We start from the raw sequence: 287,770 nt of genomic DNA on the forward strand, positions 1-287,770 counted from the left end.
AATTTAATGGCTTTCTATTAAGATAATATGGCACCTCATGACATGCAGTACTCATCATTATACAATGGCACATTACACAGCCTCAAGGTCAATACAGAAATGACAAAACTACTTCATGCATAATATCTACACATATGAAACCAGCAAACAGAGAGATAATCAGTGCCTAAAGATGAGGGAGCAAGATACACTTATGAAATACAGTAGGATACACTCAATGCTTTTGGACACAGGCTAAGTCCAGTCGCTGAAAGTGATTTACAGACTGGATTATGTGTGATCCAGGGCGTGTTAATGATACCTTCCCTGGATCCCAAGGCTAGGAGAGGCAATCTGGAAGGTATGGAGAGCTGGGACTTGTCCCTGAGAGTAACCAAAGGTATGAGAACTGAAATAATCTAGGGTTAGAAAGGAGAAAAAGCCCAAAAATGGAGCAGTTGCTAACAGGACATCAATTAGACTCATCTTAGAGAAATCAAGGACTCAACACACTGTGTTTGAAACAAAGCTGATTTGTTTGATAGATATTAAGATATTAAACCCCAGCCCAGTTATAGGGATGACCAACATGAGCAGAAACAAGCCCCACTTCCAGGATCAATATGGTTGAGTCCTGGATGTGATTAACAGCAGCAAAACTAGCAGAATCCAATCTATGCTGCAACAATAACTTTTCTTTATATGGCACCGTTAACCAAATGAAAGGTCCCAAGGCACTTTACAAGGGCTGTAGACAACAAAATATAACTGAGCCACATAAGGAGATATCAGGGCAGGTGACCAAAAGCTTGGTCAAAGAGGTAGTTTTCAAGAAGCATCTTCAAGGAGGGAAGAACATAAAGTAAATCAGGCTCTCCATGTGCCAGCTGGATCATTGTATCCAACACGTGAGAAAGTGCACGGTAAAGACACCCCTCCATTTAGGAATAAAGGTTTTTAAAACTAATTTGCTGCTCTGCTTTTGAATGAAGTGTTTGCTATTTCCACAGCCACAGATATTAACTCCTCCTGTCTGATATAAACCAACCCCACAGTCACTGACACCAATCTCCTCCTGTCTGATATAAACCAACCCCACAGTCACTGACACCAATCTCCCACTGTCTGATATAAACCAACCCCACAGTCACTGACACCAATCTCCTCCTGTCTGATATACACCAACCCCACAGTCACTGACACCAATCTCCTCCTGTCTGATATAAACCAACCCCACAGTCACTGACACCAATCTCCTCCTGTCTGATATACACCAACCCCACAGTCACTGACACCAATCTCCTCCTGTCTGATATAAATCAACCCCACAGTCACTGACACCAATCTCCCACTGTCTGATATAAACCAACCCACAGTCACTGACACCAATCTCCTCCTGTCTGATATAAACCAACCCCACAGTCACTGACACCAATCTCCCACTGTCTGATATAAACCAACCCCACAGTCACTGACACCAATCTCCCACTGTCTGATATAAACCAACCCACAGTCACTGACACCAATCTCCTCCTGTCTGATATAAACCAACCCCACAGTCATTTACACCAATCTCCTCCTGTCTGATATAAACCAACCCACAGTCACTGACACCAATCTCCTCCTGTCTGATATAAACCAACCCACAGTCACTGACACCAATCTCCTCCTTTTAGATATAAACCAACCCCACAGTCACTGACACCAATCTCCTCCTGTCTGATATAAACCAACCCACAGTCTCTGACACCAATCTCCCACTGTCTAATATAAACCAACCCCAAAGTCACTGACACCAATCTCCTCCTGTGTGATATAAACCAACCCCACAGTCACTGACACCAATCTCCCACTGTCTGATATAAACCAACCCACAGTCACTGACACCAATCTCCTCCTGTCTGATATAAACCAACCCAGTCACTGACACCAATCTCCTCCTGTCTGATATAAACCTTCCCCACAGTCACTGACACCAATCTCCCACTGTCTAATATAAACCAACCCCAAAGTCACTGACACCAATCTCCTCCTGTGTGATATAAACCAACCCCACAGTCACTGACACCAATCTCCCACTGTCTGATATAAACCAACCCACAGTCACTGACACCAATCTCCTCCTGTCTGATATAAACCAACCCCACAGTCACTGACACCAATCTCCTCCTGTCTGATATAAACCAACCCCACAGTCACTGACACCAATCTCCATCTGTCTGATATAAACCAACCCCACAGTCACTGACACCAATCTCCATCTGTCTGATATAAACCAACCTCACAGTCACTGACACCAATCTCCATCTGTCTGATATAAACCAACCTCACAGTCACTGACACCAATCTCCATCTGTCTGATATAAACCAACCTCACAGTCACTGACACCAATCTCCTGTCTGATATAAACCAACCCACAGTCACTGACACCAATCTCCTCCTGTCTGATATAAACCAACCCACAGTCACTGACACCAATCTCCTCCTGTCTGATATAAACCAACCCCACAGTCACTGACACCAATCTCCATCTGTCTGATATAAACCAACCCCACAGTCACTGACACCAATCTCCTCCTGTCTGATATAAACCAACCCCACAGTCACTGACACCAATCTCCCACTGTCTGATATAAACCAACCCCACAGTCACTGACACCAATCTCCATCTGTCTGATATAAACCAACCCCACAGTCACTGACACCAATCTCCATCTGTCTGATATAAACCAACCTCACAGTCACTGACACCAATCTCCATCTGTCTGATATAAACCAACCTCACAGTCACTGACACCAATCTCCATCTGTCTGATATAAACCAACCTCACAGTCACTGACACCAATCTCCTCCTGTCTGATATAAACCAACCCACAGTCACTGACACCAATCTCCTCCTGTCTGATATAAACCAACCCACAGTCACTGACACCAATCTCCTCCTGTCTGATATAAACCAACCCCACAGTCACTGACACCAATCTCCATCTGTCTGATATAAACCAACCCCACAGTCACTGACACCAATCTCCCACTGTCTGATATAAACAAACCCCACAGACACCAATCTCCTCCTGTCTGATACCAACCAACCCCACAGTCACTGACACCAATCTCTCATTGTCTGATATAAACCAACCCACAGTCACTGACACCAATCGCCTCCTGTCTGATATAAACCAACCCCACAGTCACTGACACCAATTTCCTCCTGTCTGATATAAACCAACCCCACAGTCACTGATACCAATCTCCTCCTGTCTGATATAAATCAGTCCCACAGTCACTGACACTAACCTCCTGTCTCGTTTAAATCAATCACACGGATAGAGGATTGAAGTAAAAGTTTATAATTGTGTTCGAATCTAATTCCTGATGCGAATCCTTGAATTAAGTAATGGTTACAGACAATGGTTCTTGAAGGGACACTGCAGGCCTGAGAATGCAATCAGTTGAATTCCAGAATATTAAATTCCAGCCCAGTTACAAGGGTTATTAACATCAGCAAAAACAAACCCCAACTGTCAGAATGAACATGTTCCGTTCTGGACCAGATTAACAGCAGTCACTAGTGAACTCGCTTGTGTTTCTGCAGATGGGATGACTGACGGAATTCCTTTCCACAGACAGAGCACATGAATGGCCTCTCCCCAGAGTGAACTCGCTGGTGAATCAGTAGTTGGGATGAAGTAGTGTATCCCTTCCCACACTCAGAGCAGATGAACATCTTCGCCCCAGCGTGAATGCGCTGGTGTGTCAGAAGGCGGGATGACTGATTGAATCCCTTCCCACACATGGAGCAGGTGAATGGTTTCTTCACAGTGTGAGTGCGTTGGTGTTTCAGCAGATCATTTCTACTTTTAAAGCTCTTCTCACAGTCAGAACAGTTAAAAGGTCTCTCATCAGTGTGAACAAGTTGATGTGTCAGCAGGTGGGATGACTGACTGAATCCCTTCCCACACACAGAGCAGGTGAAAGGTTTCTCCCCAGTGTGAACTCGCTGGTGTTTCAGCAGATCATTTCTACTTTTAAAGCTCTTCTCACAGTTAGAACAGTTAAAAGGTCTCTCATCAGCGTGAACTCGCTGGTGTGTCAGCAGAATAGACGACCGAGTGAATCCCTTCCCACACACAGAGCAGGTGAACGGCCTTTCCCCAGTGTGACTGCGTCGATGAATTTCCAACTCAGACGGGTAATTGAATCCCTTCCCACAGTCCCCACATTTCCAAGGTTTCTCCGTGGTGCAGGTGTCCTTGTGTCTTTCCAGGTTGGACACTCACTTGAAGTCCTGACCACACATAGAACAGGTGTACAGCTTCTCTCTATTGTGAATGGTGTGATTTTTATTTCAGGCTGTGTAACTGGTTAAAGCTCTTTCCACAGTCAGTGCACTGGAACACTCTCATTTGGTTGTGTGTGTCTCAGTGTTTTTCCAGTCACACTGATGTTTGAAATCTTTTCCCAGAGAAAGAACAGAGAAACATCTGATGTTCAAGTCCTGATGAATCGTGTCAGTCTGTCAGATCTTGATGTGCTGTTTGGTTTGTGTTTCCTGTCTTTAAATCCTCCCCTTCTCATCCCCTGTAAAATGAGTTTATAAAAGTCATCACTATCAGTTCAAGATAGAAATTCACGACATTCTCTCTTACTGCTTCCTGGTCCAGGATGGCCACATATGCATCCTGCTGCACATTGCCTCCTATAAAGATGGCGGCTGTTAACTTGGGCCTGTCACAGGGAGAAACCCCGCAGCTGCCGCCCCACTCATGCAAACGCGGGACCGGTAGCTTCTTACTCTGGTTTGAGGCCTATACCAGACATTTGTAAACCAGATAATGTTCCCAAGTTTTATAATGGGGCCTGGGGCTGCACTCAGTGTTTGTGACGTCTGCCTTGCCCCAGGGTTTGTTAACCCTTTCCCTCCAGCCGCCTCCTTCCAGTTCCATTCCATTCCCTCCACTTTTGCTCTCATCCCTTCCCCCTGTTTCAGAAGCACGCTCGGGTTCATCTTGTTCCCACCTTCCACCCCACCAGCCCCCACGTCATCCTCCATCATTTCCCCCACTTCGAGTGTGATGCCACCACACATCTTCTTTTCAGCATTCTGGTGGGACCGTTCCCTCCACGACACCCTGGTCCAAACCTCTATCACATCCAACACTCATTTTCCTTCCCATGTAAGCAAAAGGGATGTAAAACCTGCACTTTTAACTCCTCGCCTTGCACTGTCAACTCCTCGCCTTGCACTGTCAAAGGCCCCAAACACTCCCTCAAAGCGCAACAGCAATTTTACTTGTGCTCCTTTCAATTTAGTATAATATTTTCATGCAGTCCCCCACCTGCCAGGCATGAGGCATATTAATTTTGCCACATGAACATTAATTTTAAACTGTTACTGGAGTAAAGAAAGAACTTGCTTTAAAAAAAAAACCACACCCTTGACTGGAAATACATTTGCATATTTACAGACTGTGCTTAAAAGGGACAATATACCATTCCCTGACACATTCAATCCACAATGGACTTTTGATTACCAGACATTGAAGGTGGAGGAGCTAGCATTCCAGGCTGACTGTTAAGATAGCCGAATATACAAATGGACATGGTCACGCCAGCTAGTCACTGAGTTTTTTGAATTTGAACTTGCCAGAGTTTTGAACTGGAAAAAAGCTCCTGGATTGAGAACATCTCTCTTCTGTCTGCTCTCATCTCGTTCTCACCAACTTTGGAATCCATTGAAGACACAGGAACCCCAAGAGAGAGAAAAGTCTCCTACAGTGAACCTGGTTTAAGAAGAATACTGGGCCCCAATGAAAAGCATGAATTGCCTACAAGCAAGAACTACCTACAAAAGGACTCTACAGTGAGATTGAAGCACAGTAACAAGAAACTTTTCAGATATTGCCTCAAACCTCTCCACTTTATTTTTCTTCTGCTCTTTTCTGTCTCTATTTGTATGTGGATATCGCATATGCATGTTAGCATGGGGCACGGTGTGTATCCATAGGCATTAACCAAATTAGAGTTTGTAATTTAAGTTTAATAAATTTCACTTTTCTTCTTTAAACATAAGGAAGCCTGGTTTGTGCTCATTTCTTTGCCTTATAATTGGAAAGCGGGGAACAACAATTCACCAAGGGGGAGCTCAAAACACGGTGTATTTAAAATTAAATCCTGTTACAGTAAGACCAGGTGAAGGCTGAAAGGGCCCCCTAGACACCTTTCTCAACTGGTCATAACAATATTCAATTTAGTATATTACATGAGGGAAAACAAACGCAGATTGGGTGACCACTTTGTGGAACACATCCACTCAGTTCACAAGCATGGCCCTGAATTCTGGTCGCCAGTCATCTTAATTGTCTGTTCCACTCCCAGTCTGCCCTTGGCATCCTACACTGTTCTAATGAAGGTCAACAGAAGCTCAAGGAACACTAGCTCATGTTTCAATTTGGCACTCCAGTCTTCCGGACTCAATACTGAATTCAACAATTTCAGATTATTTCAGTTACTATTCAGTGGGATGTGAACAGTAATCCCAGCACTTACCAGCACCTTCACGAGAGATGGTGAGAAACCCCCTATGCGCAGTGAGAGTAAAATTGTCTGCACATCTTCCCCTTCTAATCCCTGTAAAATGAGTTTATAAAAGTCGTCACAGTACAGGATAGAAATTCAGAACAGACAATTCTAGTTTCTATGGAACATTTCTTCCTCTCTTGTTTCCCCAAAGCTGCAAATTCCCGTCCCACACACTCTCCCTCCTCCCTGTGCTGAAATCCAAACCCATCGCACCATTTATTTCCTCCACTGCCAGTTAACGATCTCCCTCCCTCGACTCCCTGAAGCCCCGCCCACTCTCTATTTCCTCAACCAAATAGCTGCGCATGCGCTCTGCTCCCTACCCAGCCAAGATGGCGGCCATTAACCTGGATGTACCTATTTCCGGGTAAAAGCCCCGGAGTTGCAAACGCGGGACCTGGAGGTTCTTAAAGAATAGTAAAATCTGGAGGTTCTTATTCGGGACTTTCGGCCTACACCAGTTGTTTCTGAAACCTCCCTGCCCACCCGCCGGCTCCATTCCTCCCCTACGCCCCACCTACTCTCACCCGCTTCAAAACCGTTTCCAGCGTTTGCGTGCCACAAATCAAAGTGACAGTGCGCATGCTCCAGATTCACCCCAGCACTGCGCCTGCGTTCTGGGCTCCTGTACAGTGAATAGGGCACATTCACCTCCGCGAAGAATACTGGGTAACAGATCTCCCATAGTAATAAAAGGAAAATACTGTAGGATGCTGCAAATCTGAAATTAAGACAGAAAGTGTTGGAGATACGCATCAGGTCTGGCAGCATCTTTGAAGCGTTCTAACGAAAGGTGACAGACCTGAAATGTTAACTTTGCTTTTCTCTCCACAGATATTGAGACACCATCTGGCCAGTGGGACAATGCGCTGATCGCGCAGACTTTCCCACAGTCAATGTTCAAAGCAACTCTACTAATGTGGAAAACACTTCCAAGACACGTACAACAGAGTAAAGCTCCCTCTACACTGCCCCCATCAAACACTCACAGGCAGGTACAGCACCAGGTTGGATGCATAGTAAAGATCCATCTACCAATGCCAGTTTCAGAAAAAATGAAAAAAAAGGCTAGATACAGAGTTAAGCTCCGTCTACACCAGGGTTGTCCACCATATGACCTGCCAAAGGTATCCACCAGCCTTCGGATGTATTTCAGAGATGAGAAATTTCCCATTGTTTTCTTTCAGACTGTTTTAAAAAAAATCATGCTGTCAGTTTCACAGTTGACAGATGCTTGGATCGGGAACAGCAGTTTCCCAACTTCGGACAGATTCGGGGTTTTCCGGCGGGCTTTGAAAAATAAGTCAGAAATCAGTGCTAGTCCCTGCTTAGCCCTTCCCTGCAGTGCTCGTCCCTGGGTACACCTGCCTGCAGTGCTCGTTCCTGGGTACACCCGCCCTGCAGTGCTCATTCCTGGGTAAACCCACCCTGCAGTGTTAGTCCCATGTGTAGCTGTCCTGCAGTGCCAATTCCTGGGTATACCTGCCCCACACTGCTACTTCCTGTGTATATCTGCCCCACAGTGTTAATTCCAGTGTGGACCTGCCCCATAGCTCTAGTTCCTGGGTACATCCACCCCACAGTGCTAGTTCCTGTGTATACCTGGCCTACAGTGCTAGTTCATAAGTATCCCTGTCCAGCTTCGCTTATCAGAACTGAAACATATTAAATTTGTCCGTGAATCTCACATGCTGAGAATGTGATTTTGACAATGTGCAGCTGAGATGATGCAAACCCTACTTTCCAAACAAAACTTGCCCCATTCACAGAATGGCATTTCTTAGAGGCAGAGGGCAGCCGGTTTCCATCCAAATTGATCCTAATGAGAATGATCTGATTCCAAAGATTCTAGGAAGGAAATTCGGAAGCTCCTTCAGGAGCTAATAACTTTGTGATGGATATTTTTCCAGTGAGACCAGTGTGATTTGGAACTGTGAAATGTTTGTTAGAGTGAGTGAGTGCAGAGGATTCAGTATCTCACTTTCTTCCTCAGCACTTTCTCTGAGCTGAGACCAACTGGTTAGATGTTTATGTTGTGCGGCGGATATCAGTTTCACCTGACACGGGAAAGGTCCCTGGTCACTTGAGATACATTTCCTGCATTGTGTAACTGGATGTCGTTGGTTTATTAACAGTGATGAAAACTATTATCCTTCATCTGAAAGATAAACAGCTTTGTAAAATATGCATCTTTGACAGGAATTGAACCCAGGCTGTGGTGGTAAAAGCCACTAGACCACCAAGCAACCGCAGTCATTGATTGTATAGCCTGTGTAGATATAATTTAAGGTGTTGGTGTTAATTTGGATATGATTTTGACTTCTTGTGCTGGATGTAAATCCATTTCATAACTCTGCTACTTACAAACCTATCTACATGTTCATTGTTCATTTTTGGTTGAATCTGTCTTCATTCAGGAAATATTTTCTGCCTATTTATTTCTCTCTTACTTTGCATTTGCACCTAAATACATTTATATACAACACAGATACACATAAATGCATTCAGAAATAACACACACACACGTATTCAGAACCAGCACACTCATACACCCACAATCCATTTACAAGTATAACAGTATCAATCATCAATGCTTATATATTTAGAACCTGATGTATATTATAAAAATAAATGTAAATTTACAACTGACACGCAAACAAAGCATCACACTCATAACATAAACACTCACTTTATACAGAAACATGACAGCCACAGTCACACACACACAGTTTATATTGTCTCACGGTCCTGTTTGAAGTTCTGGGAAAAGTTTGCACACCAAAGGTTGAATGGTTTTTTCACAAGCTGCCCATCTGTTGTGTATTTGGAGCTGTTTCCTACTTTCCTAGCGGTGATTCTGAGTGATGATTCTGGGACTCGGTGATGAAAGTGGGTGTGGAATTGTCACTGAGAGCTGAACACTGAGTGGTGAATTTCCTTTAGCTTTCTGAAATGTGTTTATCCATTTCTCCTGTCACACTGTAATGCAGGTGTCCTATGGCAAGTTCAGGGAGCAGCTCCCATGAAGCTGAAGGGACAAGAGACTGGAAATTTATTGAATCATGGAATTATGGAATAGTCCAGCACAGAAAGAGGCTATTCGCTCATCGAGTCTGTCCCAGATATTTTGAAAAGTACTTCAGTTAGCCTGATTCCCCTGGCGTTTCCCCATATCCAGGCCATTTTGTATCCTTCCAATATTTATCCAATTCCCTTTTGAAGGTGACTATTGAATCTGTATCCACCACCCCATCAGGCAGCTCATTCAAACCGGTCATTGCGTAAAAAACTCTGACCACTCAGTGTCACCTCTGGTTCTTCTGCCAATCTGTGTCCTCTGGTTATTGACACTTCAGTCATAGCGTGCCTAATCAGTAAATGAGATGCTGTTCCTCGAGCTAGCGTTGATGTTCATTGGAACACTGCAGCAATCCCAGGACAGAGATGTGGGCATGAGAGCAGGGGGGGGGGGGGGGGGGTGGGATGGTGGGGGTGGTGTTGAAATGGCAAGTGACAGGAAGATCAGGGTCATGTTTTCGGACTGGGCGAAGGTGTTCTGCAAAGCGATCACCCAATGTAGAGGAGACCGCACTGTGAGCAGTGAATACAGTCTACTAAATTGAAAGGAGTACAAGTAAATCACTGCTTCACCTGAAAGGAGTATTTGGGGCCTTGGATAGTGAGGAGCGAAGAGGTAAAGGGTATTACACCTACTCCGATTGCATGGTTCGGTACCGTAGGAAGGGGATGAGTTGTTGGGGGTAATTGGAGGAGTGGACCAGGGTGTCGCAGGTGGAAGGATCCCTTCGGAATGCTGACAGGGGAGAGGAGGGGAATATGTGTTTGGTAGTGGCATCACACTGGAGGTGGCCTCTCCCCAGTGTGAACTTGTTTTATTTATTTATTTATTGATACAGGCCCTTCAGCCCACCGAGTCTGTGCCGACCATCAACCACCCATTCATACTAATCCTACACTAATCCCATATTCCTACCACATCCCCACCTGTCCCTATATTTCCCTACCACCTACCTATACTAGGGTCAATTTATAATGGCCAATTTACCTATCAACCTACAAGTCTTTGGCTGTGGGAGGAAACCGGAGCACCCGGCGAAAACCCACGCAGTCACAGGGAGAACTTGCAAATTCCCCAGAATTGGAGTCGGGTCGCTGGAGCTGTGAGGCTGCGGTGCTAACCACTGCGCCGCCCACAGTGTATCTACAGATTCCTTTTAGTTATAAAGCTCTTCTCAGTCAGAAATTTAAAAGGTCTCTTATCAGTGTGAACAAGTTGGTATTCAGTGAGGTGAGATGACTGTGTGAATCCCTTCCCACACATGGAGCAGGTGAATGGTCTCTCCCCACTGTGAATTTGTTGGAGTTTCAGAAGGTTGGATGAATCAACGAATTCCTGCCCACACTCAGTGCAGGTGAACGGCCTCTCCCCAGTGTGAATCCGCTGGTGTCTCAGAAGGTGGGATGATCGAGTGAGTCCCTTCCCACACATGGAGCAAGTGAATGACCTCCCCCCAGCGTGAGTGTGTTGGTGGCTCAGTAAATGCTTTTGACATTTAAAGCTCTTCTCCCAATCAAAACATTAAAAAGGTCTCTTATCAGTGTGAACAAGTTGGTATTTCAGGAGGCAGAATGAACAAGCAAATCCCTTCACACACACAGAGCAAGTGAATGGCTTCTCCCCAATCACAGCACATTGGTGTGTCAGTAAATCCTCGTTAGTTTTAAAACTCTTCTTACAGTCAAAACATTTAAAATGTCTATCAGTGTGAGTACGCTGGTGTGTTAGGAGGTTGGAAGACTGAGTGAATCCTTTCCCACACATGGAGAAAGTGAACGGCCTTTCCCGTGTGAATGCGATGGTGTCTCAGTAGATCTTTTTTGCTTTTAAAGCTCTTCTCACAGTCCGAACATTGAAACGGTCTCTTATCAGAATGAACCCACTGGTGTGTCCATAGGTTTGATAAAGTATTAAATCCCTTCCCACATTTAGTACAGGTGAATGGCCTCTCCCCAGTGTGAACTTGCTGATGTGTATAGAGGCTGGCAGACTGAGTGAATCCCTTCCCACACACGGAGCAAGTGAACAGCCTCTCCCCAGTGTGACTGTGTCGATGGGTTTCTAACCTAATCGGGATGGGTAACTGAATCCCTTTCCACAGTCCCTGCATTTCTATGGCTACTCCAGTTGAAGCCTCAGCCACACAGAGAACATGAGTACAATTTCTCCCCACTGTTTTTCAGTCTGTGGACTGTCCAGTCAGTGCACTGGAACACACTCACTCGGGTTTGTGCTTCTTGGTGCTTTTCCAGTCACGCTGATGTTTGAAATCTTTTCCCACGGACAAAACAAACAAACATTTCTTCTTCCACATTAAAAGGATGATGATGTTTTGTCCTGATGAATCGAGTGGCTGTCCGATCTTGACATGATGGTTGATTTGAGTTTGCTGTGTGTAAATCCTCCCCTTCTTTTCCCCTGTAAAAGGAGTTTATAAAAGTCATCACTGTCAGTCCAGGATAGAAATTCACAACATTCTCTCCTCCTGCTTCCTGTTCCAGGATGGCCATGCCTGCTCCGTTTCACATTTCCACTGATAACGATACCAGCCATTAACCCGGGCCTGTCTCCGGGGGAGGTCCCACAGCTGCCATCCCGCTCGGTAGAAACCTGGTTCTGGAAGGTTTTTATTCAGGGTTTGAGACCTACACTGGATGTTGTAAATTAGATAATGTTCCCTCTTTTATATTGGGACCTGGGGCTGCATTTGTTTTGTATAAAACCCAGTTTGCCCAGGGTTTATTAACCCACTCCCCCAGCTTCCTCCTTCATATTCCATTTCCCGTACTTTTGCTCTCACCCCTTCGCCCTCTCCCAGAATGTAGGGTTCCCCTTGTCCTCACCTTCCACCCCACCTGCCTCCACATTCAATGCATCATCCTCCATCATTTCCCTACCTCCAGCGTGATGCCACCAGCAAACACATCTTTCTCTCCCCTTTCAATATTCTGCTGGGACATTTTCCTCTGCAACACCCTAGTCCAAACCTCTATCACATCCAACACCCACCTCCCTTCTCATTCAAGTGCAAGAGACATAACACCCGCCCTGTTAACTCCTCCCTTCTCTGTCCAAAACCCCAAACACTCCCTCAAGGTCAAAAAGTGATTTACTTGTACTTCTTTCAATTTAAGATATTGTATTCACTGCCACGATGCGGATTCCTCTACACTGGAGAGATCTAAAGCAGATTAGGAGAGCGCTTTGTGGAACACCTGCATTCAGTTCACAAGCATGACCCTGAGCTTCTGGTCGTCTGTCATCTGAATTCTTTGTTCCACTCCCACTCTGCCCTCACCCTCCTACACTGTTCTAATGAAGCTCAAGAGAAGCTCAAGCAACAGCAACTCATCTTTCAATTTGGCACTTCAGTCTTCCGGACTCAACACTGAGTTCATCAATTTCACATCATTTCAGTTACAATTCTGTGGGATGTAAACAGTAACCGCGGCACTTACCGGCACCTTCGTGAGAGATGGTGAGAAACAACTATGTGCAGAGTGAGAATAAAATCAAATCAAATCTGAAAATCCTCCCCTTCCAATACCCTGTAAATGGAGTCTTGAAAGGTCATCACTGTCAGTACAGGATAGAAATTCAGAACAGATAATTCTCGTTTCTCTGGAACATTTTTTCCTCTCTTTCTCCCCCAAAGCTGTGCTCAAATCTAAACCCATCGCACCATTTATTTCCTCCACTGTCAGTTTTCTCTCTCCCTCTACTCTGGCTGGGTTCAGTTCTCCAGCCCCTGTGTGCACTGTGAGAATCAGATCAATGAGTCAATGATTTTCTCTCCTGATCACATGGACCATGAAGCCCCGCCCACTCCGTCGTCACCAAGATGGCCACGCATGCGCTCTGCTCTCCGTTCAAGCAAGATGGCGGCTATTACTTGGGCCAGTTCCTGGGAAAAAGCCCGGAGTTGCAAACGCGGTCCTGAAGGTTCCTATTCGGGGCTTGCGGCCTAGAGCAGTTGTTTCTGAAGCCCACCCGCCGGCTTCATTCCTCCCCTGCGCCCCACCGACTCTGAGCAGCTGCAAAAGCGTCTCCAGCACTCGCACAGCTCTGATCAAAATGAGCACTGCCCCATCACTGCGCCTGCGCATTGGGCTCCTGTCGTGTGACACGGCTCCAGCTGTAAAAACAGTCTCTGTCCATCACTGATTGCAAATTCCAGCTAAAAACCTGAGGGAATAACAGTGAGAAAGGAAATGAAGTGGATGTTGTGTAGCTGGATTGTCAAAAGGTGTTTGATAAGATGTTGGACAGGAGGCTTGTTGATAAAATTAAGGCTAATGGTATTATTGGATACGTTCATTTTAGATGGAGTTTGCAATAGGTGATGGATATGCAGGTGCACATGCTGGTCGAGCCTGTGAACTGGAGACAGGCGAGAAGAGCCGCTGCAGTGCCCTCGTCTTCTGGAAGCACCTGTAAATGGACTTTGATGTTTATGTAAGGATGTTTCCTCTTGTGGGTGAGTCCAGACTGGAGGGTTTTTAAATTAGGGGTCACCCTTTTTAGGACAGAGATGAGGAGAATTTTTATTTCTCTCATAGGTTGTGCAACTTTGGAACTCTCTGCCTCAGAAGGTGGTGGAGGCGGGGTTATTTGATATTTTTACGGCGGAGGTAGAAAGATTCTTGTTAGGTAAGGGAATTAAAGGTTATCCAGGTTAGATGGGAGTGTGGAATTCACACACAAACAGAACAGCCATGATCTTATTGATTGGCAAGTGGGCTCGAGGAGTCGAATGGCCTATTTCTGCTCCAAATTCATATGTTCGTATTCACATGAAACTTTGTACAGTGAATTGCAATTCCAGATTATTCCTGCTCTGTTCAATTTTTCCTCTGTATCCTTGTCTTCCAATTTATGTCATCAAATGTATGGAGATCTTAATCGTTAAGAGAAATGGTGCATGGTTATACTAATCACATCTCAGGATGAGATTTGGATGAACTGACATAAAAACAGTGTGGGAACACGATGAAACAATACTTGAACAATTCAAGAGCTGGGTTAAGGAATAATTGGGCAGACGGGATGTCACCATTAGAAAAAGGCGAGTCCCTGGTTTCAATAAATCAACTGGAAGAAGGGTTAGGGCAGGTTAAGGTTAAGACAGTCATCATTCAGAAAATTTGCTGTGGAGTGGGTTTATATCAGACTGGGAGATTGGTGTCAGTGACTGTGGAGTTGATTTATATCAGACAGGGAGATTGGTGTCAGTAACTGTGGGGTTGGTTTATATCAGACAGGAGGAGATTGGTGTCAGTGACTGTGGAGTTGATTTATATCAGACAGGGAGATTGGTGTCAGTAACTGTGGGGTTGGTTTATATCAGACAGGAGGAGATTGGTGTCAGTGACTGTGGGGTTGGTTTATATCAGACAGTGGGAGATTGGTGTCTGTGACTGTGGGGTTGGTTTATATCAGACAGTAGAAGATTGGTGTCAGTGACTGTGGGGTTGGTTTATATCAGACAGGAGGAGATTGGTGTCAGTGACTGTGGGGTTGGTTTATATCAGACAGGAGGAGATTGGTGTCAGTGATTGTGGAGTTGGTTTATATCAGACGGGGAGATTGGTGTCAGTGACTGGAGTTGATTTATATCAGACAGGGAGATTGGTGTCAGTGACTGTGGAGTTGGTTTATATCAGACAGTGGGAGATTGGTGTCAGTGACTGGAGTTGATTTATATCAGACAGGGAGATTGGTGTCAGTGATTGTGGAGTTGGTTTATATCAGACGGGGAGATTGGTGTCAGTGACTGGAGTTGATTTATATCAGACAGGGAGATTGGTGTCAGTGACTGTGGAGTTGGTTTATATCAGACAGGAGGAGATTGGTGTCAGTGACTGTGGAGTTGATTTATATCAGACAGGAGGAGATTGGTGTCAGTGACCGTGGAGTTGGTTTATATCAGACAGGGAGATTGGTGTCAGTGACTGTGGGGTTGGTTTATATCAGACAGGGAGATTGGTGTCAGTGACTGTGGGGTTGGTTTATATCAGACAGGAGGAGATTGGTGTCAGTGACTGTGGCTTTGGTTTATATCAGACAGTGGGAGATTGGTGTCTGACTGTGGGGTTGGTTTGTATGAGACAGGAGGAGATTGGTGTCAGTGACTGTGGAGTTGATTTATATCAGACAGGGAGATTGGTGTCAGTGACTGTGGGGTTGGTTTATATCAGACAGTGGGAGATTGGTGTCAGTGACTGTGGGGTTGGTTTATATCAGACAGTGGGAGATTGGTGTCAGTGACTGTGGGGTTGGTTTATATCAGACAGTGGGAGATTGGTGTCAGTGACTGTGGGGTTGGTTTATATCAGACAGTGGGAGATTGGTGTCTGACTGTGGGGTTGGTTTGTATGAGACAGGAGGAAATTGGTGTCAGTAACTGTGGGGTTGCTGTTTCGTTGCTGAGAAATTGGGACTCTTTTCCTTGGAGAAGAGGTTGAGAGGCGATTGGACAGAGGTATTCAAAATCGTGAGAGGTCTAGACAGAGTAGATTGGGAAAAACTGTTCCCATTGATGGAGGAAACGAGAACAAAAGGGAATAAATTTAAGGTAATTGGCAAAAGAGGCAATGGCAACATGAGGAAAAACTTTTCACGCAACAAGTGGTTAGAATCTGGAATGCACTGAATGAGGGTGTGGTGGAGGCAGGTTCAATTGAGGCTTTCAAGAGAGAATGGGATTATCTGAAAAGGAAGAATGTGCAGGGCTACTGGGAAAAGCTGGGGGAGTGTCACTAGGCAAATGGCTCCTTCAGAGAGTCAGTGCTCTCATGACGGGCTGAATGGCCTCCTTCTGTGCTGTAGCAATTTTGGGATTCTGGGTCCTGCATTTTTATTTACCCTCGTGTCCAACACTCACATCAATAATACAGGGAATTCCTGGAATCGCGCTGCAGATCCTTCTTTATCTCGAGATCAAATGTCTGTTGCATAATTGTACAAGCAGTTAAGAGGATCCTGTAATCTCCGCCATCTGATACTTTCATGCAGACTTTAAACAATTTATTTTAAATGGGTTTTCTTTAAGGAAGTAAACACGTAACTTAAATTGGTAGACTCAGGACTGTCTTTGTCGAATATTTATCACAGTCATTTTCTGCGCTGTAACCATTCTGTGAAATTCACACCAGAGGAGCCTAGTGCGCAGGCGCAGAGCTGGACTGTATCTGGAGCATGCGCATTGTCACTTTCATCAGAGCTGTGCGAGTGTTGGAGAAGGTTTTGCAGCGGCTGAGAGTCGTCGGGGCGCAGGGGAGGAATGGAGCCGGCGGATGGGCGGGGAGGCTTCAGAAATACCTGATGTAGGCTGAAAGCCGCAAATAAGAACTTCCAGGTCTCGCGTTTGCAGCTCCGGGACTTTTTCCCGGGTACAGGCCCAGGTTAATGGTCGCCATTTTGGCTGAGCGGGGAGCAGAGCGCACGCGCGACCACCTTGGTGACGACACACAAAGTGGGTGAAACTTCAGGGTCCCAGTTACCAGGAGAGAAAATTATTGACTCATTGATTTCATTCTCACTCTGCACACAGAGGCTGGAGAACTGAACCCAGTCAGAGTTGAATAAAAGCAAAATACTGCGGATGCTGGAAATCTGAGATAAAAACAAGAAATGCTGGAACCACTCAGCAGGTCTGGCAGCATCTGTGGAAAGAGAAGCAGAGTTAACGTTTCGGGTCAGTGACCCTTCATCAGAACTGACAAATATTAGAAAAGTCACAGGTTATAAGCAAGTGAGGTGGGGGTGGGGCAAGAGATAACAAAGGAGGTCTAGATTGGACCAGGCCACATAGCTGACCAAAAGGTCACGGAGCAAAGGCAAACAATTTGTTAATGGTGTGTTGAAAGACAAAGCATTAGTACAGTGGGTAAGCAAACTGAACAAACTAAGATGAAATGAAATAAATGCAAAAAAAAAAGATTGTAAAAAATGTAAAAAAAGAATGTAAAAAAAAAAGGAAGAAAATATAACTAAAAATGAAAGTAAAATGGGGGCCTGTCATGCTCTGAAATTATTGAACTCAATGTTCAGTCCGGCAGGCTGTAGTGTGCCTAATCGGTAAATGAGATGCTGTTCCTCGAGCTTGCGTTGATGTTCACTGGAACACTGCAGCAATCCCAGGACAGAGATGTGAGCATGAGAGCAGGGGGGAGTGTTGAAATGGCAAGCAACCGGAAGCTCAGGGTTCTGCTTGCGGACTGAGCGGAGATGTTCCGCAAAGCGGTCACCCAGTCTGCGCTTGGTCTCCCCAATGTAGAGGAGACCACACTGTGAGCAGCGAATACAGTATACTACATTGAAAGAAGTACAAGTGAATCGTTGCTTCACCTGAAAGGAGCGTTTGGGGCCTGGGATAGTGAGGAGAGAGGAGGTAAATGGGCAGGTATTACACCTCCTGCGATTGCAGGGGAAGGTGCCCTGGGACGGGGACGAGGTGGTGGGGGTAATGGAGGAGTGGACCAGGGTGTCGCGGAGGGAACGATCCCTTCGGAATGCTGACAGGGGAAGGGGGGAAAGAAATGGTGCGATAGAGGGAGGTGGGAGAGTGTGTGGGACGGGGATTTGCAGCTTTGGGGGAACGAGAGAGGAAAAAATGTTCCAGAGAAACGAGAATTGTCTGTTCAGAATTTCTTATATAGTACTGATAGTGATGACTTTTGTATACTGCTTTTACAGGATATTAGAAGGGGAGGATTTCCATACAGGAAACTCAAACCAAAGATCACATAAAGATCTGACCAAGTCACTTGATTCATCAGGACCTGAATATCATTGGCTTTTGAGTGTGGAACGAGAAATGTTTGGCTGTTCTGTCTGTGGGGAAAGATTTTAAACATCAATGTGACTGGAAAAACACTGTAACACAGACACTGAGTGAGAGTGTTCCAATGCACTTACTGGAGAGAGAGATCTTTAACCAGTTCCACAGTCTGAAAAAAGATTGCACCATTTATAGCGGTGAGAAACTGTATGCAGGTTCTGTGTGTGGATGAGGCTTCAACAGATCACCTGTAGAGAGCCGCACCATGGAGAAACCGTGGAAATGCGGGGACTGTGAGAAGGGATTCAGTTATCCATCTGAACTGGAAACTCATTCACACAGTCACATTGGGGGGAGGCCATTCACCTCCTCCATGTCTGGGAGGGGATTCACTTGTTCATCCTACCATCCGACTCACCAACTTGTTCACTCTGATCAGAGACCTATTAAATGTTCTGACTGTGAGAAGAGATTGAAAAGAAAAAAGGATGTGCTGACACAGCAATGCACTCAAACTGGGGAGAAGCAGTTCACTTGCTCTGACTGTGGGAAAGGATTCACTAATCCATCCAACCTTCTGACACACCAGCGAGTTCACACTGGGGAGAGACCATTCATCTGCTCCGTGTGTGGAAAGGGATTCACCCAGTCATCAGCTCTGCTCACCCACCAACTTGTTCACACTGATCAGAGACCATTTAAATGTTCTGACTGTGAGAAGAGCTTTAAAAGCAGAAACTACTTGATGCAACACCAGCGAGTTCACACTGGGGAGAGACCGTTCATTTGCTCCGTTTGTGGAAAGGGATTCACCCAGTCATCAGCTCTGCTCACCCACCAACTTGTTCACACTGATCAGAGACCATTTAAATGTTCTGACTGTAAGAAGAGCTTTAAAAGCAGAAACTACTTGAATCAACACCAGCGAGTTCACACTGGGGAGAGGCCGTTTGTCTGCTCCATGTGTGGAAAGGGATTCACCCAGTCATCTGCTCTGCTGACTCACCAACTTGTTCACACTGATCAGAGACCATTTAAATGTCCCGACTGTGAGAAGAGCTTTAAAAGCAGAAATTACTTGATGCAGCACCAGCGAGTTCACACCGGGGAGAGGCGTGTGTGGGAACAGATTTAGTAATTCATCCACCCTGCTGAGACACCAGCAAGTTCACAAGTCACTGTAGGGATTGGATTCTATTGTTAGTTTTTTTTTCTTCCTTTGGATGTGGGTGTCGCTGAGCGAGGCCAGCATTTATTGCCCATCCCTAATTGCCCTTGACAACTGAGTGGCTTGTTAGGCCATTTCAGAGGGCTGTTAAGAGTGATCCACATTGCTGTGGGTCTGGAGTCACATGTAGGCCGGACCAGGTAAGGGCAGCAGATTTCCTTCCCTAAAGGGCAATAGTGAACCAGATGGATATTTGTACAATAATTAGTAATAGTTTCATGGCATCATTACTGAGGCTAGATTTCAATTCCAGGTTTCATTAATTGAATTTATTAATGAAACTTAAATTCCACCAGCTGCTGTGGTGGGATTTGAACCCACATCAGAAGAACATTAGCCTTGGCTTCTAGACTATGAGTTCAGTGACATTACCACTATGTCACCATCTCCTCTGAACACATCCATCTTCTTTCTGACAATTGGGGTTTGTTCCTGCTGATGCGAATAACACCTATAACTAGACTGGTGTTTAATACTCTGGATAAATGTCAAATAAATCCGCTTTGTTTCCAATACACAGTGTGTGTCGAGTATTTGCTTCCAGGATAAGAGGAGACTAACTGAAATGCTACTGTTGCTGGTTCTATTTTTGGGCCTTTCCTCCTCTGTTGAAGAAGGACTTGTCACGAAAGGTGCTACAAAAATACATTAGGATGTTGCAAAACATTTTACAGCTAATGAAGTGTAGAGGGATAAAAACAAAGTGCTGGCATTGAGGTGGGGGCATAAGGAGATAAGACTGAGTACAGATCATTCAGTGTCAGAGGGTATTGTCAAGGGGTCAGATTAGAAGAAGGGATGGGGTCAGAGGGAAGTGAAGAGGAAGAAGGATCTGGAGGGGTGTTGGTACCCATGAACTGCTGGAGCTTGTGTTCCTTAACAACTGCAAGGAAGAAAAAAATGTTTTTGTTATTGCATCGGATAAGATGAAGGATGAAATGAAACCTCGGAGCAGAACAGCTTTGAGATAAGGTGCTCCTGGAGAGAGAAGTCCAGTGTGTACATGTGGCGTCGCATGGCACTGAGTGTGGATCTCAGGATGCGGTGAGAACAGTGGTCCGAGGAATGTTGTATTTCTCGGAGATACCTGTAATCTTGAGTGGATTCAAAACATGAAGGATGCAACTTCAGTTGGAATCCATGTGGAATAAGTCGGAGCCAGAGATAGTTGCTGAGGAAGGAGATATGGCTGTGAAAACGAGTTTTGGTAGACAAAACAGTGTTTTTAATTTCAGATTTCCAGCATCTGCAGTATTTTGCTTTTATTGAAGTGTAGAGAGAGCTTTACTCTGTACCTAACCCATGTTGTACCTGTCCTGGAGAGAGGTGGGGGTGGGTGGGGTCAGGGAGTGGAACTGAGAGTGAAAGAGGGGGCAGAGAGAGAAATAAGGATTAAGGTTTGGTTAACAGGCAGAAAGCAGAGAGTAGGAATAAGCGAGTAATTCTCGAGTTGGCAGGCCGTGACTAGTGGGGTACTGCGGGGATCAGTGCTTGGGCCCCAGCTGTTCACAATATATATCAATGATTTAGATGCGGAGGCCAAATGTAATATTTCCAAGTTCATGGATGACACAAAACTAGGTGGGAATGTGTGTTGTGAGGAAGATACAAAGCGGCTTCAAGGAGATTTGGACAGACTTAGTGAGTGGGCAAGAACGTAGCAGATGGAATATAATGTGGAGAAATGTGAGATTATCCACTTTGGTAGGAGGAATGGATGTGCACAGTATTTCTCAAATGGTAAGAAGTTAGAAAGTGTAGATGTACAAAGGGACCTGGGTGTCCTTGTCAATAAGTCACTGAAAGCTAACATGCATGTGCAGCAAGCAATTAAGAAGGCTAATGATATGTTTGGGGAAACTGGGCCTGTATTCGCTAGAGTTTCGAAGAATGAGAGGTGATCGCATTGAAACCTACAAAATACTTAAAAGGATAGACAGGGGAGATGCAGGTAAGGTGTTTCCCCTTTGTGAGGAGTCTAGAACCAGGGGACACAATTTCAAAATAAGGGGGAAGTCACTCAGGACGGAGATGAGGAGAAATTTCTTTACTCAGATGGCTGTGAATCTTTGGAATTCTCTACCCCAGAGGGCTGTGGAAGTTCAGTCATTGAGTATATTTAAAGCAGAGATTGACAGATTTCTAAATACAAATGAGAGGGAAAATGGGATTAATGTAGGATTTGCATAAATCGGTGGTTGATGGTCGGCACAGACTCGGTGGGCCGAAGGGCCTGTTTCGGTGCTGTATCTCTCTATGACTCTATGACTCAAATGACATAAGGGCTATGAGGATAGTGTGGGAAAAAGGCATTGAAGTGGAAGATCAGCCAAAATCGTATTGAATGGCAAGGCAGGCTCGAGGGGCTGAATAGCCTACTCCTGCTCCTATGTTCCAAACCAAGTGAATCAAATTTACTGACAGGCTCCAGTAGAAAATCCAACAGACAAAATTTCACTTTTAAAAACTTTTACACTCAAACCAAAAGCAACATAAATGAAACATGAACGTCACAGTGTATATATTTACTCGGCAATCCTCTCAACAAAGATGGCACCGAATAGTCTTAAAGTTCCTCAAACCATGAACTTCTTCAGGTGGATTTCCAACTCCTGTCCTGCAAGACGCAAACACAGATGTATTGCCTTCTCATCAATACCGAACGTTGCCATCTTCCCTATAACATTTTGGTCTTGTCATCTCTCAATGTACTCAGTCCTGCTCACAACAGTTTTCTGGCGTGGTTCCACTCATAACTCTTTAAGTCACTGAAAACAGCTGCAGCAACTCATATTTGCCAAGGGCCAGCTCCCAGAAACAAGTCTTCCCTTTTTGCAGCCTGTCTTTTGAAAGACCAACAGCTTGTCTGGAAGAACAACAGCCTGCAGCTTGTTTCCACACTGCAGACCTGTGATCTGACCATTGAATAGCTCTGGTCACATGACTATTTCATTTAACCTGGTTCTGACTTCCCAGAACTCTGAAGCTTTTAGTTTCATTTGCCGGTAAATGACTGTCTCAAAAGAAAACAAGCTTTGATACCAAAGTCCTTGCACCTAACAGTACATTCAACAAGTCAGCTGTTCAGATAAACGTCTGCACGCAAAGGGTGGTCTAGACAATACAACAACCTCCCCTTCATAGATACATGACCCCGACTGCAAGACGATGTGAGTCCGGGGAGAATGATGGGTGGATACAGTTTGTGTTGTCATTGTAATGATAATCCTACCCTCAATAAACAAACCATTCCCAGGAGTGAAATATGAAACATGATATTTAATTTGGATCAAATCAGATCTGGGATTGTCTTTCTCACACATGGATGTCAAGATGGTCCATGTTATCGAGGCTGCTGCTGCTGGACAGGGCCTGACCCAGCACCGACAGGACGATCCCACTGGGAGGTGATATAAAGCCGAATTTACACTCGTATCGTTTTTATTGTAAAATTAATTTTACAATGAGACTCAGTAGATATTTCCTGTCGGTTTACCTTTCAGCTGAAGGGAGCATAAAAGTTTTCACATCACCAATCACATCAATGTTCACTATATCGGAAAGTCCTGACAAACTTACCTGCAAATCCCTTTAACAGGATACTGATGAACTTTACATTCAGAAATGTAAATGCACAAAGAGTTTATAATTTAAGTGGGGGGGGGGGGGCGGGGGATCTGTGATTATTACTGCATTTGAAAGGGGTCCTTGAACCAAAAATCTTTGAGAAAAACATCTGTTGATTTGATGTAACTTTATGTGCTCGCTGTAATTCTCTGTAACTCTATGTTACTATGTCTCTGACTCCTATGTTCCTTTGATGTAGCTGGAAGAGCATTTAACAGGCTGCTGTACACTCCTCTGTCTGTTATTTTAATGTAGACTTCAATCTATTTATTTTAACTGGGTTTATTTTAAATGAGTGAACACCTGGCTTAAAATGATGGACTCAGTACTGTCACACAAACACGTTAAATCTTTGTAGAATAATTACCACAGTCATTTTTAGACTGGAAACTTAAAGCAATCGTTTCACTTTCAGTCAGGAACAGATCACAGTTTTACACCAATCTCTGATTTGTCAGCACGTTTCCAGCATTCACTATTGTTCTTCCTGACTCCAAATGCAGGTGTAAAGGAGCCTTCTGTTCCGTGCCCAGGAGCTATGAACCATGGAAGAGAGCGGCTGGTCACATTTCTTACACTCCTCAGGATTAACCCACGCGGGAATTTTTCTGTCAGCGAAGAGAGACGAGAAATACCAAAGTGCCGTTTGTCCCTCTCAGTGTGATCCTGAAGGACTGTGTCCAGGCTGAAGTTCTGTTCCTGCCGTACGATCCTCCCCCCAGATTGTCCTTTCTGAGCTCCAGCCAGGTGATGCTAAACACTCAAGTGGGAAAGACAAAATCTACAAGTGTGTTTGAAATAAAATTGATTTATTTCACGTTTCTCCAGAGTATTAAACTCCAGCCCAGTTATTCGGGTTACTAACATCAGCAGAAAAATCTCCAACTGACAATGAACAGTCGTGGATGTGATTAACAGCAGCAATTACAGCAGAATCCAAACCCTGCGGTCACTCGTGAACTCGCTGGTGTCTTAGCAGGTTGGATGAAAGTGTGAATCCCTTCCCACACTTGGAGCATGAGAACAGCCTCTCCCCAGTGTGAAGCTGCTGGTGTGTCGGCAGACTTGATTTCTGAGTGAACCCCTTCCCACACATAGAGCATGAGAACAGCCTCTGCCCAGTGTGAAGCTGTTGGTGTGTCGGCAGACTTGATTTCTGAGTGAACCCCTTCCCACACATGGAGCATGAGAACGGCCTCTGCCCTGTGTGAAGCTGTTGGTGTGTCGGCAGACTTGATTTCTGAGTGAACCCCTTCCCACACATGGAGCATGAGAACGGCCTCTGCCCTGTGTGAAGCTGTTGGTTTGCCAGAAGGCTTGATTTTTGTGTGAATTCCTTCTCACGCTTGGAGCATGAGAACAGCCTCTTCCCAGTGTGAAGCTGTTGGTGTGCCAGCAGGTTTGATTTTTGAGTGAATCCCTTCCCACACATGGAGCAGATGAATGGTCTCCCCCCAGTGTGAATTCGCTGGTGTTCCACCAGACGGGAGGACTTGATGAATCCCTTCCCACAAACGACGCAGGTGGACGGCCTCTCCCCAGTGTGAACTCTGCTGTTTCAGCAGGGTGCACAACCGAGTGAATTCCTTCCCACACATGGAGCAGATGAACAGCCTCTCCCCAGTATGTCTGCACTGATGAGTTTCCAGCTGGGATGGGTAAGTAAATCCCTTCCCACAGTCACTGCATTTTCACCGTTTCTCTGTGGTGTGCGTGTTCTTGTCTCCCTCCAGGTTGGATGATCAGTTGCAGCTTCGTTCATACACATAACACATCTACAGTTTCTCCCCGCTGTGATGTTTTTTCAGACTGTGTAACTGGTTAAAACTCTTCAGTCAGTGCACTAGAATACTCTCGCTAAGGTGTATGTGCCTCAGTTCTTTTCCAGTCACACTGATGTTTGAAATCTTTTCCCAAAGACAGAGCAGACAAACATTTCTCCTACCACATTCAAAGGAGTATAATATTCAGGTCCTGATGAACTGAGTGACTGTCCGATCTTGATGTGATGTTTGGTTTGAACTTCCCATTTGCAAATGCTCCCCTTCTAATACCCTGTAAAAGGAGTTTACACAATATTACAACGGTCTGGAATTTCTTCCCTGATCCCTTCCACCTCTCTTTTTCCCTACAAAATGCTCTTTAAAGCCTATTACTTTCACCAAGCTATTGATCGTCTGTCCTAATATCTCCTTATGACTGGATAGCTCCATGGGGAGAGCAAGCACGGACTTAATGAACTGAATGGCCTCCTTCTGTGTTGCAAACGACTCTATGACTGATCAAGTGGGCAGAAAAGTGGCAGATGGAATTCATTCCAGAGAACTGTGAGGTAATGCATTTGGGGAGGACAAATAAGGCAAAGGAATACACAATAAATGGTAGGATTCTGAAAAGTGTAGAGGATAGAGAAACCCTGGAGTGCATGTCCACAGATCATTGAAGGTGGCAGGACAGGTAGATAAGGTGGTTAAGAAGGCATGTGGGATACTTTCCTCTATTAGCCAAGGCACAAATTATAACAGCAGGGTGGTTTTTATAGTACTGTATAAAACACTAGTTAGACTGCAGTTAAGCACTGCCTACAGTTCTGACACCACATTACAGGAGGGATGAGATTGCACTAGAGACGGTACAGAGGAGATTTACAAGGTTGTTGCCAAGAATGGAGAATTTCAGCTATGAGGAAAGATTGGATAGGCTTAAGTTGTTTTCTTTGGAATAAAGGAGGCTGAGGGGAGATTGTTTGAAGTGTATCGAATTTTGAGGGGCCTAGATAGAGTGGATAGGAAGGACCTATTTTTTTTCCTTTGTAGAAAGGTCAATAACCAAGGGACATCAATTTAAAGTAATTAGCAGAAGGCTCTGGAACTCACTGCCTGAAAGAGCGGTAGAGGAAATTGCACTTAAAAAAAAATTTGAATATGCACTCGAAGTGCTGTAACATATAGGGCCATGCAACAACAACTGGAAGGTAGGTTTAGGATGTACAGCTCTGTCAACCAGCATGGACATGATGGGGAATGGCCTCCTTGTGGCATAAATTTTCTGTTTCTGTCTACCCTGTCCAATCCATCCCTAACATTGAAAACCCCTATCAGGTCACCACTAGGTATTCTCTTTTCGAAAGGAAAAAGCCCCAACCTCTTAACCTTCCAATAGCTGTAATTTCACAGTTTGCAAAAGCCTTTACTATCAGTGCAGGAGAGAAATTCAGAAGAGACAAACATTTCTCTCGGTTTGAGATTGCTTTGTGTAAATCTGGTTTCTAAGGCCCTGAAAAAGGAGTTTACAAAAGCCATCACTGTCAGTCCAGGATAGAAATTCACAACATTGTCTCCCCCTGCTTCCTGCCCTGAATGGCCATGCATGTGCCCTGCTGCACATTGCCCCCTATAAGTATGACGGACTTCCCCGTCGGCCATCCGGACATGCCGTGGCATTCCGTCCTGCCATCCAGGAGAGGCGGGGGCCCCTGATGGGAGGCACTCTATGCAGGAGTCCTCCCTTTGTCCACTGGGGATTTGGGATGGACGATGTTCCATGTCGCGATCCCGTGCAATAGACTATTGAGTCAATTCATGGACTCCCAGGCCGCCTGTAATTTCCGCAGCCTGTAGGTGTTCGTGTTTCACATTTATACTGAGTGTGCGAGTTTGCAGACCCTGCTTGAGGGGGCTGCTCCTCAAATTCTGGTTGCACTTCAGTCATACACTCCTGACCTTTGGTCACCCGGTGCGGAGGGGAGTGGACAGGTTGAGGGACCTCCCAGTTCGACTGCTCCTAGGCCTAGGCTTTTGTAAACTGTGAAGTTACAGCTATTGGAAAGGTCAACAGGTTGGGGATTTTTCCTAGGCAGGTCCAGGCAGCAGGCAGTCAAGGGGGTTGTCTGGCCAGGCTGTTTGCCTCTCTTCCATGGCTATGTCCATATTCAGTTGAGGCCTTCTGCAACTGGTGGGCACTGGAGGGACTGGAGTACATCTTCACCGGGAAAGACATTTTAGTTTGATTTAGTTAAGTTTTCTCGTTACCCTATATCACTGGTGCCCCTTCAAAAGGGTTATCTAGTTTCTCCCTTTAAGTGGCCAAAAACATTTTGTTTTCAAATGCGGTCCTCTAATACCCTGTAAAAGGAGTTTACAAAGTCCATCACTGTCAGTACAGGATAAAAATTCAAAACAGACAATTCTAATTTCTATGGCACATTTTTTTCCTCTCTTATTCCCCCAAAGCTGTAAATCCCCGTCCCACACACACTCTTCCTCCTCCCTGTGCTCAAATCTAAACCCATGGCACCATCTGCACCATTTCTCCCTCCCTCTGCTCTGACTGGGTTCAGTTCTCCAGCCCCTGTGTGCAGAGTGAGAATCAAATCAATGAATCAATGATTTTCTCTCCTGGTCACTGGGACCCTGAAGCCCCGCCCACTCTGTCGTCGCCAAGGTGACCGCGCATGCGCGCTCTTTCGCGCACAGCCAAAACGGCAGTCAAGGGTCACTGACCCGAAACGTTAACTCTGCTTCTCTTTCCACAGATGCTGCCAGACCCTCTGAGTGGTTCCAGCATTTCTTGTTTTTATTTCAGATTTCCAGCATCCGCAGTATTTTGCTTTTATTTAAGTCATTAACCTGGGCCTGTTCCGGAAAACGCCCCGCAGCAGCAAACGCGGAACCTGGAGGTTCTTATTCGGGGCTTACGACCTCCACCACATGTTTCTGAAGCCTCACCACCCACCCGCTGACTCCATTCCTCCCCTGCGCCCTGGCGACTCACTCGCTGCAAAAGCCGCTCCAGCACTCACTGCACTGATCAAAATGCAGTTGGGAACAGGAACCCGTCCCAGGATTGCTGCGCATGCGCTCTGCCGCACATTGCCCCCTATAAAGATGGCTGCCGTTAACCAAGTCACCCCCCAGATCATACACGTGATGCTAAATGAACCAATCGTTTCCTCTCCCGGGCGCCGGGAGCAGTTGGAAACAGGGGACCTGAAGCTCCGCCCACCGGAAGCTGCTACTTAAAAATTAACTGTGGTTTGCGGCCTACCCCAGATGTTTGCGGAGCTTCCTTGTTTTCGCGTGGGTTCCATCGCCTCCTCCGCCGCTTAGTGGCTGCAGATGCGACAACCTCTATCTGGCGCTGAAACAATATATTAATTATAATAATTGTTTTGATTTGATGTGAAATAGTTTATTTTATAAGTTGAATCCTGTTTCTCTCACTGTATTTCCCAACTCAGATTCATGGCCTCATTTGTTTTCTTCCTCTGAGCCCCTGAACTCCCTCTGACAGGGTCATGTTACCGAGAGCTGATTGATTGTCCTGGGAAGCAACAGGAAGAAGCTCAGAGGCCGGAGGGCCAAGGGAGCAGCGGCTTCTGGAAGCAATCGCGGCCTTTGAGAGCTGCAACCTGAGGCTGTCAGTCAGGTGAGTCAGTGTGAACTCCTGGTAAACTATTTATCATTTCAAAGTAAAATCAATGTTTCTTTTATCAACAAAACACTTTAACATTTGTCAGTATTTTGTTTTCCTTGAATTCCTATCCTGAGTTTCAGACACTTCAGTGCCAAGTATTTAAGAATCATTGAATTATACAAGTTTAAGGCAGACACAGTGGTTAGCACCGCAGCCTCAGAGCTCCCGGGACCCGGGTTCGATTCTGGGTACTGCCTGTGCGGGTTTGCAAGTTCTCCCTGTGTCTGCGTGGGTTTCCGCCGGGTGCTCCGGTTTCCTCCCACATGCCAAAGACTTGCAGGTTGATAGGTTAATTGGCCATTATAAATTGCCCCTAGTATAGGTAGGTGGTAGGGAAATATATAGGGACAGGTGGGGATGTGGTAGGAATATGGGATTAGTGTAGGATTAGTATAAATGGGTGGTTGATGGTCGGCACAGACTCGCTGGGCCGAAGGGCCTGTTTCAGTGCTGTATCTCTAAAACTAAAACTAAAAAAAAGAGGCCACTTGGCCCATCGTGTCTGTGCCGGCCGAAAAACGAGCCACCCAGTCGAATCCCACCTTCCAGCATTTGATCCGTAGCCCTGCAGATCACGACACTTGAGGTGCATATCCAGACTCCTTTTAAATGAGTTGAGGGTTTCTGCCACTACTACCCTACAGGCAGTGAGTTCCAGACCGACACCACTTCTGGGTGAGAAAACATTTTCTCATCTCCTGTCTAATCTTTCTACTAACCGCTTTAAATCTATGCCCCCTATTCATTGACCTCTCTGCTAAGGTGAATAGGCTCTTCAACTCCACTCTAACCAGGCCCCTCACAATTTTGTACCTTTCAATCAAATCTCCCCACAACCTTCTCTGTTCCAAGGAGAAAAACCCTAGCCTATCCAACCTTTCCTCATAACTGCATTTCTCCAGGCCCGGGACCATCTTTGTAAATCTCTTTTGTACCCTCTCTAGTACAGTTTCATCCTTTCTGTAATAAGGTGACCAGAACTGCACACAGTACTCAAGTTGTGGCCTAACCAATGAGTTGTACAGTTCCAGCATAACCTCCCTGCTCTATACCCCAACTAATAAAGGAAAGGATGCCATATGACTTCCTAACCACCTTTTCGACCTGTCCTGCTACCGTCAAGGATCTGTGGACATTCACTCCAAGGTCCCTCACTTCAATTCTCCCATTAATGATGTAGTCCTTTGCCTTGTTTGGCCTCCCCAAATGCATCATCTCACACCTCTCTGGGTTGAATTCCATTTGCCACTTTTCTGCCCACCTGACTGGTCCATCGTTATCTTCCTGCAGCCTACAGCTATTCTCCTCGCTATCTACCACACAGCCAATCTTTGTGTCATCTGTAAACATCTTGATCATACCCCCTACAGTTACATCCAAATCGTTTATACCATAAAAAGCAGGGGACCCAGTACTGAGCCCTGCAGAACACCACTGGAAACAGCCCTCCAGTCACAAAAACACCCATCAACAATTACCCTTTTGTTTCCTGCCACTGAGCCAATTTTGTATTCAGCTTGTTACATTTCCCTGGATCCCATGGGCTTTTATTTTTTTAACCTGTCTGCCAATGGGGGGGACCTTGTCAAAAGCCTTGATAAAATCCATGTAGACCACATCAACTGCACTACCCTCATCAATCTTCCTTGTTACTTCAAAAAATTTGATCGTTAGTTGGACAACAACTTCCCTTAACAAATCCATACTGACTATCCCAGATTAATCCGTGCCCTTCTAAGTTATCCTGTCTGTCAGTATTGATTCCAATAATTTGCCCACTACTGAGGTTAAACTGACTGGCCTGTAATTATTTGGTCTATCCCTCGCTCCCTTTTTAAACAGAGGTACAATGTTAGCAGTCCTCCAATCCTACAGCACCAGTCCTGCATCCAGTGAGGACTGGAAAATGATGGACAGACCTTCCGCTATTTCCTCTCTTACTACTTTTAACAGCCTGGGGTACATTTCATCCGGCCCTGGTAATTTATCAACTTTCAAGGATGCTAATCCCACTAATGCTGCTTCTCTCCCTATGTTTATCACATCCAATACTTCACACCCCTCTTCCTCAACTACAATATCTGCATCATCCCCCTCTTTTGTGAAGACAGACACAAAGTATTCATTAAGAACCATGCCAACAACATCTGCTCCTTCACATAGGTTACCTTTTTGGTCTTTTATGGTCCCGACTCTTTCCTTAGTTATCCTCTTACACAGAACATAAGAACTAGGAGTAGGCAATTCAGCCCCTCGAGCCTGCCTCGCCATTCAATACTAGCTGATCTCATCTCGGCTTCAACTCCACTTTCCTGCCCGTTCTCCATAACCCTTCAACCCATTACTAATTAAAAATCTGTCTATCTGCTCCTAAAATTTACTCAATGTCGCGGCATCCACCGCACTCTGGGGTAGTGAATTCCACAGACTCACAACCCTTTGAGAGAAGTAATTTCTCTTCATCTCTGTTTTAAATCTGCTACCCCTTATCCTAAAACTATGACCTCTCGTTCTGGATTGCCCCACAAGAGGAAACATCCTTTCTACGTCTACTTTGTCAATCCCCTTAATCATCTTCTATACCTCTCATTCTTCTAAATTCTAGAGTAAAGGCCTAAACTGCTCAATCTCTAGTCGTAAGACAAACCCCTCATCCCTGGAATCAATCTAGTGAACCTCCTCTGAACTGCCTCCAATGCAACTACATCCCTACTCAAGTAAGGGGACCAAAACTGGATGCAATACTCCAGATGTGGTCTCACTACTGCCTTGTACAGTTGCAGCAACACTTCCCTAATTTTATATTCTATTCCTTTAGCAATAAATGCCAAAATTCCATTTGCCTTCCTTTATTACCTGCATACTAGCTTTCTGCGATTCATGCACGAGGACACCCAGATCCCTCTGCACCGAAGCACTCTGAAGTTTCTCTCCATTTAGATAATTTGCCTTTCTATTCTTCCGACCAAAATGGATAACCTCTCACTTATCCACGTTAAACTCCATCTGCCAAAGTTTGGCCCATTCACCTAACCTATCCGTATCCATTTGTAAATTTCTTTATTGCAACTTAATATTCCATCTTACTCTGAACATATTGATAAAACATCTTCAGATTCACCATGATTTTGCTTGCCAATATTCTTTCATGCCCTCTCTTAGCTTTCCCCTAATTTCCTTTTTGATTTCACCCCTCCACTTTCTATACTCCTCTCAGCTTTCCGTAGTATTGAGATCTCTGTGTCGGACATGTGCTTTCCTTTTCTGCTTTGTTAATCTGTAAGCTTCTTGACATCCACGGCGTTCTAAATTTAGCTGTCCCACCCTTTTTCTTTGTGGGCACATGTTTACTCTGAACCCTTGAAGCTCCCCTTTGAATGCCTGCCACTGCTCTGACACAGATTTACTTTCAAGTAGCTGTTTCCAGTCCACTTTCGCTAAATCACTCTTCAGCTTAGTAAAATTGGCCTTTCCCCAATTGAGAACTCGAACTCCTGATCTATCCTTGTCTTTTCCCAAAATTATGTTAAAACTGACTGAATTATGATCACTCACACCAAAATGCTCTCCCACTGCCACTCTTTACACCTGCCCAGCTTCATTTCCTAAAACTAAGTCTGAAACTGCACACTTTCTTGTTGGACTTTCTACATACTGGCTGAAAAAGTTCTCCTAAATGCACCTCAAGAATTCTGCTCCCTCAATTACGTTCACACTAAAACTTTCCCAGTTGATATTGGGGTTAGTTAAAATCCCCTACTATTACGGCTGTATTGTTTTTGCACTTCAGAGATTTGCCTACATATCTGCTCTTCCATCTCCCTCTGAGTTTACTATAGTAGACTTCCAGCAGCGCAATTGCCCCTTTTTTGTTCCTTAGCTCAATCCATATGGCCTCATTTGATGAATTTGCTAATTTCTTACCTAGCTCTCTCCATTCTGACTGCAAGGCCACATCCCTCTTTCTACCTATATCATTGGTACCAATGTGGTCCACGACTGCTGGCTGTTCACCCTCCGCCACCACCCCCACCCCAACCCCCCCCCCCAGGAAGCTCTGCAGCTGACCCTGGCATCAGAGAGGCAAAACACCATCCTTCATGATTCATGTCTGTGGCCACAGAAACACCTGTCTGTTCCCCTGACTATCGAATCTCCTATCACTATCTGTGCTTATCTAATTCTGGCATCTTCTTTCTTCCTGATTTTAATTGCTCCACCACATGTGGCAGTACTTTCAGTTGTCTGGGTCCTAAGCTCTTAAATCCCTCCCAAAACCTCTCAGCCTCGCTTTCCTCTTTTAAGACACTCGATTAAACCTCCCTCTTTGACCAAGCTTTTGGTCATCTGACATCATATCACCTAAATGGCTTGGTGTCAAATTTTGCTTTATAACATTCCTGTGAAGTGCCTTGGAATGTTTTATTACATTAAAGACACTATATAAATACAAGTTGTTGTTGAGGGCTGGATTAATTTGAGCAGAGGATGAGACACAGGTTCAGGTGGTGATAGACATCCTGGAGCATCATCGACCACCAATAATAATTATGTAACATATCGAGGACTCAAAATGGAAACATGCTTCCAATTAGATACATAAATAAAATTAATTCTTTTCTGAGGCATAAAGTGTGACCCAAGTCAAGTTAAACACATCCTTGTGATACAAAACCTCATCATGGAGGACGAGTGAGTCCTTACTTGGTGTGAGAGACGAGGGAAAGTCTTTCCCGTGGTGTACGGCCTCTTTGACTATAGCCACATCAGGGTCAGTGTCCTGACAAGTTTTTAAATCGGGTATAACTGGAGTCTGTCGTACCGGTGCCAGTGATTGTGCTTTGGGTGGATCCCATTGAATCCTCTCCATAGCAGCTTTCCTGGTGAGTATGTCTGCCTGGTTATTACCGTCACCCTCTTCACTAACTCCTGTTCCTGATCTACCTTCACCTTACAAACAGCAAATTGTCCTGGACACTTCCCAGCAATATCCCAGATCATTGGGAGTTGGGAGTGGTGGGTGAGCGGTTTCCTTTCTGCTGTGGAGAAGCCATGTTTTTGCCAGAGAGGTAGATATTCTGTGAGGGAATTACAACCAAAGGAGCTGTCAGAATAGATGGTGATTCTGTCATTAATGGTTTCTGGGCTGTGAGCCAGTTGGATTTTTACCACATTCTGGCAGTTTTAATGGTCACTTTCTGGTGTCGGCCCCAAGATTTACTAGATTCATTCAGCTCAATTTCACAACCTGCTTTTGTCTTTTTTTTTGTGTTCTCACGCTCCCTTTTCCCTGTTTTAAATTCATTTTACAGGTATTAGAAGGAGAGGATTCACAGACAGGGAGCTCAAACCAAACATCACTTTAACATCTGACAGTCATTCACTTCATTGGGATGTGAATATCATCAGCCTCAAAACATGGAAGGGAAAAACACCGTTCACAGTGGGGAGAAACCATACACGTGTTCTGTGTGTGGACGAGGCTTCAGCCGATCATCTGGTCTGTCGAGACACAAGCGCAGTCACACTGGGGAGAAACCGTGTAAATGTGGTGATTGTGGGAAGGGATTCAGTTACCCATTTGAGCTGGAAATTCACCAGCGCATTCACACTGGAGAGAGACCGTTCACCTGCTCAGTGTGTGACAAGGGATTCACTGATTTCTCTGCCCTACTGAAGCACCAGCGAGTTCACACAAATGAGAGACCTTTTAAGTGCCCAGATTGTGGGAAATGCTATAAAAGTTCTGGGGAACTGATGTGTCATCAACGTGTTCACACTGACGAGAGACCGTTCAGGTGCTCTCACTGCGGGACTGGGTTCAGGCGATTAGCTGACCTCACTGTACATGAGCGGAGTCACACTGGGGAGAGGCCGTTCACTTGCTCTGTGTGTGGAAAGGGCTTCACTCATTCATCGCAGCTCACAACACACCAACTTGTTCACAGTGATAAAAGACCTTTTAAATGTTCTAACTGTGAGAAAAGCTTTAAAAGCAAAAAGCATCTGGTGACACACCAGCGAGTTCACACTGGGGAGAGACCGTTCACCTGCTCTGTTTGTGGGAAGGGATTTGGCCGTTCGTGCTACCTGCTGATACACCAACGAGTTCACACTGGGGAGAGGCCGTTCACTTGTTCCGTGTGTGGGAAAAAATTCATTGATTCCCCGAACCTGTTGATCCACCGACGAGTTCACACTGGAGAGAGGCCGTTCACCTGCTCCGTGTGTGAGAAGGGATTCACTTGTTCATCCAACCTGCTGAGACACCAGCGAGTTCACACTGGGGAGAGACCATTCACCTGCTCCGTGTGTAGCAAGGGATTCACTCGGTCATTCCACCTGCTGAGACACCAGCGAGTTCACAAGTGACTGCAGGGGTTGGATTCTGCTGTTGTTAATTACATCCAGGACTGAACCATATTCATTTTGAAATAGAAATCAGAGAACCATTGTAATTTACAGCACGGAAGGAGGCCACTTGGCCCATCTTGTCCACACTGGCCAACAAGTAGCCGTCCAGCCTAATCACACTTGCCAGCTGTTGGCCTGTAGCCTTGTAGAATATGGCATTTCAAGTGCATATCCAAGTACTTTGTAAATATTATGGGGGTTTCTGCCTCTACCATCCTGTCAGACAGTTGGGGTTTGTTTCTGCTGATAATCCCTATAACTGGTCTAGACTTTGATCTTCTGGAAAACTGTAATAAATCAGCTTTGTATTAAACACATTGTTTTCTTTCCCACCTGAGTGTTTGGCATCACCTGGCTGGAGCTCAGAAAGGACAATCTGGGGGGAGGATCGTACGGCAGGAACAAAACTTCAGCCTGGACAGTCCTTCAGGATCGCACTGAGAGGGACAAACGGCACTTTGGTCTTTCTCGTCTCTCTTCACTGGCAGCAAAGTCCTCGTGTGGGTTAATCCTGAGGTGTGTAAGAACTGTGTCCCAGCCGCGCTCTTCCATGGTTCAGAGCTCCTAGGCACGGAACAGAAGGCTCCTTTACAAATGTGTTTATAGTCAGGAAGAACAATGGTAAATGTTGAAAACATGCTGTCAAATCAGAGATTGGTGTAAAATTGTAATCTGTTCCTGACAAAGTGAAATGTCAGGTTTAAGTTTGCAGGCTAAAAATAACTTAATAATCCTACAAAGATTTAACATGTTTGTGTGAGATTTGAGTCCACCATTTTAATGCCTCTGTAAAATAAATTGGTTAAAATCCAGGATACTATATGCTTTATTAACTGCTCTCTCAAACTGTCCTGCCACCTTCAATGACATGCGCGTATACACCTAGGTCCCTCTGCTCCTGCAGCCCCTTTAGAATTGTACCCTTTATTCTATTTTGTCTCTCCATGTTCTTCCTAACAAAATGAATAACTTCACATTTCTCTGCATTGAACTTCATCTGCCACCTGTCTGCCTATTCCACCAACTTGTCACAGTGGCGCAGTGGTTAGCCTCACAGCTCCAGCGACCCGGGTTCAATTCTGGGTACTGCCTGTGTGGAGTTTGTAAGTTCTCCCTGTGTCTGCGTGGGTTTCCTCCGGGTGCTCCGGTTTCCTCCCACATGCCAAAGACTTGCTGGTTGATAGGTTAATTGGCCATTATAAATTGCCCCTAGTATAGGTAGATGGTAGGGAAATATAGGGACAGGTGGGGATGTGGTAGGAATATGGAATTAGTGTAGGATTAGTATAAAATAGGTGGTTGATGGTCGGCACAGACTCGGTGGGCCGAAGGACCTGTTTCAGTGCTGTATCTCTTAAAAACTAAAAAAAAACTTGTCTATTTCCTTTTGAAGTTTGCACTATACTCCTCACAGTTCACGGTGCTTCCAAGTTTTGTCTTATCTGCAAACTTTGAAATTCTGCCCTTTACACCAAGGTCTAGGTCATTAATATATATCAGGAAAAGCAGGAGTCCCAACACTGATCCCTGAGGAACTTCACTACAAACCTTCCTGCAGCCTGAAAAACATCCATTAAACACTACTCTTTGTTTCCTGTCACTCACCCAATTTTGTTTCCATGTTAAAGCCTGGCTATGCGACCCGATTGCATGTGGCGGGTTTGGGTCAGGTCAGGTCAGCTCAGGTCTGTATCCCGAGTCCAGCATTTAGGCTCTGGTCAGGTCGGGCTGAACAGTGCTGTTTCCAGGAAGTCATGGGATCAGCTTACCCATGATTCCCCACAACTCCATCTGCAGGAATAGCCTGCAGTCGGGACAGCTGAACGATATTCAGGTCGGGTCAGGCGAGATTAAAAATGAAAGGACCCTGGCCTGGATCGAGTTTTAATTTTATACCTGAGCCAGGCTTTAATCCATGTTTATACCATCCCTTTTATTCCATGAGCTACAAGATTGCTTATAAGTCTATTGTGTGGCACAACGAGCCTTGAACGAGTGAACCCACTCTATATGGTGCTGGGTCATGGGCTCTTGTGTTTCTCTCCATTTCATTTATTCTACCTCCTCCCGCCAATTCCCGCTCCCATATCAGAGCCAACTGCAATCAATGGATTGCAATGGCGGGTGTTATTCCCAGAATGGATCACGCGGTGGTACCCGCCCTAGTCTTGTTGCAGGAGCCCGGCGCGGGGAGGGGGCGGGCCTGCGTGCGCAGCAGCCGGAGCCAGGAAGGGAATAGCAGAGGGATGGCCTGCGGGGAGTGCGGCCTCAGGGCTACAGTTAGAGGGCACAGCAGCTCACAGTGTTTGTACCCCGGGGATAAGGGAGCGAGGCAACTGGCGCCCAACTTGCTGTAAAATGGTTTGAAATAAAGCTAATTTATTAGACAGTTTGGATCTCTCTTTATTCTCGGGGAAGTGGACATCAGACTCTTTGAAAGAGCTACCAATTAGTCCCACTCCACTGGCCTTTCCCCAGAGCCCTGCAAACTTCATTTTAAATGTTTATCCAATTCCCTTTGGAAAGTTATTATGAATCTGCTTTCACTGCCCTTTTAGGCAGTGCATTCCAGATCACAATAACTCGCTGAGTATTTTGCCAGTAATTTCATGTGTTTATTTGTTCCTCTTTTGTTAAATACATTTGCTGAGTGGATTTAAATTTAAATCACGTTTGCAGGCCAGATCAAAGGTGAGAGAGATGCTGTGTGACACAGGCTACGTCCAGTAGCTGAAAGTGATTTACAGACTGGATTTTGTGTGATCCAGGGCCTGTTACCAATACCTTCCCTGGATCCCGAGACGAGGAGATGCACTCTGGAAGGTATGGACAGCTGGGACGTGTCCGTGAGAGTAACCAAAGGTATGAGAACTGAAATAATCTAGAGTTAGAAGGAAGAAAAGGCCCAAAAATGGAGCAGTTGCTAACAGGACATTATTCAGTCGTCTCTTATCTGAGAGAAATCAAGGAATCAACACACTGTGTGTTTGAAACAAAGCTGATTTATTTGACAGCTATTAAGATATTAAACCACAGCCCAGTTATAGGGATTACTAAAATCAGCAGAAACAAACCCCACTTTCAGGATGAACATGGTTGAGTCCTGGATGTGATTAACAGCAGCAGAATCCGACCCATGATGCAACAACAACTTTTCTTTATATAGCACCTTTAACCTAATGAAAGGTCCCAAGGCACTTTACAAGGCCTGTGTACGACAAAATATGACTCTGAGCCACATAAGGAGATATCAGGGCAGGTGACCAAAAGCTTGATCAAAGAGGTAGTTTTCAAGAAGCATCTTCAAGGAGGGAAGAACATAAAGTAAATCAGGGTCTCCATGTCCCAGCTGTATCAACACGTGAGAAAGTGCATGGTAAAGACACCCCTCCATTTGGGAAGAAAATTTTAAAACAAATTTACTGCTCTGCTTTTGAACTAAGTGTATGCTATTTTCACAATCACTGACACCAATCTCCCACCGTCTGATATAAACCAACCCCAGTCACTGACACCAATCTCCTCCTGTCTGATATAAACCAACCCCACAGTCACTGACATCACTCTCCTCCTGTCTGATATAAACCAACCCCACAGTCACTGACATCACTCTCCTCCTGTTTGATATAAACCAACCCTACAGTCACTGACACCAATCTCCTCCTGTTTGATATAAACCAACCCCACAGTCACTGACATCACTCTCCTCCTGTTTGATATAAACCAACCCCACAGTCACTGACACCAATCTCCTCCTGTTTGATATAAACCAACCCCACAGTCACTGACACCAATTTCCTCCTGTCTGATATAAACCAACCCCACAGTCACTGACACCAATCTCCCACTGTCTGATATAAACCAACCCCACAGTCACTGACACCAATCTCCCACTGTCTGATATCAACCAACCCCACAGTCACTGACACCAATCTCCCACTGTCTGATATAAACCAACCCCACAGTCACTGACACCAATCTCCCACTGTCTGATATAAACCAACCCCACAGTCACTGACACCAATCTCCTCCTGTCTCGTTTAAATCGTATTCTATACTAATTCCTGATGCGAGTCCTTGAATTAAGTAAAGATTACAGTTAATGGTTCTTAAAGGGACACTGCAGGACTGAGAACATAATCAGCTGAATTCCAGAATCTTAAACTCCAGGGGTTTAATAAACAGGGGTTATTAACATCAGCAAAAACAAACCCCAACTGTCAGAATGAACGTGTTCAGTTCTGGACCAGATTAACAGTAGCTAAAACAGCAGAATCCAACTGCTGCAGTCACTCGTGAACTCGCTTGTGTTTCTGCAAATGTGATGACTGAGTGAATCCCTTCCCACAGACGGAGCATATGAAAGGCCTCTCCCCAGAGTGAACTCGCTGGTGTATCAGTAGTTGGGATGAAGTAATGTATCCCTTCCCACACTCAGAGCAGATGAATGTCTTCTCCCCAGTGTGAATGCGCTGGTGTGTCATCAGGCGGGATGACTGGCTGAATCCCTTCCCACTTGGAGCAGGTGAAGAGTTTCTCTCCAGTGCGAGTGCGTTGGTGTTTCAGCAGATCATTTCTACTTTTAAAGCTCTTGTCACAGTCAGAACAGTTAAAAGGTCTCTCATCAGCGTGAACTCACTGGTGTGTCAGCAGAGTAGATGCCCGAGTGGCCTCTCCCCAGTGTGATCGCGTCGATGAATTTCCAGCTCAGGCGGGTAATTGAATCCCTTCCCACAAGCCCCACATTTCCAGGGTTTCTCCTTGTGTCTCTGCAGGTTGGATGCTCACTTGAAGCCCTGACCACACATAGAACAGGTGTACCATTCTCCTTGTTGTGAATGCTGTGATTTTCTTTCAGGCTGTGGAACTGTTTAAAGCATTTTCCACAGTTAATGCACTGGAACACTCTCACTCGGGTGTGTGTGTCTCAGTGCTTTTCCAGTCACGGTGATGTTTGAAATCTTTTCCCACAGAAAGAACAGACAAAGATCTGATATTCAGGTCCTGATGAATCGTGTGACTCTGTCAGATCTTGATGTGCAGTTTCGTTTGTGTTTCCTGTCTTTAAATCGTCCCCTTCTAATCCCCTGTAAAAGGAGTTTACAAAAGCCATCACTGTCAGTCCAGGATAGCAATTATTAACATTCTGTCCTCCTGCTTCTTGGTCCAGAATGGTTGTGCAGGCGCCCTGCTGCACATTGCCCCTTATAAAGATGGCGGTTGTTAAACCGGACCTGTCACAGGGAGAAGTCCCACAACTGCCGCCCGCTCGGTGTAAACGCGGGACCGATAGCTTCTTATTCGGGGTTTGAGGCCTACACCAGAAGTTTGTAAACCGGATAATGTTCCATGTTTTAGATTGGGGTCTGGGGCTGCACTCAGTATGTTTGAAGTCTACGTTGCCCCAGAGATTATGAACCCATTCCCTCCAGCCTCCTCCTTCTGTTCCATTCCATTTCCTGCACATGTGCTCTCATCCCTTCCCTGTGACCCAGAAGGGTTCATCTTGTCCTCACCTTCCAACCCACCAGCTTCCACATCATCCTCCATCATTTCCCCCATCTCAAGTGTGGTGCCACCACCAAACACATCTTTCTCTCCCCTTTCAGCATTCTGGTGGGAATGTTCCCTCCACGACACCCTGCTACAAACCTTGATCACATCCAACACCCACTTCCCTTCCGATGTGAGGAGAAGAGATGTAACACCGGCCCTTTTAACTCCTCCCCTCTCACTGTCCAACGCCCCAAACACTCCCTCAAGGTGCAACAGCAATTTTACTTGTGCTCTTTCAATTTAGCATACTATATTCAATTTAGCATACTGCATTAGGGAAACCAAACGCAGATTGGGTGACCACTTTGTGGAACACGTCCATTCAGTTCGCAAGCATAGCCCTGAACTTCTGGTCGCCTGTCATCTGAATACTCTATTCCACTCCCACTCTGTCCTCGGCATCATACACTGTTCTAATGAAGCTCAAGAAAAAGCAGTTCATCTTCCAATTTGGTACTTCAGTCTTCCAGACTCAACACTCAGTTCAACAATTTCAGATCATTTCAGTTACAATTCAGTGGGACGTAAATAGTAACCCTAGCACTTACCAGCACCTTCAGGATAGATGGTGAGAAACTCCCTGTGTGCAGTGAGAATAAAATTGTCTGCAAATTCATCATTGTCAGTATAGGATAGAAATTCAGAAGAAACAATTTTAGTTTCTATGGAACATTTTTTCCTCTCTTGTTCCCCCAAAGCTGTAAATCCCCATCCCACACACTCTCCCTCCTCCCTGTGCTGAAATCCAAACCCATCGCACCATCTGCACCATTTCTTTCCTCCACTGCCAGTTTTCTCCCTCCCTCTACTCTAACTGGGTTCAGTTCTCCAGCCCCTGTTTGCAGAGTGAGAAACAAATCAATGAGTCAATGATTTTCTCTCCTGGTCACTGGGACCCTGAAGCCCCGCCCACTCTCTGTGTTATCACCAAGATGGCCACGCGTGCACTCTGCTCCCCACTCAACCAAGATGGTGGTCGTTGACCTGGTCCTGTACCTGGGAAAAAGCCCCGGAAGTCATTTTCTGAATGGCAAGATGTAACGAGTGGTGTATCACAGAAATTAATGCTGGGGCCTCAACTTTTAACAATTTATATAAATGACATATATGAAGGGACCAAAGGTATGGTTGCTAAATTTGCTGATGACACAAAGATAGGTAGGAAAGTAACTTGTGAAGAGGACATAAGGAAACTACAAAGGGATGTAGATAGGTTAAGTGAGTGGGAAAAGACCTGGCAAATGGAATATAAAGTGTGAAATTGTCCACTTTGGCAGGAAGAATAAAAAAGAAGCGTATTATCTAAATGGTCAGAGATTGCAGAGCTCTGAGATGCAGAGGGATCTGGGTGTCCTAGTGAATGAATCACAAAAGGTTTGTATGCAGGTACAGCATGTAATTAGGAATTAAATACAAAAGTAGGGAGGTTATGCTTCAGCTATACAGGGCATTGGTGAGACCACATCTGGAGTACTGTGTACAGTACTGGTCTCCTTATTAAAGGAAGGATGTAAATGCGTTGGAGGCAGTACAGAGAAGGTTTACTAGACTAATACCTGGAATGGGCAGGCTGTCTTACAAGGAAAGATTGGACAGGCTAGGCTTGTACCCACTGGAATAGAGAAGAGTAAGAGGTGACTTGATTGAAACATATAAGATCCTGAGGGGTCTTGACGGGTGGATGTGAAAAGGATGTTTCCCCTTGTGGGAGAATTTAGAACCAGGGCTCACTGATCAAAAATTAGGGGACGCCCATTTAAGACAGAGATGAAGAGAATTATTTTCTCTGAGACTTTGGAATGCTGTTCCTCAAAAGGTGGTGCAAGAAGAGTCTTTGAATATTTTTAAGGCAGAGGTAGATAGATTCTTGATGAGCAAGGGGGTTGATGGTTATCGGGGGGGATAGGTGGAAATGTGGAGTAACCAGTTCAGCCATGAACTTATTGAATGGCAGAACAAGCTCGGAGGGCTGAGTGGCCTACTCCTGCTCCTAATTCACATGTTCGTATGAGCTGCAAACGCATAACCTGGATGACAATATTGAAAATGCTGGTCGCTTTAATTAAACGGGTCTCATTTCAGTGTTGATAGAGAGAAGGTCATGCTCATTATAGTTTTGCATTTAAGAGCTGGGTTTTTACCCAGTGGATGAGTTGCCTCTGGACAAAGAGTTAGTCCAGAAGGGAAGACTGGGAACTGATATTTGGACTGAACAATGAATTGAGAATAAAACAGTTGTGGATCAGAGACTGTCATTGGCTTCCTCATTTTGGTGAACGGATATCTGCCTATTTAACACTGGAGGTTCGTATTCAGGGTTTGCAGCCTACACCAGGTGTTTCTGAAGCCTCCCCACCTGCCGGCTCCATTCCTCGCCTGCGTCCTGCCAACACTCACCTGCTGCAAAAGCATCTCCAGCACTAGCTCTGATCAAAGTGACAATGCACAAGCTCTAGATACAGTCCAGTACTGCACCTGCACGCAGGGCCCCTACAGTGTGAATAAGGCACATTCACTTTCAACGGGGAATGATCAGACATGTCCGCAGGATGGAAGACGGTCGCATACCCAAGGACCTTCTGTATGGTGAGGTAGCCGGGGCCAGATGTCCAGTCAGGCGCCCAAAGCTCCGCTTCAAGGCTGCTTACAAATGTGACACGAAGGCCAAATGTCGACTATCGTACCGCGGAGTCACTAGCTGACGAAAGAGGGAAATGGTGACACATTCTGTGGAATGGTTTGCACGACCACGATGACCAGTTGCTACAGCAGCTTCACAACAGATGCCAACGTCAAAAACAACAACTCACAGCGTCACTCGGCAGCTTCACCTGCAGCACTTGTGGCAGAACCTGCCTGTCTAGGATTGGCCTTCACAGCATCAACAAAGGTGAACCAAGAGAAGACAACCCACTTAAATGGATTGTTTGCTGCGAGTCCATCATCTTTCTGTTGATGGAAGGATGTCAACCAACCCGCCATTGAAAACCCCAAAGGCAGGTTCAGAGATTTCAGACATCTTTGTAAAGAGAGATGAATGGGTACAGGTAAATCAACATTAAAATTAAAATATAACTGCACAATATTTTGCCCAAGAAGAACTGCAAATAAGGTTCACCGTAACTTGCAAAAGATAAATACATTTTTGACAAAACAAGCAATATTGTGAAATGTCCTTTTTGGGAGTGACGTCCATCTTTCTACGGGGCTGCGATGCTTCATTTCGCCTGGTTTAATCGCGCGTTCGTGCAGATTTGCCCCGAACAAGGATGGCGACGATGGGGGCGGGGTTTGACATTTTTCCCAGAGCGGAGCAGCTGCGCGTGCGCGAGTGGTGATTGTCGGAGGCGCGCGGAGGATTTTTTTTCGCTTCGTGAAGTTTGAGCGGGAAACGGTTAACGGTCGCCGGCGTTGCCATGGCTGCGGGGGCGGGGCTTAGTAACGGCGTGGGCCGGCGCAGGTGGACCATCGGGCTCGAGTTGAGCAGCAGCAGGTGAGCGGCCAGGAGCAAGGCCGCGGAGAGAGCCTGGGGCTCGAGTGGTAGCCGACAGGCTGGCTTCTCTCCTGGGGAGGACACCACTCTGACTGGGGCCACCCAAAACACTGAAACACGGGCATTTTAATGTCACAGCCTTTGAGGGGGAGGCAATGGGTGCGAGAAAACCTGGTTGATAATTACTGAGCTTGGATGGGTTTTGGTGTCTCCAGTGAGTGGGCTTCAGATTTTCCACCAGTCCCTTCGAGGAAAGGACTGGCTGCAAGTTTTTACTAATTCATTCATGGGATGTGGGCATCGCTGGCAAAGCTGGTATTTATTACCCTGTCCCTAGTCACCCCTTGAGAAGGTGCTGGTGGTGGGCGGCCGCCTCCTTGAACTGGTTTCATACGACTGAGTGGCTCATTTGGCCACTTTAGGGGCAGTTAATAGTCAACTATGTCAGTGTAAGACTTCAGTCGCATATACAGGCCCAGACTGGGTAAGGACAGCAGGTTTCCATCCATCGAGGGGCATTGATGAACCAATTTTACGCTAATTATGGAAAAGTGGACTATCTGGTTCTTTATCCCTTTACTGTTTTGTGGGATCTTGCTGTGTACAACTTGGGCTGCCCACATTACCCTACATTACAAAAGTGAGTACACATTTTAAAGGTGCCTAATTGGCGGTAAAATGCTTTGGAACACCCTGAGGTCGGGAAAGGTGCTGTATAAATGAACTTTCTTCTGCAATCCAGCAGCTTCATGGTCACTTCTACTGACAACCAGCTTTTGTATTTCCAGATTTTGACTTCCAATTCTCAAACTGCCATGGCAGGATTCAAACTCACAGCCTCTGGATTAATGTAACAGAACCAACACTGAGTGCGTGACAGAATGTTTAATTTGGGAATTTGGTAAGTGCAGGTATTACAAGGGTTGATCTCTTTCTAAAATCTAGTCAAGTTTCCATTTAGCGTTTAACTTGACTTTCACATTAAATTGTAATTCCTTTTAGTCTTAGTCAGTGGTAAACAAGCTGCCTGCTAGTGTCAGCTGCACAGTTATTTACTTAGTTAGCTAGTTAGAACTGGTTCCCTAGTCAGCAGGGCATGATTCAGGTCTGTGGAGTTCTAGCTAGTGTAAATACAGGAGGATTTGCTAATACACAAAGTAAGTAGCACAAAGATCTGCTCAACTGTGAGACAGAGAGCTGAACTCAGGAATTTGCTAAGTGTGGGACTTTGGTACAGTGAGGGAGGAGGTGCTGTTCTGGTCTTTTACAGAACAAGCAGTGATCCAAGAGAGGGAGCCGGAGACTGTGAGACCTAAGAGCTGAAGCCCAGAGACATCAATTAGGGAGCAGGTAGGTGACTGGATGAGTTTTAATTTTTTTTCCTTTCTAAACTGGGTCAGTAGTTTAAACTGGTACTGGCGAGATAAAAGTACTTTATTAAATTCGTATGGCATTTGGCATTTCTTCGCAGACAAAGTTTTTGAGAAGGTTGTAGTCATCGGTTGCAGGCCCGCTGGTGACTAGTCAGGCCAATAAGTGACCGGCAGATTCTCCCACAGCGGGTACAAGTAAAGGTGCAGTTACTGCTGGGGGAAATTGGATCTGTCCTTATTTCTTTCACTCTGGTTCTTTGCTCAGTCTCAAAGGTGCCTGTAGCCCTCCTGATGTAGCATCTCCAGGCATCACAATCTGTGGCCTGCACTTCACACTGGCGATGGCCGATGTGGCACCGTCATCGTCGAAAAGAAGTTCACGGGTGAGTTTTTCTTGTGTCTTTGTGTGTGCCTGAAGACGCCTGAGGTTGAAGAGACCTCCATCAGTCTGGAAGAGTATATGAACTCCCTCCTTAAGGTCTTCCATTGTCTGCTGCAGCATCATGCTGAAAAAGATGATGAATGGGGTCGGGGCCAGCACACATCCCTGCTTCACGCCATTGGAGATTCAGAAAGGACTCGAGAGGTTGCTGGTTTGCTTGACTTGTCCATACTGATTTTCATGAAACTGCTTCACCATGGCTAGGAACCTGGGTGGACGTCCCAAGTTTTTCAAGGATTTTCCAAAGTCTATCTCTGCTGACAGTGTCGAATGCCTTGGTGAGGTCAACAAAAGTGATGTATAGGCTTTTGTTTTGCTCACAACACTGTTCTTGTAATTGTCTGAGTGCAAATACCATGTCTCTGTTGCCTCTGTGTGTTCTGGAACCACATTGGCTCTCTGTGGGAGGTTTTCCTCTGCAATGGTAGGCACAAACCTGTTCATAGTATTCTAGTCAGGATCTTCCCAGCAATAGAAAGGTGATGATCCCACGGTAGTTGGAGCAGTCTGATTTTTCTCCTTTGTTTTTGTACAAAGTGTGATAATGGCATCACGAAGATCCGGTGGAATCCTGTCCTCTTCCCAGCAGGCCATAAAAATCTCATGGAACTTGGTGTATAGGGCAGGGCCATCATGCTTCAAGGCTTCGGGTGGAATTCCATCGACTTCAGGGGCTTCATTGTTCTTCATCTGGTTGATAGTGGTCACAGTTTCCTCCAGAGTTGGGCTCTCCTCCAGTTCTTCTTTGATGGGCTGTTGTTGGATGCGATTGATGGCAGTATCATGCACTGTGCACTTGGCACTGAAGAGAATTTCAAAGTGCTCCAACCAGTGATCCAGAACTGAGTCCTTACGGGTGTGTATGGTCTTGCCATCGGCTCTGCTCAGGGGGTTTTGGGTTTGATATGCTGGTCCATAGACAGATTTTAGTGCTTCTTATGTCGCCAGTATCAGCATACAGTTGAGTTTTTTCCGCAAGTGCGATCCACCAGTCATTTTGGATGTTCCTCAGTTTACATTAAAGGGTGCTGCATGCTTGACGGTCGGCTGTCTTTTGCTCTTGGCTGAGCCAGGTGAGCTGACCTTTTTATTTTTAGCAGATGTTGAATTTCCGTGTCATTTTTATCAAATCAGTCCCTATTCTTCTTGGTGCTGGGTCCGACGACCTCATTAGAAGTATCCAGCTTTGATGTGTTCCTAGAGTTCTTCTGGAGTGGAATCAGCAATGAGATCAGGATGTTCCAGTCTAGTCTGTAAGGTTGCTTGATATCTATCTCTGCAATATGAGGCTTGCAGGTTGCTGACTCAAAACTTCTTTGATGGGTTCTCTCTAGGCCTGTTCTTGGGCTTGGGCCCAAGCAGACTCAATAAAACTTTCAAAAGGGGAAATTTTCCAAGACTATGGGGAAAGCGTAAAGGAATGCGACGATAATTGAAATAAAAAGTACTGGAAATACTCAGCAGGTCTGGCAGCATCTGTAGAGAGAGAAACAAGTTTACATTTCAGGTCTGTGACCGTTCATCAGAACTGGCAAAGGTTAGAAATGTAACAGTCTTTGAGCAAGTGAAAGGGGGGTGGGAGTGGGAAGAAGAACAAAAGGGATGGTCTGTGATAGGGCAGAGGGCAAGAGAGATTAAATGACGGGACGTCATGGAACAAAACACAAAGTATTCATCCAGAGAGCATGTTAATGTTGGAATAATGAACAGCTCTGTTCAAAAGCAAAAACATGAAAACAAATTTAAGACTGGCACATGGTGAAAAAATACAATCAAAATGGCAGTCATGGTCTGAAATTGTTGAACTCAATGTTGAGTCCAGAAGGCTGTAGAGTTCCCAATCGGTAGATTAGGTGCTGTTCCGCGAGTTTACATTGAGCTTCACTGGAACACTGCAGCAGGCTAAGGACTGAAATATGGGCATGAGAGCAGGGTGGTAAGTTAAAATCGGTTTGCTTGCGGACTGAGCGTAATGAGATTAATTGGATTGCTATTTCAGAGAGCCAGCACAGGCACGATGGACTGAATGGTCTCCTTCTTTGCTGTATTATATGAAATAGTGATGATCAGGGAGTGTCTGTATAAGAAGGAGAAATGGAGAGTGGTCAAGGAGAGACCATCTCCATAACTGTGAGACATGACAATGAACCAGGGAGGGCCAGAGTCTTAGAGGAAGGGGAGAGAGCACATAAACCCAGACAGAGTCAACATCTTCAGGGGAGGAGAGAGAGAGAGGAACCAGTGAGTATAGAACTGAACCCAACCAGAGTCAGCACCTTCAGGGGAGGATAGAAAAGTTGGCTGACAGGTAAAATGTTGGAGATGGTGCGATGGGTTTGGATTTCAGCACAGGGAGGAGGGAGAGTTTGTGGGATGGGAATTTACAGTTTTGAGAAATGAGAGAGGAAAGAATGTTGCATCGAGATTAGAAGTATCTGTTCTGAATTTCTATCCTGTACTGACAGTGATGTTTGTAAACTTCTTTGACAGGGTATTAGAAGGGGAGGATTTGCAGACGGGAAACTCAAACCAAACATCACATCAAGATGAGACAGAGTCACTTGATTCAGCAGGACCTGAATATCATCATCCTTTGAATGTGGAAGGGGAAATGTTTGTTTGTCTCTTCTGTTTGTGGGAAAAAATTTCAAACATCACTGTAACTGGGAAAGCACCAAGACACACACACCCGAGTGAGAGTGTTCCAGTGCACTGACTGTGGAAAGAGCTTTAACTTGTTACACAGACTGAAAAAACATCGCACCATTCACACTGTGTTGTGTGTGTGGATGAGGCTTCAACTGATCATCCAACCTGGACAGACACAAAAATACCCGCACCACAGAGAAACGATGGAAATGTGGGGATTGTGGGAAGGGATTCAGTTGTCCATCCCAGCTGGAACTCATCGGCACAGTCACACTGGGGAGAGGCCGTTCACCTGCTCCGTGTGTGGGAAGGGATTTGCTCTGTCATCCAACCTCCAGTTACACCAGCAAGTTCATGCAAATGAGGCCTTTTAAATGGCCAGACTGTAGGAATCACTTTAAAATCTCACCAGATCTAATTAAACACCAGCTTGTTCACGCTGATGAGAGACCGTTCAGTTGCTCTCACTGTGAGAAGAGATTCAGACAATCAACTCACCTGATTCAACATCAGCGAGTTCACACTGGGGAGAGACCATTCATCTGCTCCTTGTGTGGGAAAGGATTCGCTCAATCATCTCACCTGCTGACACACCAGTAGGTTAACATGTGACTGTATGATGTTAATCACATCCTTTGTTTTTGCTGATATTAATAACCCCTTTAACTGGGCTGGAGTTTAATATTCTGGATCTCTGTCAAATAAATCAGTTTTAGTGGAAATTCGTGTGTTGTGTTCTATATTTCTCCACGATAAGTGACTGCTCCATTTTTGAGCCTTTTCTCCTTTCCAACTCTAGATTATTTCAGTTCTCATACCATCGGTTACTCTCATGAACAAGTCCCAGCTCCCCATACTTTCCAGAATTCTTCTCCTAGCCTTGGGATCCAGGGAAAGTATTGGTAACATGCCCAGGATCATGAAACACAAAGCCTAGTTTGTTAATCACTTTCAGCTGCTGGACTTAATCTGTGTCCCACACCATCTCTCTCACCTTCGATGTGTGAATAGAGCAGCACACCTGCAAACCTGGTTTAAATTTAAATCCACTCGGGAAATATATTTAACAGGAGCCGACAGACTGAGACCTGTAATGGAATATAACTGAACCTTTGTCTCAGTATAACCTTTGCTGTTATGAAATGTGGGTATAGATCAATGGGCCTCACATCCTTGCTCATGTCTGCTGCAATTGTGTAGAAAGTGGATGTGTCTTTGTGTGGAGGTGTGAAACAAGGAAACAGTGTGATAGTGACAGCCTTGTGCTCACAGTCAGAACTGCGGGTACAGCAATACGTTGGTTATAAGTACAGCAGATTTATTAAGTAGTTTACATTCAGTGCAAAGAAGTAATACTTAACAAAGACAATAATCACAGTCTGATCCTCAGAACCTCAGCGGTAGCGCTCCCAAGTGAGTGTGGCACGGTCTCTCTTTCTCTTGCTGTGTTCTGTTGACTGAAAATTCTCTTATTTCTTCCTCTGGGATTTTTGTGCTGCTTCTCATGTTCAATAGCTGTACTTTTATATCCTTTTTTCTCCTTTGAGTCTACGTGACAACTGACTGGGCTACCTCACTCATTCTGTTTAATCATCATTTTTTAAAACTTTAAATTTACGCTTAATTTTCTAGTATCACTTTGTTCCATTTTCTTGCAACTTACTTATTCCTTATCCATAAACTTCATCCAAACAGTTGTTACATGAGTTACAGCAATGTCTTTTACTCTAGTGAAAACAGATCTAAGAAGGTTTCAACCTTCTGTTTTAATTATAACTTAATGTTCTGTTTTTCATTATCTGTTAGTTTCAAACATACCTCTACATTGTTTTCATATTTAACTCGAGGTTTCTTTTTCGCTGCCCTGCCACTTTTTTTCATATAACCTTGGCTCAGCATCAGGCTTGCTTCTAGCCTCAAACCATGTTTAACTGAGCTTACACATATAGTTACTTTAACAATGTTTTAAAGCATTATTACTTATAATCACTTCTAATTAAGCTTATACTTTTTAAGACATTACACCAAGCAGTGAACTATCTTACAAAATTGCCTTGCGTCTGCAGTCACATGTAGGCCAGACCAGGGTAAGGACAGAGTAATTTCTTTCCCTCAGGGACATTGGTGAACCAGATGGGTTTTTACAACAATCCATGATAGTTTCATATCACCATCACTAAGACTAACTTTCAATTCCAGATTTTTTAATTATTGGAATTTAAATTCCACCAGCTGCCATGGTGGAGTTTGAACCCATGCCCCCAGGGTATTATCCAGTGATATAACCACTGTGCCACCATCTTCCCAACTGTGCACTCAAGAATGTCTGTTCTTTAACACCTCGAGGGGACAGAACAGAAAACAGTTCCAACTGGAAGGAACCCTCGAATCATTTGTAAATATCGTTCAAATGCTGACAGGTTCCAAATGTCAGTTTCCATTACATCGAAGTCAATGGAAGATGGGAGAGTGATTATGCTGGAACAAAACACTAGTTAGACCACAGCTAGAGAACTGTTTACAGTTCTGGTCACTGCATTACAGGAAAGATGTGATCACACCAGAGACAGTACAGAGGAGGTTTACGATGATGCCAGGACTGGAGAATTTTAGTTATGAGGTGAAAATTGAATAGGCTGGGGTTGTTTTCTTTGGAACGGAGGAAGCTGAGATTAAATAGAGGTGTGTAAAATTATGAGGGGCCTAGATAGATTGGTTAGGAAGGACATTTCACTCAGCAGAGAGGTCAATATACAGGAGGTGTAGATTTAAAATAATTGGTAGGATTAGAGAGGGGTTGGGTTTTTTCACCCAGAGGGTGGTGGGGGTCTGAAACTCACTCCCTAAAAGAGTGGGAGAGGCAGAAACCCTTAGCTTGTTTAAAAATGATTGGGATATACACTTGAGATGCTGTAACCAAGGGCTGGAAAGTGGCATTAGACTGAATAATTGCTTTTCACTGGCACAGATACGATGGGCTGAATGGCCTCCTTCTGTGCTGTAAATTTCTATGATTCTGTGATGACAAATGGTCCTTGTGTTTTATCCAAGACAAGCCTGAGCCCAGTCATTTTCTCCAAGTGTTGATGTGATGGTTCACGCTAAGAGGTGCCGGGTATCGGGAGGAGCAGGGAATAAAATGTAAATGTCAGTGAGTATCGATATAGTTTATCTGCATCTAGTTCTATTTTAATAATTTCTGCTGAATGTGGCCCTCACCCAGTGCCAGGATACCAGATCAGACCCACCATGGAAAATGAGTTTAACACCCTTGAGGTAGACAATGTCAACCGGACCCTCAGTCTCTCTGTAACCTCCTCCAGACCCACAACCCTCTGTAAATACAAGTTCACAAAACACAAACAAGATTCGAAGACGCAAACTTCTTTTTCTGGAAACCGTGTTGTGTCTCTAATGGCTCCTTCTCTTCCCCAGTGATCAGAAACAGCATCTCTTAGGATCCTTCAAGCATCTTCCCTGTGATCGAGTTCACACTGATGGGCCTGTAGTTCCCTGGCTCGGATTTGTCCCCGATTTGGAAAATGGGAACTACGTGAGCTTCCTTCCAATTTCAGGAAACAATCCCTGACTCTATTGAGCTGTTGAAGATACGGGCAAGGAGCTCACAGAGCACCCGTCCCATCTCTTTAAAGACCCTTGGGTGGATATCATCTGAACCTGGAGCACCATCTAGTTTGAGATTTCCTATTTTATCCAGGATGACAATCCCTTTCTATTTTAATATTTATGATGTTACTGTCGACAGCACATCCCACAGCGGGAATCTGAGCATCATCCACAGGAGTACAGACTGATGTGAAATAGTCATTTAACAGCTCTGTCATAGCCTGGCAATCTGTTTTAATCTGTCCTGAACTGTGTCTCAATGGCTCGAAACCATCTTTTACCATCTTCTCACTCCTGACATAGATGGAAAAACTTTTATTATTACTGCAATTGTGCACCATCTTCTTTTCCAAAGGGGTCTCAGCTTCTCTAATGGCTGCTCTTGTCTCCCTCAATTGTGGGTGATATTTGTCCCTATTCTCCTGGAAACTGAATTCATCTTGATCCAAACTGTGTTCAATGTAAGACAGTTCAAGGAGTCAGGCATCATTCACCCCTAGACCTACGCTGGCAGGTAAAACCTCAGACAGTTCCTTAGTAAGGATTCCCCTGGTTCCTCACCATATATTTGGCAGGATACTGAAACCCAGGTTTAATACAGTCTACTCCTGGAGGCCCCACCCCCTGAGCCTACAACAGTGGGAGTGATCCCAGAGTAACTGTCGGGATCGCATCCCTGTGGATGTTCCGTGTATTTTTAGTTATCCTGGTATCTAACACTCACACATCAATAAAGCAGGGAATTCCTGGAAACACACTGCAGGTCGTTCTTTATCTGGAGATCAGATGTCTGTTGTACAATTTTACCAGCACTTCACAGGTTCCTTTAAACTCCTCCGCCTGCTATTTTAATCCACACTTTATTTAGTTTCAAAAGGTTTATTTGAAATGAAGTATCACTTGTGCTAAAATGATGGACTGAGGAGTGTCACACAAACATATTACAATAGTGCTTTTCAGACTGGAAACTTAAACCTGCCGTTTCACTTTCAGTCAGGAATAGATCACAGTTTTACACCAGTCTCTGATTTGACAGCACGTTTCCAGCATTCACTGTTGTTCTTCCTGACTCTAAACACAGTTGTAAAGGAGCCTTCTGTTCCGTGCTTAGGAGCTCTGAACCATGGAAGAGAGTGGCTGGGACACATTTCTTACAGGCCTCAGGATTAACCCGCACGGGAGCTTTACTGTCAGTGAAGAGAGACGTGAAAGACCAAAGTGCCGTTTGTCCCTTTCAGTGTTGCCCTGAAGGGCCGTGTCCAGGCTGAAGTTCTGTTCCTGCTGTACGATCCTCCCCGCAGATTGTCCTTTGAGCTCCAGCCAGGTAATGCTAAACACTCAGGTGGGAAAGACAAAATTCTACAACAATGTGTTTAAATCAAAACTGATTTATTTGGCATTTATCCAGGATATTAAACTCCAGCCCCGTTATTGGGGTTATTAACATCAGCAGAAACAAATTCCAACTGTCAGAATGAACATGGTCAGTCCAGCATGTGATTAACAGCAGCAATAACAGCAGAATCCAATCCCTGCAGTCACTTGTGAACTCACTGGTGTTTCTGTAGGTCAGATGACTCAGTGAATCCCGTCCCACACTCGGTGCAGGTGAATGGCCTTTCTCCAGTGTGAACTCGCTGGTGCCTCAGCAGGCTGGATGACTCAATGTATCCCTTTCCACACAAGCAGCAAGTAAATGGCCTCTCCCCAGTGTGAACTCGCTGGTGTCTCTGCAGACCCTGTTTGCTTTTAAATCTCCTCTCACAGTCAGAACATTTAAAAGGTCTCTTATTGGTGTGAACACGTCGATGTGTAGTAAGGTGGGATGACTGAGTGAATCCCTTGCCACACTTAGAGCAGGTGAACAGCCTCTTCCCAGTGTGACCTCGCTCATGTCTCAGCACATTGGATGACGTAGTGAATCCCTTCCCACAGACAGAGCAGGTAAACTGCCTCTTCCCCGTGTGAGTGCGCTGGTGTTCAGTGAGATCAGACGATCGCCTGAACCCAATGCCGCAGTCAGTGTGAACTCGCCGGTGTGTCAACAGGCTGGATGAAGTAATGAATCCCTTTCCACACGAGGAGCAGGTGAACGGCCTCTCTGCGGTGTGAATTCGCTGATGTGTATGGAGGCTGGATGAATGAGTGAATCCCTTCCCACACACGGAGCAGGTGAACGGCCTCTCCCCGGTGTGAACTCGCTGGTGTGTATGAAGGCTGGATAACTGAGTAAATCCCTTCCCACACACAGAGCAGGTGAATGGCCTCTCCCCGGTGTGAATTCGCTTGTGTGTCTGGAGGTTGGATGACTGAGAGAATCCCTTCCCACACACAGAGCAGGTGAACGGCCTCTCCCCGGTGTGAACCTGTCGGTGTCTGTGGAGGTTGGATAACCGAGTGAATCCCTTCCCACACACGGAGCAGTTGCACAGCCTCTCGCGGGTGTGAAGCCGCTGGTGTTGAAGCACGGCAAATAATCGCCTGAACCTCTTCCCACAGTGAGAGCAGCTGAACGGTGTGGAACTGGTATGAATGCGCTGGTGCTCCCTCAGTGAATGTGCGCTTTTTAAGCTTTTGTTGCAGCTTGAGCATTTAAACTCTCTTTCTTCAGTATGAGCTCGCTGATGTGTATGGAGACTGGATGACCGAGTGAATCCCTTCCCACAGTCCGAGCAGGTGAATGGCCTTTCTCCAGTGTGAGTGCGTCGATGAATTTCCAGTTCAGACGGGTAATGGAATCCCTTCCCACAGTCTCCACATTTACACGGTTTCTCCCCGGTGTGGCTGCTCTTATGTCTCAAAAGGCCAGTTGATCGGTTGAAGCCTTGTCCACACACAGAGCACATGTATGGTTTTTCCCTGCTTTGATCAGTGCTTTTTGATTCCATGTTCAAAGGCCAACGATACTCAGGTTAGGATAAATTGAGTGACTCTTTCAGATCTTGATGTGATGGTAGGTTTGAGTTTCCCATCTACTGACAAAAATACAAAAGCAGGTTGTGAAACTGAGCTGAATCAATCTGGTATTTTGTGGGGGCTGCACTCGGAAAAAGTGACCATCAATGCTAACAAATTGACATAAAAACCTAACTGGTTCACTCATGTCCTTCAGGGAAGGGAACCTGCCATCCAGTTTGGGCCTACACAAAACACCAACCTCTATGGAGAAGAGAGAGAGGGAGGAGGGTGGGGGAGAAGGAGAGGAACTTTCTACATCTGCAACTCGACCAGAACTCTGTCAGAAACTTCCAGACCTGCAATTTCCCCAAGATAAAAGGACAAGGGAAGCAGGTGCATTGGAACACCACCACCTCCAAGTGATACACCATCCTGACTTGGACACATATCGCCGTTCCTTCATCATTGCTGGGTGAATATTCTGTAACTGCTTACCTAACAGCATTGTGGAAGCACCTTCACTACAAGGACTGCAGCAGATCAAGAAGGCAGCCCAACATCACCTTCTCACGGAGCAACTGGGAATTGGCAATATATGCTGGGCTGCTGGTGACTAGCATTCAAAAATATTCGAGGTTAAATCCAACAGCTTCTCCTCCATCTCCACTCCAGCTCAAACTGATGGACCAAAAAAGACCTACACAGGAGGCCAGGGACTGACTTCCACATCCAACACCCAACCTGATACAAACCAGCTCTTAACTGGTCCGTCTGTGTTTCTCGACTTGGTTCTGTGAGCAAAGCCTGTAATAAAATAAAAGCAAAATACTGTGGATGCTGGAAATCTGAAATAAAAAAAGACAATGCTGGAAATAAATAAGCAGGTCAGACAGCATCTGTGGAGAGAGAAACAGAGTTAACATTTCAGGGTGTGCAGAATAAATTACAGGGAATAAAAATGGTGCAGATTTTGATGGTTAATATAAGCCCAGAAGTGGAAGAGAAATGGACTATAACAAAGAAAAGCAATTCCTGGCCATGAAAGATACTGTGGGAAAATAAAGCTGATAATCCAGTAGTGCATGGTCAGGGGAAGTAACAGTAAAATATCAAATATCTCTAAAATACAGCCATTATTAGAGGGACAGGAAGTTAGACAATGGCAGAGAGGTGATCAGAGAGGGCAAAGGTGAAACAAAGCAATGGATGGACATGGATTCAGATCCACAGCAAAGCAGCCCACCAGCCTCAGAGCCATAGAACCGCTCACAGATAACACTGTGTGATATTAAGAAACAGCTGAAGGCACTGGATACTGCAAAGCCCGAGAGTCCTGACAACATCCCAGCTGTAGTACTGAAGACATGTGCTGCAGAACTAGCCGCAGTCCTTGCCAAGCTACAACACTGGCATCTACCCGACAATGTGGAAAATTGCCCAGATATGTCCTATCCACAAAAAGCAGGACAAATACAATCCAGCCAATTACCACCACATCAAGTCTAATCTTGATCATCAGCCATGTGATGGAAGGTATTTTCGACAGTGCTATCGAGCTCACTTAAACCGAAATAAGCTGCTCACCAATGCTCAGTTTGGGTTCCGCCAGGGCCACTCGGCTCCAGGCATTAGTGCAAACATGAGCAAAAGAGCTGAACTCAGAGGTGAGGTGAGAGTGATTGCCCTGGATAGCAAGGCAGCATTTGACCAAGTATGGTATCAAGGAGCCTGAGCCAAAATGGAGTCAGGGGAATCAGAGGGAAAACTGTTGACTGGATAGAATCATACATAGCACAAAGGAAGGTTGTTGTGGTTGTTGGAGGCCAATCTTCTTAGCCGAAGTACATTGCTGAAGTTGTTCCTCAGGGTAGTGTCCTAGGCCCAACCATCTTCAGCTGCTTCATCAATGACTTTCTCTCCATCATAAATTCAGAAGTGGGAATGTTCTCTGATAATTGTACTATTCATGCTCAGTACCATTCACAACTCCTCAGATACTGAAGCAGTCCGTGTCCAAATGCAGCAAGACTGGGACAAAATTCAGGCTTGGGCTCATAAGTGGCAAGTAACATTCATGCCACACAAGTGCCAGGCAATGGGGCGGCACAGTGGTTAGCACCGCAGCCTCACATCTCCAATGACCCGGGTTCAATTCTGGGTACTGCCTGTGCGGAGTTTGCAAGTTCTCCCTGTGACCACGTGGATTTTCGCTGGGTGCTCCGGTTTCCTCCCACAGCCAAAGACTTGCAGGTTGATAGGTAAATTGGCCATTATAAATTGCCCGTAGTATAGGTAGGTGGTAGGGGAATATAGGGAAGGTGGGGATGTGGTAGGAATGTAGGATTAGTATAAATGGGTGGTTGATGGTCGGCACAGACTCGGTGGGCTGAAAGAAAACAATGATGAACTTCAATAAAAGCGAATCTAACCATCTCCCCTTGACATTCAACAGTAATACCATTGCTGAATTCCCCACCATCAAAACCCTCAAGGTTACCATTGACCAAAAACTGAAGTGGACCAGTCACATGAATACTGTGGCTCCAAGAGCAGCTCAGATGCTGGGAATCTGTAGCAAGTAACCCACCTCCTGACTCCCCAAAGCCTGACCACCATCTAGAAGGCAAAAGTCAGGAGCGTGATGGAATACTCTCCACTTGCATGGACGTGTACAACTCAAACAACACTCAAGAAGCTCAACACCATCCAGGAGAAAGCAGCCCACTTGATCAACACCCCATCTACTACCTTCAACATTCACTCCCTTCACCACTGACACACAGTGGCAGCAGTGTGTACCATCTACAAGATGCACTCCAGCAACATACCAAGGCTCCTTCAACAGCACCTTCCAAACCCACGATCTCTACCATCTAGAGGGACAAGGGCAGCAAATGCATGGGAACATCACCAACTGCAAGTTCCCCATCAAACCACACACCATCCTGACTTGCAAGTATATCACCATTCCTTCCCTGTTGCTGGGTCAAAATCCTGGAACTCCGTTCTGAACTGCACTGTGGCTATGTCTACACCCCAAAAATGCAGCAGTTCAAGAAGGGGGCTCACCACCACCTTCTTCAGGGCAATTAGGCATGGGCAATAAATGCTGGCCTAGCCAGTGATGCCCAGATCCTGCAAACTAAAACCTCCTGCAGCTGGAAAGATCTCCAAAGCCCTGGGGTCAGAAGTTTCAAAAATCCCGCCACTGAGGAAATACCCGGTGACGTCACCAAGCAAATGCCGCAGCGTGTACGCATCACCACGCCCACAGAACGCCTGGCAATGCTGAATAGGGCATGGGAAGGCTTCGCGAGTGACACCTGTCAATCAATTTCTCTCCTGGTTCCTGGGACCTGAAGCCCCGCCCACTCTCTGTGCCGTCACCAAGATGGCCGCGCAACTTGGTGTTCTAATGAAAGGTCACTGACCTGAAACGTTAACTCTGCTTCTGTCTCCACAGATGCTGCCAGACCTGCTGAGTCTTTCCATCATTACTTGTTTTTGTTTCAGATTTCCAGCATCTGCAGTATTTTGCTTTTATTATATGACCGCGCATCTGCTCTGCTCCTCGCTCAATGTGAACCTGTTCCTGGGGGCGAGTCGCGGAGCTGCAAACGCGGGACCCGGAGGTTCTTATCCGGGGCTTGTGGCCTACACCAGGTGTTGCTGAAGCCTTCCCGCCGGCTCCATTCCTCCCCTGCGCCCCGCCGATTCTCACCCGCTGCAAAAGCGTCTCCAGTACTCGTACAGCTCTGATCAAAGTGGTACTGCGCATGCGCCACAAGCATCCAGCCCCGCGCCTGCGTACTGGGCTCCCCTGGTGTGAATCCGCTGACAGTAAATTTCTTGGTTTCTCATACCCATGCTGCTTGTTTCATCCTCAAATTTCTCTAATAAATTTGTCAAACGTAATTTCCCTCCGATAAAACCATCTTGACTCTGCTTGATTGCAATGTGATTGTCTAAATATCCTGCAACAGCGCCGTTAATAATGGATTCTAGCATTTTCCCTGTGACAGATGTGAGGCTAACTGCTTTCTGTTGAGAGTTATGCACTATCTCCTTAAATGTCTGCCACTGCTTCTCTACTCTCTTACCTTTTAATTTATTTTCCCACTCTATTTTAACCAACTCAGTCTTCATACCCTTGCAATTGTCTTTACTTCAGTTTAAGACATTAGTTTCAGACCCAAACTTCTCACCCTCAAACTGAATGTGAATTTATAATCACTGTTGCCTGGAGGATCTTTTACTGCGAGGCCATTTATTCATTCTGTCTCATTACACATTACCAGGTCTAAAATAACCTGCTCTTAAGTTGGTTCCAAGAAACTGTCCATAATACACTCAATGAACTCATTCTCCAGGGTACCTTTGCTAATTTGATTAGTCCAATGTATATGAAGATTAAAAATTGCCCACAATTATTGCAGTACCTTGCCTACAAGCCCCCATTATTTCTTGATTTATATACTGTCCTACAGTGTGGCTACTGTTAAGGGGCCTATAAACTACTTCCACCAGTGATTTCTTCACTTTACTATTTGTTATCCCCACCCACTCAAACTGATTTTTTAAAATTCATTCATGGGATGGCCAGGTCAGCATTTGTTGCCCACCCCTAATTGCCTTTGAGAAGGTGGAGGTGAGCTGCTTTCTTGAACCACTGCAGTCCATGTGAGGTAGGTGCGTCCACAGTGTTGTTAGGAAGCGAGTTCCAGGATTTTGACCCAGCGACAGTGAAGGAACGGAAATATAGTTCCAAGTCAAGATGGTGTGTGACGTGGAGGGGAACTTGCAGATGGTGGTGTTCCCATGCATTTTCTGCCATTGTCCTTCTAGGTGGTAGAGGTCGCGAGTTTGGAAGTTGTTGTCTAAGGAGCCTTGGTGCATTGCTGCAGTGCATCTTGTAGATGATACACACTGCTGCCACTGTGCTTCAGTGGTGAAGGGAGTGAATGTTTGTGGACAGGGTGCCAATCAAGCGGGCTGCTTTGTCTTGGATGGTGTTAAGCCTCTTGAGTGTTGTTGGAGCTGCACCCATCCAGGAAAGTGAGAGTCTTCCATCACACTCCTGACTTTTGTATGTAGATGGTGGACAGGATTTGGGGAGTCAGGAGGTGAGTTATTCGCTGCAGGATTCCTAGCCTCTGACCTGCTCTAGTAGCCACGGTATTTATATGGCTACTCCAATTCAAAATTCCGGTCAATGATTCTACAACTTGATCTTCTGAGGTAAGATCATTTCTCACTGCTAATCTCATCCTTCATTAACATAGCTACTCCAACTCCTTTTCCTTTCTTCCTATCCTATCGAAATGTCAAATACCCTTTAGTATTTAGCTCCCAACCTGGGTCGCCTTGCAACCACTTCTCTGAAATGGCTATCATGTCATACCCATTTAATTCTATTGTACTATCAATTTACCCATCTTGTTATGAATGCTGCGTACATTCAGATAAAGTGCCTTTAATTTCGTCTTTTTACTAGTTTTCCCTACTCTGACCTTATTTATTTGCAGATCCACTCTTCTGCTTGTATGCTGTGTCCTTCCTTTGGTTATCATTACCTGTATTGCTACCCTGCACTATTGCCTTGTCCTTTTTATTTAACTTCATCCCTGCAACCATTCTCGTTACTCTTTTCTGCACCCTCTCTAATGCCTTCACATCCTTCTTAAAGTGTGGCACACATGCCACCGACTTGTCTATGTTCTTTCTACACTATCCTCCTCACAGTCCACAATGCTTCCAAATTTTGTATCATCTGCAAACTTTGAGATTGTGTCCTGTACACCAAGGTTTAGGTTGTTAATATATATCAGAAAAAGCAAGGGTTCCAACACTGACCCCTGGGGAACTCCACTACAAACCTACAAACCTTCCTCCAGCCCGAAAAACATCCATTAACCACTACTCTTTGTTTTCTATCACTCAGCCAATTCTGTATCTATGTTGCTACTATCCCATTTATTCCATGAGCTATAACTTTGTTCACAAGTCTGTTGTTTGGCACTGTACCCAGGAACCAGCACAGTGGGGCAGGGACACCCAGGAACTAGTACTGTGGGCCGCTGATACCCAGGGACTAACACTGCAGGGTGGGGATACACAGGGATTTGCACTGCTGGACAGAGATACCCAGGACCTGCAACTATGGGATGGGGCTACGCAGGAAGTAGTACTGCTGGACAGGTCTACACAGTATTATGGTCACATGGTGTAGGTTGTGAGTGATTCCCACTGTTCAGCTCCCACCTAACTGCAGCAAGTGTTTTTGCTATTTGGGTTTTACTTGTGTTTTATTTGTCAAATAATCAGACAGCAACAGGTTTTCTTGTAGCTATAAAAACTGAAGCTGAATTATTTATTGAACAATTTGCCTAATCACAAATTGTCACAACTGCACCCACTCGCACATTCACTCATATGTGCGCACACGCACACACACACACAAACAGACAAGGGGTAAGTTGTTTGAAGTGAGATAGGGTTTCGGGGTTCACGGTAAACCTGCTGAACTTTCCCAGAGGTCAATTTCCCTTTACTTGCAGGCCTGAGGTGTTTGTAAATTTCTCTGTTGGTTGAAACTTCAGTTTGAAGGCAGGGGATTACTTCCAATTCCTGCTGCACATGTTGAAATGTAGAATTCACAGCAGGGTGCCTTCCTTTTTGGCTTGCTGGATTTTTTCTCAGCTCTCAGCTAGACAAACTTTGGTGATGCTTTTTTCTGGGTCTCTCTCTCTCCAGAGAGCTACCGTTTAATCTAGAAGTCAGTCACATCTTGCTTCTGTTGGGAGACACGGATCTTCCTCCCTGTGGTGACTGACAATGGCCCAGGTTGTGGCTACCTCACACATTCTTTGTTTGAGAATAATCCTTGAACTCAAAAACATTCCTTGATGGGTTCAGGATGGGAGTAATTGACACCTCGATCCTATGGAATGTATTCTTCTGGCCTTGCTAGATAGTTTAGAGATACAGCACTGAAACAGGCCCTTCGGCCCACCGAGTCTGTGCCGACCATCAACCACCCATTTATACTAATCCTACACTAATTCCATATTCCTACCACATCCCCACCTGTCCCTATATTTCCCTACCACCTACCTATACTAGAGGCAATTTATAATGGCCAATTAACCTATCAACCTGCAAGTCTTTGGCATGTGGGAGGAAACCGGAGCACCCAGAGGGAACCCACGCAGACACAGGGAGAACTTGCAAACTCCACACAGGCAGTACCCAGAATTGAACCCAGGTCGCTGGAGCTGTGAGGCTGCAGTGCTAACCACTGCGCCACTGTGCTGCCCTCAAGTAGACTGTTTCAATATACAAAGGATGATTTAAGGCAATAGTGTTGTTAATGGAGCAAGTGAAGAAAGAAATGATGAGAGACCTGTTCTGGATCAGTCATCTGTATGTGCTCTTGTTGGGAATGTGTTGCTTCTCCGTTCAATCATCCCATTTCTGTCCCACACTGAATATATCAATCCTTGTCTTTCTTTGTCTTTCATAAACATTTCATTCATCAAACCAACACAAATCACACAGGAAACAAGTCTTCAATTTGATGTGAATAACGTTCAGGAGGAGTTCCCTAATTTCTCTCCCAATCGAATTAATCAGATCATTCTCATCGGGATCCCTTTGGATGTGATCCCGCCGCTATCGATCCCTAGGAAGTGGTCATTCTAATTCTGTGACTCTGAGCAGTTTTGTAGTTCCGAAGAAGGGTCACTGACCCGAAACGTTAACTCTGCTTCTCTTTCCACAGATGCTGCCAGACCTGCTGAGTGGTTCCAGCATTTCTTGTTTTTATTTATCTATTGTTGGGACAGGGGTTTGACTGGAAATTCACACTTTAAAAATGTCATCATTCATTGCACATTAGGCTGCACCTACAAACCTGTCTCTCACACTTCCAGTGAAGCGGAGGGCAGGTTTCACTGGTAAACCAGCAATTGTGATATTAACAAAAGCCTGCGGGAGAACAATTCAGTTTCAGCACAGGGAGAGTGCCGCAGGAATGGAGAGCTGGTAAAACAGCAAAATTTGAACACAAACTGCACCCACGACATTGCGATTAAGCACTGCATACTTTGCCAACGGAGCTGGCTGGGGATGTAAAGTTGTTTGCTCCATATCATATCACAGAGAAACAGCTGTTGGTTTCCACCTGCTCCGGATTCCAAGGTGACTGGCAAAAGCCCGACGCTGCCATGCATTCCACTCAATTGTCAATAACATCATTCACATCTTCCACTTTCTTAGCTGCACCTCCTTCCAAACATTGCCACCCATTTTACTTAGGATTTGTTCCTGGATTTAATATTTACCTACATTGTGCCCTCATCCTGAAATGAGATTCCCTTGCATATCCAACACAAATTTAATTGCAAACCCGATGGGCAAACAATGAAAAACAAATCCCCAGATAACATAAATCCCATGGTGCTGACCGTTATCTGCACAGCAATCAAGGTCACATGGTTAAGGTAATGGAACTCAATGCCCTGTTAAAACCGCCTTAATAATAGATTCCAGCATTTTCACTATGACAGACGTTAGACTAACTGGCCTGTAGTTTCCTGCTTTCTGTAACCCTCCTTTCCTGAAATGAGGAGACACATAAGGTTGTTTCCCGTGGCTGGAGAGTCGAGAACTAGAGCAGAATATCAGGATAAGAAGAACATCATTTCAGTCTGAGACGAGGAGACATTTGTTCAGTCAGAGGGTTGTGAATCTTTGGAATTGTCTCTGCCAGAGAGCTGTGGATGCTCAGTCGATGAATATATTGAAGGCTGACATGGATGGATTGTTTGGACTTTAGGGATTGCGTCGGAAATTGTAGTTGATGTGGAGCATCAGCCATGATCGTATGAAATGGCAGAGCAGACTCGTCCAGCCCCTTATCGCCTAATAAACAAATCGCAAGCGGTAGTCATGGCCGAGTGGTTAAGGCGATGGGCTAGAAATCCATTGGGGTCTCCCTGCGCAGGTTCGAATCCTGCTGGCTACGCGACTCACTCTTTCGGATTTTAGCCTCGTTCCTGCAAGCGGCAAGTCGTTGCTTCAAATTCCAAACGCTCCTTGAACATTTTTCTTTCCTTTCCTATATGCTACCAGCACGCATAAAACATCAAGAGGTTCTTCATCCACAAAGGTGTTCAGAAGGCTAGAGAGAGACAGAGGGAACTGTCCTGACTCCAGAAAATTATGCAAAATCTACTCCGGTTGCAGTCAATGGGGGTCGAGGTCAAGGAGGACCTCCAAGAGGTAAAGAGCCAGCAGGCCTCGCTCTTTGCCAAGGAGGCCTCCAAGATCACCTTCCGGTCCAGAGTCCGCTCCATCGAGCAGGATGAGACGTGCTCGCGTTACTTCTTCCAAAAGGTACACAGAGAGAGCTCTGTTATCAGCAGCCTGAAGGAAGAAGATGGCTCGGTAACGTCTTCACAGTCCGACATACTAAGGATCAGCAAATCCTTTTATGCTGGGCTGTATGACGCGAAGCCCACAGACAGCAGAGCCTCCCAGTCCTTCCTGTCATCTATCACAGAGGTCTCAGATGACAGCAGGAGGGAGAGACTGGACAAGCCGCTAACTCTGGACGAGCTGACAAAGGCCGTCGAGTCCTTCAAGATGAGTAAAACTCCCGGAAGCGATGGCTTACCAGTTGAGTTGTATTCGGCCCTGTGGGACTGGGTCGGCCCGGACCTGCTAGAAGTGTACGAGAGTATGCTCCTGGCTGGCAGCACGTCAGAATCCACGAGGAAAGGCATCATCACCCTCATCTACAAGCGGAAGGGGGAGAGGGCAGAAATCAGAAATTGGCGGCCCATCTCACTGCTTAATGTTGACTACAAGATTCTGTCCAAAGTCATAGCCAGTCGAGTCAAGTCTGCTCTGGAGTTGGTGATCCACCCTGATCAGACCTGTACTGTACCCGGCAGGAAGATCTCTGACAGTCTCGCGTTACTCAGGGATACGATTGCCTATGTACGGGACAGGAGGGTGGACACCTGCCTCATCAGCCTGGACCAGGAGAAGGCTTTTGACAGGATATCGCACACCTACATGATGGACGTGCTTTCCAAAATGGGGTTTGGGGAGGGAATCTGCAATTGGATCAAACTGCTTTACACAAACATCAGTAGCGCAGTCTCAATCAATGGGTGGGAATTGGAAAGTTTCCCGATCCAATCTGGAGTCAGACAGGGCTGTCCTCTCTCCCCGGTCTTGTTTGTTTGCTATATTGAACCCTTTGCTGAGTCTATTAGGAAGGATGCGAGCATAAGAGGGGTGACAATCCCAGGCAGCGGAGGCACTCAGGTTAAAACCTCCCTGCACATGGATGACATTGCCGTCTTCTGCTCGGATCCGCTGTCTGTGCGCAGACTGATGAGCATCTGCGACCAGTTCGAACTGGCCTCGGGAGCCAAAGTTAACCACGGCAAGAGTGAGGCCATGTTCTTTGGGAACTAGGCTGACCGATCCTTTGTTCCCTTCACCGTCAGGTCAGACTACCTGAAGATGCTGGGGATATGGTTCGGAAGGGCCGGGGTGTGCACCAAAACCTGGGAGGAGCGAGTAGCCAAGGTACAACACAAGCTGAGCATGTGGGGGCAGCGATCTCTCTCCATTGTAGGTAAGAACCTGATCATCAGGTGCGAGGGCTTCACGTTATTGCTGTACGTGGCGCAGGTCTGGCCCATACCCCACTCCTGCGCTGTGGCGGTCACCCGAGCCAATTTCCGCTTCATCTGGGGATCCAAAATGGACCGGGTCCGGAGGGACACCATGTTCAAACCTCTGGATAAGGGCGGGAAAAATGTACCCAACGTTGCCCTCATCCTGATGACCACCTTCGTGTGCGGCTGCATCAAGCTGTGTGTAGATCCCCAGTACGCAAACTCCAAGTGTCACTACGTGCTGAGGTTCTATCTGTCCCCGGTGTTGCGAAGGATGGGCCTGGTCACATTGCTGTGGAACGCTCCATCCAGTTGGACTGTGCCGTACCACCTATCCTTCGTGGAGTACTTTCTGCAGAAAAGCACCTTTGACCACCGATCCATCAGGCAGTGGTCTGCACGGAATGTCCTCAAGGCCCTACGGGAAACGAAGACGGTGGATCCTGTCGGATGGTTCCCCGAGCAGACCGCCAAAGTCATTTGGCGGAATGCCTCATCACCAGAACTTTCAAACAAGCACCAAGATGTAGCTTGGCTGGTGGTGAGAAGAGCCCTCCCCGTCAGATCCTTCCTGCACGCCCAAAGTCTCACCCCCTCCGCACAATGCCCCCGCGGTGGCTGTGGTGGGGAAGAGACAGTTGCCCACCTCCTCCTGGAATGTGTCTTTGCAAAGCAGGTGTGGAAATAGATGCAGTGGTTTTTGTCGAGGTTCATCCCAAGCAGCTCGGTAACACAGGAGTCTGTGCTCTATGGGCTGTTCCCAGGGACACACACCGAGATAAACATCACCTGCTGCTGGAGGACTATCAATTCGGTGAAAGACGCCCTTTGGTCTGCCCGAAACTTGCTGGTCTTCCAGCGCAAAGAGTTGTCCATGACAGAAGGTTGCAGACTGACACATTCCAAGGTCCAGGACTATGTGCTGAGGGATGCACTAAAGCTTGGGGCAGCCGCAGCAAAGGCTCAATGGGGAAAGAACACAGTGTAAGGTCCCCCCACCAAGCTGAACTGAGGGGCTGGATCCATGGGAAACCCCTCAAACTGTATCGGGAAAATTTTGTGTGCTGTAAAATGTAAAAATGTATATGGCATGACAAATGAAATGGAAGGGTTGTGAGGCAACTCATGATTGTATTGAAGGAAACTGATCTCCTTTGCACTGTTTGTATTTTTTGACTTGGTGCTGTTTGAAACTGTTTGTTAATGTATTTTTTACAGATTTTTATGAATAAAGCATATTTTGGAAATAAAAAACCTACATGATTTGTTACTTTGTATAAACACTTTTATTGATACTTAAATTTGTTACTTGTTCCAATAAATCGCAAGACTCACGGCTTGGACTTAAACACTACCTGTTGTGAGGCAAGGTGATCAGTCTCCCTCCTGATGCTTTCTCTCCACTGAATCCCGGACTCAGGGTTCCCTTCCGCGATGGTTGTTCCTGCAGGTCTTCGCTTCGGAGGCTCCTAGCGTCCCCTTTTTATCCAGTTGCACCCAGCATCAAGAATGTTCTTAGTCACTTACACCCATGACTTGGAGTCATCCGTTTGCTTAGTGCTAGTTGCAAAGCAAAACAAAATACATCTGCTGGCCTTGTTCTTCTTATCTGTCCTTGTGAAGCAATCCTTCGCAACCGCAGCAGTCTCAAGTCTCATTCAGAGCACATCTTAGTCCTCCTCCCGACCAGCAGACCCATTCACCCGATCCAGCATTCTCCCTCTACCTGGACCCCTCCCCCTGGCCACTTACCCACTCTTGATCTCTTCATTGAAAACTGTCGGCGAGACATTGGTCATCTCAATTTCTCTGCCCCCCTCACTCACTCTAACCTGTCCCCCTCTGAACTTGAGGCACTCCGTTCTCTCAGGTCTAACCCCGACATGGTCATCAAACCTGCAGACAAGGGTAGTGCTGTTGTTGTATGGCGTACCAACTTCTATCTTGCAGAAGCTCAATGCCAACTCACGGACACTTCTTCCTACCTCCCTCTGGACCATGACCCCACCACCGAACATCAAGCCACCGTCCAAATGACTGTCACTGACCTCATCTCCTCTGGAGATCTTCCCCCTACAGCTTCCAACCTCATAGTCCCGCAACCCCGGACAGCCCGCTTCTACCTCTTTCCCAAAATCCACAAACGGGACTGTCCCGGCAGACCCATTGTGTCAGCCTGCTCCTGCCCCACTGAACTTATTTCTTCCTATCTTGACTCTATCCTTTCTCCGCTGGTCCAGTCTCTTCCCACCTACATCCGTGACTCTTCTGAGGCCCTACGTCATTTTGACAATTTCCAGTTTCCTGGTCCCAACCGCCTCCTCTTCACTATGGAGGTCCAATCGCTCTACACCACCATCCCCCACCAGGATGGTTTGAGGGCTCTCCGCTTCTTCCTGGAACAGAGGCCCAACCAGTCCCCATCCACCACCACCCTCCTCCGCCTGGCTGAACTTGTTCTCACATTGAACAACTTCTCCTTCAACTCCACGCACTTCCTTCAAGTAAAAGGTGTCACTATAGGTACCCGCATGGGTCCTAGTTATGCCTGTCTTTTTGTGGGATATGTCGAACATTCTTTGTTCCAGTCCTACTCAGGCCCCCTCCCCCAACTCTTTTTCCGGTATATTGATGACTGTATCGGTGCCTTTTCCTGCTCCCGCCCCGAACTGGAAAACTTTATCAACTTTGCTTCCAATTTCCACCCTTCTCTCACCTTTACATGGTCCATCTCTGACACTTCCCTTCCCTTCCTCGACTTCTCTGTCTCTATCTCTGGGGATAGGTTGTCTACCAATATCTATTATAAGCCCACCGACTCCCACAGCTACCTCAACTACACTTCTTCACACCCTACCTCCTGTAAGGACTCCATTCCATTCTCCCAGTTTCTCCGTCTTCGGCGCATCTGCTCTGATGATGCTACCTTCCATGACGGTGCTTCTGGCATGACCTTTTTCCTCAACCGAGGATTCCCCCCCACTGTTGTTGACAGGGCCCTCAACCATGTCCAGCCCATTTCCCGTACCTCTGCCCTCAACCCTTCCCCTCCCTCCCAGAACCGTGACAGGGTTCCCCTTGTCCTCACTTTCCACCCCATCAGCCTCCATATCCAAAGGATCATCCTCCACCATTTCCGCCACCTCCAGCGTGATGCCACTACCAAACGTATCTTCCCCTCCCTTCCCCTATCAGCATTCCGAAGGGATCGTTCCCTCCGCGACACCCTGGTCCACTCCTCCATTACCCTCACCACCTCGTCCCCATCCCATGGCACCTTACCCTGCAATCGCAGGAGGTGTAATACCTGCCTATTTACCTCCTCTCTCCTCACTATCCCAGGCCCCAAACACTCCTTTCAGGTGAAGCAGCGATTTACTCGTACTTCTTTCAATGTAGTATACTGTATTCGCTGCTCACAATGTGGTCTCCTCTACATTGGGGAGACCAAGCGCAGACTGGGTGACCGTTCTGCGGAACACCTCCACTCAGTCTGCAAGCAGGACCCTGAGCTTCCGGTTGCTTGCCATTTCAACACTCCCCCCTGCTCTCATGCTCACATCTCTGTCCTGGGATTGCTGCAGTGTTCCAGTGAACATCAATGCAAGCTCGAGGAACAGCATCTCATCTACCGATTAGGCATACTACAGCCTGCCGGGCTGAACATTGAGTTCAATAATTTCAGAGCATGACAGCCCCCCATTTTACTTTCATTTTTAGTTGTTTTTTCTTTTTTCTTCTTTTTTTCTTTTTTTTTTACAACCGTTTTTTTTGCATTTATTTCATTTCATCTTAGTTTGTTCAGTTTGCTTACCCACTGTTTTTTTTCATGTTTGCACTTGCTGCTATTCAATATTCAGTCGGTTAACACCTGTTCTGTACTAATGCTTTGTCTTTCAACACACCATTAACATATTGTTTGCCTTTGCTCTATGACCTTTTGGTCAGCTATGTGGCCTTGTCTAATCTACACCTTCTCCTTTGTTATCTCTTGCCCCACCCCCACCTCACTTGCTTATAACCTGTGACATTTTTAATATTTGTCAGTTCCGAAGAAGGGTCACTGACCCGAAACGTTAACTCTGCTTCACTTTCCACAGATGCTGCCAGACCTGCTGAGTGGTTCCAGCATTTCTTGTTTTTATCACATCTTATCACACACTGCCTATTCAGCAGGCTGGGTTCGGTAAACTGCAACTGCAGCTGTTTCACAGTCTTTTTCCTTCTGTAAGGCTGGCTATTTTTCCCTTCATGCTCTGCAGTTGCTGAGCTGTTCGCCATCCGGCTACAATGTGATCCCATCACGATCAGTCTACCAGGAAGTGGCCATTCTAAATCTGTGACTGAGCAGTTTTGTTGGGACAGGGCTTTGACTGGAAATTCGCACTTTTAAAGTCTCGTCATTCATTGTATATTCGGCTGCACCTACAAACCTGTCTCTCACGCTTGCAGTGAAGCAGGTTTTACTGGTAAACCCGCAATTGTGGTAGTGACAAAAGCATGTGGGAGAAAGATTCAGGCTCAGAGCAGGGAGAGTGTCGGTGGAATGGAAAGCTGGGTTCATCGTAATACAGCAATGTTTAAAGTCTAATACTCTCAACATGGGACTTGAACCCATGCCCCGCCGACTGAGCTCGTCAAACAGGCAACACTTGCTGATTTATATCTTATATCACAGCGAGACAACTGTTGGTTTCCACCTGGTGTCTCAGTTTGCTCTGGAGTCCAATGTGTAGAAGGAAATCAACAGACAAAAGCCTGAGTGCGATACATTCCACTCAATCATCAATAACATCATTAACATCTTCCACTTCTTAGCTGCACTTCCTTCCAAACATTGCAATCCATTTTACTTAGGATTTCTTCCGGGATTTAATATTAACCTACATTGTGCCCTCATCCTGAAATGAGATTCTCTTCAATATCCAACACAAATTGAATTGCAAACCTGCTAGGCAAATGATGAAAAACAAATCCCGCGATAACACAAATCCCACAGTGCTCATTTCAGATTCGCAAGAGTCAGCTTTGAAAAGTTGATGTTAATTGTATTTGCACCTTTCTTTGCTCCAGTTATGAAACATTCTGTTGCCTAAATTCCCTTCACATCTCTTCTTCCTCCAATGAATAAGAAAGGAGGGTATTTGATATTGACCAGATTTTAAAAAATCTTTCATGGGATGCGGGCGTTGCTGGCAAGGCCAGCATTTATTGCCATCCCTAATTACCCTTGACAACTGAATGACTTGCTAGGCCATTGCAGAGGGCAGTTAAGAGTCAACCACATTACTGTGGGTCTGGAGTCACATGTAGGCCAGACCTGGTAAGGACGGCAGATTTCCTCCCCTAAAGGACATTCGTGAACCAGATGGGTTTTTCCGAGAATCAATGATAGTTTCATGGCACCATTGCTGAGACTAGTTTTCAATTCCAAATTTTTAAACCCAATTAATTAATAAATTCAATTAATTATTAAAAATCTGCTGAAAGTTTCACTCTCTCGGGTATTCTGTGGATGCTGCTCGAAGGTTTAGTGTCCGGGATATAATTTGCCTGTGTTTCCCTGAGCCTGTGCTCGATGTATGGGGAGGTTTGACCCAGGTTGTAGTAACTTGCACCCCAGGGATGAGCAGTAACCCACTGATTGAGGCCGCAGTCTCCGCTTTCTGCTGACAGCGGGTGATTGGAGAGTGCAGGGTTGGAATATTGCTGCTTGTTCCTGTCTCACTCACTGTGGAGCTGGGGGAAGAGTGAATAATTGCTGGGTTTGTTTCCGTGTCTGAAATGCAGCTTACATCTGCTGTTAGCAACAGAGGCCGTGCTGCAGGAATCTTTAATAATCTCACACAAATCAAGAGGGATCAGCTGGAATGTGCATCTTTGAGAGGAGCTTCCTGCATCATCAGGGCTGGAAATGAGAGTGAGTGAAAGGCATTGTATAGAGTTTCAGTGTGGACAGAACTGTACAGAGAAAGAGCAAATATAACAGAGATACGGTATTTTGTTAATATTTAATGACAAATGTGAATGATCCCAATCTGTCTCATACTTAATTGAACAAGTTTCGAAAGATTGCAGCCAGTTTTCAATCAAAATTCTTTTGCATGTTATATGATGATAATGACTACACTACAGAAGCACAACATTGTGGCACCACCTGAATAAGGAAGGAGGTGTTTGACATTGACCAGACCTGCGCTTTGCCTGATATTTATGAGCTCATCTTTCATATTTAGTGGCTTCCCCTCCTTTGATCTACAACTCAGCTCAGTGGTTACTTTGCAGTGTTAACTTCATCAGATGTTCAAATCAGACTCCCCGCAAGCGTGGACTGGAGTTCATAAGATCATAAGAATTAGGAGAAGGAGTAGGCCATTCAGCCCCTCGAGCCTGCTCCATCATTCAATAAGATCATGGCTGATCTGATTGTGTCCTTAACTCCACTTTCCTGCCTTGCCCCCCATAACACTTGACTCTCCTGTAAATCAAAAATCTGTCTAACGCAGCCTTGAATAGATTCAATGACCCAGCCTCTACTGCTCTCTGGGGAAGAGAATTCCAAAGATTAACAACCCTCCAAGATACGTTTTATTGCCATTTTCAATTTGCCTCTTTTGCATCGAAACAAATTGTATTCACTACTGGCAAAAGTTAGAAATGTAACAGTCTTTGAGCAAGTGAGAGGTGAGGTGGTGGGGTGGGGTCGGAGGGGGGGGGGAAGTAGAATAGGAAGGAAGGACTGTGATAGGATGGGGGGGGTGGGGGGGGGAGAGATTATATGACAGATGTCATGGAACAGAATGCAAATAGAATGCTAAATAGCTGTATTGGAAGACAAAGCATAAATCCAGAGGGAGTGCTAATGGCAGAATAATGAACAGCTCTGTATGAAAGCCAAACATGAAAAATAAGTTTAAGACTAGCACATAGTTAAAAATAAAATCTATACATATATGAAATAAAAATAATAAACAAAAACTAATGGGGTTCTTGATCTGAAATTATTGAACTCAATATTTTTGCTTTCTAACATTTCTAATATTTGCAAGTTCTGATGAAGGGCTGCAGACCTGAAACGTTAACTCTCTCTCTCAACAGATGCTGCCAGACCTGCTGAGTATTTCTGGCACTTTCTCTTCTCATTCCTGTAGTCATTGAGAGGGGACTTTCTGACCTGCAGGGAGTTCAGAGTAATTTTTTTAAATTTCCAAAATATGCTTTATTCATAAAAATCTGTGAAAAATACATTGCCAAACAGTTTCAGACAGCACCAAGTCAAAAATACAAACAGTGCAAAGGCGGTCCGTTTGCTTCATTACAATCATGAGTTGCCTCACAACCCTCAGAGTAAATACACCACCACTGAAAACTACAATTGCTGAAAAGAAAATTCATTCTTTGTCATCAGTTAAGATTGGGCCTTTTTCAATACCTGTTGAGGCGATGCTAACCCGACCCAGTGTCACCGGATAAAAACAAAAACTGTTGAGTGCCCTATTGCACCACACATATGAAACAAACAATAATAGCAATACATGTGAATGTGTAGTTCGATCATTGCCTTGGTTGCGGAAGGCACCAAGGGTACACATGGGCACTATATCCACCTTCTCCAGGGCCACCCAAGCACAGACTAGGCCATGGAAGAGAGGCTGGAGCCAAAGCCCCATGGACCTACAAATCAGAGAAGTCTTCTTCCTCAGTGCTCCTGCTACAAGACTCCATCGCCACCTCATCCATCTGTAGTCTGTACAGTCTCCATAAATCCAATCCTTGACTTCGATTTTGTCATCGGCAGCACAGTGGCTCAGTGGTTAGCACTGCAGCCTCACAGCTCCAACGACCCGGGTTCAATTCTGGGTACTGCCTGTGTGGAGTTTGCAAGTTCTCCCTGTGTCAGCGTGGGTTTCCTCCGGGTGCTCCGGTTTCCTCCCACAAGCCAAAAGACTTGCAGGTTGGTAGGTAAATTGGCCATTATAAATTGCCCCTAGTATAGGTAGGTGGTAGGGAAATATAGGGACAGGTGGGGATGTGGTAGGAATATGGAATTAGTGTAGGATTAGTATAAATGGGTGGTTGATGGTCGGCACAGACTCGGTGGGCCGAAGGGCCTGTTTCAGTGCTGTATCTCTAAACTAAACTAAACTAAACATCATCTGCTGCCTGACTCGACACTCCACACAGCCTGATCTCGGTCGCCTTGCAGATTGTACATATTGTTACTGATATCAAGCTGGTTACAAAACAGAAAACAGACAGGAGGGGTTTAAGAGAAGCTCCTCAGACTGGCAAAAGATGGGAAGTGGTGTTCCACAGGGAGCAATGCTGAGACCACTGTTATTCACCATTTAGATAAACTATTTGGACTCAGAAATACAATTTTGAAATTTGGCAGAATTACTGTAAACCACAGATAAGAAATCCCAATGAACAAAACTTTGTGGCACAGCTCACTAAGTCTTTAATTTAATAGCAGAATAAACAAGGACACTGGGAAGAAATCAACCACGTTATTTAGTCATTTATTAGTTACCAAATGGGGAGATATAGCTAATACTGAGGAAGACTGCGACTAAATCCTGATGTCTAACATGCACGCATCAATAAAATAGGGAATTCCTGGAAACACGCTGCAGGTCCTTTTTAATCTGGAGATGAAACCTCTGTGGTATAATTGTCCCAGCAGTTAACAGGTCCCTGTGAACTCCTCCATTTGCTATATTATGGGGACAATAAAAAACTTGCAAGTATTGTGAACGGTGAGGAGGGTAATATAGAATTTCAAAAGAACATGAACAGGTGAAATGGCAAAAGCACATAGACAGGTTGGTGGAATGGGCAGACATGTGGCAGATGAAATTTAATGCAGAGAAGTGTGAAGTGATTCACTTTGGTGGAAACAACGCAAAGAGACAATACAAAGGGTACAATTTTAAAGGGGGCACAGGAGCAGAGGGACCAGGGTGTATATGTGAATAAATGATTGAAGGTGGTGGGACAAGTTGAAAGTGTGGTTAATAAAGCATACAGCAACCTAGGCTTTATCAATAGGTGCACAGAGGACAACAGCATAGAAGTTATGTTAAACCTGTATAAAACACCATTCGGCCTCAACTGGAGTACTGCGTCAAGTTCTGGGCACCATACTTCAGGAAGGATGTGAAGGCATGAAAAAGGGTACAGAAAAGATTGATGAGAATGGCTCCAGGAATTAGGAAATTCAGTTATGTGGATAGATGTTAGAAGTTGGGACTGTTTTCCTTGAAGAAAAGGTTGCGAGGAGATTTGATAGAAGTATTCAAAATCAAGAGGGGTCAGGACAAAGTAGATAGAGAGAAACTGTTTCCATTGGTGGAAGGGTCAAGAACAAGAGGGCACAGATTTAAGGTAATTGGCAAAAAAAAAAGCAATGACAACATGAGGAAAAACTTTTTCCTGCAGTGAGTAGTTGGGATCTGGAATGCACTGCCTGAGAGTGTGGTGGAGACAGGTTCAATCAATATATTCAAGAGGGAATAGGAGTATTATCTGTAAAGAAAGAATGTGCAGGGCTACGAGGCAAAGGCGGGGGAGTAGCACGAGGTAAATAGCTCCTTCAGAGAGCCAGCACAGACACAATGGGCAGAATGGCCTTCTTCTGTGCTGTAACCATTCTATAATATTGACGCAGTTTTTAAAACCAATTTATTTTAAACCGGTTTATCTTAAATAAGTTAACACTTGTCTTAAATTGCTAGCGTCGGGACTATCCTAAAAATGTATTAAAGCTTGGCACAATAATTACCACAGGCATTTTCAGACTGGAAATTTAAACCTGCCGTTTCACTTTCAGTCCGGAACAGATCACAGTTTTACACCAGTCTCTGATTTGACAGCACATTTCCAGCATTCACTGTTGTTCTTCCTGACTCTAAACACACAGTTGTAAAGGAGCCTTCTGTTCTGTGCCCAGGAGCTCTGAACCGTGGAGGTGAGCGGCTGGAACACATTTCTTACGCTCCTCAGGATTAACCCACAAGGAGAATTTGCTGTCAGTGACGAGAGACGAGAAAGACCAATGTGTCATTTGTCCCTCTCAGTGTGGTCCTGAAGGACTGTGTCCAGGCTGAAGTTCTGTTCCTGTCGTATGATCCTCCCCCCAGATTGTCCTTTCTGAGCTCCAGCCAGGTGATGCTAAACACTCAGGTGGGAAAGACAAAAATCTACAACAATGTGTTTCAAACAAAGCTGATTTATTTCAAATCTATCCAGAATATTAAACACAAGCCCAGTTAGTGGGTTTATTATCATCAGAAATAATCCCCAACTGTCACAATAGAAACACAGAAAATATATAGGCTTGACATGTTACTTGATATTTATCCAGGATATTAAACAGCAGCTCATTTACATGGATTATTAATATCAGCAGAAACAAATCCCAACTGTCAGAGTGAAGATGGTTCAGTTCTGGATGTGATTAACAGCAACAATAACAGCAGAATCCAACCCTTACAGTCACTTGTGAATTTGCTGGTGTGTCAGCAGGGAGGGTGACTGAGTGAATCTTTTCCGACATGCGGAGCAGGTGAACGGTCTCTCCCCAGTGTGAACCCGCTGGTGTGTCAGCAGATCCCTTTTACTTTTAAAGGTCTTCTCACAGTCAGAACATTTGAAAGGTCTCTTATCAGTGTGAACAAGTTGATGTGTCAGAAGGTGGGATGACCGAGTGAATCCCTCCCCACACACGGAGCAGGTGAACGGCCTCTCCCCCGTGTGAATGTACTGGTGTTTCAGTAGTCTGGATAATCGAGTAAATCCTTCCCCACATACGGAACAATTGAATGCACTCTCTCTAGTTCACACTCTCTCCAGTGTGAACGCGCTGGTGTGACAGAAAGTTAGATGAATGACTAAATACCTTCCCACACACGGAGCAGGTGAACGGCCTCTCCCCAGTGTGACTGCGCCAATGTGTTTCCAGCTTTGATGAGGAACTGAATCCCTTCCCACAATCCCCACATTTCCACAGTTTCTCCGTGATGCCGGTGTCCTCCTGTATCTCCAGGTTGGGTGATCAGTTCAAACCTCATTCACACACAGAACACCTGAACGATTTCTCCCAACTGTGAATGGTGCAATGTTTCTTCAGGCCATGTAACTGGTTAAAACATTTCTCCTATATTAAAAAGCCAATGATATTCAGCTCCTGATGTATTGAATCTGTCAGATTTTGATGTGATGTGTGCTGTGAGTTCCCCGTCTGAAAATCCTCCCATTCTCATACCCTGGAAAAGCAGTTTCCAAAGTCAGTATAGATTTGAAATTCAGAAGAGAATTCTAGTTTCTTTCATTTTATAATTCATTCATGAGATGTGAGCATCACCGAAAAGCCAGCATTTATTGCCCATCCCTAATTGCCCTTGAGAAGGTGGTGGTGAACTGCCTTCTTGAACCGCTGCAGTCCAAGTGGGGGTAGGTATACCCACAGTTCTGTTAGGAAGGAAGTTTCAGGATTTTGACCTGCGGCAGTGAATGAACGGCGAGATAGTTCCAAGTCAGGATGGTGTGTGACTTGGAGGGGAACTTGCAGGTGGTGGTGTTCCCATGCATTTGCTGCCCTTGTTCTTCGAGGTGGTAGAGGTTGCAAGTTTGGAAGGTGCTGTCTAAGGAGCCTTGGTGCATTGCTGCAGTGCCTCTTGTAGATGGTACACACTGCTGCCACTGTGCATCGGTAGTGGAGGGAGTAAATATTTGTGGACAGGGTGCCAATCAAGCAGACTGCTTTGTCCTGGATGGTCGAGCTTCTGGAGTGTTGTTGGAGTTGCACCCATCCAGGCAAGTGGAGAATATTCCATCACACTCCTGACTTGTGCCTTGTAGATGGTGGACAGGCTTTGGGGAGTCAGGACAAACCTGGGCAATTTTCCACATTGCTGGGTAGGTGCCACATTGCCATTGTAGCTGTACTGGAACAGCTTGGCTAGGGTACGGCAAGTTATGGAGCACAAATTTTCTTTATTATCAACCATATGACCAATCATTGTTATCACCTGGAAACTTCTTAATCAGAGCCCCTACATTTAAGGCTAAATCATTGATATATAACCATAAAAGTAAGCAGCCTAGTGCTGAGTTCTGTGGAAACCCAACTTGGTAAAGGCTTCCAGTCAGAATTTAATTTTAGCTGTGATTAACAGCAGCAATAACAGCAGAATCCAAACCCTGCAGTCACTTGTGAACTCGCTGGTGTGTCAGAAGGTTGGATGATCGATTAAATCCCTCTCCACAAATGGAGCAGGTGAACGGCCTCTCCCCAGTGTGAATGCGCTGGTGTCTCAGCAGGACGGATGAATGAATGAATCCCTTCTCACACACGGAGCAGGTGAACGACCTCTCCCCAGTGTGACTCCGCTGGTGAGTCCGAAGGTGAGATGACTGAGTGAATTCCTTCCCACAAATGGAGCAGGTGAACGGCCTCTCCCCAGTGTGGATTCTCTGGTGTTTCAGTAGGTTGGCTGACTGAGTGAATCCCTTCCCACATACGGGGCAGGTGAATGGCCTCTCCCCAGTGTGAACTCGCTTGTGTCTCAAAAGCTTGGATGCTTCAGTGAATCCCTTCTCACACACGGAGCAGATGAATGGCCTCTCCCCAGTGTGACTGCGTCGATGAGTTCCCAACTGGGATGGGGAAAGGAATCCCTTCCCACAGTCCGCACATTTCCATGGTTTCTCCGTGGTGTGGGTGTCCTTGTGTCTCTCCAAGTTGGACACTCACTTGAAACCCTGCCCACACACAGAACACGTGTACGGTTTCTTCCCGATGTGAATGGCGTGATGTTTTTTCAGGCTGTGTAACTGGTTAAAGCTCTTTCCACAGTCAGTGCACTGGAACACTCTCACCCGGATGTGTGTGTCTCGGTGCTTTTCCAGTCACACTGATATTTGAAATCTTTTCCCACAGAGAGAGCAGGCAAACATTTCTCCTTCCACATTCAGGTCCTGGTGAATTGAGCGACTGTCAGATCTTGACGTGAGGTTTGGCTTGAGGTTGCAAATCCTCCCCTTCTAATCCCCTGTAAAAGGAGTTTACAAAAGTTATCACTCACAGTGCAGGCTAGAAATTCAGAACAGACAATTCTAGCTTCCATGGAACATTCTTTCCTCTCTTGTTCACCCAAAGCTGTAAATCCTCGACCCACACACTCTCCCTGTGCTGAAATCCAAACCCATCACAGCACACTGGGGAGGTGATGACATAGTGGTATTGTCACTGGACTAATAACCTAAAGTATTGCTCTCGAGACATGGGTTCAAATCCCACAAGGTAGAATTTAACTTCAATTAATAAATCTGGAATTAAAAAGCAAGTCCAATGATGGCCATGAAACCATAGTCGTAAAAACCCCATCTGGCCTACATGTAACTCCAGGCAATGTGTTTGACTCTGAAATGGCTGAGCCAGCCACTCAGTTGTATCAAACCACTACAAAGCCAATAAGGATTGAAACTGGATGGACCACCCTGCATTGACCTAGGCACCATCACCCACCAGCAAAGCTGGCAGCACAGTGGTATACAATTAGGAAGGAGTTATACAGGGAGTACTCATCAATGATTCCAGACCCCATGAAATCTCATTGTATCAGACCAAACATGGGCAAGGAAACCTCCTGCTGATTACCACCCAATGCCCCTGCCCCCTCAGCTGATGAATCAGTACTCCTCCATACTGCACAGCACTTGGAGCAAGCAAGGGTGTAGAATGTATGCTGGTGTACTCATCAGCAATAGTGGCTTGGTAGCACCATTACTGGCCAAGTCCTAAAGGATATAGTTGCTAGACTGGGTCTGCGGCAGGTGCTGAAGGAAAAACATGCTTGACCTCGTCCTCACCAATCTGCCTGTCGTAGATGCAGTTGGCCATGACAGTGTTGGTAGGAGTGACCACCACACAGTCCTTGTGGAGACTAAGTTCTCTCTTCACATTGAGGATACCCTCCATCGTGTTCTGTGGCAGTACCACCGTGCTGAACGGGATAGATTTCAAACAGATCTAGCAATGCAAAACTGGGTATCTGTGGGGCAGCAGCAGAATTGTACTCAACAACAACCTGTAACCTCATGGGGCAGCATATCCTCTACTCTACCATTACCATCAAGCCAGGGGATCAACCCTGGTTCACTGAAGAGTGCAGAAGGGCATGCAAGGAGCAGCACCAGACATACCTCAAAATGAGGTGTCAACCTGGTAAAGCTACAACCCAGGACTACTTGCGTACCAAGCAGCATGTGATAGACAGAGCAAATTGATCCCACAACCGACAGATCAGATCTAAGTTCTGCGATCCTGCCAGATCCAGTCATAAATGGGGGGGGGGGGGGTGCAATTAAACAACGAACAGGAGGAGGTTGCGCCACAAATATCCCCATTCTCAATGATGGGGGAGCCCAGCACATCAGTGCAAAAGATTAAGGCTGAAGCATTTGCAATAATCCTCAGCCTCCAACTCAGTTCCCCAGCATCACAGATGCCAGTCTTCAGCCAATTGGATTCATTCCATGCGATATCAAGAAACGACCGAAGGCACTCGATCCTTGTCTTGAGAGAGAATGGGTAAGCATCAGTGGTTTGTGGAGCAGCGCCTGGAGTGGCTATAAAGGCCAATTCTAGAGTGACAGACTCTTCCACAGGCGCTGCAGATGAAGTTGGTTGTCGGGGCTGTTACACTGCTGTCTCTTTTCCTGCCAGCTGCTGAGTCTCTTTGTCCCGCCTCTCTTCAGCCCCGCCTTTATAGCTGTCCGTCAGCTCTGGCGATCGCTGGCAACTCGTGGTCAATGTCACAAGACTTCATGTCGCGTTTGCAAACGACTTTAAAACCGAGACGTGGACGGCCGGTGGGTCTGATACCAGTGACGAGCTCGCTGTACAATATGTCCTTGGGGATCCTGCCATCTTCCACATGGCTCACATGGCCAAGCCATCTCAAGCGCTGCTGGCTCAGTACGGCATACATGCTGGGGATGCTGGCTGCCTTGAGGACTTCTGCGTTGGAGATACGGTCCAGCCACCTGGTGCCAAGTATTCTCCAGAGACAGCGAAAGTGGAATGCGTTCAGACATCAGAAGGCACTGGACACTGCAAAGGATATGGGCCCTGACAACATTCCAGCAATACTACTGAAGATATGTGCTCCAGAATTTGCCGCGCCCCTAGCCAAGCTGTTTCAGTACAGTGACAACACTGGCATCTACCCAGCAATGTGGAAAATTGCCCAGATATGTCCTGTGCACAAAATGCAGGAGAAATCCAACCCGGCCAACTACCGCACCATCAGTCTACTCTCAATCATCAGTAAATTGATGGACGGGTCGTAGACAGTGCTAGCAAGCAGTACTAGCTCAGCAATAACCTGCTCAGTTTGGGTTCCGCCAGGGCTACTCAGCTCCTGACCTTATTACAGCCTTGGTTCAAACATGGATTAAAGAGCTGAACTCGAGGTGAGGTGAGAATGACTGCCCTTGACTTCAAGGCAGCATTTGACAGAGTGGGCCATCAAGGAACCCTAGCAAAACTGGAGTCAATGGGAATCAGGAGGAAAATTCTCCCCTGGTTGGAGTCATACCCAGCACAAAAGGGAGATGGTTGTGGTTGTTAGAGGTCAATCATCTCAGCTCCAGGACATCACTGCAGGAGTTCCTCAGGGTAGTGTCCTAGGCCCAACCATCTTCAGCTGCTTCATCAATGACCTTCGTTCAGTCATAAGGTCAGAAGTGGGGATGTTCACTGATGATTGCACAATATTCAGCATTATTCACGACTCCTCAAATACTGAAGCAGTCCATGTTGAAATGCAGCAAACCCTGGACAATATCCAGGCTTGGGCTGATAAGTGGCAAGTAACATTCACGCCACAAAAGTGCCAGGCAAGGACCATCTCCAACAAGAGAGAATCTAACCATCTCCTCGTGACATTCAATGGCATTACCATCGCTGAATCCCCCACTATCAACATCCTAGGGGCTACCATTGACCAGAAACTGAACTGGAGTAGCCATATAAATACCGTAGCTACAACAGCAGGTCAGAGGCTAGGAATCCTGAGGCGAGTAACTCACCTCCTGACTCCCCAAAGCCTGGCCACCATCTACAAGGCACAAGTCAGGAGTGTGATGAAATACTCTCCACTTGCCTGGATGGGTGCAGCTCCAACAACACTCAAGAAGCTCGACACCATCCAGGACAAAGCAGCCCGCTTGATTGGCACCCCATCTACAAACATTCACTCCCTCCACCACCGACGCACAGTGGCAGCAGTGTGTACCATCTACAAGATGCACTGCAGAAATGCACTAAGGCTCCTTAGACAGCACCTTCCAAACCCGCGACCTCTACCAACTAGAAGGACAAGGGCAGCAAATACATGGGAACACCACCACCTGCAAGTTCCCCTCCAAGTCACACACCATCCTGACTTGGAACTATATCGCCGTTCCTTCACTGTCGCTGGGTCAAAATCCTGGATCTCCCTTCCTAACAGCACTGTGGGTGTACCTACCCAAAATGGACTGCAGAGGTTCAAGAAGGCAGCTCACCACCACCTTCTCAAGGGCAATTAGGGATGGGCAATAAATACTGGCCAGGCCAGTGACGCCCACATCCCATGAATGAATAAAAAAAAAATCAGCAATGACAATTATAAAGATCAGATCATTTCAAAGGCTCTCACATGCAGTATCTGTGGAGGAGTTTTACTAAATCAGATCCAAAAAGGGTGAAATGATGCAGAAAATATTCTACACAGGGGCGGTTCAAAGGAAATCCAGATGTGTGTAAAGTTCAGTCTATGACACCCACAAGCCGTGCACTCAAACAGAACAAGCTTGGGGTTTCTTCTTATTCTTTTTACAGTGGAAGCAAAAAAAAACACATTAAATATCAATATCTGAGTCAGAAATCCAGGCCAAAGCTTCCGGTGTAACAGTGTGGATATGGTGTAGGCTGCCTGTGAATTTCCTCTGAGGACAGTGTTTGACCATGTTCTCCAGGGTCTGTTTAGGAGCTCTGCAGTCCCATGATGGAGATGCTTTAATCTTCCTGCTATGGAGAAGATGGCAGCAGTCACCATGAATGGGTCTGAGGCTGTTCTCGGATGGATGATGACAGCCTTCTCGTGGCTCACCCTGTTCCATCATCTTAGATCACAACTAACATCATCTCAAAGGACACCAAACTTGTTAAATCAACCTCCTGGTGAGAGCAGCAAATGAAACAGTCCTCTTCAGGACCAGAGAAAACCACATGTCTGGTCAACCACCCAAATATGTCAACTTAACATCGAAGGCATCTCTCACACAAAATTCCAACATCTCCAAAGCTTACCCTCCCAACACCTCTCCGCCTCTCTACCTCGCTTTCCTCCTTTATGACACTCATTAAAACCTATCTTTCTAACCCAGCTTTTGGTCATCTGACCTAACATCTTCTTATGTGGCTCCATGTCAAGAGTTTTTTTTTATAATGCTCTTGTGAAGCACCTTAGAATGTTTTATTATGTGAAAGGTGCTATATAAAAATATAAGTTGTTGTTTACTCAGGGTTGTTGTCCTGGTTCTTTAAGAAACACATATCAAACACATCCACCAGTTTGATTCAAGTGAACATCTTACAGGTTTTGACCTAGCTGTTTGCAATGACCCTCCCAATAAGCCAGGCCTGTTACATCAAACTAAGCATTGAAGGCTTCACTGAACTGAAGGAGACCCAGTATTGCACAGCAATACGTGTAGGAGAGTGAACAATCTCCAATGTCTCCAAACCACCACTCATACAGTGACCTGAGCCACTGCTCCCTCCTCGTCAACATCCATCAATCCATCTCGGAGACTTTAATATCCACCAAATAATGTGGGGCAATGTAGACGTCAACTATAATGGAGAAGTAATTGTACAGTGAGTTTCATTGGAGAATAAATTCTCCTTTTTGATGCTAAGAGTTGAAATACATTCCATTCCTCAAGGTGGCAGGGAGAATCTAAGCCAGATCTATGTTTATTCTCCAAGGATAGCAAAGGAAATCCAATCAGCAGGACCCTTTTCAAATGGATTAGTAATCACAGACCCCCACCCCCCCCCCCCCCCCCCCTACCTAAATGATACTATAAACTCCTTGTACATTTATATTTCTGAATGTAAAGCTCATCAGTGTCCTGTTTGCATCTTGGAGGCCAGGAGTTGGAAATCCATGTGAAGAAGTTCACGGTTTTGATGAACTTTATGAATATTCGGTGCCATCTTTGCTGAGCGGACTGCCTAGTAAATCTGTGAGATCTATCTTTGTTGCATCTGATAATTAATAATTAATGTGTAATCTTTAAGCCTAGTGATTTACCTGTTATTTCATGCTCTATTTACGTTGATTTTGATTTGAGTGTTATAATAAAATTTATGAAAATGAAATCTTGTCTGTTTGTTTTTCTATTGGGGCCAGTTGATAAATTCATTTGTTTTGGTGATCTCCATGGAGATCATAACACCTTGCTCCATAACTATCAGGAATAGAAGGTCCCCGTATTGTGAGAGGAGCCTCAGGGCGTCAGTCTCAATGACCCTGTAAAGTAGAGGAACAAATGAGCGAGAGGAGGCCATTCAGCTCCTCGAGCCTGTTTCACCATTCAATTACCTCATGATTGATCAATATCTCAACTACATTTATTTGGTTTGGCTCCATATTATTTAATAACCCTACCCAACAAAAATATATCCAATACAAGTTTTGAAATTCACTCTATCTACTTCTCACTGTCAGTCTGTCACTCTCCCTCTTTCTCTCTCTCTGTCTATCGCTCGTGGTCTCATTTTCTATGACACTGACACTGATTCTCCACTTCAGACACAGAGTAGCTGCTACTCCAAAGGTCAACACAACACCCAAGATGAGCCCAGGGCTGTGACCACATACAGACACAATTAGACCAATGTTCCCAGTCATTTCCAATCAGGGTCCGTGAAGCTGATGTGGATAGCAACAATATTAACCAGAGTGGAAGGAAATTGAATTCATCCTGGTGTGAGTCAGGTACTGACATAAAGCCCCACTGATCTTCCCTTTTTGTGATATCAACATCTCCTTACTACAAGTGTTAGGAAAAGGCTGACTTCTGTTCATCAAAAAAATGCTAATTTATCTGGATATATAAAAATTGCCATAATACAAATCCCCATTTAATTTTAAACATGAATGAAATTATGTTTAGCTGTGGGTTTATAATGTTGGCACCTTCAGAGAGTCTCATCGACCTAAAGACTTCTGTTAAATCCTGAGTGGATTTAAGTTTAAACCAGGTTTGCAGGCATGATGCTCTATTCACACATCGAAGATGAGAGAGATGCTGTGGGACACAGACTAAGTCCAGTAGCTGAAAGGGAAAGACTGGGATTTGTGTTTAGTGACCCCGGGCGTGTTAGTGATACCTTCCCTGGATCCCAAGGCTAGGAGAGGCACTCTGGAAGGTATGGGGAGCTGGGACTTGTCCATGAGAGTATCCGAAGATATGATAACTGAAATAATCTAGAGTGAGAAAGGAGAAAAGGCTCAAAAATGGAGCAGTCATTAACAGGACGTCAACTATTCTCCTCTTATCTTGGAGAAATTAAGGACCCGACAAAGTGTGTTTGAAACAACATTAATTCATTTGAGCGTTATCAGTATATTAAACTCCAGCCCAGTTATAAGGGGTTATTAACATCAGCAAAAATAAACCTCAGCTATCAACATGAACATAGTTCAATCCTGGATGTGATTCACAGCAGCAATTACAGCAGAATCCAACCCCAGCTGCCACTGTGAACCCACTGGTGTTTCAGCAGATGGGATAACTGAGTAAATTCCTTCCCACACATGGAGCAGATGAATGGTCTCTCCCCAGAGTGGGTGAGTTGGTGTTTCAGCAGATCCTTTTTTAAAGCACTTCTCACAGTCAGAACATGTAAAAGGTCTCTGATCACTGTGTACAAGTTGATGTTTAGTGAGCCGGGATGACTCAGTAAATCCCTTCTGTAAGAGTTCTGGGTCTTATTAACTGTAACACTGTCAGTCTTTACCCAATTAATAATGATTTGTCCTTTTGAGAAAATGCAGGTAATAAGAGATAATCTGGTGCAATATCAGGAAACATTTATTAAGTAACAAAAGTAATACTTATCAAAAGTTAGGCAGCGACTTTACTGACTCAATGCAGGTCTTGCCTCCTGATTCAGCCTTGGGTGCAACTTGACACTTGATCTCCTCTGTCACTTCGGGTATGCAGTCTCCAAATTCACACTTTGCACCGTGAAGCTGCCGGCGAGTCTTCCCTTTCTGGTGCACTGCGCATGCTCATGATTAGTGGCGTTCCGGGCAGTGCATGATCAGCCTCCGATTGGTTCATGCAGACAATGATCAGCCTCCGATTGGTTCATGCAGACAATGATCAGCCTCTGAGTGGTTCAGGCAGTGCATGATCAGCCTCCGATTGGTTCAGGCAGTGCATGATCAGCTTCCGAGTGGGTCAGGCAGTGCATGATCAGCCTCTGACTGGTTCAGGCAGTGCATGATCAACCTCCGATTGGTTCAGGCAGTGCATGATGAGCCACTGATTGTTCTTTTTTCGAGTGGCAGTCACCTGCGGATGTCACTTCCTGAATGGTTCCCTCAGATGTCAGTCACGTGCGGAACAGTACCCCTTATTACAGCATTTTTAGTCCTTTTGTTGAATTTAATGGTTTTCTATGAAGATAATAGTGCCTCATGAAATGCAGTACTCATCATTATAAAGTCTCCTTGTCCATTTAACTGAGATGAGAAAGCAGTATGGTGTAGGGTGCCAATCATTCTTTGAGGCGCATCGTCCTCAGTGTTAAATTAATGTATCAGTATCAATATCGCAGCTCCTATAGAATTCTCATTAAAACAGGGGCTTTATCATTGTTAAGGCTGAAAGGGCTGTATCACTAGTGTGGGATGTTGAAGGGACCTGCCAGTGATTGGTACGAGTTAATTAAAAGTGAACAACATAACAAAATAAAACAATGACACATTACACAGCCTCAAGATGAATACAGAAATTACAAAACTACCTCATACATAAAATCTATACATATGTATGAAACCAGCATGTAAAGACAATCAGTGTGTAAAGATGACGTAGCAAGATACACTTACGAAATACAGCAGGATACACTCAATGAATACATAAGTAACAAGAGCAAAAGGAAAAAGACTACATAACTACAAAACTAATTACAGAACTTAATTCTTAAGCTTACAGAACCAAAGTAATACATAGGGCTATTCTATAATTCAAAAGAAAATGACTGCTTCTTTTTGAGGCATTGCTGCACAATTAACAAGTGAATGCCTTATGAAAAGAACTAACTAATTTAAAACACAGAACTCAAGGCTGAAGGCTCTGACAGTTGTTTTATATATCAGGTATAGATGATAAGTTTGAATGGTTAAGGAGTTTGTGTCCGGACACAGCTCCAGACACTGGACCATCCAATCTTGACTGTCTTCACAGCAATAACTCTGTGATTAAACCACAAACTGTAGTTTTACATGCAGGCCTCGGCCGTGTGGTATGTTTCACCTGTTAGATAAGAATTCAGCGACATCTTCACAGATAAAGATGCAGTCACATGGGAACAGTGTCCGACACAGATTATAATTAAGAATAATATATTAGGTTATTCGATTAATACAATTTGATTACTGATTATTACATATAACAGGACTACAAGCTAATTATTAAACAAGATTTTTACTACAATCTGAGTGGGACTGACCTCACTTGGCTCCACTCAGACCTATCCAATCATAGCCAAAGAATCTCTAGCAATAGCTTCTCTTCTCACCCTGTTACCTTTGGAGTTTCCCAAGGATCTATTGATGGCCCCTTCTATCCCTCATCTATCTGCTGCCCCCTTGGTGCCACCATCTGAAGACATGGCATCAGGTTCCACACGTACACTGAAGACACCCATCTCTACCTCACCACCATCTCTCATGACCCCTCCAGTGCTTCTGTGTTGTCAGCCTACTTGTCTATTCCAATGGTCTCTGACTGACCTCCACCCTGCTTAAACTTGAGCTCATACAAACTCTGCTGCCTTTTACCCCAACCATCACAAAGTCCCACACATCCATCACTACTGTGCTCACTGACCTACAATAGCTCCAGGTCCACCAATGCCTCCATTTTAAAATTCTCATCTTGGGTTCAAATCCCTTCAAGGCCTCACCCCTCCCTATATCTGTAACCTCCTCCAGCCGTACAAGCCTCAACTCTGCATTCCTCCAACTCTCATCTCTTACACATCCCTCACTCTCTCTGTCCCATTGGCTGTGCATTTAGTCATCGGTCCTAAGCTCTGGAATTCCCTCCTTATACCTCTCTGCCAGTCCACATCTCTCCTCCTTTAAGACTCTCCTAAAACCTACGTCTTTGACCAAGCTTTTAGTCAGCCCTCCTAATATCCTCTTCTTTAGCTCAGTGTTAATTTTTGTCTGATTTGTGAGTTTAAGCTTCTGAGATGCACCTTGGGACACTTTCCTACCTTAAAGTTGCAATGTAGATGACAGTTGTTTTTAAAATCACATTATAACAGACTGGGGAAGCTGGTATTAAAATAATATCTGGGTACACGGAGTTAGGTTGCAGATCAGCCATGATCTCATTGAATGACAGAACAGGATTGAGGGGCTGAATGGCTGACTCCTGTTCCTATGTCCCGAAAAAACTTGGACTCAAACACAGCTGATGAATAGTCATGGTAGAACTGGAGAGAAGGCAGTGCAACAGGAAACCAGCTCTTGAGCAGAGTTAGACAGCTGGGGGACGTCTGAAGAGAAATTTCATAGGAATTGGAGGAAGGCCATTCAGCCCTTTGAGTCTGCTGCACCTTCAATTAGATCCTGGTTGATCGATTAATTATCAACAGAATCAAACCTCAACTATCAGAATGAAGATGGTTCCATCCTGGATGTGATCAACAGCAACAATAACAGCAGAATCTAACCCCTGCAGTCACTTGTGAACTCGCTGATGTTTCAGCAGGTGGGATAACTGCGTGAATCCCTTCCCACACATGGAGCAGGTGAACGGCTTCTCCCCAGTGTGAACTCGATTGTGTGTCAGAAGGTTGGATGAGTGATTAAATCCCTTCCCACACACGGAGCAGGTGAACGGCCTCTCTCCAGTGTGAACTCGCTCGTGTGTCAGAAGGTTGGATGATCGATTAAATCCCTGCCCACAAATGGAGCAGGAGAACGGCCTCTCCCCTTTGTGAACGCACTGGTGTGTCATAAGGTTGGACGATTGATTAAATCCCTTCCCACACACGGAGCAGGTGAATGGCCTCTCTCCAGTGTGAATTTCCTGGTGTCTCAGTAGGCTGGACAATTGATTAAATCCCTTCCCACACATGGAGCAGATGAACGGTCTCTCCCCAGTGTGAACGCGCTGGTGTGTCAGCAGGTTGGATGAAGTCGTAAATCCCTTCTCACACACAGAGCAGGTGAACGGCCTTTCCCCGGTGTGAACTCTCTGGTGTGTCAGCAGGTGGGATGACTGAGTGAATCCCTTCCCACACTCAGAGCAGGTGAATGGCCTCTCCCCAGAGTGAGCTCGCTGGTGTGTCAGCAGGTGGGATGACTGAGTGAAGCCCTTCCCACACTCGGAGCAGGTGAATGGCCTCTCCCCAGTGTGACAGTGCTGATGAGTTTCAAGCTTCAACAGACAACTGAATCCCTTCCCACAGTCCCCACATTTCCATGGTTTCTTTGTGGCACGGGTGCCCTTATGTCTCTCCAGGTTGGTTGATAAGTTGAAGCCTTGGCCACACACAGACCACGTGCAAAGTTTCTCACCGCGGATCTTTGGTTTGAGTTTCCCGTCTGTAGGTCCTCCCCTTCTAATACCCTGTTTCTCCCCACTGTGAATGGTGCGATATTTTTTCAGGCTGTGTAACTGGTAAAAGCTCTTTCGACAGTCAGTGCACTGGAACACTCTCACTCGGGCGTGTGTGTCTCGGTGCTTTTCCAGTCACACTGATGTTAGAAATCCTTTCCCACAAACAGAACAATCATTTCTCCTTCCACGTTCAAAGGCCGATGATATTCAGGTCCTGATGAATCGAGTGACTCTGTCAGAGCTGGACGTGATCTTTGGTTTGACTTTCCTATGTGCAAATCCTCCCCTTCTAAACCCTAAAAAAAGGAGTTTACAAAATTCATCACAGTCAGTACAGGATAGAAATTCAGAACAGACAATTCTAGTTTCTATGGAACATTTTTTCCTCTCTTGTTCTCCCAAAGCTGTAAATCCCCGTCCCACTCACTCTCCTTCCCCTCTGTGCTAAAATCCAAAAACATCACACCATTTCTTTCCTCCACTGACAGTTTTCTCCCTCCCTCTACTCCAACTGGGTTCAGTTCTCCAGCCCCTGTATGCAGAGTGAGAATCAAATTAATGAGTCAATGATTTTCTGTCTTGGTCACTGGGACACTAAAGCCCCGCCCACTCGGTGTCGTCACCAAGATGGCCGCGCATGCGCTCTGCTCCCCGTTCAGCCAAGATGATGGCCATTAGCTGCCTGTTCCCAGGAAAAAGCCCCGGAGCAGCTAACGCGGGACCTGGAGGTTCTTATTCGGGACTTTAGACCTACACTAGGTGTTTCTGAAGTCTACCCGCCCAGCCGCCGGCTCCATTCCTCCCCTGCGCCTCGCTGACTCTCACCTGCTGCAAAAGCGTATCCAGCACTCGCACAGCTCTGATCAAAGTAACACTACGCATGCTCCAAATACTGTCCAGCACTGCGCCTGCGCCCTCTGGTATGAATTTCACAGAATGGTCACAGTACAGAAAATGACTGTAATAAATATTCTACAAAGACAGTCCTGAGTCTTTCAATGCCGTGAGCTATCTATCTATAATTCTACCATTTTAAGGTCGGTGTTAACTTACTTCAAGTAAACTGTTTAAGATAAATTGGTTAACGTCTGCATGAAAATATCAGATGGGGAAGTTCACAGGTTCCTGTTAACTGCTGGTACAATTATGCAACTGACATTTGATCTCCAGATAAAGAAAGACCTGCAGCGTGTTTCCACGAATTCTCTGTTTTATTGAAGTGAGTATTACACACCAGGATAACTAAAAATACACAACCTAGAATCACAGAATTGTTACAGCATGGAAGGAGGCCGAGGGGTGACTTAATTGAGGTGTTCAAAATTATGAGGGGCCTACACAGAGTAGACAGGGAGGTCCTGTTTCCCTAGGTCAATTACCAGGAGGCACAGATTTAAGATGAATGGTAGAAGGATTAGAGGGGACATGAGGAAAGACTTTTTCACCCAGAGGTGGTGGGGTTTTGGAATTCACTGCCAGGAATGGTGGTGGAGGCAGAAACCGTCAACTCATTTAAAAGGTCCCTGGACATGCACCTGAAGTGCTGTAGCCTGCAAGGCTACGGACCAGGTACTGGAAGGTGGGATTAAATTTTTCGGCTGGCGCAAACACGATGGGCTGAATGACCTCCTTCTGTGCCGTAATTTTTCTATGGTTCTATGGAGTCTATTCGACCCATTTTGTCTGCACTGGCTCTCTCACTGGTGTCTCAGCCATTGGGGTTAATTTCTTCCCACACACACAATATTTAAACAGCCTCTCTCTGGTGGGGGAATACACTGATTATGCTTCAGCTGCTTAGAACTTTTAATGATCTTCCCACAGTCAGTGTTCAAAGGAACTTTTCTGATGTGGGAAACACCCAAGGCAGGTAGAACATGTGTTAGATACAGAGTAAATCTCCCTCTACACTGTCCCATCAAACACTCCCAGCCCATAATAAGCAGGTTGGTTACGAGGCACTGCAATTATGTCATAAAACAGCTCCAATCAGCCCAGCTGGTCTTCTCCTCCCTTTAAAAGAGGAGAGCTGGGACATCCTGTCTCAAAACACATCCCACTCTGTTCATACTGAGATTCCCAGGGACATCCAGTCTCCTGTTTGCTTAAAAAGTTGCCAAAAAAGTAATAAGCCTTAGGATTGGGAGCATTTTACAATTCAGCTAGGGAGGACCAAGAAACTGACAAGGAAAATAGAATATGAAAGTAAACTAGCGAGAAACATAAAATGGACTGTAAAAGCTTCTGCAGGTATGTAAAAAAGGAAAAGATTAGCAAAGCCAAATGTGGGCCCACTACAGACAGTTAGTTGATTCATATCCTCCCATCTATGAAAGATGGTGGACTTACAGCAAATAATCCATTTAAGTGGGGTGTCTTCTCTTGTTTCACTTTTGTTGATGGCTGTGAAGGCCAATCCTTGAGGGGCAGGTTCTGCCACAAGTGCTGCAGGTGAAGCAGCCAAGTGACGCTGTGAGTTGTTATAACTGAGTTTCTGTGTGAGTGACTAGCACAGCATCATCAGTGTAGAGGAGTTCTCTGATCAGGCAGAGACAGGAGAATTTATAACAGGCAATAAGGAACTGGCAGAGAAACTAAACAAATATTTTGTGTCTGTCTTCACAGAGGAAGATACAAAAAGCCTCCCAGGAATACTGGAGAACCAAAGGACTAGTGAGAATGAGGAGCTGAAAGAAATTGGTATTCATAAAAAAGTAGTACTGTAGAAATTACTGGGACTGAAAGCTGATACATCCCCTGGACCTGATGATCTACATATACTGTTGAAAGAGGTGGCTGTAGAGATAGTGGATGCGTTGATGGTCATCTTCCAAAATTCAATAGATTTTGGAATGATTCCTGCAGATTGGAAGGTAGCAAATGTAACACCACTATTTAAAAAAGGAGGGGGAGAGAAAACAGGGAAACTACAGACCTGTTAGCCTGACGTCAGTAGTAGGGAAAATGCTAGAATCTATTGTAAAGGATGTGATAACTGGACACTGAGATAATAATGGTAGGATTGGGCAGAGTCAACATGGATTTATGAATGGGAAATCATGTTTAACAAATCTGTTAGAGTTTTTTGAGGATGTAGCTAGCAGAATAGATAAGTGGGAACCAGTGGATGTGGTGCATTTGGATTTTCAGAAGGCTTTCAATAAGGTCCCACACAGGAAGTTAGTAAGCAGAATTTGTGCACATGGGATTGGGGGGGGTACTCCAAATGATTTGGGATATTACTGGTAAGTGTCCAGGACAAATCACGTAGAATGGCCCATTGAATCTGTGCTGGCTCTCTCTAAGAGCAACTCACATAGTCCCACTCCTACACCTTTTTCCCGTAGCTCTGCAAATTTTATCTGTCCAGGTAATTATCCAATTCACTTTTGAAGGCCTCAATTGAATCTGCCTCCACTACACTCTGAGGCAGAGCATTCCAGATCCTAACCACTTGCTGCGTAAAAAAATTTTCCTCACATTGCCATTGCTTCTTTTGCCAATCACCTTAAATCCGTGTCCTCTGGTTTGTATGCCTTCCACCAACAGGAATAGTTTCTCCCTCTCTGCTCTGCCAAGACTCTTCATGATTATGAACAATTTTACCAAATTTCCTCTCAACTTTCTCTTCTCTCAGGAGAACAGCCCCAGCTTCTCCACATAAACTGAATTCCCTCATCGCTGGAACTATTCTCGTAAATTCTTTTTGCATCCTCTGTAATGTCTTCACATCCTTCATAAAATGTGGTGTCCAGAATTGGACACAATACTCCAGTTGGGGCCAAACCAGTGTTTCATAAAGGTTCACCATAACCTGCTTGTTTTTGTACTCTATTCCTCTATTTATAAAGCCCAGGATCCCCTATGCTTTAGTAATCACGTTCACACCTGCTACTCTCCCTTTTATTCTAAATTACTATTTGTAAGGTGAAGGTAGATCAGGAACAGGAGTTAGTGAAGAGGGTGACGGTAATAACCAGGCAGACTTACTCACCAGGAAAGCTGCTGTGGAGAGGATTCAATGGGATCCACCCAAAGCACAATCACTGGCACCGGTACGACAGACTCGTTATACCTGATTTAAAAACTTGTCAGGACACTGACCCTGATGTGACTATTGTCAAAGAGGCCGTACACCACGGAAAAGACTTTCCTTCGTCTCTCACACCAAGTAAGGACTCACTCATCCTCCATGATGAGGTTTTGTATCACGATTGGCTCTAATTTGACTTGGGTCACACCTCTCTGCCTCAGGAAAGAATAATTTTTGTTTATGCATAAAATTGGGGGCATATTTCTGTTTCTTGAGTCCTTGATACGCTAAAAATTATTATTGGTGGCTGATGATGCACCAGGATGTCCATCACCACCTGAACCTGTACCTCATCCGTGCCCAAATGAATCCAGACCCACCAAAAGAAAGGTCCCAATGGTGAATGACGGTCCTGGGAAGCATTGCAGATTGATTATACAGGCCCACTACCCACAGTAAAAGGAGTGCACGGGTATATCCTGGTAGTTTTGATATGTTTACCCAATGGATTGAAGCTTTCCCAGCCTGTAAAAATGTTGCAGTAACTATAGCTAAAGTCTAATAGGAACAGATCTTTACCAGATGGGGTTTTCTGAAAAGAACAGAGAGTGATAATGGTTCTCATTTCACAGCAGAAGTAATACAACAGCTCTGTTGTCTTGTCAGTGTAGAACAACATTTCCACATGCTGACCACCCAGCGTCTAGTGGGATGGTCAAGCTCTTTAATCATTCCATAGAAACAGCACTGAAAAAGCTGTCATAAAGGAAGCTGATGATCTGGTCAAGGACAATGACTGGGTCACTGCCTTGCCTGGCGTCTTAAGGACCATTCGTGTCACTCCTGTTCACTCCCCCAGTCACAGCCCATTTCAGCTCATGACGGGTTGCCAAATGCAGATTGTGCCCCCCAGTGAGGTCCCATTCCCCATTGTTACTCTTCAGTCTCTCGGCCAGTTTCTCCAGAACCTCCAACAAACCTTAGCATCCTCACTGTTACATGCAGCAGAGAAGATGGGTTCTGCCCATCTCAACACCACCAGGAGTAATCACCCATCCATTACATTAACTGCTCAATGGGAGATGAAGTAATGTTAAAAACATTTTTAAAAGGGGTGGGACTGGGAAACCAATTGGGAAGGTCCATATGATCTTCTGGATAAATGGGTGAAAAAAGCCTTCAATTGAGTATTCAGAAACAAGGGAAGGAAGCAGAATATCTGTGCTACCCAGAGGATCAGTGTAAACTGTACACAATGAAAAGGTCAGTTAATTCAATGGAGAATAAAAACTGTCTTTGATTTTATCCAAACAGGATAAGATGTGGATGGTAATTGTGCTCCTGGACTGTATCTTGGCTGAAGTTCTGTTCCCGCCATACCATCCTGATTTGGAGATATATCGCACTCACACTGCAGTGATTCAAGAAGAAAACCCATTATCACCTTTTCAAGGGGCAACTGGGGATTGGTGACATATGTAAGTCTTGCTAATGAAGCCCATATCCCAAGAAAGAATGGAAAAAATCGGTATATGTAAAATATATTAAAAGGCTCTACGTAAGTAACTCCTCCTAAAATAATACGCCTTGTTAAGCAACCTAATCTCCCTTAAAATGTCTCACATTGGCAATTGTTGGGCCCGACTGGGCTCAAAAGTATTCGGGTTTAAACCAACAACTTCCCCTCCATCTCCACTCCAACTCAAACTGATGCAAAAAAACAACACCTGCACAGGAGGTCAGGGACTGGCTTCGGCATTCAACACCCACCCTGATACAAACTTAATTGGACCGTTCTCATTTGCCAGTTCTGATGAAGGGTCACTGATCTGAAACGTCAACTCTGCTTCTCTCTCCCCAGATGCTGCCAGACCTTTTGAGTATTTCCAGCATTTCTTGTTTTTAATTCAGATTTCCAGCATCTGCAGTATTTTGCTTTTATCTTAAACTGTGGAAACTGTGTTTCCAGACTCAGTTCTGTGAGCAATGCCTGCAATAAAACAAAAGCAAAATAGTGCAGATGCTGGAAATCTGAAATAGAAAGAGAAAATGCTGGGAATATGCAGCAGGTCAGACAGTATCTGTGGAGAGAGAAACAGAGTTAACGTTTCAGGTCGCTGACCTTCCGTCAGCCTGCAATAAAACACTTGCCGAGAGCCACTGACTAATGGCGGCCGCAGTTCCCATAATGCCGTGCGCCCTAGAAAGTGCTCCAACGCTGATTTCACCATGTGCTGAGAGTGCGCATGTTCTCCAGGGCCAGGCGCGGGGCATTCTGGGCGGCTTCAGTCCTGTCCTTTATTGCGAGTGGGACTCAGTGGAAACTGGAAACGGGAAGCAGCGGGTAGGATGGGGGAAGACGCTGATTGATTGCCCTGGGAAGCTACAGGAAGAAGCTCAGAGGCCGGAGGGCCAAGGGAGCAGCGACCTCTGCAAGCAAGCGCGACCTTTGAGGGCTGCAACCTGAGGCTGCCAGTCAGGTGAGTCAGTGTGAACCCCTGGTAAACTATTTATCATTTCAAAGTAAAATCAATGTTTCTTTTATCAACAAAACACTTGAATATTTGTCAGTATTCCTGGAATTCCTATTCCGAGTTTCAGAATTATAGCTGGGGGAAAGGAAATTATGATGCGATTAGGCAAGATTTAGGATGCGTAGGATGGGGAAGGAAACTGCAGGGGATGGGCACAATCGAAATGTGGAGCTTATTCAAGGAGCAGCTACTGCGTGTCCTTGATAAGTATGTGCCTGTCAGGCAGGGAGGAAGTTGTCGAGCGAGGGAGCCGTGGTTTACTAAAGAAGTTGAAGCGCTTGTCAAGAGGAAGAAGAAGGCTTATGTTAGGATGAGACGTGAAGGCTCAGTTAGGGCGCTTGAGAGTTACAAGCTAGCCAGGATGGATCTAAAGGGCGAGCTAAGAAGAGCAAGGAGAGGACACGAGAAGGCATTGGCGGATAGGATCAAGGAAAACCCTAAGGCTTTCTATAGGTATATCAGGAATAAAAGAATGACTAGAGTTAGATTAGGGCCAATCAAGGATAGTAGTGGGAAGTTGTGTGTGGAATCAGAGGAGATAGGGGAAGCGTTAAATGAATATTTTTCGTCAGTATTTACAGTAGAGAAAGAAAATGTTGTCGAGCAGAATACTGAGATACAGACTACTAGGCTAGATGGGATTGAGGTTCACAAGGAGGAGGTGTTAGCAATTTTGGAAAGTGTGAAAATAGATAAGTCCCCTGGGCCAGATGGGATTTATCCTAGGATTTTCTGGGAAGCCAGGGAGGAGATTGCAGAGCCTTTGTCCTTGATCTTTATGTCGTCATTGTCGACAGGAATAGTGCCGGAATACTGGAGGATAGCAAATGTTGTCCCCTTGTTCAAGAAGGGGAGTAGAGACAGCCCTGGTAATTATAGACCTGTGAGCCTTATTTCGGTTGTGGGTAAAATGTTGGAAAAGGTTATAAGAGATAGGATTTATAATCATCTTGAAAAGAATAAGTTCATTAGCGATAGTCAGCACGGTTTTGTGAAGGGTAGGTCATGCCTCACAAACCTTATTGAGTTTTTCGAGAAGGTGACAAAACAGGTGGATGAGGGTAAAGCAGTGGATGTGGTGTATGTGGATTTCAGTAAGGCGTTTGATAAGGTTCCCCATGGTAGGCTATTGCAGAAAATACGGAAGTATGGGATTGAAGGTGATTTAGAGCTTTGGTTCAGAAATTGGCTAGCTAAAAGAAGACAGAGGGTGGTGGTTGATGGCAAATGTTCATCTTGGAGTTTAGTTACTAGTGGTGTACCGCAAGGATCTGTTTTGGGGCCACTGCTGTTTGTCATTTTTATAAATGACCTGGATGAGGGTGTAGAAGGGTGGGTTAGTAAATTTGCAGATGACACGAAGGTCGGTGGAGTTGTGGATATTGCCGAAGGATGTTGTAGGTTACAGAGGGACATAGATAGGCTGCAGAGCTGGGCTGAGAGATGGCAAATGGAGTTTAATGCGGAAAAGTGTGAGGTGATTCACTTTGGAAGGAGTAACAGGAATGCAGAGTACTGGGCTAATGGGAAGATTCTTGGTAGTGTAGATGAGCAGAGAGATCTTGGTGTCCAGGTACATAAATCCCTGAAAGTTGCCACCCAGGTTAATAGGGCTGTTAAGAAGGCATATGGTGTGTTAGCTTTTATTAGTAGGGGGATCGAGTTTCGGAGCCACGAGGTCATGCTGCAGCTGTACAAAACTCTGGTGCGGCCGCACCTGGAGTATTGCGTGCAGTTCTGGTCACCGCATTATAGGAAGGATGTGGAAGCTTTGGAAAGGGTGCAGAGGAGATTTACTGGGATGTTGCCTGGTATGGAGGGAAGGTCTTACGAGGAAAGGCTGAGGGACTTGAGGTTGTTTTCGTTAGAGAGAAGGAGGAGGAGAGGTGACTTAATAGAGACATAAGATAATCAGAGGGTTAGATAGGGTGGATAGTGAGAGTCTTTTTTCCCCGGATGGTGATGACAAACACGAGGGGACATAGCTTTAAGTTGAGGGGTGATAGATATAGGACAGATGTTATAGAGGTAGTTTCTTTACTCAGAGAGTAGTAGGGGCGTGGAACGCCCTGCCTGCAACAGTAGTGGACTCGCCAACTTTAAGGGCATTTAAGTGGTCATTGGATAGACATATGGATGAAAATGGAATAGTGTAGGTCAGATGGTTTCACAGGTCGGCACAACATCGAGGGCCAAAGGGCCTGTACTGCGCTGTAATGTTCTATGTTCTCTATACTTCAGTGTCAAGTGGACCAGGTGTTTAAAGGTCGTTCATTTCCCTATTTCCATGTTGCTGTTGGTTCAAGATACAGAGATTGATTTCCCCCTCATTATCTAGCTGTTTGTGATATTTAGTGAGACAAACTCTCACATTTCTGCACATTTATTAGTTAAACAAACATCCTTTCTGTTAGCAATGAGACCCATTCTGTCCTGGGGGAGATGCCTGGTGGCTTCAGCCTTTAAAATTCTTATCCTTGTGTTTAATTCCATCCCTGGCCTCACCCCTCCCGATCTCTGTGACCTGCTCCAGCCCTCTTAATAAGGAGAAACTGTTTCCAGTGTCAGAAGGGTCAGTACGCAGATTGAAGGTAATTGGCAAAAGAACCAGAGGCAACATGAGGAAAAACAAGTTATGCATTGAGTTGTTATGATCTGGAATACACTACCTGAAAGGGTGGTAGAAGAAAATTCAATAGTAACTTTCAAGAGGGATAAATACTTGAATTGGAAAGATTTGCCAGACTATGGGGAAAGGACAGGAGAGTGGGGCTATATTACATAGCTCTTTCAAAGAGACGGCATGTGCATGATGGGCTGAATGGCCTCTTGTGCTGTGTCATTCTATGATTTTATTGAATTTTGCGTTCCTCCAATTCTGGCCTCTTACTCATCAATAACCTGCTCACCTATACTCGGTTTGGGCTTCACCAGAGCCATTCAGCTGCCCGACGACCTTACAGCACTGACCCATACGTGGACAAAACAGCTGAATTCCCGAGGTGAGAGTGACTGCCCTTGACATCAGGGCAGCATTTGACCAAGTGTAGCATTAAGGAGCCCGAGTAAAATTGTCGTCAATCGGAATCAGGATAGAAAAGAAACTCTGGCTGGAGTCCTACTTAGCACAAAGGAAGGTGGTTGTGGTTGTTGGAGGCCAATAATCTCAGCCCCACGATATTGCTGCAGGAGTTCCTCAGTGCAGTGTCCTAGACCCAACCATCTTCAGCTACTTCATTAATAACCTTCCTTTGTCAGAAATGAGGATTGTTGTAGCTGATTGCACAGTGTTCAGAACCGTTCACATGCCTCAGATAATGACATAAGAACATACGAATTAGGAGCAGGAGGAGGCCACTCGGCCCCTCGAGCCTGCTCCACCATTCAACAAGATTATGGCTTATCTTTTTGTAACCTCAACTCCACATTACCACCTACCCCCAATAACCTTTCACCCCCTTGCATATCAACAATCTATCTACCTCTGCCTTAAAAATATTCAAAGACTCTGCTTCCACCCCTTTTTGAGGATGAGAATTCCAAAGACTCACAACACTCTGAGAGAACAAAAGTTCTCCTCATCTCTGTCTTCAATGGGCGACCGCTTATTTTTGAACAGTAACCCCGAGTTCTCAATTCTCCCACAAGGGGAAACATCCTTTCCACATCCACTCTGTCAAGACCCCTCAGGATCTTATACATTTCAATCAAGTCGCCTCTTACTCTTCTAAACTCCAGCGGATACAAGCCTAGCCTGTCCAGCCTTTCCTCGTAAGACAACCCACCCATTCCAGGTATTAGTCTAGTAGAACTGCTTCAAACACATTTATATCCTTCCTTAAATAAGACCAGTACTGTACACAGTACTCCAGATGTGGTCTCACCAATGCCCAGTATAGCTGAAGCATAACCTCCCAACTTTTGTATTCCATTCCCCTTACGATAAACGATAACATGCTATTAGCTTTCCTAATTACTTGCTGTACCTGCATACTAACTCTTTGCGATTCATGCACTAGGACTCTGCATCTCCGAGATCTGCAATCTCTCAATGTTTAGATAACATGCTTCTTTTTCATTCTTCCTGCCAAAATGGACAATTTCACATTTTCCCACATTATACTCCATTTGCCAGATCTTTGCCCACTCACTTAACCTATCCATATCCCTTTGTAACCTCCTTATGTCCTCTTTGCAGGTTACTTTCCTACCTCTCTTTGTGTCATCAACAAATTTAGTTACCATACCTTCGGTCCTTTCCTCTAAGTCATTTATATAAGTTGTAAAAAGGTGAGGTCCCAGCACAGATCCCTGTGCCACACCACTCATTACATTTTGCCAACCAGAAAATGACCCATTTATGCCTGCTCTGTTTCCTGTTAGCTAGCCAATCTTCTATCCATGCCAATATGTTACCCCCTACACCATGACCTTTTATTTTCCGCAATAACCTTTGATGTGGCACCTTATCAAATGCCTTCTAGAAATCTAAGTACAATGCATCCACCAGTTCCCCTTTATCCACAGCACATTTTACTTCTTCAGAGAACTCCAATAAGTTGGTTAAACATGATTTCCCTTTCACAAAACCATGTTGACTCTGCCTGATATCCTTGAATTTTTCTAAATGTCCTGCTATAATTACTTTAATAATAGCTTCTAATATTTTCCCTAAGACAGATGTTAAGCTAACTGGCCTGTAGTTTCCTGCATTCTTCCTCCGTTTTTGAATGGAGGAATTACATTTGCTATTTTCAAATCTCACGGAACCTTCCCCGAATCAAGGGAACTTTGGAAAATTAAAACAATGCATCAACTATCTTGCTAGCCAGTTCTTTTAAGCCCTTAGGATGAAGTCCATCAGGACCCGGGGACTTGTCAGCCCACAGCCCCAACAAGTTGATCAGTACTGCAGTCTGTGCATGCATGCAGCAAGACATGGGCAACATTCGAGGTTGGGCTGAAAAGTGGCAAGTAACGTTCATGCCACACAAGTGTCAGGCAATGGCCATCACCAACATGACAGAGTCTAACCAATTCCCCTTGACATCCATAGTCGAATCTCCCATCATCTACATTGACCAGAAACTGAACTGGACCAGCCACCTAAATACTGAGGCGACAAGAGCAGGTCAAAGGCTGGGAATTCTGCGCTGAGTAACTCACCTCTTGTCTCCCCAAAGCATGCCCGCTGTCCACAAGGCACAAGTCAGGCGTGTGATGGAATACTCTCCACTTGTCTGGATGGGTGCAGCTCCAACAACACTCAAGAAGCTCGTCACCATCCAGGACAAAGCAGCCCGCTTCATCAGAAGCCCATCCACCATGTTGAACATTCACTCCCTCCACCGCCACAGTGGCAGCAGTGTCTCCCATATACAAGATGCACTGCAGCAATGCTCCTTCAACAGCACCTCCCAAAACCACAATCCCTACCACCCACAAGGGTAGCAGGTGCCTGGGAATACCACTGACTTCAAATTGCCCTCCAAGTTACACACAATTCTGACTTGAAAATATTTTGGCATTCCTTCACTGTCACTGGGTCAAAATCCTGGAACTTGCTACCTAACAGCACTGTGGGCAGCAACAGTTCAGGAAGGTGGCTCACCATCTCAAAGGCAATTCGGGATGGGCAATAAATGCTGGCTTTGCAGTGATGCTCAGATCCCATGAATGGATTATGACAAGAAAGAAACTAGAATTGTTTATTCTGAATTTCTATTCTGTACTGAATTGTGGAAACTGCTTTGACAGGGTATTGGAACGGGAAGATTTGCAGATGGGGAACTCACAGCAAACATCACCTCAAAATCTGACTCACTCAGTATATCAGGAGCTGAATGTCATTGGCTTTTTAATATAGAAGGAGAAATGTTTTAACCAGTTACATGGCCTGAAGAAACATTGCATCATTCACAGTTGGGAGAAATCGTTCAGGTGTTCTGTGTGGGAATGAGGTTTGAACTGATCACCCAACCTGGAGATACAGGAGGACACCGGCATCACGGAGAAACCGTGGAAATGTGGGGACTGTGGGAAGGGATTCAGTTCCTCATCAAAGCTGGAAACTCATCGGCGCAGTCACACTGGGGAGAGGCCGTTCACCTGCTCCATGTGTGGGAAGGGATTCACTCACTCATCCAACCATCCGAGACACCAGCAAATTCACACTGAGCAGAGTTCATTCGTCTGCTGCCTGTGTGGGAAGGTATTCAGTCATCCATTGAACCTTCTGAGACACCAGCAAATTCACACTGGGGAGAGGCTGTTCACCTGCTCTGTATGTGGGAAGGGATTCACTCAGTCATCCTACCTGCTGTCACACCAGCGAGTTCACATGTGACTGCAGGGGTTAGATTCTGCTGTTATTGTTGCTGTTAATTACATTCAGGACTGAATCTCGTTCATTCTGACAGTTGGGATTTGTTTCTGCTTGTGTTATTAAACAGCAGCTCATTTATATGGATTATTATTCTGGATAAATGTCAAATAACATGTCAAGCTGTGTTTTAAACACATTGTTGTAGATTTTTGTCTTTCCCACCTGAGTGTTTAGCATCACCTGGCTGGAGCTCAGAAAGGACAATCTGGGGGGAGGATCGTACAGCAGGAACAGAACTTCAGCCTGGACACAGTCCTTCAGGATCACACTGAGAGGGACAAACGGCACTTTGGTCTTTCTCGTCTCTCTTCACTGAGAGTAAAGTCCCCGTGTGGGTTAATCCTGAGGTGTGTAAGAAATGTGTCCCAGCCGCTCTCTTTCAGGGTCAGAGCTCCTGGGTACTGTACAGAAGGTTCCTTTACAGCGGTGTTTGGAGTCAGGAAGAACTCCAGAATGTTGGAAACGTGCTGTCAAATCAGAGATTGATGTAAAACTGTGGATTTTTTGTGAATGAAAGTGAAATGGCTGGTTTAAATTTCCAGTCTGAAAATGACTGTGGTAATTATTCTACCAAGCTTTAATGTGTTTGTAGGATAGCTCATCGATTACCAATTTAAGACAATTGTTAACTTATTTAAAATAACCCCATTTAAAATAAATTGGTTAAACACTGTATGAACATTATAGAATCATAGAATAGTACAGCACAGAAGGAGGCCATTCAGCCCCTTGTGTCTGTGCTGGCTGTCCGAGAGTGTGGTGGAGGCAGGTTCAATTGAGCCGTTCAAGTAGGAATTGGATTGTTATCCGAAAAGGAAGAATGTGCTATGGGGAGAAGGCAGGGGAATGACTGTGATAAACTGTTCTTTCGGAAAGCCAGCACAGACATGATGGGCAGAATGGCTTCCTTCTGTGTTGTAACAATTGTGTGGTCTAAGCAAGGTTCTCTATACATTTAATAGTACTTCCCTGCTGTTACATTTAAGTCCTCTCGTTGAACCTGGGGACTTCCTTTGCTCTCTTTATAGCTTTATAAACGTGTGTTGTTGCTTTTAGTGATTTACGTGGGTGTATTCCAGATCTCTTGCTCCTCCGCTCCTTTTAATTTCTTACATTCTATTTACAATTTATATCAATGACTTAAATGAAGGGACCGAATGTATGGTAGCTAAATGTACTGATGACACCAAGATAGGAAGGAAAGTATGTTGTCAAGAGGAGGTAAAGAGTCTGCAAAGGGATATAGACAGGTTCAGTGAGTGGGCAAAAATTTAGCAGATGGAGTATAATGTGAGAAAATGTGAACTGGTTCACTTTGGCAGGAAAAATAGAAAAGCAGTATACTATTGAAATGGAGAGAGATTGCAGAACTCAGTGGTACAGAGGGATCTGGGTGTCCTGGTAGATGAATCACAAAAGTTTACTATGCAGGTACAGCAAGTGATTAGGAAGACAGATGGAATGTTGATGTTTATTGCAAGGGGAATTGAGTATAGAAGTAGGGAGGTTTTACTGCAGCTGTACAGAGCCTTGCTGAGACCATAGAGAACCATAGAAAGTTTACAGCACAGAAAGAGAGCACTTGGCTCTTCATGTCTGTGCCGGCCGAAAAATAAGCCACTCAGCCAAATCACACTTTCCAGCATTTGGTCCACAGCCTTGCAGCTTACGGCACTTGAGGTACATATCCAGACTCCTTTTCAATGAGCTGAGGGTTTCTGCCTCTACCACCCTTTCAGGCAGTGAGTTCCTGACCCCCACCACCCTCTGGGTGAAAAAAAACATTTACTCATCTCCCCTCTAATCTTTCTATCAATCACTTTAAATCTATGACCCCTCGTCACTGACCTCTCTGCTAAGGTGAATAGGCCCTTCACCTCCACTCTATCCAGGCCTCTCATAATTTTGTACATTTCAATCAGATCTCCCCTCAGCCTTCTCTGTTCCAAGGAGAACAACCCCAGCCCATCCAATCTTTCCTCATAGCTGCATTTTTCCAGTCCTGGCAACATCCTCGTAAATATCCTCTGTACCCTCTCTAGTACAATTACATCATTTCTGTAACGAGGTGACCAGAACTGCACACAGTACTCAAGTTGTGGCCTAACCAATGAGTTATACAGTTCCAGCATAACCTCCCTGCTCTTATATTGTCTACCTCGGCTAATAAAGGAAAGGATTCTATATGCCTTCTAACCACCTTATCGACCTGTCCTGCTACCTTCAGGGATCTGTGGACATTCACTCCAAGTTCCCTCACTTCCTCTACACCTCTCAGTATTCTCCCATTAATCATGTATTCCTTTGCCTTGTTTGACCTCCCCAAATGCATCACCTCACACTTCTCTGGGTTGAATTCCATTTGCCGCTTTTCTGCCCATCTGACCAGCTCATTGATATCTTCCTGCAGTTTATAGCTATTCTCGTCACTATCAACCATACGGCCAATTTTGTGTCATCTGCAACCTTCTTGATCATGCCCCCTACATTTACTTCCTAATTGTTAATATATACCACAAAAAGCAGGGGACCCAGTATAGAGCCCTGAGTAATGCTACTGGAAACAGCCCTCCAGTCGCAAAAAAAAAACTGTCAACAATTACCCTTTGTTTCCTGCCACTGAGCCAATTTTGTATCCAGCTTGTGACATTCCCCTGAATCCCATGGGCTTTGTCTTGCATAGGTCCAGACCAGGTGGCAGCTCCCTTCACTGAAGGATGTTAGTGAACCAGTTGGGGTTGTACGACAATCCAACAGCTGTCATGATCAATATTTCCGAGTGCCGGCCTCTCAAATTCATTCAACTCAATTTCACATCCTGCCTGTGTGTTTTTGTGGGTTCCATCTCACTTTTCCTTTTTCCTTTTTTAAATTCATTTTACAGGGCATTAGAAGGGAAGTATGGACAGACAGGGAAACTCAAAGCAAATATCACATCAAGATCTGACAGAGATGCTTAATTCATCGGTATCTAAATATCATTGACCTTTGAACATGGAAGCAAAAAGATCTGTTCATGGTGGGGAGAAACCGTACACATGTTCTGTGTGTGGACGAGGCTTCAGTCGATCATCTGGCCTGTCGAAACACAAGCGCAGTCACAGTAGGGAGAAACCGTGTAAATGTGGGGAATGTGGGAAGGGATTTAATTACCCGTTTGATCTGGAAAGTCATCGATGCACTCATACCGGGGAGAGACCAGTCACCTACTCCGTGTTTGAGAAGGGATTCACTTATTCATCCACCCTGCTGAGACACCAGCAAATTCACACTGGGGAGAGGGGATTCACTCGCTCTGTGTGTGGGAAGAGTTGCATGTTTTACTCTGCCGTGCTGAGACAACAGCAAGTTCACAATGATGAGAGACAGTTTCATTGTGCTGACTGTGACATGAGTTTTAAGAGCTGAAATGCACTGAGTGAGCACCAGCACATTCACACTGGTTACACATTGTTCAGCTGCTCTCACTGTGGGAAGAGGTTCGGGCAAACGTCCAGCTTGTTGATACACCAGTGAGTTCACACCGGGGAGAGGCCTTTCAAATTCCCAGACTGTGGGAAGTGCTGGGGAGCTGACGCACCTTCAGCCAGTTCACACTGAGGAGAGACCGTTCAGGTGCTCTCACTGTGGGACTGGCTTCAGGCGATCAGCTGACCTCACTGTACACCAACGTACTCATACTGGGGAGAGGACATTCACCTGTTCCATGTGTGGGAAGGGATTTACTCATTCATCCACCCTGCTGAGACACCAGCGAGTTCACAAGTGACTGCAGGAGTTGGATTCTGCTGTTAATCAGATCAAGGACTGAACCATGTTCATCCTGTCAGGTGGGATCTGTTTCTGCTGATGTTAATAAACTCCAGCCCAGTTAGAAGGGCTAATATTCTGGACAATTGCCAAATCAGCTTTATATGAAACACAGTGTGTCAATTCTTTTTAACATATCTAAGACAAGATAGTTCCTTTCAAAGTGCTCTCCCTGTAGTTTCAAGGGAAGCAGTTTGTGCACAGCAAGATCACACAAACAGCAATGAGGTGAGTGACTGCTTAATCAAGTTTTTATGGTGGTGTTGGTTGAAGCAGGAATGTTTGTCCCACTGCACCAGGAGATCTCCCCTGTGGACACTATGTGGAGTTGGTGAAGTCTCCTGAGATGAGAGTGGAGCAGATCGAGCTGTGGGACCTGCAGTGTACTTTGAACAATCAGTGGTCTCTCCTCATAATTCACTGGGGACAGAGGGTGATGAAAAGACATTGTTGGTCACAAGACTGCTGTTTTCACTGTAATTGTGAGATGGAACTGTGATCAAAACAGATGTCTCCTGAAGTTGACTTGGATTAATATTCCTGTCTTTTTTCTTCTGGAAATCTCAGGGTATATCACAGTTTTCCACAGCCTTACAGACACTTCGTCAACTCCAAGTCACAGCTGACAGTTAAATTACCTGAGGGCTGAATGGACTCTCGAAACTCTCTCACTGTGTATTGTAAAAGAATGGGATCAGGCCTATCCTAAACCATCTTTTCTTCAATTCATTTCTTTCCTGTATATATATTTCTCATTGACTGTTCAATGTGTGTTCTTCTTCTTCTTTGGCCTCCTTGTCTCGAGAGACAATGGGTAAGCGCCTGGAGGTGGTCAGTGGTTTGTGGAGCAGCGCCTGGAGTGGCTATAAAGGCCAATATTAGAGTGACAGACTCTTCCACAGGTGCTGCAGAAGAAATTGTTTGTCGGGGCTGTTACAGTTTGCTCTCCCCTTGCGCTTCTGTCTTTTTTCCTGCCAACTAAGTCTCTTCAACTCGCCACACTTTAGCCCTGCCTTTATGGCTGCCCGCCAGCTCTGGCGATCGCTGGCAACTGACTCCCACGACTTGTGATCAATGTCACAGGACTTCATGTCGCGTTTGCAGACGTCTTTAAAGCGGAGACATGGACGGCCGGTGGGTCTGATACCAGTGGCGAGCTCGCTGTACAATGTGTCTTTGGGGATCCTGCCATCTTCCATGTGGCTCACATGGCCAAGCCATCTCAAGCGCCGCTGACTCAGTAGTGTGCATAAGCTGGGGATGTTGGCCACCTCGAGGACTTCTGTGTTGGAGATACGGTCCTGCCACCTGATGCCAAGTATTCTCCGGAGGCAGCGAAGATGGAACGAATTGAGATGTCGCTCTTGGCTAATGTGTGTTAATAAATGAATTTATCCATCTGGTTAAGTCAATTTGATCCCCCTTTATACTGTTCCCCTAACTCCAGTTTGCTCCAATCAGTAAATTTCAGATAACTAGAAGCCGCTCCACCCACTGTTCTGTATTTCTCTGTTTGAAATGAATTGTACAAAAACCAGTGTCCCAGACGAGACCCCTGCAGAATTCTCTTTTCAATGAACAAACCACTTCTAACTTCCGGTTGGTCATTTTGACATTAAAGAAATAACAGTCGTTACGACCAAGGCGGGAGTTAATTGTTAATTCAGATCCACTACTCCACAGGTCACAGGATATTAAGAAAGTTTCCCACATACCAAAGAATAGCTAAATTAGACACTCTGTTTGTCCCCCAGAATAAAGGACACCAAACCAGGTTCCTTTAAACAACAGTAACTATTTATTAGAAAATAAATAATAAGTCTGAACACTAACATAGGAATATAGGAGCAGGAGTAGGCCATTCAGCCCATTGCGCCTGCCTCGCCATTCAATACGATCGTGGCTGATCATCCACTTCAATGCCTTTTCCCCCACACTATCCCCTTATGTCATTGGTATTTAGAAATCTGTCAATCTCTGCTTTAAATATACTCAATGACTGAGTTTCCACAGCCCTCTGGGGTAGAGAATTCCAAAGAGTCCCCCTCTTTTGTGAAGACAGGCGCAAAGTATTCACCTCTCATTCAACTGCTTAGGACTCACAGCAACAACACAGAAGTAGAAACTTTCTGCAGGTTCCAGGGTTTCCCAAAACATAGGAGGCAATAGGAACCACACTGGATGCAGGAATTCTTTCGAGACAGGAGCCAATAGAAATCTGCCACCTTTCAAATGCAGGATTTCTTTTCAAGAGATGCAGGTTTCCTTCAGAGAGAGAGGTCTTTTCTCTGGTCTCCCGGCAGGTCACAGCCAGATTTCAAAAATGCCTGCTCCTTGTCCAACTCACTGGTCCTTTACAATCCGAAAGTGAACCTAAACTTCGACTATCAAGTCACACGACAATCATAAATCTTGACCTATCCCCTGCTGAATTTGGAAACAGGTGCCTTGCAGTATTTCACTCAATCCAAACTCAAGTTTCAGCACTCAATGTCCACAGAAAAATCCTTTTCTGTTTTTTTTTTAAAACACAGAATTCTAAGTTTTTAAATACAAAACAAAGCCTTGTAACACTGTTCAATTTGATATTTCATTGTAACCAATTCGCAACTATTCACCACTCCAATAATCAGCAGAAAAAGCAAATCTTACATTCAAAACATTTGATTTCAGTTCAGTGGGTTCTGATTCTCACTTTACAAGCTGGAAGTGACATCAGTGATGGAGTTACAAAAATACCCAGCTTATTTCAAGAGTGCAGTCTGAGACTCAGGCCTGGAGTTTCCTCTCGTCAGCACAATCTCACTTTTACATAATGTTTTAAGCTTCGTTAATTATTTGTGCCCAGACTGCACGTCTCTCTGTGTGAAAATGCCAAGGAAACTCCAGGTCTGGATGTGGTGTACAGGGCAGTTCAACTACTGCTGGATACAACTGCAACATTATTACCTTTAAAGCAATCACATTCTGTGTAACTGAGGCCATTGATCTGTGTCCAGTTATTTCAGTCAAGTTCCAGTTACTATCCTCCAGTCCTCATGAAAGGCCACACTGTTATACACCTAATGATATCCAGAATGCTGAAACCAACATTGAGGAAAAAAACCACAAAATGACTGCAGGCTCAGCAGAATATCAGTAAAATTTTTCAGCCTTAGAGTTAGATGATTTTCAGTGTTTATTTTCACCGTTTTATTCAAATACATTTTATTTTTATATGCCACCCAAATCCGTCCCTACCTTTCCCGTAACTCCATGTTTGATCCTTGCCAATCAGGTTTCCATCCCTGCCACAGCACTGAAACAGCTCGAATCCATGCCACAAAGGACATCCTCTGTGACTGTGGGACACTATCCTTCCTCATACTTCCTGACCTCCCAGTTGACACCACACCATCCTCCAAAGCCTCTCCTCCAAACCCAGTTAAGTGGCACTGACCTCACTTGGCTCCACTCAGATCTATCCAATCATAGCCAAAGAATCTCGAGCAAAGGCTTCTCTTCTCAACCCGTTACCGTTGGGAGTTTCCCAAGGATCTCTCGATGGCCCCTTCTATCCCTCATCTATCTGCGGCCCCTTGGTGCCACCATCTGAAGACATGACATCAGGTTCCACATGGACACTGATGACACCCATCTCTACCTCACCACCACCTCTCTTGACCCCCTCCAGTGTTTCAGTGTTGTCAGTCTGTTTGTCTATTCTAATGCTCTCTGACTGACCTCCACCCTGCTTAGACTTGAGCTCATCCAAACTCTGCTGCCTTTCACCCCAACCATCACAAAGTCCCACTCATCCATCACTACTGTCCTCACTGACCTACAACGGCTCCAGGTCCACCAATGCCTCCAGCTTAAAATTCTCATCTCGGGTTCAAATCCCTTCAAGGCCTCACCCCTCCCTGTATCTGTAACCTCCTCCAGCCGTACAACCCTCAGAGAACTCTGCATTCCTCCAACTCTGGCCTCTTACACATCCCTCACTCTCTCTGTCTCATTGGCTGTGCCTTCAGTCAGCAGCCCTAAGCTCTGGAATTCCCTCTCTATACCTCTCTGCCAGTCCACATCTCTTCTCCTTTAAGATCCTCCTAAAAACCTACGTCTTTGACAAAGCTTTTAGTCAGATCTCCTAATATCCCCTTCTTTAGCTCAGTGTCAATTTTTGTCTGATTTGTCAATTTTAGCTTCTGAGACGCACTTTGGGAAGCTTTCCTACCTTAAAGGTGCAATGTAGTTGACAGTCGTTTTCAAACATTACAACAGACTGGGGAAGCTATTAAAATAATATCTGGGCACACGGAGTTAGGTTGCAGATCAGCCATGATCTCATTGAATGACAGAACAGGCTAAATGGACGACTCCTGTTCCTATGTCCCTAATAAACTTGGCCTCAAACACAGCTGATGAATGGACAGTCATGGGAGAACTGGGGAGAAGGCAGTGCAACAGGAAACCAGCACTTGAGCAGAGTTATAGAGTGGGGGAAGTCTGGGGAGAAATTTCAGAGGAACTGGAGTAGGCCATTCAGCCCATCGAGCCTGCTGCACCATTCAATTAGATCCTGGCTGATCAATTAGTCACCACTCCCTTGAAGAAATCAAGATTTATTTGACATTTATCCAGAATATTAAATTCCAGCGTTTTCTTTTCAACAGAAAGAAACCCTCAACTGTTGGAACGAACAGAGATTCAGCCCTGGGTGTAATTAACAGCAAAATCCAACCCCTGCAATCACTTGCGAACTCGCTGATGTCTCAGCAGTTGTGATGATTTTGTGAATCCCTTCTCACTCAAGGAAGAAATGTACGGCCTCCCGTCTGTGTGAACTCGCTGGTGTTTCAGCAGGGTGGACGATCGATTAAATCCCTTTCCACAAATGGAGCAGGTGAACGGCCTCTCTCCAGTGTGAATGCGTTGGTGTCTCAGCAGGAGGGATGCATCCATGAATCCCTTCTCACATACAGAGCATATAAACGGCCTCTCCCCGGTGTGAACACGCTGGTGTGTCAGAAGCTGAGATGAATTAGTGAATCCTTTCTCACACACTGAGCAGGTGAACGGCCACTCGCCAGTGTGAACTCGCTGGTGTGTCAACAGGTGAGATGACTGAGTGAATCTCTTCCCACACAGGGAGCAGGTGAACGGCCTCTCCCCAGAGTGCACTCGCTGGTGGCTCAGCAGATGGGACGACTGAGAGAATCCCTTCTCACACACTGAGCAGGTGAACGGCCTCTCCCCGGTGTGAATGCGCTGATGTCTCATAAGTTTGGAGGCTTCAGTGAATCCCTTCCCACACACCGAGCAGGTAAACGGCCTCTCCCCTGTGTGACTGCGCCGATGAGTTTCAAGCTGGGATGGGTAACTGAATCCCTTCCCACAGTCCCCACATTTCCACTCTTTCTCCATGGTATGAGCGTCCCTGTGTCTCTCCAGCTTGGACAATCATTTGCAGCCTCACCCACACACAGAACATGTGTACGGTTTCCCTCCACTGTGAACGATGTGATGTTTTTTCAGGCTGTCCAACGGGTTAAAGCTCTTTCCACAGTCAGTGCACTGGAACACTCTCACTCAGCTGTGTGTGTTTTTCCAGTTACACTGATATTTCAAACTTTTTTTTTTCCACAGACACAGCAGGCAAATATTTCTCCTTCCACAGATCATCAGATTCTGAGGAATTCAGTGTCTCTGTCAGATCTTGACGTGACGTTTGGTTGAGTTTCCAGTCTGCAAATCGTCTCCTTCTTACACCCAGTAAAAGGAGTTTACAAAATTCATCACTGTCAATACAGGATAGAAATTCAGAACAGGTAATTCTAGTTTCTGTGGAACATTTTTTCCTCTCTTGTTCCCCCAAAGCTGTAAATCCCCGTCCCACACACTCTCCCTCCTCCCTGTGCTGAAATCCAAATCCATCGCACCATTTTTTTCCTCCACTGTCAGTTTTCTCCGTCCCTCTACTTTGGCTGGGTTCAGTTCTCCAGCCCCTGTGACAATCAAATCAATAAGTCAATGATTTTCTCTCCTGGTCACTGGGACCCGGAAGCCCCGCCCAGTCTGTGTCGTCACCAAGATGGCCGCGCATGCTCTCCTCGACGAGCTCAGCCGTGTTCCCAGGAAAAAGCCTCGGAGCTGCAAACGTGGGATCTGGAGGTTCGTATTCGGGGCTGACGGCCTACACTATGTGTTTCTGAAGCCTCCTCGCCGGCTCCATTGCGCCTCGTGCCGACTCTCACTCCTGCAAAAACGTCGCCAGCACTCGCACAGATCGCAGTCTGATCAAAATGCAGTTGAGAACAGAAACCTAAAGCCCCGCCAACTCTGTTGTTTTAGTCACAGGATGGCCGCGCATGCGCTCCTCTGCACATTGCCCCCTATAAAAATGGCGGTCGTTAATCCTGGCTCCATCACCGGGGATGCCCCGCAGGATACACACGTGACCCGCAATAGCTTTCTCTCTCAGCTGCTGCTGAGCCCCGCCCACTCAGTGTTCCTGCACTAAGGCGCTGTTAACCTGCGCCTGTTACCTGGAGAAGCCCCGCTCGGTGCAAATAGTGATGTGAAATAGTTTAGTTTATAAATTGAATCCTGTTTCTCTCACTGTATTTCCCAACTGAGATTCATGACCTCATTTGTTTTCTTCCTCTGAGCCCCTGAACTCCCTCTGACAGGGTCATGTTACCGAGAGCTGATTGATTGTCCTGGGAAGCAACAGGAAGAAGCTCAGAGGCCGGAGGGCCAAGGGAGCAGCGGCTTCTGGAAGCAATCGCGGCCTTTGAGGACTGCAACCTGAGGCTGTCAGTCAGGTGAGTCAGTGTGAACCCCTGGCAAACTATTTATCATTTCAAAGTGAAATCAACGTTTCTTTTATCAACAAAACACTTCAACATTTGTCAGTATTTTGTTTTCCTGGAATTCCTATCCTGAGTTTCAGACACTTCAGTGCCAAGTGGACCAGGTGTATAAGAATCATTGAATCATACAAATTTAAGGCACAGAAAGAGGCCACTTGGCCCATTGTGTCTGTGCCGGCCGAAAAATGAGCCACCCAGTCGAATCCCACCTTCCAGCATTTGGTCTGTAGCCCTGCAGTTAAGGCACTTGAGGTGCATATCCAGACTCCTTTTGAATGAGTTGAGGGTCTCTGCCTGTACTACCCTTTCAAGCAGTGAGTTCCAGACCCACACCACCCTCCGGTTAAAAGTTTTCCTCATCTGTCTAATCTTTTTACTAACCACTTTAAAGCTATGCCCCTACTCACTGACCTCTCTGCTAAGGTGAATAGACCCTTCACCTCCACTCTAACCAGGCCCCTCACAATTTTGTACATTTCAATCAGATCTCCCCTCAACCTTCTCTGTTCCAAGGAGAACAACCCCAGCCTATCCAATCTTTCCTGTTAGCTGCATTTCTCCGGTCCCAGAAACATCCTTGTAAATCTCCTCTATACCCTCTCTAGTACAATTACATCCTTTCTGTAATGAGGTGACCAGAACTGCACACAGTACTCAAGTTGTGGCCTAACCAATGAGTTATACAGTTCCAGCATAACCTCCCTGCTCTTATATTGTCTACCTGGGCTAATAAAGGAAAGGATTCCATATGTCTTCTGAACCACCTTATCGATCTGTCCTGCTATCTTCAGGGATCTATGGACATTCACTCCAAGGCCCCTCACTTCAACTCTCCCGTTAATCATGTATTCCCTTGCCTTGTTTGATCTCCTACCTCTCTGGGTTGGATTCCATTTGCCACTTTTCTGCCCACCTGACCAGTCCATCATTATCTTCCTGCAGACTACAGTTATCCTCCTCGTTATCCACCACATGACCAATTTTTGTGTTGTCTGCAAACTTCTTGATCATGCCCCCTACATTTACATCCAAATCGTTAATTTATACCACAAAAAGCAGGCGACCCAGTACTGAGCCCTGCGGAACATCACTGGAAGCAGCTTTCCAGTTGCTAAAACACACATAAACAAATACCCTTTTGTTTCCTGCCACTGAGCCAATTTTGTATCCAGTTTGTTACATTTCCCTGGATCCCATGGGCTTTTATTTTTTTAATTAGTCTGCCAAAGGAGGGCCTTGTCAAAAGCCTTGCTAAAATCCATGTAGACCACATCAACTGCACTACTCTCATCAATCTTCCTTGTTACTACTTCAAAAAATTTGATCATTAGTTGGACAACATCTTCCCTTAACAAATCCATATTGACTATCCCAGATTAATCCATGCTCTTCTAAGTTATCCTGTCGCTCAGAAGGGATTCCAATAATTTTCCCACTACTGAGGTTAGATTGACTGGCCTATAATTATTCGGTCTATCCTTCGCTCCCTTTTTAAATAGAGGTACATTGTTGGCAGTTCTCCAATCCTCCAGCACCACACCTGTATCCAGTGAGGACTGGAAAGTGATGGTCAGGCTGTTTCCTCTCTCTTGCTGCTTTTAACAGCCTATGGTACATTTCATCTGGCCCTGATGATTTATCAACTTTCGAGGCTGCTAATCCCGTTAATACTTCCTCTCTCCCTATGTTTATCACATCCAATACTTCACACTCCTCCTCCTTAACTACAATATCTGCATCGTCCCCCTTTTTTGTGAAGACAGACGCAAAGTATTCACCTTGCTTTCTTCAAACCTCTAGAGAATACAGGCCGTTTCCCCAATCCCTCTTCATAGGACAGGCCTGCCATCCCGGGAACAAGTCTAGTGAATCTTTGTTGCACTCCCTCTATGGCAATAATATCCTTCCTAAGGTAATGGGGCCAAAACTGTACACAGTACTCCAAGTGCGATCTAACCAAGGTTCTATACAATTGAAGCAAGACTTCACTACTCCTGTACTCAAATCCTCTTGTGATAAAGGCTAATATACCATTAGCCTTCCTAATTGCTTGCTGCACCTGCATGTTAGCTTTCAGTAACTTATTGACAAGGAAACTCTGGTCCCTCTGTACATCTACACTTTCTAATCGCTTACCATTTAAGAAATACTCAGCACATCTGTTCCTCCCAAAGGGGATAACCTCACATTTTTCCACATTATATTCCATCTGCCATGTTCTTGCCCGCTCACTAAGTCTGTTCAAATCCCCTTGAAGGCACTTTGCAATATCTGCATCGTCTCCCTCTTTTGTGAAGACAGACATAAAGTATTCATTAAGAACCATGCCAACATCTTCCGCCCCTACACATAGGTTACCTTTTTGGTCTTTTTCCTTTGTTACTTTTCCTCTTACGCTGAATGTATTGATAAAACATATTAGGGTTCACCTTGATTTTGTCTGCCAATATTCTTTCATGCCCTTTCTTAGCTTTCCTAATTTTCTTTTGGATTTCACCCCTTCACTTTCTATACTCCTCTCTGCTTTCTGTATTCTGGAGATCTCTGTGTCCGACATTCGCTTTCCCTTTCTGCTTTATGTTAAGTTGCAAGCTCCTTGACATCCATGGGGCTCTAGATTTGGCCCGTCCCACCTTTTTTTGTGGAAACGTGTTTTCTCTGAAGCCCTTGAATTTCCCCTGTGAATGCCTCTCACTGTTCTGACACTGATTTACCTTCAGGTAGCTGTTTCCGGTCCATTATCACTAAATCACTCCTCAGCTCAGTAAAATTTGCCTTTCCTCAATTGAGAACTCTAACTCCTGTTCTGTCCTTGTCTTTTTCCATAATTATGTGAAAACTGACTGAATTATGATCAATACCACCAAAATGCTCTCCCACTGCAACTCCTTCCACCCACCCAGCTTCACTTCCTAAAACTAAGTCTAAAACAGTGCCCTCTCTTGTTGGACTTGCTAGATACTGGCCAAAAAAAGTTCTTCTGAATGCAGCTCAAGAATTCTGTTCCCTCAATTACTTTCACATTAAAACTGTCCCAGTTAATATTGGGGTAATTAAAATCCCCTACTATTACTGCCCTATTGTTCTTGCACTTCACAGATATTTGCCTGCATATCTGCTCTTCTATCTTCCTCTGACAGTTTGGGGATCTACAGTACACTCCCAGCAGCGTGAGTGCCCCTTTTTTGTTCCTTAGCTCAATCCATATGGCCTCATTACATGAACCGGCGCAGTGGTTAGCACCACAGCCTCACTGCTCCAGCGACCCGGGTTCAAATCTGGGTACTGCCTGTGTGGAGTTTGCAAGTTCTCCCTGTGTCTGCGTGGGTTTCCTCCGGGTGCTCCGGTTTCCTTCCACAGCCAAAAGACTTGCAGGTTGATAGGTGAATTGGCCATTATAAATTGCCACTAGTATAGGTAGGTGGTAGGGGAATATAGGGACAGGTGAGGATGTGGTAGGAATATGGGATTCGTGCAGGATTAGTATAAATGGGTGGTTGATGGTCGGCACAGACTCGGTGGGCCGAAGGGCCTGTTTCAGTGCTGTATCTCTAAATCTAAAAAAAAATCTAAATATCATCCTTCCTCACAGCTGTAATTGTTTCTTTGACCAAAATTACCACTCTCCCCTCCTTTCTTATTCCCTCTCTCTATCATGTGTGAAAACCCTGTAACCAGGAATGTTGAGCTGCCATTCCTGTCGCTCCTTAAGCCATGTTTCTGTAACGGCTATGATATCATACTGCCACATGTCTATCTGTGCGCTCAGCTCACCTGCTTTATTTGCTGTACTCCTTGCATTGAAACAGATACCCTTGAGCACTGCCAAACTCTTTTTTTTTTTTTCTAACCTTTGTTTCCTCTGTCTTCCAGACTCATCCACTAATTTTCATCCTTCCATTTTCATTTCTAATTTTGTCCCAATTGAGTTTACCCTCAGGACCCCATCCCCCTGTCAAACTAGTTTAAACCCTCCCCAACAGCACTAGCAAAATGTCCTCATTAAACTCTGTCCCGGCTCTGTTCAGGTGCAACCCATCCAGCCTGTACAGGTCCCATCTCCCTCAGAGCCGGTCCCAATGCCCCAAGAATCTAAAGCCCTCCAACCTGCACCAACTTTCCAGCCACACATTCATCTGTCTTATTCTTCTATCTTGATACTCACTTGTGCGAGGCACTGGGAGTAATCCGGAGATTACTACTTTTGAGGTACTGCTTGCTAATTTCTTACTCAGCCCTAAATTCTGACTGCAAGACCACATCCCTCTTTCTACCTATGTTGTTGGTGCCAATGTGGACCACGACTGCTGGCTGTTCACCCTCCCCCCTCAGGATGCTCTGCAGCTGACCCTGGCATCAGGGAGGCAACACACCATCCTGTATCCATGTCTGTGGCCACAAACGCCTGTCTGTTCCCCTGACTATCGAATCTCCTATCACTATCTGTGCTCATCTAATTCTAGCATCTTGTTTCTCCCTGATTTTTAATTGCTTCACCACTTGTGGCAGTGCTTTCAGTTGTCTGGGCCCTAAGCTCTGGAATTCCCTCCTTAAATCTCTCTGCCTCAATTTCCTCCTTTACGATGCTCGATTAAACCTCCCTCTTTGACCAAGCTTTTGGTTATCTGACCTAATGTGGTTTGGTGACCAATTTTGCTTTATAACATTCCAGTGAAGTGCCTTGGAATGTTTTATTACATTAAAGACGCTATATAAATACAAGTTGTTGTTGAGGGCTGGATTCATTTGAGCAGAGGATGAGACACAGGTTCAGGTGGTGATAGACATCCTGGAGCATCATCGACCACCAATAATAATTATGTAACATATCGAGGACTCGAAATGGAAACGTGCCCCCAATTAGATACATAAACAAAATTAATTCTCTTCTGAGGCATAAAGTGTGACCCAAGTCAAGTTAAACACATCCTTGTTTACAAAACCTCATCATGTAGGACGAGTGAGTCCTCACTTGGTGTGAGAGACGAGGGAAAGTCTTTCCCGTGGTGTACGGCCTCTTTGACTATAGCCACACCAGGGTCGGTGTCCTGATAGGTTATTAAATCAGGTATAACTGGAGTCTGCCGTACCAGTGCTAGTGATTGTGCTTTGGGTGGATCCCATTGTATCCTCTCCATAGCAGCTTTCCTGGTGAGTAAGTCTGCCTGGTTATTACCGTCACCCTCTTCACTAACTCCTGTTCCTGATCTACCTTCACCTTCCAAACAGCAATTTGTCCTGGACACTTCCCAGCAATATCCCAGATCGTTGGGAGTGGTGGGTGAGTGGTTTCCTTTCTGCTGTGGAGAAGCCATGTTTTTGCCAGAGAGGTAGATATTCTGTGAGGGAATTACAACCAAAGGAGCTGTCAGAATAGATGGTGATTCTGTCAGTAATGGTTTAAGGGCTGTGAGCCAGTTGGATTTTTACAACATTCTGGCAGTTTTCACGGCCATTTTCTGGTGTCGGCCTCAAAATTTACTAGATTCATTCAGCTCAATTTCACAACCTGCTTTTGTGGGGGTTTTCATTCTCTCATGCTCCCTTTTCCCTTTTTAAAATTAATTTTGCAGGTATTAGAAGAAGGGGAGGATTCACAGACGGGGAGCTGAAACCAAACATCACTTCAACATCTGACAGTCATTCACTTCATCAGGATGTGAATATCATCAGCCATTGAACAGAGAGTCATAGAGAGATGCAGCACTGAAACAGGCCCTTCGGGCCACCAAGTCTGTGCCGACCATCAACCACCCATTTATACTAATCCTACATTAATCCTACATTAATCCCATATTTCCTACCACCTACCTACACTAGGGGCAATTTACAATGGCCAATTTACCTATCAACCTGCAAATCTTTGGCTTTGACATGGAAGGGAAAAGCACCGTTCACAGTGGGGAGAAACTGTATACGTGTTCTGTGTGCGGACGAGGCTACAGCCATTGATCTGGTCTATCAAGGCACAAGCACAGTCACACTGGGGAGAAACTGTGTAAATGTGGGGACTGTGGGAAGGGATTTAGTTACCCATTTGAGCTGGAAATTCACCAGCGCATTCACACTGGGGAGAGACCGTTCACCTGCTCAGTGTGTGACAAGGGATTCACTGATGTCTCTGCCCTGCTGAAGCACCAGCGAGTTCACACAAATGAGAGACCTTTTAAGTGCCCAGATTGTGGGAAATGCTATAAAAGTTCTGGGGAACTGGCGTATCATCGTGTTCACACTGACGGGAGACCGTTCAGGTGCTCCCACTGCGGGACTGGGTTCAGGTGATCAGTTAACCTCACTGTACACCAGCGGAGTCACACTGGGGGGAGGCCATTCATCTGCTCTGTGTGTGGGAAGGGTTCCACTCGGTCATCCCACCTGCTGAGATACCAGCGAGTTCACAAGTGACTGCAGGGTTTGGATTCTGCTCTGATTGCTGTTGATAACATCCAGGACTGAACTATGTTCATTCTGACATAGAAATCATAGTCATGGAAATTTACAGCACAGAATGAGGCCATTCAGCCCATTGTGTCCATGCTGGCCAACTAGTAGCCATCCAGCCTAATCCCAATTTCCAGTTGTTGGTCTGTAGCCCAGTAGGTTATGGCACTTCAGCTGCATATGCAAGTACTTTTTAATGTTATCATGGTTTCTGCCTCTACCATCCTGTCAGACAGTCAGGTTTGTTTCTGCTGGTGTTAAACTCCAGCCCAGTTATAGGGATTATTAATATTCTGGGAAACTGAAATATATCAGCTGTGTTTTAAACACATTGTTGTAGATTTTTGTCTTTCCCACCTGAGTGTTTGGCATCAGCTGGCTGGAGCTCAGAAAGGACAATCTGGGGGGAGGATCGTACGGCAGGAACAGAACTTCAGCCTGGACACAGTCCTTCAGAGTCACATTGAGAGGGACAAACGGCACTTTGGTCTTTCTCGTCTCTCTTCACTGACAGCAAAGTCCCCGTGTGGGTTAATCCTGAGATGTGTAAGAAATGTGTCCCAGCCGCTCTCTTCCATGGTTCAGAGCTCCGAGGCACAGAACAGAAGGCTCTTTTACAACTGTGTTTAGAGTCAGGAAGAACAACAGTGAATGCTGGAAACGTGCTGTCAAATCAGAGACTGATGTAAAACTGTGATCTGTTCCTGACTGAAAGTGAAGGGCGGCGCAGTGGTTAGCACCGCAGCCTCACAGCTCCAGCGACCTGGGTTCAATTCTGGGTACTGCCTGTGTGGAGTTTGCAAGTTCTCCCTATGTCTGCGTGGGTTTCCTCCGGGTGCTCCGGTTTTCTCCCACATGCCAAAGACTTGCAGATTGATAGGTTAATTGGCCATTATAAATTGCCCCTAGTATAGGTAGGTGGTAGGGAAATATAGGGACAGGTGGGGATGTGGTAGGAATATGGGATTAGTGTAGGATTAGTATAAATGGGTGGTTGATGGTCGGCACAGACTCGGTGGGCCGAAGGGCCTGTTTCAGTGCTGTATCTCCAAAACTGAAAAACTGAAACGGCAGGTTTAAGTTTACAGTCTGAAAATTACTGTTAATACTATGAAGATTTAACATGGCAGATCTGAGTCCACTATTGTAATGCAACTTTAAAATAAATTGGTTAAAACCTGCATAAAAATAGCAGATTGAGGAGTTCAGGAGCAGCAGCCGGAGCCAGGAAGTGAGTGTGGGGACAGCACAGGACTGAACTGCAGGCAGGCAGCTCCGCAGCACTTTAAGCAGGGAGAATGGGTCAAGACCACAATTAGAGAGCACAGCAGTTTGTACCTAGGGGACGGGGGAGCAGGGCAACTGGAGCCCAACTGACTGCAAATGGTTTGAAATAAAACTGATTTTATTAGAGAGTTTGGATCTTCAGTGCATTCTAGATCACTGAATTTATATAGCACCTTTTATGCAATCCCGCTTCATAGGAGTGGTAGAAAGCAAAATTTGATACTGAGCCACATAAGGAGAAGTTGGGGCAAATGGTCAAAAGTTTGGTCAAAGAGGTAGGTTTTAAGGAGCATCTTATAAGGAAGAAAGAGAACGAGAGAGATGGAGATGTTTAGGGAGGGAATTCCAGAGCTAAGGTCCAGACAGCTGAAGGTGTGGTCACCAATGGTGGAGCAATTAAAATGGGGATACTCCAGGCACCAGAAATAGATGAGCGCAGAAATCTCAGATGGTTGTGTGGGTGGAGAAGGTTACAGAGGACTTTAAAAAAAAAAAAAAAAAATTAAAATGAGAATTTTAAAATCGAGATATGATTTAACTGGGAGCCACTGCAGGCCAGTCAGCATGGGGGTGATGGGTGAACGGGATTTGGTGCAATTTAGGACACTGGCAGCAAAGTTTTTGATGTCAATTTTACAGATGGTAGAATAGAGTCATAGAGTCCTACAGCATAGAAACACGCCCTTCGGCCCACCGCGTCCGTGCCGACCATAATGCCTATCTATACTAATCCCACCTGCCTGCATTAATCCCTCTATGCCTTGCTCATTCAAGTACCTGTCCAGATGCCTCTTAAATGTTGCTACTGTTCCTGCCTCCACGACCTCCTCAGGCAGCTCCTTCCAGATACCCACTATTCATTGTGTGAAAAATGTACCCCTTTGATCCCCTTTAAACCTCCTCCCTCTCACCTTAAATCTATGCCCTCTAGTTTTAGTCACCCCGACCATAGGAAACAGACTCTGGCTGTCTACCCTATCTATGCATCTCATAAATTTTATATACCTCTACCATGTCTCCTCTCAGCCTCCTTCGCTCTAGGGAAAACAGACCCAGCCTATCCAATCTCTCTTTATAACTCAAGCCCTCCAAACCAGGCAACATCCTTGTGAATCTTTTCTGCACCCTCTCCAGCTTAATCACATCTTTCCTGTAGTGCAGCGACCAGAACTGCACACAGTACTCCAAATGCGGCTTAACCAACGTTATGTACAACTGTAACATGATGTCCCAACTCTTGTACTCAATGTCTTGGCCGATGGAAGGCAAGCATGCTATACGCCTTCTTCACCCTTTCTACCTGTGTTGCCACTTTCAGGGAACTATCTACTTGCACCCCAAGGTCCCTCTGCTCAACAACACTCCCCAGCGCCCTGCCATTCACTGTATATGTCGTGCCCTGGTTTAACTTCCCAAAATGCATCACTTCGCACTGTCTGCGTTAAATTCCATTTGCCAATCCGTTGCCCACTTTCCCAGTTTATCTATAATACTGTTGTAACCTTAGACAACCTTCTTCACTGTCCACTATACCACCAATTTTGGTGTCATCTGCAAACTTACTAATCATGCCCCCTACATTCACATCCAAGTCATTCATATATATGACAAACAACAGAGGGCCGATCGCCGATCCCTGCAGCACACCACTGGTCACCAGCCTCCACTACCACCCTCTGCCTCCTATCACCAAGCCAATTTTGTATCCAATTGGCTAGCTCACTCTGGATCCCTTCTGGACCAGCCTACCATGCGGGACCTTCTCAAAGGGGGAGGTCAGCCCAGCAGTGTGTTAAATATTCAGGTCTGGAAGTATTGAAGGCATGAATGGGCATTTCAGCAGCAGATGAATTAAAATGGACAGAGTCAGGTGATGTTACAGAGGTGGAAGTAGGTGATCTTAGTGATGATGTGCATATTGGTCGGAAGCTTTTATCGGGTCAAATATGACACCAAGGTCTGGTTCAGCACAGAGTTGTCAGGGAGTTTGTGTTAAGTGAGCAGAGTTTGGAGCAGGGAATGAAAACAGGATCTTGGGTCTTCCCAATGTTTAGTTGTAGGATATTTCTGCCTATCCAGTACTGGATGTTGGTAAGGCAGTCTGATGATTAGCAATGGTGGAGGAGTCCAAAGAGGTAGAGCTGGGTTATGGTCAGCATAATGTGAAACTTGACGCTGTGTTTTCACATGATATCACTGAGGGGCAGGGTGTAGATGAGAAATGGGAGTGGCCAAGGATAAATCCTTGGGGAACATGAGAGGTAACAGTATGAATGGGAAGAGAAACCATTGCAGGTGATTCTCTGCCTACAATTAGATAGATAAGAATGGAACCATGTGAGGCAGTCCCACCCAGCTGGATGACAATGGAGCAGTTCTGGAGGAGGATGGTGTGGTCAACCATGTCAAAGGCTGCAGACAAGTCGAAAAGGACGAGAAAGGATAGTTTACCTTTGTCACAGTCACATAGGATGCCATTTGTGACTTTGATAAGTACCGTCTCAATATTGTGGTCGTGGCAGAAATCTGTTTGGAGGGATACAAACATAGAGTCCTGGAAAAGATGGATACAGATTTGGAAGGTGACAGCACATTTAAGGACTTTGGAGCAGAAAGAGAGATTGGAGATAAGATGGTAGTTTGCAAGGACGGTGGGTCAAGGGTATAATATCAGTTAACATGGAACCAGGAAGGAAACTTGAGTGGTCGGAGAGGGCATGAGTTGAGGTGGAGAGAAACAAGAAAAAGATATAAGGTTAGGGTACAGGGGAACATTAGGGGAAGTTTGGCCCAATGGGCTGGGGGGAAGACAGGGAAGCAGCAGAATGGATAGACTCAATCTCACTGATAGTTGGAGTTGAGGGAGGAGGAGACAGGATAGAGGGGTTAAGAAGATGGTTTGCAGTGGAGAAGGGATCCTGGAATAATGAGCAGTTTTAGCAGATGAGAGCAGATCTGATAGTTCTTTATGTGGTCCATCAAGAACTGGCAATGAATGGCTTAAACAGTTCTCTGGCCTATAAGTTCAAATCTCTGTCTGTTGGACTGAAGGGAGTGGAGATGAGGGCTGTACCGGGGGAATGACCAGGGTGAGAGAGAATGGTTTTAATGGGGACTAAGGCATCAAAAGTGGAGGTGAGGGTGTGGTTGAACAGATCAATAGCTACAGAAACGTGGTGAATGCAGGGTCAAATGTTAGACAGTTGGGATTTTGAAAGCGCAGTTGTAAGTGAATTGGGAGAGATATTTTTCCAGGGGCAGTCACAGATGGAAGTAGGGTTGGGTGGGAAAAGGGGATGTGAGGGGAGAGTGATACATGGAAGTGATCAGAAATGGCCATATCTGTGATTGATACAATGGGAGTAACGAGATTGCTTAAGGTAACAAGGTCGAGGTGGTGGCCATGTATATGGATGGGGGAGTTAACATGGAGGGAGAGATTAAGGGAGGATTGGAGGGCAGTAAATTCAGAGGAGAGAGCAGGATGAGTTGAGGTGCAGTTGAAATCAACAAGAATGAGTAGTCGCTTGGTGCAGAAGGTGGAGAACATTAAAGATATTTCAGTGTGAAAATTGGCACAGTACTGCCATTTGAGGAAGAGTGTTCCAAACTTTTATCACCTTTTTGTTTGTAGAAGTGTTTCCTAACTTCACTCCTGACAGATCTGGCTCTGATTTCAAGACTATCTCCCCTAGTCCTGGACTCAGCAACCAGTGGAAATAGGGTAGATAGTTTCTCTCTATCAGTTACCTTTAATATGTGGAAAACTTTGATCAAATCACCCCCTAAGCTTTAAATTCCAGGGTATATAACCTAGTTTGTGTAATCTCTTGTCCTAATTTAATCTTTAGAGTCCAGTTAACATTCTGGTGAATCTAGATAGTATTCCTTCCATAGGGAGAGATAAACTTTCACATGGTGTACTTGATGTTGTTGTTAGATGGTAAAGATGGAGGTGGGAGTGTGTAGAATGGGGAATTTATAGCTAAGGAGGAACAGGAAGGGACAAAATGATCTATACAAACTAGAATCGTCTGTTTTGAATTTCTATCCTATACTAAGGCAGCAAATGTTGTAAAAATAATTTTACGAGAATTAGAATAGGGATATGAATATACGAATTAGGGGCAGGAGAAGGCCACTTGGCCCCTTGAGCCTGCTCCACCATTCAACAAGATCATGGCTGACCTGATTGTAACCTCAACTCCACATTCCCGTCTACCCCCTTGCTTATTAACAACCTATCTACTGCTGGCTTTAAAATATTCAGAGTGCTTCCACTGCCTTTTGAGGAAGAGAGTTCCAAAGATTCACGAACCTCAGAGAGAAAAAATTCTCCTCATCTCTGCCTTAAAGGATTTACATATGGTAACTTCAAATCAAACATGGCATCAAGATCTAACAGAGTCACTTGATTCATCAGGACCTGAATATCGTCGGTTTTGTGATATAGAACGAAAAAGCACCAATCACAAGGTGAGAAATAGTGCACATGTTCTGTATGTGAACAAACCTTCAACCAATTGTATGGCCTGGTGAGACGCCTGCGCCCACCTGAATTAATAGCATGGGGACTCTGGGAACAGATTCATTTGCCGTCTGAACTGGAACGCAGAAAATTATTTCCCATTTATGACCTAAGGAAATGGCTGTACCCAGCATTCCAGACGGAAGTGAATGTGCCCTAGTCACACTAACAGGAGCTCAGTGCGCAGGCGCAATGCTGGACAGCATCTGGAGCATGCGCAGTGTCACTGATCATAGCCGAGCGAATGTTGGAGAGGGCTTTATAGCAGGTGAGAGTCGGCGGGGCGCAGGGGAGGAATGGAGGAGCCAGCAGATGGGCGGGGAGGCTTCAGAAACACCTGGTGTAGGCCGAAAGTCCCAAATAAAAACCTCCAGATCCCGCGTTTGCAACTCAGGCGATTTTTCTCGGAAGCGGTCCCGATATCGGCCGCCATCTTGGCTGAGCGGAGAGCAGGCCGCATGCGTGTCAAATTGGTGATGACGCAAAGAGTGGGCGGGGCTTCAGGGTCCCAGTGCCCAGGACAGAAAATCATTGACTCATTGATTTGATTCTCACTCTGCAACACAGGGGCTGGAGAACTGAACCGAGCTAGAGTAAAGGGAAGGAGAAAACTGGCCGTGGAGGAAAGAAATGGTGCGATGGGTTTGTATTTCAACACCGGGAGGAGAGAGAATGTTCGGGACGGGGATTTACAGCTTTGGGGGAACAACAGAGGAAAAATATTCTATGAAAACTAAAATTGTCTGTTGTGTATTTCTACCCTAGACTTGCAGTGATGGCTTTAGTAAACTCCTTTTACGGTGGATTTGAAGGGGACGATTTGCAAACTCAAACCACATCACGTCAAGAACTGACAGTCACTTAATTCGCCAGGGCCTGAATATCATCAGCCTTTGAATGAGGAAGGAGAAATGTTTGTCTCTTCTGTCTGTGGGAAAAGATTTCAAACATCAGTGTGACTGGAAAAGCACCGAGACACACACACCCGAGTGAGAGTGTTCCAGTGCACTGACTGTGGAAAGAGCTTTAACCAGTTAGACAGCCTGTGTACCATTCACATTGGGGAGAAACTGTGCACGTGTTCTGTGTGTGGATGAGGCCTCAACTGATCATCCAAGCTGGAGAGACACAAGAATACCCACACCATGGAGAAACCATGGAAATGTGGGGACTGCGGGAAAGGTTTCAGTTACCCATCACTGCTGGATACACATCGCCGCAGTCACACAGGGGAGAGGCCATTCACCTGCTCTGTCTGTGGGAAGGGATTCACTGAAGCATCCCATCTTTTGAGACACAAGCACATTCACACTGGGGAGAGGCCGTTCACCTGCTCCATTTGTGGAAAAGGTTTTAATCAATCATCCACCTTGCTGACACACCAGCGAGTTCACACTGGGGAGTGGCCATTCACCTGCTCAGTGTGTGAGAAGGGTTTCACTCGGTCATCCCACCTACTGACACACCAGCGAGTTCACACTGGGGAGAAGCCATTCACCTGCTCAGTGTGTGAGAAGGGATTCACTGAAGCATCCCACCTGCTGAGACACCAGCGCATTCACACTGGGGAGAGGCCGTTCACCTGCTCCACTTGTGGGCAGGGATTTAAGCAATCATCCCACCTGCTGACGCACCAGCGAGTTCACACTGGGCAGTGGCCATTCACCTGCTCCATGTGTGGAAAGGGATTTACTAATTCATCCCACCTTCTGACACACCAGCAAGTTCACACAAGGGAAAGGCGATTCACCTGCTCAGTGTGTGAGAAGGGATTCATTAATTCATCCCTCCTGCTGAGACACCAGCGCATTCACACAGGGGAGAGGCCGTTCACCTGCTCCATTTGTGGAGAGGGATTTAATCGATCATCCACCCTGCTGTCACATCAGCGAGTTCACACTGGGGAGAGGCCATTCACTTGCTCCGTGTGCGGAAAGGGATTCACTCAGTCATCCAACCTGCTGAGACATCAGCAAGTTCACATGTGACTGGAGGGGTTGGATTCTGCTATTATTGCTGCTGTTAATCATATCCAGAACTGAATCTTGACTGGAAGCCTGTTTCCACAGGGTTCTCAGCATTAGGCTGCTTGCCTTTCAAGGTTATATAGCAATGATTTAGACTTAAATGTAGGAGCCATGATAAGAAGTTTGCAGATGATACAAAAAATGATCATGTCCTTGATAATAAAGAAGAAAGCTGTAGAGTACAGAAAGATATCAATGAATTCATCAGGTGGGCTGAGAAGTGGCAAATGGAATTGAATCTGGAAACGTGTGAGGTAATGCTTTTGGGGACGGCAAACAAGGCAAGGGAATGCACAATAATATGGTAGGATGAAAAGTGTTGAAGGACAGAGTGTATAAAAGTAGGGCGATTATTTATTTAGAGATACAGCACTGAAACAGTCCCTTCGGCCCACTGAGTCTGTGCCGACCATCAACCACCCATTTTATACTAATCCTACATTAATCCCATATTCCTTACCACATCCCCACCATTCTCCTACCACCTACCTACCTACACTAGGGGCAATTTACCTATCAACCTGCAAGTCTTTGGCTGTGGGAGGAAACCGGAGCACCTGGCGGAAACCCACACAGTCACAGGGAGAACTTGCAAACTCCACACAGGCAGTACCCAGAATTGAACCCGGGTCACTAGAGCTGTGAGGCTGCAGTGCTAGCCACTGCGCCACCCAAATTATGCTGGAACTGGATAAAATACTAGTTACAGCACCACCCCGCTCCCCCCACCCCCAGCTAGAGAACAGTGTACAGATCTGGTCTCTGCATTAATCAACTTTAAAATAAGACAAGATCTAATAATTAGCATAAAACTAAAGCCAATTTGCTAATTTATCATATAATTACAGTCAGTGTTCAAATAATCAATCAGATCCAGGGGATAAAGTTAAATAACAAGCGATAGTGACAATAAAGTATTCTGAATTTTTCAGTAAATTAAAATCTGAGATATATAGATAATAGTTCAGCAAAACATTTCAGTTAACACTGTATACACAATAAAGTGACATCAGCACAAAGTGAACAGCTGATCGGTGAGTAGCTGATGAGTTTTTATTTATTTAAATCGTCAGTTTATTCCAGTTAAGTCAATTAATAGTCTAATAAATAAAGGAATGGCAGGGCATCTCAGTCTGGTGGAGGGAACATCCTGTTCCATGTGGGATCCCCAGAAACTTTTCATGTCCTGGACAACCACATGTGCAGGAAGTGTTGTCAGCTGGAGCTGCAGGAAGCAAAGGGTAATGATCAAGAGATGTTTTTGTGACTGGAAGGCTGTTTCCAGTGAAGTTCCACATGGTTCAGTACTTTATCAATATTAGTGTCAATATGTATCAATAATTTAGACTTTAACGTCAGGGGCACGATTAAGATGTTGGCAGTCTTGTGGTTGATAGTGAGGAAGAAAGCTGTCGACTGCAAGAAAATATCAATGGACTGGTCAAGTGAGCAGAAAATTGACAAATGGAGTTCAATTCAGAGAATTTGGGGAAGGCTAACAAGGCAAGGAAATACAATATTACTGGTAGAATACTGAGAAGTATAGAGGAACAGAGAGACCATGGAGTGGATGTTCACAGATCTGTGAAGGTAGTAGGACAGGTAGATAAAGTGGTTAAGAATGCATACGGGATAATTTCCATAATTAGCCAAGGCATACAATATTAGAGCAGAGGGTATTTCCAGCATTTTCTGTTGATAAAAGGTCACAGACCTGAAACATTAACTCAGTTTTCCTTTCCACAGAAGCTGCTGGACCTGCTCAGTATTTCCAGCAGTTTCTGAAAGAGCAGGGAGGTTATGCGAGACCTGAATACAACACTAGTTGGACCACAGCTAGCGTACTGCATACCGTTCCGGAGTCATTGCATCACAGGATAGGTGTAATCACACCAGAGAGGTTACAGAGGAGATTTATGAAGATGTTGGCAAGACTGGAGAATTTTAGCTATGAGGAAAGATTAGATAGGCTGGGGTTGTTTTGGTTGAGAGAAGATTTAATTGGGTTGAATAAAATTAGAGGGCCCTAGAGAGTGGATAGGAAGGACTGATTTCTTTTAGCAGGGAGGATAATAACCAGGGGAACATATATTTTAAGTAATTCGCAGAAGCCTTAAAGCGAAGTTGAGAAATCATTTCACCTGGGGGTGGGGGGGAGTTGGTGGGACCCACTGCCTGAAAGGGTAATAGAGGCAGAAACCCTCATCACAATTTAAAAAAAAAACATTTGGATATGCACTTGGGTTTCTGTAACTGACAGGGCAATGGACCAAGAGCTGGAAAGTGGGATTAGGCTGGATAGCTCTGTTTTTGGCCAGCATAGATACGATGGGCTGAATGGCCTCCTGCTCCATAAGTTTTTTATTCTGAAAGTTAGGGTTTATTTCTGCTGATGTTAATAACCACTCTACCTGGGCTGAAATTTACTATTCTGGATAGATTAGAAATAATTCAGTTTTGTTTTAAACGCATTATTGTAGATTTTTGTCTTTCTCACCTGAGTGTTTAGCATCACCCGGCTGGAGCTCAGGAAGGACAATCTGGGGGGAGGATCGTACGACAGGAACAGAACTTCAGCCTGGACACAGTCCTTCAGGATCACACTGATTGGAACAAACAGCACTTTGGTCTTTCTCGTCTCTGTTCACTGACAACAAAGTCCACATGTGGGTTAATCCTGAGGTGTGTAAGAAATGTGTCCCAGCTGCTCTCTTCCACGGTTCAGAGCTCCTGGGCACGGAACATAAGGCTCCTTTACAACTGTGTTTAAAGTCAGGAAGAACAACAGGTGAATGCTGGAAACGTGCTGTCAAATCAGAGACTGGTGTAAAACTGTGATCTGTTCCTGATGAAACGATGGTTTAAGTTCCCAGTCTGAAAATTACTTGTGTAATTATTCTATGAACATTTAACATGTTTGTGTGACAGTCCTGAGTCCATCATTTTAAGACAAGTGTAAACTCATTTAAAATAAAACCCATTTAATATAAATAGATTAAAGTCCACATTAAAATATTACTCAGAGGAGTTTACAGGAGCCTGTTAACTGCTGGCAGAATTACACAACAGACATTTGATCACCAGATAATGAAGGACCTGCAGTGTGTTTCCAGGAGTTCCATGCTTTATTGATGTGTGTGTGTTAGACACCAGGATAACTAAAAATAAATGACCCGGAACATGCACATGGATGCAATCCCGACAGTTACTCTGGGCTTGCTCCCACTGTGAAACTCCACCACTGACCCTGCTGAAGGTTGTAGGCTCAGGGAGTGGGGCTTCCAGGAGTGGACTGTAAGAAAGCTGGGTTTCAGTATCCTTATAAATATATGGTGAGGAACCAGAGAAATCCTTACTAAGGAACTGTCTGGGGTTTTACCTGCCAGTGAAGGTGTAGGGGTGAATCATTCCCGAACTGTCTTACATTGAACCCAGTTTGGATCAACATACGAATTAGGAACAGAAGTAGGCCATTCGGCCCCTCGTGCCTGCTCCGCCATTCAAAAAGATCATGGCTGATCTGTTTGTGTCTCAAATTCCACACTCCCATCTACATGATGAATTCAGTTTACAGGAGAATAGGGACAAATATCACCCACAATTGAGGGAAACAAAAAGCAGCGATTAAAGAGGCTAAGAGATGGTGCACAATTGTGGTAATAATAGTAAAAGCTTTTCCAGCCAAATCAGGAATCAGAGACGTAGTAACATAGAGTTACAGAGAATTACAGTGAGTACAGAGTTACATCGAATCAACAGCAGTGATTTTCAAAGATTTTTGGTTGAAGGACCCCTTTCAAATGGATTAATAATCACAGACCCCCCACTTAAATTCTACTATAAACTCCTTGTACATTTACATTTCTGAATGTAAAGTTCATCAGTGTCCTGTTAAAGGGACTTGCAGGAAAGTTTGCCAGGACTTTCCGATATAGTGAACGTTGATGTGATTGGTGATGTAAAAACTTTAATCCTCCCTTCAGCTGAAAGGTAACCTGACAGGAAATATGCACTGAGTCTCATTGTAAAATTAATTTTTCAATGAAAATGATACATGTGAGTATTAACTCAGCTTTATATCACCTCCCAGTGGGACCGTCCTGTCGGTGCTGGGTCAGGCTCTGTCCAGCTCCACCAACCCCGGTAACATGGGTCATCTTGACATCCATGTGTGAGAAAGACAATCCCAGATCTGATTTGCTCCAAATTGAATATCATGTTTCATATTTCACACCTGGGAATGGTTTGTTTATTGAGGGTAGGATCATCATTACAATGACAACACACACTGTGTCCACCCATCATTCTCCCCGGACTCACCATCGTCTTGCAGTTGGGATTATGTATCTATGAAGAGGAGGTTGTTGCCCTGTCTTGACCACCCTGAATACTCTTGTGTGCAGACTTTTATCTGAACAGTTGACTTGTTGAATGTACTATTAGGTGCAAGGACCTGTTTTTTTTTGAGACAGTCATTTACTGGAAAATGAAACTAAAAGCTTCAGAGTTCTGGGAAGTCAGAACCAGGTTAAATGAAATAGTCATGTGACCAGAGCTATTCAATGGTCAGATCACAGGTCTGCAGTGTGGAAGCAAGCTGCAGGCTGTTGTTCTTCCAGACAAGCTGTTGGTTTTTCAAGACAGGCTGCAAAAAGGGAAGACTTGTTTCTGGGAGCTGGCCCTTGGCAAATATGAGTTGCTACAGCTGCTTTCAGTGACTTAAAGAGTTATGGGTGGAACCAGGCCATGAAAACTGCTGTGAGCAGGACTGAGGACATTGAGAAGTGACAAGCCTGAAACATTATAGGGAAGACTGCAACACTCGCGATTGGCGAGGAGACAATAAATCTGTGTTTGCATCTTGGAGGGCAGGAGTTGGAAATCCACCTGAAAAAGTTCATGGTTTTGAGGAACTTTATGACTATTCGGTGCCATCTTTGTCGAGAGGACGGCCGTGTAAATCTGTAAGGTCTATCTTTGTTGCATCTGATAATTAATGTGTAATCTTTAAGCAGATATATCACGAGTTACCTGTTAGTTCATGTGCATTTATGTTGCTTTTGATTTGAGTGTTAACGTTTATGAAAGTGAAATCTTGTCCATTTGGTCTTTCTATTGGGGTTGGTCAGTAAATACTATTCTTTTGTTTTGGTGATCTCCACAGGCAGTGACTTCACTGGCTCAGTGCGGATCCTGCCTCCCGATTCAACCTTGGGCACAAGTTGACACATGGTCTCCTCTCTCTGTCAACAGGCATGTACTCTCCAACTTCACACTCTGCACGCCGTGTTGCTGGCAGCTAGTCTTTTTAATCCTTTCTGGTGCACTGCCTATGCCTATGATTAGTGGTGTTCCTAGTGTCTCATTGGTTCAGGCTGTGCGTGAACAGCCTCTGATATGGTTCTTTAGAGTGGCAATCACCTGCGGATGTCACTTCCTGATTGGTTCCCTCAGGTGTCAGTCACCCGTGGGACAGTACCCCTCATTACAGCATTTTTCTTTTTGTCCTTTCATTAAATTTAATGGTTTTCTACTAAGATTCTATGGCGCCTCCTGATATGCAGTACCCATCATTATACAATGGCACATTACACAGCCTCAAGATTAACACAGAAATTACAAAACTACTTCATGCATAAAATCTACACATAACATGTATGAAACCAGTGTATAAAAACAATCAGTCTGTAAAGATGACATAACAAGATACACTTACGAAATACAGCAGGATACACTCAAGGAATACAGGCTCATAAGTAACAAGAGCAAAAGGAAAAAGACTACATAACGACAAAATTAATTCCTAAGTAATACATAGGACTGTTCTATAATTCAAAAGAAAGTGATTGATTCTTTTCAAGGCATTACTGTGCAATTAACTAGTTAATGCCTTATTAAAAGAACTAACTAATTTAAAACACAGAAGTCAAGGCTGAAGGCTCTGACAGTTGTTTTATTTATCAGGTATACCTTACAAGTTTTAATGGTTTGTGTCCAGACTCAGCTCCAGACACTGGACTATTCAACCTTGACTGTCTTCACAGCAATAACTCTGATTAAACCACAAACTGTAGTTTTACATGTAGGCCTAGGCCATGTGGTATGTTTCACCTGTCAGATAAGAATGCAGCTACATCTTCACAGATAAAGATGCAGTCACATGGGAACAGTGTCCGACACAGATTACAATTAAGTGGAATATAATATATGGTTAATTGACTAATATAATTCAACTACTGGAGTATGACAAATAATTGGACTACAAGCTATTAATTAAACAAGGATTTTACTACAAGCTGAGTGGGACTGACCTCACTTGGCTCCACTCAGAAGTATCCAATCATAGCCAAAGAATCTCGAGCAATGGCTTCTCTTCCCAACCCGTTACCATTGGAGTTTCCCAAGGATCTATCGATGGCCCCTTCTATCCCTCATCTATCTGCTGCCCCTTGGTGCCATCATCCAAAGACATGACATCAGGTTCCACATGTACACTGAAGATACCCATCTCTACCTCACCACCACCTCTCTTGACCCCCTCCAGTGTTTCAGTGTTGTCAGTCTGTTTGTCTATTCTAATGCTCTCTGACTGACCTCCACCCTGCTTAGACTTGAGCTCATCCAAACTCTGCTGCCTTTTAACCCAACCATCACAAAGTCCCAGTCATCCATCACTACTGTGCTCACTGACCTACAATGGCTCCAGGTCCACCAATGCCTCCAGTTTAAAATTCTCAACTCGGGTTCAAATCCCTTCAAGGCCTCACCCCTCCCTATATCTGTAACCTCCTCCAGCCGTACAACCCTCAGAGAACTCTGCATTCCTCCAACTCTGGCCTCTTACACATCCCTCACTCTCTCTGTCCCATTGGCTGTGCATTTAATCATCGGCCCTAACCTCTGGAATTCTCTCCCTATACCTCTCCGCCAGTCCACATCTCTCCTCCTTTAAGACCATCCTAATAACCTATGTCTTTGACCAAGATTTTAGTCAGCCCTCCTAATATCCCCTTCTTTAGCTCAGTGTTAATTTTTTTCTGATTTGTGAGTTAAAGCTTCTGAGATGTGCCATGGGAGACTTTCCTACCTTAAAGGTGCGATGTAGATGACAGTTGTTTTAAAAATCACATTACAACAGACAGGGGAAGCTGGTATTAAAATAATATCTGTGTACAGAGAGTTAGGTTGCAGATCAACCATGATCTCATTGAATGACAGAACAGGATCAAGGGGCTGAATGGCTGACTCCTGTTCCTATGTCCCTAATAAACTTGGACTTAAACTCAGCTGATGAATGGAAAGTCATGGGAGAACTAGGGAGAAGGCAGTGCAACAGGAAGCCAGCACTTGAGAAGAATTAGACAGTTGGGGAAGTCTGGGGAGAAAGTACATAGGAACTGGAGTAGGCCATTCAGCCCATCAAGCCTGCTGCACCATTCGATTGGATCCTGAGTGATCAATTAATCTCCCCTCCTCTGAAAAAATTAAGATTTATTTGACATTTATTCAGCCCAATTATAGGGGTTATCATCAGGAGAAAGAAACCACAACTGTCAAAATGAACAGGTTCAGTCCTGGATGTGAGTAACAGCAGGAATAACAGCAGGATTCAACCCTTGGCAGTCAATCATGAACTTGCTGGTGTCTCAGCAGGTGGGATTAATTTGTGAATACTTTCCCACACACTGAGCAGGTGAATGGCCTCTCCCCAGTGTGTACTTGCTGGTGTCAGAAGGTGGGATGATTAACTAAATCCCTTTCTACAAACAGAACAGGTAAACTGTCTCTCCTCAGTGTGAATGCGCTGGTGTCACAAAAGGTTGGATGCTTCAGTGAATCCCTTCTTACACACTGAGCCGGTGAAAGACCTCTCCCTGGTGTGCCAGAAGGTGGGATGAATTAGCGAATCCCTTCCTACGCACTGAGAAGGTGTACAGCCTTTCCCTGGTGTGTCAGCAGGGTGGACGACTGATTAAATCCCTTCCCACAAATGGAGCAGGTGAATGGCCTCTCCCCAGTGTGAACTCGCTGGTGTTTCAGCAGGAGAGATGAATAAATGAATTCCTTCTCACAGTTGGAGCTGTGGTAAATGGCCTCTCTCCGGTATGACTGCGCCAATGAGTTTCCAGCTTGGATGGGCAACTGAATCCCTTCCCACAGTCCGCACATTTCCACGGTTTCCCCGTGGCGTGGGTGCCATTATTGTCTCTCCACGTTGAATGATAAGTTGAAGCCTCGTTCACACACAGAACCCATTTACCGTTTCTCCCCACTGTGAATGGTGTGATGTTTTCTCAGGTGTGTAACTGGTTAAAGCTCTTTCCACAGTTAGTGCTCTCATTCAGGTGTGTGTGTCTGTGTGCCTCGGTGCTTTTCTAATCACAGTGATGATTGAAATCTTTCCCCACAAACAGAAAAAACATTTCTCCTTTCAAATTCGAAGGCCGATGATATTCAGATCCTGATGAATCGAGTGACTGTCAGATCTTGATGTTATGTTTGGTTTCAGTTTCTTGACTGCAAAATATTCCCTTCTAAGACCCTGTCAAAGGAGTTTATAAAAGTCATCACTAAGTCCAGGATAGAAATTCTGAACAGACAATTCTAGTTTTTATGGAAAATGTTTTCCTCTCTTGTTCCCCCAAAGCTGTAAATCCGCATCCCACACACTCTCCCTCCTCCCTGTGCTGAAATCCAAACCCATTGCATCATCTGCACCATTTCTTTCCTCCACCGCCAGTTTTCTCCCTCCCTCTACTCTGACTGGGTTCAGTTCTCCAGCCCCTGTGTGCAGAGTGAGAATCAAATCAATGAGTCAATGATTTTCTCTCCTGGTGACTGGGACCCTGAAGCCCCGCCCACTCTGTGTGTCGTTACCAGGATGACCGCGCATGCGCTCTGCTCCCCGCTCAGCCAAGATGGCGGCCGTTCACCTGGGCCTGTTCCCGAAAAAAAGCCCCGGAGCTGCAAAGCTGGGACCTGGGGGTTCTTATTCGGGGCTTGCGGCCTACACCAGGTGTTTCTGAAGCTTCCCCACCGGCTCCATTCCTCCACTGCGCCTCGCGGCCTCTCACCCGCTGCAAAAGCGTCTCCAGCACTCGCACAGCTCTGATGAAACTGACACTACGCATGCTCCAGCTGCTGTGTAGCACTGCGCCTGCTCGCTGTGAATAGGGCACATTCACTTCCTTACCGAATGCCGGGTAAGAGGTCCGCCATTGAAACTGTTAATTGTGGAATCGTCAATGAATTTCTAAGGATCCTGGATGTGATTAATAACAGCTTTGGATAAATTTGCCTCAGAGGGAGTGCAATGAAGGCCCCATCACCTCTCGCGACCTGCCTTGCCTCTTTGGGTGGCGAAGCGGGGAACAATCAAACGTGGGAGCGAGTGGCCGAGAGAAGGGAAACGGCGTGACCTGGAGCTAGCGGCTGGAGGGGGACGGAGAGCGAGCAGGGAACAATCGGCCGCTGGACAAAGTCTCTATCACGAGGGACAAAGTATTTGACAAACGAATGGGGCTAAAGGCAGACAAGTCGCCAGGACCTGAAGGCCCGCATCCAAGGGTTTTAAAGGGAATGGCTGCAGAGATAGTGGAGGCATTGGTCGAAATATTCCAGAACTCACTGGATTCCGGGAGGGTCCCAGCAAATTGGAAAACCGCTAATGTGACGCTCCTGTTCAAGAACGGAGGGAGACAAAAAGCAGGAAACTATAGGCCAGTCAGCGTAACATCCGTCATTGGGAAAATGATAGTTCATTATTAAGAAAGAAATAGCAGGACATTTAGAAAAGCTTAACACAATCAAACAGAATCAACATTGTTTTGTGAAAGGGAAATTATGTTTGACAAATTTGCTAGAGTTCTTTGAGGATATAACAAGTAGAGTTGATAAAGAGGAACTGGTAGATGTAGTGTATTTGGATTTCCAGAAGACATTCGATTAGGTACAACATAAAACATTATTGCACAAGATAGGAGTTCACAGTATTGGGGGTAATGTATTAGCATGGATTGAGGATTGGTTAACTCACAGGAGAGAGAGAGTCAGGCTTAATGGGTCTTTTTCAGGTTGGAAAGACGTAACTAGTGGAGTGCCACAAGGATTAGTCCTAGGGCCTCAATTATTTACTATCCATATTTAGGACTTGGAGGAGGGAGCAGAATGTAATAGATCCAAATTTGCTGACAATACAAAAATAGGTGGGAGAGCATGTTGTGATGAGGACATAAGGAATCTGCAAGGGGATATAGATAGGTTGACTGAGTGGACAAAAACTTGGCAGATGTAGTTTAATGTAGGAAAGTGTGAGGTCATGCATTTTGGTAGGAAGAATCAAAAGACAGACTATTATTTAAATGAGAGACACTCCAAAAGAGTGCAGCACAGAGGGATCAGGGTGTTCTTGTGCATGAAACACAAAAAGTTAGCATGTAGGTGCAGCAAGTAATTAAGAAGGCAAATTGAATTTTGGCCTTTGTTGCTAGGGGGTTGGAGTTTAAAAATAAGGAAGTATTGTTACAACTGTACAGGGTGTTGGTAAGGCCACACCTGGAGTACTGCATACAGCTTTGGTCCCCGTATTTAAGAAAGGATATACTGGCATTGGAGGCAGTTCAAGAGATTAGGCTGATTCCTGGGATGAAGGGGTTGACTTATCAAGAACGGCTACACAGGTTAGGCCTTTATTCATTAGAGTTTAGAAGATTGAGGGGTGATCTTCTTGAAACGTACAAGATTCTGAGGTGGCTTGACAGCGTAGATGTTGAGAAGATGTTTCCACTAGTGGGGGATCTTGAACTAGGGGACATAGTTACAGAATAAAGGGACACTCATTTAAAACTGAGATGCGAAGGAATTTCTTCTCTCAGAGGGTAGTGAATGTCTGGAATTCTCTACTCCAGAGAGTTGTGGAGGCTAAATCTCTGGAAGTATTTAAAGAGGAGGTAGATAGATTTTTGAACTATCGGGGAGTTGAGGGCGAAAAGAAACTGGCACGAAATAGTAGTTGAGGTCTGGGGCAGAGCAGCCATTATCTTATTGAATGGCGGGGCAGGCTTGAGGGGCCGAATGGCCTACTCCTGCTCCTATTTCTTTTGTTCTTATGGGGAGCAGTGGCGCGGCCTGGAGCTAGCGGCTGGAAGGGGGGCGGGGAAGCAGGGAGCGAGCTAGTGGCTGTAGAGCAGGGGGGTGGTGGGGAAGGAGAAAGGAGCAGGGAACGATTGGCCGAGGGGAGGGGGTGCAGTGGTGAGGTCTGGAGCAAGCAGCTGAGTGGGGGTGGAGGGGGGAGCGGCGAGGCTGGAAGGCAGCAGGGTGCGGCAAAGAGAAGCGCAATGGCAGGAGGGAGTAGGAGGTGGGTTGGGGATGGAGGCGGCGATGACAGCCATTGATGGGATATTCCGGTTGAAGTTGTTTGTCTGTGATAAATTGAGCATCGCCATCTTTAATCCTGGCAGCTGCCTGAAATGTCACAGTGACATTTCAGTGAAAGAGGCTGCAATTATGCACGTGTTGGTACTGCGTCACCTAGTGGTTATGTTGTCAGCAAACGCAGCCCATTCACAATACAGGAGCCCAATGAGCAGGTGCAGTGCTGGACAATATCAGGACCAGGCACACTGTCACTTTGATAAGAGCTTGAGGAGTGCTGGAGACGCTTTTGCAGCGGGTGAGAGTTGGTGGGGCGCAGGGGAGGAATGGAGTCCGTGGGTGGAGAAGCTTCAAAAACACGTGAAATAGGCCAGAGGCCCCGAATTAGTACTATTATGTCCCGTGTTTGCAGCTTTGGGGCTTTTTCTTAAAAGCCTATTTTAAAAGCACCATCTTGGTTGAGCAGAGAGTAAAGCGCATGTGTGGCCATCTTGGTGACAGCACAGAGTGGGCGGGGCTTCAGTGTCCTAGTGACCGAGAGAAAATCATTGACTCCTTGATTTTAGGCTGTGTTGGCTGACAATGCAGCCACTAGGTGGCACAGTACTTGCACATGAGCGAATGCGGCCTCATTCACTGAAACATCACTGTCTGCAATGTTTTTGGCAGCTGCCAGTGGTAAAGTTAATCACAAAAGAAAAAATAAATGAAACCCAAATGCCCACAGTGGCTGCAATCACCACCTCCATCCCAGCCCCAACAGTACCTCGCTCTCTCCTGCCATCGCACTTCTCTTCGTTGCTGCCTCCCACGCCTGTCTGCTTGCCTCTTGCTCCTACTTACCCCTCAGCCATTCGTTCCCCGCTTCACCACCCCTCCCCCACCACCAATGCGCCACTTGCTCCTGGCTATGCCGCTTCCTCCCCTCTTGTGCCTCTGCTCCCCGTTCCCTCCCACTTTTGCTCCCACTCGCAGTCTCCCTCCCCTGCCTATCTTGTCACTCTTTCTCTCTCCCCCACCTCCCACGTGCGGGGAAGAAAGGCTTTTTTCACTTTCGGTCAGGAACAGATCACAGTTTCACAAAGCTGCTGAGTGTTTCCAGCACTTTGTTTTTATTTCAGATTTCCAGCATCTGCAGCATTTTGCTTTCATATCATGAAAATAGTTCAGACCTGGATATGATTAACAGCAGCAATAACAGCAGAATCCAATCCCTGCAGTCACTTGTGAACTCACTGGTGAGTCAACAGGTTGGATGAACGAGTGAATCCCTTCCTACACTCTGTGCAGGTGAACGGCCTCTTCCTAGTGCAAAGCAGTTGGTGTGCCAGAAGGCTGGATTTTTGAGTGAATCCCTTCCCACACACAGAGCAGGTGAATGGTCACTCCCCAGGGTGAACTCTCTGGTGCGTCAGCAAGTTGGATTTACATATGAATCCCTTCCCACACACTGAGCAGGTGAACAGCTCTCCCCAGTGTGAACACTCTGGTGTTTCAGCAGGCTGGAATACCGAGTGAAATCCTTCTCACACACGGAACAGGGGTATGGCCTCTCCCCAGTATGAAGCCGTTGGTGTGTCAGCAGGCTTGATTTTTGTGTGAATCCTTTCCCACACACGGAGCATGAGAACGGCCTCTCCCCAGTGTGAAGCCGCTGGTGTGACAGCAGGTTTGATTTTTGTTTGAATCCCTTCCCACACACGGAGCAGGTGAATGGTCTTTCCCCAGTGTGAACTCTCTGGTGTCTCAGCAGGTTGGATGACTGAGTGAATGCCTTCCCACAAATGGAGCAGGTGAATGGTCTCTCCCCAGTGTGAATTCGCTGGTGTTCCACCAGACGGGAGGACTCGATAAATCCCTTTCCACACATTGAGCAGATGGACGGCCTCTCCCCAGTGTGAACTCTCTGGTGTTTTAGCAGGGTGGATGACTGGGTGAATTCCTTCCCACACACGGAGCAGGGGAAGGGCCTCTCCCCAGTGTGAACTCGCATGTGCCTGTGGAGACTGGATAACTTTGTGAATCCCTTCCTGCACATTGAACAGGTGAACAGCCTCTCCCCAGTATGAACTCGCATGTGCCTGTGGAGACTGGATAACTCTATGAATCCCTTTCCGCACATGGAGCAGGTGAATGGTCTCTCCCCAGTGTGACTGCGTCGATGAGTTTCCAGATGGGATGGGTAATTGAATCCCTTCCCACAGTCACCACATTTCCACGGTTTCTCTGTGACGCGGGGATCCTTGTACCTCTCCAGGTTGGATGATCAGTTGAAGCCTCGTCCACACAAAGAACAGGCGTACAGTTTCTCCTCGCTGTGGATGGTGTGATGTTAGTACAGGCTGTGTAACTGGTTAAAGCTCTTTCCACAGTCAGTGCACTGGAACACTCTCACTCAGGTGTGTGTGTCTCAGTGCTTTTCCAGTCACACTGATGTTTGAAATCTTTCCCCACAGACAGAACAGACAAATATTTTTGCTTCCACATTCAAAGGACGATGATATTCAGGTCCTGATGAATTGAGTGACTGTCAGATCTTCACGTGATGTTTGGTTTGTGCTTCCTGTCTTCAAATGCTCCCCTTCTAACAGCCTGTAAAATGAGTTTACACAGAATTACATAGAATATACAGCATAGGAACAGGTCATTTGGCCAACTAGTCTGTGCTGGTGTTTCTACTCCCGTCTCCGCCTTTCAGCAGATCTTTCTATTCCCGTTTCTCTCATTTATTCGCCTGGTTTCCTTTTGAAAGTATCTCCGCTTTTTGCCACAAGTACTTGCTGCTGTAGCGAGTTTCACATTCTAACCACTCTGAGTAAACACATTTCTCCTTATTTCCCTGTTGGATTTATTTGTAACTATCTTGTATTTATGGCCCTGGTTTTGGATTGTCCCACAAGTGGAAACATTGTCTCTACATCTACAAGGTCTCACACAGCAGACTGGTCAGAATACTGAGAACCCACGAGACCCAAGGGCAAGTGGCCATTTGGATACAAAATTGGCTCAATGCCAGGAAGCAAAGGATAATGGTTGACGGGTGTCTTGTGACTGGGGTTTCACAGGGCTCAGTCCTACGTCCCTGCCTTTTTGTGGTACATATCAATGATTTAGAGTTAAATGTAGGGGGCATGAGTAAGAAATTTGTTGATGATGCAAAAATTGCCCGTGGTTGACAGTGAGGAAGGAAGCTGTATGAACTGCAGGAAGATAGCAATTGACTGGTCAGGTGGGCAAAAAAGTGGCAAATGGCATTCAAAACATATCAACATATGAATTAGGAGAAGTAGGCCATTCGCCCCTCGAGCCTGCTCTGCCATTCAATAAGATCATGGCTGATCTGTTTGTCTCCCAAATTCCACATTCCCAATTACCCCGATAACCTTTGATTCCCTTTCCTAACATGAATCTATCTACCTCCGCCTTAAAAATATTCAATGACCCGGCCTCCACCACCTCTGAGTCAGAGAGTTCCAAAGTTGCACAACCCTCAGAGAAAGAAAATTCTCATCTCTGCCCTAAAAGGGCGACCCCTAACAGTGCCTCCTAGCTCTGGATTCACTCACATGAAGAAACATCCTTCCCACATCCACCTTGTCAAGACTGTTCAGGGTCTTATATACTTCAATCAAATCTCCCCTCACTCTTCTAGACTCCAGTGAAAACAAGCCCAGTCTGTCCAACCTTTCCTCAAAAGACAACCCGCTCATTCCAGGTATCAATCTAGTAAACCTCCTCTGAACCGCCTCCAATGCATTTACGTCCTTCCTTAAATAAGGAGACCAAAACTGCACACAACATTTGAGATGTGGTCTCACCAATGCCCTGTATAACTGAAGCATAATATCCTTACTTTTATTTTCAATTCCTTTCGTAATAAAGGATAGCATTCCATTCGCCTTCTTTATTACCTGCTGTACCTGTATACTAACTTCTTGTGACTCATGCACTAGAATACCTCGATCCCTCTGCACCTTGGAATTCTACATTCATTCTCCATTCAAGTAATACTCTGCTTTTTTATTCTTCCTGCCAAACTAAACAACTTCACATTTTCCCACATTATACTCCATCAGCCAGATTTTTGCTCACTCACTCAACTTATCTATATCGGTCTGAAACCTCCCCATGTCGTCTGCACAACATACTTTCCTAACTATCTTTGTGTCATCTGTAAATTTAGTTACCATGCCATTGCTCCCGCATCTAAATCATTAATATGAATTGTAAAAGGATAAGGCCCCAGCACCGGCCCCTGTGGGACTCCAGTCGTCACATCTTGTCAATCAGAAAATGACCCATTTACGCATGCTCTCTCTTTTCTGCCAGCAGCCAATCTTCTATCCATGCTAATATGTTACCCCTACACCATGAGCTCCTACTTTGCGCAATAACCTTTTATGTGGCACCTTGTCAAATGCCTTCTGGAAATCCAAGTACAGCACGTCAATGGGCTCCCCTTTATCCACGGTGCATGTTACTCCTTCAAAGAACTCCAATAAATTGGTTAAACACCATCTCCCTTTCACAAAGCTATGCCGACTATTCTCAATTACCTTGAGTTTTTCCCAAGTGCCCAGCTACAACCTCCTTAATGATCGATTCTAACACCTTCTCCACGACAGACGTCAAGCTAACAGGCCTATAGTTATCTTTTCTGCCTCCGGCCCCCCCTTCTTGAATAGAGAAGTTATATTTGCTACTTTCCGGTCTGATGGAATCTTTCCAGAATCTAGTGGATTTTGAAAAATTAATACCAACACATAAGAGCCTAGGATGAAGCCCATCAGTACTCGGGGACTTGTCAGCCCGCAGCTCCATCAGTTTGCTTCCCTGGTGATTGTAACTTCACCAAGTTCCTCCGTTCCTTGAACCTGCTGATTTACAGCTATTACTAGAATGTTTTGTGTATCCTCTATAGTGAAGACAGAAGAAAAATATTTGTTCATTTCATCCACCATTTCCTTATTATCTATTATTAACTCCCCATTCTCACTCTCTAGAGGACCAACACTCACTTTACTTACTCTTTTCCTTTTTAAATACCTGTAGAAACTCTTGCTATCCATTTTTACATTTCTGGCTTGCTTCCTCTCGTACTCTAATTTCTTTCTCCTGATTAATCTTTTAGTCCTTCTGTGCTGGTCTTTATATTCAGACCAATCATCTGACCTGCCACTCATCTTTGTGCATTTATATGCTTTTTCCTTAAGTTTGATGCTTTCCACAACTTCTTTAGTTAACCCTGGAGGTGCCCCTGGAGAAGTGTGAGGTAATGCATTTGGGGAGGGCAAACATGGCAAGGAAATACACAATAAACGGTAGGATCTTGAAAAGCGTAGAGGAAGAGATGGACCTTGGACTGCATGTCCACAGATCCCTGAAGGTAGCAGGACAGGTAGATAAAGTGGTTAAGAAGGCATATGCAAATGGGATGCTTTCCTCTATTAGGCAAGGCACAGAATATAAGAGCAGGAAGGTCATGCCAGAACTGCATAAAACATCTGTTAGACTGTAGATGGAGTACTGCGTACAGTTCTGGTCACGTTACAGGGAGGATGTGATCGCACTAGGGAGGGTAGAGAGGAGATTTACAAAGATGTACCAGAAATAGAAAATTTCAGCTATGAGGAAAGATTGGATAGGCTGGGGCTGTTTTCTTTGGAACAGGGGGGGTGGGGGGGATTTAATTGACGTGTAAAGAGGGGCCGAGATAGAGTGGATCGGAAGGATGTATTTTTCCCTTAGCTGAGAGGTTAATAGTCAGGAGGCAACAACTTGAAGTAATTAGAAGGACTGGAAGTGAACTGGAAGAATTCTTTTCACCCAGAGGGTGATGGGGGTCTGGAACTCACTGTTTGAATGGGTGGTAGAGGTAGAAACCCTAATCGCATTTTAAAAATATCTCAGTATCTACCCTGTCAAGCCCCTTCATAATCTTGAATGTTTCAATGAGATCACCTCTCATTCTTCTAAACCTCAGAGAATATAGACCCAATTTACTCAGCCTCTCATCACAGGACAGCCCTCTCATCCCAGGGACCAATCTAGTGGTGCAGGGCCTCTAAACTACTCCCACCAGCATTTTCTGACCCTTGCTATTCCTAATTTCCACCCATACTGATTCTATTTCCTGATTTTCTGAGCCAAGATCCTTTCTCACTAATGTCCTTATGTCATCCTTTATCAGGGCTATTCCGCCTCCTTTTCCAGTCTGTCTGTCTTTTTGAAATATTGTGTACCCTGGAATATTTATTTCCCAATCTTGGTCACTTTGTAACCATATCTCTGTAATGTCAATTACATCTAAACCATTTGTCTATGTCATTAATTCATCTATCTTATTGCGGATGCTCCACACATTCAGATAAAGTGACTTCAATTTTATTTTTTAACTATTATTCCCTTCAGGTTCCTTACTCTCTGATGCACTATTACCATTAAACTCGGTCTCTTCCCGTCCCACTCAGCTTGTCTTTACCCACATCGATATACTTTTCTATTGCCTAAACTTTCATCTTTGGATTTCTAAATCTATCTTCACCCAAACCCTCCTCCCCCTCTGTTAGTTTAAAGCCATTTTTTTCCCTACTCTGACCATATTTGCTGGGTACACTCTGTCCCTTCCTGTCACACCCTGGTTACCCTTATGTGTATTGCTGCCCTGTACTATTGCCTTGTCCTTTAGCTTTAACTTTTCAAATCTCTCCTCACTTGAACCCACGTTTCCCCCACCCACCCCCACTACTTAATTTAAAGCCCTCTCTACAGTCCCCAGGACTCTGGTCCCAGCGTGGTTCAGGTGAAGGCGGTCCCAATGGTACAGCTCCCTCTTTCCCCAGTACTGGTGCCAGTGACCCATGAATCTAAACCCATTTCTCCCACACCAATCTTTGAGCCACGTATTGAACAATCAGATCTTATTTACCCTAAGCCCATTTGCTCGTGGCTCAGGTAGCAATCCAGAGATTAACTTTGTGGTTCTGCTTTTTTAATTTAATTTAGCCCCTAGCTGCTCATACTCCCTCAGCAGAACCTCTTTCTTAGTCCGACCTATGTCTTCTGTACCCATGTGCACCACAACAACTGGATCCTTCCCCTCCCACTCCAAGTTCCTCTCCAGCCCCAAGGAGATGTCCTTAACCCTGGCAACACAGCCTTCAGGACTCACGCTCTTGGCTCCAGAGAACAGTATCTAGTCCCCTCCAACATTCCCTTTTACTCCCCCTACTTGAATGGTCCCCTGCAGCACGATGCTGTGGTCAGTTTGCTTATTCACCCTGCAGTCCCTACTCTCGTCCACACAAGCTGCAAGAACCTCAAAACTGTTGGACAATTGTCGGGACTAAGGCTCCTCCAGTGCTACTTGCCTCACTCACAGTCACACCCTCCTGTCCATGATCTGAAGTACCCAGCCTAATCAGCGTGACTGCCTCCTGAAACAAAGCATCCAGCTGACTTTACCCCTCTCTGATGCATCACAGTGACTGAAAATTGAACTGCAGCTCATCAGCTCTGAGCTGAAGCTCCTCAAGCTGCAGACACTAACTGCAGGTATGGTTGCATTGGATCACATTGGTATCCACCAATTGGTACATGCTTCAGCTGCAACACATCACCTCCCCTGCCATCTCTATTATGTTTTATTTAATTAGCTTTCAAGTTTAGAAATAGCACTGAATTTGTCATCATATTAAGTATTTCAACTCGTTAATCTACAAATTTAATGCAATACTTATATCTCCCCAGTACCAGTTTAAACTACTGCTCCAGTTTAGAAAGGGAAAAAAAAAATCATACTTACCAACCAATCACCTACCTGCTCCCTAATTGATGTCTCTGGGCTTCAGCTCTCAGTTATCACTGTCTACGGCTCCCTCTCTTGGATCACTGCTTGTTCTGTAAAAGACCAGAACAGCACCTCCTCCCTCACTGCACCAAATTCCTACATTTAGCAAATTACTGAGTTCAGCTCTCTGTCTCGCAGGACTCAATCGAGCAGGACTCAGTGCTGCTTACTTTGTGCATTAGCAAAACCTCCTGTATTTATACTAGCTAGAATTCCACAGACTTGAGTCAGGCCCTGCTGACCAGGGAACCAGTTCTAACTAGCTACCTCAGTAACTAACTGTGCAGCTGACACCAGTAGGCACTAAGACTGACAGGAACTACAATGTTGAAGTCAAGTTAAATGCTAAATGGAAACTTGACTAGATTTTAGAAAGAGATCAACCGTTGAAATTCCCATACTTACCAAATACCCGAATTAAACACTCAGTCACGCAGCACTCAGTCGTGGTTCTGTTACATTAATCCGGAGACTGAAAGTTCGAATCCTGCCATGGCAGTTTGAGAATTGGAAATCAAAATCCGGAAATAAAAAAGCTGGTTGTCAGTAGAAGTGACCATGAAGCTGGTGGATTGGCGAAGAATATTCATTTATACAGCACCTTTCCCGAAGTCAGGGCATTCCAAAGCACTTTACAGCCAATTAAGCATCTTGAAAATGTTTACTCATGCTTGTAATGGAGGATAATGTGGGCAGCCCAAGATGCGCACAGCAAGATCCCACAAATAGCAAAGAGATAAAGGACTGGATAGTCGACATTTTCACAATTGATGTAAAGTTGGTTCATTAATATCTCTGGAGGGATGGAAATCTGCCTTACCCGGTCTGGGCCTGTATATGTGACTGAAGTCTTACACTAACATGGTTAATGTAAGGAGAGAGTAGGGCCCATAAAAGACCAAAAAGGTAACCTATGTGTAACAGTGGAAGATGTTGGTATGGTTCTTAATGAATACTTTGCATCTGTCTTCACAAAAGAGAGGGATGATGTAGATATTGTAGTTGAGGAGGAGTGTGAAGTATTGGATGTGATAAACACAGGGAGAGAGGAAGTATTCAAGGGATTAGCATCCTTGAAAGTTGATAAGTCACCAGAGCCAGATGAAACGTACCCTAGGCTGTTGAGAGGGGAAAGAGCGGAAGGTCTAACCATTTTCCAGTCCTCACTGGATACAGGTGTGGTGCCGGAGGATTGGAGAACTACTAACGTTGTACCTGTTTAAAAAGGGAGCGAAAGATAGTCCGAATAATTATAGGCCAGTCAGTCTAACCTCAGTAGTGGGCAAATTATTGGAATCTATTCTGAGAGACAGGATAAACTGTCACTTAGAAAGGCACAGGTTAATCAAGGATAGTCAGCATGGATTTGTTAAGAGAAGATCTTGTTTTACCAACTTGATGGAATTTTTTGAAGAGGTAACAAGGAGGACAGATGAGGGCAATGCAGTTGATGTGGTCTATATGGATTTTAGCAAGGCTTTTGATAAGGTCGCACATGGCAGACTGGTTAAAAAAAAATCCCATGAGATCCAGAGAAATGCAGCAAGGTGGATACAAAATTGGCTCAGTAGTAGGAAACAAAGGGTAATTGTTGATGCGTGTTTTAGCAACTGGAAGGCTGTTTCCAGTGGCGTTCCACAGGGCTAAGTACTAAGTCCCCTGCTTTTTGTGGTATATATTAACAATTTGGACGTAAATGTAGGGGGCATGATAAAGAGACTTGCAGACAAAGATTGGCCGTGTGGTAGATAGAGAGGATAGCTGTAGGAAGATATCGATGGTCTGGTCAGATGGGCAGAAAAGTGGCAAATGGAATTCAACCAGAAGTGTGAGGTGATGCATTTGGGGAAGTCAAAAAGGGAAAGGAATACACGATAAATATGAAAATATTGAGAAATGTAGAGGAAGTGAGGGACCTAGGGGTGACTGTCCCTGAAGGTAATAGAATACAAGAGCAGGGTGGTTTTGCTGGAACTGTATAAGTCATTGGTTAGGCCACAATTTGAGTACTGTGTGCAGTTCTGGTCACCTCATTACATAAAGGATGTAATTGCACTAGAAAGGGTATAGAGGAGATTTACAAGGATATTGTCAGGACTGGAAAAATGCAGCTTGGAGGAAAGATTGGATAGGCTGGGGTTGTTCTCCTTGGAACAGAGAAAGCTGAGGAGAGATCTGATTGAAATGTACAAAATTTTGAGGGGCCTGGATAGAGTGGAGGTGAAGGGTCTGTTCACCACAGCAGAGAGGTCAGTGACGAGGGGGCATAGATTTAAAGTGATTGGTAGAAAAGTTAGAGGGGAGATGAGAAAAAGTCTTCTCACCCTAAGGGGTTGTGATGGTCTGGAATTCATTGTCTGAAAGGATAGTTGAGGCAGAGACCCTCAAATCATTCAAAAGGAGTCTGAATATGCACTTCAAGTACCGTAATCTACAGGCCTACGGACCAAATGCTGGAAGATGGGATTAGAATAGGTTTTTCGGCTGGCACAGACACAATGGGCCAAGTGACCTCTTCATGTGTCTTAAACATTCTATGATTCTAAACCGGTTCAAGGAGGCAGCCGCCCACCACCAGCACCTTCTCAAGGGGTGACTAGGGACAGGGTAATAAATACCAGCTTTGCCATCGATGCCCACATCCCAAGAATGAATTAGTAAAAACTTGCAGCCAGTCCTTTCCTCAAAGGGACTGGTGGAAAATCTGAAGCCCACCCACTGGAGACACCAAAACCCATCCAAGCTCAGTAATTATCAACCAGGTTTTCTCGCACCCATTGCCTCCCCCTCAAAGACTATGACATTAAAATGCCCGTGTTTTGGGTGGCCCCAGTCAGAGTGATGTCCTCCCCAGGAGAGGCCTGCCGCCTCCCACTCGAGCCCCAGGCTCTCTCCGCGGCCTTGCTCCTGGCCACTCACCTGCTGCTGCCCAGCTCGAGCTCGATGACCCGCCTGTGCCGGCGCGCCCCGTTACCAAGCCCCGCCCCCGCAGCTATGACAACACCCGGCGACCGTTAACCGTTTCCCCCTCAAACTTCTTGATGCGAAAAAAATCTTCCGTGCGCCTCCGATAATCCCCACATGCGCACCGGCTAAAATTGGGGCTGAAACGTCAGACGTCCTCGGGGATTGGAAAACCCCGCCCCCATCGTCGCCGCGTTTGTTCGGGGCAGATCTGCACCAACACGATTAAGCCAGGTGAAATGAAGCTACATTGCCCCATAGAAAGATGGACGGCGCGTCTCAAACGGAAATGAATGTGCCCTGTTCAACAATCCGTGGGGCCCAGCGCTCAGGCGTAATGCTGGGTGGCAACAGGAGCATGCGCAGTGTCACTTTGATCGAATGAAAGGTCAATGACCTGAAACGTAAACGCTGCTGCTCTCTCCACAGATGCTGCTAGACCTGCTGGGTATTTCCAGTATTTCCTGTTTTGATTTCACTTCAATCAGTGCTGTGTGCGAGTGCTGGAGACGCTTTTGCAACGGGTGAGTGTCGGCGGGGCGCAGGAGAGGTAATGAAGCCGGCGGGTGGGCGGTGACAAAGAACAGTACAGCACAGGAACAGGACATTCGGCCCTCCAAGCCTGAGCCGATCTTGATGCCTGCCGAAACTAACACGTTCTGCACTTCCGGGGCCCAGATCCCTCTATTCCCTTCCTATTCATATATTTGTCAAGATGTCTCTTAAACGTCGCTATTGTATCTGCTTCCACCACCTCCCCTCGTAGCAAGTTCCAGGCACTCACCACCCTCTGTGTAAAAAACTTGCCTCGCACATCCCTTCTAAACTTTGCCCCTCGCACCTTAAACCTATGTCCCCTAGTAACTGACTCTTCCACCCTGGGAAAAAGCTTCTGACTATCCACTCTGTCCATGCCGCTCATAACTTTGTAAAGCTCCATCATGTCGCCCCTCCACCTCCGTCGTTCCAGTGAAAACAATCCGAGTTTTTCCAACCTCTCCTCATAGCTAATGCCCTCCAGACCAGGCAACGTCCTGGTAAACCTCCTCTGTACCCTCTCCAAAGCCTCCACGTCCTTCTGGTAGTGTGGCAACCAGAATTGCACGCAATATTCTAAGTGTGGCCTAACTAAGGTTCTGTACAGCTGCAACATGACTTGCCAATTTTTATACTCTATGCCCCGACCGATGAAGGCAAGCATGCCGAATGCCTTCTTGACTACCTTATCCACCTGCGTTGCCACTTTCAGTGACCTGTGGATCTGTACGCCCAGATCTCTCTGCCTGTCAATACTCCTAAGGGTTCTGCCATTTACTGTATACCTCCCACCTGCATTAGACATTCCAAAGTGCATTAAACGCCATCTGCCATTTCTCCGCCCAAGTCTCCAACCGATCTATAACCTGCTGTATCCTCTGACAATCCTCATCATTATCCGCAACTCCACCAACCTTTGTGTCGTCCGCAAACTTACTAATCAGACCAGCTACATTTTCCTCCAAATCATTTATATATACTACAAAGAGCAAAGGTCCCAGCACTGATTCCTGCGGAACATCACTAGTCACATCCCTCCATTCAGAAAAACACCCATCTACTGTTACCCTCCGTCTTCTGTGACCGAGCCAGTTCTGTATCCATCTTGCCAGCTCACCTCTGATCCCGTGTGATTTCACCTTTTGTACCAGTCTGCCATGCGGGATCTTGTCAAAGGCTTTACTAAAGTCCAGATAGACAGCGTCCACCGCCTTTCCCTCATCAATCATCTTCGTCACTTCCTCAAAAAACCCAATCAAATTAGTAAGACACGACCTCCCCTTCACAAAACCAGGCTTCAAATACACCTGGTATAGCCCCGAATAAGAACCTCCAGATCCCGCGTTTGCAGCTCCGGGGCTTTCTCCTGGGAACAGGCCCATCTGAAAAACCATGTTGGCTGAGCAGGGAGCAGAGCGCATGCGCGGCCATCTTATTGACGACACGAATGGGCGGAGCTTCAGGGCCCCAGTGACCAGGAGAGGAAATCATTGACTCATTGATTTGATTCTCACTTTGCACACAGGGGCTGGAGAACTGAACCCAGTCAGAGTAGAGGGAGGGAGAAAACTGGCAGTGGAGGAAAGCGATGGTGCAGATGGGGTTAGATTACAGCACAGGGAGGAGGGAGAGTGTGTGGGACGGGATTTACAGCTTTGGGGGAACAAGAGAGGAAAAAATGTTCCATAGAAACTAGAATTATCTGTTCTGAATTTCTATCCTGGACTGACAGTAATGAATTTTGTATACTCCTTTAACAGGATGTTAGAAGGGAACAGTTTGCCTACTCAAACCAAACATCATGTCAAGATCCGCCAGAACCACATGATTCTTCAGGACCTGAATTTCATCAGCCTTTGAATGAGGAAGGAGAAATGTTTGTCTGTTCTGTTTGTGGGAAAAGATTTCAAACATCAGTGTGACTGGAAAAGCACCGAGATGCACACACCCGAGTGAGAGTGTTTCAGTGCACTGACTGTGGAAAGAGCTTTAACCAGTTTTACAGCCTGAAAAAACATCGCAGCGGGGAGCAACCATACACATGTTTTGTGTGGACAAGGCTTCAACTGATTATCCAACCTGGAAAGACACAAGGACACCCGCATTATGGAGAAACCATGGAAATGTGGAGACTGTGGGAAGGGATTCAGTTACCCGTCTGAGGTCGAAACCCATCGACGCAGTCACACTGGAGAGAGGCCGTTCACCTGCTCCGTGTGTGGGAAGGGATTCGCTCGGTCATGTGACCTTCTGACACACCAACTTGTTCATTCTGATAACAAACCTTTTAAATGCTCTGACTGTGAGAAGAGATTTAAAAGAAAAAAGGATCTTCTGACGCACCAGCAAGTTCACACTGGGGAGAGGCCGTTCACTTGCTCCATGTGTGGGAAGGGATTCAGCCGTTTATCCACCTTGCTGATACACCAGCATGTTCACACCGGGGAGCGGCCGTTCACCTGCTCCGACTGTGGGAAGGGATTCACGAAATCATCTACCCTTCTGACACACCAGCATGTTCACACTGGTGAGTGGCCATTCACCTGCTCCGACTGTGGGAAAGGATTCACTCAGTCATCTGCACTGCTGAGACACCAAATTGTTCACAGTGATAAGCGACCATTTAAGTGCTCTGACTGTGAGAAGAGCTTTAAAACCAAAAGTGATCTTCTGACACACCAGCGCACTCACACTGGGGAGAGGCCATTCACTTGCTCTGTGTGTGGGAAGGGATTCACACAGTCAAAGCAGCTTTTGTCACACCAGCAAGTTCACTCCAATAAGAGGTCTTTTAAATGTTCTGACTGTGAGAAGAGTTTTAAAAGCAGAAATCACCTGCTGAGACACCAGCGAATTCACACTGGGGAGAGACCATTCACCTGCCCCATTTGTGGAAACCGATTCAATGATTCATCAAACCTGTTGAGACACCAGAGAGTTCACACTGGGGAGAAGCCATTCACCTGCTCCATGTGTGGGAAGGGATTCAATAATACACCTCACCTGCTGAGACACCAGCAAGTTCACACCGGGGAGAGGCCGTTCACCTGCTCAGTGTGTGGAAAGGGATTCACTCTGTCATCCAACCTGCTGAGACACCAGCGAGTTCACAGGTGACTGCAGGGGTTGGATTCTGCTGTTATTGCTGCTGTTAATCACATCCAGGACTGAACCATGTTCATTCTGATAGTTGGGATTTGTTCCTGCTGATAATGATCCCAATAACTGGACTGAAGTTTAATATTTTGGATAAATGTTGCATAAATCAATGTTCTTTCCAACGCATAGTGTGTGGAGTATTTGATGTCCCCAAGATAAGAATCATAGAATGGTTACAGCACAGGAGACTATTCGGCCCATTGTGTGCATGCCGGTTCTATGCAAGATCAACTCACCTAGTCCCACTTCCTCACCTTTTCCCCATAGCCCTGCACATTTTTTCTCTTTAGATAATTGTCCAATTCTCTTTTTGAAGGCCTCGATTCAATCAGCTTCCACCACACTCTCAGGCAGTGCATTCCAGATCCGAACCACTCGCTGTGTAAAATAGTTTTTCCTCATATCACCGTTGCTTCTTTTGCCAATCACTTCAAATTGGCGTTCTCCAGTTCTTGATCCTTCCGCCAATGGGAACAGATGTTCCCTATCTACTCTGTCTAGACCCCTCTATCAAACACCTCTATCAAATCTCCTCTCAGCCTTCTCTTAGAGAACAACAGCCCCAGCTTCTCCAATCTATCCACATAACTGAAGTTTCTCATCCCTGGAACCATTCTCACGAATCTTTTCTTCATCGCCTCTAATGTCTTCACACCTTTCCTAAAGTGTAGTGCCCAGAATTGGACCAATATTCCAGTTGAGGCTTGAAACATTGTTTAATCGAGGTTCATCATAACTTCCTTGCTCCTGTACTCTATGCCCCTAGTTACAAAGCTCAGGATCTTGTATGCTTTATTAACCACTTTCTCAATCTGTCCTGCAATCTTCAATGATTTGTGCGCAAATACCCCCAGGTCCATCTGCTCCTGCACGTCTTTAGAATTGTACCCGGTTTGGTATATTGCCTCTCATTCTTCTCCACCTTAAACTGTATCATTTCGCACTTCTCGACATTAAATTTCATCTGTCATGTGTCTGCCCATTCCACCATCCTGCCCATGTTCTCTTGAACTCCATCACTATCCTCCTCACATTTCACAATACGTCCACGTTTTGTGTCATTCGCGCATTTTGAAATTGTGCCCTGCACACCTAAGTCTAGGTCATTAATATATATCAAGAAAAGCAGTGGTCCTAATATAAACCCCTGGGGAACCCCACTATATACCTTCCTCCAGTCCCAAAAACAACTGTTCACCAGTACTTTCTGTTTCCTATCACTCAGCCAACATAGTATCCATGCTGCTATTGTTCCTTTTATTCCATGCACTTTAATGTTGCTGACAAGCCTGTTATGTGGCACTTTATCAAATGCCTTTTGTAAGTCACCACATCAACCGCATTACCCTCATCAACGCTCTCTGTTATCTCATCCAAAAACTCAAGCAAGTTAGTTAAACACGATTTGCCCATAGATCCATGCTGGCTTTCCTTAGTTAATTACATTTGTCCATGTGACTGTTAATTTTATCCTGAATTAGCTCTTCTAAAAGCTTTCTCATCACTGAATTAAACTGATGGGCCTGTAGTTGCTGGGCTTTTCCTTACACTCTTTTGTGAACAAGGGTGTATCATTTGCAATTCTCCAGTCCTCTGGCACCACCCCTGCATCTAAGGAGGATTGGAAGATTATGACCAGTGCCTCTGCAATTTCCAGCCTTACGTCCCTCAGTATCCTTGGATGCATCTCATCTGGTCTTGGTGAATTACTCACTTTGACTTTAGCCAGCCTTTCTAATACCTCATCTTTATCAATTTTTAACCCTCTAGTGTCTCAACTACCTCCTCTTTCACTGTGACTTGGGCAGCATTTTCTTCCTTGGTAAAGTCAGATGGAAAGTACTCATTTCATACCTCAGCCATGCCCTCTGTCTCCATGCATAAACCCCCTTTTTGGTCCCTCATCGACCCACTTCTTTTGCCACCCTTTTATTATTTCTATGCCTTTAGAAGACTTTTGGATTCCCTTTTATGTTAGCTGCCAGTCTCTTCTCATACTCTCTTTTTGCTGCTCTTGTTTTTTCATTTCGCTTCTGAACTTTCTAAATTCAGCCTGGTTCTCAATTGTACTATCCGCCTGACATCTGTGATATGCACCCTTTTTCTGCTTCATCTTACTCTCTATCTCTTTCATCATCCAGGGAGCTCTGGATCTTTGTGTCCTACCTTTCCCCCTCATGGGAACATACCTTGACTGAACCTGAACCATCTTGTTAAAAGAAGCTCATTGTTCAATTACAGTTTGCCTTCCAGTCCTTGATTCCAATTTACCTGGGCCAGATCCATTCTCATCCCATTAAAGTTGGCCCTCCCCAATTCATTATTTTTTATTCTGGATTGCTCCTTGTCCTTTTCCATAGCTAACCTAAACCTTCTGATACTATGACCACTGTCCCCTAAATGTTCCTCTACTGACACTTGACCCACCTCATTCCCCAGAACCAGAGTTAGACTGAAAACATAAGTGATGCAGAATATTCTCCTGTAGACTTCAGAAACTCTTGCCCCTCTCTGCCCTTTATACTGTTACTATTCCAGTCGATATTAGGGTAATTAAAGTCTCCCATTATAACTACTCTATAATACTTCCACGTCTCTGTAATTTCCTTGCAAATTTGTTCTTCTTTATCTTTCCCACTAGCTTGTGGCCTATAGAATACACTCAGCAGTGTAATGGTATCTCTTTTATTTTTCTTAGCTTTAATCAAATAGATTAAATAAACTAACTGAAATCCTGTTATTGACTTTTCCATTTTTTGGGCATTTTCTCATCTGTTGAAGACTTTTTTACACCTTTCCTGACATTGGGACGAAGCATTTTACAGTCAATGAAGTTCTTTTGAAGTGCAGCCACTGTTGTAGTGCAGGAAATGCAGCAGCTAATTTGTGCACAGCAAGATCCCACAGACAGCACTGTGATAATGCCCAGGTAATCTGTTTTAGTGATGTTGATTGAAGGATATTTATTTACCAGGACTCTGGGAAGAACTCCTCCTGATCTTTGAAATAGCATCAATGAATCTTTCGTACCCATCAGTTGAAGACCTCATCTGAAGGACGGAACCTCTGACAGTGCAGTGCTCCCTCAGTACTGCATTTGAATATCAGCCGCGGCCTAATGATCAACTCTTTGGATGTGGAACTGAACTCGCAACCTACTGACTCAGCAATGAGAATGTTACAATGGAGCCATGACCAACACTTCATTGTTACTCTAGTTTATCGAGATCGTTCTAGGGGACAAGTCTCAGCTCCCCATACATTCCACAGTGTCTCTGCTAGCCTTGGTATCCAGGGATGGTATTGGTAACACACCCGGGTACCTGCCCTGGGAATGTTTGATGGAACAGTACAGAGGGAGTTTTACAATGTATCTAACTAGTGCTATACCTGCCCTGGGTGTGTTTGATGGGACAGTGCAGAGGGAGATTTGCTTTGTGATTAACCCATGCTGTAACTGACTTGAGAATGCTTCAAGCAGGCGCTCGGTGCTGAGAATGTCCCATTCTCCGGCACTGACAGCCATCACCTTGATGAGAATAACATTAAACCCAAAGATAAGAGAAACCCATCAGTTTCTTCCCCAGACACAGATCTAGAGGGACAGTGAATGTCCCAAATATTTTTGTCCAGTCTGCTCGATATTTCATCACTGGGTCTGAGTCATTTGGTGATGATTTGAATTTGATGTCCTCTAGTTACTGACTCACCGATTAGTAGAAGTCGTTTTCCTCATATACATGATGAAATTATGAACCCCTCCCTCAGATCGCCAATGTACCTTTTTACAATGAAAAGAGGCCCACTTTCTCTAATCCCTCCTGATAACTAAAGCCTCTCTTCCCTGGTATCAAGTCAGTGAATCTCTTCTGCACCCTCTCCATGGCCTTGACATCCTTCCTGGTGTAAGATCCTCAAAACTTAACACAATATTCGAACTGCAGCCCAACCAATGATTTGTACAGGTCTACATGACCTCTGTCCTTTTGTACTCTACAGCCCTAATTGTAAAACCAAGGATCCCATGTGCTTTTTAACATACGAATTAGGAGCAGGTGTAGGCCACTCAGCCCCTCGAGCCTGTTCCGCCTGACAGATCTGATTATAACCTCAACTCCACATTCCTACCTACTCCCAATAACCTTTCACCCCCTTGCTTATCGTCTTTTGAGGAAGAGAGTTCCAAAGACTCACGACCCTCTGAGAGAAAAAATTTCTCCTCATCTCTGTCTTAAGTGGGTGATCCTTTATTTTTAAGCAGTGGTCCCTAGTTCTAGATTCTCCCACAAGGGGAAATATCCATTCCACATCCACCCTGTCAAGACCCCTCAGAATATTATATGTTTCAACCAAGTCGCCTCTTACTCTAAATTCCAGCGGATACAAGCCTAGCCCGTCCAATCTTTCCTTGTAAGACAGCCCGCCCTTTCCAGGTATTAGTCTAGTAAACCTTCTCTGAACTGCTTCCAATGCATTTACATCCCTCCTTAAATAAGGAGACCAATACTGTACACAGTACTCCAGATGTGGTCTCACCAATGCCCTGTATAGCTGAAGCATAACCTCCCTACTTTTGTATTCAATTCCCCTTGTAATAACTGATAACATTTGAATAGCTTTCCTAAGTACGTGCTGTACCTGCACACTAACCTTTTGCGATTCATACATGAGGACACCCAGATCCCTCTGCATCTCAGAGCTCTGCAATCTCTCACCATTTAGATAATATGCTTTTTTATTCTTCCTGCAAAAATGGACAATTTCACAATTTCCCACATTATACTCCATCTGCCAGATCTTTGCCCAATCACTTAACCCTTTGTAGCCTCCTTATGTCCTTTTCACAACTTACTTTCCTATCTATCTTTGTGTCATCAGCAAGTTTAACAACCATATCTTCGGTCCCTTCATCTAAGTCATTTATATAAATTGTAAAAAGTTGAGGCCCCAGCACAGATCCCTGTGGCACATCACTCGTTACATCTTGCCAACTAGAAAATGACCCATTTATGCCCACTCTGTGTTTCCTGTTAGCTAGCCAATCTTCTATCCATGCCAAAATGTTACCCCCTACGCCATGTGTTTTTATTTTCCACAAAAATCTTTGATGTGGCACCTTATCAAATGTCTTCTGGAAACCTAAGTACAGTACATCTACCAGTTCTCCTTTATCCACAGCGCATGTTACTTCTTCAAAGAACTCCAGTAAATTGGTTAAACATGATTTTCCTTTCACAAAACCATGTTGACTCTGCCTGATTACCTTGATTTTTCCTAAATGCCCTGCTATAACATCTTTAATAATAGCTTCTGACATTTTCCCTAAGACAGATGTTAAGCTAACTGGCCTGTAGTTTACTGCTTTCTGCCTCCCTTCCTTTTTGAATAAAGAAGTTACATTGGCTATTTTCCAATCTAATGGAACATTCCCTAAATCTAGGGAATTTTGGAAAATCAAAACCAACGCATCAGCTATTTTGCTAGCCACTTCTTTTAAGATCCTAGGATGAAGTCCATCAGGACCTGGGGAATTTGCTCAGTACCACTTCCCTGGTTATTGTAATTTTCTTGAGTTTCTCCCTCCCTTCCATTTCTTGATTTACAGCTATTTCTGTGATGTTACTTGTATCTTCTGTGGTCAAGACAGATGCAAAATAGCTGTCCAATTCATCTGCCATCTCCTTATTTTCCCTTATTAATTCCCCAGACTCACTTTCTATGCGACAAACGCTCACTTTGTTAATTCTTTTCTTTTTTAAATATAAGAACTATTACTATGTTTTTATATTTCTATGTAGCTGTCTCTCAGTCTAATTTTTCCCTCCTGATTAATCTTTTAGTTGTTCTTTGCTGCATTTTATATTCTGTCCAATCTTCTGACTTCCACCCATCATTGCATAATTCTATGCTTTTTCTTTAAGTTTGCACGCAAGGGTACTCAGGGTGGTCCAGACAGGACAACAACCTCCCCTTCATAGATACATGATCCCGACTGCAATACGATGGTGAGTCCCAGGAGAATGTTGGGTGGATACAGTATGTGTTGGCATTGTAATGATAATCCTATCCTCAATAAACTGTTCCCAGGAGTGAAATATAAAACATGAAATTTAATTTGGAGCAAAGCAGATCCGGGATGGTCTTTCTCAGACATGAATGTTGAGTTGGCCCATGTTATCGAGGCTGGTGGAGCTGGACAGGGCCTGACCCAGCACCAACAGGACAGGACAGTCCCACTGGGAGGTGATATAAAGCTGAATTAACACTCACATGTATCATTTTAATTGTTCAATTAATTTTACAATGAGACTCAGTGGATATTTCCTGCCGGGTTACATTTCAGCTGAAGGGAGGATAAAAGTTTTCACATCACCAATCACATCAATGTTCACTTTATTGGACAGTCCTGGAAAATGTTCCTGCAAGTCCCTTTAACAGGACACTGATGAACATTACATTCAGAAATGTAAATGAACAAGGAGTTTATAGTATAATTTAGGTGTGGGGTCTGTGATTACTTATCCATTTGAAAAGGAGTCCTTCAACTAAAACACTTTGAGAATCACTGCTGTTGATTCGATGTAACTCTATGTACTCACTGTAATTCTCTGTAACTCTATTACCTTGTCTCCGACTCCTGATGGAGCTGGAAAAGCTTTTACTATTATTACCACAATTGTGCACCATTTCTTAGCTTCTCAAATAGCTGCTTTTGACTCCCTTAATTGTGGGTGACATTTGTCCCAATTCTCCTGAATTTGTCTTGATCCAAACTGGGTTGCATGTGAGACAATTCGGGGAGTCAGGCATCATTCACCCCTAGACCTACACTGGCAGCTAAAACCCCCAGACAGTTCCTTAGTAAGGATTCCTCTGGTTCCTCACCATTTATTTGTCAGGATACTGAAACCCAGCTTCCTTACAGTCCACTCCTGGAGGCCCCACTCCCTGAACCTACAACCTTCAGCAGAATCAGTGGTGGAGTTTCACAGCGGGAGTGATTCCAAAGTAACTGTCGAGATCGCACCCTCGTGGATGTTCCGGATTGCACATTTTCTGGTATCTAACACTCATTAATAAAACAGGAAATTCCTGGAAAAACACTGCAGGTTCTTTATTATCAAGAAAGCAAATGTCTGTTGTGTGATTGTGCCATCAGCTAACAGGATCCTGCAAATTCCTCTGTCTGCTATTTTAATGCAAACGTTAATCTATTTATTTTAAATGGGTTTATTTTAAATGAGTTAAAACCCGTCTTAAAATGATGGACTCAGGACTGTCACACAAACGTGTTAAATCTTTGTAAAATAATTACTTTTCAGTCAGGATCAGATCACAGTTTTACACCAATCTCTGATTTGACAGCATGTTTCCAGCATTCACCATTGTTCTTCCTGATTCTAAACACAGTTGTAAAGAAGCCTCCTGTTCTGTGCCCAGGAGCTCTGAACCATGGACGAGAGCAGCTGGGACACATTTCTTACACACCTCAGGATTAACCCACACAGGGACTTTGTTGTCAGTGAAGAGAGACGAGAAAGACCAAAGTGCCGTTTGCCCCTCTCAGTGTGACCCTGAAGGACTGTGTCCAGGCTGAAGTTCTGTTCCTGCCGTACGATCCTCCCACCAGATTGTCCTTTCTGAGCTCCAGTCTGGTGATGCTAAACACTCAGGTGGGAAAGACAAAAATCTATAACCGTGTGTTTCAAACAAAGCTGATTTATTTCAAATCTATCCAGAATATTAAACACAAGCCCAGTTAGTAGGTTTATTAACATCATCAGAAATAATCCCCAACTGTCACAATAGAAACACAGAAAATACATAGGCCAGAAGAAGGCCATTTGGCCCATCATATCTATGCTGGCCAAAAACAGAGCTATCCAGCCGCATCCCTCTTTCCAACTCTTGGTCTATTGCCCTGTAGGTTACAGAAATCCAAATGCACATCCAAATGTTATTCTTTTTAATGTGATGAGGGTTTCTGCCCCTACTACCCTTTCAGGCAGTGAATTCCAGACCCCACCACCCTCCATGTGAAAGAATTCCTCAACTCCCCTCTAATCCTTCTACAAATTACTTTAAATCTGTGCCCCCTGGTTATTAACATCTCTGCTAAGGGAAATAGATCCTTCCTATCTACTCTGTGTTGGCCCTGCATAATTTTATACACCTCAATTAAATCCCCTCAGCCTCCTCTGTTCCAAAGAAAACAACCCCAGGCTATCAAATCTCTCCTTATAGCTAAAATTCTCCATTCCTGCCAACATCCTCATAAATTTCCTCTGTACCCTCTCTGCTGTGATCACATCTATCCTGTCATGCGGTGATCAGATCGGTATGCAATACTTCAGCTGTGGTCTAACTAGTGTTTTATTCAGGTTTAGCATAACCTCGCTGCGCTTGTAATAAAAACAGAAAATGCTGGAAATACTCAGTCGTTCTGGCAGCATCTGTGGGGGCAGAAAGAGTCAATGTTTTAGGTCTGTGATGCTTTATCAACAGAAAGTGCTATAAATACTCTCTGCTCTTATATTCTATGCCTCGGCTAATAAAGGAAAGTATCCCGTATGCATTCTTAACCACCTTATCTACCTGGCCTGCTACCTTCAGGGATCTGTTGACATGCACTCCAGGGTCTCTCTGTTCCTCTACACTTCTCCATATTCTACCAGTAATATTGTATTCCCTTGCCTTGTTAGCCTTCCCCAAATGCATTACCTCACATCTCTCCGGATTGAACTCCATTTGTCCACTTACCGCTCACTTGACCAGTCCATTGATATCTTCCTGCAGTTTACAGCTTTCTGCCTCAGTATCAATCACAAGGCTGTAAACATCGTAATCATTCCCCCTACATTAAAGTCTAAATCATTGATATATACTGACATTGATATTGATAAAGTTGATAAGACCCTGAGAAGGACAGCATTACCCCTGAAATAATCAAGAATGCCAAGCCTGCTATACTCTCAGCACTGCATGAACTGCTTTGCCTGTGCTGGGACGAGGGAGCAGTACCTCAGGACAGGCGCGATGCCAATATCATCACCCTCTATAAAAACAAAGGTGACCGCGGTGACTGCAACAACTACCATGGAATCTCCCTGCTCAGCATAGTGGGGAAAGCCTTTGCTCGAGTCGCTTTAAACAGGCTCCAGAAGCTGGCCGAGCGAGTCTACCCTGAGGCACAGTGTGGCTTTCGTGCAGAGAGATCGACCGTTGACATGCTGTTCTCCCTTCGTCAGATACAGGAGAAATGCCGCGAACAACAGATGCCCCTCTACATTGCTTTCATTGATCTCACCAAAGCCTTTGACCTCGTCAGCTGACGTGGTCTCTTCAGACTACTAGAAAAGATCGGATGTCCACCAAAGCTACTAAGTATCATCACCTCATTCCATGACAATATGAAAGGCACAATTCAGCATAGCAGCGCCTGCCCTTTCCTATCCTGAGTGGCGTGAAACAGGACTGTGTTCTCACACCTACACTGTTTGGGATCTTCTCCTTGCTGCTCTCACATGTGTTCAAGTCTTCAGAAGAAGGAAATTTCCTCCACACAAGATCAGGGGGCAGGTTGTTCAACCTTGCCCGTCGAAGAGCGAAGACCAAAGTACGGAAAGTCCTCATCAGGGAACTCCTCTTTGCTGACGATGCTGCTTTAACATCTCACACTGAAGAGTGTCTGCAGAGTCTCATCGACAGGTTTGCGGCTGCCTGCAACGAATTTGGCCTAACCATCAGCCTCAAGAAAACGAACATCATGGGACAGGACGTCAGAAATGCTCCATCCATCAATATCGGCGACCACGCTCTGGAAGTGGTTCAAGAGTTCACCTACCTAGGCTCAACTCTCACCAGTAACCTGTCTCTAATGCAGAAATCAACAACCGCATGGGAAAGGCTTCCACTGCTATGTCCAGACTGGCCAAGAGAGTGTGGGAAAATGGCGCACTGACACGGAACACAAAAGTCTAAGTGTATCAAGCCTGTGTCCTCAGTAACTTGCTCTATGGCAGCGAGGCCTGGACAACGTATGTCAGCCAAGAGCGACGTCTCAATTAATTCCATCTTCGCTGCCTCCGGAGAATACTTGGCATCAGGTGGCAGGACCGTATCTCCAACACAGAAGTCCTCGAGGCGGCCAACATCCCCAGCTTGTACATACTACAGAGTCAGCGGCGCTTGAGATGGCTTGGCCATGTGACCCGCATGGAAGATGGCAGAATCCCCAAAGACACATTGTTCAGCGAGCTCGCCACTGGTATCAGACCCACCCGCCGTCCATGTCTCCGCTTTAAAGACATCTGCAAACGCGACATGAAGTCCTGTGACATTGATTACATGTCGTGGAGTCAGTTGCCAGCAATCGCCAGAGCTGGCGGGCAGCCATAGAGGCGGGGCTAAAGTGTGGTGAGTCGAAGAGACTTAGCAGTTGGCAGGAAAAAAGACAGAAGCGCAAGGGGAGAGCCAACTGTGTAACAGCCCCGACAAACAAATTTTTCTGCAGCACTTGTGGAAGAGTCTGTCACTATAGAATTGGCCTTTATAGCCACTCCAGGCGCTGCTCCACAAACCACTGACCACCTCCAGGCACTTACCCATTGTCTCTCAAGACAAGGAGGCCAAAGAAGAAGAACCTATTGATAAAGTACTAAACCATGTGGAACTTCACTGGAAACAGCCTTCCAGTCACAAAAACATCTCTTGACCATTACTCTTTGCTTCCTGCTGCTCCAGCTGACGACACTTCCTGCATATGTGGTTGTCCGGGACACGAGAAGTGTCCTCAAGTTTCCACATGGAACAGGATGTTCCCTCCACTGGACTGAGATGCCCTGCCATGCCTTTATTTATTAGACTATAAATTGACTTAACTGGAATAAACTGAAGATTTAAATAAATAAAGACTCATCAGCTACTCATTGGTCAGTTGCTTCCTTTGTGCAGATGTCACTTTATTTTATCGGGAGTTAACTTAAATATCTTACTGAACTCTTATGATCTGTATAGCTCAGATTTTAATTTACTGAAAAATTCAAAACCATTTATTCTCACTATCCCTTGTTATTTAACTTTATCCCCTCAACCTGATTAATTGAATGCTGACTGTAATTATGATAAATTATTAAATTTGCTTTAGTTTTATGCTAATTAATTGAACTGGTCTTACTATAAAGTTGATCAAATGTAGTGACCAGAACTGTACACAGTTCTCTAGCTGTGGAGTGTCTAATTAGTGTTTTATGCAGTTCTAGCCCTTGTTTGTTTGCTGTATTGAACCCTTTGCTGAGTCTATTAGGAAGGATGCGAGCATAAGACGGGTGACAATCCCAGGCAGTGGAGGCACTCAGGTTAAAACCTCCCTGTACATGGATGACTTTGCCGTCTTCTGCTCGGACCCGCTGTCTGTGCGCAGACTGATGAACATCTGCAACCAGTTCGAACTGGCCTCGGGAGCCAAAGTTAACCACGGCAAGAGCGAGGCCATGTTCTTTGGGATAAAAAGAAGAAATGCTGGAACCGCTCAGCAGGTCTGGCAGCATCTGTGGAAAGAGAAGCAGAGTTAACGTTTCGGGTCAGTGACCCTTCATCGGAGATGCTGCCAGACCTGCTGAGTGGTTCCAGCATTTCTTCTTTTTATTTCAGATTTCCAGCATCCGCAGTATTTTGCTTTTATTTTCATGTTCTTTGGGAACTGCGCTGACCGATCCTTTGTCCCCTTCACCGTCAGGTCAGACTACCTGAAGGTGCTGGGGATATGGTTCGGAAGGGCTGGGGTGTGCACCAAAACCTGGGAGGAGCGAGTAGCCAAGCTGCAAGCTGAGAATGTGGGGGCAGCGATCTCTCTCCATTGTGGGTAAGAACCTGATCATCAGGTGCGAGGGCTTCACGTTGTTGCGGTACGTGGCGCAGGTCTGGCCCATACCCCACTCCTGCGCTGTGGCGGTCACCCGAGCCATTTTCCGCTTCATCTGGGGATCCAAAATGGACCGGGTCCGGAGGGACACCATATTCAAACCTCTGGATAAGGGCGGGAAAAATGTACCCAACGTGGCCCTCATCCTGATGACTACCTTCGTGTGCAGCTGCATCAAGCTGTGTGTAGACCTCCAGTACGCAAACTCCAAGTGTCACTACGTACTGAGGTTCTATCTGTCCCCGGTGTTGCGAAGGATGGGCCTGGTCACATTGCTGCAGAACGCTCCATCCAGTTGGACTGTGCTGTACCACCTATCCCTCGTGGAGAAGTTTCTGCAGGAAAACACCTTTGACCACCGATCCATCAGGCAGTGGTCTGCATGGAATGTCCTCAAGGCCCTACAGGAAAAGGTGACGGTGGATCCTGTCGGATGGTTCCCCGAGCAGACCGCCAAAGTCATTTGGCGGAATGCCTCATCACCAGAACTTTCAAACAAGCACCAAGATGTAGCTTGGCTGGTGGTGAGAAGAGCCCTCCCCGTCAGATCCTTCCTGCACGCCCGAAGTCTCACCCCCTCCACACAATGCCCCCGTGGTGGCTGTGGTGGGGAAGAAACGGTTGCCCACCTCCTTCTGGAATGTGTCTTTGCAAGTGTGGAAAGAGATGCAGTGGTTTTTGTCGAGGTTCATCCCAAGCAGCTCTGTAACACAGGAGTCTTTGCTCTACGGGCTGTTCCCAGGGACGCACACCGAGACAAACATCAACTGCTGCTGGAGGACTATCAATTCGGTGAAAGACGCCCTTTGGTCTGCCCGAAACTTGCTGGTCTTCCAGCGCAAAGAGTTGTCCACGACTAAATGTTGCGGACTGGCACATTCCAAGGTCCAGGACTACGTGCTGAGGGACGCACTAAAGCTTGGAGTAGCCGCAGCAAAGGCTCAATGGGGAAAGACCATTGTGTGAGGTCCCCCCACCAAGGTGAACTGAGGGGCTGGATCCATGGAAAACCCCTCGGGCTGTATCCAGAAAATATGGGTTTGCTGCAAAATGTACATGGCAAGTAAAATGAAATGGAAGGGTTGTGAGGCAACTCACTCCTGTATTGAAGGAAACTGATCTCCTTTGTCGACTTGGTGCTGTTTTGAACTGTTTTGTAATTTTTTTTTACAGATTTTTATGAATAAAGTATATTATACTGTGCATTCCCTTGCCTTGTTTGCCTCCCAAAATGCATTACCTCACACTTCTCTGGGTTGAATTCCATTTGCCATTTTCTGCACAGCTGACTAGTCCATTGATATCTTCCTGCAATTTACAGCTTTCTTCTTTCATATCAACCACACAACCAACTTTTGTATCATTTACGAACTTCTTAATCATGGTCTCTACATTTAAGTCTAAATGATTGATATATATCACAAAAAGCAAGCGGCCTAGTGCAGAGCCCTGTGCAAACCAAACTGGAAACAGGCTTCCAGTCAGGATTCAGTTCTGAATGTGATTAACAGCAGCAATAACAGCAGAATCCAATCCCTGCAATCACTTGTGAACTCGCTGGTGTTTCAGAAGATAGGATGAAGCGATGAATTTCTGTGCAGCTGAACGGCCTCTCCCCAGTGTGAGTACTTTGGTGCTTTATCAGATCGTTTTTGCATTTCAATCTCTTCTCACAGTCAGAACATTTAAATGGGTCTCTTATCAGAATGAACCCACTGGTGTGTCCGGAGGTGTGGTAAAGCATAAAATCCCTTCCCACATTGAAGGCAGATGAATGGTCTCTCTCCAGTATGAACTCGCCGATGTAGTATAGAAACTGGATGAATGAATAAATCCCTTTCCACACATGGAGCAGGTGAATGGCCTCTCCCCAGTGTGAGTACGTTGGTGGTTCAGAAAATCCTTTTTACTTTTAAAGGTCTTCTCACAGTCAGAACATTTAAAAGGTCTGTTATCAGTGTAAACAAGTTGGTGTGTCAGGAGGTGGGCTGACTGTGTGAGTCCCTTCCCACACATGGAGCAGGCGAATGACCTCTCCCCAGTGTGAGTGCATTGGTGTGTCAGTAGATTCTTCGATCTTTTAAAGCTCTTCTCACAATCAGAACATTTAAATGGTCTCTTATCAGAGTGAACCCACTAGTGTGACCAGAGGGTTGATAAAACAGTAAATCCCTTCCCACATTCAAGGCAGGTGAATGGCCTCTCTCCAGTATGAACTAGCTGATGTGTACTGAGGGTGGATGACTGAGTGAATCCCTTCCCATACACGGAGCAAGTAAATGACATCTCCCCAGTGTGGCTGCGTTAATGAATTTCCAGCTCAGACGGGTAACTGAATCCCTTCCCATAGTCCCCACATTTCCATGGTGAGGGTGTCCTGTGTCTCTCCAGGTTGGACTATCAGTTGAAGCCTCGTCCACACACAGAACACGTGTATGGTTTCTCCCTGCTGTGAATGGCGCGATGTTTTTTCAGGCTGTGTAACTTGTTAAAGTTCTTTCCACAGTCAGTGCACTGGAACACTCTCACTCGGGTGTGTGTGTGTCTCGGTGCTTATCCAGTCACACTGATGTTTGAAATCTTTTCCCAAAACAGAACAGACAAACATTTCTCCTTCCACATTCAAAGGCTGATGATATTCAGGTCCTGATGAAGTGAGTTACTGTCAGATCTTCACATGATGTTTGGTTTCAGCTTCCCATCTGCGAATTCTCCCATTCTAATCCCCTGTAAAAGGAGTTTATGTTGGATTACTTAGAATATACAAGCACGAACAGGCCTTTCAGCCGAACTAGTCTTGGTCGGTGTTTCTATCCCACGTGTGTCTTCTCCCATTCCATCTATTTCCTCTCAGCCTTTCAGCACATCTTTCTATTGCCTTTGCTCTCATATTCTCATTTAGTTTTCTTTTGTAAGTATCTAAGCCATTTCTTCAACCACTTCCTGTGATACCGAGTTCCACATTCCACCCCCTCTCAGAGTGAAGAAATATCTCCTGTTGGATTTATAACTATCTTGTATTTATTGTCCCTGAGTTTGGATTCTCCCACAAGCAGAAACATTCTCTTCATATCTACCCTGTCCATATCATGCATAACTGTAAAGACGTCAATCACATCACCTCTGAGTCTTCCCTTTTCTAAGGTGAAAAGCCCCACCCTGTTCAAGCTTTCCCGACAGCTGTAATTTCATCATTTACAAAAGCTGTCACTGTCAGTCCAGGATGGAAATTCAGCAGAGACAAACATTTCTCTTGGTTTGAGATTCCTACGTGTAAATCCTTCCCTTCTAAGGCCCTGTAAAAGGAGTTTACAAATACCATCACTGTCAGTCCAGGATAGAAATTCACAATATTCTCTCTTCCTGTTTCCTGGCCCAGAATGGCCGCACATGCGCCCTGCTGCACATTGCCCCCTATAAAGATGGCAGCCTTTAACCTGGGCCTGTCACTGGGAGAAGCCCTGCAGCTGCCGCCCTGCTCAGTGCAAATGCGGGACCGTTAGCTTCTTACTCGGGGTGTTGAGGCCTATACTGGGTGTTTGTAAATTGGATACTGTTCCCAGTTTTATATGGGGACCTGGGGCTGCACTCAGTGTTTATTAACCAGCTCCCTCAGGCCTCCTCCTCCTTGTTCCATTCCATTTCCCGCACTTTTGTTCTCACCCTTCCCTGTGTCCCAAACATACAATAGGATTACCCTTGTTCTCACCTTTTATCCCACCAGCCGCCACATTCAATGCATCATTTCCCCCACCTCCAGTGTGATGCCACCACCAAACACATCTTCCTCTCTCCTTTCACCATTCTGGTGGTCCCGTTCCCTCCACAAAACCCTGGTCCAAACCTATATCACATCCAGCACACCCTTTCCCATGCAAGTGTAGGAGATGTAACACCTGCCTTTTTAACTCCTCCCTTCTCACTGTCCAAGGCCCCAAACACTCCCTCAAGGTGCAACAGTGATTTACTTGCACCCCTTTCAATTTAGTATACTGTATTCACCGTTCAAGATGCAGTTTTCTCTACACTGAGGACACCAAATACAATTTGGGTGACTGCTTTGTGGAATACCTAGTTCAGTTCACCAGCAGGACCCTGAACTTCTGGTCGCCTGTCATCTTAATTCTCTGTTCCCCTCCCACTCTGCCCTTGGCCTCCTACACTGTTCTAATGAAGCTCAGCAGAAGCTCAAGGAACAGCAACCCATCTGTCAATTTGGCACTTCAGTCTTCCAGACTCAACACTGAGTTCAACAATTTCAGACCATTTTTGCAACAATTCTGTGGGATGTAAACAGTAACCCCGGCACTTACCAGCACCTTCAGGAGAGATGGTGAGAAACCACCTGTGTGCAGAGTGAGAATAAAATTATTTGCAAATCCTCCCCTTTTAATACCCTGTAAAAGGAGTTTACAAAAGTTACAAAAGAACAGACAATTCTAGTTTCTGTGGAACATTTTTTCCTCTCTTGTTTGCCCAAAGCTGTAAATCCCCGACCCACACACTCTCCCTCCTCCCTGTGCTAAAATCCAGACTCATCTGCACCATTTCTTTCCCCCACTGCCACTTTTCTCCCTCCCTCTGCTCTGGCTGGGTTCAGTTCTCCAGCCCGTGTGCAGAGTGAGAATCAAATCAATGAGGATGTCTCTGAACGGACAGGGGGCATTCTGAAGGGGGAGGGTGAACAGCCAGAGGTTGTGGTACACATCGGTACCAACGACATAGGCAGGAAGAGTGATGAGGTCCTGCAGGGGGAGTTTAGGGAGTTAGGTAGTAAACTAAAAAACAGGACCTCTAGGGTTGTAATCTCTGGATTACTCCCTGTGCCACGTGCCAGTGAGGCTAGAAATAGGAAGATAGTACAGCTAAATACGTGGCTAAGCAGCTGGTGTAGAAGGGAGGGTTTCAGATATCTGGACCATTGGGCTCTCTTCAGGGACAGATGGGACCTGTACAAGAAGGACGGGTTGCATCTAAACTGGAGGGGTACTAATATCCTTGCTGCAAGGTTTGCTAGCGTCACTCGGGAGGGTTTAAACTAGTGTGGCGGGGGGGGGGGGGGGGGTGGGAACCAGAGCAGTAGGACAGCTAGTGAAATAAATGAGGAGGACATAGTAAATAAGGTTAGTAGGACTAAGAGGAAGAGCAGGCAGGGAGAGCACAGCGGGACTGGTGGTCTGAAGTGCATTTGTTTCATTGCGAGAACAGGTAAGGCAGATGAACTTAGAGCTTGGATTAATACTTGGAAATATGATGTTGTTGCTATTACAGAGACTTGGTTGAGAGAAGGGCAGGATTGGCAGCTAAATGTTCCAGGCTTTAGAAGCTTCAGGCGGGATAGAGAGGGATGTAAAATGGGTGGGGGAGTTGCATTACTGGTTAAGGAGAATATCACAGCTGTACTGCGGGAGGACACCTCAGAGGGGTCATGCAGCGAGGCAATATGGGTGGAGCTCAGGAATAGGAAGGGTGCAGTCACGATGTTGGGGGTTCACTACAGGCCTCCCAACAGCCAGCGGGAGGTAGAGGAGCAGATATGTAGACAGATTTTGGAAAGATGTAAAGGTAACAGGGTTGTGGTGGTGGGTGATTTTAACTTCCCCTATATTGACTGGGACTCACTTAGCGCTAGGGGCTTGGATGGGGCAGAATTTGTGAGGAGCATCCAGGAGGGTTTCTTGAAACAGTATGTAGATAGTCCAACTAGGGATGGTGCCATTCTGGACCTGGTATTGGGGAATGAGCCCGGCCAGTTTCAGCGGGGGAGCATTTCGGGAGCAGTGACCATAATTCCATAAGTTTTAAGGTACTTGTGGATAAGGATAAGAGTAGTCCTCGGGTGAAGGTGCTAAATTGGGGGAAGGCTAATTATAACAATATTAGGCAGGAACTGAAGAATTCAGATTGGGGGCGGCTGTTTGAGGGTAAATCAACATCTGACATGTGGGAGTCTTTCAAACGTCAGCTGATTAGAATCCAGGACCAGCATGTTCCTGTGAGGAAGAAAGACAAGTTTGGCAAGTTTCAGGAAGCTTGGATAACACGGGATATTGTGAGCCCAGCCAAAAAGAAAAAGGAAGCATTTGTAAGGGCTGGAAGGCTAGGAACAGATGAAGCACTTGAGGAATATAAAGACAGTAGGAAGGAACTTAAGCAAGGAGTTAGGAGGGCTAAAAGGGGTCATGAAAAGTCATTGGCAAACAGGATTAAGGAAAATCCCAAGGCTTTTTATACATATATGAAGAGCAAGAGGGTAACCAGGGAAAGGGTTGGCCCACTCAAGGATAGAGATGGGAATCTATGTGTGGAGCCAGAGGAAATGGGTGAGGTGCTAAATGAGTACTTTGCATCAGTATTCACCAAAGAGAAGGACTTGGTTGATGATGAGCCTAGGGAAGGGAGTGCAGATAGTCTCAGTCATCTCATTATCAAAAAGGAGGAGGTGTTGGGTGTCTTGCAAAGCATTAAGGTAGATAAGTCCCCAGGGCCTGATGGGATCTACCCTAGAATACTGAGGGAGGCAAGGGAAGAAATTGCTGGGGCCTTGACAGAAATCTTTGCATCCTCATTGGCTACAAGTGAGGTCTGCAGAATAGCCAATGTTGTGCCTTTGTTTAAGAAGGGTGGGAAGGATAATCCAGGAAATTATAGGCCGGTGAGCCTTACGTTAGTGGTAGGGAAACTATTAGAGAGGATTATTCGGGACAGGATTTACTCCCATTTGGAAAGAAACAAACTTATTAGCGAGAGACAGCATGGTTTTGTGAAGGGGAGGTCGTGTCTTACTAATTTGATTGAGTTTTTTGAGGAAGTGACAAACATGATTGATGAAGGAAGGGCAGTGGATGTTATCTATGTGGACTTTAGTAAAGCCTTTGACAAGGTCCCGCATGGCAGACTGGTACAAAAGGTGAAGTCACACGGGATCAGAGGTGAGCTGGCAATATGTATACAGAACTGGCTCAGTCACAGAAGACAGAGGGTAACAGTGGATGGGTGTTTTTCTGAATGGAGGAATGTGACTAGTGGTGTTCCGCAGGAATCAGTGCTGGGACCTTTGCTGTTTGTGGTATATATAAATGATTTGGAGGAAAGTGTTGGTGGTCTGATTAGTAAGTTTGCGGGCGACACAAAGGTTGGTGGAGTTGCAGATAATGATGAGGATTGTCAGAGGATACAGCAGGATATAGATCGGTTGGAGACTTGGGCGGAGAAATGGCAGATGGAGTTTAATCCGGACAAATGTGAGGTAATGCATTTTGGAATGTCTAATGCAGGTGGGAGGTATACAGTAAATGGCAGAACCCTTAGGAGTATTGACAGGCAGAGAGATCTGGGCGTACAGGTCCACAGTCACTGAAAGTGGCAACGCAGGTGGATAAGGTAGTCAAAAAGGCATACGGCATGCTTGCCTTCATCGGTCGGGGCATAGAGTATAAAAATTGGCAAGTCATGTTGCAGCTGTACAGAACCTTAGTTAGGCCACACTTACAGTATTGCGTGCAATTCTGGTCGCCACACTACCAGAAGGACGTGGAAGCTTTGGAGAGGGTACAGAGGAGGTTTACCAGGATGTTGCCTGGTCTGGAGGGCATTAGCTATGAGGAGAGGTTGGAAAAACTTGGATTGTTTTCACTGGAACGACAGAGGTGGAGGGGCGACATGATAGAGGTTTACAAAGTTATGAGCGGCATGGACAGAGTGGATAGTTAGAAGCTTTTTCCCAGGGTGGAAGAGTCAGTTACTAGGGGACATAGGTTTAAGGTGCGAGGGGCAAAGTTTAGAGGGGATGTGCGAGGCAAGTTTTTTACACAGAGGGTGGTGAGTGCCTGGAACTTGCTGCCAGGGGAGGTGGTGGAAGCAGATACGATAGCGACGTTTAAGATACATCTTGACAAATGCATGAATAGGATGGGAATAGAGGGATATGGGCCCCGGAAGTGCAGAAGGTGTTAGTTTAGGCAGGCATCAAGATCGGCGCAGGCTTGGAGGGCCAAATGGCCTGTTCCTGTGCTGTACTGTTCTTTGTTCTTTGTGTCAATAATTTTCTCTCCTGCTGACTGGGACCCTGAAGCCCCGCCCTCTCTCTGTGTCGTCACCAAGATGGCCGCGCATGCGCTCTGCTCCCAGCTCAGTCAAGATGGTGACTTTTTATCCGGTCCTGTTCCCCATAAAAAGCCCCGGAGCTGCAAACGCGAAACCCGAAGATTCTTAAACAAGAGCAAAATCTGGAGGTTCTCATTCAATGGCTTGCGGCCTAGAGCAGCTGTTTCTGAAGCCTCTCCACCCACCCCATTCCTCCCCTGCACCTCGCCGACTCTCACCCGCTGCAAAGTTAATTGAGACAGTGGAGTGGAGCGAGAGCATGGCTACCCGACCCAAACCCGAACCCGACGGGGCCCGCCGACATGGGTCAAGTCAGGTCGCTCTTTCTGGTCTGGCATTCGGGCTCGGAACTGGTTAGGTCAGGCCGGGTCGGAAATACTCTATCACCACCTCCGATAAGTGGCTCCAATGTTAATATACTTTTTGGACTAGAAATGTTTAGTTGCAGTTTTCTTAAGCTTGTGCAGATAAGTAACAATGTGAAAAATGGAAGGTAGGTTAACTGATGGTAGGGTCATGCGCGGGAAAAAATGAAAGGACCCGGGCCGATTCGGGCTCGGCTAGGTTATTTTAAAACACAAGCTTAAAGGCTTGTGTTCTGTGAACTCGTTTTAACATGGCAAAGGTCAGTCAGGGAATGTCCCAATTTCTGCACTCTGGCATGCATTACTTTCACCTGGAACACAAACTCAGTGACATGTTGAAAGTTATTGGACTTTTGAATTCATATAAATGTCACAATTCTGCTGCTATCCGTTTGGAATTGCGTTGTTCCTGAACTTGTATTGAGGGGAAAACAGGCAAGAAAATCCATGGGATCTCCAGAAGTCAGCACTGTAAGTACCTCATAAATACAATAGTACAGTGTATTGGAGCTGAGTGATATTAGCAAAAACAGGATGACGCTGCCCCATATACAATAGTTAGTAAATACAATGTAATGGAGAGCTTTAATAAACCTTAATCTATGATGAACTGGCTAGGATTTCTTAACAAAATCTATGCTGCATTTGCAGGTTTAAAAACTGTCAGGGAAGACAAAGTAAAAATTGATCATGTTTCAATGACCATGTTAGAAACAGTCATTAACTGATTTTTTTTTTGCTGCGAATTGGATTAAAGGACAAGTTTTACAAGTATGTCACAGATCAGTAACTCATTTACTATCCAGTTTGAGGGCAGATAAACTGAGTGGCCAATGTGATTTGCAAGTTGTCTGTATCATATAATTGCATCACAATAAAAGTGCACCTTTGCTAACAGGTGAGAGATTTGGCTTGGACATAAATTGGTTAGTCTGGAGTAATATCTGACAGATAGTGACTAAACATTTTGTAACTGAATAATACATGCAGTCACAACTGCTCAACCTTTTGCAGAAACATTTTTTGTTAATGAATCTTGTCAGAGCTGAATCGGAATCGACAGTGATAGACTGAGATATAGATATAATTGAATTTAAGAGAATCGCTTTATTGGAGGAACTGAAGGGCACTCTTTATTTGTCATTGTGTTTATCTAATTTTGTCACTAGCTTTGGTGAGCAAATGACTTTTTTGTCCATGAGAGATTCTGTTGTTTCTGTATTTTAGAATCCAGGACCTGGTTTTAGAGCCTGTCAAGATGAATAAACTAGTCTTGGCTACCTACCATTAATCTCTGTCCTTCATGTCCCTCTCTACTTTTCTGTTTTACATGACTGTTCTGAAGTACTATCTGCTTCACCCTATAAAATTCTCCTAATTTGTAGATCGCTGCCCTTTTGTTGGCTGCCCTGTCTTCAGATACATATTACAAGCAGGTGGAGAAGTTGCACAAACAGAGACCATAATGAGTTAAATTGTCTTGTGAGAAATGGTCTGTCTTCCTATTGATGATTTTTCTATTGCCTCACCTCAATAAAAATCCTCTCATTGAGTACCATGATTTATTGGATGAATTTGCACTCCTGACAATGAGTGAATCCACAGAGGTCATCCAATAAGGTCTATCAACCACTCTGTGACATGATGCAGCTAGCTCTATTCTGTCAACAAAAGCAATTTGTATTGACATTGCAGAATATTCTGCTTGCTAGCTACCTAATACAGTTGTGCTGCTCTCCATTGATGTTTGTATGCTTAGCTACTTTATATGTAGAAATGTGTCTTCATTCGGACTGTGTTTTGACGACATTAGATTGGCTATAGACTTTATACACAGCTTAACTGCCCCATGTCCATGGCTGAGTCAATAATTTTGTCAAATGTCCGTGGTGCAACATGTCGGTGTCTATCCCAGCTCTCAGCTGCTCCAAAAGTGTCTCCAGCACTCACACAGCTCCGATCAAAGTGACACTGCGCATGGTCCAGATACAGTTCAGCACCGAGCCCGCACCCAGTGCTCCGAGAGTCTGAATAAGGCACATTCATTTCCATAGGAATGATCAGACATGTCCGCAGGATGGAAGACAGTCGCATACCCAAGGACCTTCTTTATGGTGAGGTAGCCGGGGCCAGACGTCCAGTCGGGCGCCTAAAGCTCCGCTTCAAGGTTGCTTGCAAGTGTGACATGAAGGCCAAATGTCGACTATCGCACCACGGAGTCACTAGCTGACGAAAGAGGGAAATGGTGACACGTCCTGTGGACTGGTTTGCACGACCACGATGCCCAGTTGCTACAGCAGCTTCACAACAGGCGTCAACGTCAAAAACAACAACTCAGCGTCACTTGGCAGCTTCATCTGCAGCACTTGTGGCAGAACCTGCCTGTCTAGGATTGGCCTTCACAGCATCAATAAAGATAAACCAAGAGAAGGCTTAAATGGATTGTTTGCTGCGAGTCCATCATCTTTCTGTAGATGGAAGGATGTCAACCAACCCGCCATTGAAAACCCCAAAGGCAGATTCAGAGATTTCCGACATCTTTGGAAGAAGAGACGAATGGGAACAAGTAAATCAACATTAAAATTCAAATATACTTGCATAATAGTTCGACTAAGAAGAATTGCAAATAAGGTGCACCCAACTTGCAAAACAAGCAATATTGTGAAATGTCCTTTTCGGGAGTGGCGTCCATCTTTCTACGGGGCTGCGATGCTTCGTTTCGCCTGGTTTAATCGCGTTCGTGCAGATTTGCCCCGAACAAAGATGGCGAAGATGGGGGCGGGGTTTGAAATTTCTCCCGAGCGGAGCAGCTGCGCGTGCGCGAGTGGCGGTTGTCGGAGGCGCGCGGAGGGTTTATTTTCCGCTTCGAGAGGTTCGAACGGGAAACGGTTAACGGCGTTGCCATGGCTGCGGGGGCGGGGCTTGGTAACGGCGCGCGCCGGCACAGGTGGGCCGTCGAGCTGAGCAGCCAGGAGCAAGGCCGCGGCGAGAGCCTGGGGCTCGAGTGGCAGCCGGCTTCTCTCCTCGGCAGGACACCACTCTCAGTGCGGTCACCCAAAACACTGAAATGTTAATATCACAGCCTTTGAGGGGGAGGCAATGGGTGCGAGAAAACCTGGTTGATAATTACTGAGCTTGGATGGGTTTTGGTGTCTCCAGTGGGTGGGCTTCAGATTTTCCACCAGTCCCTTTGAGGAAAGGACTGGCTGCAAGTTTTTACTAATTCATTCTTGGGATGTGGGCATCGCTGGTAAAGCTGGTATTTATTACCCTGTCCCTAGTCGCCCCTTGAGAAGGTGCTGGTGGTGGGCGGCCGCCTCCTTGAACCGGTTTCATACGACTGAGTGGCTTGTTCGGCTACTTTTCTTTTAGATATACAGCACTGAAACAGGCCCTTCGGCCCACCAAGTCTGTGCTGACCATCAACCACCCATTTATACTAATCCTACACTAATTCCATATTCCTACCACATCCCAACCTGTCCCTATATTTCCCTACTTATACTAGGGGCAATTTATAATGGCCAATTTACCTATCAACCTGCAAGTCTTTGGCATGTGGGAGGAAACTGGAGCACCCGGAGGAAACCCACGCAGGCACAGGGAGAACTTGCAAACTCCACACAGGCAGTACCCAGAATTGAACCCGGGTCGCTGGAGCTGTGACGCTGCGGTGCTAACCACTGTGCCACAGGGGCAGTTAATAGTCAACCATGTTCTGAAGAACATGAAACGTGAACTTTGCTTCTCTCTCCACAGATGCTGCCAGACCTGCTGAGTATTTCCAGCATTTCTTGTTTTTATTTAAGATTTCCAGCATCCACAGTATTCTGCTTTTCTAATAGTCACCCATGTTAGTGTAAGACTTCAGTCACATATACAGGTTCAGACCAGGTAAGGACGGCAGGTTTCCAGCCATCTAGGGGCATTAACGCACCAATTTTATGCCAGTTTCATAAAAGTGGACTATCTGGTCGTTTATCCCTTTGCTGTTTGTGGGATCTTGCTATGCGCAGCTTGGGCTGACCATGTTATCATACATCACAAGAGTGAGTGTACATTTTAAAGATGTTTGATTGGCTGCAAGGCACTTTTGAACGCCCTGAGGTCGGGAAAGATGCTGTATAAATGAACATTCTTAGGCAATCCAGCAGCTTCATGGTCACTTCTACTGACAACCAGCTTTTGTATTTCCAGATTTCGACTTCCAATTCTCAAACTGCCATGTCAGGATTCGAACTCACGGCCCCTGGATTAATGTAACAGAACGACGACTGAGTGCTGCGTGACAGTGTGCTTAATTCGGGAATTTGGTAAGTGTGGGAATTTCAAAGGTTGATCTATTTCTAAAATCTTGTCAAATTTGCATTTTGTGTTTAACTTGACTTTAACAATAAATTGTAGTTCCTTTCAGTCTTCGTCAGTGGTAAACAAGCTGCCTGCTCGTGCCAGCTGCACAGTTAGTTACTTAGTTACTTAGGTAGTTAGTTAGAACTGGTTCCCTGGTCAGCAGGGCCTGACTCGGGTCTCTGGAATTCTAGCTAGTATAAATACAGGAGATTTTGCTAATGCACAAAGTAAGCAGCACGAGGATCTGCTCGACTGAGTCCTGCGAAACAGAGAGCTGAACTCGGGAATTTGGTGCAGTGAGGGAGGAGTTGCTGTCCTGGTCTTTTACAGAACAAGCAATGATCCAAGAGAGGGAGCCGGAGAAAGTGATACCTGAGAGCTGAAGCCAGGAGGCATCAATTGGGGAGCAGGTAGATGATAGAGTTTTAAGTTTTTTTTCCCTTTCTAAACTGGTACTGGGAGATAAAAGTATTGTATTAAATTTGTAGGTTGACTAGTTAAACTCTTTGATATAGCTACAAATTATCAGTGATATTTCTAAACTTGAAACCTAATTACTGAAATAAAACACAATAGTGATGGCAGGGCAGGTGATGTGTTGCAGCTGTAGCACGTGGGAACTGGTGAATACCAGTGTGATCCACTGCAACCACATCTGCAGCAAGTTTCTGCAGCTCGAGGAACTTCAGCTCAGAGTTGATGAGCTAGAGTACGAGATTCAGATCTAGGAGGGGGAAAGTTACCTGGACACTTTGTTCCAGGAGGCAGTCACACCTCTAAATCAAATTTGGTCCGTGGTCGGGGACTGGAAGGTGTGACTACGATTGAGGCAGGTATGGGAGCCCAGAAGATAGCTCTGGAGGAGCCTCAGTCCCTGCACTTGTCCAACTTGTTTGAGGTTCTTAAAGCTTGTGTGGACGAGAGTAGGGACTGCAGAGAGGATGAGCAAACTGACCAGGGAACTGTGGTGCAAGGGGCTATTCAAGTGGGGGGAGCAAAAGTGAATGTAGTTGTAGTCGGGGACAGTATAGTTAGGGGGAGAAATACTGTTCGTTGCAGCTGAGAGCATGAGTCCCAAAGGCTGTGTTGCCTGCCCAGTGTCAGGGTTATGGACAGCTCCTCGGGGCTGCAGATAACTTGAAGTGGGAGGGGAAGGGTCCAGTTGTCGTGGTGCATGTGGGTACCAATGACATAGGTAGGATCAGAGAATTGAATGCATGACTCAAAGATTGGTGTGAGAGAACTGTGTTTCGATTCATGGGTCACTGGTACCAGTACTGAGGAAGGAGGGAGCTGTTACGTTGGGACGGCCTTCACCTAAACCACGACAACTGGACCCTTCCCCTCCTGGGACCAATGTCCAAATGAGTCATATCTCTAAGGCTGTAGAGAGGGCTTTAAACTAAACATTGAGGGGGAGTGTAGTGAGGTTTCATGCGAGGGGAGATTTGAAAAGTTAAGGAGAAAGGACAAGGCTATAGTGCAGGGTAGCGATATGGGTAATGGTCACCAGGGTGTAACAGGAGGGACAGAGCATACAAACATAAGAGTGCACCTACAGATATGGTCAGAGTTGGAAAAAATGCCTTTAAACTAACAGAGGGGAGGAGGGTTCAGGTAAAGGAGAATTTGAAATCCAAAGATTGAAGTTGAGGAAATGGAAAGTATATCAACCCCCAAATAGTGAGCGAGATAGAAGAACAAATATGTAGGCAAATTTCTGAGTGCACAAACAATAGGGCAATAATAGATGGGGATTTCAACTTCCCTAATATCAACTGGGATACAAACTGTGTGAAGGGCACAGAGGGCAGAAAATTCTTGAACTGCATTCAAGAGAACTTTTTTTAGTCAGCATGTAACAAGCCCAACGAGAAAGGGCGCAATTCTAGATTTAGTCTTGGGAAATGAAGCTGGGCAAGTGGATGAAGTAGCAGTGGGTGACCATTTTGGAGATAGTGGCCTTCATACAGTTAGATTTATCATTATTATGGAAATGGACAAAGATAGAACAGGAATAAAAGTTCTAAATCGGGGGAAGACAATTTTTATGAAACTGAGAGGTGATCTGGTGAAAGTGGACTGGATACAGCTACTTGAAGGAAAATGAGTGGCAAACCAGTGGGAGACGTTCAAAAGTGAGATTCTACAGGCACAGTGTAGATAGGTCCCCAAAAAGAAAAAAGGTGGTACTGCTAAATCTAGAGCCCCCTGGTTATCCAGAAACATACAGGGTAAGATAAAGCAGAAAAAGAAAGCTTATGACAGTCACAAAAATTTAATACTTTAGGAAGTCCAGAGGAGTATAGAAAGCGCAGGGTGAAGTAAAAAGGGGAATTAGGAAGGCAGAGATGACATGAAAAAATATTGGCAGGTAAAATCAAGGAAAACCCAAAGATGTTTTATCAGTACATTAAGAGCAAGAGGATAACTAAGGAAAGAGTGAGGCCTATCAGAGATGTACAAGGTGACTTATGCATGGATGCAGAAGATGTGGGCATGGTTCTTAATGAGTACTTTGTCTCTGTCTTAACAAAGGAGAGGGATGATGCAGACATTGTAGATAAAGAAGAGGAGTGTGAAATATTAGACACGATAAGAATAATGAGAGAGGAAGTACTGGAGGGTCTGAAATCCTTGAAAGTGGATAAGTCACCAGGGCCGGATGGATTGCATCCCAGTCTGTTAAAGGAAGCCAGCGAGGAAATAGCAGATGCTCTGAGGATCATTTCCAAATCCTTACTAGATACAGGCAAGGTACCAGAGGATTGGAGGTCTGCGAACGTTGTACCATTGTTTGAAAAGGGTGCGAGGGATAGGCCAAATAATTATAGGCTGTTCAGTCTCACCTCGGTGGTGGGCAAATTATTAGAATCAATTCTGAGAGATCGGATAAACAGCCACTTAGAAAGGCACAGCTTAATCAGGGACAGTCAGCATGGATTTGTTATGGGAGGGTTGTGTCTTACCAACTTATTTTTTGAGGAAGTAATAAGAGGATTGATGAGGGTAGTGTAGTTGATGTCTACATGGGTTTTATTTGCATGCATTTGATAAAGTCCCTCATGGCAAACTGGTCAGAAAAGTAAAAGCCCATGGGCTACAGGGTAATGTGGTGAGTTGGATCCAAAATTGGCTCAGTGACAGAAAACAAAGGTAGTGGTCGACAGATGTTTTTGCACATGGAAGACAGTTTCTAGTGGTGTTCCACAGGGCTCAGTGTTGGGTCCCTTGCTGTTTGTGATATTAATGATTTGGACTTAAATGTGGGAGACATGATTGGGAAATTTACAGATGACACACAAATTGGCCGTGTAGTTAACAGTCGAGAGGATAGCTGTAGACTCCGGAATGATATCAATGGTTTAGTTGAGTGAGCAGAAAAGTGGCAAACAGAATTCAGTCCTGAGAAGTGTGAGGTAATGCATTTGGGGAGGCCAAACAAAGCAAGGGACTACACAATAAATGGGGAGGATATTGAGAGAGGTAGAGGAAGTGAGAGACCTTGGAGTGCATCTCGACAAGATCCTGAAGGAGGCTGGACAGGTGGATAAAGTGGTGGTGAATGCATTTCCTTAATTGGTTGAGGTATAGAATAGCAAAGCGGGGATGTAATGCTAGAACTATATAAAATGCCGGTTAGGCCTGTTACGACCAGGTGAGAAAGGAGTCTAGGGGTTCCCTCCCAGCCTTTTCCTGGTTTGGCCGTAACAGGGTTTAATTTTTTTTTTAAAGCAATGTTTTAGCTCCCCGTCAGTGAGTCATTTCTCACTTCTCTCTAATTGTAATGGCAAAGAAAACAACTAGACAGGTTTTCTCAGATTTGAACAAGAAAGGTGTAAATTTATTAACTATTAAACTCTAATTCAGTTAAAACTACTAAGAGTACGCGACGCGACCACACTAGCATGCATACGTGATAAACACACATGCAAATAAAGACAGAGGAGGAGAAAGAAGGGGAAAGGTTTGAAATCTGTGCTGTATAACAGTATGACTTTAATAGCTGGAGTTCAATTACTGGCTTTGGATTTGATATGAAGTCTTTGATCGAAGTTAAGTCTTGCAGTTCTTGTTGGGGCCCAGTGCACACTTTCAAACTTGTTTTGCTGGTCTTCTATCTTGAGGCTTGCGTTACTGCTGTGGGTCCCTGGAACTTTGCATGAGAGAGAGAGAAAGAGACAGGGAGAAATTTCCCTTCTCTTTTGTCTTCAAATTGCAGGCTGTTCCTTTCTGAGAGCTCAATTCAATTAACTCCAAGTTGGGCAGCAGGTTAGTAATGTGACCAACTCCTTATTTGGAACAACCTCTCCTGCAGTTTGTCGATTTCCCCAAACTTACCAGACATTCTCGAGGGGCAGGGGTGGAATGCTGGCTCAATGTCTCTTGATCATTCACCATTGACAAAAATCCATCTGGCTAATTGAATCAGGGAGTCGCTCCCATTGTTGTCTTCCTGCAACTGTCTTTTGGAATGTAAATGTGCAGCCATGTTTTCAGCCTCTGTCCTTTAGAATGCAAATGTGCAGCCACGTTTTCAGCCACTGTTGTGGTCTTTTTAAACAAGTTATTTTAAGTCCAGTAACAGTTCAAAAATAATGCTCCATATGACGAAATTAATATGTCTCATTTTTGGCAGGTGTGGTTTCCGTCACAGCTCCACATCCAGTGGAATGAAATGCGATATTAGGAGAGCATTTCATTAGAAAAAATAGAGAGAAGACAAAGTACAGGAAAGCACACATGCATTTCTCTCATTCATTCAGAAATCCTAAAAATTGTTACAGCCTGTCTTTCCTTTGTGGTAGTGCCGTTTTAAACTGCCCCCTTTCCCTTGAGCTGGATCTGAGATGGTTATGTGTTACCCAAAGGGGTTTGAAATTTCTTCACTATCGGCCTGCAATACTTTGGGAATGGGCATCCCAATAAACATGTGATTTTTGGGGAGGTTTGCACATTTCCATGACTGCCTATGGTGCCTTTGTTCCTGTTGAGGTCTGCAGGGGGAGGGTTAGATTTAGTTATCCCTGGTTTGGAGTTCTGCTCATGAAAGTCGGCAGTGGGTGGATCCACTTTGATCTCTCTTTCATTGTTTGGATGAGTCACGCTAGAGCTTTTCACTTTATGGTATGGTTGGTTCCCTCTTCTGACTGGGGGTTGATTTTTTTGCTAATCTTCCCTTTTCCCCCTTGGGACAGTCCTGCTTGCAGGTATTTGTCCAGATTCTACTGCACTCCCTGTGACACTTCAACTAGGTGAGGCATCACTCTCAGTCTCTCTGCTCTCTTGAAGACTCTTTTCATCTCTGCAGGCTTCTGTAAATGCTGTTAGCAACTCTGGTGGGGTACTTCTAGTGTCTGCATTTACATAGGAGGATGTGGGGTCTAATTTTTCTAACATTTTGGGGTTGGCTAACCGGACAGTAGGGGTTTCCATTTGGTTATCCTCTCGAATCTCCTTTAACCCCCCCGTTTGTCCCTCTTTCCCCTTTCCTCTCTAACTTTTTGCAGGCCCTGTACTTGTCTGTCCCCTTTTGTTCTCGGCAGGGATCCCTTACAATTCACCAGCCCTCTGCTAGAGGATCCTTCAAACACAAATACAGGACTTAGGGGTGCAGATTTCACTGCAGGTTGGGGTTTCCCCTTAACCTGGCACATGTGACAACTTCTATAGTTCTCCACCACACCTTTGTGGAGTTTTGGCCAGTCAAACGGCTATCTTATGCGTGCTTTGGTTTTTCGTATACTGACATGTACAACCATTATAATCTCATGGACCATTCTTAATATTTACCTTAATACTTCATTCTTTAAATAATAACAATCAGGGACTCCCACTGCTCCAATCTTAGCCTGGGCAGCCTGTGCTAACTTTTTCAATACTTGGTCGGCTCGCTGAGCCTCAACTAGGGAAGATCCATGTAATCCATTCCCTGGGTCCTGTAGCTTTCCAAAGAAAGCTTCAGACAGATGACCTCCTGGTCATCTGCCTGCAGTGCCAATTCAGTCTTCTCTGGGGAGCTGGTTTGGTCATGGCCCGATTCACTGCACATTCAGGGGAGCTGCAGGGGATCGTTTCCTGCCACTGCCCTGTCTCTCTGACCTCCTATGGTCTCTCTTTCACTACTAGGGAAGCTGCCACCTTCACCCCCGCCAGATCATTACCTAGGAGCAGGTCAACCCTGTCCACTGGCAAACGAGGGACAATCCCTATGGTCACCGGTCCCGAAACTAGGTTGCACTCCAAGTGCACCTGATGTAAAGGTACAGGTGTACCTTTCTGGTACCGCCATTCTGGTATTTACTGCACTGTCTGGGGCAAAGGTCAGGCGTTTTCCCAGTTAAAGGGTGGTCTCTGTATCCCTGAGGATTACTATGGGCTTGCTTGCCCCACTCGAGGGTTATGGGGTTACAGTTCTCTTTGGGGCCCAGTGCACACTTTCAAACTTGTTTCGCTGGTCTTCTATCTTGAGGCTTGAGTTACTTCCGTGGGCCCCTGGAACTTTGCATGAGAGAGAGAGAGAGACGGGGAGAGACCTTCCTTCTCTTTTGTCTTCAAATTGCACTCTGTTCCTTTCTGTGAACACAATTAAATTAACTCCAAGTTGAGCAGCAGGTTAGTCATGTGACTAACTCCTTATTTGGAACAACCTCTCCTGCGGTTTGTGGATTTCCCCAAGCTTACCAGACATTCTCAGGGGGGCGGGAGGTGGAATGCGGGCTCAGTGATCCTCAATGTCTCTTGGTCATTCACCATTGACAAAAATCCATCTGGCTAATTGAATCAGGGAGGCACTCCCATTGTCTTATTCCTGCAACTGTCTTTTAGAATGCAAATGTGCAGCCACGTTTTCAGCCACTGTTGTGGTCTTTTTAAATAAGTTATTTCAAGTCCATTGCCAGTTCAAAAATAATGTTCCATATGACAAAATTAATATGTCTCATTTTTTGCAGGTGTGGTTTCCTTCACAGGCCACAGCTGGAGTATTGCGAACAGTTCTGGTCACCTTATTACGAGAAGGACATAATTGTTCTGGAGAGAGTACAGAGGAGATTTACAAGAATGTTGCCAAGCTGGAAAATTGCAGCGATGAGGAAATATCGGATAGGCTAGGGTTGTTTTCTTTAGAACAGAAGAGGCTGAGGGGTGACTTAATTAAGATGTGCAAAATTATGAGGGACCTAGATAGAGTAGACAGGAAGGACCTGTTTCCCTAGCAGGGAGTAGAGACCTGCTCGGGTCGGGAAAAAAAGAACCGAACCTGAACCCGACCGATCCACAGCGGCCCCTAGCCCGACCCGACCTGAGCCCACCCCGACTCGGCCCACCATCCCTTTACTTACCTTCCGACTGGGAAGCTCCACGAAGCTGCAGCGCATGCGCGATGACATCATAGTGACGTCACTCGCTCACTGCGCAGACTCAGTTTCGTCCCGGACTCCCAGCTCAGGTAAGTTTTTTTTTTAATACTTACCGGCAGAGCACTTACCGTGTGTGTCCGGCCTGACCCAACTCGACCTGGACTTAGCCCGGCCCGACCCGAGCCCAAAAACCGGCCTGACCCAAACCCGATACGTGTCGTCGGGTTTGGGTCGGGTAGCAGGCCTCTAGCAGGGAGGTCAGTTACCAGGGGGCACAAATTTAAGGTGATTGGTAGAAGGATCAGAGGTGACATGAGGAAAAACTATTTCACTCAGAGGGCTGTGGGTGTCTGGAATTCGCTGCCAGGAACGTTGGTGGAGGCAGAAACCCTCAACTCATTTAAAAGGTACCTGGACATGCACATGAAGTGCTGTAACCTGCAAGGCTATGGACCAGGTGCTGGAAGGTGGGATTAGAATGGGCAACTAGTTTTTTTTCAGCCAGCACAGGCACGATGGGCTGAATGGCCTCTTTCTGTGCCATAACTTTTTTCTATGGTTCTATTGATGTGGGTAAAGACAACCTGAGTGGGACGTGAAGGGACAGAGAGTTTAACAGTAATAGTGCATCAGAGAGTAAGGTCCTTGCAGGAAATAATAGTAAAAAAATGGAAGTCACCTTATCTGAATTTGCGGAACATCTGCAATAGAACAAGTGGCATAAATAGAGGTAAATGATTGAGATCTAATCACCATTGCACAGACATGGTTATACGATGACCAAGATTGGGAAATAAATATTTCCAATATTTCCAAAAGGCAGGCAGAATGGAAAAGGAGGATGGGTAGCCCTGATGGTAAAAGATGACATAAAGACATTAGTGAGAAAGGATCTTGGTTCAGAAAATCAGGAAGTAGAATCAGTATGGGTGGAAATCAGGAATAACATGGGTCAGAAAACGCTGGTGGGAGTAATTTATAGGCCCCCTAAGTCTAGTTATATTGTTGGACAGAGCATTAAAACAAGAAATTATTGGAGCTTGTAACAAAGGCAATGTAATGATTGTGCCAGACTTAATCTTCATATGGGCTGGACCAATCAAATTGGCAAAGGTGGTCTGGAAGAAGAGCTCGTAAGATGTTTTTGTGACAGTTTCCTGGAGCAACATGCTGTGGAACTAACTATTTTCGATCTAGTATTGCATTACAAGGCATGGTTAATTCATAATGTCAGAGGAAAAGATCCATTGGCAAATAGTGATAGTACAATTGAATTCCACTTTAAGTTTGAAAATGACATAGTCCAATCACAAACAAGGATCTTAAACTTAAACAAAGCCCATTATTTAGGTATGAGGGGAGAGCTGGCTAAGACTGATTGGGTAAATAGACTAAAACGTAATGGTGGAAAATAAACAGGGAAACATTTAAAGAAGCGATTCAAAATGTTCAACAAAAATACATCCTTGGAAAACAAAAACTCAGCGAGAAAGATCCATCTGTGTCTTACTAAGGAGGTTAAGGATGGGATGAGATTAAAAAATGATTGTGTAACGAGATGGGATTAATTAATGACCTCATAGTGAAGGCACCCCTAGGCAGCAGTGATCATAATGATTGAATTTTGCATTCAGTTAGAGGGAGGAAAAAGTGGGTCTAAGACTAGTATTTTAACATACGAATTAGGAGAAGGAGTTGGCCACTTGGCCCCTAGAGCCTGCTCTGTCATTCAATAAAATCATGGCTGATCAGATTGTAACCTCGTCTCCACATTCCCGCCTGCCCCCAATAACCTTTCATCCCCTTCCTTGAAAAGAATCTATCTACCTTGGCTTCAAAAATATTAAAGACTCTCCTCCGCAAACGGCAGTGGAAGCAGAGTTCCAAAGATTCACAACCCTCTGAGAAAAAAATTCTCCTCATCTCCGTCTTAAATGGACGACCCCTTATTTTTAAACAGTGACCCCTAGTTCTAGATTCTCCCACAAGAGGAAACATCCTTTCCACATCCACCCTGTCAAGACCCCTCAGGATCTTCTAGACTCCAGCCTAGCCTGTCCAACCTTTATCATGAGACAACCCGCCCGTTGCAGGTATTAGTCTAGTAAACCTTCTCTGAACTGCTTCCAAAGTATTTACATCCTTCCTTAAATAAGGAGACCAATACTGTACACAGTACTCTAGATGTGGTCTCAACAATGCCCTGTATAACTGAAGCATAACCTCCCTACTTTTGTATTCAATTTCCCTCACAATAAACGATAATCTATTAGCTTGCCTAATTACTTGTTGAACCTGCATCCTAACCCTTTGCGATTCATGCACTAGGACACCCAGATCTCTCTCCATCTCAGAGCTCTGCAATCTCTCACCATTTAGATAAAATGCTTTTTTTTATTCGTCCTGCCAAAATGAACAATTTCACATTTTCCCACATTATATTCCATTTGCCAGATCTTTGTCCATTCACTAGGGCAGTTAAGAGTCAACCACATTGCAGTGGGTCTGGAGTCACATGTAGGGCAGACCAGGCAAGGACGGCAGATTTCCTCCCTAAAGGACATTTGTGAACTACATGGGTTTTTACGACAATCGGAGATAGTTTCATGGCACAATGACTGAGACCAGCTTTCAATTCCAGATTTTTAAAATTAATTGAATTTAAATTCCACCAGCCGCCTTAGTGGGATTTGAACCCATGTCCCCAGGGCATTAGCCTGGGCCTCTGGATTACTAATCCAGTGACAGTACCACTACGTCACCGTCTCCTCTTGACAGAGTGGATATTTCCCCTTGTGGGAGAGACTAGAATTAGGGGACACAGTTTAAAACAAAGGAGTTGCCCATTTAAGATGGAGATGAGGAGAGAGCACTGAAGGCAAGATCATTGAATATTTTTAGGGTCGATAAATTCTTGACGAGCAAGGAAGTCAAAGGGTATCGGGGGTAGGCAGGAAAGTGGAGTTGAGGCCACAATCAGATCAGCCATGAACTTATTAAATGGCGGAGCAGGCACAAAGGGGCCAAATGGCCTACTCCTCCTAATTCGCATGTTTGTATGGGCGAGGGATCTACCAAGAAATGTAATCAGCCTAAATGTAAACAAAACAGGGAAAGAAAGCATAGGAATGAATAAAGGAGAACATTGATAGCAAGGGAATAAATAGAGGTATAGAACAGTAGTCTGTAAAGGTGGTTAAACATAAAGTGAGAGAAAATTCTATTAAAAATGAATTAAAAATGTCTGAACAGGAATGCACACAGTGTCTGTAAGAAAACAGGGGAGTCGGAGGCACTCATTCATTGGGAGGAACCAGATGTAGTAAGGATTACTGAGACATGGCTACAGAAAAATCAGGACTGGGAATTAAACATTGCAGGTGTAACATATTTAGAAATGATGGAGAGGGGATAAGGGGTGGTGGAGTACCTACACTTACTAGGGATGACATAATGGCAGGGGAAAAATGTGACGCAGCTATCACACTAATAGCTGTCATCTACAGACCATCTCATAGTAGAAGGGAGGGGGGAGGAAGAAATATGTAGACAAATTAGGGAATTAGGAACATAAATAGGAGTAGGAATAGGCTGTTCGGCCCCTCTAGCCTGCTCCGCCATTCAACTAGATCATGGCTGATCTACTTAAATGCCATTTACCCGCATTATCCCCATATCCCTTGATATCTTTAGTATCTAGAAATCTTAGCGATCTCTGTTTTGAACATATTCAATGACTAAGCCTCCACAGCCCTCTGGGGTAGAGAATTCCAAAGATTCACTACCACCTGAATGAAGAAGTTTCTCCTCAATTTCAGTCCTGAATGGCCTATCTTTTATTTTGAGACTGTGTCCCCTGGTTTTAGATTCCACCCCCCCCCCTCCCCCGACTAGGGGAAACATCCTTCCTGCATCTACCTTATTGAGCCCTGTACGAATTTTGTATGCATGCTTCAATGAGATCACCTCTTATTCTTCTAAACTCTAGAGAGTATAGGCCCAATCTCCTCATAAGACAATTCTGCCATCCCAGGGATCAGTCTGGTGAACCTCCGTTGTGCTCCCTCTATGGCAAGTATATCCTTCCTTAGATAAGGAGACCAAAACTGTATACAATACTCCAGCTGTGGTCTCACTAAGGCTCTATACTATTGCAGCAAGACATCTTTATTCCTGTACTCAAATCATCTTGCAATAAAGGCCAACATACCATTTGTCTTCCTAATTGCTTGCTGCATCTGCATGTTAGCTATCAGTGATTTATGAACAAGGGCACCCAGGTCCCATTGGACATGAACACTTCCTAATCTCTCACCATTTAAGAAATACTCTGGGTTTCTGTTTTTCCTTCCAAAGAGGATAACTTCACATTTTTCCATCTGACATGTTCTTGCCCACTTGCTTAGCCTGTCTAAATTCCCTTGAAATCTCTTTGCATATTCCTCACAACTCACCATTCCCATCTAGTTTTGTGTCATCAGCAACCTTGGAAATATTACATTTGGTCCCCACATCCAAATCATATATGTAGATTGTGAACAGCTGGGGTCCAAGCAGTGATCCTTGTGGTATCCCACGAGTCACAGCCTGCCAACCTGAAAATAACCTATTTATTCCTATTCTCTGTGTTCTGACCGTTAACCAATTCTTAATCCATGCCATATTACCCCCAATCCCACGTGCTCTAATTTTGCATACCATCATCCTATGTGGAACCTTATTAAAAGCCTTTCGAAAATCCAAATACACCACATCCACTGGTTCTCCCTTATCTATTCTCCTAGTTAAATCCGCAAAAAAATCTCCCAACAGGTTTGTCAAAATGATTTCCCTTTCATGAATCCATGTTGACTCTGCCCAATCCTACCATCATTTTCTAAGTGTCCAGTTATCACATCCTTTATAATGGATTCTAGCATTTTCCCTACAACTGATGTCAGGCTAACAGGTCTGTAGTTCCCTGTTTTCTCTCTCTCTCTCTCCCCCCTTTCTTAAATAGTGGGGTTGCATTTGCTACCTTCCAATCTGCAGGAACTGTTCCAGAATCTATAGAATTTTGGAAGATGACTACAAATGCATCCACTATCTCTACAGCCACCTCTTTCAACACTGTGGGATGTAGATTATCAAGTCCAGGGGATTTATCAAGTTTCAGTCCCATTAATTTCTCCAGAACTACTTTTTCTTACCAATACTAATTTCTTTCAGTTCCTCATTCTTGCTAGTCCCTTGGTTCTCTAGTATTTCTGGGAAGTTTTTTTCTATCTTCCTCTGTGAAGACAGGCATAAAGTATTTGTTTAGTTTCTCTGCAGTTTCCTTATTCCCCATTATAAGTTCTCCTGTCTTTGCCTATAATGGGCCCACATTTTTTTTTGCTAATCTTTTCCTTTTTATATAGCTGCAGAAGCTTTTACATTCTATGTTTATATTTCTTGCTAGTTTACTTTCGTATTCTGTTTTCTCTTTCTTTATCAGTTTCTTGGTCCTCCTCTGCTGAATTCTAAAATGTTGCCAATCCTCAGACTTACTACTTTTTTGACAACTTTATAAGCCTCTTCCTTTGATCGAATACACTGTTTAACTTCTCTTGTTAGCCATGGTTGGATCACCTTTCCTACTTGCTTTTTGTGCCTCAAAGGAATATTAATTTGTTGTAAATCATGTATTAATTCTTTAAACGCTAGCCATTGCCTATCTACCATCATACCTTTCAATGTAGTTTCCCCAATCTACCACAGCCAATTTATCACCTCATACCTTCAAAGCTTCCTGTGTTTAGATTTAAGAGCCTAGTTTTGGATTGAACTACATCACTATTTAATTTAAAGACTTCTACCACCCCAGTTGTACGACTGGCCAGAACACTGGTCCCAGCATGATTCAGGTGAAGACCATCCCAATGGTACAACTCCCACTTTCCCCAGTACTGTGCCAGTGCCCCATGAATCAAAACACATTTCTCCCATATCAATCTTTGAGCCACGCATTTATCTCTGTTCTTATTTACCCTAAGCCAATTTGCTCATGGCTCAGGTCATAATGCAGAGATTATTACCTTTGAGGCTTTGCTTTTTAATTTAGCCCCTAGCTGCTCATACTGTCTAAGTAGAACCTCCTTCCTAGTCCTACCGATGTCATTGGTATCTATGTGGACAACAACAACTGGATCGTCCCCCTCCCACTGCAAGTTCCACTCCAGCCAAAGCAGATGTCCCAAACCCTGGCATTGGGCAGGCAACGCAGCTTTCTGGACTCATGCCCTCTGCTGCAGAGAACTGTGTCTATCCCTTGGCAATACTCTTCAATACTACCATTACATTTCTTTTCGCTCCCCCTCTTGAATTGCTTCCTGTAGCATGGTGCCATGGTCAGGCGCTCATCCACGCTGCAGCCCCTGCTTTTGTCCCATACAGGCTGCAAGAATCTTGAACCTGTTGGACAATTGCAAACACTGAGGTTCCTCCACTTATACCTTCTCAATCCCCAAAGCTGCCTCACTTGCAGTCACGCCCTCCTGTCCCTGACCATGGACAAAATCGGTCGATTCTATCCTAAGGTGTGTGACCCTCTCCTGAAACAAAGTGTCCAACTAACTTTCCCCCTCCCTAGTGTGTGATAGTGTCTGTAGCTCAGCCCCCAGCTGAAGTAAAATAACATTGAATAATAATCATGGGGGTTTTCAACTACCTGGATATTAATTGGACAGAAAAGGTAGTTAAAGGGGATAAGGGAATGGAGTTCCTACAATGTGTACAAGACTCCTTTTAATTCGCTAAGGAATAACCCCTTCAAAGGAATATTTATTATTGGATCTAATAATGGGGAATGAACCAGAGCAGATGAGAAGTAAAAGTAGGGGACCATCTAGGCAATAGTGACCATAATATAATACGCTTTAAGATGATGATAGAGAAGGACGTAAGTATGACGAAAACCAGGTTAATAGATTGGAGAATAGCTGATTTTGAGGGGATGAAAATAAAATGGGCAATAATATCTGCAAACACCAATGCAGAACAACACTGGGAAACATTTAAAACATTGTTCAACAGAGTGCAGGAAAAATACATTCCGCTAAAAGGAAAGAAAAAATTAAACACCAGTGAAACTCCATGAATGAATGAAGACATAAGGGAACAATTGAGGTTGAGGAAAGAGGCATACATTAAGTACATAGACAGCGGAAGAGTGCATATTAAGGGAGAATATGAAGTGATTAGGAGAGAAGTTAAAGAAACGATTAAGAAGGCAAAGAGGAACTATGACATTAAATGATCAACGAGCATGAAATAAAATAGTAAAATATTTTACAGGCACATAAGTGGAAAAAGGAAGACTGGGATGGGAATAGGACCATTAAGGGATAATGATAGAGAGATGGCAGAAATATTAAATAATTATTTTGCTTTTGTATTTATCAGGGAGATAGAACAAGTGAACATGACATTGAACGATATGAGTAATGAACTAAGTGCATTTAAATTTAAAAAGGGGATGTATTGAATAAACTAATCAAACTCAGAGGACAAAGCCCTAGGTCTGGATGGCTTACATCCATGCATTTGAAAAGAATCTAGGGAAGAAATAGCAAAGACATTACTCCACATATTTAAGAATTCATTGGACGAAGGTGTGGTGCCGGACGACTTAGCGAGAGACAGCATGGTTTTGTGAAGGGGAGGTCATGTCTCACTAATTTGATTGAGTTTTTTGAGGAAGTGACAAACATGATTGATGAAGGAAGGGCAGTGGATGTTGTCTATATGGACTTCAGTAAAACCTTTGTCAAGGTGCCTGATGGCAGACTGGTACAAAAGGTGAAGTCACACGAGATCAGAGTTGAGCTGGTAAGATGGATATAGAACTGACATAGAAGATAGAGGGTAGCAGTGGAAGGGTGCTTTTCTGAATGGAGGGCTGTGACTAGTGGTGTTCCGCAGGGATCAGTGCTGGGACCTTTGCTGTTTGTAGTATATATAAATGAGTTGGAGGAAAATGTAGCTGTTCTGATGAGTAAGTTTGCGGATGACACAAAGGTTGGTGGAGTTGCGGATAGTGATGAGGATTGTCAGAGGATACAGCAGGATACAGATCGGTTGGAGACTTGGGCGGAGAAATGGCAGATGGAGTTTAATCCGGACAAATGTGAGGTAATGCATTTTGGAAGGTCTAATGCAGGTGGGAGGTATACAGTAAATGGCAGAACCCTTAGGAGTATTGACAGGCAGAGAGATCTGGGCGTACAGCTCCACAGTCACTGAAAGTGGCAACACAGGTGGATAAGGTAGTCAAGAAGGCATACGGCATGCTTGCCTTCATCGCTCGGGGCATAGAGTATAAAAATTGGCAAGTCATGCTGCAGCTGTACAGAACTTTAGTTAGGCCACACTTAGAATATTGCGTGCAATTCTGGTCGCCACACTACCAGAAGGACGTGGAGGCTTTGGAGAGGGTACAGAAGAGGTTTACTAGGATGTTGCCTGGTCTGGAGGGCATTAGCTATGAGGAGAGGTTGGATAAACTCTGATTGTTTTCACTGGAACGACGGAGGTGGAGGGGCGACATAATAGAGGTTTACAAAGTTATGAGCGGCATGGACAGAGTGGATAGTCAGAAGCTTTTTCCTAGGGTGGAAGAGTCAGTTACTAGGGGACATAGGTTTAAGGTGCGAGGGGCAAAGTTTAGAGGAGATGTGCAAGTTCTTTACACAGAGTGTGGTGAGTGCCTGGAACTTGCTGCCGGGGGAGGTGGTGGAAGCAGGTACGATAGCGACGTTTAAGAGGCATCTTGACAAATACATGAATAGGATGGGAATAGAGGGATACGGTCCCCGGAAGTGCAGAAGGTTTTAGTTTCGGCAGGCATCGAGATCGGCGCAGGCTTGGAGGGCCGAATGGCCTGTTCCTGTACTGTACTGTTCTTTGTTCTTTGGCTGGTGGATCATGAACGTAATTCCTATATTTAAGAAGAGGGACCGAACATGCCCAGGGAATTATTGACCAGTCAGCTTAACATCAGTGGTAGGGAAAATAATGGAATCCCTACTAACAGAGAATAGAAGAAAGTCTGGAAAAGAAAAATATAATAATGAAGTCAACATGGATTTCCAAAAGAAAAATCTTGCTTGACCAACCTTATTAAATTTTTTGAGGAGCGAAGCGAGAGAGTGAAATATGGTAACGCAGTAGATGTAATTTATCTAGATTTTCAAAAAGCCTTCAGTAAGGTGCCCCATAAGAGACTAATGAATAAGGTCAGAGAATGTGGAGTCAGGGCACAGGTGTCAGAATGGATTGCTAGCTGGCTCAAGACAGAAAGCAGAGAGTGAGAGTATCGGGTAGTTATTCAGAGTGGTATAAGCTGGAAAGTGCTGGGACCACTACTGTTCATAATGTACTTTAATGAATTGGACTTTGGAATCAAAAACACCATTTCTAAATTTGCAGAGGACACCATATTGGGGGGTTTATTAATATTGAGGAGGACTGCAACAAATTACAGGCCGACATTAATAAGCTAGCAGAATGGGCAAGTAATTGATAAATGGAGTTAACACAGATAAATGTGAGGTAGTACATTTTGGTAGGAAGAAAAGGGAAGTCATTTATTAGTTGGAAGGTGCGAATCTTGGGGTGGAGGAGCAAAGGGATCTCAGATTTCAAATGCACCGATCATAAAGCCTGCGTTTGCTGAAATGCAACCACTAGATGGCGCAGTACTGACACATGCACAAATGCAGCTTCATCCACTGAAACGTCACTAACTGTGACATCTGAGGCAGCTGCCAGTAATAAAGATGGCGCTGCTCAATTTATCACAAAAAACAAAGTAAAGCCAAATCCCCTCAATTGCTGCAATCGCCGCCTCCATTCCCCCCTACGACAGTATCACACTGCCTCCTGCCATCGCGCTCCTCTTCGCCACTCCTTCCTGCGCCCCTCTGCTCGCTACTTGCCTCACCATTATCTTTCCTCATCCACTTGCTTCCCGCTTTCTCACACCCCCAACTACTCGCTCCAGGCCCTGCTGCTTCCCTCCTCTCGGCCACTTGCTCCCGCGTCGCCCCATCACGCCTTGCCGCATCGGTGGCTCGTTTCCCCCCCCCCCCATCCCCCACCCCCAGGTTCCCTTCCCTGAAGGACGTTAATGAACCAGTTGGGTTTTTACGACCATCCAGCAGCTTCACTTACCTAGCGCCAGCCCCACAAATTACCAGATCATTCAGCTCAATTTCACAACCTATTTTTGTGGGTTCTTTCACATTATCCCTTTTTCATGTTTTAAATTAATTATTTTACAGGGTATCGGAAGGGGAGGATTTGCAGACAGAAAATAAAATCATCACATCAAGGTCTGACAGTCACTTGATTCATCAGAACCTGAATATCATCGGCCTTTGAACAAGGAAGCAAAAAGCATAATTCACAATGAAGAAAAACTAGACACATGTTCTGTGTGTGGACGAGGCTTCAGCCGATCATCTGGCTTGTTGAAACACAAGCACGGTCACGCTGGGGAGAAATAGTGGAAATGTGGGGACTGCAGGAAAGGATTTAATTTCCTATCTGAGCTGAAAATTCATTGACACATTCACACTGGGGAGAGGACGTTCGCCTGCTCCGTGTGGGAAGGGATTTACTCAGTCACCTGCGCTGGTGACACATCAGTGAGTTCACACTGACAGAGAGTGTAAAGACTGACTGTGAAAAGCGCTTTTAAAGCCCATGTGCACTGATGGAGCACCAACGAATTCACACTGGTTCCGCACCGTTAAGTTGCTCTCACTGTGGGAAGAGGTTCAGGGCACCATCCCACCTGTGTGCACACGAGCGAATTCACACTGGGGAGAAGCCGTTTACCTGCTGTGAGTGTGGGAAGGGATTCACTCTATCATCCAACCTGCTAAAGCACCAGCGAGTTCACACTGACGAGAGACCATTTAAATGCCCGGACTGCGGGAAGTGCTATAAACGGCCCGGGGAACTGATGACTCATCAACGTGTTCACACTGGCGAGAGGCCGTTCAGGTGCTCTCACTGCGGGACCGACTTCAAGCGATCATATGATCTCACTGTACACCAGCGGGTTCACACTGGGGAGAGGCCGTTCACCTGCTCCATTTGTGGGAAGGGATTCCCACATTCATCCAACCTGCTAAAGCACCAGCGAGTTCACACTGACGAGAGACCATTTAAATGCCCGGACTGCGGGAAGTGCTATAAACGGTCCGGGGAACTGATGACCCATCAACGTGTTCACACTGGTGAGAGGCCGTTCAGGTGCTCTCACTGCGGGACCGGCTTCAGGCGATCATCTGATCTCACTGCACACCAGCGGGTTCACACTGGGGAGAGGCCGTTCACCTGCTCCGTGTGTGGGAAGGGATTCACTCAGTCATCCCATCTGCTGACGCACCAGCGTGTTCACACTGGGGAGAGACCTTTCACCTGCTCCATGTGTGGGAAAGGATTCACTTGTTCAGCCAACCTGCTGACACACCAGCAAGTTCACTCTGATAAAAGACCTTTTCAATGTTCTGAATGTGAGAAGAGCTTTAAAAGCACATATGATTTGCTGAGACACCAGTGTATTCACACTGGGGAGAGGCCGTTCACCTGCTCCACTTGTGGGAAGAGATTCACCCGTTCAGCCAACCTGCTGATACACCAGCGAGTTCATTCTGATCAGAGACCTTTTCAATGTTCTGACTGTGAGAAATGCTTTAAAAGCGCATATGATTTGCTGAGACACCAGTGTAATCACATTGGAGAGAGGCCATTCTCCTGCTCCATATGTGGGAAGAGATTTACTCAGTCATCCAACCTGCTGAGACACCAGCAACTTCACAAGTGACTGCAGGGGTTGGATTCTGCTGTTACCATTGCTGTTAATCACATCCGAGACTGAATCATGTCCATTCTGACAGTTGGATTTCATTTCTGATGTCTGTTATCCCTACTGGACTTAGCGTGTGCCTTACAGCATCTCTCGATCATGCGTGCATGATGTCTTCAAATTTCATTTTAAATTTAAATCTACTCGGCAAATCTATTGAACAAAAGATGAACAAGTAAACAGATTGTGGCCAATCCTGCAGCTCGATCTTGACAGGGGAAAGTCTTCTGTAGCTCGAGAATGAGGTTTGAATGTTGGTAATCACAGGTAGACTTGAACTATTTGGTAGACGGACTGTTCAAAGCTGGTAACATGTCAGATATTGAAGGAATTACTCTTACAATAATCTCACCAATTTATAATCTCAGACTCTAATCCCTGCTGTAATTATTATTCAGCATCCATTGGTGCTGAATTACAGTGAATCACCGAATAACCCATGTAACCTTTGTTCCTTGTTTTGGGAAATGGCTCTCCCCATTAGTGCTCAACTGCTGGATAACTCTGATTACGTTTATACAGGTCTACATAGCGTCTGTGTGCCCAAAGGTACCTAAGTTGTGATTTTTAACTAATAAATGACGTTTGGGTCATGACTTGTCGTCTTATAATTTGGTGATTTGTCAAGAAACAATTTAATTCAATGATTCAGCAGCTTGAGGGGAACCGGCCTGAGGTTTGATGAACATTAGAACTAAGGAAATATAGGAGCTAGAGTAGGCCATTTGGCCATTGGAGCCTGCTCCGCTATTCAACAAGCAGAAAACACCAAAAGCATTGCAGGAATAGTAGAAAATTGGGAGGCAAAAAGGAAGGAGGTGTAAGATTTGATAAGATAGGGGTGTTTCATACCCTCTTCTAAAGGTGGGAACAGATTCGACAGCATAACAGCTTGTTGTGAATCAGCTTTATTGCAATAAAGATAAGGACAGGTTTGTTAAGTTATCAAATACACCATAGTCACAAACTCAGATAGTAATTAACAGTTTAACCGTATGAGAGACAAGATGGCAGAGCGCACGACTCATTCTTTTGCAGCTTTTGGTCTTCAAATTTTCAATATCTCTCTCTCATGTTGTTCAAAATTCTCTGCCATACAGTATCAACGACAGGACTTCTTTTATCCTGGCAGTTTTCCAGTTAACCCTCCCCTCTCTCAATCAGTGATTAGTCTTGTACTAAAGGATGCCTTTCTTAACCAAGCAAGGATTGTTTTGTGATGGTTGCTAACCTTTCAGATTTGTGCAAGTAGTACCCCTTTGTGTTGACTACTTTATCTCAATGCTTTTGTATTTCGAGGAAACTTATCTCATTACAAGGCAAATCTACACAAGTTGTTTTCACTGTCTGCTCTCAGGTCTCACCCTTTTGCTGCAAGTCAGCATTTTAAAACGTCACATAATCTTCCAGAATCCCTCTGCCTTGACATCTTCTGCATACTGTGCCCTATTTCCTAAGTTTCTCCACTTTACGATACTACAAATAAGGGTTCTAATAAAGCTAAATGTTAGTTTATGATAAGTTAGTTGTTAGTTAAAATCCAGGTATTATAAAGTATTAGCACGTTGGTTAGTAACTTTTAGTAACCTAATAATCTTTGATATATATTGACATTGATACAGTACTGAACCATGTGGAATCCCACTGGAAACTGCCTTCCAATCACAAAAACACCTCTTGACCATTACCCTTTGCTTGCCGCTACTCCAGTTGACAAGACTTCCTACACATGTGGTTTCCCAGGACACGTAAAGTGTCCTTGAGTTCCCAAATGGAACAGGATGTACACTCCACTGGACTGAGATGCCCTGCCATGTCTTTGAGTATTAATTGACTTCACCAAAAATCAACTTAAGATTTAAACAAAGATTCAGCAGCTACTCACCAGTCAGCTGCTTCCTCTGTGCTGATGTCACTTTTTTGGGGGGGGAGTTAACTTAAATGTTTTATTGAACTCATTATCTATATATCTCAGATTTTAATTTACTGAAAAGTTCCGAGCCCTTTGTTGTCACTACGCCTTGTTATTTAGCTTGATCTCCTAGATTTGATTGATTAATTGAACACTGACTGTAATTGTATGATGAATTATAAAATTGGCTTTAGTTTTATTAATTAATTAATCTAGTCTTACTCTATAGTTGATTAATGGAGACCCGATCTGTACACAGTTCTCTAGCTGTGGGGGTCAAATTACCATTTTATACTAATAAAGGAAAGCATCCCATATGCCTTCTTGACCACTTTATCTACCTGTCCTGCTACCTTCAGGTATCTGTGGACTTGTACTCCTAGGTCATTCTGTTTCTCTAAACCTTTGAGGATCCTACCATTCACTGTGCATTCCCTTGCCTTGTTTGCCCTCCCCAAATGCATTTCTTCTCACTTCTCCGGGTTGAATTCCATTTGCCTCTTTTCTGCCCATCTGACCGGTCCATTGATATCCTCCTGCAGTTTACAGCTATCCTCCTGGCCATCAACCACACAACCAAATTCTGTATCATTTGCAAACTTCTTAATCATGGCCCCCTACATTTAGGTCTAAAGCATTGATATATACCATAAAAAGCAAGCAGCCTAGTGCAAAGCCCTGTGCAAACCCCACTGAAATGGGCTTCCAGTCAGCATTCAGCCCTGGATACGATTAACACCAACAGTAGAATCCAGTCCTTGTAGTCACTTGTGAAATCGCTGATGTCTCAGCAGTTTGTTTGAATTAGCAAATGCCTTCCTACACGCAGAACGGGTGAACGGCCTCTCTCTAATGTGAACTCAATGGTGTCTCAAGCTCTGATGAATCCCTGAATTTCTGTCTACACTCAGTGCAGGTGAACGGCCTCTCCCCAGTGTGTATTCGCTGCTGTCTCAAAGTTGGATGACGGACTGAATCCCTTCCCACACTCAGAGCAAGTGAATGGTGCCTCCACAGTGTGAGTACGTTGGTGTCTCAGAAGGTGGGATAATCGAGTGAATTGCTTCCCCCATAGAGGTGAATGGTCTCTCCCCAGTGTGAACTGGCTCATGTGTCAGCAGGGTGCATGGATTTATTAATCCCTTTGCACAAATGGAGCAGGTGAACGGCCTCTCCCCAGCATGAGTATTTCGGTGTTGCAGCAGCTTGTTTTTACTTTTAAATCTCAGAACATTTAAAAGTTTTCTTATCTGTGTGAATAAGTTGGTGACTGACTGAATCTCTTTCCACAGTCCCCACATTTCCACGGTTTCTCCATGGTGCGAGTGTTCTTGTGACTCTCCAGGTTGGACAATCAGTTGAAGCCTTGGCCACACACACGTGTACTGTTTCTCCCTGTGAATGGGGTGATGCCTTCTCATGTTAACTGGTTAAAGCTCTTTCCACAGTCAGTGCACTGGAACACACTTACTCGGGTGTGTGTGTGTCTTGGTGCTTTTCCAGCCACACTGATGTTTGAAATATTTTCCCACTGACAGAACAGAGAAACGTTTCTCCTGCATTCAAAGGCTGATATTCAGATCCTACTGAATCGAATTACTGTCAGGATTAATTATATGGCTACTCCAGTTCAGTTTCTAGTCAATGGTAACCTCCCAGGATGTTGGTAGTGGGGGATTCAGCGATGGTAAGGCCATTGAATGTCAAGGGCAGATAGTTAGACTCCAGTTTTGCTAGGGCTCCTTGATGCCATATTCGGTCAAATGCTGCCTTGATGTCAAGGGCAGTCACTCTCACCTCGCCTCCGGAGTTCGGCTCTTTCGTCCATGTTTCAAGCAAGGCTGTAATGAGCTGAGTGGCCCTGGCGGAACCCAAACTGAGTGTCACTGAGCAGGTTATTGCTAAGCAAGTGCTGCTTGATAGCACTGTTGACGATGCCTTCCATCACTTTACTGATGATTGAGAGTAGACTGATGGGCTGGTAATTGGCTAGGTTGGACTTGTCCTGCTTTTTGTGTACAGGACATACCCGGACAATTTTCCATATTGCCAGGTAGATGCCAGTGTTGTACTGGAACAGCTTGGCTAGGGGTGTGCCTATTTCTGGAGCACAAGTCTTCAGTACTATTGCCAGAATGTTGTCAGGTTTCAGTATCCACTGCCTTCAGTCACTTCTTGATATCATTCGAACTGATTCAGATTGGCTGAAGACTGGCATCTGCGATGCTAGGGACCTCAGGAGGCGGCAGAGATGGACCGCCAACTTGGTGCTTCTGACTGAAGATTGTTGCAAATGCTTCAGCCTTATCTTTCGCACTGATGTGCTGGGCTCTGCCATCATTGAAGATGGGGATATTTGTGGAGCCACCTCCTCCTGTCAATTGTCCAACACCATTCGCGACTGGATGTGGCAACACAGAGCTTAGATCTGATCCATTGGTTGTGGGCTCACCGAGCCCTGTCTTTTGCATGGTGCTTCCACTATTTGGCATGTCAGTCGTCCTGTTTAGTTCAGTTTAGTTTAGAGATACAGCACTGAAACAGGCCCTTCGGCCCACCGAGTCTGTGCCGACCATCAACCACCCATTTATACTAATCCTACACTAATCCCATATTCCTACCACATCCCCACCTGTCCCTCTATTTCCCTACCACCTACCTATACTATGGGCAATTTATAATGGCCAAATTACCTACCAACCTGCAAGTCTTTTGGCTTGTGGGAGGAAACCGGAGCATCTGGAGAAAACCCACGCAGACACAGGGAGAACTTGCAAACTCCACACAGGCAGTGCCCAGAATTGAACCCGGGTCGCTGGAGCTGTGAGGCTGCGGTGCTAACCACTGCGCCGCCCACTACACTGTGTTGTAGTTTCATCAGGCTGACACCTCATTTTTAGGTATGCCTGGTGCTGCTCCTGGCACACCTTCCTGCACTCTTCATTGAACCAGGGTTGGTCCCCCAGCTTGATAGTAATGGTAGAGTGGGGGATATGCTGGGCCATGAGTGCACAGATTGTGGTTGAATATAATTCTGCTGCTGCCCCACAGCACCTTATGGATGCCCAGTTTTGAGTTGCTAGATCTGTTCAAAGTCTATCCCATTTAGCACGGTGTTAGTGCCACACAACACGATGGAGGGTGTCCTCAATGTGAAGATGAGACTTCGTCTCCACAAGGACTGTGCTACTAACACTATCATGGACAGATGCATCTGCGACAGGCAGATTGGTGAGGACAAGATCAATAACATTTTTCCCTCTTGTTGGTTCCCTCACCACCTGCTGCAGTCCTGGTCTAGCAGCTATGCCCTTTAGGACTCGGCCAGCTCAGTCATGGTGCTACCGAGCCACTTGGTGATGGACATTGAAGTCTCCACCCAGAGTACATTTTGTGCCCTTGCCACCCTCAGTGCTTCTTCCAATTGGTGATCAACATGCAGTGCTGATTCATCAGCTGAAGGGGGGGTTGGGTGGGGGGGCAGCAGTTGGTAATCATAGAGTCATAGAGAGATACAGCACTGAAATAGGCCCTTCGGCCCACCGAGTCTGTGCCGACCTTCAACCACCCATTTATGCTAATCCTACATTAATCCCATATTCCCTACCACATCCCCTCCTACATTAATCCCATATTCCCTACCATTCTCCTACCACCTACCTACACTAGGGGCAATTTGCAATGGCCAATTTATCTATCAACCTGCAAGTCTTTGGCGGTGGGAAGAAACCGGAGCGCCCGGCGGAAACCCATGCGGTCACAGGGAGAACTTGCAAACTCTGCACAGGCTGTACCCAGAACTGAACCTGGATCACTGGAGCTGTGAGGCTGCAGTGCTAACCACTGCGCCGCCCCAGCAGGAGGTTTCCTTGTCCATGTTTGACCTGATGCCATGAGACATCATGGGGTCTGGAGTTGAGAACTTCCAGGGCAGCTGTCTCCCAACTGTATACCACTGTGCCACCACCTCTGCTGGGTCTATCCTGCTCGGGGACAGGACATGGCCAGGGATGGTGATGCTGGTGTCAGGGATAGTGTGTGTCAGGTATGATTCCGTTGCTTGACTATTCTGTAAGATAGCTCCCCCAACTTTGGCACAAGCCTCCAGCTGCTGGAAGGAGGGCTTTGCAGGATCAACAGGGCTGGCTTTGCTGTTGTCATTTCCAGTGCCTAGGTCGATGCCAGATGGTCCATCCAGATTCATTACTTTTCTTCAACTTTGTAGTAGTTCAATGCAACTGAGTGCCTTGCAAGGCAATTTAAGAGTCAACCACATTGCTGTGGGTCTCGGAGTTACATGTAGGTCAGACCAGGTAAGGATGACAGATTTCCTTCCCAAACAGGGCATTAGTGAACCAGATGGGTTCAATCAACAAGTGGTTTCATGGTCACGACTCGACTGGCTTTTTTAATTCCAGATTTATTAATTGAATTCAAATTCCATCATTATTATTCCATCCAGATTATTAGCCTGGGTTAATAGTCTAGTGACATTACCACAATGCCACCAACTCATGTTGTATTGCCACATGGAACAGGCTGTTCCCTCCACTGGACTGAGATGCCCTGCCATGCTTTTATTTATTAGAGTATTGATTGACTTAACTGGAATAAACTGAAGATTTAAATACTCATCAGCTACTCACCAGTCAGCTACTTCCTTTGTGCTGATGTCACTTCATTTTATAGGGAATTAACTCAAATGTTTTACTGAACTATTATCTGTATAGCTCAGATTTTAATATCCCTTGTTATTTAACTTTATCCTGTAGATCTGATTAACTGAACGCTGAGTACAATGGTATAATAAAGTATCTTTCATGTTATGCTAATTAATTGATCTGGTCTTACTTTATGGTTGATTAAATGTAGTGACCAGACTGTACTCAGTTGACGAGCTCTGCTGGGGGGAGGGGATGGGCAGTGGGGTTTCTAACTAATGTTTTATACAGTTCCAGCATAATCTCCCAGCTCTTATGCTCTCGGCATTGGCTAATAAAGGAAAGTATCCCGCATGTCTTCTTGACCACCTTATCTACCTGTCCTGTTACATTCAGGTATCTGTGCATGTGTACTCCAAGGTCCTTCTTTTCCTCCACATTTTGCAGGATTCCACCATTCCCTGTTTTCCCTGGCCTTGTTTGCCCTCCCCAAATGCTTTACCTTAAAGCCTGGCTACCCGACTAGACTCGACTGCAGGTGTCGGGTTCGGGTCGAAATTTCGAGTCCAGCATTCGGGCTTGGTTCGGGCTGGACACTGTTTCCGGGAAGTCACCGGATCAGGCTTATCCATGATTTCCCACAACTCCAACTGAAGGAATAGCCTGCTGCAGGAACAAATGAAGGATAGTCCTGTTGGGTCGGGCACAAAAAAAAATTAAAGGGCTCAGGTTGGCTGTTGGGTCGGGTTTTAATTTTATACCTGAGCCAGGCTTTATTTTACCTCACACTTCTCTTGGTTGAATTCCATTTGCCAATTTTCTGCTGATCTGCCCAGTCCATTGATAGCTTGACTCAGGTATAAAAGTAAAACCCCACCCGACAACAGCCAACCCAAACCTGACCCCGAGTCTTTTAATTTCTTTTCATGCTCGACTGGACAATATCAAACATATTATTGGAACAGAAAAAAATTGTAGATTAAAAAGAAAACAATATCACCAGCTAATGGGAATGGGAATTAATAGTGCAATTGGGAAATCTCCATCAGTAGTACTGTGCAGAGAGTTCCCAAACTCTGCTAGCGTGTCTAAGATAGACAAGTCAAGTCAACAAGTGTGAGGATGAGCCACCCACATTACTCTTGCATTAACAGACAGTTCAGGAACCCAGACATGGTGCTGTCGGACAGCATAACCAACTTTTGTCTGTTTTAGATCCTCTGCTACTTCTTTGTCTACAATATTGAGGAAGGAGGTACTTGTAGCATTTGTTGCATTCGGGTGTCTTTACAATTCGAGTAGACATAGAGGGAAATTTCCAGTTTACAAACTTATGGAAATGACACAGGAAGACTAGCTGGCCCTTCAAGACTGCCCCACATCAAGATAACTGGACCGTCATGGCTAAACACTTCTTTCCTCTCCCTAACTCGCATCTAAATCTACCAGGAGTGGCAAAAAAACAAAAACCCTGGGCCAATGTGGGGAAAAAACACAGTAAATGTCCTCTCCAATGCCCTGCTGCCCTGGCAGTCGAAAACCTGTCCAGGAGATTACATGGATGGATCACGCATTACCTATAAAGAAACTTACCTTCTATATGACACAATCTTTCTCACAGTCAGGAACTGATCGAGCTCCCTCTTGAAGCTGCTGAGAAAGTCAGCACGCACCACACCAGCTGACAATGTATTCCAGAGGCTCTGCATTCTCTGGGAAAAGAACCACCTAACATCCTGTCTATTGCTACGTGTACGTGGCTTGATATACTTTTTTTTTTAAAAAGTTAAGCTCAGATTGTTTTCTCTCTGTAATGTTACTTGTCTGCTGCTGTGAAGCAATCAGTTGGAAAGTAATGGGGAAAAATCTTACTTTTGAAAATCAACATTACTTCTACAGACATTATAACTTGTTTGAAATTATTTACATTTGATGGGAAAATATTGCATTAATAATGATACACTGTTTAATGTCTTCAAAATGGTTTTGACATGAACCGAAGTTTCTCGAGATAACCAACTCTCTATTCACTCCCATGGAATAGAACACCAGCCCTTTGGGATCAGAGGCATACTTCATTCAAGGAACACAAGCTATTAGGTTGACTAATATAGACTGTAACAGTAAATTACTATGCCAAGGTGTTTTAATTCATTACTGTGGAAGATTTAGAATTTATACTAGGATGGCCAGTAGTGATTATTCAACACCACCCCCCCGCCCCCACATATATGAAAAAAACAGTATACACAATGCCAATTAACGTCTAGAATACATACACTAAATATTATTTCCGCGCATTTTCATTTTTAATATTTGCATTTGAAACACGGCATTATCAAAACTTAGTTAACTTGAGTATAACTTAGTCTCTCACCCCCTCAGGAATGAGAATTAAGTAAGTTAGATCCTGTGTTTTAGTTTATCTCATAATTCCTGGTGGACTTTGTCCACAAGACCCATTGATGTGGTCATTGACACTCACTCTCAATCATAATTTGGCAGCTTTCCAGATGTACTTCACACAACAGCTACAACACGACTTTCTACATTCACAATCCCATCATGGAATTCCCTGGTGGACTAATTTTTTTTGTCCTCTTTCAATAATCGAGTAGATCTAATTCTGGAATTTTTTTTAAACTTAAGACTTTAATGGCTTGGATGGTAGGAACCTAGGAAGTACAGAGGGTCAGAGGGACCTTGGTGTAATTGTCTATGGATCACTGAAGGCAGCAGCACAGGTAGATAAGGCGGTTAGGAAGGCATATGGGATACTTGCCTTTATTAGCCGAGGCATAGAATATGAGAGCAGGGAGGTTATGATGGAGCTGTATAAAATGCTAGTTAGGCCACAGCTGGAGTACTGTGTACAGTTCTGGTCGCCACACTATAGGAAGGATATGATTGCACAGGAGAAAGTGCAGAAGAGATTCACCAGGATGTTGCCTGGGCTGGAGCATTTCAGCTATGAAGACAGACTGAAAAGGCTAGGGTTGTTTTCCTTAGAGCACAGAAGGTTGAGGGGGGACCCAACTGAGGTATACAAAATTATGAGGAGCATTGATAGATTAGATAGGAAGAAACCTGTTCCCTTAGCGGAGGGGTCAATAACCAGGGGGCATAGATTTAAAGTAAGGGACAGAAGGTTTAGAGGAGATTTTTTCACCCAGAGGGTGGTTGGAATCTGGAACGCACTGCCTGAAGGGGTGGTCGAGGCAGGAAACCTCAACATTTAAGAAGTATTTAGATGAGCACTTGAAATGTTACAGCATACAAGGCAACGGGCCAAGTGCTGGAAAATGGGATTAGAATATATAGGTGCTTGATGGCTGGCAGATACAAGATGGGCTGAAGGGCCTGTTTCTGTGCTGTATAACTATGACAAATCATCAACATGCTTACAACCAGGGTGGTCTGGGCAGGGCACTACAGCTATTTTTCCAAGACAGTACTTGCAATGTTAAAACAAACAAGTTCATAAATTATATTTTAAGCATGTGTTACGTATAAAATGAGACATTAGTATTTCTTTAGAGGCTAATTTTAACTCATGGCTGTAGCACAAATTATCCAATAAATTTCATACCATTTTGGCAGCCACTATAACTGAAATATTGCATCCGCAGTATTTTGCTTTTATATAACTGAAATATGAATGGACCTTACAATCTACTCCTAGGTTTCCTTTGGGCAGGGAAGGCAGCCTCTAATTTGTGTAATTGAATTTCATACTCTAAAATCATATTAAATACAATTGCCTTAGAAATGCAATTCACAAAAATTTCCAGACTAAAAACCAGTTGGAAAAATAAAACATGTGCTCCCACATTTTAAAATGTTTTTTTTAAAAATCTCAACAGTGAAAAGTTTGGTTTAAAAATGTCACACTTAAGTTTTAATACATAATATGTATTTATATTGGGGTTTTCACATCAGCGGACATGACAAGTGGCACCAAGCCTGTCAAAGCTCAACAGTACAGTCCAGCTCGACCCGACCCGACCCGAGCCCGAATGCTGGACACAGAATATAGACCCAATCCTGACATATGTAGTTGGGTTTGGTCGGGTAGTCAGGCTTTAGTCTACATGACCAATTTTTGTATCATCTGCAAACTTTTTAAAAATTTAAGTCTGAATCATTGATATATACCACAAAATGCAAGGGGCCCAGTGCACAGCCCTGTGGAAATCCAAATGGAAACAGACTTCCAGTCAGGATTCAGTTCTGGATGTGAGTAACAACAGCATCCAATCCCTGCAGTCACTTGTGAACTTGCTGGTGTCACAGCAGTTTGTTTGAATTAGCAAATCCCTTCCCACACACGGAGCAGATGAATGGCCTCTCCCCAGTGTGAGTACATTGGTGTCTTAGAACAGAGGATAATCAAGTGAATCCCTTCCCACACATGGAGCAGGTGAACAGCCTCCCCCCAGTGTGAGTACGTTGGTGTAGCAGCAGGTCGTTTTTCCTTTTATATCTCTTCTCACAGTCACTATATTTAAAAGGTCTACTTTCTGTGTGAACAAGTTGGTGTCCAGTGAGGGAGGATGACAGAGTGAATCCCTTTCCACACACGGATCAGGTGAACGGCCTCTCCCCAGTGTGAGTATGTTGGTGTTGACGCAGCTCGTATTTACTTTTAAATCTCTTCTCACAGTCACTACATTTAAAGGGTCTCTTATCAGAGTGAACTGGCTGGTGTGTCTGGAGGGCTGATAAAGTATTAAACCCCTTCCCACATTTAAGGCAGATGAACAGTCTTTCCCCAGTATGAAGTTGCTGGTGTCTCAGCAGGTTGAATGAATTAATGAACCCCTTCCCACACACAGAGCAGGTGAACGGCCTCTCTCCAGTGTGATTACGTCGATGAGCTTCCAGCCAGCATGGGTATTTGAATCCCTTCCCACAGTCTCCACATTTCCACAGTTTCTCCATGGTGCGAGTGTCCTTGTGTCTCTCCAGGTTGGACGATCAGTTGAAGTCTCGGCCACACACAGACCCGTATACAGTTTCTCCCCACTGTCAATGGGGTGATATGTTTCAGGCTCTGTAACTGGTTAAAGTTCTTCACACTGGAACACTCAGGTGTGTGTGTGTCTCGGTGCTTTTCCAGTAACACTGATGTTTGAAATCCTTTCCCACAGACAGAACAAACAAACATTTTTCTTTCCAAATTCAAAGGACGATGATATTCAGGTCCTGATGAATCTAGTAACTCTGTCAGATCTTAACGAGATGTTAGGTTTGAGTTTGTCATCTACAAATCCTCTCCTTCTAATCCCCTGTAAAAGGAGATTACATTGAATGACACAGAATACACAGTACACAAACAGGCTATTCAGTCCAACTAGTCTGTACAGGTGCTCATACACCTCATGTGTCTGCACCCATTCCATCTACCTCATTTCAGCCTTTCAGCAGACCTTTCTATTCCCTTTACTCTCATGTTTTCATCCAAGTTGCTTTTGAAAGCATCTCAATATTTGCCTCAACCACTTCCACATTCTACCCATTTCCCTGTTTGATTTATTAGTAACTGTATTCATGGCCCCTGGATTTAGACTCACTCACAAGTGGAAACATCCTCACCACGTCATAGAATCATGGAATTATAGAAAGTTTATGGCACAGAAAGAGGCCACTTGGCCCATTGTATTTCTCTCAACTGCTCTTTCAGGCAGTGAGTCCCAGACTCCACCACCCTCTGGATGAAAAAAAATTTTCCTCATCTCCCCTCTAATCTTTCTATTCTATGTACCTTAGTCACTGACCTCTCTGCTAAGGTAAATAGGCCTTTCACCTCCACTCGATCCAGGCCCCTCACACTTCTGTACATTTCAATCAGATCTCCCCTCAGCCTTCTCTGTTCCAAGGAGAACAACCCCAGCATATCCAACCTTTCCTCATTGCTGCATTTTTCCAGTCCTGGCAACATCCTCGTAAATCTCCTCTGTACACTCTCTACTGCAATTACATCCTTTCTGTAATGAGGTGACCAGAACTGCACACAGTACTCAAGTTGTCTTGAACAACCTTCCTCCTGTTATATTCGATATCATTTATATCATCCCATTTGCCACTTTCCTACCTGCCTGATCAGACACCATCAAAATCGTCCTGCAGCCTCCAGCTATCCTCCTCGCTGTCTATCACACGGCCAATTTTTATGTCATTTGCAAACTTCTTGATCATGCCCCCTATATTTACATCCAAATCATTTCTTTATTAGCCACAAAATGCAGGGGCCTCAGTACTGAGCCCTGCAAAACCCCACTGGAAACAGCCCTCCAGTCGTTAAAACACCCGTCAACAATTACCCTTTGTTTCCTGCCACTGAGCCAATTTTGTATCCACCTTACTGCATTTCCATGGATTCCATGGGCTTTTATTTTTCTAACCAGACTGCTGTGTGGGACCTTGTCAAAAGCCTTGATAAAATCCACATAGACCACATCAACTGCACAACCCTCATCAATCTTCCTGGTTACTTCAAAAAAATTCGATCAAGTTAATCAGACAAGATCTTACCTTGACAAATCCATGCTGACTGTCGTTGATTAATCTGTGCCCTTATAAGTGACCATTTATCCTACCTCTCAATATTGATTCCAATAATTTGCCCACTACTGAAGTTAGACTGACTGGCCTGTAATTATTCAGTCTATCCCGCTCTCCCTTTTTAAACAGAGGTACAACGTTGCAGTCCTCCAATCCTCCAGCACTGCATCTGTAGCCAGTGAGGACTGGAAGATGATGGTCAGACCTTCTGCTATTTCCTCTCTGGCTTCTTTTAACAACCTGGGGTACATTTCATCCGGCCCTGGTGGCCACCCCCCCACCCCACCCCACCCCCCCAAGCAACTTTCTATTCTCGCTCAGCTTTCTAGAGTATTGAGTTCTCTGTGTCGGACATAAGCTCCTGGACTCTACAGGGCTCTAGATTTGGCCATCCTACCCTTTTTCTTTGTGGGAACATGTTTACTCTGAACCCCTTTGAATGCCTCCCAGTGTCCAGACACTGATTTGCCTTCAAATAGCTGTATCCAGTCCACTTTTGCTAAATCACTCCTCAGATTAGTAAAATTAGTCTTGCCCCGATTGAGAATGCTAACTCTAACTCCTGTTCTATCCTTGCCCTTTTTTTGTTTCTTAGTTCGATCCATTTGGTCTCATTTGATAAACCTTCCAACATATCATCCCTCACAGAATTGTTACACTCATTGTGTCCACACCAGCTCTCTGAAACAGCAACTCCCTCAGTTCCATTCCCCTGCCTTCTCCCCATAACCCTGCACATTCTTCCTTTTCATATAACTGTCCAATTCTCTTTTGAATGCTTCAATTGAACCTGCCCCCACCACATTCCAGACCTTAACCACTCGCTGCATGAAAAACTTCTTCCTCGTGTCACTTTTGCTTCTCTTACCAAATACTTTAAATCTCTGCCCTCACGTTCTCAATCCTTTCATGAGTGGGAACAGTTTCTTTCAATCTACTCTGTCCAGACCCCTCATGATTTTGAATACCTCGATCAAATCACCTCTCAGCCTTCTCTTCTCCAAGGAAAACAGTCCTAACTTCTCCAATCTGTCTTCACAGCTGAAACTGCTCATCCCTGGAACCATTCTCGTGAATCTTTTCTGTATTCTCTCCAATGCCCTCACATCTTTCCTCAAGAGCGGTGCCCAGAATTGGATGCAATACTCCAGCTGAGGCCGAACTAGTTCACAAGTTCAACTTATACAAGTTCAATGTAACTTCCTTGCTCTTGTACTCAATGCCCCTATTAATAAAGCCCAGGATACTGTCTGCTTTCGTAGCATCTCTGTCAACCTGTCCTGCCACTTTCAATGACTTTTTCACATTTACACCAAGGTCCCTCTGCTCCTGCACCCCCTTCAGAATTGTACCCTTGTAGATTCAAATCATCCATTATTATCGTCATACCTTTCTCACAAGCCCCCATCATTTCATCCTGTACACCCTGCCCTACAGCAAGGCTACCGTTAGGGGGGGCCAATAAACCACTCCGACAAATGACTTCTTACCTTGACTATTTCGCATCTCTATCCATACTGATTCTGCATCTTGATCTCCAGAACTAAGGTTATCTCTCTCTATTGTAGCAGTGCCACACTTAATTAACAGAGCTACCCCTCCACATTTTCTTATCTTCCTGCCCTTGCTAAATGTCATGTACCCTTGAATATGCAGGTCCCAGTCTTTGTCATCTTGCAGCCATGTCTCTGTAATGGTTATCAGATCCTATGTATTTATTACTATTTGCGCTCGTCAATTCATATACTTCGTTACGATTGCTACGTGCATTCAGATACAGAGCCATTTATTCTGTCTTTCTACTACTTTTGTAACCTCTAGTCTTAAATGCTGGTGCATTCTTAGGTTTATACACTCTGTCCCTTCCTGTCACACACTGATTATCATTCCCCTTATTGCTACCTTGTTCTCTTGCCTTCTCCACTTAAATTTATCACATCTTCTCAATCCTGCTCCCTCGTCCCCACTATTTCGTTGGAAGACCTTGCTACTGCCCTGGTTATAAGAGCCACCAGAACACTGGTCCCATCATGGTTCAGGTGGAGCCCGTCTCAACGGTACAGCTCCCACTTTCTCCAGTACTGGTGCAGTGCCCCATTTCTCCCACACCAATCTTTGAACAATCGTGTTTAAGTCTCTAATCTTATTTACCCTGTGCTAATTTGCTCGCGGCTTTGCTTTTTAGTTTAGATCCTAGCTGCTCATACTCCCTCAGCAGATCCTCTTTCCTAGTTCTACCTAGGTTGTTGGTACCTGCACGTACCACAACCACTGGATCATCCCCCTCCCACTAAGTTCCTCTGCAGCCCAGTGTAGACATCCTGGACTCTGGCACCAGACAAGCAACACCGCTGCATGGACTCTTGCTCTCAGCTGCAGTGAACTGTGTCTATCCCCCTGACTGTGCTATTCCTTACTACCACGCCATTCCTATTTACTCCCCCCACTTGAATGGCTTCCTGTACCATGGTGTCATGCTCAGCTCACTCATCAACCTTGCAGCCCCCGCTTTCATCCCGACAGGTTGAGAGAACCTCGAACCGGTTCGACACTTGCAAAGGCTGAGGCTCCTCCACTTCTGTGTTCAGGGTCCCCATAACTGCCTCATTCACAGTTACAACCTCCTGTCCCTGACCATGGACCAAATCAGAAGAGCCTGTCCTAACGGGTGTGACCACCTCTTGGTACAAAGTGTCCAGGTAACTTTCCCCCTCCCTGATGCATCGCAGTGTCTGTAATCGGCCTCCAGCTCATTGAGCCAAAGTTCCTCGAGCTGCAGATATTTACTACACTTGTGGTTGCCTTGGATCACACTGGTATCCATGAGCTTCCACATAATGCAGCTGCAACACATCACCTGCCCTGACATCCTTATTTTGTTTTCAGTAACTAATTTATTTACTTTACTGATGACACAAAGATTGGTAGGAAAGTAATTAATTCATTTCAACTGTAATTGTTTCTTTGACCAAAATTGCCACTCCCCCTCCTTTCTTATCTCCTTCTCTATCGCATCTGAAAACGCTGTATCTAGAAACGTTGAGCTGCCATTCCTGTCCCTCCTTAAGCCATGTTTCTGTAATAGCTATGATATCATACTGCCACGTGTCTATCTGTGCCCTCAACTCATCTGCTTCCTTTGCTGCATTCCTTGCATTGAAATACATACCCTTGAGCACTGCCAAAGTCTTATTTTCTAACCTGTCTCCCTTGCCTTCCAGACACATCCATTAATTTTCTGCCCTCCAGTTTCATTTTTGATTTTGTCCCAGCTGAGTCTACCCTCAGTTCCCCATCCCCCTGCCAAACTAGTTTAAACCCTCCCCAACAGCACCAGCAAAACATCTCACAAGGAACTCAGTTCTGGCTCTGTTCAGGTGCAACCCATCCAGCCTGTACAGGTCTCATCTCTCCCAGAGCTGGTCCCAATGTCCCAAGAATCTAAAGCCCTCCAACCTGCACCAACTTTCCAGCCACACATTCCTTTTTCCTGCTTTTGTACTCAATGTCTCTGTTTATGAAGCCCAAGATCCCCATATGCTTTATTAACCACTCTCTCAATATGTCCTGCCACCTTGAAAAGATCTATGCACTCACACTCCCAGGTCCCTCTGTTCATGCGCACTCTTTAGAACTATGCTATTCAGTATATACTGCCTCTCCCTGTGCCTGCTGCCAAAATGCAGTACATCACACTTGTCAGTATTAAATTCCATCTGCCACCTCTCTGCCCATTCTGCTCGCCTATTCTGCTCGCCTATCTATGTCCTGTAGCAGGCAGTTCATAACATCCTCACTGTTTGCTGCCCCTCCAATTCTGGTGTCATCAGCAAATTGTGAAATTCTACTCTGCATTCCAAGATCCACTTTGAGAGTCTACCCTGTATTCGAAGATAGGAATTTAGGAGGTTCGAATTAGGGAGAGACAGAGAGAGTAAGAGAGAGATGGTGAAGTGTCACAGAGATGACGACAGACAGAGATACACACATAGGGTAGGTGGAGGCTTCTTAATCTTTTCAGCCTCTGTATTCGGATATTGCTGAGATTGCCTGTGTAACTGAGAGAAAACCCAAGGCTCTTTTGTGCTATTTTGTTTAAAGATCTTCGTGCCTAATCAATTCCAACTTAAAACTGGGGAGAGAGGAAAAAGAGAATGAGGGAAACAGTGGGAGAGACATCAATACAGAGGGGCAGGGATGAAGAGATACAGGAACTGGGGGTCTCCAGTGTGAGCTCCCAGCATCTACAGATTGGCCCCTTCAGTCACATCCTTCCACATGGTCTGATTTGCCAAAATAAATCCAGGGGCAGTGATTTTAAAAAGTCTCCTGAAGGAATCAGCAGTTTCTTCCCAGTTTAATGAGGAATTTAGCACTTTGTGGGGGCTGAGGGGATGTCCCCAGACTTGGAATACACATGGGGGGGGGGGGGGGGGGGGGGGCGGTATGTTTACAGAAGGTGTGAGGATGGGGAAGGAATGGGGCCGATGTCCCATCTGGATATAATCACATTGCTGCTTGCTGTGCACAAACTGTCTGCAGTGTTTCCTGCAATAGTGACCACACTTTCAAAATTAAATTATTGACTGTAAAGCAACTGGGTGGATGTGAAATAAGTCCTGAACCTGTGTAAAGGTTTGTTATAATTTCAGATTAATGCTTGTCTTTTAGGCAGTGCAATGAAATCTGAGGGTTAAGTGAACCATTCATGTCACTGAGGTTTTGATTGTGGATTTCTCTATGTCTCTCTCTATTTCTCCCCAGCCTACTCTCCTTTTCTCTATTTAAACATTTAATAAATAATAAAACTGTCAGACAGAAAAGTGACTTGTCGTTATTATAAGCGGGAGAGGATGGGGAAGGAGTAGCCCCCATTTATCTGCCTTATCACATCGCTGCGTGTGGGATCTTGCTGTGCAGAGCATTTCGCACTGTGCAACCCAGATCATGTTTCAAAAATTAATTCATTGTCAAATTTCACCACATCAGGACTGCTTTCACAAGGTCAGTTCTAATTCCTGACTAATACTCATGTTTTACGCAGTGCGATGAATTTTGAGGTTTAATCGCAATGTGCAGCAGCCAGTTTAACTGATGTTACTGAGTTTGATTGTGGATTTCTCACTGAATGTGAGAAATGGGAGAGAGTGAAAGAGGAAGGAGAGATAGAGGGAAACAGTGGGTGAGACAGAAAAACAGAGGGGCAGGGGGATGAAGAGACACAGGATCTGGGGATCTCCAGTATCATCACCACCCAGCTCCCACCTTCCAGACGGACTGATTTGCAAAAAAAATCCTGAGACGGTGATTTTAAAAGGAATTAGCAGCTTCTACCCACTGTAACATTGAATGTACAAAACACCAAACATGGGCTGAGTGGGTACAGGGGCAGTAAACAGGAGAGGCATGGGGAATCACCAGTGTTTGTGTTTTTACAATGAGGCATAAACTGATGGTGAGGCAGAGAGAATAGAGGGAGAAACAGATTCCCCAGATTTAGGAATGATTCCGTTAGATTGGAAAATAGCGAATGTAACTCCTTTATTCAAAAAGGGAGACAGAATGCAGGAAACTACAGGCCAGTTAGCTTAACATCTGTCTTAGGAAAAATGTTAGAAGCTATTATTAAAGATGTTATAGCAGGGCATTTCGAAAAATTCAAGGTAACCAGGCAGAGTCAACATGGTTTTGTGAAAGGGAAATCATGTTTAACCCAATTTATTGGAGTTCTTTGAGGGAGTCAGATGTGCTGTGGGTAAAGTGGAACAAGTGGATGTATTGTGAGATTTACAGAAGGCATTTGATAAGTTGCCACATCAAAGGTTATTGCAGAAAATAAAGGCTCGTGGTGTAGGGGGTAACATATTGGCATGGATAGAAGATTGGCTAGCTAACAGGAAACAGAGAGTAGGCATAAATGGGTCATTTTCTGGTTGGCAAGATGTAATGAGTGTGTGCCATGGCGTTCTGTGCTGGGGCCTCAACTTTTTACAATTTATATAAATGACTTAGATGAAGGGACCGCCGAGGGTATGGTTCCTAAATTTGCTGATGACACAAAGATAGGTAGGAAAGTAACTTGCAAGGGGGCTACAAAGGGATATAGACAGGTTGAGTGAGTGGGCAAAGATCTGGAAAATGGAGTATAATGTGGGAAATTGTGAAATTGACCACTTTGGCAGGACGAATAAAAAAAGAAGCATATAATCTAAATGGTGAGAGATTGCAGGGTTCTGAGATGCAGAGGGATCTGGTGGCCCAGTGCATGAATCGCAAAGGGTTAGTATGCAGGTACAGCATGTAATTAGGAAAGCTAATAGAATTTTATCATTTATTGTGAGAGAAATTGAATACAAAAATAGGAAGGTTATGCTTCAGCCATACAGGGCATTGGTGAGACCACATCTGGAGTACTGTGTACAGTACTGGTCTCCTTATTTAAGGAAGGATGTAAATGTATTGGAGGCAGTACAGAGAAGGTTTACTAGACTAATAGCTGGGATGGGTGAGCTGTCTTACAAGGAAAGATTGGACAGGCTAGGCATGTATCCACTAGAATTTAGAACAGTAAGAGGTGACTTGATTGAAACATACAAAATCCTGAGGGGTCTTGACAGGGTGGATGTGGAAAGGATGTTTCCCCTTGCAGGAGAATCTTGAATTAGGGGTCACTGTTTAAAAATAAAGGGTCGCCCGTTTAAGACAGAAATGAGGAATGTTTTTTCTCTCAGAGGGTGGCGAGTCTTTGGAATTCTCTTATTCAAAAGGCGGTGGAAGCAAGGGGGTGGAAGGTTATTGGGGGTAGGTGGAAATGTGGAGTAATCAGTTCAGCCGTGAATTTATTGAATGGCGGAGCAGGCTCGGAGTGACCTACTCTTGCTCCTAATTCGTATAAATAAAAGATGGCGAAAATGTTCTCAACAATGGCCTTGTAGAGATAAGTTCACAGATCATCAAAAAGCAGCTCCCTGGAATGTCTCTGGTCAAAGCAGCCATGGTACCTGGATTAACATGATAATGGGCAAGATCTCAGCAACTAATAACTCCTTTTGCATATTAAATCAGTTCTCTCTTTATAGCGAGGAATGTGTAAATGAGATTATCCGTGTTATCGAGTGACAAAGAGAAAAGGAGTTCTGGGATCTTGCTCTGTTTTTACCAATGTTTCATTTTTCTCTCCCCAGGAAATTTTGTAAAAGCTGCAACATGTCGATGGAGAGAGAGAGAGAGAGTTTGGCAAGAGGGCTGACCCGAAACGTTAACTCTGCTTCTCTTTCCACAGATGCTGCCAGATCTGCTGCGTGGTTCCAGCATTTCTTGTTTTTAGAATAATAAAGATATCTGTTTCTCTGTGTTCTCATTCTTACCTACAGGAACGGTTTGGAAATATGACGGGGAGGGGGTCCCTCTGAAACACAAAGGTTGAGAACCGCTGCTCCGGAGCACTCGATGTAACCTGTATATTTCACCTTCTCCATCTCTTCCTGTAACTTTATCTCTGCACCTCCCTGGCTGGTCATATCTCAGCATCTCCACGTCTCTCTTCATCTCTGTCTCTCCACATCCTTTATATCCTGCCTCTCTATATTTCTACAAGTTCTTAATCTTTTCTCTCTCTCCCCATCCCCTCCAGCCCTTCCCCCTCTCTGTCAATTTCTCGGTATCTCTGCTCTCAGTTCCTATCACTCGTTCCTCCCTCCCTCTCTGTTTATTTCTGTCCTTCTCCCTGGATCTCTGGTTTCTGTGTCTCGGTGCCTCTCACTGGGGGAGATTTGGACTCAGTGCCATGGTGTTGCACAGGTGATAACGAACCAGGATCTTGCTTTCCAGCTCTCCCGAGTTTTACTCGCATTAATGTAAAAACAGCGGAGATGTGAAACGGGCGGCCGGTTCACAACCAACCGGTTTGCATTATTGCACCAAGTCACGAGAAAGATAATTATATGGGGGGGGGGGGGGGGGGGTGTTGGAGATTGAGAGGGGGTCCATACAAGCCCAGCCCCGGGGAAGTGGGCATAATACAGTTCAGGGACACACACAAAAGTAACATTCGCGCCACACAAGTGCCAGGCAATGACCATCTCCAACAAGAGAAAAGCTAACCATCTCCACTTGACATTCAATGGCATTACTATCGCTGAATCCCCCACTATCAACATCCTAGGGGCTACCATTGACCAGAAGCTGAACTGGAGTAAGCACATAAATACTGTGGCTACAAGAGCAAGTCAGAGGCTAGGAATCCTGCTAACTGGTGATGAAAGCAGCTGTGGAATTGTCACTGAGAGCTGAACACTGAGCAGTGAATTTCCTTTAGCTTTCAAATCCAATTCCACACACCGAGTCCCAGAATCATCACTCAGAATCACGGCAAGGAAAGCAGGAAACTGCTCCAAATACACAACAGGATGGGCAGCTTGTGAAAAACTATTCAACCTTTGGTGTATAGACTTTGCCCTGGACTTCAAACAGGACTGTGTGACAATATAAACTGTGAGTGTGTGTATGTGACCGTCATGTTTCTACATAAACTTTGAGTGTTTATGTTATGAGTGTGATGCTTTGTACGTGTGTCAGTTGTAAATTTACTTTTATTTTTATAATATACAACAGGTTCTAAATATATAAATACTAATGATTGATAGTGATACTTGTAAATGTATTGTGCATGTAACAGTGTGCTGGTTTTGAACAAATGTGCATGTGTATTATTTCTGAATGTATTATTGTGTATCTGTGTTGTGTATAAATGTATTTAGGTGTAAATGAAAAGTAAGAGAAATAAATAGACAAAGTAGTTTTCGAAGGAAGACAGGTTCAGCTGAAAAAATGAACGAACAGACACATGTAAATAAATCTGTAAGAAGCAGAGTTATGAAATAGATTTATATCTCACACAAAAAGACAAAGTTATATCCAAATTAACACAGGTATCTTCAATTATATCTATAAAGGGCAGCAAAATTGGCAAGTGCCGCTCTTTGGTGATCTAGGGGTTAGGATTTGCCGCTCTCACTGCCACTGGTCTGGGTTTGATTCCCAGCTAAAGAAGTCATTCTTACAAAGCAGTTTAACTGTTGTTCTGATGAAGGGCAATTGTTTTAATCATAATTAATAAAACAACATCCTGTTATACACTGCAGGAAATGTATCTCACTTGACCAGGGACCTTTCCCATGTCAGGTGAAGCTGATATCCACCACACTACATAAACATCTAACCTCTTGGTCTCAGCTCAGAGAAAGTGTTGAGGAAGGAGGTGAAATACTGAATCTTACTCACTCTAACAAACATTTCTCCGTTCCAAACCACACTGGTCTCACCAGAAAAATATCCATTACCAAGTCATTAAATTCCTGAAGGAGCTTCTGGATTTCCTCCCCTGAATCTTCAGAATCAGATCAATTTCATAAGGATCCATTTGGATGGAAACCGGCTGTCCTCCGCCTCTGGGAAACACCATTCTAATCCTGTGAATGGGGAGAGTTTTGTTTGAAAAGTGGGTCTCGCTTCGTCTCAACTGCACATTCTCAAAATCACATTTCCAGGATGTGAGATTCACGGACAAATTCAACATGTTTCAGCTCTGACAGGTGAAGCCGGACAGGGATCGACAGGAACTAGCACTGCGGGGCAGGTATACACAGGAACTAGCACTGCGGGGCAGGTATACACAGGAGCTAGCACTGCGGGGCAGGTATACACAGGAGCTAGCACTGCGGGGCAGGTATACACAGGAGCTAGCACTGCGGGGCAGGTATACACAGGAACTAGCACAGTCATAGAGAGATACAGCACTGAAACAAGCCCTTTGACCCACCGAGTCTGTGCCGACCATCAAACACCCATTTATACTAAATCCTACATTAATCCCATATTCCCTACCACATCCCCACCTTCCCTCAATTTTCCGACCACCTACCTGCACTAGGGGCAATTTGCAATGGCCAATTTACCTATCAACCTGCAAGTCTTTGACTGTGGGAGGAAACCGGAGCACCCGGCGGAAACCAATGTGGTCACAGGGAGAACTTGCAAACTCCGCACGGGCAGTACCGAGACCCAAACCAGGTCGCTGGAGCTGCGAGGCTGCGGTGCTAACCACTGCACTGCCAACAGTGGGGCAGGGAAACCCAGGAAGTAGCACTGCGGGGCAGGGATAGACAGGAACTATCACTGCGGGGTAGGTAACACAGGAACTAGCACTGTGGGGCAGATATACCCAGGAAACAGCACTGCGGGGCAGGTTTTCACAGGAACTAGCACTGCAGGGCAGGGATACCCAGGACCTCGCACTGAGGGACAGGTCGCCACATTACCAAAAGATGTGGATGCTTTGGAGAGGGTGCAGAGGAGGTTCACCAGGATGTTGCCTGGTATGGAGGGTGCTAGCTATGAAGAGAGGTTGAGTAGATTAGGATTATTTTCATTAGAAAAGTGGAGGTTGAAGGGGGACCTGATTGAGGTGTACAAAATCATGAGAGGTATAGACAGGGCGGATAGCAAGAAGCTTTTTCCCCAGAGTGGGGGATTCAAATACTAGGGGTCACGAGTTCAAAGTGAGAGGGGAAAAGTTTAGGGGGGATATGCGTGGAAAGTTCTTTACACAGAGGGTGGTGGGTGCCTGGAATGCGTTGCCAGCGGAGGTGGTAGATGCGAACACGATAGTGTCTTTTAAGATGTATCTAGACAGATACATGAATGGGCAGTAAGTAAAGAGATATAGACCCTTAGAAAATAGGCAACAGGTTTAGATAGAGGATCTGGATCGGCGCAGGCTTGGAGGGCCGAAGGGCCTGTTCCTGTGCTGTAATGTTCTTTGTTCTTTGTATACCCAGGGACTAGCACTGCGGGACAGGAATACCCAGGAACTAGCACTGCTGTACAGGTATACACAGGAACTAACACTGGGGGGCAGGTATACACAGGAACTAACACTGCGGGGTAGGTATCCCCCTCTCACTGACCCCTCCCTCTGCCCCTCTCTCTTTCTGCCTCCCACTCTCTGTACCGCTCTCTCTCCCCCTGTCTCTTGTGTCACCCATCTCTCCCTCTGCTTTCCCCTTTCTCTGTCTTGTGTCTTTCTCTCTCTCTCTCTGTCTGTCCCCTTTCTCTCTCTGTCACTCTCACTGTCAGACCTCTATCTCGCTCTGCCCCCCCTCCCCCCCTCTCTTTCTCTGACAGTTGCAAAGATCTGGAGCACTCCGCAGAGCAGCTTTGTTCTGGGTCAATTTTTAAAAAAAATATTCACAAGCCATTTTCACAGCTGACAGCTGGTGACATCGGGAACAGTTGTTTCCCAACTTCGGAAAGATTTTTTTTTTTTAAAGCCCACTGGAAAACCCCAAATCTGTCTGAAGTTGGGAAACCGCTGTTCCCGCTCCAAGCATCGGTCAGCTGTGGAACTGACAGCATGATTTTTTTTTTTAAAAAGCTGGTCTGAAAGGCGGCGGCAATGGGAAATTTCTCATCTCTGAAATAAATCTGCGGGCTGGTTGGAAACAGTTGGCAATCTGGATCCTGTCCCACGAGCCATATGTTGGACAACACTGGTGTAGACGGAATTTTACTCTGTATCTAAGCTATGTTGTACTTGCTCTGAGAGTGCTTGATGGGACCGTGCAAAGGGAGTTTTACTCGGCATCTAACCCAATGTTGTTTCTTTCTTGGGAGTGTTTTCCACATTAGAAGAGTTGCTTTGAACACTGACTGTGGAAAAATCTTCAAAATTCCAGAGCAGCTGGTGCACGGACAACGCATTCTCCCACTGGAGAGATGCTGTTTAAATATTGTGTGTGTGGGAAGAAATTAACCTCAATTGCTGAGGCACCAATGAGTTCACCTGCGAACCACAGGGATTGGATTCTGCTGTTATTAATCACATGTGGGACTGCAGCATAGCAGAGAGCCCTTGAACTTGGGTTTCTGCGGGAATTTTTCATTATCATCTCAATAGGATCTTAGATCAATAGAATTCTTTTTCAATCACCACGGGGGAGCTGTTACCCAGCATTCCAGGCGGACGTGAATATGGCCTATGCACGCTACAAGAGCCCAGAACGCAGTCGCAGTACTGGCGTGAATCTGGAACATGCGCAATGTCAGGGTGAGAATCGGTGAGACGCAGCGGAGGAATGGAGCCGGCGGGTGGGCGGAAGCCCCGAATAAGAACCTCCAGGTCCCGCGTTTGCAACTCCAGGACTTTTTCCCCGGGAATAGGGCCCAGGTTAACGACCGCCATCTTAGCAAAGCGGGGAGCAGAGCGCATGCGCGACGATTTTGGGGCCGCCAGAGTGGGCGGGGCTTCAGGGGCCCAGTCACCAGGAGAGAAAATCATTGACACTGATTTGATTCTCACTCTGCACACAGGGGCTGGAGAAGTGAACCCAGTCAGAGTAGAGGGAGGGAGAAAACTGGCAGTGGAGGAAAGAAATGGTGCGATGGGTTTGGATTTCAGCACAGGGAGGAGGGAGAGCGTGTGGGACGGGGATTTACAGCTTTGGGGGAAACGAGAGAGGAAAAAATGTTCCATAGAAACTAGAATTGTTTGTTCAGAATTTCTGTCCTGTTCTAACAGTGATGACTTTTGTAAACTCTTTTAACAGGGGTTTAGAGGGGGAGGATTTAACAAAACACAAACCAAGAAGCACATCAAGAGGATTCATCACAACCTGAATATCAGCTGTTTATCTGTGGGAAAAGATTTCAAACATCAACGTGACTGGAAAAGCACTGAGACACACACATACCCGAGTGAGAGTGTTCCAGTGCACTGACTTTGGAAAGACACAGCCTGAAAAAAAACACACCATTCACGACAGGGAGAAGCTGCACACCTGTGTGTGGACAAGGCTTCAAGTGAGCGTCCAACTTGGACACCCACACCACGGAGAAACCGTGGAAATATGGGGACCGTTGGAAGGGATTCAGTTCCCCATCCTAACTGGAAATTAAATCGATGCAGTCACACAGGGGAGAGGCTGTTCACCTGCTCCATGTGTGGGAAGGGATTCGTTCAGTCGTCCAACCTCACTGATCACCAACTTATTCACACAGATAAGAGACCTTTTAAATGTTGTGACCGTGCAAAGAGTTTTAAAAGTAAAAACAAGATGCTGAAACACCAGCAACTTCACACTGGGGAGACCTGTCAGTTGTTGTAATTGTGAGAAGAGCTTTAAAAGCAGAAATTAACTTCTGAAACACCAGCAAGTTCACACTGGGGATTGGCCGTTCACCTGTTCAGTGTGTGGGAAAGGATTCACGCACTCAGTCATCCCGCCTTCTGACACACCAGCACATTCACACTGGGGTGAAGATGTTCATCTGCTCTGAATATGGGAAGGGATACACTACTTCATCCCAACTACTGATTCACCAGCGAGTTCTTAAAGGGACACTGCAGGCTCGAGAATACCATCAGCATTCTGGGGAGAGGCCATTCATGTGCTCTGTCTGTGGGAAGGGATTCACAAGTAACTGCAGCAGTTGGATCTGCTGTTTTAGCTGCTGTTAATCAGGTCCAGAACTGAACATGTTCATTCTGACAGTTAGGGTTTTTGATGATGTTAATAACTGTTGTAACTGGACCAGAGTTTAATATTCTGGAATTCAGCTGATTATGTTGTCAGGCCTGCAGTGTCCCTTGAAGAACCATTGTCTGTAATCATTACTTAATTCAGGGACTCGCATCAGCAATTAGTATCAAATAAAATTATAAACTTTTACTTCAATCCTATATCTGTGTGATTGATTTAAACAAGACAGGAGATTGGTGTCATTGACTGTGGGGTTGGTTTCTATCAGACAGTGGGAAATTGGTGTCAGTGACTGTGGGGTACAGTATAACTACCCGACCTGAGCCTGACCAGACCAGACCAGCGTCGGGTTCGGGTCGGGTCTGGCATTTGGGCTCGGGGCGGCTCAGGCTGGACGTAGACACAGTGCTGCTTTGCTCAGGGAGGGAACGTCTGCACGATTGTGCAGAAATAGCCTGCTGCCAGAACAGAGATCACAACCTTTGGAAAAGGTAGGTTTGATATAATTAACTTTATTACGGTAGTCGGGTGGGGTGCGGCGCGGGGATAGGACTCGGGCCTGGGTTGGATTCGAGTTGGGTGTGGTCGGGCTGGGTTTCAATTTCGTACCCGAGCAGGCCTTTACTGTGGAGTTGGTTTATATCAGACAGGGAGATTGCAGCCTTGGTCCAAACATGGACAAAAGAACCGAATTCCAGAGTTCAGGTGAGAATGATTGCCTTTGACATCATTAGGGTTGGGCAACAAATGTTGGCTTTGGTAGCGATGCTCACATCCCAAGCATCTCACAGAGTGGGACACCAAATCCTGGGAGGACTTGCCCTGAGGCACCGAATCCAGGGGCCACTCACATTGTAACACCAAATCTGGAATCAGAGAGCCTATGATTGGATGTAACCAGTGCAACATCAAGTCTAATGTCCCTGATGTCTTTTTCTGTGAGAAATGTAGAGATTTGAAAGAAGGGAGGAAATTAGGCTCAGGCCAGAAAGAAGGTTCCCTGAACAAACAATTCACGAGGCTGTTTTGTGACTTGTCTGCGTGAGAATAAAAAACAAGAAATGAAAACGAACATGACAAGTGACACTGGTATCGTTAATAGTGGTTTCAAACCCTAAATCACTAACTCCTAAAAGCGAACATCCCATTGACTACCTGCAACTATTAACCCCAATCCAAACTAATAACCACTAGTCCCAAACATGAATCCCTGACCCTGCACTCTAACTCAGCCCCTAACCAAAGATTGACAGGGATCAATGGAGAAGCTGAAGAGCTGATAGAGGAAGAGTTTGAAACAATTCTCAATTAAAGAAATAGTGGATGGGATGTTCATAACAAGAGGTTAAATCAACAAGACCATCAAAATCAGACATAACAATTATAAAAATCAGAACATCTCGTAGGCTCTCGTGCAGTATGTGTGGAGGAGTTTTACGGAAACAGATCTGAAAAGGGTGAAATGATACAGTAAGTAACAGATTTCAAATCTTATACAAGAGCATTCTACACAGGGGTGGTTCAAAGGAATTGCAAATGTGTAAAGTGAGATACTACAGTTAAGTCTGTGACACCCACAAGCCGTGCATTCAAATGGAACAAGCTTGGGGCTTTCTTATTCTTTCATACAGTATAAGTAAAAAACAAACAAACCCTTAAATATCAATTAACCAATACCAAACAACACCCTTAAGTGGCCAATTAACTGACCCAGAGGCAGACTCGCCTCTGACTTTTTGGCCAGTGGGCGGGGCCACCAGCCCAATGTAATCTTCCAGCCAGTGTGTTCTAAATAATGCTCCTTTGCTCAATACTTATGCAGAACATCAATGCCCAGCCCCGTTACTGGGGTTATCAGAAATAAACTCCAACTGTCAGAATGAACATGGTTCAGTCCTGGATGTGATTAACAGCAGAATCCAATCCCTGCAGTCACTTGTGAACTCGCTGATGCCTCAGCAGATTGTTTGACTCAGCAAATCCCTTCCCACACATAGAGCAGATGAACGGCTTCTCCCCGGTGTGAACTCGCTGATGCCTCAGCAGGGTGGATGAACGGGTGAAACCCTTCCCACACTCTGAGCAGGGGAACTGCCTCTCCCCGGCGTGATTACGCTGGTGTGTCTCCAGATGCTTTCTGCTCTTAAAGCTCTTCTCGCAGTCAGGACATTGAAACGGTCGCTTATCAGTGTGAACAAGATGGTGTGCACCGAGATGGGATAAACAAGTGAATCCCTTCCCGCACACTGGGCAGGTGAACGGTCTCTCTCCAGTGTGAGTGCGCTGGTGTACAGTGAGGTCACCTGATCGCTTGAACCCAGTCCCGCAGCGAGAGCACCTGAACGGTCTCTCGTCAGTGTGAACACGTCGATGGACCTGTAGTTCCTCGGTACTTTTAAAGCACTTCCCGCAGTCCGGACATTTAAAAGGTCTCTCGTCAGTGTGAACCAGCTGGTGTTTCTGCAGGTTGGATGATCGATTAAATCCCTTCCCACACTCTGAACAGGTGAACGGCCTCTCCCCAGTGTGAATGCGCTCATGTACCACAAGATGGTATGATGCCCCGAAACTCTTCCCGCAGTGAGAGCAGCTGAACGGTGTGGAACCGGTGTGAATGCGCTGGTGCTCCTGAAGTGAACGTGGACTTTTAAAGCTCTTTTCACAGTCGGAGCATTTAAACTCTCTCGCGTCAGTGTGAACTCGCTGGTGTCTCAACAGGGCAGAGAAATCAGTACTTCCTTTCCCACACACAGAGCAGGTGAATGGCCTCTCACCAGTGTGAATACGCTGGTGTATCAGCAGGGCAGATGACTGAGTGAATCCCTTTCCACATTCGGAGCAGGTGAACAGCCTCTCCCTGCTGTGAACTCGCTGGTGTGTCAGCAAGCCAGATAACTGAGTGAATCTCTTTCCACAATCAGAGCAGGTGAACGGCTTCTCCCCAGTGTGAGTGCGTCGATGACTTTCCAACTCAACTGGATAATTAAATCCCTTCCCACAGTCCCCACATTTATAAGGCTTCTCCCCTGTGTGACTGCGCTTGTGTCTCGACAGGCCAGATGATCGGCTGAAGCCTCGCCCACACACTGAACACGAGTACTGTTTCTCCCCACTGTCAGTGCTTTTTGTTTCCATCTTCAAAGGATAGTCAGTTCCTGATGAATCAAGTGACTATCAGATCTTGGTGTGATATTTGATTTGAGTTTATTGTCTGTTAATCCTCCCCTGTAAAATGAATTAACAGGGAAAAGGAGACGTGAGAGAGAACCCACAAAAACACAAAGGCAGCTTGTCAAACTGAGCATCTGCAACTCAACCAGAATTTTGACAGAAGATCCCAAAACCACAATTTTCAACACCTGGAAAACCATCATCTCCAAGTCACACACCATCCTGACTTGGACACCTATCACTGTTCTTTCATTGTCGCCGGGTTAAAAACCTCTAACTCCTTGCATTGTGGGTGTATCTTCACTACACAGACTGCAGTGGTTCAGGATGAAGACCCACCATCACCTTCTCAAACAGCAACTGGAGATTGGTGATATATGCTCAGGGATTGGTGTTAGAAAATCACCTCTCATTGTTCTAAACTCCAATGAGTATAGGCCCAACCTTTCCTCATAAGACAACCCCTTCATCCCAGGCATCAACCCATGCAACCTTCTCCAAACTGCGTGCAATGAAAGTATATCCCTACTCAATAAGGCAGCCAACACTGTACACACTACTCAAGGTGTGGTCTCACCAATGCCCTGTACAGTTGTAGCAAGACTGCCCGACTTTTATATTCAATTGCCCTTGCAATAAAAACCTACATTTTATTCGCCTTCCTAATTACTTGCTGTACCTGCATGCTAATCTTTTGTGATTCATGTTCAAAGTTACCCTGATCCCTCTGTACTGCAGCATTTTGTAATTTCTCTCCATTTAAATAATATTTTGGTTTTCTATTCTTCCTACCAAAATGGACAACTTCACATTTTCCCACATTATACTCCATCTGCCAGTGCTGTTAGGGAGGGAGTTCCAGGATGTTGACCCAGCGACAGTGAATGAATGGCAATACAGTTCCACGTCAGGATGGTGTGTCGTTTGGAGGGGAACTTGCTGTTCCTATGCATCTGCTGCTTTTGTCCTTCTAGGTGGTAGAGGTCGCAGGTTTGGAAGGTACTGTCGAAGAAGGCTTGTTGAATTGCTGCAGTGCATCTTGCAAATGGTACATAGTGCTAAGACTGTGCATCGGTGGTGGAGGGACAAAAGCAGGGAATTTACACTGAAGCTTTATAAAGCTCTGGTTAGGCCACAACTAGAGTACTGTGTCCATTTCTGGTCACCATACTTTAGGAAGGATGTGAGGGTCCTTGAGAGGATGCAGAGGAGATTCACCAGGGATGAGGGGATTTAGCTGCAAGGTTTGTTTGGAGAAGCTGGGGTTGTTCTCCTTGGAGCAAAGGAGTTTGAGGGAAGATCTGATAGAGTTGTATAACATAATGACAGGTATAGATAAGGTAGACAAAGAAAAACTGTTTCCATTAGCTGCTGATGGTTCAAGGACGAGGGGGACATAGAATTAAAGTTTTGAGCAAAAGATACAGGGCGATGTGAGAAAGAACTTTTTTACGTAGCAAGTGGTAATAACCTGGAACTCACTGCCTACAGGGGTGGTGGAAGTAGAGATGGGCAATCATTTCAAAAGGGAATTTGACAGCCACTGGAGGGCAATAAACTTTAGAAAGTTACTATTTGAATTTGCTTCCACTGCCCTTTCAAGTTGTATATTCAAGATCACTGCATAATATTTTCCCTCTGGTTCTTTCGTCAATTACCTTAAATCTGTGTCATCTGCTTACCGACCCTTCTGACACTGGAAACAGTTTCTCCTTACAAAGGGGGTTTTCGGGCTGGAGGAGGTCACCGAGATAGGGAGGGGGTCATGCCAAGGAGGGAATTGAACACAAGGACAAGGATGAGAATTTTAAAGGCTGATCTTCCCCCACTACAGAATGTGACACAGTGCTAACAGAAAGGATGTTTCTTTAATAAATGTGCGGAAAGGGGAGAGCTTGTCTCTCTAAATATCACAAATAGATACATAATGAGGGGAAATCAATCTCTGTATCTTTAACTAACAGCGACATGGAAAGAGGGAAATGAATGACCTTTAAACACCTGGTCCACTTGAAGCGTCTGAAACTCAGGATAGGAATTCCAGGAAAACAAAATACTGACAAATGTTGAAGTGTTTTGTTGATAAAAGAAACGTTGATTTCACTTTGAAATGATAAATAGTTTGCCAGGGGTTCACACTGACTCACCTGACTGGCAGCTCTCAAAGGCCGCGATTACTTCCAGAAGCCGCAGCTCCCTTGGCCCTCCGGCCTCTGAGCTTCTTCCTGTTACTTCCCAGGACAATCAATCAGCTCTGGGTAACATGACCCTGTCAGAGGGAGTTCAGGGGCTCAGAGGAAGAAAACAAATGAGGCCATGAATCTGAGTTGGGAAATACAGTGAGAGAAACAGGATTCAATTTATAAACGAAACTATTTCACATCAAATCAATTATTGTAATTAATATATTCCGTTGCCGAGATGAGGAGTTTGAGAGTCGCAACTGCAGCCACTAAACGGCAGTGGGAGCGATAAAGCCGACAGGAGGGCGGGGAGACTCCATAAACACCGGGTGTAGGCCGCGAACCCCGATTAATTAATAAACAGCAGGTAAACGGAGCTTCAGGCCTTTCCCAACTGGTCCCGACGCCCATGAAACAAAGCCATTGGTTCATTTAGGATCACGTATGTTCACGTCCCCTGCGGGGCTTCTCCATGTGACAGGCCTGGGCTAACAGCCGCCATCTTTATAAGGGGGCAATGTGCAGCAGCAGCGCGCATGCGTAATGATCACTGGCCAGGACCAATGAGTGGGCGGGGCTTCAGGTTCCTGTTCTCAGCCGCGGATTGGAGTCCAGCGCGCAGGCGCAGTGTTAGACTGGAGTATGCGCAATGTCACTTTGATTAGAGCTGTGCGAATGCTGGAGACGCTTTTCGTCGCGCAGGGGCGACTTCCGAAACACCTGGTGTAGGCCGCAAGCCCCGAATAAGAACCAGCATTTCCAGTTCCGGGGCTTTTCCTCGGGAACAGGCCCCAAGTTAACGGTCGCCATCATAAAAGCAAAATATTACAGATGCTGGAAATCCTCAGCGGTCGGGCAGCACCCTCGAAGAGAGAAGCACAGTTAACGTTTCAGGTCTGTAACCTTTCACCAGAATCCGTTCTTTCTGCACTTTCTGTTTTTATTATCAACAGCCGCCATCTTGGCTGAGCGGGGCGTAGAGCGCATGCGCTCCATCTTGATGACATAGTGGGCGGGGCTTCAGGGTCCCAGTCACCAGGAGAGAAAATCATTGTCTCATTGATTTGATTCTCTGCACATAGGGGCTGGAGAACTGAACCCAGCCAAAGTGGAGGGAGAGAGAAAGAAAACTGGCAGTGGAGGAAAGAGATGATGCAGATGATGTGATGGCTTTGGATTTCAGCACAGGGAGGAGGAAGAGTCTGTGGGATAGGGATTTACAGCTTTGGGGGAACAAGAGAGGAAAAAATGTTCCATAGAAACTAGAATTATCTGTTCTGAATTTCTATCCTGTACTGACAGTGATGACTTTTATAAACACCTTTTACAGAGTATTAGAAGGACCTCTTTTGAAAACAAAACCCGTGGTAACTTATAGGAAGTGACTAAATAACCCTTTTGAAGGGGCACTAGTAATACAGGGTAACTAGAAAAGCTATAAAGAAAACTTAATTAAATCAAACTAAAATATCTTTCCCAGTGAAGATACACTCCAGTGTCCACCGGTCGCAGAACGCCTCAAGTGAATACGGACATAGCTGCAGAAGAGAGGCAAACAGTCTGGCCAGACAACCCAGTTCTGAAGTCAGATCACTGACCTGAAACGTTAACTCTGCTTCTCTCTCCATAGAAGCTGCCAGATCTGCTGAGTATTTCCAGCATTTCTTGTTTTAATTTTGGCCAGACAACCCCCTTGGCTGCCCGCTGCCTGAACCTGCCTAAAAAAAAAAGCCTCAACCTGTTGACCTTTCCAATAGCTGTAATTTCACAGTTTACAAAAGCCTAGGCCTAGGAGCATCAAACTGGGAGGCCCCTAAACCTGTCCACTCCCCTCTGCACCGAGTGGCCAAAGATCAGGAGTGTGGGACTAAAGTGCAACAAGAACTTGAGCAGCAGCCCCTCAAACAGGGGCTGCAACCTTGCACATTCTATAGAAATGTGAAACACAGACTCCTGCAGGTCACAGAAATTACAGGCAGCCTGGGAGCCCATGAATTGACTTAATAATCTATGGAACTTGTTGCTGGGGGAGGTGGTGGAAGCAGGTACCATAGAGACGTTTAAGAGGCATCTTGACAAATACATGAATAGGATGGGAATAGAGGGATACGGACCCCGGAAGTGCAGAAGGTTTTAGTTTAGGCAGGCATCAAGATTGGCGCAGGCTTGGAGGGCCGAATGGCCTGTTCCTGTGCTGTACTGTTCTTTGTTCTTTGGCACGGGGACTGCCACATGGAACACCGTCCAAGCCAAATCTCCGATGGACAAAGGAAGGACTCCTGCAAAGAGTGCCTCCCATCGGGGGCCCCCCCGTCTCTTCTGGTTGGCAGGACGGAATACCACGGCATGACCAGACAGCCGATGAGGGTGATGACGTCAGTCATATTTATAGGGGGCAATGTGCAGCAGGGCGCATGCATGGCCATTCAGAGCCACAAAGCAGGGGGAGAGAATGTTGTGAATTTCTATCCTGGACTGACAGTGATGGCTTTTGTAAACTCCTTTTACAGGGACTTAGAAACTGGATTTACACACAGCAAACTCAAACTGAGAGAAATGTTTGTCTCTTCTGAATTTCTCTCTTGCACTGATTGTAATTTCACAATTTATAAAAGTTATACAGTTTATACAGGCCGAAGGGCCTGTTCCTGTGCTGTAATTATCTTTGTTCTTTGTCTTTGTTCTTTTATTACTGCTATTGGAAAGGTTAAGAGGTTGGGGCTTTTTCCTTTAGAAAAGAGAAGACCTAGTAGTGACCTGATAGGGGTTTTCAAAGTTAGGGATGGATTGGACAGGGTAGACAGAAACAGAAAATTTATGCCACAAGGAGGCCATTCAGCCCATTATGTCCATGCTGGTTGACAGAGCTGTACATCCTAAACCCATTTTCCAGTTGTTGTTGCATGGCCCTATATGTTACAGCACTTCGAGTACATATCCAAATTTTTTTTAAAGTGCAATTTCCTCTACCGCTCTTGCAGGCAGTGAGTTCCAGAGCCCATCACCCTACGGATGAAAAACATTCTCCCACTTCCTCTGTAATCCTTCTGCTAATTACTTTAAATTGATGTCCCCTGGTTATTGACATTTCTATGAAGGAAAAAAAAACAGGTCCTTCCTATCCACTCTATCTAGGCCCGTCAAAATTCTATACACTTCAAACAATCTCCCCTCTATTCCAACGAAAACAACTTAAGCCTATCCAATCTTTCCTCATAGCAAAAATTCTCCATTCTTAGCATCAACCTCGTAAATCTCCTCTGGACCCTCTCTAGTGCAATCTCATCCCTCCTGTAATGTGGTGTCAGAACTGTAGGCAGTGCTTAACTGCTGTCTAACTAGTGTTTTATACAGTACTATAAAAATCACCCTGCTGTTATATTCTGTGCCTTGGCTAATAGAGGAAAGTATCCCACATGCCTTCTTAACCACCTTATCTACCTTTCCTGCCACCTTCAATGATCTGTGGACATGCACTCCAAGGTTTCTCTATCCTCTACACTTTTCAGAATCCTACCATTTATTGTGTATTCCTTTGCCTTATTTGTCCTCCCCAAATGCATTACCTCACAGTTCTCTGGATTGAATTCCATCTGCCACTTTTCTGCCCACTTGATCAGTCATAGAGTCTTTTTTATGACACAGAAGGAGGCCATTCAGTACATTAAGTCTGTGCTGGCTCTCTCCATGGAGCTATCCAGTCATAAGGAGATATTAGGACAGATGATCAATAGCTTGGTGAAAGTGATAGGCTTTAAAGAGCATTTTATAGGGAAAAAGAGAGGTGGAAGGGTTCAGGGAGGAAATTCCAGACCATTGTAATATTGTGTAAACTCCTTTTACAGGGTATTAGAAGGTGAGCATTTGCAAATGGGAAGTTCAAACCAAACTTCACATCAAGATCGGACAGTCGCTCAATTCATCAGGACCTGAATATTATCGTCCTTTGAATGTGGAATGAGAAATGTTTGTCTGCTCTGACTGTGGGAAAAGATTTCAAACGTCAGTGTGACTGGAAAAGAACTGAGGCACATACACCTTAGCGAGAGTATTCCAGTGCACTGACTGAAGAGTTTTAACCAGTTACACAGTCTGAAAAAACATCACAGCGGGGAGAAACTGTAGACGTGTTCTGTGTATGGACGAGGCTTCAACTGATCATCCAACCTGGAGGGACATAAGAACACGCACGCCACAGAGAAACCGTGGAAATGCGGTGACTGTGGGAAGGCATTCAATTATCCATCCCAGCTGGAAACTCATCGGCGCAGACATACTGGGGAGAGGCCGTTCACCTGCTCCATGTGTGAGAAGAGATTCATAGAGATATCCAGTCTCCACCTGCACATGCGGGTTCACACTGGGGAGAGGCCCTTCCCCTGCTCCAAGTGCGGGAAGGGATTTGCAGAGTTATCCAAGCTCCATAGGCACATGCGAGTTCACACGGGGGAGCGGCCCTTCCCCTGCTCCTTGTGTGGGAAGGAATTCACTCGGTCATGCACCCTGCTAAAACACCAGAGAGTTCACACAGGGGAGAGGCCATTCAGCTGCTCCGTGTGTGGGAAGCGATTCATTGAATCATCCTGTCTGGTGGAACACCAGCGAATTCACACTGGGGAGAGACCATTCACCTGCTCCATTTGTGGGAAGGGATTCACTAAGTCATCCAACCTGTTGACACACCAGAGAGTTCACACTGGGGAAAAACCGTTCACCTGCTCCATGTGTGGGAAGGGATTCACTCAAAAATCAAACCTGCAGGCACACCAACGGCTTCACACAGGGCAGAGGCCGTTCTCATGCTCCAAGTGTGGGAAGGGGTTCACTCAGAAATCAAGCCTGCTGGCACACCAGCAGCTTCACACTGGGCAGAGGCTGTTCTCATGCTCCATGTGTGAGAAGGCATTCACACAAAAATCAAGCCTTCTGGAACACCAGCAGCTTCACACTGGGGAGAGGCTGTTCTCATGCTCCAAGTGTGGGAAAGGATTCACACGTTCATCCAACCTGCTGAGACACCAGCGAGTTCACGAGTGACCGCAGGGTTTGGATTCTGCTCTAATTGCTGCTGTTAATCACATCCACGACTGTTCATTGTCAGTTGGAGTTTTTTTCTGCTGTTGTTAGTAACCCGAATAACTGGGCTGGAGTTTAATACTCTGGAGAAATGTGAAATAATCAATTTTGTTTTAAATACACTTGTAGATTTTTGTCTTTCCCACCTGAGTGTTTTAACATCACCTGGCTGGAGCTCAGAAAGGACAATCTGGGGGGAGGATCATACGACAGGAACAGAACTTCAGCCTGGACACAGTCCTTCAGGATCACACTGAGAGGAACAAACGGCACTTTGGTCTTCCTCGTCTCTCTTCACTGACAGCAAAGTTCCCGCGTGGGTTAATCTTGAGACATGTAAGAAATGTGCCTCAGCTGTGCTTTTCCATGGTTCAGAGCTCCTGGGCATGGAACAGAAGGCTCCTTTACAACTGTGTTTAGAGTCAGGAAGAACAACGGTAAATGCTGGAAACGTGCTGTCAAATCAGAGATTGGTATAAAACTGTGATCTGTTCCTGACAAAGTGAAACGACTGCTTTACGTTTCCAGTCTAAAAATGACTGTGGTAATTATGGTACAAAGATTTAATGTGTTTGACAGCCCTGAGTCTACCATTTTATTACGGGTTATTTCATTTAAAATGAACCTTTTGAAAATAAATTGCTTAAAGTCTGCATTAAACTAGCAGATGGAGAAGTTCACAGAAGCCTTTGAAGATGCAGCAAACAGTGAGGATGATATCAACTGCTTGCAACAGGACATATGCTAGAAGAATGGGCAGACAAGTGGCAGATGGAATTTAATACTGCCAGGTGTGTGTTGATGCATTTTGGCAGAAAGAATAGGGACAGGCAATATTTACTTCATGGCACAGTTCTAAAGAGTGTGCAGGAACAGAGGGACCCAATGCATGTGCATTGATCTTTGAAGGTTGCAGGACATACTGAGAGTGTGGTTAGTAAAACATATGGGATCTTGGGCTTCATAAACAGGATCATTGAGTGCAAAAGCAGGGAAGTTATGCTGAACCTTTGCAAAGCTCTGGTTAGGCCCCAACTGGGGTATTGCAGTTAAGTGGAGGTGGTGGCATAGTGGTAATGTCACTAGACAAGTAACTAATGTTAATGCTCTGGGGAACATGAGTTCGAATTCAATTAATAAACAAAGCTGGAATCAAAAGCTTGTCTAGTGGTGACCATGAAACCATTGTCGATTGTTGTAAAAACCCATCTGGTTCACTAATGTCCTTTTTAAGGAAGGAAATCTGCCCTTACCTGGTCTGACTCACCTACCAAATCTAGAGACCCATGGATGTCAAGGAGCTTACAGGGTAAGATAAGGCAGAAAAGGAAAGCTTATGTCTGACACCAAGAACTCAATACTACAGAGAGCCGAGAGGGGTACAGAAAGTGGAAGGGTGAAATCAAAAAGGAAATTAGGAAAGCAAAGAGAGGGCATGAAAGAATATTGGCAAGCAAAATCAAGATGAACCCAAAGATGTTTCATCAATACATTAAGAGTAAGAGGATAACTAATGAAAGAGTAGGGCCCATAAAAGACCAAAAACGTAACCTATGTGTAGGGGCGGAAGATGTTGGTATTGTTCTTAATGAATACTTTGCGTCTGTCTTCACAAAAGAGGGGGAGGATGCAGATATTGTAGTTGAGGAAGAGGGGTGTGAAGTACTGGTTGTGATAAACATACGGAGAGAGGACGTATTAATGGAATTAGCATCCTGACTTGGATATCTCTCACAATTCCTTCATCATAACTGGGTAAAAATTCTGCAGCTTCTTGCATTTTGGGTGTACCTTAACCACAGCCTGCAGCAGTTTAAGAAGAAGGCCCACCATCACCACCTCAAAGAGCAACTGGGGATTGGTAATATACATTGGCCTTGCTAGTGACACCCACATCATAAGAATTATCTTTTTAAAATCTGTATTTGTAATGAATTAAAAGGCTCTGCAGAAATACTTCATCTCAAATCAAGATTCTTTCCCATTGTTGGGACAGAGTCTGTTTAGCAACCTAATCTCCCCCCCCCCCCCCCCCCCATCACACTCACATCACAAACTGTTGAGGCAACTGGCTTAATCCAGCAGCTTCTCCAACTCCACTCCAGCTCAAACTGATGCAACAACAAAGATCTACACAGGAGGCTAGGGACTGACTTCCACACCTAATGCCCACCCTGATACAAACCGGCTCTTAATTGGTCCATCTGTGTTTCTAGACTGTTCTGTCGGCAACACCTGCAATCAAACAAATGCAAAATACTGTAGATGCTGGAAATCTGAAATAAAAAGAAAATTCTGGAAATACTCAGCAGGTCAGGTAGCATCTGTTAACGTTACCTTGCAGAGGCTGAGTGCTAACTCTCGGACACTTCTTCCTACCTCGCCCTGGCCCATGACCCCCACCACTGAACATCAAGCTACTGTGTCCAGGACTGTCACTGGCCTCATCTCCTCTGGAGATCTTCCCTCTACAGCTTCCAAACTCATAGTCCTGCAACCCTGGACAGCCTGCTTCTACCTCCTTCCCAAAATCCACAAACAGGACTGTCCTGGTAGATCCATCATTTCAGCCTCTTCCTGCCCCACTGAACTTATTTCTTCCTATCTTAACTATATTTTTTTCCCCCCGTCCAGTCTCTTCCCACCTACATCTGTGACTCTTCTGACGCCCTACGTCATCTCGACAATTTCCAGTTTCCTAGTCCTAACCCCTGCTCTGGTTCACTAATGTCCTTCAGGGAAGGAAATCTGCCATCCTTGCGTGGTCTGGCATACATGTGACTCCAGACCCACAGTAAAGTGGTTGACTCTTAAATGCCCTCTGAAGTGGTCTAGAAAGCCACTCAGTTCAAGGGCAATTAGGGATGGGCAATAAATACTGGCCTAGCCAGCGATGCCCACATCCCATGAATGAATAAAAAACTATGGACGTCCAATCCCTCCACACCTCCATCCCCCACTAGGACGGTCTGAGGGCTCTCCGCTTCTTCCTTGAACAGAGGCCCAACCAGTCCCCATCCACCATCCTCCTTTGCCTGGCTGAACTTGTCTTCACGTTAAACAACTTCCCCTTCAACTCCATTCACTTCCTCCAAATAAAGGTGCTTCTATGGGTACGCACATGAGTCCCAGTTCTGCCTGTCTTTTTGTGCGATATATCGAACATTCCTTGTTTCAGTCCTGCTCAGGCCCCCTCCCCAAAATCTTTTTCTGGTACATTGATGACTGTGTTGGTGCCATCTCCTGCTCCGAACTGGAAAACTTCAACTTTGCTTCCAATTTCCACCCTTGTCTCACGTTCACATGGTCCATCTCCAACACTTCCCTTCCTCGGCTTCGCTGTCTCCATCACTGGGGATAGGCTGTCCAATAATATTCATTATAAGTCCACCGACTCCCAAAGCTACCTCAACTACATTTCCTCACACCCTGCCTCCTGTAAGGACTCCATTCCATTCTCCCAGTTCCTCCATCTCCAACGCATCTGTTGTGATGTTGCAACCTGCTTCTGATATGTCTTCCTTTTTCCTCAACCGAGGATTCCTCCCCTCTATGGTTGACAGGGCCCTCAACCGTGTCTGACCCATTTCCTACACGTCTGCCCTCACCCCTTCCCCTCCCTCCCAGAACCGCGACAGGGTTCCCCTTGTCCTCACTTTCCACCCCACCAGCCTCCACAGCCAAAGGATCGTTCTCAGCCACTTCCGCCACCTCCAGCGTGATGCCATCACCAAGCACATCTTCCCTTCCCCTGTCAGCATTCCCTCTGATACGTTGGTCCACTTCTCCATCACCTTGTCCCCTTCCCACGGCACCTTCCTATGCAATCACAGGAGGTGTAATACCTGCCCTTTTACCTCCTCTCTCCTCACCATCCAAGGCCCCAAACACTCCTTTCAGGTGAAGAAGAGATTTATTTCTACTTCCTTCAATTTAGTATACTGTATTCATTGCTCACATTGTGGTCGCCTCTACATTAGGGAGGCCAAACGCATATTGGGTGACCACTTTGCGGAACACCTCCACTCAGTCCACAAGCATGACCCCCAGCTTCTGGTTCCTTGCCATTTCATCACTCTGTTCTCATGCCCACATTTCTGTCTTTGGCCTGCCGTAGTGTTCCAGTGAACATCAACGCAAGCTCGAGGAACAGCACCTCATCTGCCTTCTGGACTCAACATTGAGTTCAACAATTTCAGAGCATGACTGGCTTTTGTTAAATATTTTATTTTCTTATTTTTTTACCATGTGCCTATCTTAAACTTAGTTTTTAACTTTTCGGCTTTTGGACAGAGCTGTTCATTATTCTGCCATTAACACTCTGGACTAATGCTTTGACTTTCCCCACAATTAGCACCCCCTTTGCCTTTGTTCCTTGACATCTTTGTTCATTTACTCTCCCCTGCCCTCTGCCCTATCACACACCTTCCCCCACCATCCTTCACTTGCTCAAAATATCTCTAACCATTACCACTTATGATGAAAGGTCACAGACCTGAAACGCTAACTCTGTTTCTCTCTCCACAGATGCTGTCAGACCTGCTGAGTATTTCCAGCACTTTGTTTTTATTTTAGGCAAGACCATGAACAGCCACCACAAAATAGACATCACAAGGTGACTTTGAGACTACCGTCTATGAAGGTAACAAACTACACACCACCAGCTTTGGGCTGCGTTATAACCACTAGAGCTCCACAATACCTCCGCAAGTACAAGACTGAATATTCAGGCCTGCAACTTTTTAAAGAAAGACTTTTCCAACCAAGAAGACTCAATAATCTTCTGTAAAGCACGAACACTTACCCCACTTGGGCCTTTAAACTACCTCTTATCCTTTTCTCTCTATCTGTTCTTGTATATCTATGTGTGTGAGTGCGGTTGCAATGATTTCAGGATTTGTTAAAAAAAATAATGATTATGTTTTACCTACGAGAAAACCTGACATTTGTCTGTCTAAAGACGCTCAGAGGCTAAAGCGTTATTTTAACAAAACACGATTGTGTTCAGTTGGGAGGTGAACAGTGGGAACCACCTATACCCCTTACCACCTGTCTGGAACAGAAACTATTTTGAAGAGCAGGGCAGTTCTCCCCAGAGTCTTGGCCAATATTTATCACTCAAACAACATCACTAAAACAGATTATCTGGGCATTATCACATTGCTGTCTGTGGGAGCTTGCTGTGTGCAAATTAGCTGCTGTATTTCCTACTTTACAGCATTGGCTGCAATTTAAAATACTTCACTGGCTGTAAAGTGTTTTGTGACATCCTGATGTCATGAAAGAGCTACAAAAATACAAGTCTTTCTTTAACAGAACAGAAAAAGCCCAGAAATGGAACAGTTAATAGCAGCATTTCAATTAGTCTCCTCTTTTCCTGCAGAAAACAAATACTCTACGCATTATGTTGGAAACAAAGCTGATTTATTCAATATTTATCCAGCCAAGTTATAGGGTTATTAACATCAGCAGAAACAAACCCCAACCGTCAGAATGAACATGGTTCAGTCCTGGGTGTGATTAACAGCAACAATAACAACAGAATCCAACCCCTGCAGTCACTTGTGAATTCGCTGGTGTTTCAGCAGGTTGCCTGACTGAATGAATCCCTTCCCACACACAGTGCAGGTGAACGGCCTCTCCCCAGTGTGAGTGCGTTGGTGAATCACCAGCTCCTTTTTCCTTTTAAAGTTCTTCTCACAGTCAGAACATTTAAAAGGTTTGTTATCAGAGTGAACTTGCTGGTGTGTCACCAGGGTGGATGACTGAGCGAATCCCTTCCCACACATGGAGCAGGTAAACGGCTTCTCCCCAGTGTGACCTCGCTGGTGTGTCAGCAGGTTGGATGACTGAGCGAATCCCTTCCCACACTCGGAGCAGGTGAACGGCCTCTCCCCAGTGTGAACTCGCTGATGTGTTAGCAGGTGGGATGACTGAGTGAATCCCTTCCCACACACATAGCAGGTGAATGGCCTCTCTCCAGTGTGAGTGCGTTGGTGTCTCAGCAGGTCTTTTTCCCCTTTAAAGTTCTTCTCACAGTCAGAACATTTAAACGGTTTTTTATCAGAATGAACTCGCTGGTGTGTCACCAGGGTGGATAACTGAGCGAATCCCTTCCCACACACTGAGCAGGTGAATGGCCTCTCCCCAGTGTGACTTCGTCGATGAGTTTCCAGTTTAGATGGGCATTTGAATCTCTTCCCACAGTCCTCACATTTCCACGGTTTCTCCATGCTGTGGGTGTCCTTGTGTCTCTCCAGGTTGGATGATCAATTCAAACCTCATACGCACACACAACACGCGTACAGTTTCTCCCCACTTTGAATGGTGTAATTTTATTTCAGTCTGTATAACTGGTTAAAGGTCTTTCCATAGTCAGTGCACTGAAACACTCTCACTCGGGTGTGTGTGTCTCTTGATGCTTTTCCATTCACACTGATATTTGAAATCTTTTCTGTCAGACAGAACAGACAAACATTTCTCCTTCCACATTCAAAGGACGAAGATATTCAAGTCCTGATGAATCGAGTGGCTGTCAGATCTCGATGTGATGTTTGGTGTGAGTTTGCTGTGTGTAAATCCTCCCCTTTTAAATCCTGTAAAAGTTTAGAAAAGCCATCACTGCCAGTCCAGGAAAGAAAATCACAACATTCTCTCCTCCTGCTTCCTGACCCACGAGGACCACACAAGCTCCCTGTTCCATAGTTCCTCCTATAAAGATGACGGCTGTTAGCCCCGGCCTGTCTCCGGGAGAAGTCCCGCAGCTGCCTCCCCACTCAGTACAAACATGGGACTGGAAGTTTCTTATTCAGGGTGAAACCTACACTGAATGTTTGTAAATCGGATAATGTTCCCTGTTTTTTATTGGGGCCTGGGACTACACTCGGCGTGTGTTTAGTCCGTGTTGCCCCAGGGTTTATTAACACACTCCCACCAGCCACCTCCTTCCTGTTTCATTCCATTTCTGCATTTTTGCTCTCACCCCTTCCCCATCTCCCAGAAGCACGATAGGGTCCCCCTTGTCCTCACCTTCCACCCCACCAGCCTCCACATCATTCTCCATCATTTCCCCCACCTCCAGTGTGATGCCACCACCAACAGACATCTTCCCCTCCCCTTTCTGCATTCTGGTGGGACCGTCCCCCCGCCAATCCAAACCTCTATCACATCCAACACCCACTCCCCTTCCCATGCAAGCACAGGAGACGTAACACCTGCCCTTTTAACTCCCCCCTTCTCACTGTCCAAGACCACAAACACTGTCTCGAGGTCAAACAGTGATTTACTAGTACTTCTTTCAATCTGGTACACTGCATTCACTGCCCACAATGTGGTTTCCGCTACACTGCTGAGACCAAAAACAGATTAGGTGACTCAGTTCAGTTCACAAGCTTGACCCTGAGCTTCTGGTCATCTGTCATCTTAATTCTCTGTTCCACTCCCACTCTAACCTCGGTCTCCTATACTGTTCGAATGAAACTCAACAGAAGCTCAAGGAACAGCATCTCATCTTTCAATTTGGCACTTCAGTCTTCCAGACTCAGTTCATCTATCTCAGATCATTTCTGTTACAATTCAATGGGATGTAAACAGTAATCCCGACACTTACCAGCACCTTTAGGAGCGATGAGGGGAAACCTGCTGTGTGCAAACTGAGAATAAAATCAATATGTGCTTCTAAAACTTCCCTTCTAAAACCTTTTAAAAGGAATTTACAAAAGTCATCACTATGATTACAGTATAGAAATTCAGAACAGACAATTCTCGTTTCTATGGAACATTATTTCCTCTCTTGTTCCCCCAAAGCTTTAAATCCCCGTCCCACACACTCTCCCTCCTCCTTGTGCTGAAATCCAAACCCATCGCACCATCTCTTTCCTCCACTGCCAGTTTTCTCCCTCCCTCCACTCTGACTGGGTTCAGTTCTCCAGCCCCTGTGTGCAGAGTGGGTTTTCTCCGGGTGCTCCGGTTTCCTCCCACATGCCAAAGACTTGCAGGTTGATAGGTAAATTGGCCATTATAAATTGCCACTAGTATAGGTAGGTGGTAGGGAAATATCGGGGCAGGTGGGGATGTTTGGTAGGAATATGGGATTAGTGTAGGATTAGTATAAATGGGTGGTTGATGGTCGGCACAGACTCGGTGGGCCGAAGGGCCTGTTTCAGTGCTGTATCTCTAAAAAAAAAAGAAAGGTTGTTGTTCAGAGTGACAATCAAATCAATGAGTCAATGATTTTCTCTCCTTGTCACTGGGACCCTGAAGTCCCGCCCACTCTGTGTCATCACCAAGATGGCCGCGCATGCGCTCTGCGCCCCCGCTCAAACAAGATGGCGGCCGTTCACCTGGGATTAATTTCCCATTCCCGGGAACAAAAAAAGCCGGAGCTGTAAAGGCGGGACCTGGCGGTTTCTGTTGGGGTCTGCACCCGCTGTTGCTGAAAGCTCCCCGCTCACCCGCCAGCTACATTCCTCCCCTGCGCCCCGCCGACTCTCACCCGTTGCGAAAGTCTCTCCAACACTTGCGCAGCTCTGATCAAAGTGACACTTGCGTGGGCTCCAGCTAGAGTCCAGCATCGCGCCTGCGCGCTGGCCTCCTGCAGCGTGAAAAGGGCACATTCACTTCCGTGTTAAATGTTGGGTAATTTCTGCGCGCCCGCATCTGATGCGCGAGTGACGGTTGTCTGAGACGTGCGGAGGATTTTACTAATTCATTCTTGGGATGTGGGCATCGCTGGTAAAGCTGGTATTTATTACCCTGTCCCGAGTCACCCCTTGAGAAGGTGCTGGTGGTGGGCGGCCGCCTCCTTGAACCGGTTTCATACGACTGAGTGGCTTGTTCGGCCACTTCAGGGGCAGTTAATAGTCAATCATGTTAGTGTAAGACTTCAGTCACATATACAGGCCCTGACCGGGTAAGGATGGCAGGTTTCCATCCCTCAAGGGGCATTAATGAACCAATTTTACACTAATTGCCAAAAAGCGGACTTATTTTATCTGGTCCTTCATCCCATTGCTGATTGTGGGATCTTGCTGTGCGCAGCTTGGGCTGCCCACGTTATCATGCATCACAAAAGTGAGTACAGATTTTAAAGGTGCTTAATTGGCTGTAAAGCACTTTGGAATACCTTGAGGTTGGGAAAGGTGCTGTATAATGAATGTTCTTAGGCAATCCAGCAGCTTCATGGTCACTTCTACTGACAACCAGCTTTTTTAATTCCAGATTTTGATTTCCAATTCTCAAACTGCCATGGCAGGATTCAAACTCACAGCCTCCGGATTAATCTAACAGAACCATGACTGAGTGCTACATGACAGTGTGTTTAATTCGGGAATTTGGTAAGTGTGGGAATTTCCAGGGTTGATCTCTTTCTAAAATCTAGTCAAGTTTCTATTTAGCATTTAACTTGACTTTCACATTAAATTGTAATCCCTTTTAGTCTTAGACAGTGGTAAACAAGCTGTCTGCTAGTGTCAGCTGCACAGTTATTTACTTGGGTAGCTAGTTAGAACTGGTTCCCTAGTCAGCAGGGCTTGACTCACGTCTGTGAAATTCTAGTTAGTATAAATACAGGAGGTTTTGCTAATGAACAAAGTAAGCAGCACAAAGTTCTGCTCGACTGAGTCCTGTGAGACAGAGAGCTGAACTCAGGAATTTAAGTGTGGGAATTTGGTGCAGTGAGGGAGGAGGTGCTGTTCTGGTCTTTTACAGAACAAGCAGTGATCCAAGAGAGGGGGCCAGAGGCATTAATTAGGGAGCAGGTAGGTGACTGGTTGGTGATTTTTAAGGTTTTTTTTCCCTTTTTAAACTGGGGCAGTAGTCTAAACGGTACTGGGGTGATATAAGTATTGTATGAAATTTGTAGGTGAACTAGTTGGACTACTTAATATAACTACAAATTCAGTGCTATTTCTAAACTTGAAAGCTCATTGCTTAGATAAAACACAATAGAGATGGCAGGGGAGGTGATATGCTACTGCTGCAACACGTGGGAGCTGGTGAATACCAACGTCGTCCACTGCAACCATGTCTGCAGATTGGGAAACTTTGGCTCAGAGTTGTTGAGCTAGAGTCCAACATTTGGTCAGTGATGCATCAGAGAGGGGGAAAGTTACCTGGACACATCGTTCCAGGAGGCAGTCAACTCCTCAGCTAGCTACTTCAGATTTGGTCAGCGACAGGAGGATGTGACTGCGAGTGAGGCAGGTAGCATTGGAGGAGCCTTAGTCATGACAGCTGTCCAACAGGTTGAAGGTACTTGCAGCTTGTGTGGACGAGAGCAGGCACTGCAGCGTGGATAAGCAAACTGACCACAGCATCGTGCTGCAGGGGACCATTCAAGTAGGGGGAGTAAAAGAGAATGTAGTTGGAGGGGACTGGATACTGTTGTCTGCAGCCAAGAACGTGAGTCCCGAAGGCTGTGTTGCCTGCCTGGTGTCAGGGTTAAGGACATCTCATTGAGGCTGGAGAAGAATGTGGAGTGGGAGGGGAAGGATCCAGTTATTGTGGTGCACATGGGTACCAACGACATAGATAGGACTAAGAAAGAGGTTCTGCTGAGGCAGCATGAGCAGCTAAGGGCTAAAGTTGAAAAGCAGAGCCACAAAGTTGTTAATCTCTGGATTACTACCTGAGCCACGAGCAATAAAATCAGAAAGTTGAATGCATGGCTCAAAGTTTGCTGTGGGAGAAATGGGTTTAGATTCATGGGTCACTGGCACCAGAGTTCAGCACCATTCATGACTCCTCGGATACTGAAGCAGTCTGTGTAGAAATGCAGCAAGACCTGGACAATATCCAGGCTTGGGCTGATGTGTGGCGTGAATGTTACTTGCCAATTAAGTGCCAGGCAATGACCATCTCCAACAAGAGAGAATCTAACCATCTCTCCTTGACACTCAATGGCATTACCATCCCCGAATCCCCCACTATCAACATCCTAGGGGCTACCATTGACCAGAAACTGAACTGGAGTTGCCAGAGAAATACCTTGGCAATGCAGGTGGATAAGGTTGTCAAGAAGGCATACGGCATGCTTGTCTTCATCGGTCGGGGCATAGAGTATAAAAATTGGCAAGTCATGTTGTAGCTGTACAGAACCTTAGTTAGGCCACACTTAGAATATTGCGTGCAATTCTGGTCGCCACACTACCAGAAGGACGTGGAGGCTTTGAGGAGGTTTACCAGGATGTTGCCTGGTCTGGAGTGCATTAGCTATGAGGAGAGGTTGGAAAAACTCGGATTGTTTTCACTGGAACGACGGAGGTGGAGGGGCGACATGATCGAGGTTTACAAAGTTATGAGCGGCATGGACAGAGTGGATAGTCAGAAGCTTTTTCCCAGGTCAGTTACTAGGGGACATAGGTTTAAGGTGCGAGGGGCAAAGTTTAGAGGGGATGTGCGAGGCAAGTTTTTTTTACACAGTGGGTGGTGAGTGCCTGGAACTTGCTGCCAGGGGAGGTGGTGGAAGCAGATACGATAGCGACGTTTAAGAGACATCTTGACAAATATATGAATAGGAAGGGAATAGAGGGATATGGGCCCCGGAAGTGCAGAAGGTGTTAGTTTAGGCAGGCATGGAGGGCCGAATGGCCTGTTCCTGTGCTGTACTGTTCTTTGTTCTTTGTTTGTTTGCTACAAGAGTGGGTCAGAAGCTAGGAATCCTGCGGTGAGTAACTCACCTCCTGACTCCCCAAAGCCTGTCCACTATCCACAAGGTATGAGTCAGGAGTGTGATGGAATACTCTTCACTTGCCTGGATGGATGCAGCTCCAACAACACTCAAGAAGCTCGACACCATCCAGCACAAAGCAGCCCACTTGATTGGCACCCCATCTACAAACATTCACTCCCTCCACTACCGATGCACAGTGGCTGCAGTGTGTACCATCTACAAGATGCAATGCACCAAGGCTCCTTAGACAGCACCTTCCAAACCTGCAACCTCTACCAACTAGAAGGACAAGGGCAGCAAATGCGTGGAAACACCACCACCTGCAAGTTCCCCTCCAAGCCACACACCATCCTGACTTGGAATTATATCGCCATTCCTTCACTGTCGCTGGGTCAAAATCCTGGAACTCCCTTCCTAACAGCCTGTGGGTGTACCTACCCCACATGGACTGCAGCGGTTCAAGAAGGCAGCTCACCACCACCACCTTCTCAAGGACAATTAGGGATGGGCAATAAATGCTGGCCTGGCCAGCAATGCCCACATCCCATGAATGAATAAAAAAAAGTACTAGGGAAAGAGGGAGCTGTACCATTGCGGCGGCCTTCACCTGAACCGCATTGTGACCAGACTCTTGATGAGTCGTGTAACTGGGACTGTAGAGAGGGCTTTAAACTAAATTGTGGTGGTGGGGCGGGAAATGTGTGGGTTCATTTGAGGGGAGATTTGAAAAGTTCAAGCTAAAGGACAAGGCAATAGTGAAGGATAACGATATGGGTCATGGTAACCAGAGTGTGACAGGAAGGGACAGAGTGTACAGAAAATATGGTCAGAGTAGGGAAAAAATGGCTTCAAATTAACAGAGGGGGAGGAGGGTTTGGGTGAAGGGAGATTTAGAAATCCAAAGATGAAAGTTGAAGCAATAGAAAAGTATATTGAAGCGGGCAAAGACAAGCTGAGTGGGATAGGAAGGGACAGAGAGTTTAACAGTAATAGTGCATCAAAGAGTAAGGTCCATGCAGGAAATAGTAGTTAAAATAAAATTGAAGTCACTTTATCTGAACACGCAATAAGATAGATGAACTAGTGGCATAAATAGAGATAAATGGTTTAGATCGCATCGCCATTACAGAGACATGGGCACAAAGTGACCAAGATTGGGAAATAAATATTCCAGGGTACATAATATTTCGAAAAGACAGACACAATGGAAAAGGAGGAGGGGTAGCCCCGATAATAAAGGATGATGTAAGGGCATTAATGAGAAAGGATCTTGGCTCAGAAAATCGGCAGGTAGAATCAGTATGGATGGAGATTAAGAATAGCAAGGGTCAGAAAATGCTGGTGGGGGTAGTTTATAGGCCTCCTACCACTAGATTGGTCCCTGGGATAAGAGGGTTAGTAAATTGGGTCTATATTCTCTGAGGTTTAGAAGAATGAGAGGTGATCTCATTGAAACATTCAAGATTATGAAGGGGCTTGACAGGGTAGATACTGAGAGATGCTTTTTAAATGCAATTAGGATTTCGACATCTACCATCCTTTCAAGCAGTGAGTTCCAGACCCCCCAGCACCCTCTGGGTGAAAAGAAATCTCCCAATTCCCTTCTAATCCTTCTGCAAATTACTTTAAATTGATGCCTCCTGACTGTTAACCTCTCTCCTAAGAGAAAAATACATTCTTCCAATCCACTCTATCTCAGCCCCATATAATTCCTTACACCTCAATTAAATCCCCCTCCGCCTCCCTTGTTGCAAAGAAAACAACCCCAGCCTATCCAATCTTTGCATGGAGCTGGAATTCTTTATTTCTGATGCATCTTCGTAAATCTCCTCTCTCCCCTCTCCAGTGCGATCACATCCTTTCTGTAACGTGACCAGAATAGTTCTCCATCTGCGGTCTTAACTTGTGTTTTATCCATTTCTAGCATGACCTCCCTGATTTTGTATTCGGTCCTTGACTAATAGAGGAAAGTATCCTATATGCATATCCCTTCATAACCACCTTATCTAGCTGTCCTGCTACCTTCAGGGATCTGTGGACATGCAGTCCAAGGTCCCTCTGAACCTCTAAACTCTTCAGGATCCTCCCACTTGTTGTGTATTTCCTTGCCTTGTTTCTCCTCCCCAAATGCATTACTTCATACTTCTCCGGATTGAACACCATTTGCTACTTTTTTGCCTACTTGACCAGTCCATTGAAATCTTCCTGCAGTTTTCAGCTTTCTTCTTCATTATTAACCACACGGCCAATTTTTGTATCATCAACAAATTTCTTAATGATACCCCTTACGTTTAAGTCTAAATCAGTGATTTATACCACAAAAAGCAAGGGGCTGAGGACTGAGCCCTGTGAAATCCCATTGGAAACAGCCTTCCAGTCACAAGACACCCATTGATCATTATCCTTTGCTTCCTGGCACTGAGCCAGTTTTGGATCCAAATGGCCACTTGCCCTTGGATCCTGTGGGCTTTTACTTTTCTGACCAGTCTGCCATGTGGGAGCTTGTAGATGTGGAGAGAATGTTTCCACTTGTGGGACAATCCAAAACAGGGGCCATAAATACAAGATAGTTATGAATAATTCCAACAGGGGAGTAGGAGAAATGTGTTTACTCAGAGTGGTGAGAATGTGAAACTCGCTATGGCAGCAAGTACTTGTTGCAAAAAGCTGAGATACTTTCAAAAGGAAACCAGACGAGTACATGAAAGAAATGGGAATAGAAAGATCTGCTGAAAGGCTGAGATGAGGTAGATGGAATGGGAGCAGAAACACCAGGTTGAATTCTATGTAATTCTGTGTAAACTCCTTTTACAGGGTATTAGAAGGGGGGGGTGGAATTTGCAGATGGGAAGCTCAAACCAAATACCACATCAAGATCTGACAGACACTTGATTCATCAGGATCTGAATATCATCGGCCTTTGAATGTGGAAGGAGAAATATTTGTCTGTTCTGTCTGTAGGAAAAGCTTTCAAACATCAGTGTGACTGGAAAAGCACCGAGACGCACACACCCGAGTGAGAGTGTTCCAGTGCGCTGACTCTGGAAAGAGCCTTAACCAGTTACACAGCCTGTAAAAACATTGCACCATTCACAAGAGGGAGAAACTGTACATGTGTTGTGTGTGGACGAGGCTTCAACTGATCATCCAACCTGGAGAGGCATGAGGACACCCGCAGCATGGAGAAACCGTGGAAATGTGGGGACTGTGGGAAGGGATTCAATTGCCCATCAAAGCTAGAAATTCATCGGCGCACTCATACCGGGGAGAGGCCATTTCCCTGCTCCATGTGTGGGAAGCGATTCACAGTATTATCCAGTCTCCATACGCACATGCAAGTTCACACTGGGGAGAGGCCGTTCACCTGCTCTATGTGCGGGAAGGGATTCACAGCATTATCCAAACTCCATATGCACATGCGAGTTCACACTGGGGAGAGGCCATTTCCTTGCTCCGTGTGTGGGAAGGGATTCACTCAGTCATGCACCCTGCTGAAACACCAGAGAGTTCACACTGGGGAGCGGCCGTTCACTTGCTCTGTGTGTGGGAAGGGATTCATTGAGTCATCCTGTCTGGTGGAACACCAGCGAGTTCACACTGGGGAGAGACCATTCACCTGCTCAGTTTGTGGGAAGGGGTTCACTAAGTCAACCAACCTGTTGACACACCAGCGAGTTCACACTGGGGAGAGGCCGTTCACCTGCTCTGGGTGTGGGAAGGGATTCACTCAAAAATCAAACCTGCTGTCACACCAACGGCTTCACACTGGGGAGAGGCCATTCTCCTGCTCCATATGTGGGAAGGAGTTCACTCAGAAATCGAGCCTTATGGCACACCAACAGCTTCACGCTGGGGAGTGACCGTTTACCTGCTCTTTGTGTGGGAAGGGATTCACTCATTCACCCAACCTGCTGAGACACCAAGTTCACAAGTGATTGCAGGGGTTGGATTCTGCTGTTATTACTGCTATTAATCACATCCAGGACTGAACTGTGTTTGTCCTGATAAATGGAATTTTTTTTGCTGCTGTTAATAACCACAATAACTGGGCTGGAGTTTAATATTCTGGATAAATGTGAACTAAATCATTTCACGTTTGTTATAGACACATTGATACGATGGGCTATACATTTTCCATGTTTCTACTGATAGTTGGGGTTTGTTTCTGTTGATAACCCCTCTAACTGGGCTTGTGTTTAATATTCTGGATTGATCTGAAATAAATCCGTTTTGTTTGAAACACACTATTGTAGATTTTTGACTTTCCCACCTGAGTGTTTAGCATCACTTGGCTGGAGCTCAGAAAGGACAATCTGGGGGGAGGATCATATGGCAGGAACAGAACTTCAAACTGGACACAGTCCTTCAGGATCACACTGAGAGGGACAAACGGCATTTTGGTCTGTCTTGTCTCTCTTCACTGACGGAAAATTCCCCGTGTGGGTTAATCCTGAGTTGTGGAAGAAATGTGTCCCAGCCGCTCTCTTCCATGGTTCAGAGCTCCTGGGCACGGAACAGAAGGCTCCTTTACAACTGCTTACAGTCAGGAAGAACAACAGTGACTGCTGAAAACTTGCTGTTAAATCAGAGATTGGTGTAAAACTGTGATCTGTTCCTGAATGAAAGTGAAACGGCAGGGCTACGGACCAAATGCTGGAAGGTGGGATGAGAATTGGTGGATTGTTTTTTGGCTGGCACAGACAATGATGGGCCAAGTGGCCTCTCGCTGTGCCTTTAAACTTTCTATGATTCTATTCTAAGATTGGGAAATAAATATTCCAGGGTACACAATGTTTCAGAAAGACAGGCAGAATGGAAAAGGAGGAGGAGTAGCCCTGATAGTAAAGGATGACATAAGGACATCAGTGAGAAAGGATCTTGGCTCAGAAAATCAAGTAGTAGAATCAGTATGGGTAGGGATTAGGAATAACAAGGGTCGGAAAATGCTGGTGGGAGTAGTTCATAGGCACCCTAACTGTAGTTATATTGTTGGGCAGAGTATTAAACAAATGATTGGAGCTTGTAATAAAGGCAATGTAATGATTGTAGGGAACTTTAAAATCTTCATATAAACTGGACCAATCAAATTGGCAAAGGTGTCGAATACTTTTGTGACACTTTACTGGAGCAATATTTTGTGGAACCAACTAGGGATAAAGGTGTTTCAGATCTAGTATTGAGACAGGGTTAATTAGAAATGTCATAGTATAAGATCCACTGGCAGATAGTGATCATGGTACAACTGAATTCCACATTCAGTTTGAAAACAATCACAAACAAGATCTTAAATGTAAACAAAGCCAATTACATAGATATGAGGAGAGAACTGGCTACGGTTGATTGGCTAAATAGACTGAAAGGTATGGCGGTAAATAAGCAGGGGGAAATCTTTAAAGAAGTAATTCAAAATGTTCAACAAAAATACATTCCATTGAAAAGGAAATACTCAGCGAGAAAAATCCATCCATGGCTCACTTAGGAAGTTAAGGTAGTATTAGATTAAAAGAAGAGTTGCAAAGAATAGTAGCAAGTCTGGGGATTGGCAGTATTTTAGAAACCAGCAAAGGGCAACCAAAAAGTTGATTAAAAAGGGAAAAAATAGAATGAGAGTAAACCAGCCAGAAATATAAAAACATTGTAAGAGTTATTACACGTGTGTAAAAAAGAGTAGCTAAAGTAAACGTTTGTACCTTAGCAGCAGAGAAAGGAGAAATTATCATGGGCAATGAAGAAATGGTAGAGACATTGAACAAATATTTTGTCTGTTTTCACAGTCGAAGACACAAGTTACATGCTAGAAATAAAGGGTAACCTAGGGGCTAATAAGGGTGAGGGAAACAAGCTAATATCAGCCGAGAAAAATGTACTGGAGAAACTCGAGGGACTAAAATCTGACAAATCCTCAGGATCTGATGGTCTACATCAAAGAGATTGGTGCAGAGATAGTGGATGCGCTGGCTATGATTTTCCAAAATTCCCTAGATTCTGGATCAGTCCCAGCAGATTGGAAGTTCGCAAATGTAACATCGCTATTTGAGAAAGGAGGGAGAAAGAACTCAGGAAATTACAGGCCAGTTAACCTGGCATCAGTCGTCAGAAAAGTGCTGTAAATGATTATTAAGGAAGTCTTAACAATGCACTTTGTAAAGCATAGTATGATTCGAACAAGTCAACATGGTTTTATGAAAGGGAAATCCTGTTTGACAAATGTATTCGTTTTTTGAGGATGTAACTAGTAAGGTAGATAAAGGTGAACAGTAGATGTAGTGTACTTGGATTTCCAAAAGACATTCGATTAGTTGCCACACAAGATAAGGGCTCATGGAGTTGGGGGTGATATATTAGCATGGATAGAGGATTGGTTAATGGGAAGCAGAAAGTTTGGATAAATGGGGAATTTTTAAGTTGGCAGGCTGTGACTAGTGGAGTACCACAAGGATCAGTGCTGGGGCCTCGGCTATTTACAATCTATATTAATGACAGATGAAGAGACAGAGTAATCTATCTAAGTTTGCTGATGATACAAAGTTGGTGGGAATACAAGCTGTGAGGAGGACACAGAGGCTGTAAAGAGATATGAACAGGTTAAGTGAATGGGAAACAAGGTGGTAGATGGATAATGTGGGAAAGTGTAAGGTTATCTACTTTGGTCATAAGAATAGAAAAGCATTTTTTTTATTAAAGTGTGAAACTTGTAGATGTTGATGTTCAGAGAGACTTGGGTGTACTTGTACAAGGAACACCAATAGTTTAACATACAGGTATACCAAGCAAATGGCATGTTGGCCTTTATTGCAAGGGGATTGGAGTACAAGAATAAAGAGGTCTTGCTGCAATTGTGTGGGGCTTTGGTGAGACCACACCTGAAGTACTGTGTGCAGTTCTGATCTTCATATTTAAGGAAGGATAAACTTGCAGAATGTTGTGAATTTCTATCCTGAACTGACAGTGATGGCTTTTGTAAACTCCTTTTACAGGACCTTAGAAGGGGAGGATTTACACATAGCAAATCCAAACCAAGAGAAATGTTTGTCTCTTCTGAATTTCTATCCTGCACTGAGTGATGGCTTTTGTAAATTGAGAAATTACAGCTATTGGGAAAGTATTGAACGGGCTGGGGCTTTTTTTCTTTAGAAAAGAGAAGAATTAGCGGTGGCATCATAGAGGTCTTTAAAGTTATGAGGGTACATAGAAACATTGAAAATTTATGGCATAGAAGGAGGCCATTCAGCCCATTATGTACATGCCGGTCAAAAAGAGCTGTACTTCCTAATCCTACTTTCCAGCTCTTGGTCTGTAGCACTGTAGGTTACAGCACTTCGAGTACATAGCCAGATATTTCTAAAGTGAGATTAGGGTTTCTACCTCTACCACCCTTTCAGGCAGTGAGTCCCAGACCCCCATCACCGTCTGGGTGAAAACAATTCTCCCAGTTCCCCTCTAATCCTTTTGCTAATTACTTTTAAAGTCGATGCCCCCTCTCTGCTAAGAGAAAAATAGATCCTTCCTCTCCATTCAATCATGGCCCCTCAAAATTCTATACATCTCAATAAAATACCCCCCTCAGCTGCCCCCCCAACCACCGCTCCAAAGAAAATAACCCCAGCCTATCCAATCGTTCCTCGTAGCTGAAATTCTCTAATTTTGGTACATCTTCATAAATCTCCTCTCTACTCCCTCTCATATGATCACATCCTTCCTGTAACGTGACCAGAACTGTACGCAGTACTCCATCTGCGATCTAACTAGCGTTTTATACAGTTCTAACATGACCTCCCTGCTCTTATATTCTGTGTCTTGGATAGGATCATAGGAAATAGGAGCAGGAGTAGGCCATTCGGCCCATCAAGCCTGCTCTGCCATTCAAATAGATCACCTCTACTCCATATCCCCCCATTATCCCCATATCCTTGGATGTTAGTATTCAGAAATCTATCGATTTCTGTCTTGAACATGTTCAAATGATTGAGCTTCCACAGTCCTCTGGGGTAGAGAATTCCACAGATTCACCACCCTCTGAGTAAAGAAATTCCTCCTCATCTCAGTCTTAAATGTCCTGCTCCTTATTCTGAGACTGTGTCCTCTTGTTCTAGACTCACCAGCCAGGGGAAACATCCTATCCACATCCACGCTGTCACGCCCTGTAAGAATTTTGTAAGTTTCAATGAGATCACCTTTCATTCTTTGAAACTCGAGAGAATATAGGTCCAGTTTCTGCAATCTCTTCTCATTAGACAATCCTGCCATCCCAGGGATTAGTCTGGTGAACCTCCGTTGCACTCCCTCTATGGCAAGTATATCCTTCCTTAGATAAGGAGACCAAAACTGTACACAATACTCCAGGTGTAGTTTCACTAATGCTTTATACAATTTAAGTAATAGATATTTACTCCTGTACTCAAATCCCCTTGCAATGAAGGCCAATATACCATTTGCCGCCTTAACTGCTTGCTGCACCTGCATACCAGCTTTTAGTGTCTCATGTACAAGGACACCCAGGTCTCTTTGGACATCAACACTTCCCAACCTCTTGCCATTTAAGATAATAGAGGAAAGTATCCCATATGCCTTAACCGCCTTATCTACCTGTCCTGCTATCTTCAGGGATCTGTGGACATGTACTCCAACTCTGTTCCTCTAGACTCTTCCACACTGTCAATGGCCAATTTTTGTATCAGCAAATTTCTTAATCATGCAAGCTAGATTTAAGTCACATCGACCATTATGTTTTGATTCCTGGCGCTGAGCCAATTTTGGATTCAACTGACCACTTGCCCTTGGATCCCATGGGCTCTTACTTTTCTGGCTAGTCTGCCATGTGGGACCTTGTAGGACCCACCTGAGTGTTTAACATCACCTGGCTGGAGCTCAGAAAGGCCAACTTGGGGGGGGGGGGCGGGGGGGAATGCGGATGCGGGGAAGGGGAGGATCGTACGACACGAAGGTGCATATGGGATCCATAGCCAGATTCCTTTTAAATGAGTTGAGGGTCTCTGCCTCAACTACCCTTTCAGGCAGTGAGTTCTAGACCCTGACCTCCACCCCCACCCTCTGGGTGAAAAAGTTTTTCCTCATCTCCCCTCTAATTTTTCTACCAATCAGTTTAAATCTATGCCCCCTTGTCACTGACCTCTCTGCAATGGTAAATCGACCCTTCACCTCGACTGTATCCATGTGTGGGAAGGGATTCATTCAGTCATCTGATCTGCTGAAACACCAACTTGTTCTCACTGATCAGAGCCTTTTTAAATGTGCTGACTGAAAATAGCTTTAAAAGCTGAAACTACTTGACGCAACACCAACGAGTTCACTCTGGGGAGAGGCCGTTCACCTGCTCTGTGTGTGGAAACAGATTCAATACTTCATCCACCCTCCTGCGACAGCGGCGAGTTCACAGGTGACTGCAGGTGTTGGATTCTGCTGTTGTTGTTGCTGTTAATCACATTCAGGACTGAACCATGTTCATTCTGATAGTTGGTGTTTGTTTCTGCTGATGTTGAACTCCATCCTAGTTATAGAGGTTATTAATATTCTGGGTAAATGTGAATTAAATCAGCTTTATATCCAACACTGTGTGTGTGGAGTATTTGTTTCCAGAAAAAGAGGAGACTAATTGAAATGCTGCTGTTGACTGTTCCATTTTTGGGTCTTTTCTCCTCTGTTAAAGAAAGACTTGTATTTTTGCAGCTCCTTTCATGACATCATGACATCTCAAAACATGTTGCAGCCAAAGAAGTTTAGAGGGAGCTTTACCCCACATGGCCAAGTTCAGCTCCTATTTCTTATGTTCTTTGTACCTAACCCCGTGCTGTACCTGTCCTGGGAGTGTTTGATGGGACAGTGTAGAGGGAGCTTTACTCTGTATCTAACCCCTTTTTTCGTTTTTTGTTTTTTTCCCGTTTTTTTTTTAATATAAGGTGGCCTTTATACCCCAGGCCCCTTTTATATATTTTATGTTGAGGGGGCCTTTATTCCTCAGGCCCCCTTTTATATACATGTTTATATTTTTAACAATAACTTTATTAAAACAGATAAATAAACCAAAAACTCAAATTAAAATGCCATTCTCGGCGTCAACGATGCACTCCAGTCCCTGCGGTGCCCACCGGTCGCGGAAGGCCTCAAGCATACCGGCGGACAGCGCAGTATCCTTCTCCAGGGTCATCCGGGCCCGAACGTAACTGTGGAAAAGGGGCAGGCAATCAGGGCGGACGGACCCCCCAACGGCCCACAGCCTGGACCTGTGAACTGCCACCTTGACCAGGAGCAGACCAACGAAGCGATCCTCCTCCCAGCTCACCCCAACACGCATCGGGTGCCCAAAGATCAGGAGCCTGGGGCTGAAGTTCAACCAAAACTTTAGCAGCAGCCCCCTTAAATACTCCGAGGGGCTGCAACCACTTACTTTCCATATAAACATGAATAACAGACTCATCCAGGCCACAGAAATTACAGGCGGTCTGGGTGTCTGTGAGCCTATGTAAAGCTTACTGCCCTGTGCAGCACTCTCCACCCCAGGTACCCAATGTAAAGCGGGGGGGGGGGAAAAGACTCCCACATAGGGCGACCTCCACCATGGATTCCCCTCGCTGCCAGATGGCAACATGGACTGCCATGCCATATCCGGGTGGCAAACGTGGGCGAGGAAGTGGAGAATGTGCAGGAGTAGCCCGTATAGGAAACCCTCCATGCAGTGTGGACTGGCAGGGAGGGCATTTCTGAGAGGTGGCTCTGGTTGTCTGGGCCTGGCTTCTGAGGAGGGTTTCGGGTCCAATGAGCTGTTCCGGCCGAGTGGGCATCAGCTTCAGCTACTCCTTCACCTGTCGGTCCATCCCCAGAGCCGGCTGCCCAGACAGCCAGAGCCTTCGCCGCCGCCGGAGGAGCACCCTGACTGGAGGCAACCATGTTCCAGACTCTGAGTAGATCCTGGTGAAAGACTGGCAGCTCCCTCAGAGAGGTGAGGCTAACGGTTGCCGCCAGGAGCTGCATGTCATCTAGAAGGCAGTGCCCCGGTGGAAAAAGTACGTCACCAGCGCACAACATCTGGGAGGGTGGTTGACGTAGAGGTACCTCTGCAAGGTCCAAAAGTGGAGAGTCGCAGCCTGGATGCAGACGCACACCAGCGACTGACTGCCCTCCTCAATCGGGAGACTTAGGGCCGTGGCAGAGACCCAGTTTTTATCTCTTGCCCCAGAAGAAATCGACGAGCTTCTTCTGGATCTTGGTGGCAAATTCAGGGGGTGGAACCAAAGTGACCAACCCGTACCACAGCATCAAGGCCACCAGCTGGTTTATGACCAGCGATCGTCCCCTGTAGGAAAGCACTTGGAGCAGTCCTGTCCAGCGCACAAGCTGAGTGGTGACTTTCGCCTCCAATTCCTGACAGTTTGCCGGCCAGGCTTTCTCAACAGGGCTCAGTTAGACTCCCACATAGAGGTGGTGTGTGGTGTTCCACACAAAAGGCACTCCGCAGGGAGTCCACCCGCCAATGACCCACCGGGAGTCAGGAACATTTCTCCCAGTTGATCCTCATGGAGGACTCAGCAGAAATGATCTGCTGGCATTTGAGCATCCTCTGCAAGTCAACGGGATCTGACTGTGAGGATCACGTTATCGACGTAAGCCGAGAGGACGACCTGCATGCCCAATCGAGGGAGAGAAAGGCGACCAACAGACCAGTCCTCTGAGAAAGATGGATAAGGTTCCGGACCAGGTGGATGGTGTCCTGAATGGACCGGCCCGGGACCTTGAAGGACTCTTTGGGATGGAGCATGTGGGCCAGCACGGAGCCCAGGCAGGTAGATATAGCCTGGGTAAAGATCTTATAATTGATGCTGAGGAGGGAGACTGGGCGCCAGTTCATAAGCAGGCGGAGATCACCCATCTTTGGCAGCAGGACGATAACCGGCCTGCGCCATGAGAGGGGCATCTCCACGGTCTCCAGGATTTCCCCCAGGACCCATATGTAATTGCCCCCCAGGATGTCCCAGAACACCCTGAGGAACTTCATGATCAGCCTGTCCAGCCCCGGGGATTTGACCATTGAGAGGTGGTGGAGGGTGCCAGTCAGCTCAGCCAATGTTAGTGAAGCCTCCAGTCCTTCGGCGGCCTCCGGGCTGACCTTGGGCAGGTCCTCCCACAAAACTCTGCGCATGCCCTCGCCAGACAGATCCGAAGAGAACAGAATGCCATAATAGGTATGGAACAAGAGGCCCGTTCCCTCTGGATCCGTGATGGAGGATCCCTGGTCATTTTTCCAGCAAGCAGAAGAAGGGTGAGGTGCGGTCCAAATCTTTCAGGATCTGGATCTGCGACCTCATGTATGCACCTCGGGAACCTACAGGCTGCAGGTCCTTCAGCATGCCCTCCTTCTCTTTGTATGCTTGCCACAGGCCCGGGTCTATGATGGCCTGACCAATACGGGACTCCAAGTCGAGCACCTCCCTCTCCAGGCACCCGAACTTAGTCTCCAGCCTCTTGCTGGACCCCTTCACATACTCCTGACGGAAGACACAGATGTGTGTCTTGCCCACAACCTATCATGGCCTCAAGTAGGGGAAGCGTCCCTGCTTCCTTCTCCAGTCGGCTCAGAATCGACAGAACGAGTCCTGGAATTGCTCGTCCTCCAGCAGCTGGTTGTTAAGATGCGCCCACACAAGGTGGTGGTCCAAAAACGGCACCAGCCACTTGGAGTCTGCCAAGACGCAGTAAACGTACGCCTGCGAAATGTAAAGGCGGTTGATTCGGGACCCTCCTCCTCAAGACCTCCAGTTGTATACATTGGAGTCGGGATAGAGATTCTGCCAGATATCCACCATGTCGAGGGAACTGATCAGTTCCCTCAAGGTCTCCACCGACGCTTGGCTGTGCTGGGAACTGGAGCGATCCCTCACCTCGATGGTGCAGAAAAATCCCACCCTCACCTCCCCCGAGGATGGTACATACATGTTCACAAAGCGGAGCAGCACGCCACCCAGGCAAACGGCGAGGTGGAGCAAGCGGCCCGGCACAAGCTCTTTGACCCCCAAGATCTCTGGCTGAGAAGTTGGGGCCAATAAGATAACCACCCCACTAGAAATCTGGGTGAAGTGACTCATGTAGACTCCACCCTGCCACTCCAGCAGCCAGGTGGCTTTGTCTCCTGGAACAGTGTGGGTTTCCTGCAGAAAGCTCACCGCATACCTCCCTTCCTTGACGACTGATAGATTGTGAAATCTGCGGAAAGACCCCCTGCTGCCGTTGATGTGAGGCTGGCTATGGATAGCTTCATGTCAAAAGTACTTTGATCCCGTCACTGTGAGGAGGGAGTGGAAGTGCTCCTCACCTTCCATTCCCTCAACAACCCAGAGAGGAATGCATTGAACCGGTGCCTCACAACCAGTTTCACGCCCGTGCCCTTCCACCACTTCTTGAGGGTGGCACTCATGGACCAGATGATCAGCACCAGATTTGACCACCGGTCGAGTGCCTCCTGAACTTTGTTGCGGCAACCCCTACAGGTCGCAAGGAAGTCCCAGAGTTCAGCAGTGGGGACGAGAGGAATTCAACCGCCTCACTGGTGATGGATTCAACATCATCCTCCATGCCTCACACTGAGTCCCCATCCTCCTCTGGGTCGTCACTGCCAGTGGCCGACACAGCCAACACACATTGTGTGTCGGACATCCTGACCGCACCAGCTGGTCCCACCTCCATCACAATCTCACCCTCGGGATAGATGGCGGAGGAGTCCTCTCTGGGTTCTTCCAGGAAACTGGTGCCTATAGGCACCAGCGGTTCAGGAACCCCCTCTGCCTCCGTCTCCTGGCTAGTGAGCGGCCCAGGGGTGACTGTTGTTCCCGACTCCGGAAATCCAGCCGGAACCAGAACCGGAGGTGGAGAGAGGAGGCCAACTCCTGCGCCACCAGTGCCAGAGTCTTAGCAGACAGGGCTCTCTGCAAATTGGGTACATTCTGGTGCCAGTATCAGGCTGCTGGGAGAGTTGACCCTCACTGGTCTCACCCCCACCTAGGACACCCAACCCATCGGCTGAAGGAGAGATTCCCCCTGTGGTGTCCACAGACTCTCCCATCATAGGCAGACCCTTTACCCCCCCTCAACGGGAGTTGTTAAACTAACAGGGGCTTCTCTACCCTGAGGGGCAGAGGGGAGCTCGTGGACCCGTGCCAGGAGATGGGCCCCACAACTCAAGACCCCCTTTAGTGGAGGGGCACCACCTCCTCTTATTCTGGGAGGGGCGCTGATGCTCAGAGACCTCCATCTCAGTAGAGTTCTCTGCTTCCAGACAGAAAGCAGGAAACTACAGGCCAGTTAGCTTAACATCTGCCTTAGAGAAAATGTTGGAAGTTATTATTAAAGACGTTATAGCAGAGCACTTAGAAAAATTCAAGGTAATCAGGCAGAGTCAACATGGTTTTGCGAAAGGAAAATCATGTTTAACCAATTTATTGGAGTTCTTTGAGGGAGTTACATGTGCTGTGGATAAAGGGGAACCGATGGATGTATTGTACTTAGATTTCCCGAAGGCATTTGATAAGGTGCCACATCAAAGGTTCTTGCAGAAAATAAAAGCTCATGGTATAGGGGGTAACATATTAGCATGGATAGAAGATTGGCTAGCTAACAGGAAACAGAGAGTAGTCATAAATGGGTAATTTTCTGGTTGGCAAGATGTAACAAGTGGTGTGCCACAGGGATTTGTGCTGGGGCTCAACTTTTTACAATTTATATAAATGACTTTGATGAAGGGACCAAATGTATGGTTGCTAAATGTACTGATGACACAAAGACAGGTAGGAAAGTAACTTGTGAGGAAGACATAAGGGGGCTACAAAGGGATATATATAGGTTAAGTGTGTGGGCAAAGACCTGGCAAATGGAGTATAATGTGGGAAATTGTGAAATTGTCCACTTTGGCAGGAAGAATAAAAAAAGAAGCATATTATCTAAATGATGAGAGATTGCAGAGCTCTGAGATGCAGAGGGATCTGGGTGTCCCTGTGCACGAATCACAAAAGGCTAGTATGCAGGTACAGCACGTAATTAGGAAAGCTAATAGAATGTTATCGTTTATCGTGAGGGGAATTGAATACAAAAGTAGGGAGGTTATGCTTCAGCTGTACAGGATATTAGTGAGACCACATCTGTACAGTACTGGTCTCCGTATTTAAGAAAGGATGTAAATGCGTTGGAAGCAGTACAGAGAAGGTTTACTAGACTAATACCTGGAATGGGCGGGTTGCCTTATGAGGAAAGATTGGACAGACTAGGCTTGTGTCTGCTGTGTATCTTGCTCCCTCATCTTTACACACTGATTGTCTTGATATGGTTTCATACGTTGTGTAGATTGTGTGTATGAAGTAGTTTTGTAATATCTGTATTAATCTTAAGGCTGTGTAATATGCAATTGTATTTTTTTGTTATATTATTCACTTTTAATTAACTCATATTAAGCACTGGCAGGTCCCTTCAAAATCCCACACCAGTGATACGGTCCTTTCAACTGTAACAATGATAAAGCCCCAGTTTTAATCAGAATTGTATGTCATGCGATATTGAAACCGATACATCAATTAAATAGTGAGACCGATGAACCTCAAAGTAATGAATGGCACCCTACTCCACACTGCTTTCTTATCTCAGATAAATGGACAAGGTGACATTATAATGATGGATACTGCATATCACGAAGCACCATATTATCTGAATAGAAAACCATTACATTTAAGAAAAGGACCAAAAAATGCTGTAATGAGGGGTACGGTTCTGCAGGTGACTGACACCTGAGGGAACCAATCAGGAACTGACATCTGCAGGTAATTACCACTCGAAAAAAAAATGATCAGAGGTTGATCTCACACTGCCTGAACCAGAGACTGGGAATGCCACTGATCAAGAGCATTGGCAGCGCACCAGAAAGGGTTAAAGACTAGCTGCGGGCAACACAGCGCGCAGTGTGAAGTTGGAGACTGCATACCCAAAGTGACAGAGGAGACCTGTCACCCAAGGCTGAATCAGGAGGCAAGACTCGCATGAGCCAGTGAAGTCACTGTTTAACTTTTGATAAGTATTACTTTTATGTCATGTCATGCTAGGCCCCCACCTGCCAAGAATGAGGCACATTAATTTTGTCATGAACATTGATTTTAAACTGTTACTGGAGTGAAGAAAGGACTTGTTAAACAGATCAGCCGTGGCTGGAAAAGACATTTGAACATTAACAGACGGTGACTGGAAGGCCAAAGGACCATTCCCTGACATAGTCAACCCACAATGGACCTTGATCACCAGGTATTGTGTGTAAGAACAGCATTCCAGAGACTGCTAAGGTGATATAATCCAAGACGTGGTCAGACCAATTAGTCACATGACTAACCTGCTTGGCAACCTAGGTTTTTCTGAATTGTACAAACAGTTTGAACTCCGAGTTTGCTCCTGGACTGAATATCTCTCCTGTCTGCTCCCATCTCTTACTCACAAGCCTCTGAATCCACATGAACCCTAAGAGAGAAAAGTCTCCTACAGCAAACAAGGTTTAAGAAGAATACTGGGCCCCAACGAAAAGCAAGATCTACCTACAATCAATGACTCTACAGTGAGCTTGAAGAACCGTAACAAAAACTCTTCAGATATTGCCTCAAACTTTTCCACTTTATTTTTTCTTCTCTTTTCTGTCTTTACTTGCATGTGTGTATCGCGTATGCATGCTAGCGTGGGCATGTCATGTATCTGTAGGCGTCAACCGAATTAGAGTTTCAGTTTAATAAATTTCAACTTTTCTTCTTTAAATCTAAGAAAGCCTGTTTGTACTGGTTTTTTGCCTTATAATTGGAAAGCAGTGAACAAGGATTCACCAAGGGGGAGCTAAAAACATGGTGTGTTTAAAATTAAACCCTGTTACGGTAAGACCAGGTGAAGGCTGAAAGAGAATCTGAGACACCCCTCACCTGGTTGTAACAGTTACTTAATAAATGTTTCCTGATATTACAACACCAGATTATCTCTTACTGCCTGCATGGTTCTAGTTTCAAAAGAACAAATTAATATTCCGAACATAGGAGTAGGCCATTCAGCCCATCGAGCCTGCCCCACCACTCAATATGATTATGGCTGATCTTTCACTTCAATGCCTTTATCCTACACCATCCTCATATCCCCTTATGTCATTTGTATTTAGAAATCTGTCAATCTCTTCTTAAAACATCTCAATGACTGAGCTTCCACAGCCCTCTGGGGTAGAGAATTCCACAGATTCATCACGCTCTTAGTAAAGAAATTAATTCTCATCTCAGTCTTAAATGGCCTGCACCTTATTCTGAGACTGTATCCCCCGGTTCTAGATTCACAAGCCAGAGGAAACATCTTATCCACATCTACCCTGTGACGTCCTGTAAGAAGTTTGCAAGTTTCAATGAGATCCCCTTTCATTCTTCGAAATTCTAGAGAATACAGGCCCAGTTTCCCCAAACTCTCTTCATAGGACAGTCCCGCCATCCCGGGAACAAGTCTGGTGAACCTTCAATGCACTCCATCTATGGCAATAACATCCTTCCTAAGGTAAGGGGACCAAAACTGCACACAGTACTCCAAGTGCAGTCGAACCAAGGTTCTATACAATTGAAGCAACACTTCACTACTCCTGTACTCAAATTCTCTTGTGATAAAAGCTAACATATTAGCCTTTGTAATTGCTTGCTGCACCTGCATATTAGCTTTCAGTGACTTATTGACGAGGACACACAGCTCCCCATGTATTTTTTTTTTTTATTTAGAGATACAGCACTGAAACAGGCCCTTCGGCCCACCGTGTCTGTGCCGACCAACAACCACCCATTTATACTAACCCGACAGTAATCCCATATTCCCTATACTAGGGGCAATTTACAACGGCCAATTTACCTATCACCTGCAAGTCTTTGGATGTGGGAGGAAACCGGAGCACCCGGCGAAAACCCACGCAGACACAGGGAGAACTTGCAAACTCCACACAGGCAGTACCCAGAATCGAACCTGGGTCCCTGGAGCTGTGAGGCTGCGGTGCTAACCACTGCGCCACTGTATATTTACACTTTCTAATCTCTTAGCATTTAAGAAATACTCTGCACAACTGTTCCTCCTACCAAAGTAGATAACCTCATTTTACACATTATATTCCATCTGCCACGTTCTTGCCCACTCACTAAGTCTGTCCAAATCCCCTTGAAGCCACTTTGCATCTTCCTCACAATAAACATTCCCACCTAGTTTTGGGTCATCCTCGAACTTGGAAATACTACATTTGGTCCCCACATCCAAATCACTGATATATATTGTGAACAGACGGGGCCCAAGCACTGATCCCTGCGGTACCCAACTAGTCACAGCCTGCCAACACAAGAATGACCCTTTATTCCTACTCTCTGCCTGTTAACCAATCCTTAATCCATGCTAGTATATTACCCCCTATCCCATGTGCTTTAATTTTGCTAACCAATCTCCTTCCGAAAATCCAAAGTATACAATCTTTATCAATTCTGTTAGTAACATCCTCAAAAAACTCCAACAGGTTCTTCAAACATGATTTCCCATTCATAAATCCATTAATTCAGTAAAGACTCACATAGCCACTGTGCTGGGGTGGCACAGTGGTTAGCATTGCAGCCTCACAGCTCCAGTGACCCGGGTTCAATTTTGGGTACTGCCTGTGTGGAGTTTGCAAGTTCTCCCTGTGTCTGCGTGGGTTTCCTCCCACATGCCAAAGGCTTGCAGGTTGATAGGTCAATTGGCCATTATAAATTGCCCCTAGTATAGGTAGGTGGTAGGGAAATATAGGGACAGGTGGGGATGTGGTAGGAATATGGGATTAGTGTAGGATTAGTATAAATGGGTGGTTGATGGTCGGCACAGACTCGGTGGGCCGAAGGGCCTGTTTCAGTGCTGTATCTCTAAACTAAAACTAAACTAGTTTGAGTTAATAAGACCCAGATCTCTTACAGAAGGGCTTCACTCAGTCATCCTGTCTCACTGAACATCAACTTGTTCACAGTGATCAGAGACCTTTTACATGTTGACTGTGAGAAGGGCTTTAAAAAAAAAAGGATCTGCTGACACACCAATGCACACACTAGGAGAGGCCATTCATCTGCTGTGTGTGTGGGAAGGGATTCACTCAGTAATCCTACCTGCTGAAACACCTGCGAGTTCACAAGTGACTGCAGGGATTGGATTCTGCTGTTAATGACATCCAGGACTGAACAATGTTCATTCTGACAGTTGGGGTTTATTTCTGCTGATGTTAGTAACCCCTATAACTGTGCTGCGGTTTAATATTCGGATAACTGTCAAATGAATTAATGTTATTTCAAACACACTGTGTCAGTCCTTAATTTTCCCAAGATTATTTCAGTTCTCATACTATTGGTTACACTTATGGACAAGTCTCAGCTCCCCAAACCTTCCCAGAGTGCCTCTGCTAGCCTTGGGATCCAGGCAAGGCATTGGTAACATGCCCAACATCACTAAACACAAAACCCAGTCTGTAAATCACTTTCAGCTATTGGACTTTGTGTGCGACCCACAACATCTCTCTCACCTTTGATGTGTGACCAGATCATCACACCTGCAAACCTGGTTTAAATTTAAATCCACTCAGAAAATATATTTAACAAGAGCCTTTTAGGTTGGTGAGACTCTCTGAAGTTGCCAATATTGTAAACCCACAACTAAACCTGTAGTTAATTAGTTCAAATCATTTCATTCACATGTTTAAAATTAAAGTGGGATTTATATTGTGGCAATTTTTACATATCCGGATAAAGCAGCATTTTTGCTGCACAGAAGTCAGCCTTTTCCTTACCACTCGTAGGAAGGAGATGGTGATATCACAAAAAGGGAAGATCAGTGGGGCTTTGTCAGCACCTGACTCACACCAGGATGAGTCCGATTTCCTTCCACTCTGGTTAAATGTTGTTCTTATCAATCATCAGCTTCACAGACCCTGATTGGAAATGACTGGGAACATCAGTCCAATTGTGTCTCTATGTGGTCACAGGCCTGGACTCATCTTGGGTGTTGTGTTGACCTTGGAGTAGCAGCTACTCTGTGTCTGAAGCAGAGAATCAATATGAGCGTAATATAAAATGAAACAGAGAGACAGCGAGAGAAAGAGGGGGAGTGACAGATTGACAGTGAGAAGTAGATATTGGATACATTTTTGTTGGGTAAGGTTATTAAAGGATATGGATCCAAGGCGAGTAAATATAACTGAGATATTGATCAATCATGAGGTAACTGAATGGTGGAACAGGCTGAAGGGGTTGAATGGCCTCCTCCTGCTCATGTGTTCCTCTTATTTGACAGGATCATTGAGATTGATGCCCCGAGGCTCCTCTCTCAGTATCAGGACCTTCTATTCCTGAGTTATGGAGCAAGGTCTTAAGATCCCCATGGAGATCACAAAACCATAAGAACTGAAGTTACTGACCGGCCCCAATAGAAAAAACAAATGGACAAGATTTCACTTTTATAAACTTTAACACTTAAACCAAAGGAAACAATAAATAAAACATGAACTAACAGGTAAATCACACATATATTATATATGCTTAAAGATTACACATTAATTATCAGATGCAACAGAGATAGATCTCTCAAATTTACTAGGCAGTCCGCTCAGCAAAGATGGCACCGAATAGTCTTAAAGTTCCTCAAAACCATGAACTTTTTCAGGTGGATTTCCAACTCCTGTCCTCCAAGATGCAAAGTCAGATGTATTGCCTTCTCATCAATAGCGAGTGTTGCAGTCTTCCCTATAACGTTTCAGTCTTGTCGCCTCTCAATGTCCTCGGTCTTGCTCACAACAGTTTTAATGGTGTGGTTTCACCCGCAACTCTTTAAGTCACTACAAACAGCTGTAGCAACTTATATTTGCCCAGGGCCAGCTCCCAGAAACAAGTCTTCCCTTTTTGCAGCCTGTCATTTGAAAAAAACAACAGCTTGTCTGGAAGAACAGCCTGCAGCTTGTTTCCACACTGCAGACCTGTGATCTGACCATTGAATAGCTCTGGTCACATGACTATTTCATTTAACCTGGTTCTGACTTCCCAGAACTCTGAAGCTTTGAGTTTCATTTTCCAGTAAATGACTGTCTCAAAAAAAAGCCTTTGATAGCAAATTCTGTGCACTTCACAGTACATTCAACAAGTCAACTGTTCAGATAAAAGTCTGCACACGAGGGTACTCAGGGTGGTCTAGACAGGACAGCAACCTGCCCTTCAAAGAGACATGATCCCGACTGCAAGACGATGGTGAGTCCGGGGAGAACCATGGGTGGACACAGTATGTGTTGTCATTGTAATGATAATCCTACCCTCAATAAACAAACCATTCCCAGGAGTGAAATATGAAACATGAGATTTAATTTGAGAAAATAAGATCTGGGATTGCCTTTGACTTCGTGAGTGGGCAAGAATGTGGCAGATGAAATGTGGAAATAATTTGAGGTTATCCACTTTGGTACAGACTTTCTTAAATGCTAAGAGATTAGAAAGTGTAGATGTACAAAGGGACCTGGGTGTCCTCGTCAACAAGTCACTGAAAGCTAACACGCAGGTGCAGCAAGCAATTAAGAAGGCTAATGATATGTCAGCCTTTATCACAACAGGATTTGAGTACAGGAGTAGTGAAGTGTTGCTTCAATTGTATAGAACCTTGGTTAGACCACACCTGGAGTACTGTGTGCAGTTTGGGTCCCCTTATCTTAGGAAGGATATTATTGCCATAGAGGGAGCGCAACGAAGATTCACCAGACTTGTTCCCGGGACTGTCCTATGAAGAGAGATTGGGGAAACTGGGCCTGTATTCGCTAGAGTTTCGAAGAATGAGAGGTGATCTCATTGAAATCTACAAAATACTTAAAGGGATAGAGAGGGTAGATGCAGGTAAGATGTTTCCTCTGGTTGGGGAGTCTAGAAGCAGGGGACACAAGTTCAAAATAAGGGGGAAGTCACTTAGGACAGAGATGAAGAGAAATTTCTTTACTCAGAGGATTGTGAATCTTTGGAATTCTCTACCCCAGAGGGCTGTGGAATCTCTGCTTTAAGCAAACTCAATGACGGAAGTCAACAGATTTCTAAATACAAGTGCCATAAGGGGATATGAGGATAGTGTGGGAAAAGGGCATTGAAGTGGATGGCAGGGCAGGCTCGAAGGGCTGAATGGCCTACTCCTGCTCCTATGTTCAAGTATGGCTATCAAGATGGTCCATGTTACCGGGGCTGGTGGAGTTGGACAGAGCCTGACCCAGCACCGACAGGACAGGACATTCCCATTGGGAGGTGATATAAAGCTGAATTAACACTCATGTATCATTTTCATTGTTTAATTTTACAATGAGACTCCGTGGATATTTCCTGTTGGATTTCCTTTCAGCTGAAGGGAGGATAAAAGTTTTCACATCAGTAATCACATCCATGTTCACTATATCGGACAGTCCTAGAAAACGTTCCTGCAAGTCCCTTTAACAGGGGCACTGATGAGCTTTACATTCAGAAATGTAAATGTACAAGGAGTTTATAGTATCATTTAGGTCAGGCGGTCCATGATTACTAATCCATTTCAAAAGGGTCCTGCAACCAAAATACTTTGGAACCACTGCTGTCGATTTGATAGAATTACAGTGAGTACATAGTTACATGCAAGTCTATGTTACTATGTCTCTGAAGAAAGGTCACAGATGTGAAATGTTAACGCTACTTCGCTCTCCACAGATGCTGCCAGACCCGAGTATTTCCAGCACTTTGATTTGTTTCTAATCTATTCAGAATATTAACTTTTAGCCCAAGTAGAGGGATTATCAGCAGAAACAATCCCCAACTATCAGAATAGAAACATCGAAAACTAATGGAACAGAAGGAGGCCATTTGGCCCATCATATCTATGCCAGCCAAAAACAGAGCTATCCAGCCTAATCCCACTTTCCAGCTCTTTGTCCATTGCCCTGTAGGTTACAGAAATCCAAGTGCATATCCAAGTGTTTTTTTTTTAATGTGATGAGGATTTCTGCCTCTACTACCCTTTCAGGCAGTGAGTTCCAGAACCGTAGCATCCTCTGCATGAAATGATTTCTCCACTTCCCTCTCTAAGGCTTCTGTCAATGACTTCAAATCTATGTCCCCAGATTATTACACCTACCCTGTAGTGCAGTGACCAGAACTGTACACAGTATTCTAGCTGTGATGTGACTAGTGTTTTATTCAGATCGAGCATAGCCTCCCTGCTCTTGTAATAAAAACAGAAAATGCTAGAAATGCTCAGCAAGTCTGGCAGCATTTATGGAGAGAGAAACAGAGTTAACATTTCAGGTCTGTGACCTTCCAACAATAGAAAATACTGGAAATACTCGCTGTTCTTATATTCTATGCCTCAGTAATAATGGAAAGTATCCCTATGCATTCTTAACCACCCTATCTACATGTCCTGCTACCTTCAGGGATTTGTGGACATACACTCCAACGTTTCTCTGTTCCTGTACACTTCTCAGTATTCTATCAGTAATATTGTATTCCCTTGCCTTGTTAGCTTTCCCCAAATGCATTACCTCACACTTCTCCAGATTCAACTCCATTTGCCTCTTTTCCTCTCACTTGGCCAGTCCATTGATATCTTCCTGCAGTTTACAGCTTTCTTCCTCAGTATCAACCACAAGGCTGCAAACATGTTAATCACACCCCTATGTTGAAGTCTAAATCATTGATATAGACTGATATTGATATAGTACTGCGTCATGTAGACCCCACTGGAAACAGCCTTCCAGTCACAAAATCATCTCTCGACCATTACCCTTTGTTTCCTGCTGCTCCAGCTCAAGACACTTCCTGCACTTGTGGTTGTCCAGGACATGAAAAATGTCCTGGAGATCCAACACGGAACAGGATGTTCCATCCACTGGACTGAGATGCCTGACCATGCCTTTATTTATCAGACTATTAATTGACTTCACCATAATAAACTGAAGATTAAAATAAATAAAGACTCATCAGCTACTCACCGGTCAGCTGCTTCCTTTGTGCTGATGTCACTTTATTTTATAGGGAGTTAACTTAAATGTTTTGCTTAGCTCATTATCTATACATCTCAGATTTTAATTTACTGAAAAATTCAGAACCCTTTATCATTATTGCTTGTTATTTAACTTTATCTCATAGATCTGATTAATTAATTGAACACTGTAATTATATGATAAATTAGCAAATTGGCTTTAGTTTTATGCTAATTAATTGATCTAGTCTTACTCTATAGTTGATTAATGTGGATACCAGATCAGGACATAGCTCTCTTGTTGTGGGGATCTAATTAGCATTTTATACAGTTCTAGCATAGTCCCTCTGCTCTTATACTCTAGGCCTGGGTTGATAAAGGAAAGTATTCCATATGCCTTCTTGACCACCTTATGTACCTGTCCTGCTACCTTCAGGTATCTGTGGATGTGCACTCCAAGGTCCTTCTGTTCCTCTACACTTTGCAGGAACCTACCATTCACTGTGCATTCCCTTGTCTTGTTTACCCTCCCCAAATGCATTATCTCACACTTTCCCAGTTGAATTCCATTTGCCTCTTTTCTGCCCACCTGACCAGTCCACGGATATCATCCTGCAGTCGACAGCTTTCTTCCTCACTGACATCCACACGACCAATTTTTGTATCATCTACAAACTTCTTAATCATGACCCCCGACACTTGAGTCTAAATCATTGATACATACCACAAAAAGCAAGCAGCCTGGTACCAAGCCCTGTGGAAACTCGACTGGAAATAGGCTTCCAGTCAGAATTCAGCCCTGGATATGATTAACAGCAGAATCCAAGCCCTGCAGTCACTGGTGAGCTTGCTGGTGTCGCAGCAGATTGTTTGAATCAGCAAACTCCTTCCCACACACAGAGCAGGTGAACAGTCTCTCCCCAGTATGAACACTCTGGTGTCTCAGAACGCAGAACGACCGAGAGAATCTCTTCCCACACACGGAGCAGGTGAACGGCCTCTCCCCAGTGTGAGTAGGTTGGTGTTGCAGCAGGTCGTTTTTACTTTTAAATCTCTTCTCACAGTCTGAACAGTTGAAAGGTCTCTTATCTGTGTGAACAAGTTGGTGTGATAAGAGCTGGGACGACTGTGGGAATCCCTTCCCACACAAGGAGCAGGTGAACGGCCTCTCCCCAGTGTGAGTACGTCGGTGTTGCAGCAGGTCATTTTTACTTTTATATCTCTTCTCACAGGCAGAACATTTAAAAGGCCGATAATCTGTGTGAACTCGCTGGTGTCTCAGAAGGCAGGCCGACCGAGAGAATCCCTTCCCGCACAGGGAGCAGGTAAACAGCCTCTCCCCAGCGTGAGTACGCTGGTGTTGAAGCAGGTCACTTTTAGTTTTAAATCTTTTCTCACAGTCAGAGCATTTAAAAGGTCTCTTATCTGTGTGAACTTTCTGGTGTCTCAGAAGACAGGATAACTGAGTGAATCCCTTCCCACATACAGAGCAGGTGAACGGCTTCTCCCCAGTGTGAATACGCTGGTGTTGCAGCAGCTCATTTTTACTTTTAAATCTCTTCTCACAGTCAGAACATTTAAAAGGCCTCTTATCTGTGTGAACAAGTTGGTGTGTTTGGAGCTGGGACGACTGAGTGAATCCCTTCCCACACACAAGGCAGGTGAACGGCTTCTCCCCAGTGTGAATACGTTGGTGTTGCAGCAGGTCTTTTTTACTTTTAAATCTCTTCTCACAGTCAGAACATTTAAAAGATCTCTTATCTGTGTGAACACGTTGGTGTTTCAGCAGGTCAGATGAATGAATGAATCCCTTCCCACACACGGGGCATGTGAACGGTCTCTCCCCAGTGTGAACCCACTGGTGTTTCAGCAGCTGGGATGAATAAATGAATCCCTTCCCACACACAGAGCAGGTGAACGGCCTCTCCCCAGTGTGACTACGTCGATGAGCTTCCAGCAGGCACGGGTATTTGAATCCCTTCCCACAGTCGCCACATTTCCATGGTTTCTCCGTGTTGCAGATGTCTTTGTCTCTCTCCAGGTTGGATGATCAGTTGGATCCTCGACCACACACAGAACACGTGTACTGTTTCTCCCCGCTGTGAATGGTGCGATGTTTTTTCAGGCTGTGTAACTGGTTAAAGCTCTTCCCACAGTCAGTGCACTGGAACACTCTCATTCTAGTGTGTGTGTCTCAGTGCTGTTCCAGTCACACTGATGTTTCAAATCTTTTCCCAAAGACAAAACAGACAAATAATTCTCCTTCCACATTCAAAGAATGATGATATTGAAGTCCTGATGATCGAGTGACTCTGTCAGATCTTGACGTGATGTTTGATTTGAGTTTCCCAGCTGCAAATCCTCCCTTTCTAATCCCCTGTAAAAGGAGATTACATAGAATGACATAGAATACACCATACACAGTACACAAACAGGCCATTCAGTCTAATTAGTCTGTACAGATGCTTTTACACCTCATGTCTGCTCCCTTTCCATCTACCTCATTTCAGCAGATCTTTATAATTCCCTTTGCTCTCATGTTTTCATCTTGTTTCCTTTTGAAAGCATCTCAACTATTTGCATCAACCACTTCCACTTTTCACCTCCTGTGAGTAAAGAAATCTCTCCTTATTTCACTGTTGGATTTATTAGTAATCTGTATTCATGGCCTCCAGGTTTGGATTCACTCACAAGTGGAAACATTCTCTCCACGTCTACTCTGTCCAACCCATTGATAATTTTAAACAGCTCTATCACGTCACCGTTAAGTCTTCTGTTTTCTAAATAAAAAAGCCCCAACCTGTTCAATCTTTCCCAATGGCTGTAATCTCAGTTTACAAAAGCCATCACTGTCCGTCCAGGATAGAAATACAAAAGAGACAAACATTTCTCTTGATTTCAGTTGGGACACAATTTCAAAGTTTGCAGATGAGACGAAACTCGGAAGCATTGTGAACTGTGAGGAAGATAGTATAGAACTTCAAAAGGATATAAACAAACTGGTGGAATGGACAGACAAGTTCAAATGAAGTTCAATGCGGAGAAATGTGAAGTGATTAATTTTGGTTGGAAGAATATGAGAGACAATATAAAATAAAGGATACAATTCTAAAGGGGGTGCAGGAGCAGAGGGATGTGGGTGTATCTTTGCATAAGTCATTGAAGGTGGCAGGAATGGTTGAGAGCGCAGACAACAAAGCATACTGTATCCTGGGCTTTATTAATAGGGTATCGAGTACAAGAGCAAGGAGGTTATGTTGAACTTGTATAAGACACTAGTTCGGCCTCAGCTGGAGAACTGCGTCCATTCTGGAGGGTCTAATACAGGTGGGAAGTATACAGTAAATGGCAGAACCCTTAGGAGTATTGACAGGCAGAGAGATCTGGGCATACAGGTCCACAGGTCACTGAAAGTGGCAACGCAGGTGGATAAGGTAGTCAAGAAGGCATACGGCATGCTTGCCTTCATCGGTCGGGGCATAAAGTATAAAAATTGGCAAGTCATGCTGCAGCTGTACAGAACCTTAGTTAGGCCACACTTGGAATATTGCGTACAATTCTGGTCACCACACTACCAGAAGTTTAAGGTGCGAGGGGCAAAGTTGAGAGGGGATGTGCAAGGCAAGTTTTTTTTTTTTTTTACACAGAGGGTGGTGAGTGCCTGGAACTTGCTGCCGGGGGAGGTGTGGAAGCAGGTACGATAGCGACGTTTAAGAGGCATCTTGACAAATACATGAATAGGATGGGAATAGAGGGATACGGACCCAGGAAGTGCAGAAGGTTTAAGTTTAGACAGGCATCATGATAGACTCAGGCTTGGAGGGCCTGTTCCTGTGCTGTTCTTTGTTCTTTCATTGGAGAGAATACAGAAAAGATTCACAAGAATGGTTTCAGGGATGAGGAACTTCATTTACAAAGACAGACTGGAGAAGTTGAGACTGTTTTCCTTGGAGAAGAGAAGGCCGAGAGTTTTGATAGAGGTATTCAAAATCATGAGAAGTCTGTATAGAGTAGATAGAGAGAAACTGTTCCCACTTGTAAAAGGATGGCGAGCGAGAGAGCACAGATTTAAAGTATTTGATAAGAGAAGCAAAAGTGACATGAGGAAACATATTTTCATGCAGCAAGTGGTTAAGGTCTGGAATGCGCTGCCTGAGAATGTGGTGGAAGCAGGTTCAATTGAAGCATTCAAAAGGGAATTAGACAGTTAGAGCACAGAATTAAGGTAATTGGCAAAAGAAGCAATGGCGACATGACGAAAATCTTTTTCACGCAGTGAATGGTTAAGAATTGGAATCCATTGCCAGAGCATGAGGTGGAGGTAGGTTCAATCTAAGTATTCAAAAGGGAATTAGGTGGTTACCTATAAAGGAAGAATGCCACAAGGTTATGGGGAGAAGGTGGGGGAATGGCACTAAGTGAACTGCTCACTCGGATGCAGACACGATGGGCCGAATGGCCTCCTTCTGCGCTGTCACAATTGTGAAAAATTGTGTGATTCTGAGTTTGCTGTGTGAAAATCCTCCTTCTAATCCCCTGTAAAAGGAGTTTACAAAAGCCATCACTGTCAGACCAGGATAGGAATTCACAACATTCTCTCCTCCTGCTTCCTGGCCCAGGATGGCTGCGCATGTGCCCTGCTGAGCAGTGCCTCCTATAAAATTAGTGGCTATTAACCTGGGCCTGTCACCGAGAGAAGCCCCGCACCTGCTGTGCCACTTGGTGCAAATGCGGGACCGGTAGCTTCTAATTCGGGATTTGGGGCCTACACCAGGTGTTTAATGAAGCCGCGCCACCAACTTGCCAGCTCCATTCCACCCTGCCCACTCCATTCCTCTCTTGCATTTGGCGGTTTCTCACCCGCTGCAGCTCTGACACGATCGTTTCCGTCCAGCTCCAGCACACACACTGCGCATGTTCCAGTCATAGTCCACACGGCGGCTGTGCAGGGGTTCCTGTAATGAGGATAGGGCACATTCTGCACCATGGGGAATGCTGGCTAACAGCTCCACCACTGAAAGGTACTACTGAACAGAAAATAATGTGATCAGATTGCAATTTGACAGGAGGGAGGGCGGGGACACGGGGAGGGAGCCAGCTGTGGGACAGCCCCGACAACTAATTTTATCTGCAGCGCCTGTGGAAGAGTCTGTCACTTTATGGGATTAATGTAGGATAAGTATAAATGGGTGGTTGTTGGTCGGCATAGACTCGGTAGGCCGAAGGGCCTGTTTCAGTGCTGTATCACTCTATGACTAATGACTCTCAGAGGAAAAAAAACTCTCCTCAACTCCATCCTAAAAGGGAGACCTCTTATTCTTAAACCGTGTCCCCGAGTTCTAGTCTCCCCCACAAGGGGATACATCCTCACAGGAACCACTCTATCAAGTCCCCTCAGGATCTTTCATGCTTCAATAAGAACACCTCTCATTCTTCTAAACTTCAACGGTTAGAGGCCCAACCTGTACAACCTTTCTTCAGACAAGTCCTTCATCCTCGGAATGAGTTGAGTGAACCTTCTCTAAACTGCTTCAAATGCAATTATATCCTTTTTCAAATAAGGGGACCAAAACTGTACACAGTACCCCAGATGTGGTTTCACCAAGGTCACTGAAAGCTAACGTGCAGAAAGCAATTAAGGCGGCTAATGATACGTTAGCCATTACCACAAAAGGATTTGAGTACAGGAGTGGTGAAATCTTGCTTCAATTGTATCGAACCTTGGTTAGACTGCACTTGGAGTACTGTGTGCAGTTTTGGTCCCCTTACCTTAGGAAGGATACTATTGCCATAATGGGAGTGCAACGAAGGTTCACCAGACTTGTTCCCGGGATGGCAGGACTGTCCTATGAAGAGAGATTGGGGAAACTGGGTCTGTATTCTCCAGAGTTTTGAAGAATGAGAGGTGATCTCATTGAAACCTACAAAATACTTAAAGGGATAGACAGGGTATGTGCAGCTGAGATGTTTCCCTTGGTTAGGGAGTCTGGAGCCAGGGGATATAATTTCAAAATAAGGGGGAAGCCACTTAGGACAGAGATGAGGAGAAGTTTCTTTACTCAGGGGGTGGTGAATCTTTGGAATTCTCTACCCCAGAGGGCTGTGGAAGCTCAGTCATTGAGTATGTTTAAAGTAGAGATTGACAGATTTCTAAATACCAATGACATAAAGGGATATGGGGATAGTGTGGGAAAAAGGCGCTGAAGTGGAAGATCAGCTATGATCGTATTAAATGGTGGATCAGGCTCGATGGTCCGAATGGCCTGCTCCTGCTCCTATGTTCCGTGCAACTGCAGTAAAACTTCTCTACTTTTATATTCCATTCCCCCTGCAATAAACACCAACATTCCATTTGCCTTCCTAACCACTTGCTGTACCAGGACACTGGCTTTTTGTAATTTATGTACCAGGACACCCAGATGCGTCTGTACCACTGAGTTCTGCAATCGCTCCATTTAAATAACATACTGCTTTTCTATTCTTCCTGCCAAAATTAACATAGAGGGAGAGCGGAGCACAGCCCGAGGAGCCGGAGGTTTAAAAAGCACACCAAATCAGAGTCGGAGACCGGAGTCTGAGAGAGTGGAGCAGGGGAAAAAAAAAAATTAAAAAAAATTAAAAAATCGAAAAGTGACATCATAGAGACGTCACAATCAACAGAGAGAGCAGGGAAGAAGCTACCTATTTGCATCGGAGCTGTGAGTATAAATAACTTACATGGGGGATTTCGCGGCCTAGTCAACAGGGAGCGGAGGTAGAGTGGACCCGGAGGGGCGGAGCTGCTTTCACTGCTTCAGTGTTCAAACTGAACAAGAGAAATCTGAAAAAAGTGACGTCACAGGAAAACTGGTAGGAATCTGCACTAAATTTGAAAAACTAATTAACTAAAGTAAAATAGAGACATCAGGGCAGGCGATATGCCATAGCTGCATGATGTGGGAGCTGGTAGATCCCATTGCGAGCCACAGCGACCACATCTGCAGCAAGAGCTTGCAGATCGAAGAACTTCGGCTCAGAGTTGATGGGCTGGAGTCTGAGCTTCAGATACTGCAGCACATCAGGGAGGGGGAGAGGTTCCTGGACACTGTGCTTGAGGCAGTCACACCCCATAGATTAAGTATCTCAAATTCGGCCAGTGGTCAGGGACAGGAGGGTGTGACTGCAAATGAGGCAGGTAGAGGGATCCTGAATTCAGCAATGGAGGAGCCTCAGTTCTTGACCTTGCCTAACAGGTATGAGGTACTTGCTCCCTGTGTGGATGAGGAAAAGGACTGTAGGGAGGATGAGCAAACTGACCATTGCATCGTGGTACAGGAGGCCATTCAAGCGGGGGGGGAGCAAAAAGAAAAGTGGTAGGGGATTCCATAATTAGGGGTACTAATAGCATCCTTTGTAAACAGGACCGAGAGTCCCGCATGGTATGTTGCCTACCTGGTGCCAGGGCGAGGGACATCTCTAACCGGCTTGAAAGGATATTGGAGAGGGAGGGGGAGGATCCAGTTGTTGTGGTCCACGTTGGGACAACCAACCTAGGCAAGACTAGGCAACAGGACCTGTTTGGGGATTATCAGGAACTAGGAACAAAATTAAAAAACAGGTCCTCAAGGGTTATAATCTCTGGATTATTACCCGAAATACGTGCAAATTGGCATAGGGATAAGAAAATTAGGGAAATAAACATGTGGCTAAAGGAGTGGTGTGGAAAAGAGAGGTTCCATTTCATGGGGCACTGGCATCAGTATTGGGACAGGAGTGAACTGTACCGTTGGGACGGGCTCCACCTGAACCGATCTGGGACCAGAGTCCTAGCTGAAAGGATAAATCGGGTGGTCACAAGGACTTTAAACTAGTAAATGGGGGGCAGGGGAAGGGGAGCCTCAGGGGAAGTCAATACAGTTTCAAAAACAAGTAACAGGGCACAGAGTAAAGAAACAGTCAGGAACCCTACTTCAAGAACTGCAAGTAATGGCAAGAAGTATACTGGTTAAACCAGAAGAGGGAAATAATAAACAGGTGAATAAAGCATCAGTGCTGAGGGACAGGTTAGGGGGTATAGCCCAAATAAGAGTTCTATATACAAATGCATGGAGTGTAAGGAATAAATTAGATGAGCTGCAGGCGCAAATTCAAATGGAAGATTACGATGTGGTGGCCATTGCGAAGACGTGGCTACAGGATGGTCGGGACTGGGAACTAAATATACAGAAGGGACAGGGAAAATGGCAGAGGGGGTAGAGTAGCCTTACTGATTGGTGAGGGAAGATATAATGAAGGGAAAGCATCCAGTGGAGACCTTATGGGTGGAATTGAGGAACAGAAAAGGATCTAAAACTGTAATAGGTGTTGGGTATAGACCCCCTGGTAGCAGTTCTGAGGTGTTAGATTGTATAAGTGCACAAATTAGGCAAGTGTGTAACAAAGGCAGAGTAGTATTAATGGGGGATTTTAACTTACACATAGATTGGGAGAGGTAGACTAGCACCTGTCAGAAAGGTAGTGAATTTCTGGAACATGTCCGGGATAGTTTCCTACAGCAATATGTCCTAGATGTAACAAGGGACAGGCAATATTAGATTTAGTTATGAATAATGAGCCAAATTTAATTAGTAGCCTAACTGTGCGTGAACATTTATCAAATAGTGATCACAACATGATCGAATTCAAGGTAGTGTTTGAAACTGAAAAGCACGAATCAGCTACTAGAATTTTAGACTTGGGTAAGGCTGACTTTAACGGGATGAGACAGAGACAGTCCACAGTAAACTGGGTAGATCTGTTAAAGGGTCAAACAACTGCAGAACAGTGGAGAATATTTAAAGAAACATTTCACGAAATACAGAGCGAGTATATACCCGAGAGGAAAAAGCTCCACTTCACAGAAAAAACAGCCATGGACAACTAGAGATTAGGGATAGCATAAAACTAAAAGAAAGGGCGTATAAAAATGCAAAACGCACCACAGATCCGATCAAATGGGATAGATACAAAGACCAGCAAAGGGTCACAAAGCAGCTTATAGCAGCTACTAAAAGGGATAATGAAAGGAAACTTGCAAGGGACATCAAAATCAATAAGACGACATTTTATCATTACATAAAGGGAAAGCGGGTGGTCAAGAGCAATGTAGGCCCACTAAAAGCTGAAAATGGAGACATTGTCATTGATAATGTGGAAATGGCAGACACGTTGAACAATTACTTTGCCTCAGTATTTAGTTGAAGAGGAGGATAACTTGCCGGAAGTCCCGAAAAAATTAATAGCCGATAGGGGACAGGGACCTAATACAATTAACATAAGTAAAACATCAGTAACAAGGAAATTAATGGAACTGAACAGTCAGAAATCCCCAGGACCTGACGGTTTCCATCCGAGAGTGTTAAAGGAAGTAGGCGAGCACATTATAGATGCTCTAACTATAGTCTTTCAGAGTTCCCTAGATTCAGGAGTGGTCCCTCTGGATTGGAAAGTTGCACATGTCACTCCACTTTTTAAGAAGGGTGGAAGGGGGAACCAAGGAAATTACAGACCAGTTAGCCTGACATCTGTGGTGGGCAAGTTGCTGGAGTCTATAATCAAGGATAGGGTGACTGAACACCGGGAAAATTTTCAGTTAATCAGAAACCAGCTAACTAAGTAAATAACTGTGCAGTACACACTGGCAGGCAGCTTGTTTACCACTGACTAAAACTGAAAGGAACTACAATTTAATGTTAAAGTCAAGTTAAAAGCTAAATGGAAACTTGACTAGATTTTAGAAAGAGATCAACCCTTGTAACACCTACACTTACCAAATTCCCGAATTAAACACTCTGTCATGCAGCACTCAGTCGTGGTTCTGTTACATTAATCCAGAGACCGCGAGTTCGAATCCTGCCATGGCAGTCTGAGAACTGGAAATCAAAATCTGGAAATAAAACAGATGGTTGTTGGTGGAAGTGACCATGAAGTTGCTGGATTGCCTAAGAATGTTCATTTATACAGCACCTTTCCCGAGCTCAGGGTATTCCATGGTACTTTTCAGCCAATTAAGCACCTTTAAAATGTGTCCTTTTGTAATGTAGGTTAACGTGGGCAGTCCAAGCTGCACACAGCAAGATCCCACAAACAGCAATGGGTCAAAGGACTGGAGAGTCCACTTTTCCACAATTAGCATAAAATTGGTTCATTAATGCTCCTTGAGGGATGGAAACCTGCTGTCCTTACCTGGTCTGGGACTGTATATGTGACTGAAGTCTTACACTGACATAGTTGACTATTAACTGCCCCTGAAGTGGCCGAACAAGCCACTCAGTCGTATGAAACCGGTTCAAGGAGGCGGCCGCCCACCACCAGCACCTTCTCAAGGGGTGACCAGGGACAGGGTAATAAATACCAGCTTTACCAGCGATGCCCACATCCCAAGAATGAATTAGTAAAAACTTGCAGCCAGTCCTTTCCTCAAAGGGACTGGTGGAAAATCTGAAGCCCACCCACTGGAGACACCAAAACCCATCCAAGCTCAGTCATTATCAACCAGGTTTTCTCGCACCCATTGCCTCCCCCTCAAAGGCTGTAACATTAAAATCCCCCTGTTTCAGTGTTTTGGGTGGCCCCAGTCAGAGTGGTGTCCTCCCCAGGAGAGAGGCCTGCCGGCTGTCGCCTCCCACTCGAGCCCTAAGCTCTCTCCGCGGCCTTGTTCCTGGCCGCTCACCTGCTGCTGCTCAGCTCGAGCCCATCTGCGCCGGCGCGCACCGTCACCAGGCTCCGCCCCCAAAGCCATGGCAACGCCAGGGACCGTTAACCATTTCCCGTTCAAACTGCCCGATGCAGAAAAAAATCCTCCGCGCGCCTCCGAAAACCACAATTCGCGCACGCGCAGCTGCTCCGCTGGGGAGAAATTTCAAACCCCGCCACCATCTTTGTTCGGGGCCAATATGCCCGAAAGCGCGATTAAACCAGGCGAAATGAAGCATCGCAGCCCCGTAGAAAGATGGACGCCACTCCCGAAAAGGACATTTCACAATATTGCTTGTTTTGTTTAAAAAAATAGTCTTTTGCAAGCTGGGGTGAATCTTATTTGCAGTTCTTCTTGGGCGAAATATTATGCAGGAATATTTGAATTTTAATGTTGATTTACCTGTACCCATTCGTCTCCCTTACAAAGATGTCTGAAATCTCTGAACCTGCCTTTGGGGTTTTCAATGGCGGGTTGGTTGACATCCTTCCATCTACAGAAAGATGATGGACTCGCAGCAAACAATCCATTTAAGTGGGGTGTCTTCACTTGGTTCACCTTTGTTGATGCTGTGAAGGCCAATCCTTGACAGGCAGGTTCTGCCACAAGTGCTGCAGGTGAAGCTGCCGAGTGACGCTGTGAGTTGTTGTTTTTGATATTGACGCCTGTTGTGAAGCTGCTGTAGCAACTGGTCATCGTGGTCGTGCAAACCATTCCACAGAATGTGTCACCATTTCCCTCTTTCGTCAGCTAGTGACTCCGAAGTGCGATCATCGACATTTGGCCTTCATGTCACACTTCCAAGCAACCTTGAAGCGGAGCTTTGGGCGCCTCGCTGGTCGTCTGGCCCCGGCTACCTCACCATACAGAAGGTCATGCGGCGGTCGTCCATCCTGTGGATGTGTTTGATCATTCCCCGTGGAAGTGAATGTGCCTTATTCACACTACAGGAGCCTTGCGTGCAGGCGCGGTGCTGGACTGTATCTTGAGCTTACTCACTGTCACTTTGATCATAGCTGTGCGGGTGCTGGAGACGCTTTTGCAGCAGCTGAGAGTTGGCAGGACGCAGGGAATGAATGGAGCCGGTGGGTGGGTGGGGAGGCTTCAGAAACACCTGGTGTAGGCCGCAAGCCCCGAATAAGAACCTCCAGGTCCCACATTTGCAGTTTGGGGGCTTTTTCCCAGGAAATAGGCCGAGGGTCGAAGACCGCCATCTTGGTTGAGCGGGGAGCAGAGCGCATGCGTGGCCATCTTGGTGATGACACTGGGTGGGCAGGGCTTCAGGGTCCCTGTGACCAGGAGAGAAAATCATTGACTCATTGATTTGATTCTCACTCTGCACACAGGGGCTGGAGAACTGAACCTAGTCAGATTAGAGGGAGGGAGAAAACTGGCAGTGGGGGAAAGAAATGGTGCAGATGGTGCGATGGCTTTGAATTTCAGCACAGGGAGGACGGAGAGTTTGTGGGACGGAGATTTACAGCTTTGGGGGAACAAGAGAGGTAAAAATGATCAATAGAAACTAGAATTGTCTGTTCTCAATGTCTATCCTGTACTTACAGAGATGACTTTTGTAAACTCCTTTTACAAGATATCAGCAGAGGACGAGTTCCAGACGGGAAACTCAAAGGAAACATCACATCAAGAACTGACATTCACTGATTCATCAGGACCTGAACATCACTGGCCTTTGAATGTGGAAGGAGAAATGTTTGGCTGTTCTGTCTGTGGGAAAAGATTTCAAACATCAGTGTGACCGGGAAAGCACCGAGACACACACACCCGAGTGAGAGTGTTCCAGTGCACTGACTGTGGAAAGAGTATTAACCAGTTACACAGCCTGAATAAAAACCGCACCATTCACAATAGGGAGAAACTGTACATGTGTTCTGTGTGTGGACGAGGCTTCAACTGATCATCCAAACTGGAGAGACACATCATGGAGAAACCATGAAAATGTGAAGACTGTGGGAAGTCACACTGGGGAGAGGCCGTTCACCTGCTCTGTGTGTGGGAAGGGATTCACTCAATCATGCAGTCTCCATACACACCAGCGAATTCATACTGGAGAGAGACCTGCCTTTACTGTGAGAAACAATTTAATGTTTTATCAAACCTCCTGTCACACCAGCGGGTTCACTCTGATAAGAGACCGTTTAAATGCTCTGACTGTGAGAAAAGTAAGAAGGATCTACGGAGACAGCAAAGCACTCAGACCGGGGACAGGCCATTCACCTGCTTTGTGTGGGGGAAGGGATTCACTTAATCATCCAACTTCACATCACACCAACTTGTTCACACTGATCAGGGACTTGTTACATGTCCTGACTGTGAAAAGAGCTGTAAAAGCAAATGGAATCTGCTGGCACACCAATGCAGTCACACTGGGGAGAGGCCATTCACTTGCTCCATGTGTGGGAAGAGATCCACTCAGTCAAACAACCTGTTGAAACACCGGCACGTTCACATGTTCAACACGAGTTGGATTCTGCTGTTATTGTTACTGTTAATCACATCCAGGACTGAACTGTGTTCATTCTGACAGCTGGAGTTTGTTTCTGCTGATGTTAACAACCTCAATAACTGGGCTGGAGGTTTAGATTCTGGATAGATTTGAAATTAATCAACTTTGTTTTAAACATACCTGTAGACTTTTGTCTTTCCCACCTGAGTGTTTGGCATCACCTGGCTGGAGCTCAGAAAGGACAGTCTGGGGGGAGGATCGTACGGCAGGAACAGAACTTCAGCCTGGACACAGTCCTTCAAGATCACACTGAGAGGGACAAACAGCACTTTGGTCTTTCTCGTCTCTCTTCACTGACAGCAAAGTCCCCGTGTGGGTTAATCCTGAAGCCTGTAAGAAGTGTGTCCCAGCTGCTGTTTTCCATGGTTCAGAGCTCCGAGGCAGGGAACAGAAGGTTCCTTTACAACTGTGTTTAGAGTCAGGAAGAACAAGGATGAATGCTGGAAACGTGCTGTCAAATCAGAGACTGGTGTAAAACTGTGATCTGTTCCTGATTGAAAGTGAAACGGCAGGTTTAAGTTTCCAGTCTGTAAAAGACTGTGGTAATTATTCTATGAATATTTAGCATGTTTGTGTAACAGTCCTGAGTCCATCATTTTAAGACATGCGTAATTTCATTTGAAATAAATCTTTGAAAATAAATAACAGGTGGAGTAACTTGCTGGTACAATTAAACAACAGACATTTGCTGTCCAGATAAAGAAGGACCTGTTTCCAGAAATTCCCTGTTTTATTGATGTGTGTATCAGACACATCAGGAGAAGTAAAAATAAATGACCCAGAACATCCACAGGGGTTCGGCCTCGACAGTTGCACTGGGATCACTCCCGCTGTGCAACTCCACTGACCCTGCAACCGTGAACTTTTAATAAATAATCACATGCCACAGACAAGAAAGTGATTTGTCATTATGAGAAGATGGGGAAGAAGTACTTAAGGAAGTGGCCCTAGAAATAGTGGATGCATTGGTGGTCATCTTCCAAGATTCTATAGACTCTGGAACAGTTATTACAGATTGGAGGGTAGCTAATGTTACCCCACCATTTAAAAAGACAGGTAGAGAGAAAGCTGGGAATTATAGACCAGTCAGCCTGACGTCAGTAGTGGGGAAAATTCTAGAGTCCATTATCAAAGATTTTATAGCAGAGCATTTAGAGAACAGAGGTAGAATCGGGTACAGTCAGCATGGATTTACGAAAGGGAAATCATGCTTGACAAATCTACTAGAATTCTTTGAGGATGTAACTAGTAGAGTTGATGAGGGGGAGCCAGTGGATGTGGTTTATTTGGACTTTCAGAAGGCTTTCGACAAAGTTCCACATAAGAGATTAGCATGTAAAATTAAAGCGCATGGGATTGGGGGTAGTGTATTGCAATGGATAGAAAATTGGTTGGTGGACAGGAAACAAAGAGTAGGGATAAATGGGTCTTTTTCCAAATGGCAGGCTGTGACTAGTGGGGTACTTCAGGGATCGGTGCTAGGACCCCAGCTATTCACAATATACATTAATGATTTAGATGAGGGAACTAAATGTAATATCTCCAAATTTGCAGATGAGACAAAACTGGGTGGGAGGGTAAGTTGTGAGGAGGATGCAGAGAGGCTTCAGGGTGATTTGGACAAGTTGAGTGAGTGGGCTAATGCATGGCAGATGCAGTATAATGTGGATAAATGTGAGTTTATCCACTTTGGTAGCAAAAACAGGAAGGCAGATTATTACCTGAACGGCTGTAAACTGAGAGAGGGGAATATGCAGTGAGACCTGGATGTTCTCATACACCAGTCGCTGAAGGTAAGCATGCAGGTGCAACAGGCAGTAAAAAAGGCAAATGGTATGTCGGCCTTCACAGCGAGAGGATTCGAGTACAGGAGCAGAGATGTCTTGCTGCAATTATACAGGGCCTTGGTGAGGCCACAGCTGGAATATTGTGTGCAGTTTTGGTCTCTTTATCTGAGGAAGGATGTTCTTGCTATAGAGGGAGTGCAGTGAAGGTTTACCAGACTGATTCCTGGAATGGCGGGACTGACATATGAAGAGAGATTGTGTCAGTTAGGATTATATTCGCTGGAGTTCAGAAGAATGAGGGAGGATCTCATAGAAACCTAACAGGACTTGACAGGGTAGATGCAGGAAGGATGTTCCCGATGGTGGGGGAGTCCAGAACTAGGGGTCATAGTCTAAGGATATGGGATAAACCATTCAGGACTGAGATGAGGAGAAATTTCTTCACCCAGTGAGTGGTGAGCCTGTGGAAGTTGCCACCACAGAAAGCAGTTGAGGCCAAAACATTGTATGTTTTCAAGAAGGAGTTAGAGATAGCTTTTGGGTTTAAAGGGATCAAAGGGTATGGGGCAAAAGCGGGAACAGGTTACTGAGTTGGATGATCAGCCATGATCATAATGAATGGTGGAGCAGACTCGAAGGGCCAAATGGCCTACTCCTGCTCCAATTTTCTATCTTTCTATAGGTGATAATGAACCAGGATCCTGTTTTCTATCTCTTCCCAGTTTTACTCGCATTGAAGTAAAAACAGCAGAGAGATGTGAAACAGGCGGCCGCTTCACAACCACCCGTTTACACTATTACGCCAAGTTACATGAGGAGGGTAATTAGATGGCTTGGGGGGTGCGTTCTGTTCACAGGAGAGGGTAACAAGACTGGTGAGAAATTGTGGGTGTCGGGGGAGGGGGCAGCGAGAATTGTGAAGGGATCTATAAAAGCCCGGCCCCGGGGGAGGGGGGCATAATATAGTTCGGAGACATGCACAGTCCCACAACATGGTTCAGAGACACACACACACAAACTCACACAGTCCCACAACATGGTTCAGAGACACACACAAACTCACACAGTCCCACAACATGGTTCAGAGACACACACACACAAACTCACACAGTCTCACAACATGGTTCAGAGACACACACACACAAACTCACACAGTCCCACAACATGGTTCAGAGACACACACACACAAACTCACACAGTCCCACAACATGGTTCAGAGACACACACACACAAACTCACACAGTCCCACACCACATTTAAAATACATTTTGAGTGAGATAGAGTTTAAAACCAGAGACCCTCACCAACCTAACTGCATCTGTCCATTCCAGGAGCAAAAGAAGGAGCAATAGCTCTGACCAGTCCTGATGTAGCATGAGGCCTGCTAGTCAAACCACGCTCCACCCAGTCCAGAGTGAGTCACCTACCAGGTAGCAGCTTTCTGTGTCTCAGAACCTGTACCCCAGGTTTTTAAAAAAAATTCATTCATGGGATGTAGGCGTCACTGGCCAGGCCAGCATTTATTGCCCATCCCTAATAGATATGGGAGAGTCCAAGCTGAATCTGTCTGTACCCGGGAGGGGGCGCAGGCCGGGGGCAAGGACCTTCTGTAATATCACAGTCTCCTGAATGAAGCCTCTTTCCTTGGGGAGCCGGGTCTAATGGTAGGTGCCTAGAGATGATCGTTCAACCATTTGAGTGCAAAAGCCAATGCACTGCGGATGCTGGAAATCTGAAATGAAAACAGGAAATGCTGGAAATCCTCAGCAGGTCTGGCAGCAAATCTGGAGAGAGAAACAGAGTTAACATTTCAGGTGGGTGGCCTTTCTTCAAAATTGGAAAAAAAAGGTTAGAGATGCATCAGGTTTAAAGCGAGTGCAGAGGCAGAGAGAAAGGGAAGGGGGAAGGTCTGGGATAGGGTGGAAATATGGCACAGGGAGTTTAAATGTCAGGGGAGAAATTTAGGGAGGAGCGGAGGACAGTGAGTTTAGAGGAGAGAGAGAGACAGCAAGAAGAGTTAAAACGGTTGAAATTACCGAGCAGAAGTTGTTCAGTGCAGAGGCTGAGTGAGGATCCCTGTATCACACTCTGTTCTCACATTCACACACAAACAATCTCCCTCCTGGTAGATTCTCTGCACCCAGTGGGAACGGGTCCATGTCACTTCTACTGTATCTATTGCTTTGGCTGGTAAGATTTTTTTTTTAGCAATCTGACATTGTTAAATGTGCCTTATTTTGTGCTAAATACAATTTAATTACCACAAAAGTTTCGGTGTTGTCCCCTTCTGAATGTCTTACAGTGGTTCTCCGATCGAAAGAAAGATTGCTGGTTTATTCCA

General features: G+C 45.2%; 12 protein-coding genes, 2 long non-coding RNA genes, 1 other non-coding gene and 3 pseudogenes across 33 annotated transcripts; 10 read left to right on the top strand and 8 right to left on the bottom strand.

The window, feature by feature from the left end:
* The window catches only part of LOC137348647 (zinc finger protein 271-like), a 24,170-nt pseudogene extending 19,783 nt beyond the window's left edge, over positions 1 to 4,387 (bottom strand).
* Positions 4,388 to 13,535: 9,148 nt separating this feature from the next.
* LOC137349068 (zinc finger protein 551-like) lies at positions 13,536 to 20,951 on the top strand. Of its 6 annotated transcripts, none has more exons than XM_068014367.1 (2): positions 13,536 to 16,967; positions 18,340 to 20,951. In XM_068014367.1, the coding sequence occupies exon 2, from the start codon at positions 18,690 to 18,692 to the stop codon at positions 19,557 to 19,559; it is 870 nt and encodes a 289-aa protein (XP_067870468.1). In that variant the 5' UTR covers positions 13,536 to 16,967; positions 18,340 to 18,689; the 3' UTR covers positions 19,560 to 20,951. The 6 variants fall into 6 exon arrangements, with proteins under 6 accessions (XP_067870468.1, XP_067870470.1, XP_067870472.1 ...); XM_068014369.1 differs by having other exon boundaries at positions 13,536 to 14,119; XM_068014371.1 differs by having other exon boundaries at positions 13,536 to 14,097.
* Positions 20,952 to 28,292: 7,341 nt separating this feature from the next.
* On the top strand, positions 28,293 to 37,516 carry LOC137349067 (zinc finger protein ZFP2-like). Its single transcript, XM_068014366.1, has 2 exons — positions 28,293 to 28,706; positions 34,067 to 37,516. The coding sequence occupies exon 2, from the start codon at positions 34,173 to 34,175 to the stop codon at positions 35,124 to 35,126; it is 954 nt and encodes a 317-aa protein (XP_067870467.1). The 5' UTR covers positions 28,293 to 28,706; positions 34,067 to 34,172; the 3' UTR covers positions 35,127 to 37,516.
* Positions 37,517 to 43,223: 5,707 nt separating this feature from the next.
* Positions 43,224 to 49,403, top strand: LOC137349080 (uncharacterized). Of its 2 annotated transcripts, none has more exons than XR_010969232.1 (3): positions 43,224 to 44,217; positions 45,006 to 45,118; positions 48,523 to 49,403. It is a non-coding gene; the product is annotated as an uncharacterized lncRNA (long non-coding RNA). The 2 variants fall into 2 exon arrangements; XR_010969233.1 differs by lacking the exon at positions 43,224 to 44,217 and adding an exon at positions 44,225 to 44,857.
* Positions 49,404 to 64,149: 14,746 nt separating this feature from the next.
* On the top strand, positions 64,150 to 64,231 carry trnas-aga (transfer RNA serine (anticodon AGA)). The gene has a single exon. It is a non-coding gene; the product is annotated as a tRNA-Ser (tRNA).
* Positions 64,232 to 76,151: 11,920 nt separating this feature from the next.
* On the bottom strand, positions 76,152 to 90,713 carry LOC137348649 (zinc finger protein 84-like). Its single transcript, XM_068013914.1, has 4 exons — positions 90,657 to 90,713; positions 88,951 to 89,954; positions 80,611 to 80,707; positions 76,152 to 78,638 (listed from the first exon to the last, which is right to left on the bottom strand). The coding sequence occupies exons 1-4, from the start codon at positions 90,711 to 90,713 to the stop codon at positions 78,111 to 78,113; spliced, it is 1,686 nt and encodes a 561-aa protein (XP_067870015.1). The 3' UTR covers positions 76,152 to 78,110.
* Positions 76,398 to 77,923, bottom strand: LOC137348648 (gastrula zinc finger protein XlCGF7.1-like). Its single transcript, XM_068013913.1, has 3 exons — positions 77,828 to 77,923; positions 76,801 to 76,935; positions 76,398 to 76,664 (listed from the first exon to the last, which is right to left on the bottom strand). The coding sequence occupies exons 1-3, from the start codon at positions 77,921 to 77,923 to the stop codon at positions 76,398 to 76,400; spliced, it is 498 nt and encodes a 165-aa protein (XP_067870014.1).
* On the top strand, positions 90,637 to 103,872 carry LOC137349075 (zinc finger protein 664-like). Of its 4 annotated transcripts, XM_068014390.1 has the most exons (5): positions 90,637 to 90,868; positions 91,002 to 91,050; positions 92,457 to 92,704; positions 95,179 to 95,342; positions 102,156 to 103,872. In XM_068014390.1, exon 5 carries the CDS (start codon positions 102,514 to 102,516, stop codon positions 102,742 to 102,744), a length of 231 nt encoding a protein of 76 aa, XP_067870491.1. In that variant the 5' UTR covers positions 90,637 to 90,868; positions 91,002 to 91,050; positions 92,457 to 92,704; positions 95,179 to 95,342; positions 102,156 to 102,513; the 3' UTR covers positions 102,745 to 103,872. The 4 variants fall into 4 exon arrangements, with proteins under 4 accessions (XP_067870491.1, XP_067870490.1, XP_067870493.1 ...); XM_068014389.1 differs by lacking the exon at positions 91,002 to 91,050; XM_068014392.1 differs by lacking the exons at positions 91,002 to 91,050; positions 95,179 to 95,342.
* Positions 103,873 to 105,777: 1,905 nt separating this feature from the next.
* On the top strand, positions 105,778 to 106,552 carry LOC137348650 (zinc finger protein 391-like). The gene is made up of 2 exons (XM_068013915.1): positions 105,778 to 106,131; positions 106,334 to 106,552. Exons 1-2 carry the CDS (start codon positions 105,778 to 105,780, stop codon positions 106,550 to 106,552), a joined length of 573 nt encoding a protein of 190 aa, XP_067870016.1.
* A 1,870-nt stretch (positions 106,553 to 108,422) lies between these two features.
* Positions 108,423 to 144,286, bottom strand: LOC137348652 (zinc finger protein 721-like; annotated as a pseudogene).
* On the top strand, positions 124,509 to 133,230 carry LOC137349070 (zinc finger protein 436-like). 5 transcript variants are annotated; one of them, XM_068014374.1, is made up of 3 exons: positions 124,509 to 125,651; positions 126,271 to 126,336; positions 126,469 to 133,230. In XM_068014374.1, the coding sequence occupies exon 3, from the start codon at positions 126,849 to 126,851 to the stop codon at positions 127,689 to 127,691; it is 843 nt and encodes a 280-aa protein (XP_067870475.1). In that variant the 5' UTR covers positions 124,509 to 125,651; positions 126,271 to 126,336; positions 126,469 to 126,848; the 3' UTR covers positions 127,692 to 133,230. The 5 variants fall into 5 exon arrangements, 4 of the variants coding, with proteins under 4 accessions (XP_067870475.1, XP_067870477.1, XP_067870476.1 ...); XR_010969230.1 differs by lacking the exon at positions 124,509 to 125,651 and having other exon boundaries at positions 125,978 to 126,336; positions 126,469 to 130,412; positions 132,895 to 133,230; XM_068014376.1 differs by lacking the exon at positions 126,271 to 126,336.
* Positions 144,287 to 149,985: 5,699 nt separating the features above from the next.
* Positions 149,986 to 198,209, top strand: LOC137348653 (zinc finger protein 721-like). The gene is made up of 15 exons (XM_068013916.1): positions 149,986 to 150,440; positions 152,214 to 153,558; positions 168,131 to 168,189; positions 169,546 to 169,824; positions 174,658 to 174,683; positions 176,061 to 176,184; positions 176,295 to 176,931; positions 178,411 to 178,465; positions 178,933 to 179,065; positions 183,903 to 183,985; positions 191,547 to 191,620; positions 191,842 to 192,085; positions 193,438 to 193,565; positions 196,124 to 196,242; positions 196,440 to 198,209. The coding sequence occupies exons 2-15, from the start codon at positions 152,560 to 152,562 to the stop codon at positions 197,569 to 197,571; spliced, it is 4,092 nt and encodes a 1,363-aa protein (XP_067870017.1). The 5' UTR covers positions 149,986 to 150,440; positions 152,214 to 152,559; the 3' UTR covers positions 197,572 to 198,209.
* Positions 198,210 to 208,114: 9,905 nt separating this feature from the next.
* LOC137349074 (gastrula zinc finger protein XlCGF7.1-like) lies at positions 208,115 to 221,853 on the bottom strand. The gene is made up of 2 exons (XM_068014387.1): positions 220,033 to 221,853; positions 208,115 to 209,474 (listed from the first exon to the last, which is right to left on the bottom strand). Exon 2 carries the CDS (start codon positions 209,125 to 209,127, stop codon positions 208,771 to 208,773), a length of 357 nt encoding a protein of 118 aa, XP_067870488.1. The 5' UTR covers positions 209,128 to 209,474; positions 220,033 to 221,853; the 3' UTR covers positions 208,115 to 208,770.
* Positions 221,854 to 222,756: 903 nt separating this feature from the next.
* On the bottom strand, positions 222,757 to 230,619 carry LOC137349065 (zinc finger protein 229-like). Its single transcript, XM_068014364.1, has 3 exons — positions 230,472 to 230,619; positions 229,607 to 229,781; positions 222,757 to 227,513 (listed from the first exon to the last, which is right to left on the bottom strand). Exon 3 carries the CDS (start codon positions 227,421 to 227,423, stop codon positions 226,221 to 226,223), a length of 1,203 nt encoding a protein of 400 aa, XP_067870465.1. The 5' UTR covers positions 227,424 to 227,513; positions 229,607 to 229,781; positions 230,472 to 230,619; the 3' UTR covers positions 222,757 to 226,220.
* A 3,198-nt stretch (positions 230,620 to 233,817) lies between these two features.
* Positions 233,818 to 250,631, top strand: LOC137349077 (zinc finger protein 271-like; annotated as a pseudogene).
* LOC137349072 (zinc finger protein 774-like) lies at positions 240,145 to 281,178 on the bottom strand. 6 transcript variants are annotated; one of them, XM_068014382.1, is made up of 3 exons: positions 281,095 to 281,178; positions 280,193 to 280,308; positions 240,145 to 241,314 (listed from the first exon to the last, which is right to left on the bottom strand). In XM_068014382.1, exon 3 carries the CDS (start codon positions 240,949 to 240,951, stop codon positions 240,277 to 240,279), a length of 675 nt encoding a protein of 224 aa, XP_067870483.1. In that variant the 5' UTR covers positions 240,952 to 241,314; positions 280,193 to 280,308; positions 281,095 to 281,178; the 3' UTR covers positions 240,145 to 240,276. The 6 variants fall into 6 exon arrangements, with proteins under 6 accessions (XP_067870483.1, XP_067870481.1, XP_067870484.1 ...); XM_068014380.1 differs by lacking the exon at positions 281,095 to 281,178 and adding an exon at positions 280,608 to 281,089; XM_068014383.1 differs by lacking the exons at positions 280,193 to 280,308; positions 281,095 to 281,178 and adding exons at positions 242,328 to 242,356; positions 243,213 to 243,321.
* LOC137349081 (uncharacterized) lies at positions 243,362 to 249,335 on the top strand. The gene is made up of 3 exons (XR_010969234.1): positions 243,362 to 243,451; positions 243,938 to 244,053; positions 249,204 to 249,335. It is a non-coding gene; the product is annotated as an uncharacterized lncRNA (long non-coding RNA).
* Positions 271,240 to 273,354, bottom strand: LOC137348654 (zinc finger protein 271-like). Its single transcript, XM_068013917.1, has 2 exons — positions 273,205 to 273,354; positions 271,240 to 272,439 (listed from the first exon to the last, which is right to left on the bottom strand). Exons 1-2 carry the CDS (start codon positions 273,352 to 273,354, stop codon positions 271,240 to 271,242), a joined length of 1,350 nt encoding a protein of 449 aa, XP_067870018.1.
* Positions 281,179 to 287,770: the final 6,592 nt, after the last annotated feature.

This window comes from Heterodontus francisci, chromosome 34 (genome assembly GCF_036365525.1).
Source record: "Heterodontus francisci isolate sHetFra1 chromosome 34, sHetFra1.hap1, whole genome shotgun sequence".
In the NCBI taxonomy this organism is placed as follows: domain Eukaryota; kingdom Metazoa; phylum Chordata; class Chondrichthyes; order Heterodontiformes; family Heterodontidae; genus Heterodontus; species Heterodontus francisci.

Bases quoted from the DNA above. Each gene is read 5' to 3' on its own strand.
- LOC137349068 (XM_068014367.1), top strand. From the start codon at position 18,690: ATGGAGAAACCGTGGAAATGCGGGGACTGTGAGAAGGGATTCAGTTAT.
- LOC137349067 (XM_068014366.1), top strand. From the start codon at position 34,173: ATGGAAGGGAAAAACACCGTTCACAGTGGGGAGAAACCATACACGTGT.
- LOC137348648 (XM_068013913.1), bottom strand. From the start codon at position 77,923: ATGATTGGTCATATGGTTGATAATAAAGAAAATTTGTGCTCCATAACT. The intron at 76,936-77,827 runs GCACCTACCCAG...CTGGAGATACAG, and splicing joins ACAGCTACAATGGCAATGTG to GAGGACACCGGCATCACGGA. The intron at 76,665-76,800 runs GTATTTAGTCAT...CTGAAACACCAG, and splicing joins CCTGCTCCGTGTGTGGGAAG to TACATTCACACGGGGGAGAG.
- LOC137348649 (XM_068013914.1), bottom strand. From the start codon at position 90,713: ATGCGTAGTGTTACTTTGATCAGAGCTGTGCGAGTGCTGGATACGCTT. The intron at 89,955-90,656 runs GTGAGAGTCAGC...TGACTGGAAAAG, and splicing joins TGGATACGCTTTTGCAGCAG to CACCGAGACACACACGCCCG. The intron at 80,708-88,950 runs GTGACTGCAGGG...ATTGACCACGAG, and splicing joins AAACATCAGCGAGTTCACAA to TTGCCAGCGATCGCCAGAGC.
- LOC137349075 (XM_068014390.1), top strand. From the start codon at position 102,514: ATGTGTGGGAAGGGATTCACTCACTCATCCAACCATCCGAGACACCAG.
- LOC137348650 (XM_068013915.1), top strand. From the start codon at position 105,778: ATGGAAGCAAAAAGATCTGTTCATGGTGGGGAGAAACCGTACACATGT. The intron at 106,132-106,333 runs GTTCACAATGAT...TCAAATTCCCAG, and splicing joins CCGTGCTGAGACAACAGCAA to ACTGTGGGAAGTGCTGGGGA.
- LOC137349070 (XM_068014374.1), top strand. From the start codon at position 126,849: ATGGAGAAACCATGGAAATGTGGGGACTGCGGGAAAGGTTTCAGTTAC.
- LOC137348653 (XM_068013916.1), top strand. From the start codon at position 152,560: ATGGAGAAACCATGGAAATGTGGAGACTGTGGGAAGGGATTCAGTTAC. The intron at 191,621-191,841 runs GTACAACTCCCA...CCTCCTTCCTAG, and splicing joins AGGTGAAGACCATCCCAATG to TCCTACCGATGTCATTGGTA. The intron at 193,566-196,123 runs GTAAGATGGATA...CCTTTGAACAAG, and splicing joins ACGAGATCAGAGTTGAGCTG to GAAGCAAAAAGCATAATTCA.
- LOC137349074 (XM_068014387.1), bottom strand. From the start codon at position 209,127: ATGGAGAAACTGTGGAAATGTGGAGACTGTGGGAAGGGATTCAAATAC.
- LOC137349065 (XM_068014364.1), bottom strand. From the start codon at position 227,423: ATGGAAACAAAAAGCACTGACAGTGGGGAGAAACAGTACTCGTGTTCA.
- LOC137349072 (XM_068014382.1), bottom strand. From the start codon at position 240,951: ATGGAGAAACCGTGGAAATGTGAGGACTGTGGGAAGAGATTCAAATGC.
- LOC137348654 (XM_068013917.1), bottom strand. From the start codon at position 273,354: ATGCTTCCGAGTTTCGTCTCATCTGCAAACTTTGAAATTGTGTCCCAA. The intron at 272,440-273,204 runs GTTGGGGCTTTT...TCCAACCTGGAG, and splicing joins CATTGGGAAAGATTGAACAG to AGAGACAAAGACATCTGCAA.